Source organism: Camelus bactrianus, chromosome X (assembly GCF_048773025.1).
Source record: "Camelus bactrianus isolate YW-2024 breed Bactrian camel chromosome X, ASM4877302v1, whole genome shotgun sequence".
Taxonomy (NCBI): domain Eukaryota; kingdom Metazoa; phylum Chordata; class Mammalia; order Artiodactyla; family Camelidae; genus Camelus; species Camelus bactrianus.
In genome coordinates, this window is record NC_133575.1 from 90432500 (window position 1) to 90720857 (window position 288358).

The window sequence follows — 288358 nt, forward strand, 5'->3', positions numbered from 1 at the left end:
AAATAGAAAACCCCCCATGGTTGCTTATCTCTTTCAGGAGATTATCTCTGCCCTGGGCAAAACTTCTAGAGACTCTCTTAAATAACCATGATTTAGTTGTATTTGTTAATGGTTCAAAAAGAAAAAGTAAAAGTGAACATTGCTAAACAGGATATGCTATTACATACTTAAATGTCTCCTTGAAATACAAGCTTCTCATAGAAATTAAATCAGTTCAGATAGCTAAATGAATTGTCCTTGCCCAGGCTAACCATTGGACAAAATATAAAACAGGATCCTTTATACTGAGAGTAAATATGTGATTTTAGGTTGGTTCCATGATGTCAACACGGTTTAGAAACAAGGAGATTTCCTGGCCTCTCCAGGAACCCTTATAAAATAAATGGTGACTTAAAAGAACTTGAGATGCTTTGCCATTATCTGAGAAGATAACCATGATAAAAACAGATTTTAGCAAAAATGCCTTGTGTTATCACCTGCATAGCAGACATAGTTTGGCCGCAACACTGAACCAACAATAGCAGGGAGATGGCCAGAGGTACTGCTGAGTGGCCGGCAGTGCGTGTTCTACGTGCACTCCCGCCATCCTGAAAGGCTGTCAAGGTAGGACATGGCCTGGAACCAAAGCCCCAAGTCCCACTTACACATCTCCAAGTGGGCGATGAGTATTTTCTGATTATTGCTGTCTGTTCTTAGGGTGGGTTGAGGCCTCCTTGCTGGAGAGCTGAGTGAAACGATTTCTCTCTCCTAATATGGGACATCCCTGGGGAGAGGGTATAGCTCAAGTGGTAGAGTGCATGCTTAGCATGCACGAGGTCCTGGGTTCAATCCCCAGTATCTCCTCTAAAAATAAATAAGTAAACCTAATTATCTCCCTCCCCACCTGAAAATAAATAAGTTTTAAAAAATGATATGGGAAATCCCAAGGTATCTGTCTAGTGATAGGGACACACATTTTGCTGGGATCATCATTTCAAAATCCTTTCAAGTATTACATTATACTTAGAAATTTCTCTGTACATACCATATTCGAATTTAGAAAAAATTAACAGAATTCAAAAATTATAATTATGAATGCTCTCAAAACCTCCAGATTTCCCAGGCCCCAAATGCTGCCATTGGCCTGATGATGACAAACCACTCAAAGATCCACAAGTTTTCTCCTTGTATGTTTTAAAAGACTGCCTTGTGCATTTGGGAATTTCACTTCCAATCCTAGATTCTACTCTATTTTACAAGTTAATGGGACTGAATATTCTGGAACACTTATAAAATGTCCCCAACTTTATGACCAATAGATACAAGGTACATTTTCAAAATAATCACCTAAACATCCTCTGTGTGACCTGCCACCTGGAGATTTGGTCTTCTGAAACAGGCAATGGAAATAAAACTTCCTTTGAGGCTCTGTGAAAAATATCTTGGTACCGTCAACTGGTATATCAGTAAAACTACAAGATATTGATACTTAGATTTAAGTATTTAAATTTTTAACTTAAAAGATACACATCACTTTCTCCCAGACTACTGGACATCCATTTCATCACAAGACTGAGGAACTGGATTCTTAGGAATCCTCCAGAAGCCACTGACAGCAGAAGTGGACAGTTTTTGCCCGAGACAACAAAAGCTGCTGTCCTCAGAAGCCAATAGGTTCCACCCGAGATGACAGAATGAGATTTTTCTCATTTTTCAACCCTTTTTCTGCCCCTTTGCCCTTCTAATATTACCTCTTCTTACACGTTTATACCCTCCAGGACACTAATATGATCTCCCTTCTCTTCATCCTATTATTTTTGAACCACTATTGCCCTCTTCCGTCTCTTCAGAGAAAACAAAACTCTCCTATATGTTTTTCCCAGGCCATAGCTACTGCTTTGAATTTAACTAACTGCTGGATCTGATATCCTCCACCAGACCCTGCTGACACTAATTCAACATCTATCCCTTTAAACATCTCAGAAGGCAGATTCCCTTTCACAGACCCCTTCTGGTACTTCAGCTTCCCTCATATCGTTAATCCCAACTCTCAGCCTTGTAACAATGGACCTTGACCTCACATTATCAGAAAGCTCTGCTAAGGTGATTATAATACCATCAGCAAGACCTAGCCGATGAGGTGTAGACAATAATATTAAGGCTTTCCTGACCCCTGCAGTCAGTTCATTCCCTTTAGATAACATCCTGCTTTGCTGAACTAGTTAGCACCACTCAAAAAATTTTTCTATCTCGAAGGACATCAAACTGACTTACCCCTGTTGTGATAAATGACACTTTATACTCGCAGTACAGTTTACCCCCAACTAGGGTATTTCATTTATACGGGTAGGCTTACACAACGTGGCCACACACAGGATTCAGGATAATTGTGAGACACTTTTAAGTATTTAAAAGCACCATCCCTCCTGTGGATCATGTTTCTCTGGAAAAAATACTACCCAAAAACCTTCAAAACGCAGTACACCCAAGCTTATTAAAACCAAAGCTCCCAGAAGGTATAACTGACTCTGTTTTAATGTGTACTAAGTAAGTTGCAGTTCCACCACTAGGGATAGTGTCACTGACAAACGTGGCCCAAAACTTGCCTCGGACCCTAACCAAAATCATAACTAGCACAACTTCAACTTTAAAAGACAAATTAGTTTAAACCCATTAGTTAGGATTGTTGTGGACAATCACGTGACCTTTGATGACCTCTTAAGTAGTCTGAGTGGGAATTTACGCCATGGCAAACACTACTTGCTGTACCTATTGATGAAGGTGATTCCTATACCAGGAGCCACAAAGTGGAGGGCCCCCTAGTGGCCAAGCCCACATCACAAATCTAAACCTGAAAGTCAGGCTGCACTTAATAGGAAACACCTGTCAAGAGTCCTAATTTACGCCAATCACTACCCTCCAACCCAGCTTTAGCCGTTTACCTTAGAAAATAGGGTTTGTTAGCCCTACAAGGAAATCCCCAACCTCCTAGCCAATCATGCCCTTCTCCACGTTGCATCCTCTGACTCTCCGTAAAACTCGCTCTTCCCAAAATCACTCGGGAAGAGCGTTTCTCTGCTTGTGAGGCATGTACTCTCCCAACCCATGGATGGTTTTTCCCTTAAATAAGGGACAAATTTGTTTTAGTTTTGTCAATTGACATTTTGGCAATGGGTTGGGACCTGAAGACAGCTGCTCAAGATTCCGTGAACGGCTCCAAGACACAGGTGACGATACCCACAGAGCCCTTCGGTTTTGCTGCCTCTTCAGCCCTCTGGGACCTCTGGGTAAGCTGCTCTTGGATAAGCTCTGCCTATTTTGTGCTCTAACTTCTTTGAGTTTCTTTGTCCTAATATTTCTGAGTGGACAATTGGGGTGTGAGAGACTGCAGATTGTTCTGGGTGAGACTTACTGGGCCACAACACTTGGGTTTGTTGCAAGTTTCATCTACAAGGTAAGCCACCTTCGAGAGGTCCTGATAGGGCTCAGGAACGGTGCACAGGCAGCCAGAAACAGTAAGTCTCATGGAATTAAGAAAGATTATTTCAACAAGGGAAATTAATGGATACTCCTTCAGTCTAAGAAAGCAAAATGGCAACTATTAGGGGATTCAGAAAGCCTCAAAGTTAAGTCCACAGCAAAAAACCACTGGGGGACATGGGGAGATAAACTAAGATAAGAAATTTGGACTCTTTTTACCAATAGCACATCAAAATCTAAGTAGGCACAAGTTAAACTACTAAAAACCATTAGAATGTCTGCCACTGTGAGGAAATCATCTCATGAAAGAAATAAGAGTTCTATTGCTAATGAGAATCTTGGAAGCCACCGCCACAAAATTGGTGGGTACAGGTCAACCACTTAAAAGCCGTTAGGGTGCTTATCACCTAACTTTAACCTCACTCGCCAACCTTAAGAAAATTTCCATGCAGTGAGTTATACTGTAGAACTCTACAAAATCTCCAACCCAGTGGCACATGCCTCTTAGGTATTAATTTGGCTCCGAGAGACCCAAGACTTGGCTAAAGAAATGAGCTCCTCAAGTTTCAAAGAATGAAACACACCAACTTCCGGCATGCCTGCTAATTCTATGTCTAAGAGCTGTGGTCCCAGAAGCTGCTGATAGCTACAAAAATGGCAAATTCTTACTAAGACCACCTACAATTACAGTGGTCATCACAGGGAACATTCCAATTAGACAAGATCATTCATTTAAGAACTGTACGTGAAAGTAAGAGTTCCCAAATCAAACAAACAGAATGGGATAGCTATTTAATTGGCATGTAGAAGCCTCCAAAAGGCTTCAAGACTCCAAAATACCTTCATTGAATGATTCATTGCAAAAGGCTAATGAAAAATTAAAGACACAAGCGGTACCTAAAATAAGACTGTAGGACTGATGTGACTCCTGCTACTCTCCTCTAGTCTACTTTACCTGAATATTCAGTCTAGTAATCCTCTATCTATATTGCCTTTCAACTCTGAAGGGATTAAAGTCTGCCGAGTTAGTTGCCTTAAAGATACCCTCCTTGAAGGAGAGCCTCTCCCAGTGTTGACAGGACTCTGAGAGACTATCCAGTAAACTGCTACCAGTCATTCCCTTAAACTGCCAAGGGGAAACAAAAATTAAAATTAATGGAAAACCTTGTCAAATTCTGGTAGATATTGGAACTACACTCTAATCCCTATTAGCTCTGGAGCCTGCAGATGGGATCTTGGGAAAACTGGCAGAAGCCAGCAAAGGATGAGAATTCCTACAGCAGGCCCAGATCTCTGTCTGTAGTGCCCCATCCAGAGATGAAGGTAAAATTTCACATTGTCCCTTCCTTTCCAAATCCAGACCCAATGGTTATTGATTCTTTCTCTCACAGGGACACCTGTTGCCTTCTTGTTTGTCTTGTCTTGTGTCCTAAGAAACTGGCTTGGAAGCCATCAATTTGGGGGCCCCCAAAACATGGCCAGACAGAAATGTGGGCCACTCCATTTGCAGCAAGGATCCTACAAACTGTTACCAGCTCTCAGGAGAACTTTCTAAGTCTGTCTTTCTTTTGGCTATCTTTGGGAGTGGCGCTGGAATCTCGGGAGGGTAGTATCTTTTGCACCCTCTTTGGAGATGCTTCTTGGGTCAGTGGGGTTGCTCAATACTGCCAGGAATATTTACTGTTTGTCCTGGCTGAATCCTGGCAAGATATTTGAAAGGATTTTTTTTTAAGTAACTCTATGGTCAGAGTTGGTCAAATTGGAAGCTGATATACAGAATTTGATAAGAGCTTTTTTTTTTAAGCCTTCTCCCCTAAGCTAAATGAAGCTATGTGCCCAGAGGGAAAGAAAAACATTCCAAAGACAAACAGTTCTAAATCTAGACCATAGGAATCTTTTGATTTTCATCTTAGTTGGAGATCTCTGCCATGATCTAAAAAAGTGGATTGAAGATGATGTAGTTGGATGTGTGGGTCAGCCCTTTGGTGTCATTCAAGTTGCAACCCAATTCTGTGAGAAATTAAAAACAACTGTCCTTGTCTTGTAAATTTATGAGTCTTTACAAGAACAGAAGTGCATAATTCAAAGCTCACTTATCCTTTTTACCATTCTCACACCCTCTACTCTTCATCTCAAAAGGCTTGTAGATATTGTAAAAATTCTGGACTTAGGAGACTAAAGTCCTTCTTGGTAGAACTTGTATTCTTCTTCTGTGCCTTTGAGATGTAAATGTTCTACCTGGTTTTCTCTAGGAACTAACGGCCATTTCTTTGAAATATAAACTTCGGGGAGGTAATTCCTATCAGAATGTACCCCCCCCCCAAAAAAATAGAAGAAGAAGAGGAAGAGGAAGAAGAATAGGAAGATGAAGAAGGAGAAGAGGAAGAAAAAGGAAGAGGAGGAGGGACTATTTCAAAAATAGGTCTAAGAAAAATGTTAGAAGTTTTCTTTACAAATATTAGTAAAAGGCTTTAGCCATCTGAGCAGGTAACCATAACTTATTCCACCTGCCAGAAACACAATTTGGATCGAACTGTTCTTCTATGAACTAGTGAGTTTCACATTATCATATCTTGCTCATGGCTAAAATTTTTTAAACAAAAGCTGTGAGATCTCTGCTTGCATCTGGCTGTCTGTTTGTGTACGTCTGTGTGTTGTAAAGCGAAGAATATTTTTTGCCATTCAATTCTATGAGGATCAAGTCATTAGCCACTGACATTCAGTACACCCTGAAAAGAATTCAGGATGAAAAACAGGATGAAAAATATGTGTTTTGGATTTATGGGCCCCTAAATAGTTAAGATGCATATCTAAAGAGGAATTTCAATGACCCCAGATTCTTGCATCTTCCCACACATAGATGAGCACTAAAATCATTAACTTGAGAGATCTGCTTTTGTGATTAGTGGTAATCTTTTACCAAGATATATGCTTGACTATGTGTATTCCCCAACCAACAAAATTCATAGATATTCTGGCTCCTTTCTGACCTCTTCGTAGCTATTCCTGAGAGCCATCTGAGAGGCTGTCTCCTGGGCTATAGTCCTCAGTAAGTTCCCCCAAATAAAACTGAAAATCACAGCTCTCATGTTGTGTGTTTATTTCAGGCAACAGTTTTGGCAACCACAAAAGGACCCAGAGCAGACTTTGCTTCTTCACCTTGTTGTTTGAATTAAATGCACAACCTAAAAGTTGAGAGTTACGTTTTATTTGGCAGACATTTCTGAGGACTTGAACCCCTTTGAGCCTGGGATGACATCCTCCCAGATCGCTCTGAGGGACTGCTCCGAAGACGTAAGGGAGGAGCCAGGATATATAGGAGTTTTTACAATAAATACCAGGTAGTTGGAACATCAAAAGATTACTGTTAATTAAAGAAAACCAGATATCTCAAGTTAAAGAATTTAGTGCTTTTCTATGTATGGGAAGGTGCAAAGATCTGGGCTCATTGAAATATTCCTTTGATGTACACCCAGCTATCTAGGGCCAATGTCCTGTTCTTCCACATCCTGAGTTACCTCAGTGTGCACAGCTGGGGGTGCCTGCAGAAGCCCACGGGCTGCCTGCTTATTTGCATCCTGAGTTACCCCCACTTACTGTTGGGGAGTGGCAGTAGTGGCTGAAGACTTGATGGCCAGAGCATTCTTTGTTTACTGATATGGCTGACAATATTTTTCATTCACAGCCTGAACTCTACAAGGATCTGGAGCCTTGATACCAGTAAGGGCACCTTGTGCCCATCCACATGCCTAGCAAGTCCAGACAAATTTGGGTGAGTCTTTCTTGGTCCCAGATTGCCCATCTTGGTCGATGATCCTTGGTTTTATTTGATGGTGCATTAAAAAGTTACCTGTCTTCTCAGTTGAAAGATACTGAAATTTTGCTTGGTTGAAAAGACATTGGGATCCCCAGTTGAAAGACACTAGGAAGACTTTGCTCAATTGGAAGACACTGAGGAGTTTTGGACTGAATGAATAGGTAAGCAGCTTGTTGGTGTGTTTCCTTGAATTGGCTATAAAAGAGTTTGTTGGAATAAGAGTGAGGATATCATATGAGCGCTTTTAGCTCCAAAAATAAGGGACGCAGCTCCTCCTGGCTGGTTATGGCAACTGAGAAATTTATGGGAGTGGTGTAGGTGAGTCCTCACACTGTGCCATAGAGAAAAATCACTGATTAATTAAAACCTCAGTCATCTGGGGGTGCACCATAAGGTCTGGCCATCCAATGCTCCAAGAACCCATGGCAGTTTTAGGCTGCTGCTGGGAGAAACCTAGACCCATGAAAAAGCTGAGATGACTCCAGGGTGACACCTAGAGAAGTTAAGTTCACCAACAGCCCACTTGCCCGCCACACAGTTTTCAATACTGATTTTATCCTGACAAAAACCCAAATTTAAATTGAGGAATACAGTCTCCTAAACAGAAGGAAAGGGGACACCAGATAACCTGTGACTAGCGCCCCAGCTGGGTTTATGTACACCTGAAATTTATACTTGTAAGTACTTCCTTAGTTGGGAACTAAGGAAATTCTGCCGTGAAATGGCCAAGATGAGGCTTTTCTTTTGACATTCCAAAACTGGTTTTTGCTTATGCAATTAGAGAAAGCCAGCTTGATAAAATATCTTTTCAAAATTCCGACCCTAAGGGAACAAAGTCCTTGTAGGAGGAGCTTGCATTTTTCTTCTGTGCCTTTGAGATGTAAATGTTCTATTAGGACTCTCAGGGACTTTTATCTTACTCTTATCTAAACCATCTCATATTCCTGAGACAGAGGGGGGGAAAGGAGGAAACTTTTTAAAACTCAAGCAAGTAAACTTATTCCAACTGTTATTAATACAATAGTGAGTTTCATATTATAATATCTGATTTATGACTTAAGTTTTTAAGTGAAACTATGAAATCTCTAGCTGTGTCTATGTCTTGTCATGGGGCACAATGGAGTGGCCGGTTGGTGAGCCAGTGACACGCGGTTGGTAAAACAATTTACCAGAGATGAAGTATAAGAATAGAAAGGAGTTTATTAGGTACACCGTCATAGACAACAGTGGGCCACACAGGCGAGAGTTGTCTGTGTGAGCGCAGGGGTGAAGTACAGGGTCTTTTACTGGGGGGAGGAGTTGGTGGTCACAATAGTTTGGGGGCTGTGTGATTAGCTCGTGCACAAGTTCTGATTGGTTATGGGTGAGGTAAGAAGTTTAAGGTCTGGGAAGGGTTTGTGGGGTTTATCACTCTGATAAGGTGGGCTGAAAGGAGCTACCTTGATCTATTATGAGATTAAGCATTACCTAGGGCTATCAGTTTGTTAGGGCAAACACGCCCAGCAAGAATGTACTTTATCTTTTGAGGAATTGTTGCAGCAAAGTGTGTTACAGCTCAGTTGTGACAGCAACCTGGATCCTGACGAGAGACCAACCAGCACTCTGAGGGTTGGAGAACTCAGGTTTATTAAGCTGGCGGGCCGAGAGGAGTTAACACTCCAAGCTCTGGACCCCATCTATAGGTTTACACAGGCTTTTATAGGCTGCCAGTCTAGACTTTGCAACATCATATGCAAATAAGGTGTAACAAAGTTGACTAATCAGGAATGAGCTTTTTAGAAATGGACCAATCAGGAGTGATAGAAATGGACCAATCAGGAGTGAGCTTTATGCAAATGAGGTGTTACAAATGGACCAATCAGGAATTAGTTCAGGGAACCAATAGAATCTTAGGGGTAAGTTCCACTTTCCTAGGAGCAAGCCATTTTATAGAGGCAAAAAGCAAGATAATGCTGCCCAGCCAGGGAACTGGATGGGGCTGGAGGAAAGTCTTTTTCATGGGGCTTCCCACCTCAGAATCACCAGCAGATATCTGAAAGCCCAGGAATGGGGGTCGTTGGACTTTGAAGGACATCAGTTGGTCCCACATGTCTGTGTGTACATTATAGATATGCTATGCCTCTACCTCCAAATGGTATTGCAAAAATTAATTAAGTGAGCTTGATTTAATTGGCTTAAAGGAAATCAAGTGCTTATGTAAATTCTCAGAGATATAAAAGAAACCCAAATGAATTTCAGGTTCACATGATCTGGGAAGTACTAAGTATTAAATTAATATTTGGTATTAAAGTTAGTTTACATTTATTGGTTTAATTAATGCAATTCAATTCCATTCTGACACTAATTACCCAGAGTTAGCAAAGACCCCACAGGTTAAGGGCTCAGTCCCACAAGCCTGCCCCTAATTCGTATACCAATCACAAGTTTTGGGCTGCCACTTATACTTTTGACTAGTTAGTGATAAATCAGGGGTTCCCATGACCCTCTCCTCATGTTCGATAATTTACTAGCACAGCTCATAGAACTCAGGGAAACAGTTACACTTACCAGTTTATTTTAAAGGTTACAACTCAGGAATAGCAAAATGGAAGATGTGCATGTTGGGGAGGGAGGTGCAGAGCTTCCATGCCCTCTCCAGGCACGCCACCCTCCCAGCACCTTGATGTATTCACCAACCCACAAGCTCTCTGAACCCCATTGTTTAGGGATTTTTTAAATGAAGATTTTATTATGTAGACATGATTGATTAAACCATTGGCCATTGGTGATTGCATTAGAATTCTCCAGAGAAATAGAACCAATGGGAGATGAGATATATATCTGTGTATATATATGTATATGTGTGTGTGTGTATATATATATATAAGTAAGTATAATTTTTTTTTTTTACTAGGAATTGGCTCATATAGTTATGGAGACTAAGAAGTCCCTGTAATTACTAACTGAAAGCTAGAGCCCCAGGAGAGCTAGTGGTATAATTCAGTCCAAGTCCAAAGGCCTAAGAACCCGGGGCAGGGGTGGGAGGTGGTTTACTAAGTCCTGGAATCCAAAGGCCCAAGAAACAGGAACTCTGATGTCTGAGGTCAGGATTAGGTGGGTGTCTCAACTCAAGAAGAGAGAGAGAGAGAATTCATCATTCCTCTACCTTTTTGTTCAGCTTGGGCCCTCAACAGATTGGATGATGCCAGCTCACATTGGTGTGGGTGATTGAAATCATTCTCCAGTCCCTTTCCCCTCCCTGAAGGTCACAGGTAGGGCTGAAAGTTTCAACTCTCTAATCAGGCCTTGGTCTTTTGGGGATCAGCCCCCATCCTCAAGCTATCCAGAGGCCCTGGGGCACCAGTCATCTCATTTCCATACCAAAGACACTCTCATCACCCAGGAGATTCCAAAGGTTTTAGGAGCTATATGCCAGCAACAAGGGACAAAGACTAAACACTTATTTCTTATTACATCCCAGCATCCAATACAGAGCAAAGCACTAATTCTTTAAGCCATCTCTAAAACCATCTAATACAAATTCAAATCCTATATGAAATCTTTTCTACACACTTTTATGGAGATAATCCATGGTTCCTTCAATAAGAAATAAATCCCACTTGTTTCACTGCAAGGATGGACGGTCCTCGTGTTCTTTAACAGTGGAAACAACAGCCTCCACCTTCAGGTTGTCTGATAGGAGAGAGGAGAAAATGCATTCAAGCTTTGTTGCCGGTGGATGTAACCCATGTTACAGGTTCTTGCCCCTTCCCAGAAAGAATTCAGACCCAAGACACAGTGGTTAAAAAAGTAAAGTGAGAATTTATTAAAGCATGGATAGTACACTGGCAAAGGGAGAGCGGGCAGGCTCAGGTGATAGGCTGCCCTGAGTTTCTTTGGCAAGTTGGTTAATATGGTGTAAAAATGAATGGGCAGAATATTCATTGGGGAGGGAAGAGTTTGGGGTTGTATTCCCTGATTTTCATCCCAGCTCCACATTCCCAAAGGGAGGAGGGATTTTTGCCCTTATTTAGTCTGGATGGGAAGTGTCATGGCGTCAGTGCATGATGGGTACTTCTAACCTGCGAGGCTCATTTTATTGTAATGAGGGTAATAAGCAAAAGGTTTGTTCGGACACTGGAGATTCCTGCCTTTTCTCACCTTTCTTTGATGGCCTCCGGGGCACTTATCACCCCCAAAGTTGTGACCAGTTATCAGCCCAGAGGTTCCTGCTTTTCTTTCTCTGCCCAGGGACCCTTGGTGCTTACATGACGTATGGTTTTCTGCATTTGGTCTGTGCCCCTCCTTTCTGCCCAATTTCTGCCATTTGGTCTGTGTCTCACTTTCTCTGCTCATATCTAGCTGTCTGCCTGCTCTAACAGTTTCACCCCTACATGCATGCCCAGAACTGGTCTCCTTGTCTCTAGTTTTCCTTCAGCCCACTCCTTTGTCTCCTCTGGATTTATTTTCTAAAGAGAGGAAAAGAATTTTGCAACACACCCTTTCACCCTTGGAAAGAGTTCAAAGTACTTAGCATGAAAACAAATTTTAAAAATCTAACTGAATAATTGCTCTGAATGAAATTTGGACCAGTTTTTCTCTGTGTTTGAATAGATCCATGTTCAGTGAGCTTCCTGAAGATTCCTAGAGACTTCTTGAAATACATTTTTAACAAAAGTGGAGCCTCTGTGTTTGCTGGGTATTTCCATTAAAAAATTTCAGATTTTCTTTCCTGATTAAAGTGGTTTTCCTTAGAAGAATTCTTAAATGCACAGAGAGGATGTAAAAAGGACAGACTTATCAATGTGGAAACAAACTAGATGATCAAAACTGCACTTGCCAACATCATTATTAAGATAAGGATACTCTTAGGAAGAACTCCTTTCACCAAAATTTGGTAAATTCCTCCAGCTTTGTCTGGGGCTCACCAGTGTGACCACCTGCAGGTGTTCTGAACAGTTTACTGTGATTCTCACATTGAGGAGGTCCTGCCATCTAGTGGCCAGATTGCATAATGCTACTTGCTTATTTTAAACGGAACTGAAGGCTTATGTGGAGTGTGTCCCTCTCCCTCCTGGAGTCCACCGTGCTCTCTCCTGGTGCTTGGATGAAATTATAACAGTTATTTCCAGATGCAGGAAATGTTTTAAACTTTTGAGAAATGGTCTGACTTTGGTAGGAAAATAAAAGTCTTCATCTGGGAAGGGTTTTGACTTGATCTTGAAGCTGAGGTTCCCTTTGATCCTAACCACGTATGACCATGCATGTGGGTATTTGTCTTGAAATCATGATGGGATACACTCAGGCAGCAGGGTTCTGAGAGCACCATAGGTGAGCATGTAGATTTTAGGAACAGTCTTTGCCGGCCCAGCCTCTCCTTCCTCCTACAAGGGGGCAGCCAAGCCTGAAGGGGCCAGGATTTGTGTCCCAGAAGGCCAGAGAGAATTGTGGAGTGCCAGGGAGGAAGTGGCCAGGGGAGTGAGTTTGATGCACTCAGTACTGAGCTTTTAAATCAAAATCTGTCCACAGGCAGGAATGGGGACTCTGAGGAGAGGGGAGTCCTCAAGAGCATGAGCAGAGGCAAACCTAGAGAGAAGAGTAGCAAGTTAGAAACCAGGTCAAGATGGTTCTGTGGCTGAGAAAGGAATTATAATATACTGAGCTGGCCTTTATTGGTGTTGAAACTGGGCAGGCCCAGAGAAGCGGAGCGGGAGCTGGAGCTGAGTCAGGGTGTCTAGAAGCAGCAAGTGTTGGGAGGTTTGCAGGTCAAGTTGGTCTCCACCCTGTAAGGGAGCAAAATTTGTCACCCCAAAATATGTTTCTTTGGCAAGAGAATTAATTTAGGCTGATTATTTTTAAAGTCCTAAAGACTCAGGAAGAACCTTTGACCTTCTCCCTAACTGCCTAAAAGAATGTAGACAGAGGACCTGTTCCAGGAAGGGGGCTATCACCATAGATACTATGGTAAGAACTAGGTGTGTAGACACGGAAGAACCCAGCACAGTCCACTTGTTAAAATTCCTCTGTAGGTCCCGTTGTCTCTGCCTGGCCCAGCAAACATTTGTTTACCAAACATCTGCTTTTCCATCTCCACGTCAGTTGCCTTCCTCCCCTTTGAAGCCCTAAACCACTACCCCCAACATCTTTCTTTGTCTTTAGCTGAAAATGGTACTTAAGGTGAGGGCTTCAGCTATTCTAGTGAGTTATTCAGTCTTCCTGGGTCTCTTCTGTATATATATGTTACTAAACTTTTGTGTGATTTTCTCCTGTTAATCTGTCTCATGTCAACTTAATTCTTAGACTAGCCAGAAGAACCCTGAAAGACAGAGGGAAATTTCTTCCTCCTCGACAACCTAAGGTGAAATCAGAAAGTCCATTTACAACAAAGAGAGAACAATGGATTCTCAGCATGAGAGCCCCCCCACCACCGTGTGTGAACTAATCCTGGTTCACATTGGCAAACCACTTATTGAATCTGCGTCTGTCCAGGGAACGGAGACAGCAAAAAGGCTCTGACTGGGATCTCTGCGCGGGCAAACAGCCACTACTCCCTAGAGTGAAGGAAAAGAAACAAACAGAGGAATCCAGAGGGGCAGCTGAGATCAGAGCCCAGGCACCAGTCAGGTAATTCCATCTGGGGAAGAGGCGGCCGATCTCCTCACTTTCTGCCCTCAACAAGGTGGGCATGTTGTGGCAGGGCAGTAACCCTCCCCTCACCCACTAGGAGCTGATGGCAGCTGGGCTCTGTGAAGGTTCCTGTGTTGACCTGAAATGCAAAAAGGCAGCTGCCTGGCCAGGACAAAGCAGCTAAGGACCCTCATTGTCCTCCCGCTTCTCGCCCTGAAAATTCCCACCACCTCTGCCCCAACAGCAGGGAAAGCAGGAGAAAGGGGGATGTGAGTCAGCCTGAGCCAAGAGCCAAGGCTGGGAGTAGCTGGGCTGCAGGTGGTCTTGGGGGGCCTGGGCCTGCGCAGGTCCTCTGTGGAGGAGCAGAACAGAGGCAGGGAATTCTGAGGAGTTAGGGGCGTCAGCATGCCAGGAGTTAGGTGCTGCCCTGGGGTTGGTGCCGAGCCCATGGATTTCTAATTATGTTTCTTTTAAAGGTGATGTGAGATAATAGGAAATATATATATTGGTCTCTGCCCCCAGTTCCTGGCACAGGGCTCCTAAAAGCCTTGTAAATTCTTTTTTTAAAATTTTTTTATTGATTTATAATCATTTTACAATGTTGTGTCAAATTCCAGTGTAGAGCACAATTTTTCAGTCATACATGAACATATATATATTCATTGTCACAGTTTTTTCTCTGTGAGCTACCGTAAGGTCTTGTGTATATTTCCCTGTGCTATACAGTATAATCTTGTTTATCTATTCTACAATAGTTAGGTGCTGCCCTGGGGTTGGTGCCGAGCCCATGGATTTCTAAGTGTGTTTCTTTTAAAGGTGGTGTGAGATAACAGGAAATATATATATTGGTCTCTGCCCCCAGTTCCTGGCACAGGGCTCCTGAAACCGTTGTAAATTCTTAAGTGATAAGAGCACTAGGAGCATCTTTTGTTCTAATGAAGCAAGTCTAGATGGGCTCCTGGATGGGGGCTGGTCACCAGAAAGACCAAACTATGATTAGAAGCTTGGAATTTTCAGCCACACCTCCTCCCCATCCACCAGAGAGGGAAGAGGGGCTAGAAATAGAGTGAATAACTGATCATGCCCAGGTGAGGAAGGCTCCATAAGATCCCAATAGTAGGGGGTTCTTAGAGCTTCCAGATTGGTGAACACACCCACACCGGGAGGGTGACACATCCCAACTCCACAGGGACAGAAGCTCCTGCATTTGGGACCCTCTCAGACCTTGCCCTAGGTATCTCTTCATCTGGCTGTTCATCTGTGTCTTTTATCATTTCCTTTAATAAACTGGTAAACTTACGTGTTTCCCTAAGTTGTGTAAGCCACTCCAGCAAATGAGTCAAACCTGAGGTGGGTGTTATGAAACATCCAATTCGTAGCCAAATCAGACAGAAATTGTTGGTAACCTGGAGATCTGCTACGTGTGATTGGCATTTGAAGTGAGGTAGGACCAGTCTTGCGGGACTGAGCCCTTCACCTGTGGGATCTGATACTACCTCCAGGTAGCAAGGGTCAGAACTGACTTGACTTGTAGAACACCCAGCTGGCATTGGTTGCAGAGAATTGCTTTTTGTGGGGAAAAAACCTCTAGACAATTGGTAACCAGAAGTGAAGTGTTCCGTGTGAGTGTAAAGGAGAAACAGGAAGGACTGGGTTTTCCATACACAGGAGGTAGACTGAACTGAGTTTTCCTACTACAGGTGGGTACACTGGGGAGCAGATCTGGCCAGGAGTGACTTCAGCTCTCACTCGAAACACTTTGGTATTTGTGAAGATGGTGTTTTTCTTTAAAAATAAGCAAGGAACATACTTGTCAGTGGAAATGAAAAGAGTCAAAAAATATCTTGATTAATTTTTAGTAACCATATAGCCTGCAGTTTATCCATGTGTCTAGGGAGCTCCTTAGACAATCGGTTTTAAAGGTCTTTATTCCTCTACCCACCTCTCCTCGGCTTTCAGGGAACAAGGTACTGGAAGGATACAAGCCCCGATTTAACACCCCTCATCTCAGAGTTGCAGTTTCACCTGTTAGCTTCCTTTTCCTCTCTATGCTACATGTATCTCCATAGGGTGAACATTATTTTGCATGATGTTCTTTTTCTTTTTCTTCAAAATGAAGGAAGATGTAAATTAGGCAGTGGTCAAGCAGGAGAACCTGCAGGTCACTGTGATTCCTTCTGACCCAATACATCCCCACCCACCTCGGCTGTGTGAATTTCACCTGCAATTAATACCCACTCTCCACAAACACTTATAAACTATAGAAGAGGTTACACTTCCCAACTCATTCTGTGAGGCTGGTATTACCCTGACACCAAAACCAGATAAAAAAAAATTACAAAAAAAGAAAACTACAAACCAATATCCCTTAGGAATATAGATGTAGAAATCCTTAACAAAATATTAGCAAACCAAATCCAGCAACATTAAAAAAAAAATTATACACCATGACCAAGTGTAAATTACCCCAGGAATACAAGATTGATTTAACATTCAAAAATCTAATTACATAATAAACCATATCAATAAAATTAAGAACAAAAGCTGCATGATCATTTCAACAGTTACAGAAAAAATATTTGGTAAATCCTAACAGTCACCCAACAAAGTATGAAAAGATGCCCAAACTATCATCATCCCTATTTCACAAATGAGGAAACTGAGGCACAGGGAGCTTAAGTGATTTCCCAAATTTCCCACAGGTAGGAAGTGGCAGGCTGGATTTCGACTCCCAAAATGTGGCCTTCTAATCATTTTGTGTATTGCCTCTCAATTCCTGATCTGTATTTCTGAGCAACCTGGTGGTACTGTGTTAAGGTAGAGGAAATCTAGAGAAAATCACTAAATCTCAGTGGTATATGACAGTGAACATCTTTTTTGCTCATGCATCTGTGGCTTGCCTGGTGGTTGGTTACATGATTTGAGCTAGGCTTAGCCGAATGGCTAGCCTATCAGCTGCACATTGGATCTGGGTGTGCTCAGCATGTCTCTCATCTCCTTAGAGCCAGCAGACTATGGGAAGGTGATGGCAGAGGAACAAAGAGAGCAAGTGGAAAAACTATGGTGCCTCCTAAGTCCTAGGGCTGAGAACTGGCATGTTGTCCCTTCTCCCCAGATCCCATTGGCAAATGCCAGTCATATGTCTGAATCTAACAATAGGAGGTGGGGAAATGTAATCCAACTCCCCTAAGAGAAAGTGTAAAGCCACATGACAAAGAGTGTGGATGTAGCAAGGGAGCAAAGAATTGGGACCAATGATTCTACCATAGACACCATCATGGCTGTTTTAATTTCTGACTTACCTGAGCCTGTTTTCCCTATGGCATGACATCATATTAGAAGTTGTGATCCTGTCATTTGTTATTTGTCCCACACTTGCTATATCCCCTTTCACACCTTCTACTGCTGCCCCTTTTATCAAGGAAGTCTTTCATGCAGGTCAGCTACTTGTTCATTACTATGTCTCAGTTTGTTTCTACTATCAATGGGCCCCATTCATTGCCTCCTCTCCTCTCTGTTTCAACATGTGCACTGACCACCATGTACAGGCTAATGGCTACATGAAGTTCCAGAGGGATACTTTTCTTTTTGCTGTTTTGGGGTTCCTATATTTGAGCATTTCCTTATCACCAAGCCTATATCTTTTGGTAGGTGTTCAGAATGAAGGCAGCTGCCTTTTGGTGGTACGTTTGATCTTGGATACGGTCCTTCCACTGTCTGTTTAGAACCTTATTGACCATAAGTGATTTCTCTGTCTTTGGTTTCATATCCAAATATTTACTTGTGGTCTGGTTTCATGTTACTGATTATTAGTTTAGAAGGTCCATGTGGCTGTTTGATTAATCCTATCCTCAAGAAGTTGACTCCCAGGTTTGTTTGTTAGTTTGATGGCTCATAGGAAAATGACATCCAGTCCTCATATAGCACTTAGTCCTGGGCTTGAATATTTGAATATGAATATTTCACTTAAGTGAAATAAGCCGAACGAAAAGGACAAATATTATCAAATACTATATAATTTGACTTATATGAGATACTTAGAAAATGCAAATTCACAGGGACAGAAAGTAGAATGGTAGTTACCATGGGCTGGAGGGGAGGAGTGAATGGCAAGTTACTGTTTAATGGGTCAAGAGTTTCTGTTCAGGATGATGAACAAGTTCAAGAAATGGATAGTGGTGATTATCGCACAACATTGTGAAAGTATTCCATGCCATTGAATTGTGCACTTAAAAAGTGGTTAAAATGGTAAATTTTGTTGTATTATTTGATGATGATGAAGTAAAATAATATCCAGGAGAAAGATAGTTTCAAATACCATATCTAAAAGCAATTAGGTTTTTGTCACCACGGAATGTTGTCACCTACACCAGACTATCTGAAAGTTTAAAAATAAACAGAAACATTCTCTAAGTACAAAAACAACTAAGATACTAAAGCTCAATAACAAAAAAGGGGATATTTATGTTTAAGAATGTTATAGTACTTGAAGTTAAAGATGGTAAAAAGAAACAAAACTGCTCTTAATTTGAGAATGTATTTCCGGTTTTATTGAAGTGGGATGAATGGTGGCCTCCAAAAGAATATGTTCTTGTCTTAATCCATAGAACCTGTGAACATTACCTTATATGGCAAAAGATGTGATTAATTTAAGGATCTTGAGAGGAGGGATTTATCCTGGATTATCTGCGTGGGTTCTAAATGTAGTCACATGTATCCTTATAAAAGAGAGGAAGTGGGAGTGTACAGATACACAGAGGCGATAGCCATGTGACTATGGAGCAGAGAGAGATGTGGCCAAAGCCACAGAATGCCAATAGCCATCAGAAGCTGGAAGAGGCAAGGAACAGAGCCTCGAGAGGGAGCATAGCCCTGCCAACACCTTGATTTTGGATGACTGGCCTTCAGAATTGACCAAAGTTTGTTTTTTGAAGTCATTTAGTTTGTAGGAATTTATTATGGCAGCCTTAGGAGACTAAACATCAATTTGCAAAGATAATTTTGCCTCCTAGATGAATTTCACATTCTCTGTGAAGTTTTCAATTATTGAAAGACTGTTCTGAAAGAGGAATATAAGATGGTGAGCTCACAAAGGAAAGAGTCAGCAGTCACATTCTCTAAAATTATATCATTCTTACACAAAACTATGCAGTTTTCACACATTAATGACTGCTAATGGCCAGAAGACACCCAAAAACTCTAGTGCAAGTTTTCCCTTTGATGAGTTAATTCTTTCAAAGGAGAATCAAGTCATGCCGTTCAAGACTCAATATACAGAGTTCATGTTTATACATCTATTTCTGCTTCATTCCATAAGACAGAGCATGTGGTAATCCTGGAGGAGGAGGTCCTCCAACGAAGGTGGTCGTGGTGGTGATGGTTTACCACTTATTCTAGGTAAAGAACTTGGAGAAGGAGGAGCAAATCTTCTGGGGAGACGTGGCGCTGGTAGACCTGGTGGTGAGGATGGCCCTCCATCTGCCTGTGGATGTGGTGGATGAGGTCCTGAAATTTATAGTCACTCTGAGGGCTCATGCTCCTGTAATATAAATAATCCAAAGTTTAAATGCTTGTAATAAAATATACAGCAAACAATTCATAACATTAGATATTTGTGTTTTCTTATAGATTATACATTGCTTATTTATCAGCGTTCAAAGACATAATACAACATGCAAAGACAGATATTTGATAAGCATATTAAACACTACACAGTGACTACTTCTACTAATACTCTAATGCTAGGAAGAGTCAGCCAGCACCTTCATCAAAGGCTTTGTGAAATACTATTCCAAAATGATGAAAAAATACATTTCATGATAGACATATGCAAAGAAGACTTATTCTATATGGCTTGGGCCTGTTAAAACACAGTTGGTTTAAATATGGATTATTAATACAAGGTCATGGCCTCAATCCCCTTGAGGGTCAGTTAACTTTATGCATTAACTGTCTCACAGTGCCAATGACCTAGCTGTCTTCTAATAACATAATTAATATTCATCTGCATAGTAATATATGCTTATCAAAGTTTTTACATGTATTATCCCTTTTGATCCTTATTATCACCTTGTAATATAGATAGGGCAAGTCATCTCATTTCTTATGAATGAGGAAATTGAAACTCCAAGATTTAAGTGACTGATCAAAGTTCATGAAGGTAGTGTGAAACATAAGTAAGATTTTAATGCAGTTCTCACACCTAATTTAGTTCCTTTACTACTATAGCGGACTATCTCCTCATGAATGCATGTCATTTGTCATGAACTGAGGACAGAACCTTGGAGAATGCCCCATTGGGAGATAAAAAAAAAAAGGGAAAGTAACTGACTTCTCAGGGATGTGAAAAGGGAAGTAGGAGGATAGGAAAAAAATGAAAGCATTATTGAAAATAAATGAATAAAATATTATAAATATAATGAAACAGAATGAGGCTGGGAAAAGCCATTAGATTGGGTCATTTGGAATTCACTGGTGACTTCTGATATAACTTTTTAGTAGAATGTGGAATACTTAATCAGTTGTAAAGTTCAGATACTGATGAAAATTTTAAGTATACATGGGAGCTTTTGTCAAAGGTGAATATATAAACTTTACAGGTTATTAAATGATGATAGTCCAGATTCGCAGAGGTCTTCAGAGGGCTTTGGGAAATCATTAAAATAAGGGTTTTTCTTTTTGAAAGGAAATACCATAGACCAAATTATTCACATCATCATGAAAATTTCCGCTCAAAAACAGTTTTGTTTAGGTAGGGGAGGGTATAGCTCAAGTGGTAGAGTGCATGCTTAGCATGCATGAGGTCCTGGGTTCAATTCCCAATACATCCTCTAAAAATAAGTAAATAAAAAACAGTTTTGTTTATGTACTATGTTCTATCATAAAACATTCAGGATAGTTTAAGACACTAATGCCCAAGTCTTTTCCACATATGAAAATGGTTTACTGTCTTAGAAAATCAAATCTGTAGAGTTATTTAAACTAAAATGTTATTTTGCCATAAAGTCTGCTACTGGTCACATTTTCCTTCCATTTAACAAAATAATCTTCTACCATAGAACTTACTGTGACATGACACAATACATATCTAGTTTCATTACCTGCGTTCAGTGTTGCTAGAAATCTGTTCTAAGCTCCTCGATCTTTTCTCCCTTCTTTTACGCCTGGATTTAAGTATAGGGTTGACCTCTGAATTCTTCATTACCCTGCAATGATCACCACCATAAATGTTTACTTAATAATGTAGTTTCATGAAAGCTTCAAACAATATTATATATGAAATAATTAGAGCATTAAATCTCAGACCCTCAGTCATGATTATTTTCATGACAATTAAGTACCCGTGTTGGGGTACAGCTAGTGCTAGTGGTAGTAATCATGAAGAAATATGTCCCCAACCAAAGGCAAACAAATTCATTTTCAATCCTGGGGGAAAAAAAGAAAAAAGAAAAAATGAGTGGACCGAGGAGTTTTTCTTGACTTATCATGGACATTTAAAATATTTCACCATTGAAATGTAGGTCTTAGAAAGAAGCAAAAGAAAATCTAGGTATAGTTAACATTAGGATATTAATAAAGCTGGCATTTGTTGAAAGGCATTTATGTAAGTCATGGAAAGAAAAGGCAAACTCTTATTTCAGCAAGTCTGCAGGAAGTAGCAGTATCATTTGAAAAATTTTAATTCGAAAACTCAAGGAAGCCAAATGAGGTCACTCTAAGCAGAGCCAAAATCTCCACATTTACAATGACTAAGACTCAAAATGACCCTTAAACCAAAAGCAGCAATAGGAAGCTATACTATAACACCCATTAATTCAAGATTCCTGTGAAAGATTTTACTTAGGTAACATTTGATCTAGGGCAGGAAATATCAAGTATGTAAGGAAAGGAACTTCTCAGGAACCTTCAGACACTCTAGGTACATGTTTCTTAGTACACATGAAACTGCCTTAATAGTAAATTATATCCCTAGTTAAGCACGGAATAAATAACTAAAGAACCTCTTTGGAGCAACAGTGTAGCTTCCACGACAACGTATGCCGAGGGAGCAAGAAACACGGTGTGATGGATGTGTTCCTTATTTTGACTGTGGTGATCATTTTTCAGGTGTAACATACGTCAATATTTATCAAATTGTATACTTTAAATAGAGCAGTTTACCTTCAGCCAATTATACCTCTTTCAGTAAAACTTTTTAAAGAAACACCCAGAACATAGGTGTCTGGGCCAAAGCAGCCAAGGAACAAAGTGGATAAGTAATCAGGGCAAAGGGTAGCCTCGTCTTGTTCACTGCTGGCCACGCTTGGCAATTATTTTCATTCTCATTTCAACGGGAAATCACTGGAGAGTTTCAGGCACGGGCCTGATATGACTTGAATGATGGATGGCACTAGAATCACACCTGTGTGAAACTGAATGCGACAGTGAGCTCCCTAAGTCCATGAGCTCTTAAGAGAAATCCACAAGTTTCCTTAAAGTTCCTGAAGTATCTGCTAATTTGTGTGTATGTGCACATGTGAGTTTTTTAAAATTAATTTCCACACTCTTCATCAGCTTCCCAAAAGGCCCTTGACCATAAAAATGTAGAAACTTTTCCTTTATTTGACCTATAAGTTAGTTGAAGATATGGAACCTGGAGAACTAAAAGGATTTATTCAAAATCAGAGGTGGCAGGTTGATGAGGTCATAAGGGGTTTATGATGCTGACGACCTCCTCTGCCCTGGTCCCCTCATCTCTCCGTGCCCCAACTGCTGACGCACAGAACACAATCGCCATAAGCAGCTGGCATGCAGCACATGAAGCCAATGTCTGCTGAACCCTGACCCACTTCCCCACATCAGCATGAAGGTGTGCCAATGATACATATGGTCCATAGAGGTGATCAGCCAGTACACATGTTGCAAAATAGGGCCGTATGACCCCCTCCTCAAAGTTGTACCATTTTCTAAATCACCTATGTGTGTATTACTATAAAAATCACAAAAGAACAATACATCATAAATCATAATAAGCTAGTCATCTTTCGGTATTACTCTGAGCCTGCCCTGTGCTATAGACCAAAAGAATAGCAGAATTGGCATCAACAGCTGTGGTTTTCTTCTTGTAAAGAAATGACAAAGGAGTTCATGTTTAATCCTTCCCAGTAAAGATTTCAGCTAGGTATAAATTAAACTGCTCAACCAGGAGGCACGATAGCAAAGTACCTTTCCCAAGGGACATTTCACATCATCCTTCAGAGATTCCAATGTAGGATGACAGAGGTCCTATCCTCAGCAACCCCGAGGGAACTAACAGGATCACCTGATATGCCTTCCTAGCTCTAGGGTTTATGAAAATATCAGGCTACTTTGATAGCTTCAGAAGGTCTCCGGTTACTGAAATAGCCCTGCCTTTGCTCAGTCTTGAGCATTAAGAACACACCTCTCTGGCACTGGTATAAAACTGGATTAAAACATTTCACAAAGTCATCCTGGTGAAAATGAAGGGGGTGAAACACAAAGTATACCTGGGAATTATGTTCCATAGCCATCAGATGTGAGAAATCAGTGCTCGTAAAATAATGGTCCTTTCTGGGCTTTGATTTAAACTGAGTTCAGGGGTATTGGAACTTAGCAAACAGGTTGATCTTTGAAACGCACGGGCAGACCTTTCCTCATCATCATAGTGAGCAATTATGGCAACTGAGTATACATGGACGCAGTGCTAACCAGTTACTAACCGAGGAAGTTGAGTGAGTGACCTGCTTTGAGAGAGGAGCCTATTGTACAGAAGAGGGTAGCAGAACCAAAGCACAACTGAAGCTGGTACTTACCTATCAGAAGTGGGAAATCAGTGTCTGATTTTTGTCTGTGCTTGAACTCTGGTTCCACACCAAGGCAGTGCACAAGCTGTTGATCATGCCCTTTGATTTTCTTACAAAACTGTGACCTGAATAGGAAAAAAATATATTTTTGAATACCTTTGCCACAGGTACAAATCAATTTCCCTAAATAAGGATTCAGTGTGAAAAAAAGGTAAAAAACAACAAAACCCACCAGTCTGTTTCTAGCTCTGTAAAAGAAACCCACCCAGCCACTACCTACCCTTAGGAGAAATAAGCCTAAGCTTTAAAATGCTCTGGGCTTTATACAGCAAACCCATTGTGATGTAATCCACTGTGACCATTTAGTCATTTCACACTGTAACTTGCTGGGACTTAGGCTTGAGGTCAAAGATACTGATCAGCCTTTCTGTTTACCTAACCCCTGCCCCTGAGGTTAGTGAAACAAATAACCATTAGACCTACACCCACAGACAGAGAAATCTTCTCCCATTTAAAACATATTGATTCCAATAAGGGATGAGTGTCCTGGCACTACATAGCGAGTGATAGTTTGGGTTTTATTCAGCACTGTCACTCACGTGAAAGTTATTTTGCAAAAGGAGCATGCTCCTTTTTCGAACCAGAAAAATAAATCAAGGAAGGCGAAACCTGCAAGTCGCTGTGACTCCTTGGGACCCAGCACACCTCCACCCACCTAGGCGGTGTGGATACCCCCTGCAGCAGCCCCCCACCCCCACCCCGAAAGCCACTTCAGAGGTGACTAGCAGGTCGTTGGCAAACAGCGGGAGGTAACCGGGCGCAGGGAATGCCTGCTGTTGCAAGGAATCTGCCGCCCACCTGAGGAGGCAGCAAGCCAAGTATTAATATCCTCAGGCATATGCATGATACAAACTTGTAACTTCGTTTGAAAGTGTACTTATTCAAAGTTTTTCCCTCTAAATAGTTTTGCGACTGTTCAAAAATTTCCGTTATACTGTTCCTTCACATTCACGGTTTGCTCACTTGTCGGCAAGGACCCTACAAGGGGGGGGGGACAAATTGGTACTTCAGAGCAGAGGGCGAAAGACGGGAGGCTTCATCTCCGCCTTTCCCAAGCTCACCTCTCCCACCGCCCCGCACCTGGGACCTTCTCAGGAGGTCCCACCCCCTCCCCTGGGCGGGGCCAACACTGAGGAATCCGGATTCCCAACCCCTCCGCCCCTCAGAAGCGCCCCACCTCCCGGGCGTCTCCGAGGAGACGCGGACGACGTGGGGAGGGGAGGCGGTCTACCCGGGGCCAGGCGGGAGCTGCTTTACGGCAGGGGCGGGCGGGGGGCGCAGTTGAGTCCCACCGGCTCCCGCGCGAGGATCGGAGCGGCCCGGGTCTCCCCTCGCGGCGCGCGGCCGCAGCCAGGTGGGTCCCCCCAGCCTCCTTCCTCTCCTTTCCCTTCCTTTCCCTGATGCAGGCGACGCGAGGCCGGGGTCTGGGCTCCGTCCGGTAGCCTTTGTGGTCCGGGGGCCCTCCCGGTCCTCCGGCGCCTGGGCAGCCTGTGCCGGGCGTGCGACGCAGGCCAATGGTGGCCGGGTCGGGCCGAGGGGGCGCCGCGTGGGCCGGGCCGGGGTGTGGCGTCTGGGCGAGGCTGGCTGAGCGAGGGCGCCGGGATTGTGCCGCCGCCTAAGTTCTGTGCCCTGACGCGTGTGGGGAGAGCGTCCAAGTAGAGCCCTTTGGGTCTCCCCGTCGACTGGCCTCGAAGCGTTTCCCTGTGGCCGGAAGGCGGGAGGCAGGAGGAGGGGTCGCCAGTTCCTTCTCCCTCCTTTCTTTCCTGGCCGTTTACGTGGTGGCCGGAGGGTCGGCTAGGTCCAGCGGGTCCGCTGCCGACAGGGTCTAGGCTTCTTGGAATGTATCCCTAGAGAAGTAACATTTCCTTTAAAGACGTGCCCCTACCAGGGACCGAGGGAAGAGTACGTGTCCTTCCGTTGCCGTTGGGCTCAAGTCCTCTACTTATCTTTTGCAAACTTCCGAAAATCTTAACAGGAAACGCATTGCCAATAATTGGCCGAGAAACTATTCCGCCGTGTAAATTTCCCGTTTATTTAAGCGAAACCAGATTTACATAATGGGTTGCAAGAATATGTGAGAAGATTCCACCCTCTTTATTTTAAATGGAATGGTGGAACTTAGGAGACCAGGGTTAATTTTCGCTAGTCGTTCGTGCTCCTGGTGTTTTGAAGCTTAGCAGGGGGTTGAATTTGAGGAGGTAAAACACCCCGAATGAAGAACGGATGAAGAAATCTAGCCTCTTAGATTCCTGTATATTTAAAACTGTTTTTAGGTCTTGCTATCGGCCATCAGACCTCTTGTATTTCCCTCATTAAAGGGAGCCTATTTAGTAGCAGCCAAAACTTCCGACAATCCATTCTGTCCACGTTTGGTTATTCATGAAACTGTCACATCCTGTTCAGTCTCTGGAGAAATCTGAAAAAGAATTAGGTTAATACAATTACATTTATAGACATGAACAACAGACAGAAGTTTAGTTTATGCACATGCATTTTTTTGTTGTTGTTGCATTTTATACGTGGTTTTTAAAAAATGCCGGTTAAACAGCCCTGCTATTGCTAGTGTTTACTACTGGGGAGTGGAATTTGGAGGAGGCTCTTTCGGATCATATTTAAACCACATCTCTGTGCTTAGAACTTTTTTAGACAAAACAGGAATTTCAACTATGATTCTTAAGCATAAAGTTTTTGAAAGAAATGATGGTTACCAAACAGCAAAGAGTTTAGGAATGAATTTTTGACCTAAAATTTTGACCTATAGGCCTGTTTCTAAGTATGCGTTTAACGACATGGAAGAACAAGTCCCCAAATTTTCATGGGCTCTCCCCAAGTGATGGGAATACTGTTGGTTTATGTTTTGATCTTTCACAGTTCTGTGCAATAGAATCTGAAAGGAGGATTATTATCAGTGAAATAACTAAGCTTTTTAAAGAAATTACTTTACTTTATTTTTATTTTTATTTTGTTTTTTATTGAAGTACAGTCAGTTACAATGTGTCAATTTCTGGTGTACAGCACAATGTCCCAGTCATGCATATACATACATATATTCGTTTTCATATTCTTTAAAGAAATAATTTTAGATCATCAAATATAAGATACCAGTAGTAATACAAAAATATTTATAAGGTTGACCAATTAGATGGAGACAAAAAGTCCAGAAGGAAAGAAAACACGTTTATGCTGGATATTTCTAGACAGCAGTATTAAGCGTATGCATGTGCGTGTGCATGTGCGTGCACGCTTGTTTCCTGATAGTGCTACTGAGGCAGAAGTTTCCTCTTCTTTCCAAAATTTAAAAACTAACATAGTAAGTTCTGCAGAGAAGATGTGATGGCATGAAAAAGCAGGGATTTTTACATAAGGGGCTGCCTCTGTTTGCAGTGGGATCATACCCATTTTAGGGGTAAAGGGCACAAAGCAGTTGGCTCCACACTGTGTAAAAGCATCTGCCTATGAGATGGCGTTTGGCTCTCTGTATGTGTGAAACAAACCCTTGCAGGAAAATAGCAAGTAGTGACTTGAGACCACTTAAGATATGCCACATCCAAGACAGGACAAGAAACAGCAGGTAATGTAGTCCCCTCAGAAGGGCAGGTCATGGTTGGAAACCCATAATATATATAAGAGATTGTACAACAGTGCAGTTTTTGTTTAGATTTTTCTTACTATGCATGAGTCAGGTATCTTTGTGTATATTTAGTGTCCTTTTATGTTTCTTTCTCTGTGGGCTGTTGAAGTCTTTTTGTATTGCGTTCTTACTCTAAAACGATTTCTAGAGCTTGTTCTTTATGTAGTAGGAAGACTAGTGATGTGCGTTGAAAATAGTTTTTCCTGTTTGTCATTGCTTTACTAACTTTGTTTATGAAGTTTTTTTAATATGGTGAATTTTATCTATTGATATTTATCTGTGTTTTCTTTGATGGGTTTTGAGTCAAAGGTAGAAAGGCTTTCCCCGCTCCTGGGTTATAAAGGAATCAGCCCATGCTTTGTTTTAGTAGTTGTATGATTCTGTTCATTGTACATTTAATTCTTGGATCCATGTAGGGTTTATCCTGGTTTATTGTATGAAGTGCAGAATTAAGAACCCCCTTTTTTTTTTTTAATAGATGAGTACCCCTTTGTCCCAAATCTGTCTTTACCCCCACTTATTTGGGAGGCTACCTTGTCATATGCTAAATTCTTGTATGTTTTCGGGTCTGTTCTTGGACTCTGTTCTGCTCTATGTATGGTAGAGCTAGTCATCCCACCACGTGGCTACTCATTGGCAAAACTCTCCTGGGTATTCCTGCCTATTTATTTTTATTGTCCCTTATGAACAATGGAAAACAACGAGAAAGTCTTCAAAAACCTTTTAGATTTTCCTTAGGATTAGAATAGATTGATTAATTAGCTGATGAAGAATTAACATACTCAAGAGGTTGAGTCTTTTTATTCAAGAATATAGTACATCTTTACTCTTGTTTAAGTCCACATTGTTGTCTTTTAGGACACGGAAAGCTTTCTTTATATAGGTTTCTCATGTTTTTGTTTGATTATTCCTAGGCATATAATCTTTGATTGCTGGTTCTGTAAATCCCTCCACTATATTTAGTAACAGGAAATACGTCCGTGGAATTTAGCTGAAAAAATAGAGCCCTTGATTATTAAGAATTTTGTTAACTTTATAGGAGTCAGTGGATGATATGTTTTCCATATTCTTATCAACCCAAAGAAAGGTGGAAAAGATTTGAAGCGTGTACCTCTTCGTGTACGTTGGATTTTCAAGCACTGAGTAGGTAAAAGTTGAGTAAAACCTTATAAATTAATTTCCCTGAAAAATTTTGTTTTACACCTCATTGGAAGGTGCTAAAACCCTTGCATTTCCCCTTCTTTACACGCTTGTTGAGGTTACAAAGTTTTTGAAAGCTAATATTATGTGGGAAAGATGCAGACTGAGGCCTGATTTCCTGAGCACAGGTTAGGGATCTGTCCCACACAATCTCCTGTGGTCTCTGCTCCGGTACTGTGAGCATGATGGTCTCGGTGTGTCCTTTTGACCAGAGATCACACTGTGACATGATGAAGATAGAGGAGACATCTTGCTTGAGGTCCCAGATATCTTCCAAACAAGAGGATCATGGAAGCCATGAAGCAAGGGTTGGCTTGACTATTGCAGATAAGAAATGTGGGCAACAGACCTTTATCTAGGGACTCTAGAGGATGATGTAAGATCTCAACTGATTAATTTTAAAAGGGCTTAGACAACCTTAGTTGTACCTAACAATATGGGCTAAAGAGTACTGTTGGAGCCTGTGAACCAGAATTTATTTAAGAGGATCAAAATTAACAGAACTCTAAATAGAATTCACCTATATCACCCTTTTCAAGGCCTAGTATAAAAAATGGTGAACAGTGGCTCTCTTCAAACTAGGAGATACAAAATGCTAGTCATTTTCTTCTTTAGGGTCTTTATCATTTCCCTTTACTCGTTGATGGTACACAGACCTTATTTGCTGATGAGAACTAAACAAAATTATATTAATCAGTTTGAAAAGTGGAGTCTAGCTCAAAGGATAGCATGAAATAATGCTTTCTTAGCCTGATAAGAGTCCAAGCATAGATGAAGCTCTAGACTGATTAGTTGGATTCCATCTCACTGTAATCCTGCTTTAGCTGAGGAGACAGGCAAAATAACACAGAATGGAGGCAGACACTTGCACATTCATCATTTGCACTTTTTAACTTTTTATACTGACTTCGATAAAATAGACGAGCCAGGTCTACTAAAATTGGTACATCTTAAACTGGGCAGGCAGGATGCATTTAGGAATATGTCTTTTGGAAACCATTTGGCAAAAATCGATCCCAAAATTGAAAGTACACGAAAATTTTGGTTCATTTTATTGCTTCTCTGAAAACAGAGAAGAGAATTACATAGACAAGTGAGTAGAGGAGTGTTTCCAAGAGGGTGTCCTTCAGCCAGGTTTGTAGAATTGAAAAGTAGGAAGGGATTAAAATGACCCTCTAGAGATGAATAGTGGGATGTCTAGTTATTCAGCTTTGGGAGGTGATATATACCACCTCCCTTAGAAAGAATAAGATGGTCGTACTTGTGGGCCGTAATCCTTGGGAGAAGTGTGTGCTCCTTTGAAGGAAAAAAGCAAAAAAGTCCTTGAACAGTTGACTTCGATGAGTCTCATGCAGTATGGATCTAGAAAGAAAGATCTGTGTATATAGGGCATACTTCTGTGCCAGTACACACACAGACTGAGGTAGAAACAGACATTCACCTTCCACCTAAATGTTTCTTGCTCTCCATGAGACAGTCTTTTGAGGATGAAAAGGATAACATAAAATTGTGACTTGCTTTTCTTTGGGGTCCATGGCACGAGGAGGAGGCTCTTTAGAATTTTTCTTGATGCCTCTCAGTAGATTGAAAGATTTCTAACAGCCTATGTTTGGAGCAGAACATTAATGTGTGGACCAAGAGGGAAAAAAAACCCAAAACACAATTTAGCTGAATATTCCCAAACAGAATAGTGTATGTGCTGCTGGGGAAATCAGACATGGAGGCACGAAAAGAATAAATTTCATTCTGATTGTACTGTCTTGAGATAGCTTTACCTGGAGAGTGTGTTGAATGAAGGCACAGTGAAGATTTTTTTCCCTTCCATCTGCCACAACCATGCAAAACTATATTTTAAAACTATCTGTGACTCGTAGTAAACTCATCATCACATAACATGTGCGGATTGCAAAGAAAAAAAGACTAAAAGATTGTCTTCATATAACATGCTCGAGGTAAAACACATGAATACTTTAAAAATGACAGGTATCATAAATTTTTTCCTTATCAAACATCTAATGAAATGACTGAGATTGAACATGGGACAGACAGGAAGACACATATCATTCCTAGGTCACGTAATTGCGTACATGACTGATTACAAATATAATAATCCATATCTGAAGAACAACACACACTATTGTAAACAAAACCCCCCCCCCCAAATTTTGTGACGATCACTGTATTAGACTAGAGATGTACCTGTTTACTAACATACTTAAAGGAAGTTTGGACCAACTCCCTTTGACTCAAACTAAATAAGGCTACAACTTGAGGAAGTCTTTGAGGCGGTGGGAAAATGGAAGATGGATTGCTAAAGATACAGGTGCAGGTCCACTGCTGGGTGCCTCGATGGGCGAGTACTCGCTTTCTTGTGGTGAAGGCAGCTTGAGAGGACCCCTCAGAGACGAGGCCACTCAGGGTGGCGTACAAGGGTTTGAGGCGCCCGCCCGTCCCCCGTCCCCCGTCCCGCCAAAGTGGCCAAGATGTTGAGGCACCTTGCTTTTCGCCTGCCAGGTTGGAGCCTGCTTGGCATTTCTTTTTTTCGTCAGCCAAGGGCGGAGGGAGAGGACTGGGGAGAGGCAGGTTGCTGTTTCTGGTGCGATGCTGCCATCAAGAGGAACAGGTCCGCCAGTCGCCAGCCTCGCGGACCCTGTGCTGTCCCTTCCTGGGGAGGAGTGGCAGGGGCGTACAGTCGGGAACAAGGGCCCGGCCCGTGCCCCGGGAAATCAAGAGCTCCGCCAGCGAAGGGGCAGGAGGTGTGACCCGAGGCCTTAGAAGCTCCAGAGACGGGCACCGGGGGAAGGCGCTCGGCCCCCGTCCCGTCCCCCCACACACACCCCCCCCCCCCGGCCCCCCTCCGCCGGTGCCTGGCTTGTAGGGTAGAGGAAGTGGAGGCTCCGGGACTCTGGCGGCCGCCATGTCTGGGCGGGACTAGAGGAAGCTGCTCGGTTGGAGCCCAGGCCAGGCCAGGGGCCGCCCTGGGCTGCCCCGGGGCCGCGGGCTTTTGGCCGCGTGCGTGCCCCTTCCCCTGGGAGTAAGAGCAGGTCCGGCCTGGGCAGGCCCAGGGCCCCCGAAGCCTCTCTGGGCCGCGTTGAGCCCAGCCAGAGTTGTGCTGCCATTGGCAGCAGTGGCGGAGTCCGGCCCAGTGCCGCTTTTCTGTCCAGCTCGGGGATGACGTGGGGAGCCTGGCTACCCAGTGCCAAGGGGGCCCGAGGCCCAGCGAGGGCTCGCAGTCGGAGTCCAGAGGGGAACGGCGCTCTCAGGACCAAGGAGACACTGCAGAAGGAGCCCTTCTCCTGAGCCAAGAATTTCTGCCATTTCCCGGGGTGTCCAGGATTCTGGCACAGGCCTGTCGTGTCCTGTCCCCAGGGCTCCCGGACCCACCTCCTCGAGAGGACAGCACAGGAGAGGAGCCGGGCCGAGCGGACCCCTGGGCCATGCCTTTGCAGACTTCGGCTTTGTCCCGAAGAGGCCCCGAGCCTCACTTCAGCGATGAGAAGGAAGGGCCCTGGCTTCCATTCAGCCCTGGCTCTCCAGGTCTTGACCCTGTGGCCCTGTGCTTGCGGCCGCAGCCCAGCGGGGAAATCAAGAAGAGGTCTCAAGACGCTGCCTAAGGCCCACCTCTGTTGGACTGAGCGAAATGCGCGCCCCCCCCCCCACCTCCCCTATCACCACCCCTCATCCAGCTTGTCTCCCAAGTGCATACTCCGGGCACACGACCGTTCCTTCTAGACCCTGACTGTCCCCACGGGCCTCTTCTGGAGCAAGCCCTGCGGTGGCTCGTTCCTGCGCTTTGCCCAGCTCTTAACCTGCCTTGGGGGTCAGCAGGCTTGCGGGGCCGGGGGTGGCTGTAGCGGTGGTGCTGGTGGTTTGGTGGTAACGTACCGGGCGAGGCTTCGAACTCCAGGAACAGGTCTCCAGGCTGGACCCCTCCCTCCACACATTCCACTTGGCTTTCACCCCTCTTGGAAGGTTGCTGACACCCGCCCCCTGCCCCTTCTTTCACACTTGGGAGCCGGCCGAAACTCTGCCAACAGGCGGTCTCACGTGGGCAGAGCCCTTCCTTGGGGCCAGGGCCTGGCCTCCCTGATCTGACTGGTTCCCTGGCCCCAGGTGGTCTCAGTGTGCCCCCCTGGCTAGGGTCAGCGGCTGCCCCTGCGAACCTTGGGCCCCGTGGGAAAAATCTCCGGCGTCCCCCCCAGACAAGAGGACCCGGGTCGTCCACGACGAGGGAGGCCCCCCGAGGACCAAGGCGTCCCCTGGCTGCAGCGTGCCCGTGCCCGTGCCCGTGCCCGTGCCCGAGCCCGAGTCCGAGATAGAAGGCGGAAAACTTTGGCCCTCGATCCCCTCCCTGCGGACGGTGATGTCCATCTCAGCGTGCTGATGTTGGCCCAGTTGTATCCCGTCCCGAGTGGGTCTGGATACCCAGTGTGATACGGGACAGGAAGGGCCTCATGGGGTCCTGTGGGGCATGGCACCCAGACCCTCTGTGGCGGGCGCAAAAGTAAACGAAACACACCCCGAACCGGAAGTGGAGCTGGAACTCGGGATGTGCGGCCCGCCTACGTTGCGCTTCCTTGTCTGGCTCCGGGACCAGACACTAATCGGGAAATTCTCCGTCCTGTCTGCAGAATGCTGCCCCTGACAGGGTGGCCGCCTCCTCCCCCTTTCCCCTCTGCCCACGTTGCTGGACCCGGGGCCTCCGACGGGGCAGCGGCAACGGGTCCTGGGTTCCCCCGGGATCCCACCGGCGGACCTGGGTCCCGCAAGGAGGGCAGAGTTTCGGGGGCCGGACGCCCTGGATGGGGTAGCTTCAGCTCCTGGTTCCGGAACATGGCGGCTGCCGAGGCCACGCCCCCAAGGCTGGGAAGCCCGGCCGGCCTGACAGCCAGGGGCTCCCGGGTGGGCGAGCTCGGCTCCCACCACCTCCTTTCGCTCCCGCACCTTACTCTGGCGGTGTTCCGGAGTTGGCCGCCCCCCCCCCCACACCCCCACCGGGAATCCTCTGAGTGAACCAAACCCACCCTTCGTCCCATCACAGGCCCTTGCCCACGGTATCCACAGGCAGGGTTTGGAGGCCGTGCTCAAAAAGCTTCCGCTTGATGGCACTGTTGCTCCAGAAATGCCAACCACCCTTGCGAGCGTGGCCTCTCCCTCCGCCCTTTGTGGATCAAAAAAGGCCCAGGGAGGCCCAAGAGCCATCCAGGCCCTGCAAGTGGGGTTGGCTCTACTGGTCTACTGGGGTGTTGCGCGGAGGTGGTGTCTCTCTCCCCTTCGGGGCTTCTCGTGGGCAGAAGGCCGGTACATGTGCGGACAGCCAAAGGGATGCGTGTGTATCCGTGGCTCCATCTCCGCTTCGCTCTAGTCCACACTTCCTGGCGACCGGGGACCCTGTTTATGTCTGCGCACTTGGGGACCGCTACCCATACGGGTCTTCTCAGGCAGAAGCCTAGCTCTCTCAGGACACTGATTCAGAGCTCGAGGTGGCACGGGGACCCGCATGTCCCCTCTTGTTGCGTGGTTGTCTCTCTCCTGCTCTCCTCCAGCTACCTCAACGGGCCTAAGGGCTCCGGAGCAGGCCCAAGAGGGGCTAGGCCACGGGGACGGCGGGAGGAACTGACAGGGACCCGGGGAGCTGGGGTGGATTGTTCCTGCTCACCTCCAGGGGGGCTCGGGAAGTCACTCTGCCAGCGAGTGCCCTGGGGAGGTTGTGGTGGTAGGGGTCCTGGGCAGTGGGGGGCGGGGGTGGGGGAGGATGTGCGCGTATGCGTGCGGGTTTGAAGTCCACGGGACAGGTGCAGAGCTCAGTGTCTCCATCCACACAGATACAGGACCTTGGTGAGGGCCATTAGTTCAGCGGACCCTTCTGGGAAGCTCTCCACGGGAGTGTGTTCCGTACTCTACCCTCAAACCCCGGACTCGTTCGCACCTATGTACTTACGTATTTACGTACGTAAGGGTGCGCGTGTGTCGTAAGGAGGTACGTGTACCAGGGACACACGTGCACTTGCGTATGTGTGCGTATGCGTATATATTCACATAGACCGTTCCTTCTCTCGTACTTTTCCCCTGTGAGTGCGTTGGAGGTGCCACCGTGGAGGGAGATGTATTATCCCAGTCAAGGCAGAAGCCCTCACCGGTGCACCGTGGCGGCTCCTCACTTGTGCCTCCGCCTTGCGACCCCCTCCCTGCAGTGGGAAAGATGTGGGATTGTTGTGTGCGCGCGCTCGCGGGCTTGAATGCAGGTGAAAGCAAGCCGACGCACAGAGGGCCGTGTCCATCTCGCCTGCTCTGGGACCCCACCGGGCTGACGTAGCAACGTAGGCTCTTTTGCGTTCGTTGGCTCTCAGCGTTGTAGGTCCCCTGGCCTTGGTGTGTCTGTGCAGAGTCAGGTCCTGTCCTGCTAGATCCTCTCCTTTTCTTTTGCGACCACCAGCCAGGGTAGAGTGTCCTTGTCTCAGCTGGGGCGGGGTGCGGGATGCTGGGGGGAATGGCGGGGAGCAGGGAGGAGCCTGCCTTGTTTCACCTGTCCCTTGTCTTTGGACACTAGGGCCCTCTCTTCTTTCTGCCTCCCTTCCTCCCTGTCATCGATGGAGGCGCCGCGCGCCGAGGCGTGCAGAGTCGTAGTTACCCAGGCGCCAGGTGTGCGTGGTGGCGTCACCGGGGTTTGTTTTCCGGGCTCGGCGTCCACCCGGAGCAAAGCTGTGGGGTAGCTCTTCACTCGCACCGACTCCCCCCCGGTCCCAGGACACAAGGCCTCGTCCCCGGGAAGTCAGTGCAGGGGAGCTGTGTGCGGCCAGGGATGGGAGAGCTTGGTGACTGCTTACCAGCCCGTCATAGGAGCTGCCTGTCAGTGGAGGGTCTGCCTTTCCAGTTGCGGTGGAGGGCGCGGGCTTGCCAAGTTACCCATCGCTATCCCGCCACAGTCCCTCGGGTCCAGAGCCGAGGAGGAGAGCTCTGCGGCTATAAACGCTAAGGTGATGGCTGTGGTTCCCACGGAAGACAGATTGGTGGTGGGGGGAGGTATGATCCAGGTTTGACCCGACACGGTCCTTCCTGTAAGAGCTCCTTCCGTCCGACACCCGCGCAATTTCCAAAGGACGAGTGCGGCTGATTTTTCACACCCTGCTTTCCTCGGAAGTTTTGCTGGTCCCGGGGAGCTGGTACGAATAGTCGCCGAAGACACTGTCGAGGTTGCCTGGGCCGGGGCTGCACGCGGCCCGTTGTTAACCAGCAGCGTGGCGGTCCCTCACTGAGTGAAGGGCGTTGGGCTCTCTCTCTCGTTGCAGAGGAGGCAGAGCGCGGAAGGAAAGGTGGAGAAGGGACATCATCGGGGACGTCGGTCCATCTCTAGGCGCTGGTGTTCTGGGTGAGTGAGTGCTTTCTGTTCCCTTCCTTCTCCTCTTCCAAAAGGGTTTATTTCATCATGGGAAAGAGGCAGTGATTCTGGTATGTCGGCCAGCCTCGAGGAGGAGAGACTCCCAAGGTAGGTTCCCGGCAGCGGGGGGACACTGGTGTACTAGGCCGGAGTTTTCCGCCGTGGCAGAGAAAGGCTCTCGAGGCAGGTCGTGATTGTGGAGTGGGAAGGAAGAGATGCTTGGACGAGCATGTGGATCATCCGTGTACATGCGGGCGATCGGCACGTGGAAACTGAGGTCAGTGTCCTGCAGGACCGGGGAGAGTGGAGAGGAATTGGGCCCGAGCCAGGGCCTGGGGCGTGTGCACCTGCGACCGGGACCCAGATTGGCCTCCAGCTTCTGTGAAGCTTAACTGCCAGCGACGTGATCATTCGGCCGCCCACCTCACCCACGAGAAGCCGCGGTCTCAGCCCCAAGGGGGCACAGGCGGTTGGTGACCCTTTGAGGAGATCCAGGCCTGTTAGGCCTTTGGCCTTTTGTGCTGTGAGGGCAGGAGCCCCGTATGCCTGTTCCTCCCCTCGCCTCCTGAGCACCCTTGGGCCCAGCTCGCTCCACCCTGGCACTCGCCCAGGCCGGGAAGGCCATGGGAGGGCGCTCTTGCTGGATTATTGAGAGGTTGCGCCGGCTGGACGTTTGGGAAGGGGGATGCGGACGAGACTGGGTGACCCGTGAGATTGTGTCTCGCCAGGCACGGGCCGGATGTGACTCGAACTCTGTGCCCACACTCAGTGTGTTTCCCAAGGTCTTCGGCTTGGGAACCGATTGCTAAAGATACAGCTGCAGGTCCACTGCTGGGTGCCTCGATGGGGGAGTCCTCGCTTTTTTGTGGTGAAGGCGGCTTGAGAGGACCCCTCAGAGACGAGGCCACTCAGGGTGGCGTACAAGGGTTTGAGGCGCCCGCCCGTCCCCCGTCCCCCGTCCCCCGTCCCGCCAAAGTGGCCAAGATGTTGAGGCACCTTGCTTTTCGCCTGCCAGGTTGGAGCCTGCTTGGCATTTCTTTTTTTCGTCAGCGAAGGGCGGAGGGAGAGGACTGGGGAGAGGCAGGTTGCTGTTTCTGGTGCGATGCTGCCATCAAGAGGAACAGGTCCGCCAGTCGCCAGCCTCGCGGACCCTGTGCTGTCCCTTCCTGGGGAGGAGTGGCAGGGGCGTACAGTCGGGAACAAGGGCCCGGCCCGTGCCCCGGGAAATCAAGAGCTCCGCCAGCGAAGGGGCAGGAGGTGTGACCCGAGGCCTTAGAAGCTCCAGAGACGGGCACCGGGGGAAGGCGCTCGGCCCCCGTCCCGTCCCCCCACACACACACCCCCCCCCCGGCCCCCCTCCGCCGGTGCCTGGCTTGTAGGGTAGAGGAAGTGGAGGCTCCGGGACTCTGGCGGCCGCCATGTCTGGGCGGGACTAGAGGAAGCTGCTCGGTTGGAGCCCAGGCCAGGCCAGGGGCCGCCCTGGGCTGCCCCGGGGCCGCGGGCTTTTGGCCGCGTGCGTGCCCCTTCCCCTGGGAGTAAGAGCAGGTCCGGCCTGGGCAGGCCCAGGGCCCCCGAAGCCTCTCTGGGCCGCGTTGAGCCCAGCCAGAGTTGTGCTGCCATTGGCAGCAGTGGCGGAGTCCGGCCCAGTGCCGCTTTTCTGTCCAGCTCGGGGATGACGTGGGGAGCCTGGCTACCCAGTGCCAAGGGGGCCCGAGGCCCAGCGAGGGCTCGCAGTCGGAGTCCAGAGGGGAACGGCGCTCTCAGGACCAAGGAGACACTGCAGAAGGAGCCCTTCTCCTGAGCCAAGAATTTCTGCCATTTCCCGGGGTGTCCAGGATTCTGGCACAGGCCTGTCGTGTCCTGTCCCCAGGGCTCCCGGACCCACCTCCTCGAGAGGACAGCACAGGAGAGGAGCCGGGCCGAGCGGACCCCTGGGCCATGCCTTTGCAGACTTCGGCTTTGTCCCGAAGAGGCCCCGAGCCTCACTTCAGCGATGAGAAGGAAGGGCCCTGGCTTCCATTCAGCCCTGGCTCTCCAGGTCTTGACCCTGTGGCCCTGTGCTTGCGGCCGCAGCCCAGCGGGGAAATCAAGAAGAGGTCTCAAGACGCTGCCTAAGGCCCACCTCTGTTGGACTGAGCGAAATGCGCGCCCCCCCCCCACCTCCCCTATCACCACCCCTCATCCAGCTTGTCTCCCAAGTGCATACTCCGGGCACACGACCGTTCCTTCTAGACCCTGACTGTCCCCACGGGCCTCTTCTGGAGCAAGCCCTGCGGTGGCTCGTTCCTGCGCTTTGCCCAGCTCTTAACCTGCCTTGGGGGTCAGCAGGCTTGCGGGGCCGGGGGTGGCTGTAGCGGTGGTGCTGGTGGTTTGGTGGTAACGTACCGGGCGAGGCTTCGAACTCCAGGAACAGGTCTCCAGGCTGGACCCCTCCCTCCACACATTCCACTTGGCTTTCACCCCTCTTGGAAGGTTGCTGACACCCGCCCCCTGCCCCTTCTTTCACACTTGGGAGCCGGCCGAAACTCTGCCAACAGGCGGTCTCACGTGGGCAGAGCCCTTCCTTGGGGCCAGGGCCTGGCCTCCCTGATCTGACTGGTTCCCTGGCCCCAGGTGGTCTCAGTGTGCCCCCCTGGCTAGGGTCAGCGGCTGCCCCTGCGAACCTTGGGCCCCGTGGGAAAAATCTCCGGCGTCCCCCCCAGACAAGAGGACCCGGGTCGTCCACGACGAGGGAGGCCCCCCGAGGACCAAGGCGTCCCCTGGCTGCAGCGTGCCCGTGCCCGTGCCCGTGCCCGAGCCCGAGTCCGAGATAGAAGGCGGAAAACTTTGGCCCTCGATCCCCTCCCTGCGGACGGTGATGTCCATCTCAGCGTGCTGATGTTGGCCCAGTTGTATCCCGTCCCGAGTGGGTCTGGATACCCAGTGTGATACGGGACAGGAAGGGCCTCATGGGGTCCTGTGGGGCATGGCACCCAGACCCTCTGTGGCGGGCGCAAAAGTAAACGAAACACACCCCGAACCGGAAGTGGAGCTGGAACTCGGGATGTGCGGCCCGCCTACGTTGCGCTTCCTTGTCTGGCTCCGGGACCAGACACTAATCGGGAAATTCTCCGTCCTGTCTGCAGAATGCTGCCCCTGACAGGGTGGCCGCCTCCTCCCCCTTTCCCCTCTGCCCACGTTGCTGGACCCGGGGCCTCCGACGGGGCAGCGGCAACGGGTCCTGGGTTCCCCCGGGATCCCACCGGCGGACCTGGGTCCCGCAAGGAGGGCAGAGTTTCGGGGGCCGGACGCCCTGGATGGGGTAGCTTCAGCTCCTGGTTCCGGAACATGGCGGCTGCCGAGGCCACGCCCCCAAGGCTGGGAAGCCCGGCCGGCCTGACAGCCAGGGGCTCCCGGGTGGGCGAGCTCGGCTCCCACCACCTCCTTTCGCTCCCGCACCTTACTCTGGCGGTGTTCCGGAGTTGGCCGCCCCCCCCCCCACACCCCCACCGGGAATCCTCTGAGTGAACCAAACCCACCCTTCGTCCCATCACAGGCCCTTGCCCACGGTATCCACAGGCAGGGTTTGGAGGCCGTGCTCAAAAAGCTTCCGCTTGATGGCACTGTTGCTCCAGAAATGCCAACCACCCTTGCGAGCGTGGCCTCTCCCTCCGCCCTTTGTGGATCAAAAAAGGCCCAGGGAGGCCCAAGAGCCATCCAGGCCCTGCAAGTGGGGTTGGCTCTACTGGTCTACTGGGGTGTTGCGCGGAGGTGGTGTCTCTCTCCCCTTCGGGGCTTCTCGTGGGCAGAAGGCCGGTACATGTGCGGACAGCCAAAGGGATGCGTGTGTATCCGTGGCTCCATCTCCGCTTCGCTCTAGTCCACACTTCCTGGCGACCGGGGACCCTGTTTATGTCTGCGCACTTGGGGACCGCTACCCATACGGGTCTTCTCAGGCAGAAGCCTAGCTCTCTCAGGACACTGATTCAGAGCTCGAGGTGGCACGGGGACCCGCATGTCCCCTCTTGTTGCGTGGTTGTCTCTCTCCTGCTCTCCTCCAGCTACCTCAACGGGCCTAAGGGCTCCGGAGCAGGCCCAAGAGGGGCTAGGCCACGGGGACGGCGGGAGGAACTGACAGGGACCCGGGGAGCTGGGGTGGATTGTTCCTGCTCACCTCCAGGGGGGCTCGGGAAGTCACTCTGCCAGCGAGTGCCCTGGGGAGGTTGTGGTGGTAGGGGTCCTGGGCAGTGGGGGGCGGGGGTGGGGGAGGATGTGCGCGTATGCGTGCGGGTTTGAAGTCCACGGGACAGGTGCAGAGCTCAGTGTCTCCATCCACACAGATACAGGACCTTGGTGAGGGCCATTAGTTCAGCGGACCCTTCTGGGAAGCTCTCCACGGGAGTGTGTTCCGTACTCTACCCTCAAACCCCGGACTCGTTCGCACCTATGTACTTACGTATTTACGTACGTAAGGGTGCGCGTGTGTCGTAAGGAGGTACGTGTACCAGGGACACACGTGCACTTGCGTATGTGTGCGTATGCGTATATATTCACATAGACCGTTCCTTCTCTCGTACTTTTCCCCTGTGAGTGCGTTGGAGGTGCCACCGTGGAGGGAGATGTATTATCCCAGTCAAGGCAGAAGCCCTCACCGGTGCACCGTGGCGGCTCCTCACTTGTGCCTCCGCCTTGCGACCCCCTCCCTGCAGTGGGAAAGATGTGGGATTGTTGTGTGCGCGCGCTCGCGGGCTTGAATGCAGGTGAAAGCAAGCCGACGCACAGAGGGCCGTGTCCATCTCGCCTGCTCTGGGACCCCACCGGGCTGACGTAGCAACGTAGGCTCTTTTGCGTTCGTTGGCTCTCAGCGTTGTAGGTCCCCTGGCCTTGGTGTGTCTGTGCAGAGTCAGGTCCTGTCCTGCTAGATCCTCTCCTTTTCTTTTGCGACCACCAGCCAGGGTAGAGTGTCCTTGTCTCAGCTGGGGCGGGGTGCGGGATGCTGGGGGGAATGGCGGGGAGCAGGGAGGAGCCTGCCTTGTTTCACCTGTCCCTTGTCTTTGGACACTAGGGCCCTCTCTTCTTTCTGCCTCCCTTCCTCCCTGTCATCGATGGAGGCGCCGCGCGCCGAGGCGTGCAGAGTCGTAGTTACCCAGGCGCCAGGTGTGCGTGGTGGCGTCACCGGGGTTTGTTTTCCGGGCTCGGCGTCCACCCGGAGCAAAGCTGTGGGGTAGCTCTTCACTCGCACCGACTCCCCCCCGGTCCCAGGACACAAGGCCTCGTCCCCGGGAAGTCAGTGCAGGGGAGCTGTGTGCGGCCAGGGATGGGAGAGCTTGGTGAATGCTTACCAGCCCGTCATAGGAGCTGCCTGTCAGTGGAGGGTCTGCCTTTCCAGTTGCGGTGGAGGGCGCGGGCTTGCCAAGTTACCCATCGCTATCCCGCCACAGTCCCTCGGGTCCAGAGCCGAGGAGGAGAGCTCTGCGGCTATAAACGCTAAGGTGATGGCTGTGGTTCCCACGGAAGACAGATTGGTGGTGGGGGGAGGTATGATCCAGGTTTGACCCGACACGGTCCTTCCTGTAAGAGCTCCTTCCGTCCGACACCCGCGCAATTTCCAAAGGACGAGTGCGGCTGATTTTTCACACCCTGCTTTCCTCGGAAGTTTTGCTGGTCCCGGGGAGCTGGTACGAATAGTCGCCGAAGACACTGTCGAGGTTGCCTGGGCCGGGGCTGCACGCGGCCCGTTGTTAACCAGCAGCGTGGCGGTCCCTCACTGAGTGAAGGGCGTTGGGCTCTCTCTCTCGTTGCAGAGGAGGCAGAGCGCGGAAGGAAAGGTGGAGAAGGGACATCATCGGGGACGTCGGTCCATCTCTAGGCGCTGGTGTTCTGGGTGAGTGAGTGCTTTCTGTTCCCTTCCTTCTCCTCTTCCAAAAGGGTTTATTTCATCATGGGAAAGAGGCAGTGATTCTGGTATGTCGGCCAGCCTCGAGGAGGAGAGACTCCCAAGGTAGGTTCCCGGCAGCGGGGGGACACTGGTGTACTAGGCCGGAGTTTTCCGCCGTGGCAGAGAAAGGCTCTCGAGGCAGGTCGTGATTGTGGAGTGGGAAGGAAGAGATGCTTGGACGAGCATGTGGATCATCCGTGTACATGCGGGCGATCGGCACGTGGAAACTGAGGTCAGTGTCCTGCAGGACCGGGGAGAGTGGAGAGGAATTGGGCCCGAGCCAGGGCCTGGGGCGTGTGCACCTGCGACCGGGACCCAGATTGGCCTCCAGCTTCTGTGAAGCTTAACTGCCAGCGACGTGATCATTCGGCCGCCCACCTCACCCACGAGAAGCCGCGGTCTCAGCCCCAAGGGGGCACAGGCGGTTGGTGACCCTTTGAGGAGATCCAGGCCTGTTAGGCCTTTGGCCTTTTGTGCTGTGAGGGCAGGAGCCCCGTATGCCTGTTCCTCCCCTCGCCTCCTGAGCACCCTTGGGCCCAGCTCGCTCCACCCTGGCACTCGCCCAGGCCGGGAAGGCCATGGGAGGGCGCTCTTGCTGGATTATTGAGAGGTTGCGCCGGCTGGACGTTTGGGAAGGGGGATGCGGACGAGACTGGGTGACCCGTGAGATTGTGTCTCGCCAGGCACGGGCCGGATGTGACTCGAACTCTGTGCCCACACTCAGTGTGTTTCCCAAGGTCTTCGGCTTGGGAACCGATTGCTAAAGATACAGCTGCAGGTCCACTGCTGGGTGCCTCGATGGGGGAGTCCTCGCTTTTTTGTGGTGAAGGCGGCTTGAGAGGACCCCTCAGAGACGAGGCCACTCAGGGTGGCGTACAAGGGTTTGAGGCGCCCGCCCGTCCCCCGTCCCCCGTCCCCCGTCCCGCCAAAGTGGCCAAGATGTTGAGGCACCTTGCTTTTCGCCTGCCAGGTTGGAGCCTGCTTGGCATTTCTTTTTTTCGTCAGCGAAGGGCGGAGGGAGAGGACTGGGGAGAGGCAGGTTGCTGTTTCTGGTGCGATGCTGCCATCAAGAGGAACAGGTCCGCCAGTCGCCAGCCTCGCGGACCCTGTGCTGTCCCTTCCTGGGGAGGAGTGGCAGGGGCGTACAGTCGGGAACAAGGGCCCGGCCCGTGCCCCGGGAAATCAAGAGCTCCGCCAGCGAAGGGGCAGGAGGTGTGACCCGAGGCCTTAGAAGCTCCAGAGACGGGCACCGGGGGAAGGCGCTCGGCCCCCGTCCCGTCCCCCCACACACACACCCCCCCCCCGGCCCCCCTCCGCCGGTGCCTGGCTTGTAGGGTAGAGGAAGTGGAGGCTCCGGGACTCTGGCGGCCGCCATGTCTGGGCGGGACTAGAGGAAGCTGCTCGGTTGGAGCCCAGGCCAGGCCAGGGGCCGCCCTGGGCTGCCCCGGGGCCGCGGGCTTTTGGCCGCGTGCGTGCCCCTTCCCCTGGGAGTAAGAGCAGGTCCGGCCTGGGCAGGCCCAGGGCCCCCGAAGCCTCTCTGGGCCGCGTTGAGCCCAGCCAGAGTTGTGCTGCCATTGGCAGCAGTGGCGGAGTCCGGCCCAGTGCCGCTTTTCTGTCCAGCTCGGGGATGACGTGGGGAGCCTGGCTACCCAGTGCCAAGGGGGCCCGAGGCCCAGCGAGGGCTCGCAGTCGGAGTCCAGAGGGGAACGGCGCTCTCAGGACCAAGGAGACACTGCAGAAGGAGCCCTTCTCCTGAGCCAAGAATTTCTGCCATTTCCCGGGGTGTCCAGGATTCTGGCACAGGCCTGTCGTGTCCTGTCCCCAGGGCTCCCGGACCCACCTCCTCGAGAGGACAGCACAGGAGAGGAGCCGGGCCGAGCGGACCCCTGGGCCATGCCTTTGCAGACTTCGGCTTTGTCCCGAAGAGGCCCCGAGCCTCACTTCAGCGATGAGAAGGAAGGGCCCTGGCTTCCATTCAGCCCTGGCTCTCCAGGTCTTGACCCTGTGGCCCTGTGCTTGCGGCCGCAGCCCAGCGGGGAAATCAAGAAGAGGTCTCAAGACGCTGCCTAAGGCCCACCTCTGTTGGACTGAGCGAAATGCGCGCCCCCCCCCCACCTCCCCTATCACCACCCCTCATCCAGCTTGTCTCCCAAGTGCATACTCCGGGCACACGACCGTTCCTTCTAGACCCTGACTGTCCCCACGGGCCTCTTCTGGAGCAAGCCCTGCGGTGGCTCGTTCCTGCGCTTTGCCCAGCTCTTAACCTGCCTTGGGGGTCAGCAGGCTTGCGGGGCCGGGGGTGGCTGTAGCGGTGGTGCTGGTGGTTTGGTGGTAACGTACCGGGCGAGGCTTCGAACTCCAGGAACAGGTCTCCAGGCTGGACCCCTCCCTCCACACATTCCACTTGGCTTTCACCCCTCTTGGAAGGTTGCTGACACCCGCCCCCTGCCCCTTCTTTCACACTTGGGAGCCGGCCGAAACTCTGCCAACAGGCGGTCTCACGTGGGCAGAGCCCTTCCTTGGGGCCAGGGCCTGGCCTCCCTGATCTGACTGGTTCCCTGGCCCCAGGTGGTCTCAGTGTGCCCCCCTGGCTAGGGTCAGCGGCTGCCCCTGCGAACCTTGGGCCCCGTGGGAAAAATCTCCGGCGTCCCCCCCAGACAAGAGGACCCGGGTCGTCCACGACGAGGGAGGCCCCCCGAGGACCAAGGCGTCCCCTGGCTGCAGCGTGCCCGTGCCCGTGCCCGTGCCCGAGCCCGAGTCCGAGATAGAAGGCGGAAAACTTTGGCCCTCGATCCCCTCCCTGCGGACGGTGATGTCCATCTCAGCGTGCTGATGTTGGCCCAGTTGTATCCCGTCCCGAGTGGGTCTGGATACCCAGTGTGATACGGGACAGGAAGGGCCTCATGGGGTCCTGTGGGGCATGGCACCCAGACCCTCTGTGGCGGGCGCAAAAGTAAACGAAACACACCCCGAACCGGAAGTGGAGCTGGAACTCGGGATGTGCGGCCCGCCTACGTTGCGCTTCCTTGTCTGGCTCCGGGACCAGACACTAATCGGGAAATTCTCCGTCCTGTCTGCAGAATGCTGCCCCTGACAGGGTGGCCGCCTCCTCCCCCTTTCCCCTCTGCCCACGTTGCTGGACCCGGGGCCTCCGACGGGGCAGCGGCAACGGGTCCTGGGTTCCCCCGGGATCCCACCGGCGGACCTGGGTCCCGCAAGGAGGGCAGAGTTTCGGGGGCCGGACGCCCTGGATGGGGTAGCTTCAGCTCCTGGTTCCGGAACATGGCGGCTGCCGAGGCCACGCCCCCAAGGCTGGGAAGCCCGGCCGGCCTGACAGCCAGGGGCTCCCGGGTGGGCGAGCTCGGCTCCCACCACCTCCTTTCGCTCCCGCACCTTACTCTGGCGGTGTTCTGGAGTTGGCCGCCCCCCCCCCCACCCCCACCGGGAATCCTCTGAGTGAACCAAACCCACCCTTCGTCCCATCACAGGCCCTTGCCCACGGTATCCACAGGCAGGGTTTGGAGGCCGTGCTCAAAAAGCTTCCGCTTGATGGCACTGTTGCTCCAGAAATGCCAACCACCCTTGCGAGCGTGGCCTCTCCCTCCGCCCTTTGTGGATCAAAAAAGGCCCAGGGAGGCCCAAGAGCCATCCAGGCCCTGCAAGTGGGGTTGGCTCTACTGGTCTACTGGGGTGTTGCGCGGAGGTGGTGTCTCTCTCCCCTTCGGGGCTTCTCGTGGGCAGAAGGCCGGTACATGTGCGGACAGCCAAAGGGATGCGTGTGTATCCGTGGCTCCATCTCCGCTTCGCTCTAGTCCACACTTCCTGGCGACCGGGGACCCTGTTTATGTCTGCGCACTTGGGGACCGCTACCCATACGGGTCTTCTCAGGCAGAAGCCTAGCTCTCTCAGGACACTGATTCAGAGCTCGAGGTGGCACGGGGACCCGCATGTCCCCTCTTGTTGCGTGGTTGTCTCTCTCCTGCTCTCCTCCAGCTACCTCAACGGGCCTAAGGGCTCCGGAGCAGGCCCAAGAGGGGCTAGGCCACGGGGACAGCGGGAGGAACTGACAGGGACCCGGGGAGCTGGGGTGGATTGTTCCTGCTCACCTCCAGGGGGGCTCGGGAAGTCACTCTGCCAGCGAGTGCCCTGGGGAGGTTGTGGTGGTAGGGGTCCTGGGCAGTGGAGGGGGAGAGGGTGGGGGGCGGGGGCGGGGGAGGATGTGCGCGTATGCGTGCGGGTTTGAAGTCCATGGGACAGGTGCAGAGCTCAGTGTCTCCATCCACACAGATACAGGACCTTGGTGAGGGCCATTAGTTCAGCGGACCCTTCTGGGAAGCTCTCCACGGGAGTGTGTTCCGTACTCTACCCTCAAACCCCGGACTCGTTCGCACCTATGTACTTACGTATTTACGTACGTAAGGGTGCGCGTGTGTCGTAAGGAGGTACGTGTACCAGGGACACACGTGCACTTGCGTATGTGTGCGTATGCGTATGTATTCACATAGACCGTTCCTTCTCTCGTACTTTTCCCCTGTGAGTGCGTTGGAGGTGCCACCGTGGAGGGAGATGTATTATCCCAGTCAAGGCAGAAGCCCTCACCGGTGCACCGTGGCGGCTCCTCACTTGTGCCTCCGCCTTGCGACCCCCTCCCTGCAGTGGGAAAGACGTGGGATTGTTGTGTGCGCGCGCTCGCGGGCTTGAATGCAGGTGAAAGCAAGCCGACGCACAGAGGGCCGTGTCCATCTCGCCTGCTCTCGGACCCCACCGGGCTGACGTAGCAATGTAGGCTCTTTTGCGTTCGTTGGCTCTCAGCGTTGTAGGTCCCCTGGCCTTGGTGTGTCTGTTCAGAGTCAGGTCCTGTCCTGCTAGATCCTCTCCTTTTCTTTTGCGACCAGCAGCCAGGGTAGAGTGCCCTTGTCTCAGCTGGGGCGGGGTGCGGGATGCTGGGGGGAATGGCGGGGAGCAGGGAGGAGCCTGCCTTGTTTCACCTGTCCCTTGTCTTTGGACACTAGGGCCCTCTCTTCTTTCTGCCTCCCTTCCTCCCTGTCATCGATGGAGGCGCCGCGCGCCGAGGCGTGCAGAGTCGTAGTTACCCAGGCGCCAGGTGTGCGTGGTGGCGTCACCGGGGTTCGTTTTCCGGGCTCGGCGTCCACCCGGAGCAAAGCTGTGGGGTAGCTCTTCACTCGCACCGACTCCCCCCCGGTCCCAGGACACAAGGCCTCGTCCCCGGGAAGTCAGTGCAGGGGAGCTGTGTGCGGCCAGGGATGGGAGAGCTTGGTGAATGCTTACCAGCCCGTCATAGGAGCTGCCTGTCAGTGGAGGGTCTGCCTTTCCAGTTGCGGTGGAGGGCGCGGGCTTGCCAAGTTACCCATCGCTATCCCGCCACAGTCCCTCGGGTCCAGAGCCGAGGAGGAGAGCTCTGCGGCTATAAACGCTAAGGTGATGGCTGTGGTTCCCACGGAAGACAGATTGGTGGTGGGGGGAGGTATGATCCAGGTTTGACCCGACACGGTCCTTCCTGTAAGAGCTCCTTCCGTCCGACACCCGCGCAATTTCCAAAGGACGAGTGCGGCTGATTTTTCACACCCTGCTTTCCTCGGAAGTTTTGCTGGTCCCGGGGAGCTGGTACGAATAGTCGCCGAAGACACTGTCGAGGTTGCCTGGGCCGGGGCTGCACGCGGCCCGTTGTTAACCAGCAGCGTGGCGGTCCCTCACTGAGTGAAGGGCGTTGGGCTCTCTCTCTCGTTGCAGAGGAGGCAGAGCGCGGAAGGAAAGGTGGAGAAGGGACATCATCGGGGACGTCGGTCCATCTCTAGGCGCTGGTGTTCTGGGTGAGTGAGTGCTTTCTGTTCCCTTCCTTCTCCTCTTCCAAAAGGGTTTATTTCATCATGGGAAAGAGGCAGTGATTCTGGTATGTCGGCCAGCCTCGAGGAGGAGAGACTCCCAAGGTAGGTTCCCGGCAGCGGGGGGACACTGGTGTACTAGGCCGGAGTTTTCCGCCGTGGCAGAGAAAGGCTCTCGAGGCAGGTCGTGATTGTGGAGTGGGAAGGAAGAGATGCTTGGACGAGCATGTGGATCATCCGTGTACATGCGGGCGATCGGCACGTGGAAACTGAGGTCAGTGTCCTGCAGGACCGGGGAGAGTGGAGAGGAATTGGGCCCGAGCCAGGGCCTGGGGCGTGTGCACCTGCGACCGGGACCCAGATTGGCCTCCAGCTTCTGTGAAGCTTAACTGCCAGCGACGTGATCATTCGGCCGTCCACCTCACCCACGAGAAGCCGCGGTCTCAGCCCCAAGGGGGCACAGGCGGTTGGTGACCCTTTGAGGAGATCCAGGCCTGTTAGGCCTTTGGCCTTTTGTGCTGTGAGGGCAGGAGCCCCGTATGCCTGTTCCTCCCCTCGCCTCCTGAGCACCCTTGGGCCCAGCTCGCTCCACCCTGGCACTCGCCCAGGCCGGGAAGGCCATGGGAGGGCGCTCTTGCTGGATTATTGAGAGGTTGCGCCGGCTGGACGTTTGGGAAGGGGGATGCGGACGAGACTGGGTGACCCGTGAGATTGTGTCTCGCCAGGCACGGGCCGGATGTGACTCGAACTCTGTGCCCACACTCAGTGTGTTTCCCAAGGTCTTCGGCTTGGGAACCGATTGCTAAAGATACAGCTGCAGGTCCACTGCTGGGTGCCTCGATGGGGGAGTCCTCGCTTTTTTGTGGTGAAGGCGGCTTGAGAGGACCCCTCAGAGACGAGGCCACTCAGGGTGGCGTACAAGGGTTTGAGGCGCCCGCCCGTCCCCCGTCCCCCGTCCCGCCAAAGTGGCCAAGATGTTGAGGCACCTTGCTTTTCGCCTGCCAGGTTGGAGCCTGCTTGGCATTTCTTTTTTTCGTCAGCGAAGGGCGGAGGGAGAGGACTGGGGAGAGGCAGGTTGCTGTTTCTGGTGCGATGCTGCCATCAAGAGGAACAGGTCCGCCAGTCGCCAGCCTCGCGGACCCTGTGCTGTCCCTTCCTGGGGAGGAGTGGCAGGGGCGTACAGTCGGGAACAAGGGCCCGGCCCGTGCCCCGGGAAATCAAGAGCTCCGCCAGCGAAGGGGCAGGAGGTGTGACCCGAGGCCTTAGAAGCTCCAGAGACGGGCACCGGGGGAAGGCGCTCGGCCCCCGTCCCGTCCCCCCCCCCACACACACCCCCCCCGGCCCCCCTCCGCCGGTGCCTGGCTTGTAGGGTAGAGGAAGTGGAGGCTCCGGGACTCTGGCGGCCGCCATGTCTGGGCGGGACTAGAGGAAGCTGCTCGGTTGGAGCCCAGGCCAGGCCAGGGGCCGCCCTGGGCTGCCCCGGGGCCGCGGGCTTTTGGCCGCGTGCGTGCCCCTTCCCCTGGGAGTAAGAGCAGGTCCGGCCTGGGCAGGCCCAGGGCCCCCGAAGCCTCTCTGGGCCGCGTTGAGCCCAGCCAGAGTTGTGCTGCCATTGGCAGCAGTGGCGGAGTCCGGCCCAGTGCCGCTTTTCTGTCCAGCTCGGGGATGACGTGGGGAGCCTGGCTACCCAGTGCCAAGGGGGCCCGAGGCCCAGCGAGGGCTCGCAGTCGGAGTCCAGAGGGGAACGGCGCTCTCAGGACCAAGGAGACACTGCAGAAGGAGCCCTTCTCCTGAGCCAAGAATTTCTGCCATTTCCCGGGGTGTCCAGGATTCTGGCACAGGCCTGTCGTGTCCTGTCCCCAGGGCTCCCGGACCCACCTCCTCGAGAGGACAGCACAGGAGAGGAGCCGGGCCGAGCGGACCCCTGGGCCATGCCTTTGCAGACTTCGGCTTTGTCCCGAAGAGGCCCCGAGCCTCACTTCAGCGATGAGAAGGAAGGGCCCTGGCTTCCATTCAGCCCTGGCTCTCCAGGTCTTGACCCTGTGGCCCTGTGCTTGCGGCCGCAGCCCAGCGGGGAAATCAAGAAGAGGTCTCAAGACGCTGCCTAAGGCCCACCTCTGTTGGACTGAGCGAAATGCGCGCGCGTGCGCGCGCCCCCCCCCCCCCCCCCACCTCCCCTATCACCACCCCTCATCCAGCTTGTCTCCCAAGTGCATACTCCGGGCACACGACCGTTCCTTCTAGACCCTGACTGTCCCCACGGGCCTCTTCTGGAGCAAGCCCTGCGGTGGCTCGTTCCTGCGCTTTGCCCAGCTCTTAACCTGCCTGGGGGTCAGCAGGCTTGCGGGGCCGGGGGTGGCTGTAGCGGTGGTGCTGGTGGTTTGGTGGTAACGTACCGGGCGAGGCTTCGAACTCCAGGAACAAGTCTCCAGGCTGGACCCCTCCCTCCACACATTCCACTTGGCTTTCACCCCTCTTGGAAGGTTGCTGACACCCGCCCCCTGCCCCTTCTTTCACACTTGGGAGCCGGCCGAAACTCTGCCAACAGGCGGTCTCACGTGGGCAGAGCCCTTCCTTGGGGCCAGGGCCTGGCCTCCCTGATCTGACTGGTTCCCTGGCCCCAGGTGGTCTCAGTGTGCCCCCCTGGCTAGGGTCAGCGGCTGCCCCTGCGAACCTTGGGCCCCGTGGGAAAAATCTCCGGCGTCCCCCCCAGACAAGAGGACCCGGGTCGTCCACGACGAGGGAGGCCCCCCGAGGACCAAGGCGTCCCCTGGCTGCAGCGTGCCCGTGCCCGTGCCCGTGCCCGTGCCCGAGCCCGAGTCCGAGATAGAAGGCGGAAAACTTTGGCCCTCGATCCCCTCCCTGCGGACGGTGATGTCCATCTCAGCGTGCTGATGTTGGCCCAGTTGTATCCCGTCCCGAGTGGGTCTGGATACCCAGTGTGATACGGGACAGGAAGGGCCTCATGGGGTCCTGTGGGGCATGGCACCCAGACCCTCTGTGGCGGGCGCAAAAGTAAACGAAACACACCCCGAACCGGAAGTGGAGCTGGAACTCGGGATGTGCGGCCCGCCTACGTTGCGCTTCCTTGTCTGGCTCCGGGACCAGACACTAATCGGGAAATTCTCCGTCCTGTCTGCAGAATGCTGCCCCTGACAGGGTGGCCGCCTCCTCCCCCTTTCCCCTCTGTCCACGTTGCTGGACCCGGGGCCTCCGACGGGGCAGCGGCAACGGGTCCTGGGTTCCCCCGGGATCCCACCGGCGGACCTGGGTCCCGCAAGGAGGGCAGAGTTTCGGGGGCCGGACGCCCTGGATGGGGTAGCTTCAGCTCCTGGTTCCGGAACATGGCGGCTGCCGAGGCCACGCCCCCAAGGCTGGGAAGCCCGGCCGGCCTGACAGCCAGGGGCTCCCGGGTGGGCGAGCTCGGCTCCCACCACCTCCTTTCGCTCCCGCACCTTACTCTGGCGGTGTTCCGGAGTTGGCCGCCCCCCCCCCCACCCCCACCGGGAATCCTCTGAGTGAACCAAACCCACCCTTCGTCCCATCACAGGCCCTTGCCCACGGTATCCACAGGCAGGGTTTGGAGGCCGTGCTCAAAAAGCTTCCGCTTGATGGCACTGTTGCTCCAGAAATGCCAACCACCCTTGCGAGCGTGGCCTCTCCCTCCGCCCTTTGTGGATCAAAAAAGGCCCAGGGAGGCCCAAGAGCCATCCAGGCCCTGCAAGTGGGGTTGGCTCTACTGGTCTACTGGGGTGTTGCTCGGAGGTGGTGTCTCTCTCCCCTTCGGGGCTTCTCGTGGGCAGAAGGCCGGTACATGTGCGGACAGCCAAAGGGATGCGTGTGTATCCGTGGCTCCATCTCCGCTTCGCTCTAGTCCACACTTCCTGGCGACCGGGGACCCTGTTTATGTCTGCGCACTTGGGGACCGCTACCCATACGGGTCTTCTCAGGCAGAAGCCTAGCTCTCTCAGGACACTGATTCAGAGCTCGAGGTGGCACGGGGACCCGCATGTCCCCTCTTGTTGCGTGGTTGTCTCTCTCCTGCTCTCCTCCAGCTACCTCAACGGGCCTAAGGGCTCCGGAGCAGGCCCAAGAGGGGCTAGGCCACGGGGACAGCGGGAGGAACTGACAGGGACCCGGGGAGCTGGGGTGGATTGTTCCTGCTCACCTCCAGGGGGGCTCGGGAAGCCACTCTGCCAGCGAGTGCCCTGGGGAGGTTGTGGTGGTAGGGGTCCTGGGCAGTGGAGGGGGGGAGGGTGGGGGGCGGGGGTGGGGGAGGATGTGCGCGTATGCGTGCGGGTTTGAAGTCCATGGGACAGGTGCAGAGCTCAGTGTCTCCATCCACACAGATACAGGACCTTGGTGAGGGCCATTAGTTCAGCGGACCCTTCTGGGAAGCTCTCCACGGGAGTGTGTTCCGTACTCTACCCTCAAACCCCGGACTCGTTCGCACCTATGTACTTACGTATTTACGTACGTAAGGGTGCGCGTGTGTCGTAAGGAGGTACGTGTACCAGGGACACACGTGCACTTGCGTATGTGTGCGTATGCGTATATATTCACATAGACCGTTCCTTCTCTCGTACTTTTCCCCTGTGAGTGCGTTGGAGGTGCCACCGTGGAGGGAGATGTATTATCCCAGTCAAGGCAGAAGCCCTCACCGGTGCACCGTGGCGGCTCCTCACTTGTGCCTCCGCCTTGCGACCCCCTCCCTGCAGTGGGAAAGACGTGGGATTGTTGTGTGCGCGCGCTCGCGGGCTTGAATGCAGGTGAAAGCAAGCCGACGCACAGAGGGCCGTGTCCATGTCGCCTGCTCTGGGACCCCACCGGGCTGACGTAGCAATGTAGGCTCTTTTGCGTTCGTTGGCTCTCAGCGTTGTAGGTCCCCTGGCCTTGGTGTGTCTGTGCAGAGTCAGGTCCTGTCCTGCTAGATCCTCTCCTTTTCTTTTGCGACCAGCAGCCAGGGTAGAGTGCCCTTGTCTCAGCTGGGGCGGGGTGCGGGATGCTGGGGGGAATGGCGGGGAGCAGGGAGGAGCCTGCCTTGTTTCACCTGTCCCTTGTCTTTGGACACTAGGGCCCTCTCTTCTTTCTGCCTCCCTTCCTCCCTGTCATCGATGGAGGCGCCGCGCGCCGAGGCGTGCAGAGTCGTAGTTACCCAGGCGCCAGGTGTGCGTGGTGGCGTCACCGGGGTTCGTTTTCCGGGCTCGGCGTCCACCCGGAGCAAAGCTGTGGGGTAGCTCTTCACTCGCACCGACTCCCCCCCGGTCCCAGGACACAAGGCCTCGTCCCCGGGAAGTCAGTGCAGGGGAGCTGTGTGCGGCCAGGGATGGGAGAGCTTGGTGACTGCTTACCAGCCCGTCATAGGAGCTGCCTGTCAGTGGAGGGTCTGCCTTTCCAGTTGCGGTGGAGGGCGCGGGCTTGCCAAGTTACCCATCGCTATCCCGCCACAGTCCCTCGGGTCCAGAGCCGAGGAGGAGAGCTCTGCGGCTATAAACGCTAAGGTGATGGCTGTGGTTCCCACGGAAGACAGATTGGTGGTGGGGGGAGGTATGATCCAGGTTTGACCCGACACGGTCCTTCCTGTAAGAGCTCCTTCCGTCCGACACCCGCGCAATTTCCAAAGGACGAGTGCGGTTGATTTTTCACACCCTGCTTTCCTCGGAAGTTTTGCTGGTCCCGGGGAGCTGGTACGAATAGTCGCCGAAGACACTGTCGAGGTTGCCTGGGCCGGGGCTGCACGCGGCCCGTTGTTAACCAGCAGCGTGGCGGTCCCTCACTGAGTGAAGGGCGTTGGGCTCTCTCTCTCGTTGCAGAGGAGGCAGAGCGTGGAAGGAAAGGTGGAGAAGGGACATCATCGGGGACGTCGGTCCATCTCTAGGCGCTGGTGTTCTGGGTGAGTGAGTGCTTTCTGTTCCCTTCCTTCTCCTCTTCCAAAAGGGTTTATTTCATCATGGGAAAGAGGCAGTGATTCTGGTATGTCGGCAAGCCTCGAGGAGGAGAGACTCCCAAGGTAGGTTCCCGGCAGCGGGGGGACACTGGTGTACTAGGCCGGAGTTTTCCGCCGTGGCAGAGAAAGGCTCTCGAGGCAGGTCGTGATTGTGGAGTGGGAAGGAAGAGATGCTTGGACGAGCATGTGGATCATCCGTGTACATGCGGGCGATCGGCACGTGGAAACTGAGGTCAGTGTCCTGCAGGACCGGGGAGAGTGGAGAGGAATTGGGCCCGAGCCAGGGCCTGGGGCGTGTGCACCTGCGACCGGGACCCAGATTGGCCTCCAGCTTCTGTGAAGCTTAACTGCCAGCGACGTGATCATTCGGCCGCCCACCTCACCCACGAGAAGCCGCGGTCTCAGCCCCAAGGGGGCACAGGCGGTTGGTGACCCTTTGAGGAGATCCAGGCCTGTTAGGCCTTTGGCCTTTTGTGCTGTGAGGGCAGGAGCCCCGTATGCCTGTTCCTCCCCTCGCCTCCTGAGCACCCTTGGGCCCAGCTCGCTCCACCCTGGCACTCGCCCAGGCCGGGAAGGCCATGGGAGGGCGCTCTTGCTGGATTATTGAGAGGTTGCGCCGGCTGGACGTTTGGGAAGGGGGATGCGGACGAGACTGGGTGACCCGTGAGATTGTGTCTCGCCAGGCACGGGCCGGATGTGACTCGAACTCTGTGCCCACACTCAGTGTGTTTCCCAAGGTCTTCGGCTTGGGAACCGATTGCTAAAGATACAGCTGCAGGTCCACTGCTGGGTGCCTCGATGGGGGAGTCCTCGCTTTTTTGTGGTGAAGGCGGCTTGAGAGGACCCCTCAGAGACGAGGCCACTCAGGGTGGCGTACAAGGGTTTGAGGCGCCCGCCCGTCCCCCGTCCCCCGTCCCGCCAAAGTGGCCAAGATGTTGAGGCACCTTGCTTTTCGCCTGCCAGGTTGGAGCCTGCTTGGCATTTCTTTTTTTCGTCAGCGAAGGGCGGAGGGAGAGGACTGGGGAGAGGCAGGTTGCTGTTTCTGGTGCGATGCTGCCATCAAGAGGAACAGGTCCGCCAGTCGCCAGCCTCGCGGACCCTGTGCTGTCCCTTCCTGGGGAGGAGTGGCAGGGGCGTACAGTCGGGAACAAGGGCCCGGCCCGTGCCCCGGGAAATCAAGAGCTCCGCCAGCGAAGGGGCAGGAGGTGTGACCCGAGGCCTTAGAAGCTCCAGAGACGGGCACCGGGGGAAGGCGCTCGGCCCCCGTCCCGTCCCCCCCCCCACACACACCCCCCCCGGCCCCCCTCCGCCGGTGCCTGGCTTGTAGGGTAGAGGAAGTGGAGGCTCCGGGACTCTGGCGGCCGCCATGTCTGGGCGGGACTAGAGGAAGCTGCTCGGTTGGAGCCCAGGCCAGGCCAGGGGCCGCCCTGGGCTGCCCCGGGGCCGCGGGCTTTTGGCCGCGTGCGTGCCCCTTCCCCTGGGAGTAAGAGCAGGTCCGGCCTGGGCAGGCCCAGGGCCCCCGAAGCCTCTCTGGGCCGCGTTGAGCCCAGCCAGAGTTGTGCTGCCATTGGCAGCAGTGGCGGAGTCCGGCCCAGTGCCGCTTTTCTGTCCAGCTCGGGGATGACGTGGGGAGCCTGGCTACCCAGTGCCAAGGGGGCCCGAGGCCCAGCGAGGGCTCGCAGTCGGAGTCCAGAGGGGAACGGCGCTCTCAGGACCAAGGAGACACTGCAGAAGGAGCCCTTCTCCTGAGCCAAGAATTTCTGCCATTTCCCGGGGTGTCCAGGATTCTGGCACAGGCCTGTCGTGTCCTGTCCCCAGGGCTCCCGGACCCACCTCCTCGAGAGGACAGCACAGGAGAGGAGCCGGGCCGAGCGGACCCCTGGGCCATGCCTTTGCAGACTTCGGCTTTGTCCCGAAGAGGCCCCGAGCCTCACTTCAGCGATGAGAAGGAAGGGCCCTGGCTTCCATTCAGCCCTGGCTCTCCAGGTCTTGACCCTGTGGCCCTGTGCTTGCGGCCGCAGCCCAGCGGGGAAATCAAGAAGAGGTCTCAAGACGCTGCCTAAGGCCCACCTCTGTTGGACTGAGCGAAATGCGCGCGCGTGCGCGCGCCCCCCCCCCCCCACCTCCCCTATCACCACCCCTCATCCAGCTTGTCTCCCAAGTGCATACTCCGGGCACACGACCGTTCCTTCTAGACCCTGACTGTCCCCACGGGCCTCTTCTGGAGCAAGCCCTGCGGTGGCTCGTTCCTGCGCTTTGCCCAGCTCTTAACCTGCCTGGGGGTCAGCAGGCTTGCGGGGCCGGGGGTGGCTGTAGCGGTGGTGCTGGTGGTTTGGTGGTAACGTACCGGGCGAGGCTTCGAACTCCAGGAACAAGTCTCCAGGCTGGACCCCTCCCTCCACACATTCCACTTGGCTTTCACCCCTCTTGGAAGGTTGCTGACACCCGCCCCCTGCCCCTTCTTTCACACTTGGGAGCCGGCCGAAACTCTGCCAACAGGCGGTCTCACGTGGGCAGAGCCCTTCCTTGGGGCCAGGGCCTGGCCTCCCTGATCTGACTGGTTCCCTGGCCCCAGGTGGTCTCAGTGTGCCCCCCTGGCTAGGGTCAGCGGCTGCCCCTGCGAACCTTGGGCCCCGTGGGAAAAATCTCCGGCGTCCCCCCCAGACAAGAGGACCCGGGTCGTCCACGACGAGGGAGGCCCCCCGAGGACCAAGGCGTCCCCTGGCTGCAGCGTGCCCGTGCCCGTGCCCGTGCCCGTGCCCGAGCCCGAGTCCGAGATAGAAGGCGGAAAACTTTGGCCCTCGATCCCCTCCCTGCGGACGGTGATGTCCATCTCAGCGTGCTGATGTTGGCCCAGTTGTATCCCGTCCCGAGTGGGTCTGGATACCCAGTGTGATACGGGACAGGAAGGGCCTCATGGGGTCCTGTGGGGCATGGCACCCAGACCCTCTGTGGCGGGCGCAAAAGTAAACGAAACACACCCCGAACCGGAAGTGGAGCTGGAACTCGGGATGTGCGGCCCGCCTACGTTGCGCTTCCTTGTCTGGCTCCGGGACCAGACACTAATCGGGAAATTCTCCGTCCTGTCTGCAGAATGCTGCCCCTGACAGGGTGGCCGCCTCCTCCCCCTTTCCCCTCTGTCCACGTTGCTGGACCCGGGGCCTCCGACGGGGCAGCGGCAACGGGTCCTGGGTTCCCCCGGGATCCCACCGGCGGACCTGGGTCCCGCAAGGAGGGCAGAGTTTCGGGGGCCGGACGCCCTGGATGGGGTAGCTTCAGCTCCTGGTTCCGGAACATGGCGGCTGCCGAGGCCACGCCCCCAAGGCTGGGAAGCCCGGCCGGCCTGACAGCCAGGGGCTCCCGGGTGGGCGAGCTCGGCTCCCACCACCTCCTTTCGCTCCCGCACCTTACTCTGGCGGTGTTCCGGAGTTGGCCGCCCCCCCCCCACCCCCACCGGGAATCCTCTGAGTGAACCAAACCCACCCTTCGTCCCATCACAGGCCCTTGCCCACGGTATCCACAGGCAGGGTTTGGAGGCCGTGCTCAAAAAGCTTCCGCTTGATGGCACTGTTGCTCCAGAAATGCCAACCACCCTTGCGAGCGTGGCCTCTCCCTCCGCCCTTTGTGGATCAAAAAAGGCCCAGGGAGGCCCAAGAGCCATCCAGGCCCTGCAAGTGGGGTTGGCTCTACTGGTCTACTGGGGTGTTGCTCGGAGGTGGTGTCTCTCTCCCCTTCGGGGCTTCTCGTGGGCAGAAGGCCGGTACATGTGCGGACAGCCAAAGGGATGCGTGTGTATCCGTGGCTCCATCTCCGCTTCGCTCTAGTCCACACTTCCTGGCGACCGGGGACCCTGTTTATGTCTGCGCACTTGGGGACCGCTACCCATACGGGTCTTCTCAGGCAGAAGCCTAGCTCTCTCAGGACACTGATTCAGAGCTCGAGGTGGCACGGGGACCCGCATGTCCCCTCTTGTTGCGTGGTTGTCTCTCTCCTGCTCTCCTCCAGCTACCTCAACGGGCCTAAGGGCTCCGGAGCAGGCCCAAGAGGGGCTAGGCCACGGGGACAGCGGGAGGAACTGACAGGGACCCGGGGAGCTGGGGTGGATTGTTCCTGCTCACCTCCAGGGGGGCTCGGGAAGCCACTCTGCCAGCGAGTGCCCTGGGGAGGTTGTGGTGGTAGGGGTCCTGGGCAGTGGAGGGGGGGAGGGTGGGGGGCGGGGGTGGGGGAGGATGTGCGCGTATGCGTGCGGGTTTGAAGTCCATGGGACAGGTGCAGAGCTCAGTGTCTCCATCCACACAGATACAGGACCTTGGTGAGGGCCATTAGTTCAGCGGACCCTTCTGGGAAGCTCTCCACGGGAGTGTGTTCCGTACTCTACCCTCAAACCCCGGACTCGTTCGCACCTATGTACTTACGTATTTACGTACGTAAGGGTGCGCGTGTGTCGTAAGGAGGTACGTGTACCAGGGACACACGTGCACTTGCGTATGTGTGCGTATGCGTATATATTCACATAGACCGTTCCTTCTCTCGTACTTTTCCCCTGTGAGTGCGTTGGAGGTGCCACCGTGGAGGGAGATGTATTATCCCAGTCAAGGCAGAAGCCCTCACCGGTGCACCGTGGCGGCTCCTCACTTGTGCCTCCGCCTTGCGACCCCCTCCCTGCAGTGGGAAAGACGTGGGATTGTTGTGTGCGCGCGCTCGCGGGCTTGAATGCAGGTGAAAGCAAGCCGACGCACAGAGGGCCGTGTCCATGTCGCCTGCTCTGGGACCCCACCGGGCTGACGTAGCAATGTAGGCTCTTTTGCGTTCGTTGGCTCTCAGCGTTGTAGGTCCCCTGGCCTTGGTGTGTCTGTGCAGAGTCAGGTCCTGTCCTGCTAGATCCTCTCCTTTTCTTTTGCGACCAGCAGCCAGGGTAGAGTGCCCTTGTCTCAGCTGGGGCGGGGTGCGGGATGCTGGGGGGAATGGCGGGGAGCAGGGAGGAGCCTGCCTTGTTTCACCTGTCCCTTGTCTTTGGACACTAGGGCCCTCTCTTCTTTCTGCCTCCCTTCCTCCCTGTCATCGATGGAGGCGCCGCGCGCCGAGGCGTGCAGAGTCGTAGTTACCCAGGCGCCAGGTGTGCGTGGTGGCGTCACCGGGGTTCGTTTTCCGGGCTCGGCGTCCACCCGGAGCAAAGCTGTGGGGTAGCTCTTCACTCGCACCGACTCCCCCCCGGTCCCAGGACACAAGGCCTCGTCCCCGGGAAGTCAGTGCAGGGGAGCTGTGTGCGGCCAGGGATGGGAGAGCTTGGTGACTGCTTACCAGCCCGTCATAGGAGCTGCCTGTCAGTGGAGGGTCTGCCTTTCCAGTTGCGGTGGAGGGCGCGGGCTTGCCAAGTTACCCATCGCTATCCCGCCACAGTCCCTCGGGTCCAGAGCCGAGGAGGAGAGCTCTGCGGCTATAAACGCTAAGGTGATGGCTGTGGTTCCCACGGAAGACAGATTGGTGGTGGGGGGAGGTATGATCCAGGTTTGACCCGACACGGTCCTTCCTGTAAGAGCTCCTTCCGTCCGACACCCGCGCAATTTCCAAAGGACGAGTGCGGTTGATTTTTCACACCCTGCTTTCCTCGGAAGTTTTGCTGGTCCCGGGGAGCTGGTACGAATAGTCGCCGAAGACACTGTCGAGGTTGCCTGGGCCGGGGCTGCACGCGGCCCGTTGTTAACCAGCAGCGTGGCGGTCCCTCACTGAGTGAAGGGCGTTGGGCTCTCTCTCTCGTTGCAGAGGAGGCAGAGCGCGGAAGGAAAGGTGGAGAAGGGACATCATCGGGGACGTCGGTCCATCTCTAGGCGCTGGTGTTCTGGGTGAGTGAGTGCTTTCTGTTCCCTTCCTTCTCCTCTTCCAAAAGGGTTTATTTCATCATGGGAAAGAGGCAGTGATTCTGGTATGTCGGCAAGCCTCGAGGAGGAGAGACTCCCAAGGTAGGTTCCCGGCAGCGGGGGGACACTGGTGTACTAGGCCGGAGTTTTCCGCCGTGGCAGAGAAAGGCTCTCGAGGCAGGTCGTGATTGTGGAGTGGGAAGGAAGAGATGCTTGGACGAGCATGTGGATCATCCGTGTACATGCGGGCGATCGGCACGTGGAAACTGAGGTCAGTGTCCTGCAGGACCGGGGAGAGTGGAGAGGAATTGGGCCCGAGCCAGGGCCTGGGGCGTGTGCACCTGCGACCGGGACCCAGATTGGCCTCCAGCTTCTGTGAAGCTTAACTGCCAGCGACGTGATCATTCGGCCGCCCACCTCACCCACGAGAAGCCGCGGTCTCAGCCCCAAGGGGGCACAGGCGGTTGGTGACCCTTTGAGGAGATCCAGGCCTGTTAGGCCTTTGGCCTTTTGTGCTGTGAGGGCAGGAGCCCCGTATGCCTGTTCCTCCCCTCGCCTCCTGAGCACCCTTGGGCCCAGCTCGCTCCACCCTGGCACTCGCCCAGGCCGGGAAGGCCATGGGAGGGCGCTCTTGCTGGATTATTGAGAGGTTGCGCCGGCTGGACGTTTGGGAAGGGGGATGCGGACGAGACTGGGTGACCCGTGAGATTGTGTCTCGCCAGGCACGGGCCGGATGTGACTCGAACTCTGTGCCCACACTCAGTGTGTTTCCCAAGGTCTTCGGCTTGGGAACCGATTGCTAAAGATACAGCTGCAGGTCCACTGCTGGGTGCCTCGATGGGGGAGTCCTCGCTTTTTTGTGGTGAAGGCGGCTTGAGAGGACCCCTCAGAGACGAGGCCACTCAGGGTGGCGTACAAGGGTTTGAGGCGCCCGCCCGTCCCCCGTCCCCCGTCCCGCCAAAGTGGCCAAGATGTTGAGGCACCTTGCTTTTCGCCTGCCATTTCGTTTTTTCGTCAGCGAAGGGCGGAGGGAGAGGACTGGGGAGAGGCAGGTTGCTGTTTCTGGTGTGATGCTGCCATCAAGAGGAACAGGTCCGCCAGTCGCCAGCCTCGCGGACCCTGTGCTGTCCCTTCCTGGGGAGGAGTGGCAGGGGCGTACAGTCGGGAACAAGGGCCCGGCCCGTGCCCCGGGAAATCAAGAGCTCCGCCAGCAAAGGGGCAGGAGGTGTGACCCGAGGCCTTAGAAGCTCCAGAGGCGGGCACCGGGGGAAGGCGCTCGGCCCCCGTCCCTTCCCCCCACACACACCCCCCCCCCGGCCCCCCTCCGCCGGTGCCTGGCTTGTAGGGTAGAGGAAGTGGAGGCTCCGGGACTCTGGCGGCCGCCATGTCTGGGCGGGACTAGAGGAAGCTGCTCGGTTGGAGCCCAGGCCAGGCCAGGGGCCGCCCTGGGCTGCCCCGGGGCCGCGGGCTTTTGGCCGCGTGCGTGCCCCTTCCCCTGGGAGTAAGAGCAGGTCCGGCCTGGGCAGGCCCAGGGCCCCCGAAGCCTCTCTGGGCCGCGTTGAGCCCAGCCAGAGTTGTGCTGCCATTGGCAGCAGTGGCGGAGTCCGGCCCAGTGCCGCTTTTCTGTCCAGCTCGGGGATGACGTGGGGAGCCTGGCTACCCAGTGCCAAGGGGGCCCGAGGCCCAGCGAGGGCTCGCAGTCGGAGTCCAGAGGGGAACGGCGCTCTCAGGACCAAGGAGACACTGCAGAAGGAGCCCTTCTCCTGAGCCAAGAATTTCTGCCATTTCCCGGGGTGTCCAGGATTCTGGCACAGGCCTGTCGTGTCCTGTCCCCAGGGCTCCCGGACCCACCTCCTCGAGAGGACAGCACAGGAGAGGAGCCGGGCCGAGCGGACCCCTGGGCCATGCCTTTGCAGACTTCGGCTTTGTCCCGAAGAGGCCCCGAGCCTCACTTCAGCGATGAGAAGGAAGGGCCCTGGCTTCCATTCAGCCCTGGCTCTCCAGGTCTTGACCCTGTGGCCCTGTGCTTGCGGCCGCAGCCCAGCGGGGAAATCAAGAAGAGGTCTCAAGACGCTGCCTAAGGCCCACCTCTGTTGGACTGAGCGAAATGCGCGCGCGTGCGCGCGCCCCCCCCCCCCCCCACCTCCCCTATCACCACCCCTCATCCAGCTTGTCTCCCAAGTGCATACTCCGGGCACACGACCGTTCCTTCTAGACCCTGACTGTCCCCACGGGCCTCTTCTGGAGCAAGCCCTGCGGTGGCTCGTTCCTGCGCTTTGCCCAGCTCTTAACCTGCCTGGGGGTCAGCAGGCTTGCGGGGCCGGGGGTGGCTGTAGCGGTGGTGCTGGTGGTTTGGTGGTAACGTACCGGGCGAGGCTTCGAACTCCAGGAACAAGTCTCCAGGCTGGACCCCTCCCTCCACACATTCCACTTGGCTTTCACCCCTCTTGGAAGGTTGCTGACACCCGCCCCCTGCCCCTTCTTTCACACTTGGGAGCCGGCCGAAACTCTGCCAACAGGCGGTCTCACGTGGGCAGAGCCCTTCCTTGGGGCCAGGGCCTGGCCTCCCTGATCTGACTGGTTCCCTGGCCCCAGGTGGTCTCAGTGTGCCCCCCTGGCTAGGGTCAGCGGCTGCCCCTGCGAACCTTGGGCCCCGTGGGAAAAATCTCCGGCGTCCCCCCAAACAAGAGGACCCGGGTCGTCCACGACGAGGGAGGCCCCCCGAGGACCAAGGCGTCCCCTGGCTGCAGCGTGCCCGTGCCCGTGCCCGTGCCCGTGCCCGTGCCCGAGCCCGAGTCCGAGATAGAAGGCGGAAAACTTTGGCCCTCGATCCCCTCCCTGCGGACGGTGATGTCCATCTCAGCGTGCTGATGTTGGCCCAGTTGTATCCCGTCCCGAGTGGGTCTGGATACCCAGTGTGATACGGGACAGGAAGGGCCTCATGGGGTCCTGTGGGGCATGGCACCCAGACCCTCTGTGGCGGGCGCAAAAGTAAACGAAACACACCCCGAACCGGAAGTGGAGCTGGAACTCGGGATGTGCGGCCCGCCTACGTTGCGCTTCCTTGTCTGGCTCCGGGACCAGACACTAATCGGGAAATTCTCCGTCCTGTCTGCAGAATGCTGCCCCTGACAGGGTGGCCGCCTCCTCCCCCTTTCCCCTCTGTCCACGTTGCTGGACCCGGGGCCTCCGACGGGGCAGCGGCAACGGGTCCTGGGTTCCCCCGGGATCCCGCCGGCGGACCTGGGTCCCGCAAGGAGGGCAGAGTTTCGGGGGCCGGACGCCCTGGATGGGGTAGCTTCAGCTCCTGGTTCCGGAACATGGCGGCTGCCGAGGCCACGCCCCCAAGGCTGGGAAGCCCGGCCGGCCTGACAGCCAGGGGCTCCCGGGTGGGCGAGCTCGGCTCCCACCACCTCCTTTCGCTCCCGCACCTTACTCTGGCGGTGTTCCGGAGTTGGCCGCCCCACCCCCACCCCCACCGGGAATCCTCTGAGTGAACCAAACCCACCCTTCGTCCCATCACAGGCCCTTGCCCACGGTATCCACAGGCAGGGTTTGGAGGCCGTGCTCAAAAAGCTTCCGCTTGATGGCACTGTTGCTCCAGAAATGCCAACCACCCTTGCGAGCGTGGCCTCTCCCTCCGCCCTTTGTGGATCAAAAAAGGCCCAGGGAGGCCCAAGAGCCATCCAGGCCCTGCAAGTGGGGTTGGCTCTACTGGTCTACTGGGGTGTTGCTCGGAGGTGGTGTCTCTCTCCCCTTCGGGGCTTCTCGTGGGCAGAAGGCCGGTACATGTGCGGACAGCCAAAGGGATGCGTGTGTATCCGTGGCTCCATCTCCGCTTCGCTCTAGTCCACACTTCCTGGCGACCGGGGACCCTGTTTATGTCTGCGCACTTGGGGACCGCTACCCATACGGGTCTTCTCAGGCAGAAGCCTAGCTCTCTCAGGACACTGATTCAGAGCTCGAGGTGGCACGGGGACCCGCATGTCCCCTCTTGTTGCGTGGTTGTCTCTCTCCTGCTCTCCTCCAGCTACCTCAACGGGCCTAAGGGCTCCGGAGCAGGCCCAAGAGGGGCTAGGCCACGGGGACAGCGGGAGGAACTGACAGGGACCCGGGGAGCTGGGGTGGATTGTTCCTGCTCACCTCCAGGGGGGCTCGGGAAGTCACTCTGCCAGCGAGTGCCCTGGGGAGGTTGTGGTGGTAGGGGTCCCGGGCAGTGGGGGGCGGGGGTGGGGGAGGATGTGCGCGTATGCGTGCGGGTTTGAAGTCCATGGGACAGGTGCAGAGCTCAGTGTCTCCATCCACACAGATACAGGACCTTGGTGAGGGCCATTAGTTCAGCGGACCCTTCTGGGAAGCTCTCCACGGGAGTGTGTTCCGTACTCTACCCTCAAACCCCGGACTCGTTCGCACCTATGTACTTACGTATTTACGTACGTAAGGGTGCGCGTGTGTCGTAAGGAGGTACGTGTACCAGGGACACACGTGCACTTGCGTATGTGTGCGTATGCGTATATATTCACATAGACCGTTCCTTCTCTCGTACTTTTCCCCTGTGAGTGCGTTGGAGGTGCCACCGTGGAGGGAGATGTATTATCCCAGTCAAGGCAGAAGCCCTCACCGGTGCACCGTGGCGGCTCCTCACTTGTGCCTCCGCCTTGCGACCCCCTCCCTGCAGTGGGAAAGACGTGGGATTGTTGTGTGCGCGCGCTCGCGGGCTTGAATGCAGGTGAAAGCAAGCCGACGCACAGAGGGCCGTGTCCATCTCGCCTGCTCTGGGACCCCACCGGGCTGACGTAGCAATGTAGGCTCTTTTGCGTTCGTTGGCTCTCAGCGTTGTAGGTCCCCTGGCCTTGGTGTGTCTGTGCAGAGTCAGGTCCTGTCCTGCTAGATCCTCTCCTTTTCTTTTGCGACCAGCAGCCAGGGTAGAGTGCCCTTGTCTCAGCTGGGGCGGGGTGCGGGATGCTGGGGGGAATGGCGGGGAGCAGGGAGGAGCCTGCCTTGTTTCACCTGTCCCTTGTCTTTGGACACTAGGGCCCTCTCTTCTTTCTGCCTCCCTTCCTCCCTGTCATCGATGGAGGCGCCGCGCGCCGAGGCGTGCAGAGTCGTAGTTACCCAGGCGCCAGGTGTGCGTGGTGGCGTCACCGGGGTTCGTTTTCCGGGCTCGGCGTCCACCCGGAGCAAAGCTGTGGGGTAGCTCTTCACTCGCACCGACTCCCCCCCGGTCCCAGGACACAAGGCCTCGTCCCCGGGAAGTCAGTGCAGGGGAGCTGTGTGCGGCCAGGGATGGGAGAGCTTGGTGACTGCTTACCAGCCCGTCATAGGAGCTGCCTGTCAGTGGAGGGTCTGCCTTTCCAGTTGCGGTGGAGGGCGCGGGCTTGCCAAGTTACCCATCGCTATCCCGCCACAGTCCCTCGGGTCCAGAGCCGAGGAGGAGAGCTCTGCGGCTATAAACGCTAAGGTGATGGCTGTGGTTCCCACGGAAGACAGATTGGTGGTGGGGGGAGGTATGATCCAGGTTTGACCCGACACGGTCCTTCCTGTAAGAGCTCCTTCCGTCCGACACCCGCGCAATTTCCAAAGGACGAGTGCGGTTGATTTTTCACACCCTGCTTTCCTCGGAAGTTTTGCTGGTCCCGGGGAGCTGGTACGAATAGTCGCCGAAGACACTGTCGAGGTTGCCTGGGCCGGGGCTGCACGCGGCCCGTTGTTAACCAGCAGCGTGGCGGTCCCTCACTGAGTGAAGGGCGTTGGGCTCTCTCTCTCGTTGCAGAGGAGGCAGAGCGCGGAAGGAAAGGTGGAGAAGGGACATCATCGGGGACGTCGGTCCATCTCTAGGCGCTGGTGTTCTGGGTGAGTGAGTGCTTTCTGTTCCCTTCCTTCTCCTCTTCCAAAAGGGTTTATTTCATCATGGGAAAGAGGCAGTGATTCTGGTATGTCGGCAAGCCTCGAGGAGGAGAGACTCCCAAGGTAGGTTCCCGGCAGCGGGGGGACACTGGTGTACTAGGCCGGAGTTTTCCGCCGTGGCAGAGAAAGGCTCTCGAGGCAGGTCGTGATTGTGGAGTGGGAAGGAAGAGATGCTTGGACGAGCATGTGGATCATCCGTGTACATGCGGGCGATCGGCACGTGGAAACTGAGGTCAGTGTCCTGCAGGACCGGGGAGAGTGGAGAGGAATTGGGCCCGAGCCAGGGCCTGGGGCGTGTGCACCTGCGACCGGGACCCAGATTGGCCTCCAGCTTCTGTGAAGCTTAACTGCCAGCGACGTGATCATTCGGCCGCCCACCTCACCCACGAGAAGCCGCGGTCTCAGCCCCAAGGGGGCACAGGCGGTTGGTGACCCTTTGAGGAGATCCAGGCCTGTTAGGCCTTTGGCCTTTTGTGCTGTGAGGGCAGGAGCCCCGTATGCCTGTTCCTCCCCTCGCCTCCTGAGCACCCTTGGGCCCAGCTCGCTCCACCCTGGCACTCGCCCAGGCCGGGAAGGCCATGGGAGGGCGCTCTTGCTGGATTATTGAGAGGTTGCGCCGGCTGGACGTTTGGGAAGGGGGATGCGGACGAGACTGGGTGACCCGTGAGATTGTGTCTCGCCAGGCACGGGCCGGATGTGACTCGAACTCTGTGCCCACACTCAGTGTGTTTCCCAAGGTCTTCGGCTTGGGAACCGATTGCTAAAGATACAGCTGCAGGTCCACTGCTGGGTGCCTCGATGGGGGAGTCCTCGCTTTTTTGTGGTGAAGGCGGCTTGAGAGGACCCCTCAGAGACGAGGCCACTCAGGGTGGCGTACAAGGGTTTGAGGCGCCCGCCCGTCCCCCGTCCCCCGTCCCCCGTCCCGCCAAAGTGGCCAAGATGTTGAGGCACCTTGCTTTTCGCCTGCCATTTCGTTTTTTCGTCAGCGAAGGGCGGAGGGAGAGGACTGGGGAGAGGCAGGTTGCTGTTTCTGGTGTGATGCTGCCATCAAGAGGAACAGGTCCGCCAGTCGCCAGCCTCGCGGACCCTGTGCTGTCCCTTCCTGGGGAGGAGTGGCAGGGGCGTACAGTCGGGAACAAGGGCCCGGCCCGTGCCCCGGGAAATCAAGAGCTCCGCCAGCAAAGGGGCAGGAGGTGTGACCCGAGGCCTTAGAAGCTCCAGAGGCGGGCACCGGGGGAAGGCGCTCGGCCCCCGTCCCTTCCCCCCACACACACCCCCCCCCCGGCCCCCCTCCGCCGGTGCCTGGCTTGTAGGGTAGAGGAAGTGGAGGCTCCGGGACTCTGGCGGCCGCCATGTCTGGGCGGGACTAGAGGAAGCTGCTCGGTTGGAGCCCAGGCCAGGCCAGGGGCCGCCCTGGGCTGCCCCGGGGCCGCGGGCTTTTGGCCGCGTGCGTGCCCCTTCCCCTGGGAGTAAGAGCAGGTCCGGCCTGGGCAGGCCCAGGGCCCCCGAAGCCTCTCTGGGCCGCGTTGAGCCCAGCCAGAGTTGTGCTGCCATTGGCAGCAGTGGCGGAGTCCGGCCCAGTGCCGCTTTTCTGTCCAGCTCGGGGATGACGTGGGGAGCCTGGCTACCCAGTGCCAAGGGGGCCCGAGGCCCAGCGAGGGCTCGCAGTCGGAGTCCAGAGGGGAACGGCGCTCTCAGGACCAAGGAGACACTGCAGAAGGAGCCCTTCTCCTGAGCCAAGAATTTCTGCCATTTCCCGGGGTGTCCAGGATTCTGGCACAGGCCTGTCGTGTCCTGTCCCCAGGGCTCCCGGACCCACCTCCTCGAGAGGACAGCACAGGAGAGGAGCCGGGCCGAGCGGACCCCTGGGCCATGCCTTTGCAGACTTCGGCTTTGTCCCGAAGAGGCCCCGAGCCTCACTTCAGCGATGAGAAGGAAGGGCCCTGGCTTCCATTCAGCCCTGGCTCTCCAGGTCTTGACCCTGTGGCCCTGTGCTTGCGGCCGCAGCCCAGCGGGGAAATCAAGAAGAGGTCTCAAGACGCTGCCTAAGGCCCACCTCTGTTGGACTGAGCGAAATGCGCGCGCGTGCGCGCGCCCCCCCCCCCACCTCCCCTATCACCACCCCTCATCCAGCTTGTCTCCCAAGTGCATACTCCGGGCACACGACCGTTCCTTCTAGACCCTGACTGTCCCCACGGGCCTCTTCTGGAGCAAGCCCTGCGGTGGCTCGTTCCTGCGCTTTGCCCAGCTCTTAACCTGCCTGGGGGTCAGCAGGCTTGCGGGGCCGGGGGTGGCTGTAGCGGTGGTGCTGGTGGTTTGGTGGTAACGTACCGGGCGAGGCTTCGAACTCCAGGAACAAGTCTCCAGGCTGGACCCCTCCCTCCACACATTCCACTTGGCTTTCACCCCTCTTGGAAGGTTGCTGACACCCGCCCCCTGCCCCTTCTTTCACACTTGGGAGCCGGCCGAAACTCTGCCAACAGGCGGTCTCACGTGGGCAGAGCCCTTCCTTGGGGCCAGGGCCTGGCCTCCCTGATCTGACTGGTTCCCTGGCCCCAGGTGGTCTCAGTGTGCCCCCCTGGCTAGGGTCAGCGGCTGCCCCTGCGAACCTTGGGCCCCGTGGGAAAAATCTCCGGCGTCCCCCCAAACAAGAGGACCCGGGTCGTCCACGACGAGGGAGGCCCCCCGAGGACCAAGGCGTCCCCTGGCTGCAGCGTGCCCGTGCCCGTGCCCGTGCCCGTGCCCGTGCCCGAGCCCGAGTCCGAGATAGAAGGCGGAAAACTTTGGCCCTCGATCCCCTCCCTGCGGACGGTGATGTCCATCTCAGCGTGCTGATGTTGGCCCAGTTGTATCCCGTCCCGAGTGGGTCTGGATACCCAGTGTGATACGGGACAGGAAGGGCCTCATGGGGTCCTGTGGGGCATGGCACCCAGACCCTCTGTGGCGGGCGCAAAAGTAAACGAAACACACCCCGAACCGGAAGTGGAGCTGGAACTCGGGATGTGCGGCCCGCCTACGTTGCGCTTCCTTGTCTGGCTCCGGGACCAGACACTAATCGGGAAATTCTCCGTCCTGTCTGCAGAATGCTGCCCCTGACAGGGTGGCCGCCTCCTCCCCCTTTCCCCTCTGTCCACGTTGCTGGACCCGGGGCCTCCGACGGGGCAGCGGCAACGGGTCCTGGGTTCCCCCGGGATCCCGCCGGCGGACCTGGGTCCCGCAAGGAGGGCAGAGTTTCGGGGGCCGGACGCCCTGGATGGGGTAGCTTCAGCTCCTGGTTCCGGAACATGGCGGCTGCCGAGGCCACGCCCCCAAGGCTGGGAAGCCCGGCCGGCCTGACAGCCAGGGGCTCCCGGGTGGGCGAGCTCGGCTCCCACCACCTCCTTTCGCTCCCGCACCTTACTCTGGCGGTGTTCCGGAGTTGGCCGCCCCACCCCCACCCCCACCGGGAATCCTCTGAGTGAACCAAACCCACCCTTCGTCCCATCACAGGCCCTTGCCCACGGTATCCACAGGCAGGGTTTGGAGGCCGTGCTCAAAAAGCTTCCGCTTGATGGCACTGTTGCTCCAGAAATGCCAACCACCCTTGCGAGCGTGGCCTCTCCCTCCGCCCTTTGTGGATCAAAAAAGGCCCAGGGAGGCCCAAGAGCCATCCAGGCCCTGCAAGTGGGGTTGGCTCTACTGGTCTACTGGGGTGTTGCTCGGAGGTGGTGTCTCTCTCCCCTTCGGGGCTTCTCGTGGGCAGAAGGCCGGTACATGTGCGGACAGCCAAAGGGATGCGTGTGTATCCGTGGCTCCATCTCCGCTTCGCTCTAGTCCACACTTCCTGGCGACCGGGGACCCTGTTTATGTCTGCGCACTTGGGGACCGCTACCCATACGGGTCTTCTCAGGCAGAAGCCTAGCTCTCTCAGGACACTGATTCAGAGCTCGAGGTGGCACGGGGACCCGCATGTCCCCTCTTGTTGCGTGGTTGTCTCTCTCCTGCTCTCCTCCAGCTACCTCAACGGGCCTAAGGGCTCCGGAGCAGGCCCAAGAGGGGCTAGGCCACGGGGACAGCGGGAGGAACTGACAGGGACCCGGGGAGCTGGGGTGGATTGTTCCTGCTCACCTCCAGGGGGGCTCGGGAAGTCACTCTGCCAGCGAGTGCCCTGGGGAGGTTGTGGTGGTAGGGGTCCTGGGCAGTGGGGGGCGGGGGTGGGGGAGGATGTGCGCGTATGCGTGCGGGTTTGAAGTCCATGGGACAGGTGCAGAGCTCAGTGTCTCCATCCACACAGATACAGGACCTTGGTGAGGGCCATTAGTTCAGCGGACCCTTCTGGGAAGCTCTCCACGGGAGTGTGTTCCGTACTCTACCCTCAAACCCCGGACTCGTTCGCACCTATGTACTTACGTATTTACGTACGTAAGGGTGCGCGTGTGTCGTAAGGAGGTACGTGTACCAGGGACACACGTGCACTTGCGTATGTGTGCGTATGCGTATATATTCACATAGACCGTTCCTTCTCTCGTACTTTTCCCCTGTGAGTGCGTTGGAGGTGCCACCGTGGAGGGAGATGTATTATCCCAGTCAAGGCAGAAGCCCTCACCGGTGCACCGTGGCGGCTCCTCACTTGTGCCTCCGCCTTGCGACCCCCTCCCTGCAGTGGGAAAGACGTGGGATTGTTGTGTGCGCGCGCTCGCGGGCTTGAATGCAGGTGAAAGCAAGCCGACGCACAGAGGGCCGTGTCCATCTCGCCTGCTCTGGGACCCCACCGGGCTGACGTAGCAATGTAGGCTCTTTTGCGTTCGTTGGCTCTCAGCGTTGTAGGTCCCCTGGCCTTGGTGTGTCTGTGCAGAGTCAGGTCCTGTCCTGCTAGATCCTCTCCTTTTCTTTTGCGACCAGCAGCCAGGGTAGAGTGCCCTTGTCTCAGCTGGGGCGGGGTGCGGGATGCTGGGGGGAATGGCGGGGAGCAGGGAGGAGCCTGCCTTGTTTCACCTGTCCCTTGTCTTTGGACACTAGGGCCCTCTCTTCTTTCTGCCTCCCTTCCTCCCTGTCATCGATGGAGGCGCCGCGCGCCGAGGCGTGCAGAGTCGTAGTTACCCAGGCGCCAGGTGTGCGTGGTGGCGTCACCGGGGTTCGTTTTCCGGGCTCGGCGTCCACCCGGAGCAAAGCTGTGGGGTAGCTCTTCACTCGCACCGACTCCCCCCCGGTCCCAGGACACAAGGCCTCGTCCCCGGGAAGTCAGTGCAGGGGAGCTGTGTGCGGCCAGGGATGGGAGAGCTTGGTGACTGCTTACCAGCCCGTCATAGGAGCTGCCTGTCAGTGGAGGGTCTGCCTTTCCAGTTGCGGTGGAGGGCGCGGGCTTGCCAAGTTACCCATCGCTATCCCGCCACAGTCCCTCGGGTCCAGAGCCGAGGAGGAGAGCTCTGCGGCTATAAACGCTAAGGTGATGGCTGTGGTTCCCACGGAAGACAGATTGGTGGTGGGGGGAGGTATGATCCAGGTTTGACCCGACACGGTCCTTCCTGTAAGAGCTCCTTCCGTCCGACACCCGCGCAATTTCCAAAGGACGAGTGCGGTTGATTTTTCACACCCTGCTTTCCTCGGAAGTTTTGCTGGTCCCGGGGAGCTGGTACGAATAGTCGCCGAAGACACTGTCGAGGTTGCCTGGGCCGGGGCTGCACGCGGCCCGTTGTTAACCAGCAGCGTGGCGGTCCCTCACTGAGTGAAGGGCGTTGGGCTCTCTCTCTCGTTGCAGAGGAGGCAGAGCGCGGAAGGAAAGGTGGAGAAGGGACATCATCGGGGACGTCGGTCCATCTCTAGGCGCTGGTGTTCTGGGTGAGTGAGTGCTTTCTGTTCCCTTCCTTCTCCTCTTCCAAAAGGGTTTATTTCATCATGGGAAAGAGGCAGTGATTCTGGTATGTCGGCAAGCCTCGAGGAGGAGAGACTCCCAAGGTAGGTTCCCGGCAGCGGGGGGACACTGGTGTACTAGGCCGGAGTTTTCCGCCGTGGCAGAGAAAGGCTCTCGAGGCAGGTCGTGATTGTGGAGTGGGAAGGAAGAGATGCTTGGACGAGCATGTGGATCATCCGTGTACATGCGGGCGATCGGCACGTGGAAACTGAGGTCAGTGTCCTGCAGGACCGGGGAGAGTGGAGAGGAATTGGGCCCGAGCCAGGGCCTGGGGCGTGTGCACCTGCGACCGGGACCCAGATTGGCCTCCAGCTTCTGTGAAGCTTAACTGCCAGCGACGTGATCATTCGGCCGCCCACCTCACCCACGAGAAGCCGCGGTCTCAGCCCCAAGGGGGCACAGGCGGTTGGTGACCCTTTGAGGAGATCCAGGCCTGTTAGGCCTTTGGCCTTTTGTGCTGTGAGGGCAGGAGCCCCGTATGCCTGTTCCTCCCCTCGCCTCCTGAGCACCCTTGGGCCCAGCTCGCTCCACCCTGGCACTCGCCCAGGCCGGGAAGGCCATGGGAGGGCGCTCTTGCTGGATTATTGAGAGGTTGCGCCGGCTGGACGTTTGGGAAGGGGGATGCGGACGAGACTGGGTGACCCGTGAGATTGTGTCTCGCCAGGCACGGGCCGGATGTGACTCGAACTCTGTGCCCACACTCAGTGTGTTTCCCAAGGTCTTCGGCTTGGGAACCGATTGCTAAAGATACAGCTGCAGGTCCACTGCTGGGTGCCTCGATGGGGGAGTCCTCGCTTTTTTGTGGTGAAGGCGGCTTGAGAGGACCCCTCAGAGACGAGGCCACTCAGGGTGGCGTACAAGGGTTTGAGGCGCCCGCCCGTCCCCCGTCCCCCGTCCCGCGTCCCGCCAAAGTGGCCAAGATGTTGAGGCACCTTGCTTTTCGCCTGCCAGGTTGGAGCCTGCTTGGCATTTCTTTTTTTCGTCAGCGAAGGGCGGAGGGAGAGGACTGGGGAGAGGCAGGTTGCTGTTTCTGGTGCGATGCTGCCATCAAGAGGAACAGGTCCGCCAGTCGCCAGCCTCGCGGACCCTGTGCTGTCCCTTCCTGGGGAGGAGTGGCAGGGGCGTACAGTCGGGAACAAGGGCCCGGCCCGTGCCCCGGGAAATCAAGAGCTCCGCCAGCGAAGGGGCAGGAGGTGTGACCCGAGGCCTTAGAAGCTCCAGAGACGGGCACCGGGGGAAGGCGCTCGGCCCCCGTCCCTTCCCCCCACACACACACCCCCCCCCCGGCCCCCCTCCGCCGGTGCCTGGCTTGTAGGGTAGAGGAAGTGGAGGCTCCGGGACTCTGGCGGCCGCCATGTCTGGGCGGGACTAGAGGAAGCTGCTCGGTTGGAGCCCAGGCCAGGCCAGGGGCCGCCCTGGGCTGCCCCGGGGCCGCGGGCTTTTGGCCGCGTGCGTGCCCCTTCCCCTGGGAGTAAGAGCAGGTCCGGCCTGGGCAGGCCCAGGGCCCCCGAAGCCTCTCTGGGCCGCGTTGAGCCCAGCCAGAGTTGTGCTGCCATTGGCAGCAGTGGCGGAGTCCGGCCCAGTGCCGCTTTTCTGTCCAGCTCGGGGATGACGTGGGGAGCCTGGCTACCCAGTGCCAAGGGGGCCCGAGGCCCAGCGAGGGCTCGCAGTCGGAGTCCAGAGGGGAACGGCGCTCTCAGGACCAAGGAGACACTGCAGAAGGAGCCCTTCTCCTGAGCCAAGAATTTCTGCCATTTCCCGGGGTGTCCAGGATTCTGGCACAGGCCTGTCGTGTCCTGTCCCCAGGGCTCCCGGACCCACCTCCTCGAGAGGACAGCACAGGAGAGGAGCCGGGCCGAGCGGACCCCTGGGCCATGCCTTTGCAGACTTCGGCTTTGTCCCGAAGAGGCCCCGAGCCTCACTTCAGCGATGAGAAGGAAGGGCCCTGGCTTCCATTCAGCCCTGGCTCTCCAGGTCTTGACCCTGTGGCCCTGTGCTTGCGGCCGCAGCCCAGCGGGGAAATCAAGAAGAGGTCTCAAGACGCTGCCTAAGGCCCACCTCTGTTGGACTGAGCGAAATGCGCGCCCCCCCCCCACCTCCCCTATCACCACCCCTCATCCAGCTTGTCTCCCAAGTGCATACTCCGGGCACACGACCGTTCCTTCTAGACCCTGACTGTCCCCACGGGCCTCTTCTGGAGCAAGCCCTGCGGTGGCTCGTTCCTGCGCTTTGCCCAGCTCTTAACCTGCCTTGGGGGTCAGCAGGCTTGCGGGGCCGGGGGTGGCTGTAGCGGTGGTGCTGGTGGTTTGGTGGTAACGTACCGGGCGAGGCTTCGAACTCCAGGAACAGGTCTCCAGGCTGGACCCCTCCCTCCACACATTCCACTTGGCTTTCACCCCTCTTGGAAGGTTGCTGACACCCGCCCCCTGCCCCTTCTTTCACACTTGGGAGCCGGCCGAAACTCTGCCAACAGGCGGTCTCACGTGGGCAGAGCCCTTCCTTGGGGCCAGGGCCTGGCCTCCCTGATCTGACTGGTTCCCTGGCCCCAGGTGGTCTCAGTGTGCCCCCCTGGCTAGGGTCAGCGGCTGCCCCTGCGAACCTTGGGCCCCGTGGGAAAAATCTCCGGCGTCCCCCCCAGACAAGAGGACCCGGGTCGTCCACGACGAGGGAGGCCCCCCGAGGACCAAGGCGTCCCCTGGCTGCAGCGTGCCCGTGCCCGTGCCCGTGCCCGTGCCCGAGCCCGAGTCCGAGATAGAAGGCGGAAAACTTTGGCCCTCGATCCCCTCCCTGCGGACGGTGATGTCCATCTCAGCGTGCTGATGTTGGCCCAGTTGTATCCCGTCCCGAGTGGGTCTGGATACCCAGTGTGATACGGGACAGGAAGGGCCTCATGGGGTCCTGTGGGGCATGGCACCCAGACCCTCTGTGGCGGGCGCAAAAGTAAACGAAACACACCCCGAACCGGAAGTGGAGCTGGAACTCGGGATGTGCGGCCCGCCTACGTTGCGCTTCCTTGTCTGGCTCCGGGACCAGACACTAATCGGGAAATTCTCCGTCCTGTCTGCAGAATGCTGCCCCTGACAGGGTGGCCGCCTCCTCCCCCTTTCCCCTCTGCCCACGTTGCTGGACCCGGGGCCTCCGACGGGGCAGCGGCAACGGGTCCTGGGTTCCCCCGGGATCCCACCGGCGGACCTGGGTCCCGCAAGGAGGGCAGAGTTTCGGGGGCCGGACGCCCTGGATGGGGTAGCTTCAGCTCCTGGTTCCGGAACATGGCGGCTGCCGAGGCCACGCCCCCAAGGCTGGGAAGCCCGGCCGGCCTGACAGCCAGGGGCTCCCGGGTGGGCGAGCTCGGCTCCCACCACCTCCTTTCGCTCCCGCACCTTACTCTGGCGGTGTTCCGGAGTTGGCCGCCCCCCCCCCACACCCCCACCGGGAATCCTCTGAGTGAACCAAACCCACCCTTCGTCCCATCACAGGCCCTTGCCCACGGTATCCACAGGCAGGGTTTGGAGGCCGTGCTCAAAAAGCTTCCGCTTGATGGCACTGTTGCTCCAGAAATGCCAACCACCCTTGCGAGCGTGGCCTCTCCCTCCGCCCTTTGTGGATCAAAAAAGGCCCAGGGAGGCCCAAGAGCCATCCAGGCCCTGCAAGTGGGGTTGGCTCTACTGGTCTACTGGGGTGTTGCGCGGAGGTGGTGTCTCTCTCCCCTTCGGGGCTTCTCGTGGGCAGAAGGCCGGTACATGTGCGGACAGCCAAAGGGATGCGTGTGTATCCGTGGCTCCATCTCCGCTTCGCTCTAGTCCACACTTCCTGGCGACCGGGGACCCTGTTTATGTCTGCGCACTTGGGGACCGCTACCCATACGGGTCTTCTCAGGCAGAAGCCTAGCTCTCTCAGGACACTGATTCAGAGCTCGAGGTGGCACGGGGACCCGCATGTCCCCTCTTGTTGCGTGGTTGTCTCTCTCCTGCTCTCCTCCAGCTACCTCAACGGGCCTAAGGGCTCCGGAGCAGGCCCAAGAGGGGCTAGGCCACGGGGACGGCGGGAGGAACTGACAGGGACCCGGGGAGCTGGGGTGGATTGTTCCTGCTCACCTCCAGGGGGGCTCGGGAAGTCACTCTGCCAGCGAGTGCCCTGGGGAGGTTGTGGTGGTAGGGGTCCTGGGCAGTGGGGGGCGGGGGTGGGGGAGGATGTGCGCGTATGCGTGCGGGTTTGAAGTCCACGGGACAGGTGCAGAGCTCAGTGTCTCCATCCACACAGATACAGGACCTTGGTGAGGGCCATTAGTTCAGCGGACCCTTCTGGGAAGCTCTCCACGGGAGTGTGTTCCGTACTCTACCCTCAAACCCCGGACTCGTTCGCACCTATGTACTTACGTATTTACGTACGTAAGGGTGCGCGTGTGTCGTAAGGAGGTACGTGTACCAGGGACACACGTGCACTTGCGTATGTGTGCGTATGCGTATATATTCACATAGACCGTTCCTTCTCTCGTACTTTTCCCCTGTGAGTGCGTTGGAGGTGCCACCGTGGAGGGAGATGTATTATCCCAGTCAAGGCAGAAGCCCTCACCGGTGCACCGTGGCGGCTCCTCACTTGTGCCTCCGCCTTGCGACCCCCTCCCTGCAGTGGGAAAGACGTGGGATTGTTGTGTGCGCGCGCTCGCGGGCTTGAATGCAGGTGAAAGCAAGCCGACGCACAGAGGGCCGTGTCCATGTCGCCTGCTCTGGGACCCCACCGGGCTGACGTAGCAACGTAGGCTCTTTTGCGTTCGTTGGCTCTCAGCGTTGTAGGTCCCCTGGCCTTGGTGTGTCTGTGCAGAGTCAGGTCCTGTCCTGCTAGATCCTCTCCTTTTCTTTTGCGACCAGCAGCCAGGGTAGAGTGCCCTTGTCTCAGCTGGGGCGGGGTGCGGGATGCTGGGGGGAATGGCGGGGAGCAGGGAGGAGCCTGCCTTGTTTCACCTGTCCCTTGTCTTTGGACACTAGGGCCCTCTCTTCTTTCTGCCTCCCTTCCTCCCTGTCATCGATGGAGGCGCCGCGCGCCGAGGCGTGCAGAGTCGTAGTTACCCAGGCGCCAGGTGTGCGTGGTGGCGTCACCGGGGTTCGTTTTCCGGGCTCGGCGTCCACCCGGAGCAAAGCTGTGGGGTAGCTCTTCACTCGCACCGCCCCCCACCCCCGACTCCCCCCCCCCCCCCCCCCCCGTTCTCAGGACACAAGGCCTCGTCCCAGGGAAGTCAGTGCAGGGGAGCTGTGTGCGGCCAGGGAGGGGAGAGATTCTGATGTTTTATTTACCAGGAAGAGAGGGTTCTTTTTAGTGAATGTTCTGTGAGGTGTTTTCTGTGTTTGTCTTTGTTAGTATACTTGTGTTTGCTAAGTCACTCCTGTGTGTATCATCAATATCTTATAAGTATGTGTTATAGAAACACGTACTGTTGCATCGTTGGAGGCTACTACTTGATTTCTGAAGAAAATGATTTTAACATTATTAGTTAATATAGGGCCTGTTGCCCTCGTATTTTCTCTACTCAAACTAGGTTGATCGGTATGGCAGTGACGTATCATCACATGGGGCTTCTTTTTGTTGAGTCACTGACACATTGTAAAACTGATTTTGCTGAAATGTGTTCAAGTCTGTGGTTATCGTAAAATAATTAACTTTTTTTACCTTAAAGAAGTGAATTGTATGATACATTTTGCAGAGTCTGTAGTATTTTAACAGAATTTTTATGTATGAACATGTAATAGGAAAAGAAAGTTAAATCAACATGTTATCATCCCTTTTCTAAAATCTCACAGTGATGCAGAAACTAAACCCAGATCTAACCGAAGGAGGAAAATAAGTAAGGTTAATATAGCATAAATGGAATAGAGAAAAGACGAATTAGATAACTGATAGCTGGTTTACAGAATTACCATATGTTTAACTAGACTACATAAAGAAATTGTACATCACTAAAGTTAGTATTGTTAGTGGGAATCACGGCTTATCCAGAGTGATACAATTGTATATTCATAAAAGTAGCCAACAAATGGCATCATTTGGTGTATTATCAGAAGAATACAAAAACATATGTAGCAATTGATTATAAATAATTTAAATCATCACAACAGTTGCGATTGTTAGACCAAATGTCTTCCTTCATAAAGAGAAATTAATACCATTCCTTCTCAAGTTTCTCAGAAAAACGTAAAATCACGAAATTAAGGTCCATAGAAATGGAGCTATATACAAGGCGGGATAGGTTTATTTTTCAGAATTGTCTCCTGTGATGTTGGAGTTTGGGAAGTACAAAGTCTGTGTTACAGACTGGCGTGATGGAAGTCCATGGAAAAGTTCATGTTGCAGTTGAAGTTGTAAGGCAGTGTAGAAGTAGGTTTCCTCTTCCTTGGTGGACCTCTGTTTTCTCTTAAGGTTATCAACTGATTTGATGAATCGTACTTACATTATGGATAGTAATCTGTACTTTAATTATAAATGCTAATCTCATCCAAAATAGACCTTCAGTTCACATTTAGACTAGTGTGTGAGCAAATATGTAGGAGTCATGGCTTAGACATGTTGACACATAAAATTAACCATCACAGCATCTTTTGTCATTTTTTATGACCAGTATTATCCTAATATCAAAGCCAGACAAAAAATATCACAAGAAAAGTACAGACCAATATCTTGTTTGACTATCCGCATAAAAATTCTCAACAAAATACTAGGAATCCTCATCTAACAGCGTATTAGCAGGAACGTGTCAGAATAATCCCAGGAATGCAATGATGGATCCATATGTGGAAATTAGTATCATAGACACATAAATAGGCATAAATAGAATGAAGCCTAAAAACCACATAATCATGTCAATTGACGCAGGATAACCACTTGACAAAATATAATACCTTTGTTTTAAATTGTAGTTGATTTATAATGTTGTGTTAGTTTTCTGTGCAGTGATTCAATTACACACACACACACACACACACACATATCTCTCTTCTTTTTAAGATTCTTTTCCATTATAGATTATTACAAGATACTGAATATAGTTTCCTGTGCTGTACAGTAGGTCCTTGTTATCTATTTTGTATATAGCAGTGTGTTAATCCCAAACTCCTGATTTATCTCTCCACCACCCTTCCCCTTTGGTAGCGATACGTTTGTTTTTTATGCCTGTAAGTTCATTTCTGGTTTATAAATGAGTTCATTTGTATCATTTTTTGGATACCACATAGAAATGATAGCATATGATATTTGTCTTTCTCTGTCTGACTTCACTTAGTATGATGATCTCAAGGTCCATCCATGTTGCTGCAATTCTTTTTTATGGCTGAGTAATATTCCACTGTATATATGTACTACATCTTTACACATTGGTCTGTTGATGGACACTTAGGTTGTTTCCATGTCTTGGCTACTGTGAATAGTTCTGCTATGAACATTGCGGGGTACATGTGTCTTTTCAAATTAGAGTTTTCGTCTTTTCTGGATATATGCCCAGGAGTGGGATTGCTGTGTCATGGTTAACTCTATGTTGAGTTTTTTGAGGACCCTCCATACTGTTCTCTATAGTGGCTGTACAAATTTACATTCTCACCAACAGAGTAGGAGGGTTCCTTTTTCTGCACATCCTCTCTTGCATTTATTATTTGTAGACTTTTTGATGACAGCCATTCTGACTCGTGTGAGGCGACACTTCATTGTACGTTTGATTTGTGCTTCTCTAATAATTAGTGATGTTGAGCATCTTTTCATGTGCCTGTTGGCCATCTGTATGTCTTCTTTGGAGAAATACCTCTTAGGTCTTCTGCCCGGTTTTAGATTGGGTGGTTTGTCTTTTTGATATTGAGTAGTATGAGCTGTTTGTGTATTTTGGAAATTAATCTGTTGGCCTGAACTTTATCTGAACTAGAACAGCTTGACTCATGGCCGTCAAATACACGTTGTTCATCGGATTTAACCATTAAAGAATGTCCACTTTGAAGATAAGGAGTAGTGTCCCTTCCTGTCATGCCAATGCTAGTATGCCTTCAAAGATACGGTTCCCTTCCCAGAGGCCAGGATCATGCTGGCTCACTGTGTGCATGCTTATCTGTAACCTCATCTCTGTTGAAACCTTGAAGGAAGAAACCTGTTGTGTTTGTTACGTGTTCTTTGTTCTTAGGAGATACAAAATTGTGCTGAAAACCATGCTTCTCTGGGGTGCTTTCTTCCTTGGTGGAGGCTATACCTAAGAGTTATTCCTCAGCTTGCCACAAAGAAAACTCCCTCCTATTCCTCAGTATAGATTGCTTTGATTATTTGTGTCGACATTGCCTGGCATAGCCGAATATCCGAGAAACCCAAATCTACTTTGAACTAGCCCTTGGCACTCTGCAGGTGCTGTGGTGAGTTCCTCCTTCTATCTGGACTTCCATATTTTAAGTGAGGCATGTGACTTTTATTTGCGTCGTTAAGATCTGAGGATAACAGTACATTTCCTAGGTGAAAGGGACCTAGGAGTCATTTCCTAGGTAGGGAAAGCCTAAGGGGAACTTTGAAGTAAACTGGGTTGGGTGACCTTTTGAATTTGGCTTAAAATTGGGAAGGTTTCTAATATATAAAGTCTCAAGAAACTGTTTGACAAAGAGACTAAAAATCTGTCCAGCTCTGAAGAGAAGGGACACTAGCTCCTTCCAGCCGAACGGCATTCTTTGGTTTAGTGCCTGAGGATTCATCCTCAGGACATCTAGCAGTCCCAGAGGGATCACATTATGGCACCTTTTAAGTAATTGATGACTTGCATGGGGACGCACAGAATTACAGTCAGCCCTCCATATCCATGGGTTCCACATCCACAGATATGGACACACAGATATGGAGGGCCAAGTGTAACGGACGTGAGCATCTGCTGATTTTGGTATCCACAGGGGTCCTGGAACCAATCCCCGACGGATACTGAGGGCTAACCTTATTGAGAAAACTATACACTGAAAGAGGAGCATAAGTTGGTGAGCTCACAAAGGAAAGTTAGAGTCAACAGTTAGTTCTCTGAAAATATTCCGTACTTTTACACAGCTATGAATTAGAAAAATGTCAAAAACCTCTAGTCAAAATTTTACCGCTGACAATTTGATTGTCTTCACGGAGAATCAAGTCATGCAGTTCGAGAATCAATTCATGAAGGTCAGTTTTATACATTTATTTCTGCTTCATGTTTTAGGTTACACCAGGAGATGCCCAAACAAAGGTGATGGTGGTGGGTATGGTGTACCATTTAGTAGAGATAAAGGAGTTGGAGGAGGAGGAGGAGCAATTCCTGTGGGTAGAGGTGGCACTGGTAGAGACGGTGGTGGGGATGGCCCCTCACCTGCCTGTGGATGCAGTGGAGGTGGTCCTGGAATTTAAGAGCCCCCTGTGAGTCCATGCTCCTGTAATACAAATAGTCCAATGTTTAAATGCTTGCAATAGAATATGAAGCCCAGAATATACAGCAGTAGATGTTTGTGGGGTTTTTTAAAATCAAGTATACACTGCTTATTAATTTGTCAGCATTTGAGGGCTTAATCGTGCATGCAAAGGACTTGTATAGATGTTTGATGAACATTTTAAACACTACACAGTGACTACTGCTAGAAGAAGAGTTGGCATTCTCATCTAATCCCTAAGTGGGGCACAAAGGGTGTCTTATATAGCAGCAGTGACTGAGCTGTTTTCTACTGCCAGTAATTAGTTAAGTAATATCCATTTGCATAAGAATAAGGCTTATCCAAAGTTTTTCCTCTTTTTGGTTTGTAATGTAGGTATGATAAGTAGTTTCATCTCACTGTTTTAGAAGAGGAAACAAACTCTAAAAGTTTAGGTGACTGATCAAATGTCACATACTCATTTGAAGCATGATTAGGATCTGAATGTAGTTCTTCTCAGACCTGTTTCCATTCCCTGTCTGATGCAGCAGCTATCGGGGTGTGGAAAAGGGGAGAGAGCCCGGCTCAGCTCTCAGAGATGCGAAAAGGAAAGTAGGATTTTTTTTTTTTTTTAATGAAAGCTTTATTGAAAAGAAACCCAGTTTTATAAAGTGAAGCAGAATGAGGCCAGGAAAAAGCCACCAGACTGCGTCACTTGGAGTTCACTGGTCACATACTTCTTGGCAGAATTGTGGATACAGAACAATTTAAGACAAAACATCTAGTGGGAGTCTACTATATTAAGATAGTCTTCACATGCTGCACATTACCTCCGAGCGTAAGCTGTCTTGAGGAGAGTACTTAATCGGTTGTCAAGGGTAGACCACCTACTTAAGATTAACAAGCCCCCATGGGTACTTGCAAAGAGAATAGAATGTAGGTGGATCTGTGGAACTACAAAGTTTACAGGTTTTGAAATGATGATAGTCGAGATTGCAGAAGTATACAGAAAAATTAATCACTACTTCATATTCCCTCAAGACAGATGTCTTGACCCCCCACCCCGAATAACGATTTTAAGTGTAGAATGGGATCTTTTTGTCATAAATAATGTAGGTGGATATGTAAAGTTTTCATGTTTGAAACGATGGCAGTTGAGATTTGCAGACATGTAAAAAGCTTTTAGAATTTTCTTTTTGAAAGGGAATTCTGTGGTCCCAGTTTTTCAAATCATCATGATTTTCCTCTCAACAATTTTTGTTTCTATAATATATTCTGTCACAAAATCCATGGCATTTTTTTTAAAACTAATGAGCTCTTCCCCCGTATGGAAATTATGTATTTTTTTGAAAATCCTATCTGTAGAGTGGTTTAAACGAAAACAGATAATTGCCAGTAAGTCAGCTTTTGGTCACCTTTTCCTTCCATCGGACAAGATAATATGTGCTTTCATTACCTGGGTTTCATGCTGCAATTCTGTTCCAAGGTCTTTGAGTTTCTATTCCTATTTTTGCGGCTTGTCTTGAGTTTACGGTTGGGTTCTGAATTCTTCATTTTTCTGCAATGATGACCACTATAAATGTACACATAGTACACCTATCCCACACATAAATCATAAACTACCACATACTCTTTCCTTAGCTAACGTAATGAATTCAACAATTTATGGGTGGAAATGTGCCAAAATCTCCACATTTACAATGACTAAGACTCAAAATGACCCTTAAACCAAAAGCAGCAATAGGAAGCTATACTATAACACCCATTAATTCAAGATTCCTGTGAAAGATTTTACTTAGGTAACATTTGATCTAGGGCAGGAAATATCAAGTATGTAAGGAAAGGAACTTCTCAGGAACCTTCAGACACTCTAGGTACATGTTTCTTAGTACACATGAAACTGCCTTAATAGTAAATTATATCCCTAGTTAAGCACGGAATAAATAACTAAAGAACCTCTTTGGAGCAACAGTGTAGCTTCCACGACAACGTATGCCGAGGGAGCAAGAAACACGGTGTGATGGATGTGTTCCTTATTTTGACTGTGGTGATCATTTTTCAGGTGTAACATACGTCAATATTTATCAAATTGTATACTTTAAATAGAGCAGTTTACCTTCAGCCAATTATACCTCTTTCAGTAAAACTTTTTAAAGAAACACCCAGAACATAGGTGTCTGGGCCAAAGCAGCCAAGGAACAAAGTGGATAAGTAATCAGGGCAAAGGGTAGCCTCGTCTTGTTCACTGCTGGCCACGCTTGGCAATTATTTTCATTCTCATTTCAACGGGAAATCACTGGAGAGTTTCAGGCACGGGCCTGATATGACTTGAATGATGGATGGCACTAGAATCACACCTGTGTGAAACTGAATGCGACAGTGAGCTCCCTAAGTCCATGAGCTCTTAAGAGAAATCCACAAGTTTCCTTAAAGTTCCTGAAGTATCTGCTAATTTGTGTGTATGTGCACATGTGAGTTTTTTAAAATTAATTTCCACACTCTTCATCAGCTTCCCAAAAGGCCCTTGACCATAAAAATGTAGAAACTTTTCCTTTATTTGACCTATAAGTTAGTTGAAGATATGGAACCTGGAGAACTAAAAGGATTTATTCAAAATCAGAGGTGGCAGGTTGATGAGGTCATAAGGGGTTTATGATGCTGACGACCTCCTCTGCCCTGGTCCCCTCATCTCTCCGTGCCCCAACTGCTGACGCACAGAACACAATCGCCATAAGCAGCTGGCATGCAGCACATGAAGCCAATGTCTGCTGAACCCTGACCCACTTCCCCACATCAGCATGAAGGTGTGCCAATGATACATATGGTCCATAGAGGTGATCAGCCAGTACACATGTTGCAAAATAGGGCCGTATGACCCCCTCCTCAAAGTTGTACCATTTTCTAAATCACCTATGTGTGTATTACTATAAAAATCACAAAAGAACAATACATCATAAATCATAATAAGCTAGTCATCTTTCGGTATTACTCTGAGCCTGCCCTGTGCTATAGACCAAAAGAATAGCAGAATTGGCATCAACAGCTGTGGTTTTCTTCTTGTAAAGAAATGACAAAGGAGTTCATGTTTAATCCTTCCCAGTAAAGATTTCAGCTAGGTATAAATTAAACTGCTCAACCAGGAGGCATGATAGCAAAGTACCTTTCCCAAGGGACATTTCACATCATCCTTCAGAGATTCCAATGTAGGATGACAGAGGTCCTATCCTCAGCAACCCCGAGGGAACTAACAGGATCACCTGATATGCCTTCCTAGCTCTAGGGTTTATGAAAATATCAGGCTACTTTGATAGCTTCAGAAGGTCTCCGGTTACTGAAATAGCCCTGCCTTTGCTCAGTCTTGAGCATTAAGAACACACCTCTCTGGCACTGGTATAAAACTGGATTAAAACATTTCACAAAGTCATCCTGGTGAAAATGAAGGGGGTGAAACACAAAGTATACCTGGGAATTATGTTCCATAGCCATCAGATGTGAGAAATCAGTGCTCGTAAAATAATGGTCCTTTCTGGGCTTTGATTTAGACTGAGTTCAGGGGTATTGGAACTTAGCAAACAGGTTGATCTTTGAAACGCACGGGCAGACCTTTCCTCATCATCATAGTGAGCAATTATGGCAACTGAGTATACATGGACGCAGTGCTAACCAGTTACTAACCGAGGAAGTTGAGTGAGGGACCTGCTTTGAGAGAGGAGCCTATTGTACAGAAGAGGGTAGCAGAACCAAAGCACAACTGAAGCTGGTACTTACCTATCAGAAGTGGGAAATCAGTGTCTGATTTTTGTCTGTGCTTGAACTCTGGTTCCACACCAAGGCAGTGCACAAGCTGTTGATCATGCCCTTTGATTTTCTTACAAAACTGTGACCTGAATAGGAAAAAAATATATTTTTGAATACCTTTGCCACAGGTACAAATCAATTTCCCTAAATAAGGATTCAGTGTGAAAAAAAGGTAAAAAACAACAAAACCCACCAGTCTGTTTCTAGCTCTGTAAAAGAAACCCACCCAGCCACTACCTACCCTTAGGAGAAATAAGCCTAAGCTTTAAAATGCTCTGGGCTTTATACAGCAAACCCATTGTGATGTAATCCACTGTGACCATTTAGTCACTTCACACTGTAACTTGCTGGGACTTAGGCTTGAGGTCAAAGATACTGATCAGCCTTTCTGTTTACCTAACCCCTGCCCCTGAGGTTAGTGAAGCAAATAACCATTAGACCTACACCCACACAGAAATGTTCTCCCTCAGACTTACAACGTACTGTTTCCAAAAAGGAATGAGTGTCCTGGCACTACATGGCAAGTGATAGTTTGGGTTTTGTTCAGCACTGTCAGGTAGCTATAAACAGCTTACAAAACTGGACTGAGCTACATAAGTAAGGTACTCTGTATGGACCAGTCTGTACATGTATTCCAAAAAGATCCAGGCACACACACACACTTAAATGCGTGGCTAGAGCCTTGATTAATTCAAAGCCGAGAAGGTCTTTAAACATATCTTAGTTACGTAAATTGTCAGCGTAATTCTGGGCATAAACCCAACTAGTACCTCTTGAGTCAAAAGTGGAGGGAAAATGACTATTTGTCAGCGGCTGAATGACTTAACAGCATAACATGAATAAGAGGTACAGGATGTGTTCCTCACACAATGATCTGCCTGATCTCCATAGGGTTCCCCCACCTCTGTCCCCGTCACTCTGTTTAATCTTTAAGTTGTTTTTCAGGAACATGGAGCTAGTCTTGCTCAGTTCAAACTGGTCAAGACCAGCAACCATTCAACTGGGTCTGCACAAGTATTTTATCAGACCACTCTGCTCCTTTATCCCTGAGCCTCTTGCCTTCAGGGAGGTGGATTTGAGATTTGTCCTCCAGTGTCCTCAGTTGGCTGCCTTGTGAATAAACCCTTTCTCTGCTGTGAACCTTGGCATCTTAGTGTTTATTCTGCTGTGCATTCCGTTACACTCCCACCATCTCTGCCCTAAAAGCAGGGAATGGGTGAGAAAAGGGGCTGTGATTCAGAGCGTGAACCAAGGCTGGCAGTAGCCAGACAGCCTGTTCAGATAATCTGTTGGGGAGCAGAATGGAAGCCAGAAATTCTGAGGAGTTAGGGGCATCAGTAGGCCTGTTATGGTGCCCTGGGGTTGATGCAGAGACCATGGATATATTTTTTTAAGTGTTTCTTCTAAGGGTGATTACACTGGGGCCTGGATGTGGACAGGCGTGACTTCAGTCTTTTGTATTTGTGAAGATGGATTTTTTTTTCCTTAAAAAATAAGTAAAGATTACATTTCTCAATGGAAATAGTCAAGAAAAAGATCTCAACAATCAGTTGTTTAGCAACTAAATACAGTTGAGCCTTGAACAACACAGGTTTGAGCTGCACAGGTCCACTTATACACAAACCTTTTTCAGTAGTAGATGCTACAGTCTACATGATCCGAGGCTGGCTGAATCCACAGCTGCAAACAATGACATTGTGTAGATGCAGGTGAACCACATGCACAGAAGGCTGGCTGACTGCAAGGTATACACCGATTTTCAGCTGTGCGGAGCCCACCCCTCACCCGTTATTCAAAGGTCAGGTGTAGATGGATGTTACCCAGGAGCTTAGGCAGCTACTTAGACTGTTGTTTTTAAATGATGTTTATTTGCATCCCCCTCTCTCTCTGTCCTCAGGGAACAACATGCTGTGATGATACATGCCCCAAATTAATACTTTTCATCTCAATAGTTAACTTTATTTTCCTCTCTACACTACAGTGTCTCCATTATGCAAGCCTTACTTTGCATGAAGAGCATGTTCTTTTTTCAAAATGAAGGAAAACACAAATAAAGGTACCAGTGATGCAGGAAAAGCCTGCAAGTCACTGTGATCCAGGCACCCCCACCCACTTAGGCGGTGTAGACACCACCTACAGCAGTCCAGGGAAGGCCACGGAAGAAGAGCCACCGGCTCCCTAGCAGGTTCTTGGCAAAGAGCAGGAGGCGGTGGGACACAGTCAGTGCCTGCTCTTGGGAACTTGCTTCTCACCTGGGAAGGAAGCAGCTAAGCCTATCATAATCTCAGGCTTATGAATGATACAAACTGATGACATCTTTTGGGAAGTGTACTTGTTTAAACTTCTTTTACTTCTAAATAGTTTTGTGAATGGTAAATTTTTCACTTTATTATTGCATGACAGACATCATTTGCAAATATCATTTGCCCAATGGAAGGGAGGAAAAATAATTTTTTAAAATATTCCAGGTTCTTAGTTGGGGTCACTATAAGAAAAGAAAGATCAAAAATAACTAGAAGTTTATTAACATGTATACCATGCTTGTGACGCATGAGAGTCCCTAGAAATGGGAAACTCAAAAGTTTGGTTAGAACTTGATTTTACATAGTATTTTAGCAAAGGAACAATACATTTTTAGAGAAGTGATAATGGAAAAGAACCTTGAAAGTTCCAGGGCACCAACTGTGAGAAGGCAAATATATGGGAAAGTAATGTAGACAAAGGCCACTTGGTAGATCGTATGTAGATTCCTCTGGTGCCACTTCCAGGTTGGTAAGGGTCTAGTGTTTTCTCCAGGGAGTAACTTTTCTCCTTCCTGGTAGAGAAGGGGGGAGGGACACCTTTGAGAATTTATATCCTGCTTTTAGGTAAATAAGGGGAGGACAGGGAGCTTTTCTTGTATCTGCTTCTTCGTATTTGCCTTCATCTTAAAATAATCCTTATGCCAAAATGGCGCATTTTTAGGTGGCATATTCTGCCACCCTTTGTTACAAATACATTGTTTATATTTGGTTACTTATAAGAAATTTCATATGCATTCTGGACCCTGGACAAATCTGGAAAAAAATGTAGATCATTACATAGTCATACAAATTAACCAAGGGCAAAAATCTGTTATATAAATTTGTCTGCTGCATGTATATCCAGAATCCCACATCCTGTTGATCATTTATACATGTTTTTTTAAAAAAGCAGGTTAAATGACCAGGCTATTTATTATGTTTACTAGTTGGCAGTGGAATGTTGGAGGAGGCTCTTTCAATCATTTCAATCAGTCTCCTGTGCTGGGATTTTTTAAAGACAAACTAGGAATTTCAATTATAATATTTTAACTTAGAAGTTTTGAAAGAATTGATGGTTGCCTAACAGTATAGATCATAAAGGTGAATTTTTTACCTAAAATAATAACTCCATTTCCATGTGTGTGCTTAATAATATGAAAAAGCAAACCCCAAGCTTTTAGGATCTTTCTGCAAGTGATGGGAATAATAGTGGTTGATGTTTTTATCTGTTTATAGATATCTGAAATATGAGGGTCTGAAACAACGCAGCTTTTAAAAGAAATAAAAATTTAAATGTACAATCTATAAAGGAAGATTTTTAAATGTCATTTACAATACCATCAAAAGGAATAAAATACTGAGGAATAAACCTAACCAAGGAAGTCAAAGACCTGTACACTGAAAACAAAAAAACACTGAAGAAAATATTAAAGAATACACAAATGTATGGAAAGACATCCTGTGTTCATGGACTGGAGGACTTAATACTGTTAAGACGGTAATAATACCCAAAGCTATCTACACATTCCGTGCAATCACTATCAAAATACCAACAAAATTTTTTGCAAAAATAGAAAAATTATAAAACTCGTAAGGAATTTCAAGGGACCTCCAAATACTCAGTCTCTGAAATGAACAAAGTTGGAGGTCTCACACTTACTGATTTCAAAACCTACTACAGAAAAGTATTACACTAATCAAAACAGTGTGGTACTGGCATGAAGACAGATATATACACCAGTGGAGAAGACTAGAGGGCCCAGAAAATACCACTGTGTATGACCGAATGACTTTCAACAGGGTTCCAATAGTTCTCAATGGCAAAATACAGTCTCTTCAACAAATACTGTTGGGCCAACTAGATATCTGTATACAAAAGAAAGAAGTTTGATACTTATGTTATACCGTATACAAAAACTAACTCAAAATATATTAAAGACCTAAATGTAAAGGAGGGGAGGGTATAGCTCAGTGGTACAGTGCGTGCTTAGCACGCACAACATCCTGGGTTCAATCCCCAGTATCTCTATTAAAACAAGACCTAAACTGTAAGATGTAAAACTATACAACTCCTTGAAGAAAACGGGTCCAACTTACTTGACAGTGATTTTGGCAATGATGTCTTGGATATGACATGAGAAGCAAGGGCAGCTGTGGACAGGAAACGTTGCCTGCCATTCCAGTAAACAAAGAATGTTCCCCGCCATTTTAGTTCTACAATATTGACCTGGATCAAGCCATCAGCCACTGCCCTGAAGCTACCCCCTGGAGATATGCCCTGAGGGTAATTCAGGATGGAGAAAAGTATTTTGTGCACTGGATTACGACCCTAGATAATTAAGATGCATATCTAAGGAATAATTTCAGTGAGCCCAGATCCTTGCATATTCCCATACATAGCAAAGCACTAAAATCATTAACTTGAGATGTCTGTTTTTTGTGATTAGCAGTTATCTTTTGGTGTTCATCTAAATATTTTTTCCAGCAAAAAAATTCCTGTATATATCCTGGCTCCTCCCTTACCTCTTTGAGCAGTTCCTCAGAGCTGAGAGGCTGTCTCTCAGGCGATAATATCCTGGAATAAACTGAACTCGAAACTTTTAGGTTGTGTGCCTTTTTCTTTGGTTGACACAACAAGAGCAAAAATAGACAAATCAGACTACATAAGACTAAAAACTGTGAATCAAAGGGCACAATCAACAGATTGAAGAGATAACCTACAGAATGGGAGAAAATACTTGCAAATCACGTATCTGATAAGGTGTTATTATCTACTATATTAAAAGAACCCCTACAAGCTTAAAAACAAAAACCTGATAACAAATGAGCAGAGGACTTTAAATAGACATTTCTGTAAAGATGATATATAGATGGCCAAACAGAAAATGAAAAGGTGCATAACATCATAGATCTTTAGAGAAATGCAAATTTTAAAAAATATTTTAACACCTTTATTGTGGTAGGGTTCCTGTACAGTAAACTACAAATATTTCAGATACACAATTTGATGAATTTTCATAGATGTATACACCAATGAAACCACCACCATAATCAAGATAGCTCACTTGTCCATCACTCCCCAAGAGGTACAAATTTCCAATTCCCAAATAATCCCTTCCCACCCCCTTTAACCCCTGGTAACCATAAGTTTGTTCTCTATGTCTGAGTCTGTTTCTTTTTTTTTTTTTTTTTTTGAGATAAGTTCATTTGTGTCCTTTTTTTAGATTCCACATATAAGCAATATCATATGGTATTCTTCTTTCTGTTTCTGATTTACTTCACTTAGAATGACAATATCCAGGTCCATCCATGTTGCCACAAATGGCATTTTTCATTATTTTTTATAGCTGAATAGGATTCCATTATGTACACACACACACCCCAGTCTTCTTTATCGAGTCATGTGTCAATGGACATTTGAGTTGTTTCCATGTCTTGGCTATTGTAAACAGTGCTGCTGTGAACATTGGGGTGCATGTGTCTTTTCAAATTATATTCTCCTCTTGATATATGCCCAGGAGTAGGATTGCTGGATCATATGGTAAGTCTTTTCAGTTTTTTGAGGAATCTCCATACTGTCCTCCATAGTGGCTGTACCAATTTTACATTCCCACTGATAGTGTAGGAGGGTTCCTTTTTCTCCACACCTTCTCCAGCATTTATCGTTTGTGGACTTTTTAATGATGGTCATTCTGACTGGTGTGAGGCAATACCTCATTTGTAATTTTGATTTGCATTTCTCTAACAATCAGTGATGTTGAGCATATTTTCATGTGCTTGTTGGCCATCTGGATGCCTTCTTTGGAGAGATGTCTATTTAGGTCTTCTGCCCTTTTTTTTGATTGGGTTATTTTTTTATATTAAACTGTATGAACTATTCATATACTTTGGAGATTAGCCCCTTGTCAGCTGCATCATTTGCAAACATTTTCTCCCATTCTGTAGGTTGCCTTTTCATTTTGTTGATTGTATCTTTAGCTGTGCATAACCTTATGGGAGTTCCCTTGTGTGTTATTTGTTGCTTTTCTCTTGCTGATTTTAATATTTTCTCCTTATCCTTAATTTTTGTCAGTTTGATTACTATGTGCCTTGGGGTGTTCCTCTTTGGGTTACTCCTGTGTGGAACTCTGTGCTTCCTGGACTTGGGTGACTGTTTCCTTTCCCAAGTGAGGGAATTTTTTGGCTATTATCTCTTCGAACATCTTCTCAGGTCCTTTCTCTCTCTCTTCTCTTTCTGGGACCCCTATAATGTGAATATTGGTTGGTGCCTTTTATGTTGCCCAGAGTTCTCTTAAACCATCTTCATTTCTTTTCATTCTTTTTTTCTGTTGTTTGGTAGTGATTCCACTACTCTGTCTTCTAGCTCACTGATCCATTCTTCTGCCTCGTTTAGTCTATTCTTGGTTCCTTCTAGTCTGTTATTCATTTCAGTAATTGTATTCTTCAACTATGGGTATTCTTTATATTTTATAAATCTTTGCTAAAAACTTCCCTTTGTGTATCTATACTCCTGAGTTCTCTGAACATCTTCACCATCATTACTCTAAACTCTTTCTCAGATAGATTGCCTGTCTCCTCATCACTTATTTCTTCTGGGATTTTATCTTGTGCCTTGGCCTAGAAGATAGTCTTCTGCCACCTCATGTTGTCTGACTTTCTATTTGTATTTTTAGGTAGGTTAGTTATGTTTCTCGACCTTGGAGAAGTGGCCCTCTGTGGGAGACGTCCTATGTGTCCCAGCAGTACACTCCTCTCTTGTCACCCAAGGGCCATGGCCCAGCCCAGTGTAGAGTCTGGGCTGTGTTTGTAGAGTCCTTCCAGAGGCTTTGGAATTGTTGTTTTCTTATTTCAGGTATCTGCCCCCTTATGGATAAGGCTGGACTAGATACTTATGCAGGTTTCCTGGTAGGAGGAGTCAGTGCTTGCCCACTGCTGGGTGAAGCTTGGTCCTGGACCTCTGGTGGGAAGGGCTGTGTCTAGAGAGGCATTTGTGGCTCAGGAAGTCTGCTGATGGGTGGGGCTGTGTACCCACCCAGTATGTTGTTTGGCCTGAGGCTTCCAGCACTTAAGCCTACAGGCTATTGGGTGGGGCTAGGTCTTGGTACTAATGATCCAAGTGAGATGCCAGCCTCCAGAAAAGCTCATGTAGATGAACACTCCTGGAATGTCCTCCACCAGGTTTTATGTCCCCTAGGTGAGCCACAGCCACCCCCTACCTCCCCAGGAGATCTTCCAAAACCAGCAGGTAGGCCTGGCCCAGGTTCCTATGAAGTCACTGACTCTGCCCTTGGATCCAGGGCACGCAAAATTCTGTGTGCACTTCCCAAGAGAGTGAAGTCTCTGTTTTCCCCAGTCCTTTGGGGCTTGTGGAGTTAAGCCCCTCTGGCCTTCAAAATCAGATGTTCTGGAGTCTCCTCCTTCCAATGCCAGAGCCCCGGGCTGGGGAGCCTGACATGGGGCTCAGAACTCTCACTCCTGTAGGAGGGCCTCTACAACTTAATTATTCTTCAGCTTGTGGGTTGCCCACCCAGGGGGTATGGGGCCCAATTATATAGCGAGCATGCCCCTCCTACCATCCCACTGAGGTTCCCTCTTTGTTTCCAGTTGAAGAGGATCTTTTTTGCTAGGTTACAGTCTCTTTTCTGATGGTTGCTTAGTAGTCTGTTGTGATTTTGCTGTAGTTTTGAGGAGAGGCAAGCTCGTGGTCCTACTACTTTGCCATCTTGACCTTGACTTAGAGAAATGCAAATTGAAACCATAATGAGATATTACCTCCAACATATTAACATAGCTACTACCAAAATAAAACAAGATAATGACACTGATGAAAATGTACAGAAATTCAAACCCTGTGCATTGCTGCTAGGATTTGAAAACGGAACAACCACTATGGAAAACAGTGTGTCAGATCCTTAAAAAACTGAAGAGAACTTCCATATGACCAGGTAATCCAAGTTCTAGATATATATCCAAAATAATTGAAAGCAGAGTCTTGAAGAGATATTGCAAACTCACTTTCATAGCAGCAGTATTCACAATAGTGAAGAGGTGGAAACAACCCAAATGTTGGTCTTCAGATGGATGGATAAATAAGATATATACAGAACATGGAGTTTTATTCTTTCCTTAAAAGAAAGGAAGTCCTGTGACATGGAAAGACATGTATAAAACTTGAGGACAAAAATGCAAGTGAAATAAGCTAGTCATATAGAAAAAAATGCTTTAGGATTCCACAGATAAGTGGTAAGTAGTCAAATTCATAGAAAAATAAAGAATGGTGGGTACCAGTGGCTGGTGGGAGGGAGAACAGGGAATTATTTAGAGAGTAAAGAGATCAGTTTTGCAACATGGAAAAGTTCTGGAGATCTAATAGCATAACAAGAATATACTTAACACTATTGACCAATACAGAAAAAATTTATTATATAGTAAATTATATTTTAAGGTGTTTTTCCAATAAAAACAAAAATTTTAATGTAGATTTTCAACCTAATGAAAGATGGTGGGAATAAGACAAATGGTGGGAATAAGACAAAAGATTCTTCAAGGCAAACTAATTAGGTTTCAGGGGAAAATTCCAGAGAGGAAAAAATTGTTACTAATTTCTAAACAATAAGATTAAGATTCTGCAGGTATAAATATAACTCTGAATGTGCTTTGTTTCTAATGACTGATAAGGAGTAGTTTGGGTTTTTTTCCTAATTTAAAAATAGCAAATAAAATTTTCTGTAGTGAGGCTTTGATGATATGTTTGGACAATCCGGGTATTGCTTTTATGAATGGGCACAAAAATAACTGATCCTTAATTACACTGTGATAAGAACCATTTTAAAGATAAAGTGCAGAAAAGAAATGGCCACAGTCCCTCTGCAAGATCATCTTCCTCCATATAGCGTTTACAACATCTACTCATTTAAAACCACCTCAGTCCCTACTGGAACAGGACAGCTAACCTCCACATCTCAAACCACCTTGGAACTAGAGGGCCAACCTGCACAGCTGATCCCCTATCCTGGACATAGTGACGTCTAAAAGTCCCACTACCGCCAAAGGATTAGGACCTCGAGGCCTGTAATTGAATTAGGATGGACTGTGTAACAGACTAGACAAGCAATGCACAACACAAATGCATGAGCAGTTCAGCAAGGACTACTGCCCTAGATTGGCAGACATGCTTGATTGTTGGTGGAGCTGGGGAAAGGCAGCTTGTCCTGCAACCAAGTGGCTGCAATCTGACAGTCCTGACTCTCCACATTGGGCCATTCATGACCACTTCTGTAGCAAGCATAGGATTGAGATGCAGAAGCAAGAGCCATTGTTCCTGGCCCTGCAGACACCCACAGGTTCTTGGAGAAGGTGGCCTAGAAAGTTGAAGTCTGTAAACGCAGCAGCCTTAGCGGACCTCTCTGCCTGGTCTTGAGCCCAGACCACACACAGGTCAAGCCTCCAGGGTCTGAGAGAGCCCCTGAGATGGCACTACAGTTGCCACCTCTCTGTTGGGCATTGCTTCTATGGCCCAGACCTAGGAAGAGGGAGCAACTGCTGCTGCTTCCATGCTGTCTTATCCCACTGAGGGCCTGTCCCTTCTGGACTCCGCTCTCAGTAACCCTCCCAACCCCCCACCCCTAGACTCCATGGCCCACCCCCTACCCCCTCCAGCAACCACCTCAAGCCCCCTTGACCCTAGGCAGCCAAGCTCCACACCTGAACCCCAGATTTGGACAGAGGGACATCTTGGGTTCCACCTCTGCTGCTGCTGCCGCTGCCAAAGCAGACAGCCCACCAGTTACCCTACCTGAGCTCTAGCTGGGGTGCATCCTGCCCCAGAGAGGCTTCCAGAGCCCTGGGCCCACCTAGGCCAAAACTGCCCCTGCTCCAGGGGGAAGGGGGCACGCACCCAAATGCCCAAAGCCCCTGACTGGGGTTCCCTCAGAGTGGCTTTTACCAATCTAGCCCAGATGTGGTGGCTAGCAGGAGCCCGAGCCTCAGCTTCCTGTGCCCAACCCGCCAGGCACAGGGCTGTGGACCTTGTCCTGGTGCCCCTGCCTGGACTTACCATGGCCTGCCCACACTCCCCATACCCCACTCCTTGCTGGCTGGGCCAAGCTCTGGACCCTGGAGTGTGGAGGGAGGGCCAGAATCTTGTCCTGACTTATCAACTCCAGGGGAAGAGACAGTGTAGGGTGTACAGAATTGCCTGCCCTCCCACCCCCACTGAGTCCTCTCCTGCACTTTGCTGAGGGAAAAAATGCCAACCTATGTCCAACCTGGCTCCAACATGGCATCTCACCATCTTGGCCACTTTAGGGGAGCACACCCACATCTAATGTTCTAGAGAGCAGAGCCTCATCCTGTTGGGTCCTCATAGTCTGCCTTCGTGACCAGAAGAGCAAGGGCTCCTCATCCAGGCACCTTGCAGTGGACCTAAGCCTATCCTTGACTGTGTCTTTAGCACTGGAGCTGGGCAAGAGACATCAAGAGACACATTGAATGTGGGCACAGAGTCCTAGCCTCTCCTTACTAGGGCCAGGGGAGCTACATTCTCTAGAGTCAGAGAGGCCAGCCTAATGGTTGTACACACAGATCCATCTAGAGGAGGTGGATTCCATATCCAGGACACCAAAGGAAACTAGTGTTGGTGGAAGGTCAACTCTGTTTACCACTGTTAACACAGTGCCAGAAATTAAAAATAAATAGCTCTAAATTAGTGTAAAAAGCCCTATCCTTATTAAGGCAATGCCAGGTCTAGCGTTTCCTTTTAAAAAACATTTCATGGCTGTATTTTTATTTTCAGTCACTAATGAAGGGTCTGTGTATCATAATATAAATGGAAGTCTTTCAAGAAGAAAATCACCAATATGATAACCTTTTGTTTCAATAGAAATGTTTATCCCTTTTACTAGGCAATAAAAAGTAAGGGTAATACAAGTATATTACAGTTGTTTTGTTTTGATCCTTTTAATAATGTCTGGTTCTTAGTCTCCAAAGGTTCTTAAGCCCATCTTGTTATGTATTAGGAAGGATGTCTATACCCTTTCATTATACATTTATTATTAAGATATTCATCCTTTTCTGGAATCATTGGATCACAGTCTGTTATCCATACTTCTTGTCAATAATAATCAATTGAGCCCCTAATTCCTTGTTTCCAGTTGATTTCATGCTCTTCCTGTTTGGGAAGACACCTGGGACCTCAGGCAGGTGGTCTTTGTAGGTCCTGGTGTCAACTTTGGTCAAAAGGGCACAGCTAGACCACCTTGCTCACAGCCTTGGGTAGGGACCACGAATTTGTGTGGGTCAGGACCTAGTCACTGGATTAATACATGGGGAAGTTTCAGCATCCTCTCCACTCAATATTAACTTTAAAAATGTTAGACTCTTAGAAGTATGTAAAAAATGGGAAATTCAAGGGTTTCAGTATCCCTATAATAAAATGTTTTTAAAAATTTGACATTTGAATTATTTACAAGAGTGCACACCAGAGGGAAAACATTTCAGAGACATTGATTTTTAATTTCTTTCTCCCCAGCTTTACCAACACAGTGCTCAAAAATCCAACACTCAGAGGGGTATGTTTCACAAAGTTTTAACCTTTCAAAGGGCTGATTAGAATATGGAAAATACACCATTCACTGAAACTGAGAAAATTAACAAAATTCTTGACAATCAAGGGCTTTACCAATATTTACATAATTCCATGAATCCAGTTAGAAATAAAATTTACAGGATTGTAAAGTATCAATAATAAAAGATTACATGGTTAGGATAATGTAAATACACATAAAAATCTACAGGAGGAAAATTTTTTAATTCCTCTAGGATGGAAAAGTAGACTTAAACAAGAATCAAGATGTACCACATTCCCAAACAAACAGACTTAGCCTCATGAACATACCAATTCTTTATCACTTAATCAATCCATTCTAATCCCAAAGAAAATCCAAAAGGTTATTGGTGCTTATTTTTTTTAGAGGAGTTACTGGGGATTGAACTCAGGATCTCATGCATGCTGAGCATGGGCTCTACCATTTGAGCTATACCCTCCTCCCCTAAAAGGCTTTTGAATGCTCTTGTTACTTTCCATTGTTAATAAGGGAAAATAAACAAGCAGAGATACTCAGGAGAATTATGGCAATAAATAGCCATGTTGTGAAAGAACCACTCGTACTACATGTGAAAATATATAGTAGAACACGAAGTTCAAGAAGGGACCTGAAGACATAAGAATTTAGTATAAAATGAGGCAGCCTCCCAAATCAGTGAGAGTGAAGATGGCCACAGGAAAATAGGCTCATAGTTCCACACCTCTCACAATATACCAGGATAAACTGTACATAGATCTGAGAATTAAATGTACTACAAACAGAACCATACAACTACTAGAAGAAATAATGAATAAGATTTCCCTTTATAGCTCTGGAGCAGGAAAAAAGCTTTTTGTATGTTTGACTTGAAAATCCTTTAAAACAAAGGGGGTAAATATGAACACATAAAATCTACCATATTAACCAAAAAACCATAATCACAGTACATTGATAAATCTTACAAAGTATGAGTTCCCAACCAAGAACAGCCCTTTCTTAGGGGCCTGTATTACCTGCCATTTCCTCACATCTCTTGGATCTGACTTGTTTCAAGTGCCCAAATCGCCTTTACCCATGTAATGGTAATAATCCCACTATAAACAGTACACTCCTTTATATGAACATTCCTGACCCTTTTACTCCAATTGCCCACTCATGTCTTAAATCTTTTCTGCAGAAGTTATTCGAGTTTTTACCTTTTAGAAACAAAGCCGCTCTTCTGCCAGTTGTCACTAACAAGATACAAGTGCTTGCAGAAACACACCTTTACCATGTCAGAAAATAACTAGCATAATTATGTCTTTTTCTTTCGAAATTTTTTGTCCACATAAATTGTTCACCATATTCAGTTTGTATTATACTCAAAAACTTAATTATCTTTTTACCCAGAAACTGTTTCTTTAAAAAACTTCATTGCCACTTTCATTAATAAAATGACTCCTCTTACCACACAGAACTGTAAATAGATGAAAACGTAAAACGCCACTAGTCCCATCATCTGGGGAGAGGCCCTGAAAATTTGGGGGCCTATTCTTCCATGTGGTTTAAATGCACATACGTGAAAATGGAACTATAATTTTTTAGGTTAAAAATTCATTAACGGAAATATGACTTCTCTAGGGATACGTTCCACTTTGTTCCTTGGCTGCTTTGGCCCAGACACCTATGTTCTGGGTGTTTCTTTAAAAAGTTTTACTGAAAGAGGTATAATTGGCTGAAGGTAAACTGCTCTATTTAAAGTATACAATTTGATAAATATTGACGTATGTTACACCTGAAAAATGATCACCACAGTCAAAATAAGGAACACATCCATCACACCGTGTTTCTTGCTCCCTCGGCATACGTTGTCGTGGAAGCTACACTGTTGCTCCAAAGAGGTTCTTTAGTTATTTATTCCGTGCTTAACTAGGGATATAATTTACTATTAAGGCAGTTTCATGTGTACTAAGAAACATGTACCTAGAGTGTCTGAAGGTTCCTGAGAAGTTCCTTTCCTTACATACTTGATATTTCCTGCCCTAGATCAAATGTTACCTAAGTAAAATCTTTCACAGGAATCTTGAATTAATGGGTGTTATAGTATAGCTTCCTATTGCTGCTTTTGGTTTAAGGGTCATTTTGAGTCTTAGTCATTGTAAATGTGGAGATTTTGGCACATTTCCACCCATAAATTGTTGAATTCATTACGTTAGCTAAGGAAAGAGTATGTGGTAGTTTATGATTTATGTGTGGGATAGGTGTACTATGTGTACATTTATAGTGGTCATCATTGCAGAAAAATGAAGAATTCAGAACCCAACCGTAAACTCAAGACAAGCCGCAAAAATAGGAATAGAAACTCAAAGACCTTGGAACAGAATTGCAGCATGAAACCCAGGTAATGAAAGCACATATTATCTTGTCCGATGGAAGGAAAAGGTGACCAAAAGCTGACTTACTGGCAATTATCTGTTTTCGTTTAAACCACTCTACAGATAGGATTTTCAAAAAAATACATAATTTCCATACGGGGGAAGAGCTCATTAGTTTTAAAAAAAATGCCATGGATTTTGTGACAGAATATATTATAGAAACAAAAATTGTTGAGAGGAAAATCATGATGATTTGAAAAACTGGGACCACAGAATTCCCTTTCAAAAAGAAAATTCTAAAAGCTTTTTACACGTCTGCAAATCTCAACTGCCATCGTTTCAAACATGAAAACTTTACATATCCACCTACATTATTTATGACAAAAAGATCCCATTCTACACTTAAAATCGTTATTCGGGGTGGGGGGTCAAGACATCTGTCTTGAGGGAATATGAAGTAGTGATTAATTTTTCTGTATACTTCTGCAATCTCGACTATCATCATTTCAAAACCTGTAAACTTTGTAGTTCCACAGATCCACCTACATTCTATTCTCTTTGCAAGTACCCATGGGGGCTTGTTAATCTTAAGTAGGTGGTCTACCCTTGACAACCGATTAAGTACTCTCCTCAAGACAGCTTACGCTCGGAGGTAATGTGCAGCATGTGAAGACTATCTTAATATAGTAGACTCCCACTAGATGTTTTGTCTTAAATTGTTCTGTATCCACAATTCTGCCAAGAAGTATGTGACCAGTGAACTCCAAGTGACGCAGTCTGGTGGCTTTTTCCTGGCCTCATTCTGCTTCACTTTATAAAACTGGGTTTCTTTTCAATAAAGCTTTCATTAAAAAAAAAAAAAAATCCTACTTTCCTTTTCGCATCTCTGAGAGCTGAGCCGGGCTCTCTCCCCTTTTCCACACCCCGATAGCTGCTGCATCAGACAGGGAATGGAAACAGGTCTGAGAAGAACTACATTCAGATCCTAATCATGCTTCAAATGAGTATGTGACATTTGATCAGTCACCTAAACTTTTAGAGTTTGTTTCCTCTTCTAAAACAGTGAGATGAAACTACTTATCATACCTACATTACAAACCAAAAAGAGGAAAAACTTTGGATAAGCCTTATTCTTATGCAAATGGATATTACTTAACTAATTACTGGCAGTAGAAAACAGCTCAGTCACTGCTGCTATATAAGACACCCTTTGTGCCCCACTTAGGGATTAGATGAGAATGCCAACTCTTCTTCTAGCAGTAGTCACTGTGTAGTGTTTAAAATGTTCATCAAACATCTATACAAGTCCTTTGCATGCACGATTAAGCCCTCAAATGCTGACAAATTAATAAGCAGTGTATACTTGATTTTAAAAAACCCCACAAACATCTACTGCTGTATATTCTGGGCTTCATATTCTATTGCAAGCATTTAAACATTGGACTATTTGTATTACAGGAGCATGGACTCACAGGGGGCTCTTAAATTCCAGGACCACCTCCACTGCATCCACAGGCAGGTGAGGGGCCATCCCCACCACCGTCTCTACCAGTGCCACCTCTACCCACAGGAATTGCTCCTCCTCCTCCTCCAACTCCTTTATCTCTACTAAATGGTACACCATACCCACCACCATCACCTTTGTTTGGGCATCTCCTGGTGTAACCTAAAACATGAAGCAGAAATAAATGTATAAAACTGACCTTCATGAATTGATTCTCGAACTGCATGACTTGATTCTCCGTGAAGACAATCAAATTGTCAGCGGTAAAATTTTGACTAGAGGTTTTTGACATTTTTCTAATTCATAGCTGTGTAAAAGTACGGAATATTTTCAGAGAACTAACTGTTGACTCTAACTTTCCTTTGTGAGCTCACCAACTTATGCTCCTCTTTCAGTGTATAGTTTTCTCAATAAGGTTAGCCCTCAGTATCCGTCGGGGATTGGTTCCAGGACCCCTGTGGATACCAAAATCAGCAGATGCTCACGTCCGTTACACTTGGCCCTCCATATCTGTGTGTCCATATCTGTGGATGTGGAACCCATGGATATGGAGGGCTGACTGTAATTCTGTGCGTCCCCATGCAAGTCATCAATTACTTAAAAGGTGCCATAATGTGATCCCTCTGGGACTGCTAGATGTCCTGAGGATGAATCCTCAGGCACTAAACCAAAGAATGCCGTTCGGCTGGAAGGAGCTAGTGTCCCTTCTCTTCAGAGCTGGACAGATTTTTAGTCTCTTTGTCAAACAGTTTCTTGAGACTTTATATATTAGAAACCTTCCCAATTTTAAGCCAAATTCAAAAGGTCACCCAACCCAGTTTACTTCAAAGTTCCCCTTAGGCTTTCCCTACCTAGGAAATGACTCCTAGGTCCCTTTCACCTAGGAAATGTACTGTTATCCTCAGATCTTAACGACGCAAATAAAAGTCACATGCCTCACTTAAAATATGGAAGTCCAGATAGAAGGAGGAACTCACCACAGCACCTGCAGAGTGCCAAGGGCTAGTTCAAAGTAGATTTGGGTTTCTCGGATATTCGGCTATGCCAGGCAATGTCGACACAAATAATCAAAGCAATCTATACTGAGGAATAGGAGGGAGTTTTCTTTGTGGCAAGCTGAGGAATAACTCTTAGGTATAGCCTCCACCAAGGAAGAAAGCACCCCAGAGAAGCATGGTTTTCAGCACAATTTTGTATCTCCTAAGAACAAAGAACACGTAACAAACACAACAGGTTTCTTCCTTCAAGGTTTCAACAGAGATGAGGTTACAGATAAGCATGCACACAGTGAGCCAGCATGATCCTGGCCTCTGGGAAGGGAACCGTATCTTTGAAGGCATACTAGCATTGGCATGACAGGAAGGGACACTACTCCTTATCTTCAAAGTGGACATTCTTTAATGGTTAAATCCGATGAACAACGTGTATTTGACGGCCATGAGTCAAGCTGTTCTAGTTCAGATAAAGTTCAGGCCAACAGATTAATTTCCAAAATACACAAACAGCTCATACTACTCAATATCAAAAAGACAAACCACCCAATCTAAAACCGGGCAGAAGACCTAAGAGGTATTTCTCCAAAGAAGACATACAGATGGCCAACAGGCACATGAAAAGATGCTCAACATCACTAATTATTAGAGAAGCACAAATCAAACGTACAATGAAGTGTCGCCTCACACGAGTCAGAATGGCTGTCATCAAAAAGTCTACAAATAATAAATGCAAGAGAGGATGTGCAGAAAAAGGAACCCTCCTACTCTGTTGGTGAGAATGTAAATTTGTACAGCCACTATAGAGAACAGTATGGAGGGTCCTCAAAAAACTCAACATAGAGTTAACCATGACACAGCAATCCCACTCCTGGGCATATATCCAGAAAAGACGAAAACTCTAATTTGAAAAGACACATGTACCCCGCAATGTTCATAGCAGAACTATTCACAGTAGCCAAGACATGGAAACAACCTAAGTGTCCATCAACAGACCAATGTGTAAAGATGTAGTACATATATACAGTGGAATATTACTCAGCCATAAAAAAGAATTGCAGCAACATGGATGGACCTTGAGATCATCATACTAAGTGAAGTCAGACAGAGAAAGACAAATATCATATGCTATCATTTCTATGTGGTATCCAAAAAATGATACAAATGAACTCATTTATAAACCAGAAATGAACTTACAGGCATAAAAAACAAACGTATCGCTACCAAAGGGGAAGGGTGGTGGAGAGATAAATCAGGAGTTTGGGATTAACACACTGCTATATACAAAATAGATAACAAGGACCTACTGTACAGCACAGGAAACTATATTCAGTATCTTGTAATAATCTATAATGGAAAAGAATCTTAAAAAGAAGAGAGATATGTGTGTGTGTGTGTGTGTGTGTGTAATTGAATCACTGCACAGAAAACTAACACAACATTATAAATCAACTACAATTTAAAACAAAGGTATTATATTTTGTCAAGTGGTTATCCTGCGTCAATTGACATGATTATGTGGTTTTTAGGCTTCATTCTATTTATGCCTATTTATGTGTCTATGATACTAATTTCCACATATGGATCCATCATTGCATTCCTGGGATTATTCTGACACGTTCCTGCTAATACGCTGTTAGATGAGGATTCCTAGTATTTTGTTGAGAATTTTTATGCGGATAGTCAAACAAGATATTGGTCTGTACTTTTCTTGTGATATTTTTTGTCTGGCTTTGATATTAGGATAATACTGGTCATAAAAAATGACAAAAGATGCTGTGATGGTTAATTTTATGTGTCAACATGTCTAAGCCATGACTCCTACATATTTGCTCACACACTAGTCTAAATGTGAACTGAAGGTCTATTTTGGATGAGATTAGCATTTATAATTAAAGTACAGATTACTATCCATAATGTAAGTACGATTCATCAAATCAGTTGATAACCTTAAGAGAAAACAGAGGTCCACCAAGGAAGAGGAAACCTACTTCTACACTGCCTTACAACTTCAACTGCAACATGAACTTTTCCATGGACTTCCATCACGCCAGTCTGTAACACAGACTTTGTACTTCCCAAACTCCAACATCACAGGAGACAATTCTGAAAAATAAACCTATCCCGCCTTGTATATAGCTCCATTTCTATGGACCTTAATTTCGTGATTTTACGTTTTTCTGAGAAACTTGAGAAGGAATGGTATTAATTTCTCTTTATGAAGGAAGACATTTGGTCTAACAATCGCAACTGTTGTGATGATTTAAATTATTTATAATCAATTGCTACATATGTTTTTGTATTCTTCTGATAATACACCAAATGATGCCATTTGTTGGCTACTTTTATGAATATACAATTGTATCACTCTGGATAAGCCGTGATTCCCACTAACAATACTAACTTTAGTGATGTACAATTTCTTTATGTAGTCTAGTTAAACATATGGTAATTCTGTAAACCAGCTATCAGTTATCTAATTCGTCTTTTCTCTATTCCATTTATGCTATATTAACCTTACTTATTTTCCTCCTTCGGTTAGATCTGGGTTTAGTTTCTGCATCACTGTGAGATTTTAGAAAAGGGATGATAACATGTTGATTTAACTTTCTTTTCCTATTACATGTTCATACATAAAAATTCTGTTAAAATACTACAGACTCTGCAAAATGTATCATACAATTCACTTCTTTAAGGTAAAAAAAGTTAATTATTTTACGATAACCACAGACTTGAACACATTTCAGCAAAATCAGTTTTACAATGTGTCAGTGACTCAACAAAAAGAAGCCCCATGTGATGATACGTCACTGCCATACCGATCAACCTAGTTTGAGTAGAGAAAATACGAGGGCAACAGGCCCTATATTAACTAATAATGTTAAAATCATTTTCTTCAGAAATCAAGTAGTAGCCTCCAACGATGCAACAGTACGTGTTTCTATAACACATACTTATAAGATATTGATGATACACACAGGAGTGACTTAGCAAACACAAGTATACTAACAAAGACAAACACAGAAAACACCTCACAGAACATTCACTAAAAAGAACCCTCTCTTCCTGGTAAATAAAACATCAGAATCTCTCCCCTCCCTGGCCGCACACAGCTCCCCTGCACTGACTTCCCTGGGACGAGGCCTTGTGTCCTGAGAACGGGGGGGGGGGGGGGGGGGGGGAGTCGGGGGTGGGGGGCGGTGCGAGTGAAGAGCTACCCCACAGCTTTGCTCCGGGTGGACGCCGAGCCCGGAAAACGAACCCCGGTGACGCCACCACGCACACCTGGCGCCTGGGTAACTACGACTCTGCACGCCTCGGCGCGCGGCGCCTCCATCGATGACAGGGAGGAAGGGAGGCAGAAAGAAGAGAGGGCCCTAGTGTCCAAAGACAAGGGACAGGTGAAACAAGGCAGGCTCCTCCCTGCTCCCCGCCATTCCCCCCAGCATCCCGCACCCCGCCCCAGCTGAGACAAGGGCACTCTACCCTGGCTGCTGGTCGCAAAAGAAAAGGAGAGGATCTAGCAGGACAGGACCTGACTCTGCACAGACACACCAAGGCCAGGGGACCTACAACGCTGAGAGCCAACGAACGCAAAAGAGCCTACGTTGCTACGTCAGCCCGGTGGGGTCCCAGAGCAGGCGACATGGACACGGCCCTCTGTGCGTCGGCTTGCTTTCACCTGCATTCAAGCCCGCGAGCGCGCGCACACAACAATCCCACGTCTTTCCCACTGCAGGGAGGGGGTCGCAAGGCGGAGGCACAAGTGAGGAGCCGCCACGGTGCACCGGTGAGGGCTTCTGCCTTGACTGGGATAATACATCTCCCTCCACGGTGGCACCTCCAACGCACTCACAGGGGAAAAGTACGAGAGAAGGAACGGTCTATGTGAATATATACGCATACGCACACATACGCAAGTGCACGTGTGTCCCTGGTACACGTACCTCCTTACGACACACGCGCACCCTTACGTACGTAAATACGTAAGTACATAGGTGCGAACGAGTCCGGGGTTTGAGGGTAGAGTACGGAACACACTCCCGTGGAGAGCTTCCCAGAAGGGTCCGCTGAACTAATGGCCCTCACCAAGGTCCTGTATCTGTGTGGATGGAGACACTGAGCTCTGCACCTGTCCCGTGGACTTCAAACCCGCACGCATACGCGCACATCCTCCCCCACCCCCGCCCCCCACTGCCCAGGACCCCTACCACCACAACCTCCCCAGGGCACTCGCTGGCAGAGTGACTTCCCGAGCCCCCCTGGAGGTGAGCAGGAACAATCCACCCCAGCTCCCCGGGTCCCTGTCAGTTCCTCCCGCCGTCCCCGTGGCCTAGCCCCTCTTGGGCCTGCTCCGGAGCCCTTAGGCCCGTTGAGGTAGCTGGAGGAGAGCAGGAGAGAGACAACCACGCAACAAGAGGGGACATGCGGGTCCCCGTGCCACCTCGAGCTCTGAATCAGTGTCCTGAGAGAGCTAGGCTTCTGCCTGAGAAGACCCGTATGGGTAGCGGTCCCCAAGTGCGCAGACATAAACAGGGTCCCCGGTCGCCAGGAAGTGTGGACTAGAGCGAAGCGGAGATGGAGCCACGGATACACACGCATCCCTTTGGCTGTCCGCACATGTACCGGCCTTCTGCCCACGAGAAGCCCCGAAGGGGAGAGAGACACCACCTCCGCGCAACACCCCAGTAGACCAGTAGAGCCAACCCCACTTGCAGGGCCTGGATGGCTCTTGGGCCTCCCTGGGCCTTTTTTGATCCACAAAGGGCGGAGGGAGAGGCCACGCTCGCAAGGGTGGTTGGCATTTCTGGAGCAACAGTGCCATCAAGCGGAAGCTTTTTGAGCACGGCCTCCAAACCCTGCCTGTGGATACCGTGGGCAAGGGCCTGTGATGGGACGAAGGGTGGGTTTGGTTCACTCAGAGGATTCCCGGTGGGGGTGTGGGGGGGGGGCGGCCAACTCCGGAACACCGCCAGAGTAAGGTGCGGGAGCGAAAGGAGGTGGTGGGAGCCGAGCTCGCCCACCCGGGAGCCCCTGGCTGTCAGGCCGGCCGGGCTTCCCAGCCTTGGGGGCGTGGCCTCGGCAGCCGCCATGTTCCGGAACCAGGAGCTGAAGCTACCCCATCCAGGGCGTCCGGCCCCCGAAACTCTGCCCTCCTTGCGGGACCCAGGTCCGCCGGTGGGATCCCGGGGGAACCCAGGACCCGTTGCCGCTGCCCCGTCGGAGGCCCCGGGTCCAGCAACGTGGGCAGAGGGGAAAGGGGGAGGAGGCGGCCACCCTGTCAGGGGCAGCATTCTGCAGACAGGACGGAGAATTTCCCGATTAGTGTCTGGTCCCGGAGCCAGACAAGGAAGCGCAACGTAGGCGGGCCGCACATCCCGAGTTCCAGCTCCACTTCCGGTTCGGGGTGTGTTTCGTTTACTTTTGCGCCCGCCACAGAGGGTCTGGGTGCCATGCCCCACAGGACCCCATGAGGCCCTTCCTGTCCCGTATCACACTGGGTATCCAGACCCACTCGGGACGGGATACAACTGGGCCAACATCAGCACGCTGAGATGGACATCACCGTCCGCAGGGAGGGGATCGAGGGCCAAAGTTTTCCGCCTTCTATCTCGGACTCGGGCTCGGGCACGGGCACGGGCACGGGCACGGGCACGCTGCAGCCAGGGGACGCCTTGGTCCTCGGGGGGCCTCCCTCGTCGTGGACGACCCGGGTCCTCTTGTCTGGGGGGGACGCCGGAGATTTTTCCCACGGGGCCCAAGGTTCGCAGGGGCAGCCGCTGACCCTAGCCAGGGGGGCACACTGAGACCACCTGGGGCCAGGGAACCAGTCAGATCAGGGAGGCCAGGCCCTGGCCCCAAGGAAGGGCTCTGCCCACGTGAGACCGCCTGTTGGCAGAGTTTCGGCCGGCTCCCAAGTGTGAAAGAAGGGGCAGGGGGCGGGTGTCAGCAACCTTCCAAGAGGGGTGAAAGCCAAGTGGAATGTGTGGAGGGAGGGGTCCAGCCTGGAGACCTGTTCCTGGAGTTCGAAGCCTCGCCCGGTACGTTACCACCAAACCACCAGCACCACCGCTACAGCCACCCCCGGCCCCGCAAGCCTGCTGACCCCCAAGGCAGGTTAAGAGCTGGGCAAAGCGCAGGAACGAGCCACCGCAGGGCTTGCTCCAGAAGAGGCCCGTGGGGACAGTCAGGGTCTAGAAGGAACGGTCGTGTGCCCGGAGTATGCACTTGGGAGACAAGCTGGATGAGGGGTGGTGATAGGGGAGGTGGGGGGGGGGCGCGCATTTCGCTCAGTCCAACAGAGGTGGGCCTTAGGCAGCGTCTTGAGACCTCTTCTTGATTTCCCCGCTGGGCTGCGGCCGCAAGCACAGGGCCACAGGGTCAAGACCTGGAGAGCCAGGGCTGAATGGAAGCCAGGGCCCTTCCTTCTCATCGCTGAAGTGAGGCTCGGGGCCTCTTCGGGACAAAGCCGAAGTCTGCAAAGGCATGGCCCAGGGGTCCGCTCGGCCCGGCTCCTCTCCTGTGCTGTCCTCTCGAGGAGGTGGGTCCGGGAGCCCTGGGGACAGGACACGACAGGCCTGTGCCAGAATCCTGGACACCCCGGGAAATGGCAGAAATTCTTGGCTCAGGAGAAGGGCTCCTTCTGCAGTGTCTCCTTGGTCCTGAGAGCGCCGTTCCCCTCTGGACTCCGACTGCGAGCCCTCGCTGGGCCTCGGGCCCCCTTGGCACTGGGTAGCCAGGCTCCCCACGTCATCCCCGAGCTGGACAGAAAAGCGGCACTGGGCCGGACTCCGCCACTGCTGCCAATGGCAGCACAACTCTGGCTGGGCTCAACGCGGCCCAGAGAGGCTTCGGGGGCCCTGGGCCTGCCCAGGCCGGACCTGCTCTTACTCCCAGGGGAAGGGGCACGCACGCGGCCAAAAGCCCGCGGCCCCGGGGCAGCCCAGGGCGGCCCCTGGCCTGGCCTGGGCTCCAACCGAGCAGCTTCCTCTAGTCCCGCCCAGACATGGCGGCCGCCAGAGTCCCGGAGCCTCCACTTCCTCTACCCTACAAGCCAGGCACCGGCGGAGGGGGGCCGGGGGGGGGGTGTGTGTGTGGGGGGAAGGGACGGGGGCCGAGCGCCTTCCCCCGGTGCCCGTCTCTGGAGCTTCTAAGGCCTCGGGTCACACCTCCTGCCCCTTCGCTGGCGGAGCTCTTGATTTCCCGGGGCACGGGCCGGGCCCTTGTTCCCGACTGTACGCCCCTGCCACTCCTCCCCAGGAAGGGACAGCACAGGGTCCGCGAGGCTGGCGACTGGCGGACCTGTTCCTCTTGATGGCAGCATCGCACCAGAAACAGCAACCTGCCTCTCCCCAGTCCTCTCCCTCCGCCCTTCGCTGACGAAAAAAAGAAATGCCAAGCAGGCTCCAACCTGGCAGGCGAAAAGCAAGGTGCCTCAACATCTTGGCCACTTTGGCGGGACGCGGGACGGGGGACGGGGGACGGGCGGGCGCCTCAAACCCTTGTACGCCACCCTGAGTGGCCTCGTCTCTGAGGGGTCCTCTCAAGCCGCCTTCACCACAAAAAAGCGAGGACTCCCCCATCGAGGCACCCAGCAGTGGACCTGCAGCTGTATCTTTAGCAATCGGTTCCCAAGCCGAAGACCTTGGGAAACACACTGAGTGTGGGCACAGAGTTCGAGTCACATCCGGCCCGTGCCTGGCGAGACACAATCTCACGGGTCACCCAGTCTCGTCCGCATCCCCCTTCCCAAACGTCCAGCCGGCGCAACCTCTCAATAATCCAGCAAGAGCGCCCTCCCATGGCCTTCCCGGCCTGGGCGAGTGCCAGGGTGGAGCGAGCTGGGCCCAAGGGTGCTCAGGAGGCGAGGGGAGGAACAGGCATACGGGGCTCCTGCCCTCACAGCACAAAAGGCCAAAGGCCTAACAGGCCTGGATCTCCTCAAAGGGTCACCAACCGCCTGTGCCCCCTTGGGGCTGAGACCGCGGCTTCTCGTGGGTGAGGTGGGCGGCCGAATGATCACGTCGCTGGCAGTTAAGCTTCACAGAAGCTGGAGGCCAATCTGGGTCCCGGTCGCAGGTGCACACGCCCCAGGCCCTGGCTCGGGCCCAATTCCTCTCCACTCTCCCCGGTCCTGCAGGACACTGACCTCAGTTTCCACGTGCCGATCGCCCGCATGTACACGGATGATCCACATGCTCGTCCAAGCATCTCTTCCTTCCCACTCCACAATCACGACCTGCCTCGAGAGCCTTTCTCTGCCACGGCGGAAAACTCCGGCCTAGTACACCAGTGTCCCCCCGCTGCCGGGAACCTACCTTGGGAGTCTCTCCTCCTCGAGGCTGGCCGACATACCAGAATCACTGCCTCTTTCCCATGATGAAATAAACCCTTTTGGAAGAGGAGAAGGAAGGGAACAGAAAGCACTCACTCACCCAGAACACCAGCGCCTAGAGATGGACCGACGTCCCCGATGATGTCCCTTCTCCACCTTTCCTTCCGCGCTCTGCCTCCTCTGCAACGAGAGAGAGAGCCCAACGCCCTTCACTCAGTGAGGGACCGCCACGCTGCTGGTTAACAACGGGCCGCGTGCAGCCCCGGCCCAGGCAACCTCGACAGTGTCTTCGGCGACTATTCGTACCAGCTCCCCGGGACCAGCAAAACTTCCGAGGAAAGCAGGGTGTGAAAAATCAGCCACACTCGTCCTTTGGAAATTGCGCGGGTGTCGGACGGAAGGAGCTCTTACAGGAAGGACCGTGTCGGGTCAAACCTGGATCATACCTCCCCCCACCACCAATCTGTCTTCCGTGGGAACCACAGCCATCACCTTAGCGTTTATAGCCGCAGAGCTCTCCTCCTCGGCTCTGGACCCGAGGGACTGTGGCGGGATAGCGATGGGTAACTTGGCAAGCCCGCGCCCTCCACCGCAACTGGAAAGGCAGACCCTCCACTGACAGGCAGCTCCTATGACGGGCTGGTAAGCAGTCACCAAGCTCTCCCATCCCTGGCCGCACACAGCTCCCCTGCACTGACTTCCCGGGGACGAGGCCTTGTGTCCTGGGACCGGGGGGGAGTCGGTGCGAGTGAAGAGCTACCCCACAGCTTTGCTCCGGGTGGACGCCGAGCCCGGAAAACGAACCCCGGTGACGCCACCACGCACACCTGGCGCCTGGGTAACTACGACTCTGCACGCCTCGGCGCGCGGCGCCTCCATCGATGACAGGGAGGAAGGGAGGCAGAAAGAAGAGAGGGCCCTAGTGTCCAAAGACAAGGGACAGGTGAAACAAGGCAGGCTCCTCCCTGCTCCCCGCCATTCCCCCCAGCATCCCGCACCCCGCCCCAGCTGAGACAAGGGCACTCTACCCTGGCTGCTGGTCGCAAAAGAAAAGGAGAGGATCTAGCAGGACAGGACCTGACTCTGCACAGACACACCAAGGCCAGGGGACCTACAACGCTGAGAGCCAACGAACGCAAAAGAGCCTACATTGCTACGTCAGCCCGGTGGGGTCCCAGAGCAGGCGAGATGGACACGGCCCTCTGTGCGTCGGCTTGCTTTCACCTGCATTCAAGCCCGCGAGCGCGCGCACACAACAATCCCACGTCTTTCCCACTGCAGGGAGGGGGTCGCAAGGCGGAGGCACAAGTGAGGAGCCGCCACGGTGCACCGGTGAGGGCTTCTGCCTTGACTGGGATAATACATCTCCCTCCACGGTGGCACCTCCAACGCACTCACAGGGGAAAAGTACGAGAGAAGGAACGGTCTATGTGAATATATACGCATACGCACACATACGCAAGTGCACGTGTGTCCCTGGTACACGTACCTCCTTACGACACACGCGCACCCTTACGTACGTAAATACGTAAGTACATAGGTGCGAACGAGTCCGGGGTTTGAGGGTAGAGTACGGAACACACTCCCGTGGAGAGCTTCCCAGAAGGGTCCGCTGAACTAATGGCCCTCACCAAGGTCCTGTATCTGTGTGGATGGAGACACTGAGCTCTGCACCTGTCCCATGGACTTCAAACCCGCACGCATACGCGCACATCCTCCCCCACCCCCGCCCCCCACTGCCCAGGACCCCTACCACCACAACCTCCCCAGGGCACTCGCTGGCAGAGTGACTTCCCGAGCCCCCCTGGAGGTGAGCAGGAACAATCCACCCCAGCTCCCCGGGTCCCTGTCAGTTCCTCCCGCCGTCCCCGTGGCCTAGCCCCTCTTGGGCCTGCTCCGGAGCCCTTAGGCCCGTTGAGGTAGCTGGAGGAGAGCAGGAGAGAGACAACCACGCAACAAGAGGGGACATGCGGGTCCCCGTGCCACCTCGAGCTCTGAATCAGTGTCCTGAGAGAGCTAGGCTTCTGCCTGAGAAGACCCGTATGGGTAGCGGTCCCCAAGTGCGCAGACATAAACAGGGTCCCCGGTCGCCAGGAAGTGTGGACTAGAGCGAAGCGGAGATGGAGCCACGGATACACACGCATCCCTTTGGCTGTCCGCACATGTACCGGCCTTCTGCCCACGAGAAGCCCCGAAGGGGAGAGAGACACCACCTCCGCGCAACACCCCAGTAGACCAGTAGAGCCAACCCCACTTGCAGGGCCTGGATGGCTCTTGGGCCTCCCTGGGCCTTTTTTGATCCACAAAGGGCGGAGGGAGAGGCCACGCTCGCAAGGGTGGTTGGCATTTCTGGAGCAACAGTGCCATCAAGCGGAAGCTTTTTGAGCACGGCCTCCAAACCCTGCCTGTGGATACCGTGGGCAAGGGCCTGTGATGGGACGAAGGGTGGGTTTGGTTCACTCAGAGGATTCCCGGTGGGGGTGGGGGTGGGGCGGCCAACTCCGGAACACCGCCAGAGTAAGGTGCGGGAGCGAAAGGAGGTGGTGGGAGCCGAGCTCGCCCACCCGGGAGCCCCTGGCTGTCAGGCCGGCCGGGCTTCCCAGCCTTGGGGGCGTGGCCTCGGCAGCCGCCATGTTCCGGAACCAGGAGCTGAAGCTACCCCATCCAGGGCGTCCGGCCCCCGAAACTCTGCCCTCCTTGCGGGACCCAGGTCCGCCGGCGGGATCCCGGGGGAACCCAGGACCCGTTGCCGCTGCCCCGTCGGAGGCCCCGGGTCCAGCAACGTGGACAGAGGGGAAAGGGGGAGGAGGCGGCCACCCTGTCAGGGGCAGCATTCTGCAGACAGGACGGAGAATTTCCCGATTAGTGTCTGGTCCCGGAGCCAGACAAGGAAGCGCAACGTAGGCGGGCCGCACATCCCGAGTTCCAGCTCCACTTCCGGTTCGGGGTGTGTTTCGTTTACTTTTGCGCCCGCCACAGAGGGTCTGGGTGCCATGCCCCACAGGACCCCATGAGGCCCTTCCTGTCCCGTATCACACTGGGTATCCAGACCCACTCGGGACGGGATACAACTGGGCCAACATCAGCACGCTGAGATGGACATCACCGTCCGCAGGGAGGGGATCGAGGGCCAAAGTTTTCCGCCTTCTATCTCGGACTCGGGCTCGGGCACGGGCACGGGCACGGGCACGGGCACGCTGCAGCCAGGGGACGCCTTGGTCCTCGGGGGGCCTCCCTCGTCGTGGACGACCCGGGTCCTCTTGTTTGGGGGGACGCCGGAGATTTTTCCCACGGGGCCCAAGGTTCGCAGGGGCAGCCGCTGACCCTAGCCAGGGGGGCACACTGAGACCACCTGGGGCCAGGGAACCAGTCAGATCAGGGAGGCCAGGCCCTGGCCCCAAGGAAGGGCTCTGCCCACGTGAGACCGCCTGTTGGCAGAGTTTCGGCCGGCTCCCAAGTGTGAAAGAAGGGGCAGGGGGCGGGTGTCAGCAACCTTCCAAGAGGGGTGAAAGCCAAGTGGAATGTGTGGAGGGAGGGGTCCAGCCTGGAGACTTGTTCCTGGAGTTCGAAGCCTCGCCCGGTACGTTACCACCAAACCACCAGCACCACCGCTACAGCCACCCCCGGCCCCGCAAGCCTGCTGACCCCCAGGCAGGTTAAGAGCTGGGCAAAGCGCAGGAACGAGCCACCGCAGGGCTTGCTCCAGAAGAGGCCCGTGGGGACAGTCAGGGTCTAGAAGGAACGGTCGTGTGCCCGGAGTATGCACTTGGGAGACAAGCTGGATGAGGGGTGGTGATAGGGGAGGTGGGGGGGGGGGGGGGGGGCGCGCGCACGCGCGCGCATTTCGCTCAGTCCAACAGAGGTGGGCCTTAGGCAGCGTCTTGAGACCTCTTCTTGATTTCCCCGCTGGGCTGCGGCCGCAAGCACAGGGCCACAGGGTCAAGACCTGGAGAGCCAGGGCTGAATGGAAGCCAGGGCCCTTCCTTCTCATCGCTGAAGTGAGGCTCGGGGCCTCTTCGGGACAAAGCCGAAGTCTGCAAAGGCATGGCCCAGGGGTCCGCTCGGCCCGGCTCCTCTCCTGTGCTGTCCTCTCGAGGAGGTGGGTCCGGGAGCCCTGGGGACAGGACACGACAGGCCTGTGCCAGAATCCTGGACACCCCGGGAAATGGCAGAAATTCTTGGCTCAGGAGAAGGGCTCCTTCTGCAGTGTCTCCTTGGTCCTGAGAGCGCCGTTCCCCTCTGGACTCCGACTGCGAGCCCTCGCTGGGCCTCGGGCCCCCTTGGCACTGGGTAGCCAGGCTCCCCACGTCATCCCCGAGCTGGACAGAAAAGCGGCACTGGGCCGGACTCCGCCACTGCTGCCAATGGCAGCACAACTCTGGCTGGGCTCAACGCGGCCCAGAGAGGCTTCGGGGGCCCTGGGCCTGCCCAGGCCGGACCTGCTCTTACTCCCAGGGGAAGGGGCACGCACGCGGCCAAAAGCCCGCGGCCCCGGGGCAGCCCAGGGCGGCCCCTGGCCTGGCCTGGGCTCCAACCGAGCAGCTTCCTCTAGTCCCGCCCAGACATGGCGGCCGCCAGAGTCCCGGAGCCTCCACTTCCTCTACCCTACAAGCCAGGCACCGGCGGAGGGGGGCCGGGGGGTGTGTGTGTGGGGGGGGGGGGGGACGGGACGGGGGCCGAGCGCCTTCCCCCGGTGCCCGTCTCTGGAGCTTCTAAGGCCTCGGGTCACACCTCCTGCCCCTTCGCTGGCGGAGCTCTTGATTTCCCGGGGCACGGGCCGGGCCCTTGTTCCCGACTGTACGCCCCTGCCACTCCTCCCCAGGAAGGGACAGCACAGGGTCCGCGAGGCTGGCGACTGGCGGACCTGTTCCTCTTGATGGCAGCATCGCACCAGAAACAGCAACCTGCCTCTCCCCAGTCCTCTCCCTCCGCCCTTCGCTGACGAAAAAACGAAATGGCAGGCGAAAAGCAAGGTGCCTCAACATCTTGGCCACTTTGGCGGGACGGGGGACGGGGGACGGGGGACGGGCGGGCGCCTCAAACCCTTGTACGCCACCCTGAGTGGCCTCGTCTCTGAGGGGTCCTCTCAAGCCGCCTTCACCACAAAAAAGCGAGGACTCCCCCATCGAGGCACCCAGCAGTGGACCTGCAGCTGTATCTTTAGCAATCGGTTCCCAAGCCGAAGACCTTGGGAAACACACTGAGTGTGGGCACAGAGTTCGAGTCACATCCGGCCCGTGCCTGGCGAGACACAATCTCACGGGTCACCCAGTCTCGTCCGCATCCCCCTTCCCAAACGTCCAGCCGGCGCAACCTCTCAATAATCCAGCAAGAGCGCCCTCCCATGGCCTTCCCGGCCTGGGCGAGTGCCAGGGTGGAGCGAGCTGGGCCCAAGGGTGCTCAGGAGGCGAGGGGAGGAACAGGCATACGGGGCTCCTGCCCTCACAGCACAAAAGGCCAAAGGCCTAACAGGCCTGGATCTCCTCAAAGGGTCACCAACCGCCTGTGCCCCCTTGGGGCTGAGACCGCGGCTTCTCGTGGGTGAGGTGGGCGGCCGAATGATCACGTCGCTGGCAGTTAAGCTTCACAGAAGCTGGAGGCCAATCTGGGTCCCGGTCGCAGGTGCACACGCCCCAGGCCCTGGCTCGGGCCCAATTCCTCTCCACTCTCCCCGGTCCTGCAGGACACTGACCTCAGTTTCCACGTGCCGATCGCCCGCATGTACACGGATGATCCACATGCTCGTCCAAGCATCTCTTCCTTCCCACTCCACAATCACGACCTGCCTCGAGAGCCTTTCTCTGCCACGGCGGAAAACTCCGGCCTAGTACACCAGTGTCCCCCCGCTGCCGGGAACCTACCTTGGGAGTCTCTCCTCCTCGAGGCTTGCCGACATACCAGAATCACTGCCTCTTTCCCATGATGAAATAAACCCTTTTGGAAGAGGAGAAGGAAGGGAACAGAAAGCACTCACTCACCCAGAACACCAGCGCCTAGAGATGGACCGACGTCCCCGATGATGTCCCTTCTCCACCTTTCCTTCCGCGCTCTGCCTCCTCTGCAACGAGAGAGAGAGCCCAACGCCCTTCACTCAGTGAGGGACCGCCACGCTGCTGGTTAACAACGGGCCGCGTGCAGCCCCGGCCCAGGCAACCTCGACAGTGTCTTCGGCGACTATTCGTACCAGCTCCCCGGGACCAGCAAAACTTCCGAGGAAAGCAGGGTGTGAAAAATCAACCGCACTCGTCCTTTGGAAATTGCGCGGGTGTCGGACGGAAGGAGCTCTTACAGGAAGGACCGTGTCGGGTCAAACCTGGATCATACCTCCCCCCACCACCAATCTGTCTTCCGTGGGAACCACAGCCATCACCTTAGCGTTTATAGCCGCAGAGCTCTCCTCCTCGGCTCTGGACCCGAGGGACTGTGGCGGGATAGCGATGGGTAACTTGGCAAGCCCGCGCCCTCCACCGCAACTGGAAAGGCAGACCCTCCACTGACAGGCAGCTCCTATGACGGGCTGGTAAGCATTCACCAAGCTCTCCCATCCCTGGCCGCACACAGCTCCCCTGCACTGACTTCCCGGGGACGAGGCCTTGTGTCCTGGGACCGGGGGGGAGTCGGTGCGAGTGAAGAGCTACCCCACAGCTTTGCTCCGGGTGGACGCCGAGCCCGGAAAACGAACCCCGGTGACGCCACCACGCACACCTGGCGCCTGGGTAACTACGACTCTGCACGCCTCGGCGCGCGGCGCCTCCATCGATGACAGGGAGGAAGGGAGGCAGAAAGAAGAGAGGGCCCTAGTGTCCAAAGACAAGGGACAGGTGAAACAAGGCAGGCTCCTCCCTGCTCCCCGCCATTCCCCCCAGCATCCCGCACCCCGCCCCAGCTGAGACAAGGGCACTCTACCCTGGCTGCTGGTCGCAAAAGAAAAGGAGAGGATCTAGCAGGACAGGACCTGACTCTGCACAGACACACCAAGGCCAGGGGACCTACAACGCTGAGAGCCAACGAACGCAAAAGAGCCTACATTGCTACGTCAGCCCGGTGGGGTCCCAGAGCAGGCGAGATGGACACGGCCCTCTGTGCGTCGGCTTGCTTTCACCTGCATTCAAGCCCGCGAGCGCGCGCACACAACAATCCCACGTCTTTCCCACTGCAGGGAGGGGGTCGCAAGGCGGAGGCACAAGTGAGGAGCCGCCACGGTGCACCGGTGAGGGCTTCTGCCTTGACTGGGATAATACATCTCCCTCCACGGTGGCACCTCCAACGCACTCACAGGGGAAAAGTACGAGAGAAGGAACGGTCTATGTGAATACATACGCATACGCACACATACGCAAGTGCACGTGTGTCCCTGGTACACGTACCTCCTTACGACACACGCGCACCCTTACGTACGTAAATACGTAAGTACATAGGTGCGAACGAGTCCGGGGTTTGAGGGTAGAGTACGGAACACACTCCCGTGGAGAGCTTCCCAGAAGGGTCCGCTGAACTAATGGCCCTCACCAAGGTCCTGTATCTGTGTGGATGGAGACACTGAGCTCTGCACCTGTCCCATGGACTTCAAACCCGCACGCATACGCGCACATCCTCCCCCGCCCCCGCCCCCCACCCTCCCCCCCTCCACTGCCCAGGACCCCTACCACCACAACCTCCCCAGGGCACTCGCTGGCAGAGTGACTTCCCGAGCCCCCCTGGAGGTGAGCAGGAACAATCCACCCCAGCTCCCCGGGTCCCTGTCAGTTCCTCCCGCTGTCCCCGTGGCCTAGCCCCTCTTGGGCCTGCTCCGGAGCCCTTAGGCCCGTTGAGGTAGCTGGAGGAGAGCAGGAGAGAGACAACCACGCAACAAGAGGGGACATGCGGGTCCCCGTGCCACCTCGAGCTCTGAATCAGTGTCCTGAGAGAGCTAGGCTTCTGCCTGAGAAGACCCGTATGGGTAGCGGTCCCCAAGTGCGCAGACATAAACAGGGTCCCCGGTCGCCAGGAAGTGTGGACTAGAGCGAAGCGGAGATGGAGCCACGGATACACACGCATCCCTTTGGCTGTCCGCACATGTACCGGCCTTCTGCCCACGAGAAGCCCCGAAGGGGAGAGAGACACCACCTCCGCGCAACACCCCAGTAGACCAGTAGAGCCAACCCCACTTGCAGGGCCTGGATGGCTCTTGGGCCTCCCTGGGCCTTTTTTGATCCACAAAGGGCGGAGGGAGAGGCCACGCTCGCAAGGGTGGTTGGCATTTCTGGAGCAACAGTGCCATCAAGCGGAAGCTTTTTGAGCACGGCCTCCAAACCCTGCCTGTGGATACCGTGGGCAAGGGCCTGTGATGGGACGAAGGGTGGGTTTGGTTCACTCAGAGGATTCCCGGTGGGGGTGGGGGGGGGGCGGCCAACTCCGGAACACCGCCAGAGTAAGGTGCGGGAGCGAAAGGAGGTGGTGGGAGCCGAGCTCGCCCACCCGGGAGCCCCTGGCTGTCAGGCCGGCCGGGCTTCCCAGCCTTGGGGGCGTGGCCTCGGCAGCCGCCATGTTCCGGAACCAGGAGCTGAAGCTACCCCATCCAGGGCGTCCGGCCCCCGAAACTCTGCCCTCCTTGCGGGACCCAGGTCCGCCGGCGGGATCCCGGGGGAACCCAGGACCCGTTGCCGCTGCCCCGTCGGAGGCCCCGGGTCCAGCAACGTGGACAGAGGGGAAAGGGGGAGGAGGCGGCCACCCTGTCAGGGGCAGCATTCTGCAGACAGGACGGAGAATTTCCCGATTAGTGTCTGGTCCCGGAGCCAGACAAGGAAGCGCAACGTAGGCGGGCCGCACATCCCGAGTTCCAGCTCCACTTCCGGTTCGGGGTGTGTTTCGTTTACTTTTGCGCCCGCCACAGAGGGTCTGGGTGCCATGCCCCACAGGACCCCATGAGGCCCTTCCTGTCCCGTATCACACTGGGTATCCAGACCCACTCGGGACGGGATACAACTGGGCCAACATCAGCACGCTGAGATGGACATCACCGTCCGCAGGGAGGGGATCGAGGGCCAAAGTTTTCCGCCTTCTATCTCGGACTCGGGCTCGGGCACGGGCACGGGCACGGGCACGAGCACGCTGCAGCCAGGGGACGCCTTGGTCCTCGGGGGGCCTCCCTCGTCGTGGACGACCCGGGTCCTCTTGTTTGGGGGGACGCCGGAGATTTTTCCCACGGGGCCCAAGGTTCGCAGGGGCAGCCGCTGACCCTAGCCAGGGGGGCACACTGAGACCACCTGGGGCCAGGGAACCAGTCAGATCAGGGAGGCCAGGCCCTGGCCCCAAGGAAGGGCTCTGCCCACGTGAGACCGCCTGTTGGCAGAGTTTCGGCCGGCTCCCAAGTGTGAAAGAAGGGGCAGGGGGCGGGTGTCAGCAACCTTCCAAGAGGGGTGAAAGCCAAGTGGAATGTGTGGAGGGAGGGGTCCAGCCTGGAGACTTGTTCCTGGAGTTCGAAGCCTCGCCCGGTACGTTACCACCAAACCACCAGCACCACCGCTACAGCCACCCCCGGCCCCGCAAGCCTGCTGACCCCCAGGCAGGTTAAGAGCTGGGCAAAGCGCAGGAACGAGCCACCGCAGGGCTTGCTCCAGAAGAGGCCCGTGGGGACAGTCAGGGTCTAGAAGGAACGGTCGTGTGCCCGGAGTATGCACTTGGGAGACAAGCTGGATGAGGGGTGGTGATAGGGGAGGTGGGGGGGGGGGGGCGCGCGCACGCGCGCGCATTTCGCTCAGTCCAACAGAGGTGGGCCTTAGGCAGCGTCTTGAGACCTCTTCTTGATTTCCCCGCTGGGCTGCGGCCGCAAGCACAGGGCCACAGGGTCAAGACCTGGAGAGCCAGGGCTGAATGGAAGCCAGGGCCCTTCCTTCTCATCGCTGAAGTGAGGCTCGGGGCCTCTTCGGGACAAAGCCGAAGTCTGCAAAGGCATGGCCCAGGGGTCCGCTCGGCCCGGCTCCTCTCCTGTGCTGTCCTCTCGAGGAGGTGGGTCCGGGAGCCCTGGGGACAGGACACGACAGGCCTGTGCCAGAATCCTGGACAACCCGGGAAATGGCAGAAATTCTTGGCTCAGGAGAAGGGCTCCTTCTGCAGTGTCTCCTTGGTCCTGAGAGCGCCGTTCCCCTCTGGACTCCGACTGCGAGCCCTCGCTGGGCCTCGGGCCCCCTTGGCACTGGGTAGCCAGGCTCCCCACGTCATCCCCGAGCTGGACAGAAAAGCGGCACTGGGCCGGACTCCGCCACTGCTGCCAATGGCAGCACAACTCTGGCTGGGCTCAACGCGGCCCAGAGAGGCTTCGGGGGCCCTGGGCCTGCCCAGGCCGGACCTGCTCTTACTCCCAGGGGAAGGGGCACGCACGCGGCCAAAAGCCCGCGGCCCCGGGGCAGCCCAGGGCGGCCCCTGGCCTGGCCTGGGCTCCAACCGAGCAGCTTCCTCTAGTCCCGCCCAGACATGGCGGCCGCCAGAGTCCCGGAGCCTCCACTTCCTCTACCCTACAAGCCAGGCACCGGCGGAGGGGGGCCGGGGGGGGTGTGTGTGGGGGGGGGGGACGGGACGGGGGCCGAGCGCCTTCCCCCGGTGCCCGTCTCTGGAGCTTCTAAGGCCTCGGGTCACACCTCCTGCCCCTTCGCTGGCGGAGCTCTTGATTTCCCGGGGCACGGGCCGGGCCCTTGTTCCCGACTGTACGCCCCTGCCACTCCTCCCCAGGAAGGGACAGCACAGGGTCCGCGAGGCTGGCGACTGGCGGACCTGTTCCTCTTGATGGCAGCATCGCACCAGAAACAGCAACCTGCCTCTCCCCAGTCCTCTCCCTCCGCCCTTCGCTGACGAAAAAACGAAATGGCAGGCGAAAAGCAAGGTGCCTCAACATCTTGGCCACTTTGGCGGGACGGGGGACGGGGGACGGGGGACGGGCGGGCGCCTCAAACCCTTGTACGCCACCCTGAGTGGCCTCGTCTCTGAGGGGTCCTCTCAAGCTGCCTTCACCACAAAAAAGCGAGGACTCCCCCATCGAGGCACCCAGCAGTGGACCTGCAGCTGTATCTTTAGCAATCGGTTCCCAAGCCGAAGACCTTGGGAAACACACTGAGTGTGGGCACAGAGTTCGAGTCACATCCGGCCCGTGCCTGGCGAGACACAATCTCACGGGTCACCCAGTCTCGTCCGCATCCCCCTTCCCAAACGTCCAGCCGGCGCAACCTCTCAATAATCCAGCAAGAGCGCCCTCCCATGGCCTTCCCGGCCTGGGCGAGTGCCAGGGTGGAGCGAGCTGGGCCCAAGGGTGCTCAGGAGGCGAGGGGAGGAACAGGCATACGGGGCTCCTGCCCTCACAGCACAAAAGGCCAAAGGCCTAACAGGCCTGGATCTCCTCAAAGGGTCACCAACCGCCTGTGCCCCCTTGGGGCTGAGACCGCGGCTTCTCGTGGGTGAGGTGGGCGGCCGAATGATCACGTCGCTGGCAGTTAAGCTTCACAGAAGCTGGAGGCCAATCTGGGTCCCGGTCGCAGGTGCACACGCCCCAGGCCCTGGCTCGGGCCCAATTCCTCTCCACTCTCCCCGGTCCTGCAGGACACTGACCTCAGTTTCCACGTGCCGATCGCCCGCATGTACACGGATGATCCACATGCTCGTCCAAGCATCTCTTCCTTCCCACTCCACAATCACGACCTGCCTCGAGAGCCTTTCTCTGCCACGGCGGAAAACTCCGGCCTAGTACACCAGTGTCCCCCCGCTGCCGGGAACCTACCTTGGGAGTCTCTCCTCCTCGAGGCTTGCCGACATACCAGAATCACTGCCTCTTTCCCATGATGAAATAAACCCTTTTGGAAGAGGAGAAGGAAGGGAACAGAAAGCACTCACTCACCCAGAACACCAGCGCCTAGAGATGGACCGACGTCCCCGATGATGTCCCTTCTCCACCTTTCCTTCCGCGCTCTGCCTCCTCTGCAACGAGAGAGAGAGCCCAACGCCCTTCACTCAGTGAGGGACCGCCACGCTGCTGGTTAACAACGGGCCGCGTGCAGCCCCGGCCCAGGCGACCTCGACAGTGTCTTCGGCGACTATTCGTACCAGCTCCCCGGGACCAGCAAAACTTCCGAGGAAAGCAGGGTGTGAAAAATCAACCGCACTCGTCCTTTGGAAATTGCGCGGGTGTCGGACGGAAGGAGCTCTTACAGGAAGGACCGTGTCGGGTCAAACCTGGATCATACCTCCCCCCACCACCAATCTGTCTTCCGTGGGAACCACAGCCATCACCTTAGCGTTTATAGCCGCAGAGCTCTCCTCCTCGGCTCTGGACCCGAGGGACTGTGGCGGGATAGCGATGGGTAACTTGGCAAGCCCGCGCCCTCCACCGCAACTGGAAAGGCAGACCCTCCACTGACAGGCAGCTCCTATGACGGGCTGGTAAGCATTCACCAAGCTCTCCCATCCCTGGCCGCACACAGCTCCCCTGCACTGACTTCCCGGGGACGAGGCCTTGTGTCCTGGGACCGGGGGGGAGTCGGTGCGAGTGAAGAGCTACCCCACAGCTTTGCTCCGGGTGGACGCCGAGCCCGGAAAACGAACCCCGGTGACGCCACCACGCACACCTGGCGCCTGGGTAACTACGACTCTGCACGCCTCGGCGCGCGGCGCCTCCATCGATGACAGGGAGGAAGGGAGGCAGAAAGAAGAGAGGGCCCTAGTGTCCAAAGACAAGGGACAGGTGAAACAAGGCAGGCTCCTCCCTGCTCCCCGCCATTCCCCCCAGCATCCCGCACCCCGCCCCAGCTGAGACAAGGGCACTCTACCCTGGCTGCTGGTCGCAAAAGAAAAGGAGAGGATCTAGCAGGACAGGACCTGACTCTGCACAGACACACCAAGGCCAGGGGACCTACAACGCTGAGAGCCAACGAACGCAAAAGAGCCTACATTGCTACGTCAGCCCGGTGGGGTCCGAGAGCAGGCGAGATGGACACGGCCCTCTGTGCGTCGGCTTGCTTTCACCTGCATTCAAGCCCGCGAGCGCGCGCACACAACAATCCCACGTCTTTCCCACTGCAGGGAGGGGGTCGCAAGGCGGAGGCACAAGTGAGGAGCCGCCACGGTGCACCGGTGAGGGCTTCTGCCTTGACTGGGATAATACATCTCCCTCCACGGTGGCACCTCCAACGCACTCACAGGGGAAAAGTACGAGAGAAGGAACGGTCTATGTGAATACATACGCATACGCACACATACGCAAGTGCACGTGTGTCCCTGGTACACGTACCTCCTTACGACACACGCGCACCCTTACGTACGTAAATACGTAAGTACATAGGTGCGAACGAGTCCGGGGTTTGAGGGTAGAGTACGGAACACACTCCCGTGGAGAGCTTCCCAGAAGGGTCCGCTGAACTAATGGCCCTCACCAAGGTCCTGTATCTGTGTGGATGGAGACACTGAGCTCTGCACCTGTCCCATGGACTTCAAACCCGCACGCATACGCGCACATCCTCCCCCGCCCCCGCCCCCCACCCTCCCCCCCTCCACTGCCCAGGACCCCTACCACCACAACCTCCCCAGGGCACTCGCTGGCAGAGTGACTTCCCGAGCCCCCCTGGAGGTGAGCAGGAACAATCCACCCCAGCTCCCCGGGTCCCTGTCAGTTCCTCCCGCTGTCCCCGTGGCCTAGCCCCTCTTGGGCCTGCTCCGGAGCCCTTAGGCCCGTTGAGGTAGCTGGAGGAGAGCAGGAGAGAGACAACCACGCAACAAGAGGGGACATGCGGGTCCCCGTGCCACCTCGAGCTCTGAATCAGTGTCCTGAGAGAGCTAGGCTTCTGCCTGAGAAGACCCGTATGGGTAGCGGTCCCCAAGTGCGCAGACATAAACAGGGTCCCCGGTCGCCAGGAAGTGTGGACTAGAGCGAAGCGGAGATGGAGCCACGGATACACACGCATCCCTTTGGCTGTCCGCACATGTACCGGCCTTCTGCCCACGAGAAGCCCCGAAGGGGAGAGAGACACCACCTCCGCGCAACACCCCAGTAGACCAGTAGAGCCAACCCCACTTGCAGGGCCTGGATGGCTCTTGGGCCTCCCTGGGCCTTTTTTGATCCACAAAGGGCGGAGGGAGAGGCCACGCTCGCAAGGGTGGTTGGCATTTCTGGAGCAACAGTGCCATCAAGCGGAAGCTTTTTGAGCACGGCCTCCAAACCCTGCCTGTGGATACCGTGGGCAAGGGCCTGTGATGGGACGAAGGGTGGGTTTGGTTCACTCAGAGGATTCCCGGTGGGGGTGGGGGGGGGGCGGCCAACTCCGGAACACCGCCAGAGTAAGGTGCGGGAGCGAAAGGAGGTGGTGGGAGCCGAGCTCGCCCACCCGGGAGCCCCTGGCTGTCAGGCCGGCCGGGCTTCCCAGCCTTGGGGGCGTGGCCTCGGCAGCCGCCATGTTCCGGAACCAGGAGCTGAAGCTACCCCATCCAGGGCGTCCGGCCCCCGAAACTCTGCCCTCCTTGCGGGACCCAGGTCCGCCGGCGGGATCCCGGGGGAACCCAGGACCCGTTGCCGCTGCCCCGTCGGAGGCCCCGGGTCCAGCAACGTGGACAGAGGGGAAAGGGGGAGGAGGCGGCCACCCTGTCAGGGGCAGCATTCTGCAGACAGGACGGAGAATTTCCCGATTAGTGTCTGGTCCCGGAGCCAGACAAGGAAGCGCAACGTAGGCGGGCCGCACATCCCGAGTTCCAGCTCCACTTCCGGTTCGGGGTGTGTTTCGTTTACTTTTGCGCCCGCCACAGAGGGTCTGGGTGCCATGCCCCACAGGACCCCATGAGGCCCTTCCTGTCCCGTATCACACTGGGTATCCAGACCCACTCGGGACGGGATACAACTGGGCCAACATCAGCACGCTGAGATGGACATCACCGTCCGCAGGGAGGGGATCGAGGGCCAAAGTTTTCCGCCTTCTATCTCGGACTCGGGCTCGGGCACGGGCACGGGCACGGGCACGAGCACGCTGCAGCCAGGGGACGCCTTGGTCCTCGGGGGGCCTCCCTCGTCGTGGACGACCCGGGTCCTCTTGTTTGGGGGGACGCCGGAGATTTTTCCCACGGGGCCCAAGGTTCGCAGGGGCAGCCGCTGACCCTAGCCAGGGGGGCACACTGAGACCACCTGGGGCCAGGGAACCAGTCAGATCAGGGAGGCCAGGCCCTGGCCCCAAGGAAGGGCTCTGCCCACGTGAGACCGCCTGTTGGCAGAGTTTCGGCCGGCTCCCAAGTGTGAAAGAAGGGGCAGGGGGCGGGTGTCAGCAACCTTCCAAGAGGGGTGAAAGCCAAGTGGAATGTGTGGAGGGAGGGGTCCAGCCTGGAGACTTGTTCCTGGAGTTCGAAGCCTCGCCCGGTACGTTACCACCAAACCACCAGCACCACCGCTACAGCCACCCCCGGCCCCGCAAGCCTGCTGACCCCCAGGCAGGTTAAGAGCTGGGCAAAGCGCAGGAACGAGCCACCGCAGGGCTTGCTCCAGAAGAGGCCCGTGGGGACAGTCAGGGTCTAGAAGGAACGGTCGTGTGCCCGGAGTATGCACTTGGGAGACAAGCTGGATGAGGGGTGGTGATAGGGGAGGTGGGGGGGGGGCGCATTTCGCTCAGTCCAACAGAGGTGGGCCTTAGGCAGCGTCTTGAGACCTCTTCTTGATTTCCCCGCTGGGCTGCGGCCGCAAGCACAGGGCCACAGGGTCAAGACCTGGAGAGCCAGGGCTGAATGGAAGCCAGGGCCCTTCCTTCTCATCGCTGAAGTGAGGCTCGGGGCCTCTTCGGGACAAAGCCGAAGTCTGCAAAGGCATGGCCCAGGGGTCCGCTCGGCCCGGCTCCTCTCCTGTGCTGTCCTCTCGAGGAGGTGGGTCCGGGAGCCCTGGGGACAGGACACGACAGGCCTGTGCCAGAATCCTGGACAACCCGGGAAATGGCAGAAATTCTTGGCTCAGGAGAAGGGCTCCTTCTGCAGTGTCTCCTTGGTCCTGAGAGCGCCGTTCCCCTCTGGACTCCGACTGCGAGCCCTCGCTGGGCCTCGGGCCCCCTTGGCACTGGGTAGCCAGGCTCCCCACGTCATCCCCGAGCTGGACAGAAAAGCGGCACTGGGCCGGACTCCGCCACTGCTGCCAATGGCAGCACAACTCTGGCTGGGCTCAACGCGGCCCAGAGAGGCTTCGGGGGCCCTGGGCCTGCCCAGGCCGGACCTGCTCTTACTCCCAGGGGAAGGGGCACGCACGCGGCCAAAAGCCCGCGGCCCCGGGGCAGCCCAGGGCGGCCCCTGGCCTGGCCTGGGCTCCAACCGAGCAGCTTCCTCTAGTCCCGCCCAGACATGGCGGCCGCCAGAGTCCCGGAGCCTCCACTTCCTCTACCCTACAAGCCAGGCACCGGCGGAGGGGGGCCGGGGGGGGTGTGTGTGGGGGGGGGGACGGGACGGGGGCCGAGCGCCTTCCCCCGGTGCCCGTCTCTGGAGCTTCTAAGGCCTCGGGTCACACCTCCTGCCCCTTCGCTGGCGGAGCTCTTGATTTCCCGGGGCACGGGCCGGGCCCTTGTTCCCGACTGTACGCCCCTGCCACTCCTCCCCAGGAAGGGACAGCACAGGGTCCGCGAGGCTGGCGACTGGCGGACCTGTTCCTCTTGATGGCAGCATCGCACCAGAAACAGCAACCTGCCTCTCCCCAGTCCTCTCCCTCCGCCCTTCGCTGACGAAAAAAAGAAATGCCAAGCAGGCTCCAACCTGGCAGGCGAAAAGCAAGGTGCCTCAACATCTTGGCCACTTTGGCGGGACGGGGGACGGGGGACGGGCGGGCGCCTCAAACCCTTGTACGCCACCCTGAGTGGCCTCGTCTCTGAGGGGTCCTCTCAAGCCGCCTTCACCACAAAAAAGCGAGGACTCCCCCATCGAGGCACCCAGCAGTGGACCTGCAGCTGTATCTTTAGCAATCGGTTCCCAAGCCGAAGACCTTGGGAAACACACTGAGTGTGGGCACAGAGTTCGAGTCACATCCGGCCCGTGCCTGGCGAGACACAATCTCACGGGTCACCCAGTCTCGTCCGCATCCCCCTTCCCAAACGTCCAGCCGGCGCAACCTCTCAATAATCCAGCAAGAGCGCCCTCCCATGGCCTTCCCGGCCTGGGCGAGTGCCAGGGTGGAGCGAGCTGGGCCCAAGGGTGCTCAGGAGGCGAGGGGAGGAACAGGCATACGGGGCTCCTGCCCTCACAGCACAAAAGGCCAAAGGCCTAACAGGCCTGGATCTCCTCAAAGGGTCACCAACCGCCTGTGCCCCCTTGGGGCTGAGACCGCGGCTTCTCGTGGGTGAGGTGGACGGCCGAATGATCACGTCGCTGGCAGTTAAGCTTCACAGAAGCTGGAGGCCAATCTGGGTCCCGGTCGCAGGTGCACACGCCCCAGGCCCTGGCTCGGGCCCAATTCCTCTCCACTCTCCCCGGTCCTGCAGGACACTGACCTCAGTTTCCACGTGCCGATCGCCCGCATGTACACGGATGATCCACATGCTCGTCCAAGCATCTCTTCCTTCCCACTCCACAATCACGACCTGCCTCGAGAGCCTTTCTCTGCCACGGCGGAAAACTCCGGCCTAGTACACCAGTGTCCCCCCGCTGCCGGGAACCTACCTTGGGAGTCTCTCCTCCTCGAGGCTTGCCGACATACCAGAATCACTGCCTCTTTCCCATGATGAAATAAACCCTTTTGGAAGAGGAGAAGGAAGGGAACAGAAAGCACTCACTCACCCAGAACACCAGCGCCTAGAGATGGACCGACGTCCCCGATGATGTCCCTTCTCCACCTTTCCTTCCGCGCTCTGCCTCCTCTGCAACGAGAGAGAGAGCCCAACGCCCTTCACTCAGTGAGGGACCGCCACGCTGCTGGTTAACAACGGGCCGCGTGCAGCCCCGGCCCAGGCGACCTCGACAGTGTCTTCGGCGACTATTCGTACCAGCTCCCCGGGACCAGCAAAACTTCCGAGGAAAGCAGGGTGTGAAAAATCAGCCGCACTCGTCCTTTGGAAATTGCGCGGGTGTCGGACGGAAGGAGCTCTTACAGGAAGGACCGTGTCGGGTCAAACCTGGATCATACCTCCCCCCACCACCAATCTGTCTTCCGTGGGAACCACAGCCATCACCTTAGCGTTTATAGCCGCAGAGCTCTCCTCCTCGGCTCTGGACCCGAGGGACTGTGGCGGGATAGCGATGGGTAACTTGGCAAGCCCGCGCCCTCCACCGCAACTGGAAAGGCAGACCCTCCACTGACAGGCAGCTCCTATGACGGGCTGGTAAGCATTCACCAAGCTCTCCCATCCCTGGCCGCACACAGCTCCCCTGCACTGACTTCCCGGGGACGAGGCCTTGTGTCCTGGGACCGGGGGGGAGTCGGTGCGAGTGAAGAGCTACCCCACAGCTTTGCTCCGGGTGGACGCCGAGCCCGGAAAACGAACCCCGGTGACGCCACCACGCACACCTGGCGCCTGGGTAACTACGACTCTGCACGCCTCGGCGCGCGGCGCCTCCATCGATGACAGGGAGGAAGGGAGGCAGAAAGAAGAGAGGGCCCTAGTGTCCAAAGACAAGGGACAGGTGAAACAAGGCAGGCTCCTCCCTGCTCCCCGCCATTCCCCCCAGCATCCCGCACCCCGCCCCAGCTGAGACAAGGGCACTCTACCCTGGCTGCTGGTCGCAAAAGAAAAGGAGAGGATCTAGCAGGACAGGACCTGACTCTGCACAGACACACCAAGGCCAGGGGACCTACAACGCTGAGAGCCAACGAACGCAAAAGAGCCTACATTGCTACGTCAGCCCGGTGGGGTCCGAGAGCAGGCGAGATGGACACGGCCCTCTGTGCGTCGGCTTGCTTTCACCTGCATTCAAGCCCGCGAGCGCGCGCACACAACAATCCCACGTCTTTCCCACTGCAGGGAGGGGGTCGCAAGGCGGAGGCACAAGTGAGGAGCCGCCACGGTGCACCGGTGAGGGCTTCTGCCTTGACTGGGATAATACATCTCCCTCCACGGTGGCACCTCCAACGCACTCACAGGGGAAAAGTACGAGAGAAGGAACGGTCTATGTGAATATATACGCATACGCACACATACGCAAGTGCACGTGTGTCCCTGGTACACGTACCTCCTTACGACACACGCGCACCCTTACGTACGTAAATACATAAGTACATAGGTGCGAACGAGTCCGGGGTTTGAGGGTAGAGTACGGAACACACTCCCGTGGAGAGCTTCCCAGAAGGGTCCGCTGAACTAATGGCCCTCACCAAGGTCCTGTATCTGTGTGGATGGAGACACTGAGCTCTGCACCTGTCCCATGGACTTCAAACCCGCACGCATACGCGCACATCCTCCCCCGCCCCCGCCCCCCACCCTCCCCCCCTCCACTGCCCAGGACCCCTACCACCACAACCTCCCCAGGGCACTCGCTGGCAGAGTGGCTTCCCGAGCCCCCCTGGAGGTGAGCAGGAACAATCCACCCCAGCTCCCCGGGTCCCTGTCAGTTCCTCCCGCTGTCCCCGTGGCCTAGCCCCTCTTGGGCCTGCTCCGGAGCCCTTAGGCCCGTTGAGGTAGCTGGAGGAGAGCAGGAGAGAGACAACCACGCAACAAGAGGGGACATGCGGGTCCCCGTGCCACCTCGAGCTCTGAATCAGTGTCCTGAGAGAGCTAGGCTTCTGCCTGAGAAGACCCGTATGGGTAGCGGTCCCCAAGTGCGCAGACATAAACAGGGTCCCCGGTCGCCAGGAAGTGTGGACTAGAGCGAAGCGGAGATGGAGCCACGGATACACACGCATCCCTTTGGCTGTCCGCACATGTACCGGCCTTCTGCCCACGAGAAGCCCCGAAGGGGAGAGAGACACCACCTCCGAGCAACACCCCAGTAGACCAGTAGAGCCAACCCCACTTGCAGGGCCTGGATGGCTCTTGGGCCTCCCTGGGCCTTTTTTGATCCACAAAGGGCGGAGGGAGAGGCCACGCTCGCAAGGGTGGTTGGCATTTCTGGAGCAACAGTGCCATCAAGCGGAAGCTTTTTGAGCACGGCCTCCAAACCCTGCCTGTGGATACCGTGGGCATGGGACGAAGGGTGGGTTTGGTTCACTCAGAGGATTCCCGGTGGGGGTGGGGGGGGGGGGGCGGCCAACTCCGGAACACCGCCAGAGTAAGGTGCGGGAGCGAAAGGAGGTGGTGGGAGCCGAGCTCGCCCACCCGGGAGCCCCTGGCTGTCAGGCCGGCCGGGCTTCCCAGCCTTGGGGGCGTGGCCTCGGCAGCCGCCATGTTCCGGAACCAGGAGCTGAAGCTACCCCATCCAGGGCGTCCGGCCCCCGAAACTCTGCCCTCCTTGCGGGACCCAGGTCCGCCGGCGGGATCCCGGGGGAACCCAGGACCCGTTGCCGCTGCCCCGTCGGAGGCCCCGGGTCCAGCAACGTGGACAGAGGGGAAAGGGGGAGGAGGCGGCCACCCTGTCAGGGGCAGCATTCTGCAGACAGGACGGAGAATTTCCCGATTAGTGTCTGGTCCCGGAGCCAGACAAGGAAGCGCAACGTAGGCGGGCCGCACATCCCGAGTTCCAGCTCCACTTCCGGTTCGGGGTGTGTTTCGTTTACTTTTGCGCCCGCCACAGAGGGTCTGGGTGCCATGCCCCACAGGACCCCATGAGGCCCTTCCTGTCCCGTATCACACTGGGTATCCAGACCCACTCGGGACGGGATACAACTGGGCCAACATCAGCACGCTGAGATGGACATCACCGTCCGCAGGGAGGGGATCGAGGGCCAAAGTTTTCCGCCTTCTATCTCGGACTCGGGCTCGGGCACGGGCACGGGCACGGGCACGCTGCAGCCAGGGGACGCCTTGGTCCTCGGGGGGCCTCCCTCGTCGTGGACGACCCGGGTCCTCTTGTTTGGGGGGACGCCGGAGATTTTTCCCACGGGGCCCAAGGTTCGCAGGGGCAGCCGCTGACCCTAGCCAGGGGGGCACACTGAGACCACCTGGGGCCAGGGAACCAGTCAGATCAGGGAGGCCAGGCCCTGGCCCCAAGGAAGGGCTCTGCCCACGTGAGACCGCCTGTTGGCAGAGTTTCGGCCGGCTCCCAAGTGTGAAAGAAGGGGCAGGGGGCGGGTGTCAGCAACCTTCCAAGAGGGGTGAAAGCCAAGTGGAATGTGTGGAGGGAGGGGTCCAGCCTGGAGACTTGTTCCTGGAGTTCGAAGCCTCGCCCGGTACGTTACCACCAAACCACCAGCACCACCGCTACAGCCACCCCCGGCCCCGCAAGCCTGCTGACCCCCAGGCAGGTTAAGAGCTGGGCAAAGCGCAGGAACGAGCCACCGCAGGGCTTGCTCCAGAAGAGGCCCGTGGGGACAGTCAGGGTCTAGAAGGAACGGTCGTGTGCCCGGAGTATGCACTTGGGAGACAAGCTGGATGAGGGGTGGTGATAGGGGAGGTGGGGGGGGGGGCGCATTTCGCTCAGTCCAACAGAGGTGGGCCTTAGGCAGCGTCTTGAGACCTCTTCTTGATTTCCCCGCTGGGCTGCGGCCGCAAGCACAGGGCCACAGGGTCAAGACCTGGAGAGCCAGGGCTGAATGGAAGCCAGGGCCCTTCCTTCTCATCGCTGAAGTGAGGCTCGGGGCCTCTTCGGGACAAAGCCGAAGTCTGCAAAGGCATGGCCCAGGGGTCCGCTCGGCCCGGCTCCTCTCCTGTGCTGTCCTCTCGAGGAGGTGGGTCCGGGAGCCCTGGGGACAGGACACGACAGGCCTGTGCCAGAATCCTGGACAACCCGGGAAATGGCAGAAATTCTTGGCTCAGGAGAAGGGCTCCTTCTGCAGTGTCTCCTTGGTCCTGAGAGCGCCGTTCCCCTCTGGACTCCGACTGCGAGCCCTCGCTGGGCCTCGGGCCCCCTTGGCACTGGGTAGCCAGGCTCCCCACGTCATCCCCGAGCTGGACAGAAAAGCGGCACTGGGCCGGACTCCGCCACTGCTGCCAATGGCAGCACAACTCTGGCTGGGCTCAACGCGGCCCAGAGAGGCTTCGGGGGCCCTGGGCCTGCCCAGGCCGGACCTGCTCTTACTCCCAGGGGAAGGGGCACGCACGCGGCCAAAAGCCCGCGGCCCCGGGGCAGCCCAGGGCGGCCCCTGGCCTGGCCTGGGCTCCAACCGAGCAGCTTCCTCTAGTCCCGCCCAGACATGGCGGCCGCCAGAGTCCCGGAGCCTCCACTTCCTCTACCCTACAAGCCAGGCACCGGCGGAGGGGGGCCGGGGGGGGTGTGTGTGGGGGGGGGGGACGGGACGGGGGCCGAGCGCCTTCCCCCGGTGCCCGTCTCTGGAGCTTCTAAGGCCTCGGGTCACACCTCCTGCCCCTTCGCTGGCGGAGCTCTTGATTTCCCGGGGCACGGGCCGGGCCCTTGTTCCCGACTGTACGCCCCTGCCACTCCTCCCCAGGAAGGGACAGCACAGGGTCCGCGAGGCTGGCGACTGGCGGACCTGTTCCTCTTGATGGCAGCATCGCACCAGAAACAGCAACCTGCCTCTCCCCAGTCCTCTCCCTCCGCCCTTCGCTGACGAAAAAACGAAATGGCAGGCGAAAAGCAAGGTGCCTCAACATCTTGGCCACTTTGGCGGGACGGGGGACGGGGGACGGGGGACGGGCGGGCGCCTCAAACCCTTGTACGCCACCCTAAGTGGCCTCGTCTCTGAGGGGTCCTCTCAAGCCGCCTTCACCACAAAAAAGCGAGGACTCCCCCATCGAGGCACCCAGCAGTGGACCTGCAGCTGTATCTTTAGCAATCGGTTCCCAAGCCGAAGACCTTGGGAAACACACTGAGTGTGGGCACAGAGTTCGAGTCACATCCGGCCCGTGCCTGGCGAGACACAATCTCACGGGTCACCCAGTCTCGTCCGCATCCCCCTTCCCAAACGTCCAGCCGGCGCAACCTCTCAATAATCCAGCAAGAGCGCCCTCCCATGGCCTTCCCGGCCTGGGCGAGTGCCAGGGTGGAGCGAGCTGGGCCCAAGGGTGCTCAGGAGGCGAGGGGAGGAACAGGCATACGGGGCTCCTGCCCTCACAGCACAAAAGGCCAAAGGCCTAACAGGCCTGGATCTCCTCAAAGGGTCACCAACCGCCTGTGCCCCCTTGGGGCTGAGACCGCGGCTTCTCGTGGGTGAGGTGGACGGCCGAATGATCACGTCGCTGGCAGTTAAGCTTCACAGAAGCTGGAGGCCAATCTGGGTCCCGGTCGCAGGTGCACACGCCCCAGGCCCTGGCTCGGGCCCAATTCCTCTCCACTCTCCCCGGTCCTGCAGGACACTGACCTCAGTTTCCACGTGCCGATCGCCCGCATGTACACGGATGATCCACATGCTCGTCCAAGCATCTCTTCCTTCCCACTCCACAATCACGACCTGCCTCGAGAGCCTTTCTCTGCCACGGCGGAAAACTCCGGCCTAGTACACCAGTGTCCCCCCGCTGCCGGGAACCTACCTTGGGAGTCTCTCCTCCTCGAGGCTTGCCGACATACCAGAATCACTGCCTCTTTCCCATGATGAAATAAACCCTTTTGGAAGAGGAGAAGGAAGGGAACAGAAAGCACTCACTCACCCAGAACACCAGCGCCTAGAGATGGACCGACGTCCCCGATGATGTCCCTTCTCCACCTTTCCTTCCGCGCTCTGCCTCCTCTGCAACGAGAGAGAGAGCCCAACGCCCTTCACTCAGTGAGGGACCGCCACGCTGCTGGTTAACAACGGGCCGCGTGCAGCCCCGGCCCAGGCGACCTCGACAGTGTCTTCGGCGACTATTCGTACCAGCTCCCCGGGACCAGCAAAACTTCCGAGGAAAGCAGGGTGTGAAAAATCAGCCGCACTCGTCCTTTGGAAATTGCGCGGGTGTCGGACGGAAGGAGCTCTTACAGGAAGGACCGTGTCGGGTCAAACCTGGATCATACCTCCCCCCACCACCAATCTGTCTTCCGTGGGAACCACAGCCATCACCTTAGCGTTTATAGCCGCAGAGCTCTCCTCCTCGGCTCTGGACCCGAGGGACTGTGGCGGGATAGCGATGGGTAACTTGGCAAGCCCGCGCCCTCCACCGCAACTGGAAAGGCAGACCCTCCACTGACAGGCAGCTCCTATGACGGGCTGGTAAGCATTCACCAAGCTCTCCCATCCCTGGCCGCACACAGCTCCCCTGCACTGACTTCCCGGGGACGAGGCCTTGTGTCCTGGGACCGGGGGGGAGTCGGTGCGAGTGAAGAGCTACCCCACAGCTTTGCTCCGGGTGGACGCCGAGCCCGGAAAACGAACCCCGGTGACGCCACCACGCACACCTGGCGCCTGGGTAACTACGACTCTGCACGCCTCGGCGCGCGGCGCCTCCATCGATGACAGGGAGGAAGGGAGGCAGAAAGAAGAGAGGGCCCTAGTGTCCAAAGACAAGGGACAGGTGAAACAAGGCAGGCTCCTCCCTGCTCCCCGCCATTCCCCCCAGCATCCCGCACCCCGCCCCAGCTGAGACAAGGGCACTCTACCCTGGCTGCTGGTCGCAAAAGAAAAGGAGAGGATCTAGCAGGACAGGACCTGACTCTGCACAGACACACCAAGGCCAGGGGACCTACAACGCTGAGAGCCAACGAACGCAAAAGAGCCTACATTGCTACGTCAGCCCGGTGGGGTCCGAGAGCAGGCGAGATGGACACGGCCCTCTGTGCGTCGGCTTGCTTTCACCTGCATTCAAGCCCGCGAGCGCGCGCACACAACAATCCCACGTCTTTCCCACTGCAGGGAGGGGGTCGCAAGGCGGAGGCACAAGTGAGGAGCCGCCACGGTGCACCGGTGAGGGCTTCTGCCTTGACTGGGATAATACATCTCCCTCCACGGTGGCACCTCCAACGCACTCACAGGGGAAAAGTACGAGAGAAGGAACGGTCTATGTGAATACATACGCATACGCACACATACGCAAGTGCACGTGTGTCCCTGGTACACGTACCTCCTTACGACACACGCGCACCCTTACGTACGTAAATACGTAAGTACATAGGTGCGAACGAGTCCGGGGTTTGAGGGTAGAGTACGGAACACACTCCCGTGGAGAGCTTCCCAGAAGGGTCCGCTGAACTAATGGCCCTCACCAAGGTCCTGTATCTGTGTGGATGGAGACACTGAGCTCTGCACCTGTCCCATGGACTTCAAACCCGCACGCATACGCGCACATCCTCCCCCGCCCCCGCCCCCCACCCTCTCCCCCTCCACTGCCCAGGACCCCTACCACCACAACCTCCCCAGGGCACTCGCTGGCAGAGTGACTTCCCGAGCCCCCCTGGAGGTGAGCAGGAACAATCCACCCCAGCTCCCCGGGTCCCTGTCAGTTCCTCCCGCTGTCCCCGTGGCCTAGCCCCTCTTGGGCCTGCTCCGGAGCCCTTAGGCCCGTTGAGGTAGCTGGAGGAGAGCAGGAGAGAGACAACCACGCAACAAGAGGGGACATGCGGGTCCCCGTGCCACCTCGAGCTCTGAATCAGTGTCCTGAGAGAGCTAGGCTTCTGCCTGAGAAGACCCGTATGGGTAGCGGTCCCCAAGTGCGCAGACATAAACAGGGTCCCCGGTCGCCAGGAAGTGTGGACTAGAGCGAAGCGGAGATGGAGCCACGGATACACACGCATCCCTTTGGCTGTCCGCACATGTACCGGCCTTCTGCCCACGAGAAGCCCCGAAGGGGAGAGAGACACCACCTCCGCGCAACACCCCAGTAGACCAGTAGAGCCAACCCCACTTGCAGGGCCTGGATGGCTCTTGGGCCTCCCTGGGCCTTTTTTGATCCACAAAGGGCGGAGGGAGAGGCCACGCTCGCAAGGGTGGTTGGCATTTCTGGAGCAACAGTGCCATCAAGCGGAAGCTTTTTGAGCACGGCCTCCAAACCCTGCCTGTGGATACCGTGGGCATGGGACGAAGGGTGGGTTTGGTTCACTCAGAGGATTCCCGGTGGGGGTGGGTGGGGGGGGGGGCGGCCAACTCCGGAACACCGCCAGAGTAAGGTGCGGGAGCGAAAGGAGGTGGTGGGAGCCGAGCTCGCCCACCCGGGAGCCCCTGGCTGTCAGGCCGGCCGGGCTTCCCAGCCTTGGGGGCGTGGCCTCGGCAGCCGCCATGTTCCGGAACCAGGAGCTGAAGCTACCCCATCCAGGGCGTCCGGCCCCCGAAACTCTGCCCTCCTTGCGGGACCCAGGTCCGCCGGCGGGATCCCGGGGGAACCCAGGACCCGTTGCCGCTGCCCCGTCGGAGGCCCCGGGTCCAGCAACGTGGACAGAGGGGAAAGGGGGAGGAGGCGGCCACCCTGTCAGGGGCAGCATTCTGCAGACAGGACGGAGAATTTCCCGATTAGTGTCTGGTCCCGGAGCCAGACAAGGAAGCGCAACGTAGGCGGGCCGCACATCCCGAGTTCCAGCTCCACTTCCGGTTCGGGGTGTGTTTCGTTTACTTTTGCGCCCGCCACAGAGGGTCTGGGTGCCATGCCCCACAGGACCCCATGAGGCCCTTCCTGTCCCGTATCACACTGGGTATCCAGACCCACTCGGGACGGGATACAACTGGGCCAACATCAGCACGCTGAGATGGACATCACCGTCCGCAGGGAGGGGATCGAGGGCCAAAGTTTTCCGCCTTCTATCTCGGACTCGGGCTCGGGCACGGGCACGGGCACGGGCACGCTGCAGCCAGGGGACGCCTTGGTCCTCGGGGGGCCTCCCTCGTCGTGGACGACCCGGGTCCTCTTGTTTGGGGGGACGCCGGAGATTTTTCCCACGGGGCCCAAGGTTCGCAGGGGCAGCCGCTGACCCTAGCCAGGGGGGCACACTGAGACCACCTGGGGCCAGGGAACCAGTCAGATCAGGGAGGCCAGGCCCTGGCCCCAAGGAAGGGCTCTGCCCACGTGAGACCGCCTGTTGGCAGAGTTTCGGCCGGCTCCCAAGTGTGAAAGAAGGGGCAGGGGGCGGGTGTCAGCAACCTTCCAAGAGGGGTGAAAGCCAAGTGGAATGTGTGGAGGGAGGGGTCCAGCCTGGAGACTTGTTCCTGGAGTTCGAAGCCTCGCCCGGTACGTTACCACCAAACCACCAGCACCACCGCTACAGCCACCCCCGGCCCCGCAAGCCTGCTGACCCCCAGGCAGGTTAAGAGCTGGGCAAAGCGCAGGAACGAGCCACCGCAGGGCTTGCTCCAGAAGAGGCCCGTGGGGACAGTCAGGGTCTAGAAGGAACGGTCGTGTGCCCGGAGTATGCACTTGGGAGACAAGCTGGATGAGGGGTGGTGATAGGGGAGGTGGGGGGGGGGGCGCATTTCGCTCAGTCCAACAGAGGTGGGCCTTAGGCAGCGTCTTGAGACCTCTTCTTGATTTCCCCGCTGGGCTGCGGCCGCAAGCACAGGGCCACAGGGTCAAGACCTGGAGAGCCAGGGCTGAATGGAAGCCAGGGCCCTTCCTTCTCATCGCTGAAGTGAGGCTCGGGGCCTCTTCGGGACAAAGCCGAAGTCTGCAAAGGCATGGCCCAGGGGTCCGCTCGGCCCGGCTCCTCTCCTGTGCTGTCCTCTCGAGGAGGTGGGTCCGGGAGCCCTGGGGACAGGACACGACAGGCCTGTGCCAGAATCCTGGACACCCCGGGAAATGGCAGAAATTCTTGGCTCAGGAGAAGGGCTCCTTCTGCAGTGTCTCCTTGGTCCTGAGAGCGCCGTTCCCCTCTGGACTCCGACTGCGAGCCCTCGCTGGGCCTCGGGCCCCCTTGGCACTGGGTAGCCAGGCTCCCCACGTCATCCCCGAGCTGGACAGAAAAGCGGCACTGGGCCGGACTCCGCCACTGCTGCCAATGGCAGCACAACTCTGGCTGGGCTCAACGCGGCCCAGAGAGGCTTCGGGGGCCCTGGGCCTGCCCAGGCCGGACCTGCTCTTACTCCCAGGGGAAGGGGCACGCACGCGGCCAAAAGCCCGCGGCCCCGGGGCAGCCCAGGGCGGCCCCTGGCCTGGCCTGGGCTCCAACCGAGCAGCTTCCTCTAGTCCCGCCCAGACATGGCGGCCGCCAGAGTCCCGGAGCCTCCACTTCCTCTACCCTACAAGCCAGGCACCGGCGGAGGGGGGCCGGGGGGGGTGTGTGTGGGGGGGGGGGACGGGACGGGGGCCGAGCGCCTTCCCCCGGTGCCCGTCTCTGGAGCTTCTAAGGCCTCGGGTCACACCTCCTGCCCCTTCGCTGGCGGAGCTCTTGATTTCCCGGGGCACGGGCCGGGCCCTTGTTCCCGACTGTACGCCCCTGCCACTCCTCCCCAGGAAGGGACAGCACAGGGTCCGCGAGGCTGGCGACTGGCGGACCTGTTCCTCTTGATGGCAGCATCGCACCAGAAACAGCAACCTGCCTCTCCCCAGTCCTCTCCCTCCGCCCTTCGCTGACGAAAAAACGAAATGGCAGGCGAAAAGCAAGGTGCCTCAACATCTTGGCCACTTTGGCGGGACGGGGGACGGGGGACGGGGGACGGGCGGGCGCCTCAAACCCTTGTACGCCACCCTGAGTGGCCTCGTCTCTGAGGGGTCCTCTCAAGCTGCCTTCACCACAAAAAAGCGAGGACTCCCCCATCGAGGCACCCAGCAGTGGACCTGCAGCTGTATCTTTAGCAATCGGTTCCCAAGCCGAAGACCTTGGGAAACACACTGAGTGTGGGCACAGAGTTCGAGTCACATCCGGCCCGTGCCTGGCGAGACACAATCTCACGGGTCACCCAGTCTCGTCCGCATCCCCCTTCCCAAACGTCCAGCCGGCGCAACCTCTCAATAATCCAGCAAGAGCGCCCTCCCATGGCCTTCCCGGCCTGGGCGAGTGCCAGGGTGGAGCGAGCTGGGCCCAAGGGTGCTCAGGAGGCGAGGGGAGGAACAGGCATACGGGGCTCCTGCCCTCACAGCACAAAAGGCCAAAGGCCTAACAGGCCTGGATCTCCTCAAAGGGTCACCAACCGCCTGTGCCCCCTTGGGGCTGAGACCGCGGCTTCTCGTGGGTGAGGTGGGCGGCCGAATGATCACGTCGCTGGCAGTTAAGCTTCACAGAAGCTGGAGGCCAATCTGGGTCCCGGTCGCAGGTGCACACGCCCCAGGCCCTGGCTCGGGCCCAATTCCTCTCCACTCTCCCCGGTCCTGCAGGACACTGACCTCAGTTTCCACGTGCCGATCGCCCGCATGTACACGGATGATCCACATGCTCGTCCAAGCATCTCTTCCTTCCCACTCCACAATCACGACCTGCCTCGAGAGCCTTTCTCTGCCACGGCGGAAAACTCCGGCCTAGTACACCAGTGTCCCCCCGCTGCCGGGAACCTACCTTGGGAGTCTCTCCTCCTCGAGGCTTGCCGACATACCAGAATCACTGCCTCTTTCCCATGATGAAATAAACCCTTTTGGAAGAGGAGAAGGAAGGGAACAGAAAGCACTCACTCACCCAGAACACCAGCGCCTAGAGATGGACCGACGTCCCCGATGATGTCCCTTCTCCACCTTTCCTTCCGCGCTCTGCCTCCTCTGCAACGAGAGAGAGAGCCCAACGCCCTTCACTCAGTGAGGGACCGCCACGCTGCTGGTTAACAACGGGCCGCGTGCAGCCCCGGCCCAGGCAACCTCGACAGTGTCTTCGGCGACTATTCGTACCAGCTCCCCGGGACCAGCAAAACTTCCGAGGAAAGCAGGGTGTGAAAAATCAGCCGCACTCGTCCTTTGGAAATTGCGCGGGTGTCGGACGGAAGGAGCTCTTACAGGAAGGACCGTGTCGGGTCAAACCTGGATCATACCTCCCCCCACCACCAATCTGTCTTCCGTGGGAACCACAGCCATCACCTTAGCGTTTATAGCCGCAGAGCTCTCCTCCTCGGCTCTGGACCCGAGGGACTGTGGCGGGATAGCGATGGGTAACTTGGCAAGCCCGCGCCCTCCACCGCAACTGGAAAGGCAGACCCTCCACTGACAGGCAGCTCCTATGACGGGCTGGTAAGCATTCACCAAGCTCTCCCATCCCTGGCCGCACACAGCTCCCCTGCACTGACTTCCCGGGGACGAGGCCTTGTGTCCTGGGACCGGGGGGGAGTCGGTGCGAGTGAAGAGCTACCCCACAGCTTTGCTCCGGGTGGACGCCGAGCCCGGAAAACGAACCCCGGTGACGCCACCACGCACACCTGGCGCCTGGGTAACTACGACTCTGCACGCCTCGGCGCGCGGCGCCTCCATCGATGACAGGGAGGAAGGGAGGCAGAAAGAAGAGAGGGCCCTAGTGTCCAAAGACAAGGGACAGGTGAAACAAGGCAGGCTCCTCCCTGCTCCCCGCCATTCCCCCCAGCATCCCGCACCCCGCCCCAGCTGAGACAAGGGCACTCTACCCTGGCTGCTGGTCGCAAAAGAAAAGGAGAGGATCTAGCAGGACAGGACCTGACTCTGCACAGACACACCAAGGCCAGGGGACCTACAACGCTGAGAGCCAACGAACGCAAAAGAGCCTACATTGCTACGTCAGCCCGGTGGGGTCCGAGAGCAGGCGAGATGGACACGGCCCTCTGTGCGTCGGCTTGCTTTCACCTGCATTCAAGCCCGCGAGCGCGCGCACACAACAATCCCACGTCTTTCCCACTGCAGGGAGGGGGTCGCAAGGCGGAGGCACAAGTGAGGAGCCGCCACGGTGCACCGGTGAGGGCTTCTGCCTTGACTGGGATAATACATCTCCCTCCACGGTGGCACCTCCAACGCACTCACAGGGGAAAAGTACGAGAGAAGGAACGGTCTATGTGAATACATACGCATACGCACACATACGCAAGTGCACGTGTGTCCCTGGTACACGTACCTCCTTACGACACACGCGCACCCTTACGTACGTAAATACGTAAGTACATAGGTGCGAACGAGTCCGGGGTTTGAGGGTAGAGTACGGAACACACTCCCGTGGAGAGCTTCCCAGAAGGGTCCGCTGAACTAATGGCCCTCACCAAGGTCCTGTATCTGTGTGGATGGAGACACTGAGCTCTGCACCTGTCCCATGGACTTCAAACCCGCACGCATACGCGCACATCCTCCCCCGCCCCCGCCCCCCACCCTCTCCCCCTCCACTGCCCAGGACCCCTACCACCACAACCTCCCCAGGGCACTCGCTGGCAGAGTGACTTCCCGAGCCCCCCTGGAGGTGAGCAGGAACAATCCACCCCAGCTCCCCGGGTCCCTGTCAGTTCCTCCCGCTGTCCCCGTGGCCTAGCCCCTCTTGGGCCTGCTCCGGAGCCCTTAGGCCCGTTGAGGTAGCTGGAGGAGAGCAGGAGAGAGACAACCACGCAACAAGAGGGGACATGCGGGTCCCCGTGCCACCTCGAGCTCTGAATCAGTGTCCTGAGAGAGCTAGGCTTCTGCCTGAGAAGACCCGTATGGGTAGCGGTCCCCAAGTGCGCAGACATAAACAGGGTCCCCGGTCGCCAGGAAGTGTGGACTAGAGCGAAGCGGAGATGGAGCCACGGATACACACGCATCCCTTTGGCTGTCCGCACATGTACCGGCCTTCTGCCCACGAGAAGCCCCGAAGGGGAGAGAGACACCACCTCCGCGCAACACCCCAGTAGACCAGTAGAGCCAACCCCACTTGCAGGGCCTGGATGGCTCTTGGGCCTCCCTGGGCCTTTTTTGATCCACAAAGGGCGGAGGGAGAGGCCACGCTCGCAAGGGTGGTTGGCATTTCTGGAGCAACAGTGCCATCAAGCGGAAGCTTTTTGAGCACGGCCTCCAAACCCTGCCTGTGGATACCGTGGGCATGGGACGAAGGGTGGGTTTGGTTCACTCAGAGGATTCCCGGTGGGGGTGGGGGTGGGGGGGCGGCCAACTCCGGAACACCGCCAGAGTAAGGTGCGGGAGCGAAAGGAGGTGGTGGGAGCCGAGCTCGCCCACCCGGGAGCCCCTGGCTGTCAGGCCGGCCGGGCTTCCCAGCCTTGGGGGCGTGGCCTCGGCAGCCGCCATGTTCCGGAACCAGGAGCTGAAGCTACCCCATCCAGGGCGTCCGGCCCCCGAAACTCTGCCCTCCTTGCGGGACCCAGGTCCGCCGGCGGGATCCCGGGGGAACCCAGGACCCGTTGCCGCTGCCCCGTCGGAGGCCCCGGGTCCAGCAACGTGGACAGAGGGGAAAGGGGGAGGAGGCGGCCACCCTGTCAGGGGCAGCATTCTGCAGACAGGACGGAGAATTTCCCGATTAGTGTCTGGTCCCGGAGCCAGACAAGGAAGCGCAACGTAGGCGGGCCGCACATCCCGAGTTCCAGCTCCACTTCCGGTTCGGGGTGTGTTTCGTTTACTTTTGCGCCCGCCACAGAGGGTCTGGGTGCCATGCCCCACAGGACCCCATGAGGCCCTTCCTGTCCCGTATCACACTGGGTATCCAGACCCACTCGGGACGGGATACAACTGGGCCAACATCAGCACGCTGAGATGGACATCACCGTCCGCAGGGAGGGGATCGAGGGCCAAAGTTTTCCGCCTTCTATCTCGGACTCGGGCTCGGGCACGGGCACGGGCACGGGCACGCTGCAGCCAGGGGACGCCTTGGTCCTCGGGGGGCCTCCCTCGTCGTGGACGACCCGGGTCCTCTTGTTTGGGGGGACGCCGGAGATTTTTCCCACGGGGCCCAAGGTTCGCAGGGGCAGCCGCTGACCCTAGCCAGGGGGGCACACTGAGACCACCTGGGGCCAGGGAACCAGTCAGATCAGGGAGGCCAGGCCCTGGCCCCAAGGAAGGGCTCTGCCCACGTGAGACCGCCTGTTGGCAGAGTTTCGGCCGGCTCCCAAGTGTGAAAGAAGGGGCAGGGGGCGGGTGTCAGCAACCTTCCAAGAGGGGTGAAAGCCAAGTGGAATGTGTGGAGGGAGGGGTCCAGCCTGGAGACTTGTTCCTGGAGTTCGAAGCCTCGCCCGGTACGTTACCACCAAACCACCAGCACCACCGCTACAGCCACCCCCGGCCCCGCAAGCCTGCTGACCCCCAGGCAGGTTAAGAGCTGGGCAAAGCGCAGGAACGAGCCACCGCAGGGCTTGCTCCAGAAGAGGCCCGTGGGGACAGTCAGGGTCTAGAAGGAACGGTCGTGTGCCCGGAGTATGCACTTGGGAGACAAGCTGGATGAGGGGTGGTGATAGGGGAGGTGGGGGGGGGGGCGCATTTCGCTCAGTCCAACAGAGGTGGGCCTTAGGCAGCGTCTTGAGACCTCTTCTTGATTTCCCCGCTGGGCTGCGGCCGCAAGCACAGGGCCACAGGGTCAAGACCTGGAGAGCCAGGGCTGAATGGAAGCCAGGGCCCTTCCTTCTCATCGCTGAAGTGAGGCTCGGGGCCTCTTCGGGACAAAGCCGAAGTCTGCAAAGGCATGGCCCAGGGGTCCGCTCGGCCCGGCTCCTCTCCTGTGCTGTCCTCTCGAGGAGGTGGGTCCGGGAGCCCTGGGGACAGGACACGACAGGCCTGTGCCAGAATCCTGGACAACCCGGGAAATGGCAGAAATTCTTGGCTCAGGAGAAGGGCTCCTTCTGCAGTGTCTCCTTGGTCCTGAGAGCGCCGTTCCCCTCTGGACTCCGACTGCGAGCCCTCGCTGGGCCTCGGGCCCCCTTGGCACTGGGTAGCCAGGCTCCCCACGTCATCCCCGAGCTGGACAGAAAAGCGGCACTGGGCCGGACTCCGCCACTGCTGCCAATGGCAGCACAACTCTGGCTGGGCTCAACGCGGCCCAGAGAGGCTTCGGGGGCCCTGGGCCTGCCCAGGCCGGACCTGCTCTTACTCCCAGGGGAAGGGGCACGCACGCGGCCAAAAGCCCGCGGCCCCGGGGCAGCCCAGGGCGGCCCCTGGCCTGGCCTGGGCTCCAACCGAGCAGCTTCCTCTAGTCCCGCCCAGACATGGCGGCCGCCAGAGTCCCGGAGCCTCCACTTCCTCTACCCTACAAGCCAGGCACCGGCGGAGGGGGGCCGGGGGGGGTGTGTGTGGGGGGGGGGGACGGGACGGGGGCCGAGCGCCTTCCCCCGGTGCCCGTCTCTGGAGCTTCTAAGGCCTCGGGTCACACCTCCTGCCCCTTCGCTGGCGGAGCTCTTGATTTCCCGGGGCACGGGCCGGGCCCTTGTTCCCGACTGTACGCCCCTGCCACTCCTCCCCAGGAAGGGACAGCACAGGGTCCGCGAGGCTGGCGACTGGCGGACCTGTTCCTCTTGATGGCAGCATCGCACCAGAAACAGCAACCTGCCTCTCCCCAGTCCTCTCCCTCCGCCCTTCGCTGACGAAAAAACGAAATGGCAGGCGAAAAGCAAGGTGCCTCAACATCTTGGCCACTTTGGCGGGACGGGGGACGGGGGACGGGGGACGGGCGGGCGCCTCAAACCCTTGTACGCCACCCTGAGTGGCCTCGTCTCTGAGGGGTCCTCTCAAGCTGCCTTCACCACAAAAAAGCGAGGACTCCCCCATCGAGGCACCCAGCAGTGGACCTGCAGCTGTATCTTTAGCAATCCATCTTCCATTTTCCCACCGCCTCAAAGACTTCCTCAAGTTGTAGCCTTATTTAGTTTGAGTCAAAGGGAGTTGGTGCAAACTTCCTTTAAGGATGTTAGTAAACAGGTAAATCTCTAGTCTAATACAGTGATCGTTACAAAATTTGGGGGGGGGGTTGTTTACAATAGTGTGTGTTGTTCTTCAGATATGGATTATTATATTTGTAATCAGTCATGTACGCAATTACGTGACCTAGGAATGATATGTCTTCCTGTCTGTCCCATGTTCAATCTCAGTCATTTCATTAGATGTTTGATAAGGAAAAAATTTATGATACCTGTCATTTTTAAAGTATTCATGTGTTTTACCTCGAGCATGTTATATGAAGACAATCTTTTAGTCTTTTTTTCTTTGCAATCCGCACATGTTATGTGATGATGAGTTTACTACGAGTCACAGATAGTTTTAAAATATAGTTTTGCATGGTTGTGGCAGATGGAAGGGAAAAAAAATCTTCACTGTGCCGTCATTCAACACACTCTCCAGGTAAAGCTATCTCAAGACAGTATAATCAGAATGAAATTTATTCTTTTCGTGCCTCCATGTCTGATTTCCCCAGCAGCACATACACTATTCTGTTTGGGAATATTCAGCTAAATTGTGTTTTGGGTTTTTTTTCCCTCTTGGTCCACACATTAATGTTCTGCTCCAAACATAGGCTGTTAGAAATCTTTCAATCTACTGAGAGGCATCAAGGAAAATTCTAAAGAGCCTCCTCCTCGTGCCATGGACCCCAAAGAAAAGCAAGTCACAATTTTATGTTATCCTTTTCATCCTCAAAAGACTGTCTCATGGAGAGCAAGAAACATTTAGGTGGAAGGTGAATGTCTGTTTCTACCTCAGTCTGTGTGTGTACTGGCACAGAAGTATGCCCTATATACACAGATCTTTCTTTCTAGATCCATACTGCATGAGACTCATCGAAGTCAACTCTTCAAGGACTTTTTTGCTTTTTTCCTTCAAAGGAGCACACACTTCTCCCAAGGATTACGGCCCACAAGTACGACCATCTTATTCTTTCTAAGGGAGGTGGTATATATCACCTCCCAAAGCTGAATAACTAGACATCCCACTATTCATCTCTAGAGGGTCATTTTAATCCCTTCCTACTTTTCAATTCTACAAACCTGGCTGAAGGACACCCTCTTGGAAACACTCCTCTACTCACTTGTCTATGTAATTCTCTTCTCTGTTTTCAGAGAAGCAATAAAATGAACCAAAATTTTCGTGTACTTTCAATTTTGGGATCGATTTTTGCCAAATGGTTTCCAAAAGACATATTCCTAAATGCATCCTGCCTGCCCAGTTTAAGATGTACCAATTTTAGTAGACCTGGCTCGTCTATTTTATCGAAGTCAGTATAAAAAGTTAAAAAGTGCAAATGATGAATGTGCAAGTGTCTGCCTCCATTCTGTGTTATTTTGCCTGTCTCCTCAGCTAAAGCAGGATTACAGTGAGATGGAATCCAACTAATCAGTCTAGAGCTTCATCTATGCTTGGACTCTTATCAGGCTAAGAAAGCATTATTTCATGCTATCCTTTGAGCTAGACTCCACTTTTCAAACTGATTAATATAATTTTGTTTAGTTCTCATCAGCAAATAAGGTCTGTGTACCATCAACGAGTAAAGGGAAATGATAAAGACCCTAAAGAAGAAAATGACTAGCATTTTGTATCTCCTAGTTTGAAGAGAGCCACTGTTCACCATTTTTTATACTAGGCCTTGAAAAGGGTGATATAGGTGAATTCTATTTAGAGTTCTGTTAATTTTGATCCTCTTAAATAAATTCTGGTTCACAGGCTCCAACAGTACTCTTTAGCCCATATTGTTAGGTACAACTAAGGTTGTCTAAGCCCTTTTAAAATTAATCAGTTGAGATCTTACATCATCCTCTAGAGTCCCTAGATAAAGGTCTGTTGCCCACATTTCTTATCTGCAATAGTCAAGCCAACCCTTGCTTCATGGCTTCCATGATCCTCTTGTTTGGAAGATATCTGGGACCTCAAGCAAGATGTCTCCTCTATCTTCATCATGTCACAGTGTGATCTCTGGTCAAAAGGACACACCGAGACCATCATGCTCACAGTACCGGAGCAGAGACCACAGGAGATTGTGTGGGACAGATCCCTAACCTGTGCTCAGGAAATCAGGCCTCAGTCTGCATCTTTCCCACATAATATTAGCTTTCAAAAACTTTGTAACCTCAACAAGCGTGTAAAGAAGGGGAAATGCAAGGGTTTTAGCACCTTCCAATGAGGTGTAAAACAAAATTTTTCAGGGAAATTAATTTATAAGGTTTTACTCAACTTTTACCTACTCAGTGCTTGAAAATCCAACGTACACGAAGAGGTACACGCTTCAAATCTTTTCCACCTTTCTTTGGGTTGATAAGAATATGGAAAACATATCATCCACTGACTCCTATAAAGTTAACAAAATTCTTAATAATCAAGGGCTCTATTTTTTCAGCTAAATTCCACGGACGTATTTCCTGTTACTAAATATAGTGGAGGGATTTACAGAACCAGCAATCAAAGATTATATGCCTAGGAATAATCAAACAAAAACATGAGAAACCTATATAAAGAAAGCTTTCCGTGTCCTAAAAGACAACAATGTGGACTTAAACAAGAGTAAAGATGTACTATATTCTTGAATAAAAAGACTCAACCTCTTGAGTATGTTAATTCTTCATCAGCTAATTAATCAATCTATTCTAATCCTAAGGAAAATCTAAAAGGTTTTTGAAGACTTTCTCGTTGTTTTCCATTGTTCATAAGGGACAATAAAAATAAATAGGCAGGAATACCCAGGAGAGTTTTGCCAATGAGTAGCCACGTGGTGGGATGACTAGCTCTACCATACATAGAGCAGAACAGAGTCCAAGAACAGACCCGAAAACATACAAGAATTTAGCATATGACAAGGTAGCCTCCCAAATAAGTGGGGGTAAAGACAGATTTGGGACAAAGGGGTACTCATCTATTAAAAAAAAAAAAAGGGGTTCTTAATTCTGCACTTCATACAATAAACCAGGATAAACCCTACATGGATCCAAGAATTAAATGTACAATGAACAGAATCATACAACTACTAAAACAAAGCATGGGCTGATTCCTTTATAACCCAGGAGCGGGGAAAGCCTTTCTACCTTTGACTCAAAACCCATCAAAGAAAACACAGATAAATATCAATAGATAAAATTCACCATATTAAAAAAACTTCATAAACAAAGTTAGTAAAGCAATGACAAACAGGAAAAACTATTTTCAACGCACATCACTAGTCTTCCTACTACATAAAGAACAAGCTCTAGAAATCGTTTTAGAGTAAGAACGCAATACAAAAAGACTTCAACAGCCCACAGAGAAAGAAACATAAAAGGACACTAAATATACACAAAGATACCTGACTCATGCATAGTAAGAAAAATCTAAACAAAAACTGCACTGTTGTACAATCTCTTATATATATTATGGGTTTCCAACCATGACCTGCCCTTCTGAGGGGACTACATTACCTGCTGTTTCTTGTCCTGTCTTGGATGTGGCATATCTTAAGTGGTCTCAAGTCACTACTTGCTATTTTCCTGCAAGGGTTTGTTTCACACATACAGAGAGCCAAACGCCATCTCATAGGCAGATGCTTTTACACAGTGTGGAGCCAACTGCTTTGTGCCCTTTACCCCTAAAATGGGTATGATCCCACTGCAAACAGAGGCAGCCCCTTATGTAAAAATCCCTGCTTTTTCATGCCATCACATCTTCTCTGCAGAACTTACTATGTTAGTTTTTAAATTTTGGAAAGAAGAGGAAACTTCTGCCTCAGTAGCACTATCAGGAAACAAGCGTGCACGCACATGCACACGCACATGCATACGCTTAATACTGCTGTCTAGAAATATCCAGCATAAACGTGTTTTCTTTCCTTCTGGACTTTTTGTCTCCATCTAATTGGTCAACCTTATAAATATTTTTGTATTACTACTGGTATCTTATATTTGATGATCTAAAATTATTTCTTTAAAGAATATGAAAACGAATATATGTATGTATATGCATGACTGGGACATTGTGCTGTACACCAGAAATTGACACATTGTAACTGACTGTACTTCAATAAAAAACAAAATAAAAATAAAAATAAAGTAAAGTAATTTCTTTAAAAAGCTTAGTTATTTCACTGATAATAATCCTCCTTTCAGATTCTATTGCACAGAACTGTGAAAGATCAAAACATAAACCAACAGTATTCCCATCACTTGGGGAGAGCCCATGAAAATTTGGGGACTTGTTCTTCCATGTCGTTAAACGCATACTTAGAAACAGGCCTATAGGTCAAAATTTTAGGTCAAAAATTCATTCCTAAACTCTTTGCTGTTTGGTAACCATCATTTCTTTCAAAAACTTTATGCTTAAGAATCATAGTTGAAATTCCTGTTTTGTCTAAAAAAGTTCTAAGCACAGAGATGTGGTTTAAATATGATCCGAAAGAGCCTCCTCCAAATTCCACTCCCCAGTAGTAAACACTAGCAATAGCAGGGCTGTTTAACCGGCATTTTTTAAAAACCACGTATAAAATGCAACAACAACAAAAAAATGCATGTGCATAAACTAAACTTCTGTCTGTTGTTCATGTCTATAAATGTAATTGTATTAACCTAATTCTTTTTCAGATTTCTCCAGAGACTGAACAGGATGTGACAGTTTCATGAATAACCAAACGTGGACAGAATGGATTGTCGGAAGTTTTGGCTGCTACTAAATAGGCTCCCTTTAATGAGGGAAATACAAGAGGTCTGATGGCCGATAGCAAGACCTAAAAACAGTTTTAAATATACAGGAATCTAAGAGGCTAGATTTCTTCATCCGTTCTTCATTCGGGGTGTTTTACCTCCTCAAATTCAACCCCCTGCTAAGCTTCAAAACACCAGGAGCACGAACGACTAGCGAAAATTAACCCTGGTCTCCTAAGTTCCACCATTCCATTTAAAATAAAGAGGGTGGAATCTTCTCACATATTCTTGCAACCCATTATGTAAATCTGGTTTCGCTTAAATAAACGGGAAATTTACACGGCGGAATAGTTTCTCGGCCAATTATTGGCAATGCGTTTCCTGTTAAGATTTTCGGAAGTTTGCAAAAGATAAGTAGAGGACTTGAGCCCAACGGCAACGGAAGGACACGTACTCTTCCCTCGGTCCCTGGTAGGGGCACGTCTTTAAAGGAAATGTTACTTCTCTAGGGATACATTCCAAGAAGCCTAGACCCTGTCGGCAGCGGACCCGCTGGACCTAGCCGACCCTCCGGCCACCACGTAAACGGCGAGGAAAGAAAGGAGGGAGAAGGAACTGGCGACCCCTCCTCCTGCCTCCCGCCTTCCGGCCACAGGGAAACGCTTCGAGGCCAGTCGACGGGGAGACCCAAAGGGCTCTACTTGGACGCTCTCCCCACACGCGTCAGGGCACAGAACTTAGGCGGCGGCACAATCCCGGCGCCCTCGCTCAGCCAGCCTCGCCCAGACGCCACACCCCGGCCCGGCCCACGCGGCGCCCCCTCGGCCCGACCCGGCCACCATTGGCCTGCGTCGCACGCCCGGCACAGGCTGCCCAGGCGCCGGAGGACCGGGAGGGCCCCCGGACCACAAAGGCTACCGGACGGAGCCCAGACCCCGGCCTCGCGTCGCCTGCATCAGGGAAAGGAAGGGAAAGGAGAGGAAGGAGGCTGGGGGGACCCACCTGGCTGCGGCCGCGCGCCGCGAGGGGAGACCCGGGCCGCTCCGATCCTCGCGCGGGAGCCGGTGGGACTCAACTGCGCCCCCCGCCCGCCCCTGCCGTAAAGCAGCTCCCGCCTGGCCCCGGGTAGACCGCCTCCCCTCCCCACGTCGTCCGCGTCTCCTCGGAGACGCCCGGGAGGTGGGGCGCTTCTGAGGGGCGGAGGGGTTGGGAATCCGGATTCCTCAGTGTTGGCCCCGCCCAGGGGAGGGGGTGGGACCTCCTGAGAAGGTCCCAGGTGCGGGGCGGTGGGAGAGGTGAGCTTGGGAAAGGCGGAGATGAAGCCTCCCGTCTTTCGCCCTCTGCTCTGAAGTACCAATTTGTCCCCCCCCCTTGTAGGGTCCTTGCCGACAAGTGAGCAAACCGTGAATGTGAAGGAACAGTATAACGGAAATTTTTGAACAGTCGCAAAACTATTTAGAGGGAAAAACTTTGAATAAGTACACTTTCAAACGAAGTTACAAGTTTGTATCATGCATATGCCTGAGGATATTAATACTTGGCTTGCTGCCTCCTCAGGTGGGCGGCAGATTCCTTGCAACAGCAGGCATTCCCTGCGCCCGGTTACCTCCCGCTGTTTGCCAACGACCTGCTAGTCACCTCTGAAGTGGCTTTCGGGGTGGGGGTGGGGGGCTGCTGCAGGGGGTATCCACACCGCCTAGGTGGGTGGAGGTGTGCTGGGTCCCAAGGAGTCACAGCGACTTGCAGGTTTCGCCTTCCTTGATTTATTTTTCCGGTTCGAAAAAGGAGCATGCTCGTCTTGCAAAATAACGTTCACATAATGGAGTCACGTGCAGCAAAGAGAGCAAAAGGAAGATAACAGGTGATCCCGCCACTCCGAGATGATGGGTGTTAAATTGGGGCTTGTATCCTCCCAGTACCTTGTTCCCTGTGGCAGGGTGTAGGGAGGGGAGAGATGCAAATAAAGAGCCTTAGAAACAATTGTCTCTAGGCCCTTGAGGAACCTGCAGCTCTTTGGTAACTAAAACCATCCATTTTGAAGACATTTTTGTTGACTCTTTATTGCCATTGACAGATGTAACACTTGCTGGATTATTATTTAAGAAAAACCATATTCACAAATGCAGAAGTATTTCAAGGGAAAATCGAAGTCACCCCTGCTCAGATCTACTCCCCAGTGTAACCATCTTTATACACTTAAAAGGTATCCATGGGTTTGGCACCAACCCCAGGGCAGCACCTAACTCCTGGCATGCTGATGCCCCTAACTCCTCAGAATTCCCTGCCTCTGTTCTGCTCCCTCACAGAGGACCTGAGCAGGCCCAGGCCCCCTAAGACCACCTGCAGCCCGGCTACTCCCAGCTTTGGCTCTTGGCTCAGGCTGACTCACATCCCCCTTTCTCCTGCTTTCCCTGCTGTTGGGGCAGAGGTGGTGGGAATTTTCAGGGCTGGAAGCAGAAGGACAATGAGGGCCCTGAGCTGCTTTGTCCTGGCCAGGCAGCTGCCTTTTTGCATTTCAGGTCAACACAGGAACCTTCACAGAGCCCAGCTGCCATCAGCTCCTAGTGGGTGAGGGGAGGGTTACTGCCCTGCCACAACATGCCCACCTTGTTGAGGGCGGAAAGTGAGGAGATCGGCCGCCTCTTCCCCAGATGGAATTACCTGACTGGTGCCTGGGCTCTGATCTCAGCTGCCCCTCTGGATTCCTCTGTTTCTTTTCCTTCACTCTAGGGAGTAGTGGCTCTTTGCCCGCGCAGAGATCCCAGTCAGAGCCTTTTTGCTGTTTCTGTTCCCTGGACAGACACAGGTTCAGTAAGCAGTCATTGTGCCAGGAAACCAAGGTCCAGCGAAGCAAAGTGGTTTGCCAATGCGAACCAGGATTAGTTCACACACGGTGGGCTCTCATGCTGCAAATCCATTGCTGCCCTTGTGCAGACGGCCACAGAGAGCAAGAGAAGATGTTCAACATCATTAGTCATTAGGGAACTGAAAATTAAAACCACAAGGAGGTACCACTTCCCACCTACATAGATGGCTATATTAAAAAATAAAATGGAAATTAACAAGCTTATGAGGATGTGGATAAATTAAACCCCTCATACACTGGTGGGAATGTAAAATGGTGCAGACATTGTGGAAAGCAATTTGACTCTCACCAAAAGTTAAAGAGTGACCACATGATTAGCAATTCCACTCCTAGACATATATCCCAGAGAACTGAAAAGAGACATTCAAACCAAAACTTGTACCTGAACGTTTATGACAGCATTATTCATAAATTCAAAATGGGTAACAACCCAAATGTCCATCAGCTGACGAATGTTTAAAGCAAAATATGCTTTACCCATACTATAGATTTTTATTTAGCCATAATATGGAATGAACTACTGATACGTGCTAAAAACCATGATAAGCCTTAAAGACATTTTTATACATGGAAAAAGCTAGACACCAAAGAACACACATTTTATGATCTCATTCACATCAAATACCCAGAACAGGCAAATCTGCAGAAATAGAAAATTAATTCATGGTTACCAGGGAATAGTGAGAGGAGGATGTTGGGAGGAAAACTTTTCCTTCACCATCTTAGGTTCCAGTGGCTAGGGGCTTGAAAATTAAATAACAGTAAATGAACAGGAGAAAAGTTTATTTACTATATAGAAGCTTTCAGACGAAGAGGCTCCCTAAACAGCCAGAGATAGGGGTTTATATACCAGCTTCACAAGGAGGGGTTGGTGGATTAGGACTTCAAAGGATAGAAGTCTGATGAGACTTGTTTACAAAATCTTTTGGAATATTCTGGTATCCAAAATCAGGCCTCCCTGATCAGACACCCTGCCTCATGTGGGTGGGGTGGTGGAATCTGTCTCTCATAAAGTTCTGCTTTAGTCAGATAAGGGAACTTCAGAAAAGATTTAGTTCCGCCTCCGTTGTAGGTCAGATGTTTTCACTTTGAAATCATCTTTATACCACTGCAGTGGGTTATCAGTCCCACGGGAGAATAGGAATGACTAGTAAGTATGGACTTTCTTTCTGGGGTGATGAAAGTGTCCTAAAATTTATTGTGGTCATGGGCCCACAATTTTCTGAACATACTAAAAAACTCCCATAACTTGTACGCTTTAATGTGGTGGATTATGTAGTATCTAAATGGCATATCAAAAATAAAAAAGTAAGCCAACTTGTAAATTTAATAAAAATTAAGTAAAAGATGGATGGGAAATTTTATAATGTGGGTGAAGCACAGTGAGAGTACACCAACCCACTGATTAATTTTTACATCAAAAATGTGGGAAACTGTGGGGAACAGATATCGTGTGTGTTTGGATATGATGCAATAGGAGGACAAAGCATCAATGTAATATGTTCTTGCTAAAATAATTGAGCCTGAATCTAACCAAGCCCTTAGATCTCACTACAGGATATTCTGTTTCTAATGGAACATGTTCAGGACAGGATGCATACAGACACATACAGAATGTAATTCTACAGGACAAATAATCCAGTCTTTTCATCAAAGAAAGTGGGGAGAGGCTGTTATAGATGAAAAGAGAGTTAAGTCATATTTCAGCTAATGCTATGTAAGATACTTGTTTGCATCCAAATAAGAACAAATAAAATTTAAGAGAGATATTTATGTCAAGGAGGTACACTGGACGTGGATGTTTTCCAGTGGCATTAAGGAATAGTTGTAATTTTTGTCTGATGCAATGATAGTATTTTGGTTATGGTTTTTTAAAGCCGTATTCATTATAGTTTATGGTACAGTAGAGTATGCGGAGGAAATAACTCCTCGGGTTTATGCATGAAGTCGTATGATATCTGGAATATCTTTGAAATATGCTAAAAAACAAATAAAACTTAGTTGGCAAAATGTTGATTGTTGAAGCTGCTTTACTGACATATAGAATTTTTGTTAATATTGTTCTGTCTGCTTTGTTTGAAGTGATCCATGATAAAGAGCTATAAATATCCACAAACACAACTGTGCCAACCAAAACTGATAATTATATTTTGGGTATGTTATTGAGATATATGGGAGAAAATGCCAACTGAAAGAGTTGATTCTGAATGCATTTACAGACCTGTAATTGGTTGTGTCTTCAGTTAGGACTGCAAATAGGTGTTTTTTAAATCTTGTAGAATTATTCAACAGCTTAAAGGGTATTTATTTTTAATGATTCCTTGTATGAGAATGTAAGTATATGGAGGCAATTCTGAAAGACACACACTATTATCGGGTCCAAACTCATTCTTCTTGCTGAACGACAGGCCAATAAATCGGGAGACAAAGTGTTGCGGCAAGGAATAGGACTTTATTCTGAAAGCCATAAGACCGAGAAGATGGCAGACTAACGTCCTGGAGAACTATCTTCCCCCATGTCAGAATGTAGGCTCCTTTTATACCAAAAAGGGGAGGGAATATGGTTGGTTGTCTCCAACTTCTTGGTGTTGGAATCCTTTGTTCTTTCAGCTGTCCACATAGGTCAAGTGGTGGTTTCCCTGCAAACCTCCAACAAGATAAATGTTATTTTCTATTCTTCAACTTTTTATCTTTATATGAATGGGAAAGTGTTAAACCCTTAAAAATCGGAACCTTGAGAGTGGGATATCCTGTATATTTCAGGCTCTAGGCAACATTCTTTTACAAAATTTGCAGAACCAGCAAGACTAAGAACAGGAAACAGAGCACAGGGTTAGAGCTAAAGGAGCACATCTAATATGGAGTCAGGTATGTTCTTTTCTGTTATAACACTATACAGTTAACAGGGTCACCTCTGGCAATGGCATGACTATTAGTGCTAGTGCCTCTAGAAGCTGATGAATAGTGTGGAAATTAACTTTAAAAATCCACATGTGCACATACACACACAAATGAGCAGATACTTCAGGAACTTTAAGGAAACCTATGGACCTCTCTCTTGAGAGCACCTGGACTTAGGGAGTGCAATGTCTCATTCGGTTTCACACAGATGTGATTCTACTGTTGCCCATCTTTCAAATCATATCTGAAACTCTCCAATGATTTTCCATTGAAATTAGAATGAAAATATTTTTCAAGCATGGCCAGCAATGAACAAGATCAGGCTACTCTTTGCCCTGATTATTTAAACTCTTTTCTCCTTGGTTATGTTGCCCTAGACACACAGGTTTTTCCCTTTAAGCTTTATTAATATGAGTATAAGTGACAGAAGATACCCTGTTTAAAGTATACAATTTGATAAATATTGACATGTGTTTCACCTGAGAGATAATCACTATACTCAAAATAACGAATATATCCATCACACCAAAAAGTTTTTTGTTCCCTTGGTATATATAATAATGAGAACAGCATTATTCTCTGAAGAGGTTCTTTAGTTATTTTTTCCATGCTTAACTAAGGATAATTTATTATTAAGGCAATTACATATATCGAAAAAACTTGCTCCTGGTGTACTTGTACTTGAGAAATTTTTCCTTATGTTTTGATACTTTCTGCCCCAGGTTGAATGTTTGAATATTACTCAAGTACAATCTTTCACAAGAATCTCATATTAACAAGTGTTATTATATCTCCTCCTATCAATGCTTTTGTTTAAGGTATTTTGAATGTTAATCATCATAAATATAGAGTCTGGCACATTTCCACCCACAACAAATCATGAAAGAAATTTTATAGAATTCTGTAATCATAAAAGTTGAAAAATATTGGAATCATTTTTAAATAGTAAGAATGTGCTTAAAATATATTCATGGATGCTTGGTTATGGCCCTCAGCACACGTCCTGTTGAATTCATTAAGTTAGCTAAGAAAAGAATATGTGGCAGCTTATGATTTATGTGTGGGATAGGCCAATTTATCTTTAATGGCAATAGGTATAAAATGGTAATCTATAAAATGGTCAGTTTTATGTTATGTATTGTAGGAGAGGAATACGTTTTCCTCAACCCACTTAGCATCCCTGGCTAGATCTGAAAATGAAACTGACAGAGACATTTGATATGTTTTATGTGACACAGAATCTTTCATAAGGAAATGAAGATGTGAAGAATGGTTAAACTCACGTCTTTAATGCTAGGTTTGATGAAGGGTGGACTGTTGTGAAGGGATATGATAGATTAAGGAGTATGAAGTAATTGTAGTAAACGGGGGTCATCTTAGCAAGGCCTGTTTGTTCAGATTCTTCTTTGTACACCTTCTAATTCAGAGATAAAGATGCTCCTTTCCTCCAGGTATAGGGTGGGCACCTGTCACAGGAGGGTTTTATGACCCATTTGAGGGGAGAAAGGTGATTGGGGGAGAAGGTAAAGAGCACAAACTGTTTCTGCCATTTCTCAAACTCCTTTAGCTTAAAATATTCACTATGCCAAGGTGCCATATTTTAGGGTAGCATGTCCTGAACCCTATTAGTATACTTTACCACAATAAAATAAGTGATACTCTGCATTGTGGACTTATAGGATGGCTGGGTCTGCTGTGATAATTTCTCATCACTTTTGTTTAATTTTAATGAATTCTTGTGTAGATTAGTGAAAAGCTGAAGAAAATAAAAACAAAAATGATAAGGATCATTAAATGTTAGATTAAATATTTTAATTTAATCACATATCCTCTCATTTCTGTTTTGCAAAACCTTTTAAATATTGTTTCGGTTATGTAGTACTTTACACTTCTGGACCCAAAACATAACCTCGAAATTTCTTTTCCCTAATAAAGTTACTATAATCTACTATTGCTTCCTCATCACCTTTAATACATATAGAAGAAAACACTAGCCATTGTATATTAAAGTGATTGATGAAATGAAATAACATTAGGCTGTGGAAAGAATATGGTCAGAAGCAATCAGCCTCAATAACACCCCATTACACTCCTTCAGCTATCACTTCCTTACAATAGGTAGTTCTTGGAGGTCTGTGAGATGGCTATCTAGTTCTATGGTCTCTAAAGTCAGCCTTCTTGATGGCAACAAAAACCAAATAACCTCCCACCCTCGCTGCTTAGAGTGAGTTCATTTAGCTACTTTAGATTTTCTACTGTACATTTGAAAAATGACATTCCTATTTCATAAGGTTTGGTAAAATTTAGGTCCTCTTTTCTTTTAATGTTAATGTCTTACACAAATGCTTTTTAGCAATTGCCAGCTTTATTTATACCTAGATTGTCTTTTGTTTGTTTCATGAAAGCATAGCTACAATTATTACTAGGTTCTACCCAAAGTTTCATTCCTTTTCTTTCTACTTCCTATGAATCTTTCATATAGTATTCCTTTCCTGTTGGTGGAAGGGAGGAGGATTGAAGCAGAAGCCAAAAACTCTAGTTTTCATCTGTCTGACAAGAAACTAAAGTGCTTTCATATTGCTGTCTCTTCAAAACTGACTTTTCATGGAGATTAGATAATCATTTTTCCTATTTCACTCCAGATGTCATAGAGCATCACAGAAGTTACTACGGGTTTCTGAAGAAATGTCTATTTTTCTTGTTACTAGAATAGATTCTAACAGCTTGAGCATCAAATGTTTGTAGGAAACTGTCAGTTTAATTGGTGAAAACACTGCATGGTTTTTGATTAATAGATCTTTATGTACCTAATGTTCTTATTTTAAGTAGCATATTCAAAACTCAGTTTGAGAATCTTAGAATCCACTTAGTTTTAGGCACTTTCACCAGTCACACAGGACTGGAGCAAATTGTGACTCTCTCTGTCAAAGCTTTCCGTAAGGATATATTTTAGGAAAAGCAGCGCTGAAAAACAATAACAAAGTCGTTTCAGTGTTTGATGCTTTATTCTCTTATTCTCTTCACCAATATTTAGAATGAAACCATGTATATTCTCCCAATGACTACATGTATACCTTCTCTTCTTCTGAGTCATTTAAAGTGGCAGTATAAAGGAAAAAAGAAAAGAGGTTATAGAATGATAAGCAAGCAGTAAGACCTGATCTCAGCAATGCTGCTAATTGGCTGTGGCTTTAAGTAAGTCATACTCCTTGGATCCTAAATGCTTCATCGTTAGACGTGGAGGATAAAATTAGTGGACTTCTAAGAAGGCTTCTCCCGGCTCACATATTGCGGATTTGTGTGATTCTGATTCCATGTGTTGTTAATTTTAAATTCGAGCAGAAAAACTGTATGCCTCTCTGCAAAGGTAGCAATGAAACATTTACAGAAAGCAGTGGTGAACAGTGTGCTTGTGAAGGCACTATGCTCAAAAAGCCCAGGAGGAGAAGCTAATTGCAGGGGGGAAGATGGGAATGTGGATTCAGAGAAATCATAACATGAATAGTAGTGAAGGTGAACAAGCTCACGTCTTCTCAGTGAGCTAGGAAACCAGGTCATTGATTGATCATGAAAGCTCTGGGGAGGGTGTGAAATTTAATGAAACTAGAGAAGATTTGGATCAGCCCCTGTGGCACATTCTCCAGGGAATCGGGTATGAATGGATAGAACAGTTATTAAGTAGTATTTCAGGCTGGACCCCACATTGCTCACTTGCTCTTTCTTCAGACTTGGATCTGAATGCCTTCTATAATTTCTAAAGTTCAAATATACTCTGATAATGAATATTTACTAACAGTTTAGGTAATTTTTATTGTTCCACATAAGCTAAAAACAATTCTAGACAAGATCTATCACTTTTAGAAACAAAAGTAGCGCTGTTGGGTTATGCATACAGCCTTCTAAAATGACTTGAGGTGACACTGCAACAAAAGTGAAGTAAGATGTGTATGGTTTTTTTTAGTAGGACTTAAGAAGTGTTCATGTGAAGTATTTAGGCTTGTCTGGACTTGTTTAGAGGCTTGAATGAGACAGTTCTGGCAGGACACAGCAGAATAATGCTCACCATTCAGCCAATCCCTCTGGCTTTGTACTGTATTTTAACCTCCCACATTTCATCTCATAACATTTTATACAAGTGTTTTGATTTGCCATCTCAAGGACAATGCCTTTATGGTGTATATCATTCTACTGTCTGGTTTTGTGGCGCACATCTTTTACAATGCCAGAAAATGAAGGATGCAGTAGAAAGATTCTAATTTGTATTTATGTGCATCAATTTGAATGTTCTGGAAGTGTGATTCCTTTTCAAGGTTAAATATATTTAAGAAGTTGAACTGACAGCTTATCTTTAGACTTAATTTTCTAATTTATTAAACCTAGATCCATAGTATATATAACATTAAAAAACAGCATACATTATTAAGATACAATTTTCAACAGCAAAATAACAAAAATGTCCATGAAATAGGGAGAGAAACGTGGTCCATCCGTTTAAAATTTTTTTTATAGTTTTTCTTTTCCGGGAGTGAAAATGTTTTGTTTGCCTTGGGCTGAGGGCATATTTTTCCATTACTACCGCTACTACTACCAGCACTAACCCCATCCCCACACAGAGGTATTAAATTGTCATGAAAACAATCATGAGTGAAGGCCTGGGAATTAAAGAAGCAAAGAGTGTTCCATTTACTTTGTACGTAATATTGTTTAATACTTTCAGAAAATCATATGTTATTAAGTGTGCATTTATGGTGGTGATCATTGCAGATAAAATAAGAATTCAGAGCCTGAACTTAAGCGCAAAACAAGATGCCAAAAAAAAAAAAAAGGAAGAAAAGATCAAAGAGCTTGGAACAGAATTCCAGCAAAGTTGAACCCAGGTAATGAAACTAGATATATATTGTATCATGTCAAGATGAGTTCTGTGGTAGAAAATTATCTGTTAAATGGAAGGAAAATGTGACTAGTAACAGACTTTCTGGTATATCAACATTTTAGTTTAAATAACTCTTATGAGTCTGATTTCCTAAGACAAATCATTTCCATGTGTGGAAAGACTCAAGCTTTGGTTTTTTAAACTCCCTAAATATGTTGTGACAGAATACATTATACAAGCAAAACTGTTTTTGAGAGAAAATTTTCATTTTAATTTGAAAACTTGGGGCAACTTTTGTATTTCTCTCAGTTCTCCAGAGAAACAGAACCAGCAGGGTATATTTTATGTGTGTGTATATATATATAAAAAATAAGGAATTGACTCACATGATTACGGTGGCAGGCAAATCCTAAGATCTGCAGGGTGAGTTGGCAAGCTGGGATTTCAGGAGAGCAATTGGTGTAGTTCTAGTCTGAGTCCAAAGGCCTGAGAACCATGAAAGCCAATGGTGTATAGTTCCTGTTGGAAGGCCAGCACTCTTGAGACCCAGAAAGAGTCAGTGTTTCAGTTCGAGTTCCAGTGCACACAGAAAAGCTGATGTCCCAGTTCAAAGGCAGTTAAGCAGGAAGAATTCCCTCTTATTAGTTGGAAGATCAGCATTTTTGTTATAATCAGGTCTTCAACTGATTGGATGAGGCACACCCACATTAGGGAGGGCAATCTGCTTTACTCAGTCTGTTAAGTCACATGTTAATCTCATCCATTAACACTCTCACAGAAACATCCAGAATGATGTTTGACCATATATCTGGGTTCCCTGTTACCCCATCATGTTGACACATAAAATTAACCATGAGAACCACATGTCCTTTCATGAAGAAAATCTTCAATTATTTTAATGATCCCAAAAGCTTTTGTAGACTTCTGTAATCTTGACTACTATCATTTGAAAACCTATCAACTTTATAGTCCCACCTACATTCTCTTTGAGGAAAGCTTTCACGTATACTTAAAGTCTTTCTTAAGTGGTCTATACTTTACAACTAATTAAGTGCCCTCCTCAAGACAGCTTGTTTGGAGAGAATATTCACGATGTGAAGATTGCCTCTTAACATAGTGGATCCTCAATAGGTGTTTGTTGCTTGAATTGGTCTGTTTCTACTAAAAAGTTATGTAAAAACTCAACAGTAAACTCCAAATGACCCGATCTGGTAGCCTTTTCCTGGCTTAACTCTGCTTTCCTATATCTGTAAAATTTGATAATTTTTCAGTAAAGCTTTCATTTTTTTCTCTATCCTCCTACTTCACTTTTCACATCTATAAGAAGTCAGTTTCTTTCCTTTTTTTACTTCCCAAATTAGAGCATTCACCTAGGTTCTGTCCTCAGTTCATGACAAATGACATGTATTCATGAGGAGGTAGTCTGCTGTAGCAGAAAGAGAACTGAATTATATGAAGAACTGCATTCAAATCCTAATCACGTTTTACACTAAATTTGTGACCTTTTTACCTGTCACTTAAACTTTTGGAGTCTCAGTTTTCTCATCTATAAGCAGTAAGATGAAATTACTTGCCCTACCTATATTACAGGGTTATAGCAAAGATCAAAAGGGACAATAGATGTAAAAACTTTGATAAGCATGTACTACTACGCAAGGAATATTTCTTATTTTATTAGAAGACAGCTAGGTCATTGGCACTGTGAGATAAACACTTTGTATAAAAGCTAATTAGCCCAAAGGGGATCAAACCATATCCTTGTATTAATTATCCATATTTGAACCAACTAGTCTCACAGGTCCAGCACAGATAGTGTACCTCTTCTTTGTATATGTTCATCATGAAGTCTGATTTTTCTGTTTTAGATTAGTATGTCACAAAGTTTTTAATGAGGATGCCAACCCTTCTAGCATTAGAATGTTAGAGCAGAAGTAGTCATTCTGTGGAATTTAAAATGCTAATCCAATATGTGTACAACTCCTTTGTGTGTACTGTTAAGTCCTTGAATATTGATAAGTTAATAAGTAGTGTATAATCTCTAAAAATTCCACAAATTTCTACTATTAGACTACTGCATATTTTATCACAAGCATTTGAAAATTGGGATTATTTATATTAGAGGAGCATGGGCCCTCAGGTTACTTGTAAACTTCAGGATGTCTTTCACTGCATCCACAGACAGATGGAGGGCCATCCCCATCACCAGCTCTACCAGCACTTCTTCTATCCACAGGATTTGCTCCTCTTCCTCCAATTCCTTTACCTGGAATAAGTGATAAGCCATCACCACCACCATCATTGTTCAAGAGCCTCCTCCTTCAGGACCATTGCTTACTCTATCTTAAGGAATGAAGCATAAATAAATGCATAAACCTGAACTCTGTGGATTGGTTCTTGAACCCTATGACTTGATTTCAAATGACCAAAGGCAAAATGTTGACTAGAGTTTATAACATCCTGTAGCCATTGGTGATTAATAAGCAAATAAATGTATACCTGTGTATAAGAAAGAATAAGACTGCTGACTCATTTGCTTTCTTTTCTGAACTCACCATTTCATGTTCTTTTTTCAGTATAGTATCTCAATAATTGGAAACTCCATAGCGAATGTGAAATTCATGTAGAAGGCAAAGAAGAAATAAGAAAATTGTATAAAGATAATTGTATTAGTTTCCTGAGGCTACTAAAACAAATTACCACAAACTGGATGGTTTAAAACAACAAAAACTTATCTTTCACAGTTCTGGAGTACAGAAGTCCAAAATCAAAGTGATGAGAGGGCCGCATTCCCTCTGGAGATCCTAGGGACAATCTCTTTCTTGCTTCTTCCAGCTTCTGATGCCAGTTGGCACTCCTTGGCTTGTGGCCACATCTCGCTCCATTCTGTTTTCACACTGCCTTCTCCTCTTGGTGTCTGTAAACTCTCTCTACCTCTCTTTTGTAAGGTGATTGCATTCAGGGCTCACCTAGATAATGCAGAATAAGCACCTCCTCTTGAGATCCTTAACTTAAAATCATACCCTCTGCCATTTAAGGAAATCACAGATTCTAGGGATTAGGATGTAGACATATCTTTTGGGGGGTCACCATTCATCCCACTACAATAACATGGGAAACACAACCCTAAATGAAATGCAGTTTTGATCTTTTACCATCTTTAATGTATTATAAGTGCTTTTTAAAATATACAAACAATTCATACAACTGAACTTCAGATAAACAAACAACCAGATTAAAAAATGGGCAAAGGAACTGAATAGACATTTTTTCCAAAGAAAACATACAGGCATCTGAAAATATGCTCAACATCACTAACCATCAGGGAGACACAAATCAAAACCACAATGAAGTATCATCCCACACCTGTCAGAATGGCTACTATCAAAAAGACAGCAAATAACAAGTGTTGGCCAGGATATTGAGAAAAGGGAAACCCCATGCAATGTTGGTGGGAATGTAAATTGGTGCAGCTACTATGGAAAACAGTGTTGAGATTCCTCAAAATTTTAAAAATAGTAATACCATAGGACCCAGCAATTCCACTCCTGGCTATTTATTTGAAGAGAATGAAAACCCTATTTGAAAAGTCATATGCACCCTATGTTCATTGTGCCATTACTTAGAATAGCCGAGATACGGAAGCAATCTGTGTGCCCATCAATAAGTGCGTGGATAAAGATGTGGTATATATATGTGTGTGTGGTATATATATATACACACACACCAGAATATTACTCAGATGTAAAAAAGAATGAAATCTTGCCATTTGTGACAACATGAATGGACCTAGAGGGTATCATGCTAAATGAAACAAGCCAGACAGAAAAAGACAAATACTGTATGATTTCACCTATATGTGGAATCTAAAAAACAAAACAAATGAATAAGCATTCAAAAACAGAAAGAGAGTTATAGATACAGAGAGCAAACTGGTGGTTGCCAGAGGGGAGAGGGTCAGGGAGGAAAGAAGTAGGTGAGGGAGATTAAGAGGCACAAATTTCCAGCTGCAAAAAAAAAATGTCACGGGTGACAGTGTGGGGAATATAGTCAATAGCTATGTAAATCGTCATATGGTGACATATTGTAACTAGATTTATAGTGGTGATCATTTTAAAATGCATAGAAATTTTGAACCACTATATTGTGTAACAGAAACTAATAGTGTTATAGGTTAATTATACTTCAAAAACAAACAAATAAACAAAGTCACAGAAAGAGATCAGATTTGTGGTTACTAGAGGCAAAGGGTGAAGGGAGAGGGAATTGGATGAAGGCAGTTAAAATATACAAACTCACAGTTATAAGATGAATAAGTACTAGGGATATAATGTATAACATGATAAATATAATTAACACTACTGTATGCTATATATGCAATTTGTTTAGAGAGTAAATCCTGATTTCCCATCACAAGGAAAAACATTTTTTTCTGTTTCTTTAATCTTGTATATGAGACGATGGATGTTCACTAAACTTGTGATGATCATTTCATGATATATGTAAGTCAAATCATATTGTACACCTTAAACTTATACAGTGTTGAATGTCAGTGTTGAATAAAACGGAAAGAAAAAATAAAATAAAACTAATTTTAAAAGTTTAAGAAATAAAAAGTTTATCAGAAAGGTTACACATACCCATTAACTAGGAACTAATTTTCTAATGAAAATGCCCTTACCCAGACCACCATATTGGGAAATGACGCATTCATGGGTAAAGAAATCAGAAAGGCAATTTTATTATTTTTAAAAATTTTATTTATTTATTGAATATTTACTCTTGGCAAAAAGGAGGTCTTGTGAATGAATGTCACACGCTGATTGCTCAGTTTGTTTAACTTTGTTGTATAATCAGTAGTAGGAACACGTTCATTTTCCTTGCCATTGTACTTCATTGGTTTTGCTTCGCTGGACAACCTTTGTGTTCTCTGTTCTAATACAGCGTAGTTCTCAGCATACTCTCCTTGGTTTTGATCCACTTAGAGACAAATTTCTTTCCTTCTGTCTGTATACCACTTGATAAATCTATGTCAGCTGAATTTCTCAGTGTTTTTTGGTAAGATGTTGCACACCTGTGTATTTTGTTTATCTGCCAGAGATACATAGAGAGTGAAAGTTTTTCAACTTTAAATTCCTTGATACTTAAAAATGACTAATATACCTTGCCCCACTTGGTGGCTGGGAGGCAGTATTCCCCTTTTAATGAAGTGATATCTAGGAGACAGAGTTGGGTGAGCTAGATAGGTGGTGTTTCTCTCCCTTCCAACTGGAGAGACGAGGAAGGAGCTGGAGAAAGGAATTTTTCAACATATTTATAGCGTCTTGTGTAGAACCCCCAAGTGACCTGTACAAGAAATTGAAATCCTGCCCAAGTTTTCAGATTCGCCTCTGGGTAGCAAATAAATGAAGCAGAGTTGAATAGCTTTTTAAGGCCTGTGAAAACCAAATTGTCATTTGAAACATAGCCCACAAAAGTAGGCCAAAACCTGAGGGCTAAATCTAAACTGCTTGCTAGAATATAAGATGTAAGTATGATTTGGACACTCAAAACATAATACTTGCATGTCCAGAATACAATCATAAATCACTTGTCATATGAAGAACCAGAAAAATCTTGAATGAAAAAAATACAATTAACAGATGTCAACACTAACATGACACAAATGAATTGCTCTCTCTAATCAAGTATTTGTTCGAATGTTATCTCAAAGAAGCCTTCCCTGATCACCTATAATCTGTCACTCTAACCACTCAGTCTGCTTTGTTTTTCTCAAACCTATCTAATATTATGCGTCCATTTGTTTTGTGTATTTCTCCCCAATAGTTTTAATTGTTTACAGTTCAGGGGCTTTGTTTTGTTCACACTGTACATTTCCATAAGAAACAATACATTTCCATATGAAACAAAAAGCATAGGTACCTAGGATTTTATTGATAGGCAAATACCCTTAATGGTGTTAATCTTTTCTCTGGGAGAATGATTGGGCAAATGAGAGGCATAGACATTCTTCTGAGCATTTTAGTGTCATTTGGAGTATTGCAAAAAGCAACTGTTCTGTGGCATTCCAGAGGATATCATGGAGGCCCAAGACTGAAGCCTTAGTTGCTCTAGGGTAAGACTGCCTGGTTGCTAGGTAGTCAGTGGTTTTAAGGAGGTACAAAGAAGTACTTCTAGTGGAATATTCTACTTGCAGGTATGCATTCAGTTGTTTTTGGTAAGCTGACAAATCATGTTTCTATTAAAACATATAGCATCAGCTCAACTGCAGATTACAGGCCCAGCCTGGGTGCTAAATGAAGACAGGACATCACTTGACTGTGGGCCATTACACTAATAAACCAGAGTCAAATTCTTGAAAGTAGGATGTATCAAAAAGCCATAGGGGCCTTCTAAACCAGAAATCAATAAATTGGGAATGGACCACAAGTAAATATCTGGTTATGAAACCAAAAATATAGAGAAGTAATTTATGATCAATAAAGTCCCAGGTAGACAGTAGAAAGCCCACACTCAAGAGCAAAGTCTGTACCAAAAGAGCATAGTGTTAAAGGATATGTATTCTGACACTTACTAAAATGGTGAGGAAGAATTCATTCAAAATTATTTCAATAGGAGTATTGCAGTAGGGGAGAGAGATTGGGCTCATCTCCAAATATAAGAAGGACATGGGAGGATTTCTATCCAAGGAGCAGGGTGAGAGGGTCAGTGGATAGAAAATTAGTCAGAGGAGCTATCAAAGGTAGAAGGATTCTTGCTAAACAGACCTAACAGGATTCTTGGTAATGGCAGGCCAAGGACTTATACATCAAATGTGGGAGATGAAAAACTTGATCAGATATCAAGTATGGGAGATTCTCTCTAAACTGACTTAGCAGGATTCTTGCTAAAATCAGACTGGGTAAGCCAAAGATAGGACTGGGGCCAAGGTTAAAGCATAGTTGAAAAGAGGGCTCAGAGGAACCTAACTAAGTTTGGCCAAGGAGAGAGTCTTTATTAGTAACTCCCTTCATTTTAAGAGTCCACTGAAGTTGGTTCTTAGGTCATAAGGAAATGATCAAAGGTAGGAACCTCATGAAGGTAGAAGATAAGGTATTCTTCCATTAACCTGCACATAATGGTCAGTGCATGTGTGAAACAGACAGAAGATAATGAACACTTTCCATCAATAGTAGGAACAAATTTACCATGAGAGACATGGTAAATAAACAAGGGGTTGACATGCCTAAGAAGAAAGACTTCCTTAGTCCTAGCCAAAGCAACCACACAAGAAAAGGAAATAAAAGGGATCCAAATTGGAAGAGGAGAGGTAAAATTGTTACTATATGTGGATGACATGATACTATATATAGAAAACCCTAAAGGCTCCACACAAAAACTGCTAGAGCAATAAAAAGAATTTGGCAGGGTAGCAGGATACAAGATTGACATACAGAAATCAGTTGAATTTTTTTTTACACGAACAATGAAAGATCAGAAGAGGAAAGTAAACAAACAATCCCTTTAAAAATTGTATCAAAAAATAGAATACTTATGAATAGACCTGATCAAGGAGGTGAAACACTTTTATGAGAAGAAATATAAAACATTGATTAAGTAAATTAAAGATGACTTAAAGAAATGGAAAGATATCCCATGCTCTTGGATTCGAAGAATTAATATTGTTAAAATGGACATACTACCCAAAGCAATCTACAGATTTAATGTGATCCCTATCAAACTACTCAGGACATTTTTCACAGAACTAGAACAAATAATTCTAAAATTTATATGGAATCACAAAAGATCCAGAATTGCCAAAGCAATACTGAAGAAAAAGAATGAAGCCAGAGGACTAACCCTCCTAGACTTCAGACAGTACTACAGAGCTACAGTAATCATAACAGCATGGTATTGGTACAAAAATAGACATATATATCAATGGAACAGAATAGAGAGCCCTGAGCACCTATGGAAGCCCTGGATTTTGGCATGCTCTCTTGCTGCTGCATAATTTCCCCTGGGTATGCACACTGCAGGGGAGGCTAGTGATAGGGGTTAGGTTGGAAGTGTGCAGGTGCACAGCTGAAGGGGCTAGCTACAGGCAGGTATGGTGGTTCTGGCCCTTGACAGAAGGCAGGGCTTGATCTGGGCCCACAAGCAGCTGTGGGGGCCCTGGTTGTTGTTGTACTTTCCCATGGCTGCACAGTTTCCCAGGAGGTGTGCATACTGAATTGGAGGTAGATGATGGGCATCAGGCTAGTGGTATGCAGCACACAGCTGAAGGGGATAGACCCAATCTTGGGCACAACAGTGGGAGTCAGCTATGGGGGTCTAGGCTGGTGTCTTGCACTCACATAGCCCCAGATACCTGAGTTAGCTATTGGTGCAGGTCACAGGCATGGAAGGACTCAGGCAGCTAGTGACTTACATGGCTGGAGATTCCTGGGATGGCTACTGGTGCAGTTTCCAACTCCAGTAGGGGTGGTGAGGGAGGGACTCAGGTGGCTGGCATCAGCAAATGCAAAAAACCGTGGAGCAAAAGCTGGCAAATCTGCAGGGCATCTGTAGAGTCTGTGCTGGCTGTTGACGTCAACAGTGGTGAAATCTGCTGAATTTGTATGCATTGCAGTTCTCTGTACCACAATGGCTCTTCTGCTAATATTAGCCCTTGCTTTTCTTCTTTGTTCCTAGCCAGTGCTGTAAGTCTCAGGTTTGCTGATATGGTGAGGTTAAATTAAAGTGGGACCTTCACACCCTGCCCGAAGAGGCTGGAGAAGATGGTCACTTACCTCCACTCTTCCCTTGCTGGTGAGGGGAACTCTTTCTAGCTGGGAAGTTCCTTCCTGAAGATGAACAATTCTTTTTTTGTGCAGTTATTCTGAGGTTTTTTTGCTCCGCAGTGTTGCTAAAATTTCTGAAGTGGATTCTGGAGGTTTCCCAGAGCTGTTTTTGTTCATGCATAGCTGTTCAATCATTGATCTTTATAAGGGGACATGGAGACTGGATTCTCCTATGTCTCCATTTTGGCATCCTCCTGATTTGTATGTATGTTTAACTATCCTTGCCTTCTAGGGAGAAATCCTTCTTGCTCTTGGAGTACAATTTTTTTAGTTGAATTTGGTTTGCTAGTATTTTGAGGATAATTTTTGCGTCTGTGTTTACCAAAGATGTTGATCTGTACGTTTTCTTTTCCTGTGAGGTCTTCACCTGACTTTGGTATTAGGGTGATGCTGGCCTGATAGAATGAGTTCTGAAGTGTTATTTCTTGTTTTTTCTAAGAGTTTACAATGAATTGATATTAATTCTTCTTTAAATGTTTGTTTAAATTTATCCATAAAATGTCATGTGATCCTCGTCTTTTCTTTTTTGGGAGGTTTTTGATTACTTCTTCAGTCTCCTTATTTGTTTTTATTCTTTTCACAATTGGGAGATGTATATCTCCAAGAATTTCTCCATTTCTTTTAGGTTGTCCAATTTTTTATGCATAATTTTTCATATTTTCATATGATACTTTATATTTTTGTAGAATCAGTTGTAATGACTCCTCTTTCATTTTTTAAAAAAATTAGAATTTATATTTATGTAAATGCATTTATATTTTGTACCATTTATTTATTTATTTTAGGGGGAAGGGAATTAGGTATATTTATTTATTTTTAGATGGAGGTACTGGGGATTGAACCCAGGACTTCATGCACGCTCAGCACGCACTCTACTATTGAGCTATACCTTTGCCCTTCCTCTTTCATTTTTGATCTTACTCTTTTGAGTGTTCTCTCCTTTGTTCTTATTATAGCTAGTAGTCTGTAAATTTTGTTTATCAAACACAAAACCCAAAAAACCAACTCTTAGTTTTATCAATTTTTAAGTTGTTTTTTTAATCTCAATTTATTTTTTCCTGCTCTAATTTTTATTATTTTCTTCTTTCTGCTAATTTTGCATTTAGATTTTTTCTTTCTCTGGTTCTAGTTATGTTATTTGAAATCTTTTTTAATGTATGAAAATGTTATAAAATAATGTATGAAACATTCCCTATTAGCACTCCTTTTGCTGGGTCCTGTAAGTTTTGGTATGCTTTGGAGGCTGGAAGTCTAAGATCAAAGTGCCAGCATGGTTGGTTTCTTGTGAGGACTTTCCACAGCTTATAGATGGCACCTTCTTATTGTTTTCACATGCTCTTTTCTCTGTAAGTGACAGGGAAGAGTAAACTCTAGTGTCTCTTCCTCTTCTAATAAGGACACAAGTCCAATAGGAATAGAGCCCCACATTTATGACCTCATTTAACTTTTTGTTTACTTATTTATTTTTATTGAAGTATAGTCAGTTACAAGGTGTCAATTTCTGGTATACAGCATAATGTCCAAGTCATGCATATATATACATATATTTGTTTCCATATTCTTTTTCATTAAAGGTTACTACAAGATATTAAATATAATTCCCTGTGCTATACAGAAGAAATTTGTTTTTTTAAATCAATTTTTATATATAGTGGTTATCATTTGCAAATCTCAAATTCCCAAATTTATCCCTTCCCACCCCCTTTCCCCCGTAACTATAAGATTATTTACTATGTAAGCCTGTTTTTGTTCTGTAGATGAGTTCATTAGTGTCCTTTTTTTTTTTAGATTTCACCTTTGAGTGATATCATATGGTATTTTTCTTTCTTTTTCTGGCTTACTTCACTTAGAATGATGATCTCCAGGTCCATCAAATGGCATTATTTTATTCTTTTTTATGGCTGAGTAGTATTCTATTGTAGAAATATACCACAACTTCTTTATCCAGTCATCTGTCAATGGACATTTAGGTTGTTTCCACACCTTAGCTATTGTATATAGTGCTGCTGTGAACATTGGGGTGCATTATCTTTTTGAGATAGAGTTCCCTCTGGATATATGCCTAGGAGTGGGATTGCTAGATCATATGGTAAGTCTATTTTTAGTTTTTTGAGGAATCTCCATACTGTTTTCCATAATGGCTGCACCAAACTACATTCCCACCAACAGTGTAGGAGGTTCCCTTTTCTCCACACCCTCTCCAGCATTTATCTTTCGTGGAATTTTTAATGATGGCCATTCTGACTAGTGTGATGTGATACCTCATTGTAGTTTTGATAATTACCTCCTTAAAGACCCTATCTCCAAATACAGTCACGTTTGGGCTTAGAACTTCAAAATATGAATTTGAGGGGCACAAATCAGCCCATAACAGATGGTGACAATGATAATGAAGAAGATGGTGTGGGTAGATGATGATGAGGATAGTGATGGTTATGATTAAGTTGTTGATGATGTTGATGATCATGATAATGATGGTGAGGATGATGATGTGAGTGCTGATGGTGATCTGCTGCTGCTGATGGTGATAAAGATGATTGTGATTATTATGAGATTATTTTGATTATGAAGAAGATGATGATGTTGATAATTGTGACGGTTTTGGTAATGATGATGAAGATGATGTTTATGTTTATGATGGTGATGATGATGATAGTGATGGTGAGGATAATCATATTAATAATCCTGGTGATAATGATGATGATGGCGGTGGGGAGAGGGATGGAGGGATGAATAGTTGGAGCACAGGGGATTTTTAGGGCAGTGAAACTATTCTGTATGATACTACAATAGTGGATAATATTATGCATTTGTTAAAATCAATAGAATGTACAACACGAAGGTGAATCTTAATGTAAACTATGAATTTTAGTTAATAGTAATGTATCAATATTGCTTCACTGATTATAACAAATGTACCACACTTTATAAAACACTAAAAATAGGGGTACCTATGTGTGTGTATGTGTGTGGGGGGAGCATTTTGGGATATACAAGAACTCTGTACTTCCCACTTAATTTTTAGGTAAACCTAAAGCTACTCTAAAAAGTAAAGTGTGTTAGTCCAAAAAAAAAAAAAAAGCACCAATCTTCCTAAAAGTGAACCAGAAAGAAAGAATAGATCAACAATATAGGAATTAGAGTTAGATTGATATCTGAGTTATCATTTTTTTAATGTTGAGGAAAAGATCTTTGAGGCCAGACTTTTTACCTAGCTAAATTTTTATTCCATTGTGAAGGAATAAGAAAAATATTCCTTGGGATACTAGGCCTTAGGGGACTTGCACTGTGGGACAGGAACCCACACTGAAAACTTGATCAGAAGTGCTCAAATGAAACTGGAAAAAATCCAAATGACAGTTCTAGAAATATAGCAAGTTAAGATAATAAAATCTCTTTGCTAAGTTTACTGATGCCTTAAAAATAAAATAAAAAATAATTTCAGGACTAAAGGAGAGGAAAAAATGAATGTATATTCACCATAACCCGTAACTAAAATTATAGACAGTATTAACATAATGGAGATGAGATGTGACCAAATTAATTTGAGAGCATGCTGAGCTTCTTATTTTATTAGGGAGTAGTTATAGGTATTAATACCTTTAATAAATTAATAAAAGTACATAAACATGAATATGATTCTTAAGGGCAAACATAACAGAATATTTAAAAAACCGCAACTTTTAAAACAATAGAGAGAGGAAAACACTGTCCTATAGCAAACACTTAGTGGATACAGGAAAAACAAAATGAAAATCTGTAGTATAATCTGATTCCAACCACATAGAAGCTTGTGCATCAGTTTAAGTTCATTAGTCCAATAACAAGAACGTCAGATTTCTTCTTCTTTCAGACACCATCTTACCTAACACTTAGTTGTCTAGCCCCAAGGTTTTAATATTTTATAAGGCTGCCTGTGCTTAGCAATAAAGCAATTAGTGCATATGTAGCTGGTATCCAAGTTATGGCATCCATAATTTGTGTTCTGATTTTGCTCCAAGCACAGTGTTGTGGTCTGGTCATAGAGAAACAAAGAGAGTCATATATGTATGCCTGTGCGTGTGCGTGTGCGTGTGCGTGTGCGTGTGTGTGTGTTTAGTTGCTGAGAATAAGTATGAACATTTTTACACTTAGCCTGTTGGGGAAAAAAAAGGAACTTAAGATAGTCTGGTGGCTACTTTTCTTTTGGTCACTAGAGGGAGATCATGATTCATTTTTGCTTGGGTGAAAAATAATTGCAACTTTTAAAAGAAAGTGGACCTGTTTTTTTTCCATCCTTCCTACTCTGAGCTAATATTTTCTTTCCAGGGAATCCCGGTCCTTCTACTTGGTCCAGAGGCTCTGGCAGTCTATGTATGCTTGAGAGGATTAATTTGTGCCTGAGAGCATAATGGAAGCTAACAAAGTTTACATTCCCTCATATGTTCATTAGTCCCCAGAGAGGCTGATGACCATGCTATAGCTAGAGTCCTGCTGAAATTGTAGCAATGGAAGTGCTATCTAGCCACGCAGCTCCAGAGGCCCCTAAACACACACACACACACACACACACACACACACACACACACAAAACACACATGCGCGTGCGAGTTACTGCTGTAGGAGCCTGGATTTCGTGAGGCAGCCAGTGGTGAAGTAAAGTTGCTTTTTTCCCGTTACTGTCCCCTAAATGATGTTTCAGTTCAACATCTGTCAGAGTTTAGTCATCTTCTAAATGCAGTGATTCTTTTTTTAAACAAAGATTTTAATCATAAAATGATTTTTTCCTCTGTTGGAGGGTATTTATTTGATCATCTAGATGTAGCCATGTCTAGAAAATAAAGAGCATAGGAAGGTCCAAAAGAAACATTCATAACCTTCAAATTAAGAACATAAATTAGAATTCGGCCAAGGGGACAGAATTTTACACACAGAACTGGTCTGAGACTCAGAAAGTGTAAGGGAGCTTTGACAATTTACCAATAAGGTAACTTGAGACACAAGCAAGTTTACACATAAGTGAGGCTAGAACTTGAGATATATGGCATGGGGCAGATGTTGGAGGAAAGGCCCAGCTCCAGGTGATAAAATTAAGGCCACCTGGGAAGGCAGAGTTTCTAACCTCAGAGGGAGGGTGCCAAAGGGGGCTTGGGAGTAAATATGATATTAGCTGGTAGGGGGAGTAAGCAAATTTTTTTTAGACAACACTCAACTGCCTTCTCTGTATCTCAAGACTTAGAAACAATCATGTCAACACAGTACCTTAAAAATATTGTTGAAGAAGCATTACTTTTGGAGAATGCTTCTGTCTTGTTTTTTCCTTATTCAGAACAGGCAGTGACAGATAGTCACAGTGTAGTCAAGGCCAACTCTGGGTATGTTAGAATATCCTCTGGTACTTTAAAAATATAACCATTCTGGAAACCTCTTTGACAGTATATGTCAAGTTGAACATAGATACACACTGCAATTTCACTCCTAGATATAAAGCAGTGTTTCCTAACCTTTTTTCCATTATTATCCCCTAAGAGCCTTTTTAGACTTTTTGTCCTTATCGTGCTCACCCCACCATGAAATTTTAATACTCCAGAAATAGTGTATATGGGCTTATGTATTGGGGCCTTTTAGAGGGCCACAAACCACTATAACATCTTAAGATTTTTTTCACTTCCCCAAGAACCAATTTTTATCCTCTTGAGCACACTGTTGCTTTGCTGGAAATGCATAGGCCCTTTCGAAGTAAGGGCCGATGTTTATTAAAAGCCATGTATAAGAATATTCTTAGCAGCTTTATATTTATATTTGCCCCAAACTGTAAATCAACAAGTGAATGGTTAAAAGTATTGTGGTATAGCCAAAGAATTAAAACACTGTACAACCAAAAAAAGAAAGAAACGAAAAGGAAATGGACCACTGGTTCACACAACTGTAATTTGTTTTGTGCATTTTTCTCTATGTACGTTATGAAGAATATATTAATGCCTATTTCCCCCTTTTCTCAACTAGACAGTTGAATCTGAGTCTCTGAGAGTGGGATCTGGGCAGTGGCAATTATTAAAAGCTCCTCAGATGATTTTAACGTGCACATTAAATGTGAGAGACTCTGAGGTGGTGGCAGAATCATGGCTTTTAGAATCAGAGAATCACGGGTTCAAACCCCACCATTTACTAATCGTTGTGTCTCTAAGACAGTTTTCTCACGTGTAAAAAGGGCATAAGCATGCTATTCATCTCGTAGGGCTGTTGCGTGGATTAAATGTCATATCAAAGTAGAAGTCCCCGATTATAGGAAGTGCCCTACAAATGCTAGTTTCCAATGTCTTTCCTCCTTTCCACTACTCTGAGCACTAAGAAGAGCTTCACGAACTGTTGCAACTACCACAGCCTCCAGGAATCTTGCCCTGAGTTAGAAGTCCTCTTATACACACATAATTGCCTGAATTATTAAATGTGGATGTTGTGCTACAGCCCTTTCCCCAAAAGATACCGTATATGGAATACCTTTCTGAGCGATTCACTTTGTGGGCTAGTGTTATTTCTCCCCGCTCCCATTCCTACTTATTCTCCATCTCATGGCCATTCTGTTTTCTAACCTCTGCCCCATGACGAAAGTAGGTGAGGACCGATATCAAGCGCTTAAACTTATCAGATATAGGCCAGGTGTACTCATGCACAGTAACCTTTCTTCTCATGCTCCTTCAAATTAGACCAAGCAACCTCTTCCCTCTAGACTCTCTCTCTCTCCATAGACTCTCAGTGCATAGTTTTTCAGAACATTTTTCAGAACATTTGGCATTATTTTAGTTTGCGTATAAACTTTTTCTTAAAACATCACCCCCATGATCTGATAAGTTGGAACATATCTTAGTATTATTTCTACTTCTGGGAATGGGATTTCTGACTTTTCCCAGAGCTAGAGATAATATAAGCTCAGACTTGAAATTTTCCTAAAGATCACATAGCCTAAGTTCCCTATGTGGGATTTGAAATCCCACTACGATATTCCTGCTAAGGAGTTATTGAGTTTCTGCTGGAATACCTCCAGTGATAGGCTGTTTACTACCTCCCCCAAATGGCACACATCTTTTTTTTTTTTTTTTTTTGGCTCTGTTGGAAGTGATTTGATAGTCTCTGGGGACTCTCTACCTCTAGGATCCCATGATTACGATAGTTTTATTATTCTCTGAGGCAGTGCTTCGTAAAGCATGGCCTGTGGACCCTCTGCGTCCGGATCATTTGGTCATGCTCGTGACAGATGCAAATTCATAAGCCTCCCTGCAAGTCCATGAGGCTACTAGTCATTAGTGCCCTTCTCCATATTTATATAGGCTATTGATGGTGATATCACCTTCCCCTTGGATTGGCCTGGATGTTTAACTTGTCAGTCTAACCTGGATGTACTTGAGAAGGGGGAGGGCAGGAAGGTACAGGATATGATTTACTCCAAACTCAGAGCCTCTAAGATGACTGCATCCTTTCATTTTTCTGGGAGTATTATATCCTGCCTGATATTTTGTGGCTGTGTTCAGGGCCTGGCCTCACTTTTATTCTCAGAATCCTTCTAGCTCTCCTTCCTAGGATATTATGAAGGCAGTGCATGCTCTCAGGCCTCTCTGGAAGTTTTTGTTTAATAATTGACTACAGAGAAATGCTTTTGCCTAATGATTTATGCAATTATTCAAGCCCTGGTGTTTAGTAGCACAAAAATGAACTCAGGCTTTGCTCTGGGTCCATTTAGATGTATGCTCCTCCAGATGTGTATGCTGGGTGATGTAACTGAGTCTTGAGAGCCAACATTTATAAAGAGTTACTAAATTCCTCACTGATTGTTTTAAAATAGTTTAACTTTCCTTACTCAACAAAGCATCTAATTATCAAAATAAAATGATGGGGTCGGGGGGTATTTTATTTTCCCAGTGATTCTTGAAAGAAATATAGGATTTATAAAATATTTGTCACACTCAGTTGAAGTTGGTCATCCGCACTCAGGAAATAGCTTGTCAGGTCCCAACCCTAACGCCAAACCTGCCAGATGAAGGCAATAATAAATTATCTGTCAGCAGCAGCAGCAGCAGAAGCAGCAGCAGCAGCAGTAGCTGCAGCAGCTGCAGCAGCAGCAGCAGCAGCAGCAGAACGTAGAATGGAAGCCATGGCTCTATGGCTGTCCTCCTATTAATCTTAATTTGCCAGTTGGAAAGGCAGCACGGTGCTGATAAAGTCCTGAGCCAGACCCAGTGGTTAACATGAAACAGCTCTGGACAGTCCCTCTCCTATGCCTTTTCCCCGTTGACACAGTCCAGCCAATATACAGACACAGTTCCAGGAACTGGAGCTTTGAAAAGCACATATCTCTGCTTAGGTAAACTTGGGGGTCAGATGACTTGGGAGGCCACTTCAGTTCTTTCTGCCTGAAGAGGAGACATGTGATTTCTATTAGATGGGAAAACATAAAATGAGGGATTTTCAAAGTTCATTTTTCTGTTCAGATTTAAATTTCTCACATCAATCAAATTGCTAAAAGGGAACGAATTCTGACAATTAAGTTAGCATTAAGATTTGAACTCTCTAGGTTGATCAAACCACAGGAAATCTAATTAGCAAGCTTGGTGATTTGGTAGTGGCCTAAATTTAACATGAAAAGCATTGAGCTTTAATAGGTTGCATATTTCAGCTTGAATTATCTATCTAGATCTAAATATATTCAGGAACATTTAAGAGAATATTTACAGATACTTGTAAAAAATGTTTCCCTATGGCTTCAATGTAATTAATTGGCTTTGTGAGGAGACCTGTTGGTGTTTGAGAATTTTGAAGATACATGGGGATTTATAATATCTGAATAGAGATTAAATAAAAAGTTTTGGGAAAGAGATTTGAAAATGCAAAAAGAAAGATTTCATGGCTACTAGAGTGATTAATTTGATTTGTTTTTTAAACAGATTTATTTGATTTGTTTTTTTTAATTCTCTTTTTAAGAGCATTTAAGGGATTAATATAGACATGTCAACAGGAATTTTTGCTCAGGTGCAACTCTTGAACTTTGAGGGCATTAAATAATTTGGAGTGAAATAACATCACAATGTGGTCTGACCAAAGATTGTAAAGGGGAATCAGGTGGGTGAATGTACTTGCTTTAAAAAGTACTGGCAAATCTAGAATCTAGAAAGGGCAAGGGAATGGATTTCCCCTTGGAAGCCTCCAGAAAGGAATACAGCCCTTACAGCACCTTGATTACAGCACAATGACAACTGTGTTGTATTTCTGAACTACAGCATTATATGATAATAAATTTGTGCTGTTTTAAGTAAAAAAAAAAAGTACTGGCAAAAATGTTCAGGTGATTTATGGAACTAGCAGAGATGACTATTTTGGCAGCAGGATGCCTAGTTTTTTGTTTTTTTTTTTTAACAGAGACCAGCACCTTCTGAAAATACTTGTGTTACAGTTTGGAGCATATAAATAAGTGCAGGAAGGCAGGCCACATCCAAGGTAATGCAGAAATGATAAGCTAGAATATTTCAAAGGGTTGTGCCACTAGACTGAACTTTTGGCAGCATGTGACAGGTAGCCTGTGCCTACTGTGAACGGACGAGGCTCACCTGTGTTGCCTCTTTATTATAGACCTTACTAGCTACATAACAGTAGTAAACTTCCCTCCCTAGACAGATACCACACTCTTGTCCTGGGGAGGGCTTATAGCATAATTGGACAGTGCACACCAGCCTAGGAACAGGCAGGAAGGGAGCAGAGTGTACCTCCTGACCCATTCATTGAAAAGGAAAGGAGAGGTCTGAATTAGGCTATTCATTGGCAAGAAGGTGTTGATTTTGGAGGTAGGCTATGGGGGGAGTGTGTAGTAAAGGGAGCAGAAGCACAACTATTTAAATTTGTTCCAGGCACAAAAGGAGGCTTTGAGTGAGGTTAGAAGTGATTTTGATCTGCAAAGCCTGTGATTTAACAATTATTTCGCTCCTCTGGGAAACTGTTCTCACCTTGCTTGGGGAGCCTGCTTGGCTCATTCTATTAAAGCAGCAGCTGTAACTGGCAGCAAGAATGAACAAGATGAGGCAAGGCAGGCAGAGTGGTGGCAGAAGAGTCCTGGAAGCATGGTGGCTGGGGCAGAGTTTGCATTGACTTTCTTTGTAAGACAATAGAGGGTTGGCAAATGAAAGAGAAATTCTTGGTGATGTAATTTAGCCTACTTACCCTAACAGGACCCAAAGGATCTAGTCAGGCAGCACTTCAATTATGCAAAGTACAGCCTAACATCACTCATGATAAAGTAACACAAAGGTGACCAGTAGTATAAATTCTTAAAAATCCTCAATTACCCCCTACAAGTACATAACTGAAAGACAAGCCCCCAGTTAAGACATAAATTTGATGTCAGTGTAAAAAAGAAATCATAGCATCATGGATTTTTAGTCTCCTCTATTTTCTAATTAACTTTCCATTCATTTTTTTCCCTTCCTTTTTAATTTATCAAATATTAATCAAGCATCTACTACAAACTAAATAATGTACTAAGCACTGGAGATACAGAAATAAATATCAATCAATCAACCACTCCCTGTCTTTGGGACTTTACTGCCTGATAGAAGAATCATACAAGTAAATCGACATTCATAAGTCAGTGTAAAAAGGTGCTATAATACTCACATAGAGTACTGAGGGTACAGAAAAAGAGGATATAAGGGAGGAAAATTAATTTTCCCTTTACCCTTCTAGGTTCTTGGCTTAGACTTCCCTCTAATAAAAAGATTACCAGGAGAAAAACAAACAGAAGTTTAATAACATATGTACCTTGTGTATACATGGGAGAGACCCAGGAAAACTGAGTAACTGCCCCAACTGGCCCAAGCCATCACTTTAAATGCCATCTCAAGCTAAAGACAAAAGAAGATGTTAGTGGGTGGGAAAGCCAGTTATGGCAGGCTATCAGGAAAACCAGTAAGCAAGAGTAAGGTTGTTATGTGTATTTAGATCATTGTCTTCTCCATTGATAAGTTTCTAGAGATTTAGTCATCCTCTTCTTCCTAGTACAGAGGGAGATACCCTTACAAATGGAGGTTTCATTTAAAATGTAAATGTCTCTTACAAAAGGATAACTTCTACTCAATTTTCAGAGCTTTTCTGGTGTCTGCTGTTTCTTCAAATAATCAGCCTAAAACAGTCCTGGTGAGAGGGAGGCCTGGGTTGGATGCCGCAGCTTACAGGTTATAGCTGAAGTTTTATGTAAGTGCATGGGATCACAACAGAGAATGTATGATATGAGAAGAGCATAGAGCTGAGATTGGAGTCCTGGGTAATGACAACATTTAGTTTATGAGCAAAAGCAGTGCTTTCAAAAATGTTAAAAGACACAGCCATTAAGTAAGTTTGTAGGTGGTGGAGGAGCAAGGCAAGGAACATCTCTCATCTGATGGCCTTGATTTTCCCAGCAAGTAGAAACCAAAAGTTGCTTCTCAAAGTGATGCAAGAAGAAGTAGACTGTACAGTTTGAGGAAAGTGGTGACTCTTTGAAGTAGCCTTTGAGGGGAGTAGGAGAGGGTGTTATTTAGGGACTTAAGGCTCATTGAGATTGGAGTTCAGGAATTTGAAGGGAGTGATTTTGTCCAGGAGTGCTGATCACCCTGGAGAAGCTGAGTGGTTGAATTGATCCAGGGATGAGTTTTGGTGAGCAGGTATGAGAGGAAGATAAAGGAACAAAAGAATTGAAAATACTTTCAAGAGAGGCAGTGACATGATGGGCAATGGGAACAAAGGAGACCCAGAAAGGGGCTGACAGATGTGGGAAATATGAAAAGTTACCTGTTCCATATTTTCCAAATCCACTGGTTGAGAAGTAATGGTAGAGTCCTTGGAAATAAAGGCAGAAACATCTGTGCTAATATGAGGTTACAGTAAAACAAAACACAAAAACAAAAAACTTGGGTATTGGAATTAAACATTTTTGATGGGAGGACATTTCTGTTGCTGAAGAGTGGGTTGCCAAAGTGGAGGTGGGACTTATTGAAGCTGAGCAAGTCCAGCAACTGTGAAGCCAAGGAGTTAAAGTCATTCTGGTTAATGACAAAATTGAAGTGGAAAAGGAAACAATGAAACTCAAAGTCTTCCATTAACGTGGAGGAACTTGATTAAGTAACAATAATACAGAGGGATAGAGCAGGGAGTCATGGACACATATCCTTCAGAAGCCAGATAGGCAATGTAAATGAGTGAAAGAAGGCAAGTTGAAGAGAAGACATCCCATCAAAAGGAGGCACCCCCTACACAGCTCCAGGAGGCAGATGCCATTTGGGAAGATAGGTCTAAAACTACAAGGAATGTCCATTTTTAAAAGAAAGTTCAAGTCCTTTAAAAAAAATGTGAAAGCTCCCATTTTCAAATATTGGCAATTAATTTAAAAAAATACTGTGATGGCCAAAGCACGTCTTCAGTGTGAACCCAGCCCACGAGCTGCCAATGTGCACCTCTAGGCTAGAAAGCAGTATGGCCGGATGGCCTGAGACTCAAAGCAAGCTAGACTTTGAAACAATGATGCACATCTACTCCCTCCTCCCTAAGCTATGGCAGACGTCACTAATTTGACCAGGTACATGGAGCTTCAGGAAGCAACTACCAATCAGTTGGATTTGGCACGCAAGATGAAACCTAACTTGCCATAACATTGCTATCATTTTCAAGAAAGTTTCTGAGTCTTTGAACTTGCTTTGGTCTTTGTAAAAACAACAGGCATGCTGTAATGTTCCGATCCAATTTTGCCCTCACAGGATTTTCAGGTAGACTTTCTTGTTGAATGTGTGCTTTGTATGTTTTCAGAAACCTCTTCACACCAGTAACTGTGTGTTTTAAAAATTTCCAGTAATGTGCTCAGAGGTCCTGAGTGGGAATGAGTGTAACGTTGGAGGTGAACAAACGAAACCTTTCATCTGTTCCCAGGTATGTCTGGCTTCTGGCAGCTTTGCCATTAATAGTTGAGAGCCGATTTGCTGCCTGGAACACTGAAGGGTTGTTAAACAGCTCTCTGCCCTTTAAAAAGAGTGGGAGATGATTGGGAGGCTTCTAGACTGAAAATGCCATGCATGTTTAGCTATATGGTTTATTAACTCATTTACTGAAGTGTGTGCTTGTGTCCTGTTAAATTTTTTTAAGTTTAGGCATTCTTGCTATCGAACGATTTTTCTTTGGGGTATTTAAATAGCTAAAAACCTCATTCATACTGAAATACCTTCTTCAGCACATTTCTAATTTCCTTTATAAGCAAAACATACTCTCTTTGCAAGAACGTTTTCAGCTCTTCACCCCCACGCTCCTCACTTGGCCAGCTGTTTCCACTGCCTGCGCCGCAAGCCCCCCGGCCAGATTCACGTGGCAGAAGGGGAAGCGGAACAGCTGAAGCTGGAACGGCGCGCTGCCTTAGCTGCCAAAGTCCACTCGATTCTGACGCAATGCGACTGCATTCTCCATTTGTAATTTGTTCCCGTTCTGCTTTTGGTTTTCAGCATCTACCCCTAGCCCCTCATCCTCCGGTCTCCCTCATCCCACTACCCCGCCCCCCGGCCTCCCCGATTTTCCTCGGGACCCTGAAGTAGATCACTTAACTTGTCCCTGTAGGGCTTCCAATTTGCCTGTTTCGCCATGACCCCCTGCTTGTCTAGAACAGGCTCACACTTGCTCCTAAGAGGCTGCTCGATCTGCTCGTGACCTGCCCTCCATCCATCCCTGTCTCTGGCTCTGGAGTCTGTTTGTCTCTGGCTGCCTGCCTGACACATCCTGCCTTACTGCCTGGTGTGTCATGGATTTGCAGATTTTTTGTGGCACCTGAAACAATAGAAGCGGAAAAATCCATGACTTCTCTATTTAAACCGGGCTTCTCCCCAGTTTTCCTTGTTAGAAATTACATGATCAAAGAGCTCAAATTAAACTTGTTATGTAACCAGCAACCTGTACATTAATTAAATGCCAGGGTCTGGGTTATGCTTGGTGAAAGTTAGACTACAACAACACTTGTCTAGACATAGTGGGCATTCTTGTTCATGACAATTCCTAGATGAGGAGCCATCTTCTACGTTTGAGTGGGATGTATGTATGTTCCTGTGTTGTTGCAGATGATATCTTGCATCCTAGCCTTCCCATTAATCAGGCCTTTAAAGTCCCTGGTGATAAGAAGGCAGATCTTTTATGAAGGATGGCTCCTTACTAAATCAATAGGCTTTGGATAAATATGCTTCTTAATTTTAATCTGCTACTTTTTTGTTTTCAGAAATAGCCCATATTGTTATTTTCTGTTTACTTGTGAATTAAAATTTTCCTATCCTCATTAGATCATCTTGATTAGTTTGCTAATCAAGATTAGATTTGTCTTCCTGGAGACTGAATTTTCATTTGGCCTGAATTTTAGGCTATGTCAACACCATGCCAAATATTATAGATATCATGAAATGTCAAAATAATTTGCCATTTCCAGTTTTATTGTACAATTGAGAAATTAGAACAGCAATAATAATGATAATAATAATAATACAATATAACTAACATGATTAATTTCTTGCTATGCCCTAGGCACAGCATTATGGGCTTTATTTGCAGTATCTAATCCTCTCCACTGCCATTTAATGTGGGTTCTAATGTTACCCACATTTTACAGTTGAGGAAACTGAAACACAGAGAGATTTGCTAGTTTGCTCAAGGCTGCAAAGCGAAATTAGTACCAGATCTGGATTAGAATTTGTGCCAGGTTTGTAGGGATCCTGATGTCTGAGCCCCTGAACATCATTAAGTACCATTTCCCATAGGAATAGTGTTTTGCTTACATCTTTTCTTTGCTTCTACATTTCCCTCCAAATTTGAGAATGTATTTATTTCACCTTAGCATGTGGTCATATTCAGATATACTATCTCTTCTTACTAAATAATACATTCTTGCAAATGTATGCACTAGAGGCAGTTGTACTAGAGGTTAAGAAATTAAGATCTGGAGCCAAAATGCCTGGGATCATATGCCAGCTCTATCACTTAATAATCTGAGTGACTTTGAGAAAATTACTTTCTCTCTCTGAGTCTCAGTTTCCTTAGCTATATCACTAGTACCAGCATTTATTTCATTTGGTGGTTGTGAGAATTAAATGAGATTTTATATGTATATATATATGTAACTTGCAATAGTGCCTGCATATAGTAAGTGCTCAAAAATAACTTGAGGTACAATTTATAGATAACTTAAACATTTCATATTATAGTTATAGCCTAATTATTTTTCCTTTGTTTCCACCCATCCATCCATGTATTCATTCATCCTTGTATCACTGATTCGTTTTCCAAACCAACATTAGATACTCTGAGCAAGGTTTCCCCAACTTCAGAGAGTCAAAATCTGTAAATCTTAAATTCACTTCTTTTGGTAGAACTCCCACTTTTAGAAGAATGCTTTGATTAATTTCTGAAAGAAGACTGGGGCTTTGCATAGGCTAAATGGCAATATAGAACATTCGAATTATCAAAGAGTATGTGGAAGACCATTTTCCACTTGCCACCTTTCTAGATATTGGCAAGGTTATAGATACTTCAGAGATCTAATTTTATGAAGACCACTAAAATGCTGTACAGGAGGTGAGAAGTCACCTAAAGTGCTAACATTCTCAAATAGTAGCTTCATTATAATCTAGATTAATATTGAAAGAAGATGATCTTCCCATGGCATGGTAATGGTTCCTGAGAACAGTTGATATCTATATACTAGTGAAGGGCCTTGACCATGAAGTCAGGCCTATAGAATAGGCCTGTCTGGCAAACGTGCGGGGTCTGGCACCAGGCTGATTTGGTGGTCATACATTTGCTTTAGAGAAACTCTTTATCCTTCATGTATCAAAATACATCACCAAGATCCCAGGAGCCTTGGCCTAAAGATGGCAAGAATGTTGGTGTCTCCTAGGAGATATTGTTTGTCCTCGCTACAGATTTCTGATATGAATGGAGGGTGTGGGCTTTTCAGGAAGTAATTGTGAGCCTTTGGCCAAAAGAGGTTGAGAACTAAGAATAAATAGAGGCAATTTGCAATGGAAAGCTTGCGTCTTTAAAGTACCACCAAGTCGAAGTCTATTGAGGTATTCTAATGGGACTAGTTTCTGCTGACATTCTTAGTAAGGCTCTAATACTCCCAGTTGAATTGGTTCAGGTGTGCTGGATGAGGGCTTGTTTTACAAAATTGCCAGATACCTCTAATGGCTATTATTTGAAGAAACTCTATTAGGATATATAACACAATTACTTCTTGCCAAACATCATTTTGCACTAGTAGAAGGCTACATTGGGGAAGAGTCACCCCATACTTACTGTTGCATATACTGTTCCCTGTGCCTTTCATGCTCTTCCTCCACTCTTTTCTTGGTCAAACCCTACTCATCTTTCAAATCTCAGCTTAAACAGTTCTGCTTCAAAGAAGTCATCCCTGACACTGAAAGCTTACTTATGAGCTGGGAACTAATATGCTAAGCTATTTATATGTGTTACCTAATTATTTTACCTACATTAAGAGCAGAGATTGACTTAAAGGAAGTCAAAAGTCACATAGCAAATAAGTGGTAGAGTTTGGTCTCTCTCTTAGGTTCATCCTATGCTACAACCCACATTTTCCTCTCTCTCTTTTTAATCACAATGCCATATTGTACTTGAGCCAATTGTGCTCATGAGTTTCCTACAGCTTGTGGATGGAATTCTTTAGGTCAGGAGCCTAGTGAGAGGAATGAGCAAAAGCCACCTTGAACTGGGGGATCACAGAATTGTGGCTACAGAGCTTGCCTTCTTCCAGACAAGCATGAACCTAGAAGGTTGATTTAGGCTAGAGTGCAGTGTTAAGAGTTTCTAGGCTGGATGGCACTGAGGAAGGTCTTACCCATGGGCAATTACAAAACAAAGCATCTTATGCCTCCTGGAGAAATTAAAATAGAAAACCAGACAGATCAACCGATGTGTGCGTCAATGCCTTGAAGTGAGACAGAGAGGGAGGATGCAGATAATTCATTCTTCTTTCAGCAAATATCTATTGCATTGTTACAGGATACAGAGGTATATGATACAGATGTATTACTTCTCTTATGGAACTTACATTTTAGTGAGGCAGTGGAATGGAAACTTGGAAAATCATTAAAAATTTGAAGTTTGAAAACTAGAGAGGAAATCAGGGGATGGGGGAATGTAGAGCAAATCCCTGACCTACAACAACATGACTACAGACAAGGCTTATAGCTTCCTGCAGCTTTGACTACAGCCTGGGAAGGAAAACTGGTAAGGGTTCTAAATAGTTTTGGCAATAAAAATCATAGTTACTGTTCATTAAGTTCTACCATATAAGAGGCATTGTTCTAGGCACCTCATATATGTGATCTACCTGTGAGATCCACAAGTGAGATAGTGGTATTCCCGTTTTACAGGTAAACTGACTGTGGCTCAGTCTGGTTGGACAGTGGCCCAAGATCAAACAACTGAAAATGGCAGACCTGAAATTCAAACATGGATTTTTGATACAAAAATCAGATTCTTTCACAGATGATATGCTGATTTGCCAAACATGTAAAGAAAGAAATTCCAATGTAGATGAAAAGATGACCATCATTAGTCATCAAGGAAAAGAAAATTAAAACCATAATGAGATAACCCATCACACTCATTAGAATGGCAAAAATTAAAAATCTGACCATACCAAGTGTTGTCTGGGATATAGAGCAATTAGAGCACTCATACTCTGCTGATGGAAATGTACACTGGAACAAACACTTTGTAAAAGTTTGGCAGTTCATTATAAAATTAAACATATAGCTACTATATGACCTAGCAATTCTATTCCTAATTATTTACCCAAGAGGAATGAAAACATATATCTACACAAAGATTTGTGTGCAAATGTTGATAGCAGTTTTTTTCCATAATAGCCTCAAACTGGAAACAACCCAAATTTCCATCAACAGGTAAATGGATAAATAAAGCATGGCATAGCCATAAATGGAATACCCCAAAGCAGTAAGAAAGAATGAACTATCAATCATGCAACAATATGGGATGTCTTAAAAACATCATGAAAAGCAAAAGAAGCCAAGCCCAAGAAAAGCACATACTATGTGATTTAATTACATAAAGGTCTAGAATTAGAAAAACTAATTATGTTTATAGAAATAAGATTAAGGTCTGTCTATGTGGGTGGGATTGCCTGCAAAAAATACATGAGCATGAGAGAACTTTCTGGGGTGAAGGAAATGCTTTATCTCTTGATTGAGGTGGTGATTACACAGACATATACACTTGTCAAAACTCATTAAACTGTATATTTAAAATGTGTATTTTGTTTTCTGTAAATAATACCTTAGTAGGGTTGCTGAAAAACTTCTAATGCAGAATGATACATGCAAAAGGAGCACATTGAGATACAATGTAGAGCTACCAGCTCAAAGTTGGAAGTGGGGAGAGAGAGACAGAGACAGAGACAGAGACAGAGACAGAGAGTGTTTCCAGGAAAAATGATTCCTTGACTGAGTTTTAATAAAACAGTATGGATTAGTCAGTTGAAGATCTGAGGAAAATGTACTTGTGGTTGAGAAAATAGTTTGTTCAAAGCTGGAGGCATGAGAGATAATATCACATTTGAGGGGTTTTCAGTAGCTTGATTTGGTAGAAACATAAGATGCCAGGGCAGTAGAGGCCAGGATGAGACTAAAGTGGAAGATAAGGACTGGTTGACTACATGATGATGGACATTTTATGTCATGCAAAAAAAAAAAAATTGAAGTCGTTGCAGGATTAGAGATTGAGCTCTTTGGAAAAGATAAATATAAGAAATGTGAGGACCAAGGGACAATTTGTATTCTTAATAATCTAATCCTGCACATAATATCTTTGCAGGGTTGACACTAAGCTTTGTTAGCTAAAGATTAAAGAGTTATCCTTTTTTCATATAAAAAAGTCTATCAGTCCAAATCTTAGCATTTGATGAGATATGGTAAAATTAACAGCAGAAGTAGAAAGAGCATGATAAAAGGAATAATGTAATCATCTCTGATGGGACTTTATATAATAATTTACAATAACAATTGTAAAACAGAATTTAAGAATGCAGATGAAAGTTATAATTAATTATTACAAGCACATTGATTTAAAGTAACATCTGCATTTATACAAAGAAACATCTGGTTTACCCCTAAAATGTGTTTATAATTCCTTTGGATGGAAATATGGGGCCCTCTGACAGAGAAGCATCCAGTTGGCTTGAGAGAAAATAAATGACTGTGGGAGGAACATACTAAGGATGACCCTCTCTTCTTTAGAAAAGGGACCTAGGATTCTACAAAAGAAGACCTTCTGGCTTGCCAAAGTAAAATTCCAGGCAAAGTTTTGCTTACAAGATGGGACAATTCAACCCTGTCAGTGCCTGACTTTTATTCGTTTGACCTTCAATGAAAAAATGAGACTAAGCACACTTAAAAATACAAATAATTTCAAACCTCTAAAAAAAGGTTGACAATTGCATTTACTCTTTTGAATAGGCCTTTGATTCAAAAAGATAGGAAAACCGTAAAAACAGCACAAAACACATCTTTCTGATTTTAATATCTTGTGAATTCACCATTTTAGTAGATTTATGGATGTGATATCTTATTCTTCAGACTTCTGAACTTGTATTTTATATTACTAAATAGTTTTGCTGTCCTTATTTCAGTGGCCTAATTTTAGTCTAAATCCAACTTCTGTAGTTTTTGACAGAGTTGATCGCTCTTTTCTTGAAATTCTTCTTTTTTGTCCTTTGTGATACTATTTTCTCTTATTTATTTTCCTATGTTTCAGGATCTCATCCTCAGTCTCTTTCAAATGTTCCAAGATTCTACAGTTCCACTAGGTTTCAACTGAGGCCTCTTGCATACTAAGGTTGCTGTTAAAATCATTCTGATCCTGCTTGCCACTTAACCGTGAGGGAAATCCAGAACTTTGCAACATTCCATTTGAATGCTGTTCACAGTTGACAATATACCAGTGATATACTACAGCAAAGCAATTCAGTTATACATATACATACATACGAATATTTTTCAGATTCTTTTCCATTACAAACTTTTTACCTTTAAATATGACATAAGCCGTGGTTTTTCACAGATGCCCCTTACAAGGTTTAGGAAGTTCCCTTCTATTTCTAATTTTATGAGTGTTTTTATCATGAAAGGTGTTGGATTTTGTTAAAATTTTAAAAGAATTTATTGATCAATATATAATTTTCAACATTAAAATTAATTTTTAATCATACATGTAATGCAAAATTTGAACATTAAAGGTAAAATTAAAGACCCTTTGGCATCATCATCCTAAAATCTGATGTCATTTTCCCTCCCTAGAGGTGACTGTATTTGTCAATTTGGTGATTATCCTTCTAAATGTTTATAGATACTGCCATAGAAAATCTGCAGTATTATATATTAATATGTGTACACATAAATGGTATCTATATCTATATTAATATTTAGGCAAATTACTTTTTACTCTCAATTATGTCATATATACTTCTACATTTGTACACACAGATCTCCTTATCCTTTTTAAGCTATATATGGTGTGTGTATATATATACTGCAGTTTATTTAGCTTGTCATTGTGGAAATGCTGTGGTTTATTTAAGCAGCCAATATGAATATGACATATTTAGTCATTTCCCCTACTCTTGGCACTTAGGTTGGTTCCGTTATTTTGCTAGTATAAACAAATGCTGCAGTAACCACATCTGTAAACATCTTCTTGTATCTATGTGGCTTTCATAACTAACTATGTTCTGATGACCAATAATTTATATTTATTTCCCTAGCCGTCCAGCCCAGATCCATATTGAAGATAGTAAAATAAAATAAAAATAAAGAGGTTATGATTATGATCATACAACTCAATAACAAAAAACAAACAATACAATCCAAAAATGGGCAGAAGACCTAAACAAGCATTTCTCCAATGAAGACATACAAATGGCCAATAGGCACATGAAAAAATGCTCAGTATTGCTAACTATTAGAGAAATGCAAATCAAAACTACAATAAGGTATTTATCACCTCAAACCAGTCAGAATGGCCATCATTCAAAAGTCCACAAATGACAAATGCAGGAGTGGGTGTGGAGAAAAGGGAACCCTCCTACATTGTTGGTAGAAATGTAGTTTGGTGTAGCCATCATGGAAAACAGTATGGAGATTCCTCAAAAAACTGCAAATGGACTTACCATATGATTCAGCAATCCTAGTCCTGGGCATATATCCAGAGGAAGCTCTAATACAAAAGATCCATATACCTCAATGTTCATAGCAGCACTATTTACAATAGTCAAGACATGGAAGCAACCTAAATGACCATTTACAGATGACTGGGTAGAGAAGTTATGGTCTATATATATACAGTGGAATACTATTCAGTCATAAAAAAGAATAACATAATGCCATTTGCAGCAACATGGATGGACCTGGAGATTTTCATACTAAGTGAAGTAAGCCAGAAAAATACCATATTATATCACTTATATGTGGAATCTAAAACAGTGACACAAATGAACTCATTTACAAAACAGAAACAGACTCACAGATACAGAAAACAAACTTATGGTTATCGGGGGAAAGGGAGTGAGGAGAGATAAATTCGGAATTTGGGATTTGCAAATATTAACTACTATATATAAAATAGATAAACAACAAGGTTCTACTGTGTAGGACAGGAAACTATGTTCAATATCTTCTAATAACCTATAATGAAAAAGAATATGAAAAGGAATCTATCTATCTATATCTATGTCTATGTCTATATCTATATCTATATTTATATATATATTACTGAAGCATTATGCTGTACACCAGAAATTGACAAAACATTGTAAATTGACTATACTTCAATTAAAAATATTAAAAAAAAGAAAGAAAACTACTAAAACTAGGAATTACTATTGGGATATAAATGTAGGTAAGGATTTAAAAAAATATTTTAAAATTTGAAAATCTTGATGAAATTGAAATGTTTGTAAGACAATAGAAATGATGAATGATTGCTCAATAACCCCGGAAAACATGAACAAAAGACTAATACATTGAAGATACTGAAAAGCTGTCAAGTTATGATGTACATAAGAAACTGAGACAGGGTTATGTCTTTCCTGCACCCCTCCCAAACTTCCATGGAACAATCAATTCTTGTCCTAAAGAAGTGATTTCAGGGTTAAGTGCAAGCCTGAAAGTTTCATAATTTATGCTTACAAAGTTAGCATAAACTTAGTGAAATCTGATAGCAGAACAAAACAACAAACCAATCTTACTTATGATTATGGTTGTTGATAGTTACAGATATATATGTAGGTGAAGATGTAGATGTAGGTATAGTTTTATCCAAATTAATTTTATTTATGTGTATCTCTTTTACAAATCCTTTCATTGGGTTTATGGTTTTATTCCAATCTGAGTTTCTTCAACCTTTATAAAGGAGTTCAAATAATTGCTTTTATTTTAATAATTATTATATTTAGTCTTGCTTCTTAAATTTTGCTTTGTTTGATGTTTCTTTTTCCTATTTAAAAAAATCTTACTTTTTAATTATGTGTTTAATCTTTTTATTTCCTTGTTTCTTTGATATCAGTATATAGTGAATGAATAGTGTTCAGTCCTATTTAAAATAATAACACCATATTTGTGTCTATAATTTTTAAGTGTAAGCATTAAGAATAAAGCATTTTCTATTATATTCTTCTATACAAAATGAGAATATTAGCATATTTTAATTTACTTCACCACAGTGCCTCCTGTCTTCCACTTTTCTTTTCCTCTTTATTTTTGAAATTTTATTTAATTTTAAATAAGTAATACATTTTTATAGTTCAAAGTTAAAAAGATACAAAAGGCTAAATAGTAGAAAATTCTCTATAACCTCTGTGCCCCAACCAGCTACCTATTTCCCCTTCCTGCAGGCAAGCAACCAAACTTACAGTTTGCCAAGTTGTTGTTACACAATAATAATTTGCATTTTTTCTCTTTCTCGACTGCAAGATTTTTTCTCTTCCTTTCAAAGCAAAAAGCCTTATGTTAGTTATTTACCTATTACCTATCAGCTCAAGCAAAACGAACATAGTTGCTGGTTTTCTTCTTATTTTTAAAACTTGCTCAGTCTGCTTATCTTTCTATCAAGAACAATTTCTATTCCTATCCATATTTTCCACACATTAACATATGTTTAAAAAGCTGAACATAATTTAAATAAATCTTTTTATTGTGGAACAATTGAAACAAATACAAGTGTAGAAAGGCTATTATAATAAATACTCATGTATTCATCCCCAGCTTCAATAACTATAAGTTTATAATCATTCTTGCTTCATTTGAACTCCACCTACTTCCCACATCTCCATTATTTTGAAGCAAATCTCCAATATCATATTTAATCTGTGTATCTTTTAGTATTTCTAAAATAAAAGAGTTAACATTAAACATAACTACAATACCATAATCACATTTTAAAAATAACACTAATTTCTTAGTATAATGCAGTATCTAGTGAGTATTCAAATTTCCCTGATTGCTCATAGTTTTTGTAAAATATGTTTAAATCAAGGTATAAAAGTAGGTTGATTTTTTTTTACAGTTGGTTGTTATGTTCCCTTAAAACTATCACTGTTTGCAGATGACATGATACTAATAGAAAATTAAGATAGTACCAAAAAACTACTAGAGCTCATCAGTGAATTTGGTAAAGTTGCAGGATATAAAATTAATATACAGAAATCAGTTGCATTTTTATACACTAAAAACGAGATAGCAGAAAAAGAAATTAAGGAAACAATCCCATTTACCATTCACATCAAAAAGAATAAAATACCTAGGAATAAACCTACATAAGGAGGCAAAGGACCCGTACTCAGAAAACTGTAAGACACTGATGATATGAAAATGAGTATATGTATGTATATGCATGACTGGGACATTGTGCTGTACACCAGAAACTGACACATTGTAACTGTCTGTACTTCAATTAAAAAAATACACTGATGAAAGAAATTGAAGATGACACAAGCAGATGGAAAGATAAACTGTGTTCTTGGATTGGAAGAATCAATATTGTTAAAATAGCCATACTATCCAAGGCAGTATACAGATTCAATGCAATTCCTATCAAATTACCAATGGCATTTTTCACAGAACTAGAACAAAAAAATTTTTAAATTTGTATGGAAACACAAAAGTCCTCAAATAGCCAAAACAATCTTGAGAAAGAAGAATGGAGCTCGAGTAATCGTGCTCCTTGACTTCAGACTATACTACAAAGCTACAGTAATCAAAGCAGTATGGTACTGGCACATAAACAAGCACATACATCAATGGAACAGGATAGAAAGTCCAGAAATAAACCCATGCACTTATGGTCAATTAATCTATGACAAAATATCAAGAATATACAATGGCGAAAAGACAGTCCCTTCAATAAGTGATGTTGAGAATACTGGACAGTTACCTGTAAAAGAATGAAATTAAGACAATCTCTAATGCCACACACAAAAATAAACTCAAAATGGGTTAAAGACCTAAATGTAAGGCCAGATACTATAAAACTCTTAGTGGAAAACATAGGCAGAACACTTTTAGACATAAATCATAGCAATATTTTTTTCAAACCAGCTCCCAGAGTAATGCAAATAAAAGCAAAAATAAACATATGGGACCCAATTAAACTTAAAAGCTTCTGCACAGCAAAGGAAACCATAAACAAAATGAAAAGACAACTTACAGAATAGGAGAAATTTGCAAGCGATGGGACTGACAAGGGATTAATCTCCAAAATATACAAACATTGCATACAGTTTAATATCAAAAAAACAAACAACCCAATCAACAAATGGTAGAAGACCTAAATAGATATTTCTCCAAAGAAGACATCCAGATGGCCAACAGGCACATGAAAAGATGCTCAATTTTACTAATTATTAGGGAAATGCAAGTCAAAACTACAGTGAGGTATTATCTCACACCAGTCAGAATGTCATTAAAAAGACTACAAATAATAAATCATTAAAAATTCTACAAATAATGAATGCTGGAGAGGATGTGGAGAAAAGGGAACCCTCCTACACTATTGATGGGAATGTATATTGGTGCAGCCACTATGAGGGATAGTATGGAGTGTCCTTAAAAAACAAAAAATAGAGTTATCATGTGATCCAGCAATCCTATTCCTGGGCATATATCCGCAGAAAACTCTAACTCAAAAATATATATGCAGCACTATTTACAATAGCCAAGACATGGAAGAATCCTAAATTTCCATCAACAGATGAATGGATAAAGAAGTGGTATATATATATATATATAGTGGTATATATAAATGGACTATCACTCAGCCATAAAAAAAAGAGTGAAATAAATCCATTTGCAGCAACATGGATAGACCTAGAGATTATCATATTAATGAAGTAAGTCAGAGAAAGATAAATATCATACATCACTTATATGTGGAATCTTAAAAAAAAAGGTACAAATGAACTTATTTACAAACCAGAAATAGACTCACAGACATGAAAAACAAACTATAGTTACCAAAGGGGAAAGAGGTGGGGGGGATAAATTAGGAGTTTGGGATTACCATATATATACTGCTTTATATAAAATAAATAACCAACAGGGACCTACAGTATACCACATGGAACTGTATTCAGTATCTTGTAATAACCTATAATGGAAAAGAATCTATAAAACAATATGTATATATGTATAACTGAATCACTTTGCTGTATACCTGAAAATAACACAACAATCAACTATATGTCAATTTAAAAAAGTATACCATTAGGTGGCATTCTGTGCATTGAAAATGTGCAACTACCATCTTTATGAAGTAGCAAAATATTTTTATCACTCAAAAAGACAAACTCTGTACCAATTAATCAGTCACTCACCATTCCCCCATCTTCTCAGCCCCTGGTTATCACTAACCCACTTTCTGCCTCTTTGGGATTATCTATTCTGTATATTACATACAAATGAAATAATAAAAAGGAGATCCTTTGTGTCTGGCTTTTTAAATTTCATATGATGCATTCAAGGTTCATCTACATTATATCGTGTATTGGTACATAATTCTCTTTTATCATTGAATAATATATAGTATGTATCTACCACATTTTTGTTTATCTGTACATACATTGATGGACATTTGGGTTGTTTCTACCTTTTGGCTATTATGAATAGTGATGCTATGTACATTGTGTATAAGGATTTATTTTAGTATCTATTTCGAATTGACTTCTGTATATATTTAGGAGTGAAGTTGCTGGGTCATACGGTAATTGGACTTTTTGAAGAATCGTCACATCTTTTTTCACAGTGGCTGCATTACTTTACATTCTCACCAGAGTTATATTATGGTTCCAATTTCTCTACATCTTTGTCAACACTTGCTATTTTGTAAATTTTTTATTATAGCCATCCCAAAGAAATAAGCCACCGGGGTTGCTGGAGCTGGTCAGTGCCTGGGTATGCTGGGAACCTGGGTTTGCAGGGGTCGTCTGAGAGCCTGGGGACAAGAAAGTTGCCTTGATCTGTGGGAGCTGCCTGGGGCCACGGGAGCTGGGAGGAGCTGGGGTGATCCAGGGACCTGGATTTGCGGGATCTCACGTGGAACCTAGTGCTGCTGGGATTGCTTGGGGTTGCTGGCGCTTCCTGGGGCCCCTGGAGCTGGCAGGTGCTGGGGTAAGATGGATGCTTGGATTCTTGGGAGACTGCTGGAAGCCTGGTGCTGTGGAAGCCACCTAGATCCACAGCAGTTGGGCTCTACCAGGGTGAGCTGGAGGCTTGGATTCATAGGAACCCCCTGGCAGCCTGTTGTTAAGGACACCACCACCTGGGGCAATGGGGGCCACTCGCGGCTGCTGAAGTGGGCGGGCGCTGGGAGAAGCTAGCGGCCTTTGTTTGCAGGCGTCTACCGGAAGTCAGGTGCCGTGGGAGCCCGGGCCAATGGAGCCGGCGGTTGCTGAGGTGAGCTGGGGACTTGGGGTCACCGGAGTTCGCAGTGAACCTGGTTTCACTGCGGCTGCCTAGGGCTCCTAGAGTTGGGAGGTGTGGAGTGAGGCAGGAGCCTGGGTGTTTGGGAGCTGCCTCGGGTGTGGGAGGTGCCTGGGGCTGCTGGAGGAGGCAGGCCGTGGCGTGAGCCAGCGCCTTGGTTCCTGGGAGTCGGCCAGAGGCTTGGAGTCACAGGAGCCAACTGGGACCGCTGGAGCCAGCAGGCGCCTGGGTAAAACAGGGAACTGAATTCCCAGGAGCTTGAGGGGAGCCTGGTGTTACTGCACTTGCCTGGGGCTGCTAGAGCCGACAGACGCCGGGGACAGCCGGGGCCTGGGCACCCAGGAGCCCACAGGGAGTCCGCCTGGGGCCGTGGAGGCGGCTAGGGCTGCTGAGTAGGCCGGCGCTAGGGTAAGCCAGCGTCTGGGGTCACCGGAACCCCTGGGAGCCTGGTGCCTAGGACGCTGCTTGGGGCTGCTGGAGGGTGAATGGGGACTCGGTTCACGGGAGCCCACAAGCAGCCACCTAGGGCTGCGGGAGTCGGCCGGGCGCTGGTGTGAGCCCTCTCTAAGGTCTGTGGAGTTGGATGTTCACGTTACCCCTCTTTTCCCATGGGGAACGTGTCTTTCCGCGCTGGGCTGCCCAGGCTTGGGGGAGGGTGATGGGAGGAGTTTGAATCTATCTTTCCTACGCTTCTCAGTTTATCCCTTTTTAAATTTCTGTGCTCATCCAGGTACTATAATCTCTCACTTGAAATCTTTTGCTCTTGTGAAGGTATTTTTATGCACAGTTGTTCAAATTGGATTTTTCTTGGGGGGGTGTGTGTGAAAGGTTTGTTGAGAGGTAGAAATTCCTATGCCACCATTTTGTTCATACAGCACATTTTAATATATCGTGTTCCCAATAACATTGATATATAATAATTGTGTTATTCCTTTTTCTTTTAAGTTATATGGAGTAAAAAAGAGGAGTAACAAACGTACAACAGTACTAGCTTTTCTATTTACACATTTCTTACCTTTACCAGTGTTTTTTAATTTTCCCACATGGCTTCACATTAATGGCTAGATTCTTTTCATTTCCACCTGAAGGAATCTCTTTAGTATTTCGTATAGGGCATTGGTAGTAGCCATGAGCTCTCTCAATTTTTTTCTAGCAATGTCTTAATTTCTCCTTTTTTGGTGAAGGGTAATTTTGCTAGTTACAGAATTTTTTCTGACAATTTTTTTTGATCATTTTATATATGTCATTCCACTGCCTTCTGGTGTCCGTGGTTGCTGCTGAGATATCAGCCCACAATGTTACTGAGAGTCCCTTTTATATGATGAATCACTTATCTCTCGTCACTTTTCAGGATTCTTTTTGTTTTTGGCTTTAGAGTTTAGATATAATGTGTCTAATTATGGATCTTTTTTAAAAATTAAAGTATAGTTGTACAATATTTTATAAGTTACAAGTGTACAATATAGTGATTCACAATTTTTAGAGGTTATACTCCATTTATAGTTATTATAAAATATTGGCTATTTTCCCTGTGCTGTACAATATCCTTGTAGCTTATTAATTTTATATATAATACTTTGTACCTGTTACTCCCTTACCCCTATATTTTCCCTCCCCTCTTCCCTCTCTCCACTGGTAACTAGTAGTTTACTCTCTATATCTATGAGTCTGTTTCCTTTTTGTTATAGTCACTAATTTGTTGCATTTTTTAGATTCCACATATAAGTGATAGCGTACAGTATTTGTCTTTCTCTGTCTGACTTATTCACTTAGTATAATGCCCTCCAGGCCCATCCATGTTGCTGCAAATGGCAAAATTTCATTTTTTATGGCTGAGTTGTATTCCATTATACATATGAACCACATCTTCTTTATCCATTCATCTGCTAATGGACACTTAGGTTGCTTCCATACCTTAGCAATTGTAAATAATGCTGCTGTGAACATTGGGGTGCATGTATCTTTCTGAATTTGTGTTTTTGGTTTTTATTTTTTCAGATATACCCAGGAGTGGAATTGCTGGCTCATATGGTAGTTCTATTTTTAGTTTTTTTTTTTTTTTTGAGAAACCTCCATACTGTTTTACACTGTGTCTACACCAATTTACATTCCTACCAACAGCGTACCAGAGTTCCCTTTTCTCTGCGTCCTCACCAACATCTGTTATTTGTGTTCTTTTGATAATAGGTATGAGATGATATCTCATTGTGGTTTTGATTTGCATTTCCCTGATGATTAGTGATGTTGAGCATCTTTTCATGTGCCTGTTGGCTATCTGCATTTCCTCTTTGGAAAAATGACTATATAGGTCTTCTGCCCAGTTTTTAATTGTTTGTTTTTTGATGTTGAGTTGCATGAGCTGTTTATATATTTTCGATATTAACCCCTTATCAGTCATATCCTTTGCAAATATTTTCTCCCATTCAGGAGGTTGTCTTTTTGTTTTATTGATTTTTTTTTTGCTGTGCAAAAGCTTTAAAATTTAATTAGATCCCATTTGTTTATTTTTTCCTTTTATTTCCTTTGCTTTAGGAGACAGATGAAAAAATATTGCTTCGATTTATGTCAAAGAGAGTCCTGACTATGTTTTCCTGTAGGAGTTTTATGGTTTCCAGTCTTACATTTAGGTATTTAATCAATTTTGAATTTATTGATTGACTGAATGAAGTATAGTCAATTTATAGTGGGTTAATTTTTGGTGTACAATATAGTGATTCACTTATACATATATATATATATATATATAATATGTATATATATATATGTATTCCTTTTCATATTCTTTTTCATGACAGGCCATTACAAGGTATTGAATATAGTTCCCTGTGCTATACAGTAAAACCTTGTTGTTTATCTATTTTATGTATAGTAGTTAGTATCTGCAAATCCCAAACTCCCAATTTATCCCTCCTCGCTCCTTTTCCCCCTTGGTAACTATAAATTTGTTTTCTATGTCTGTGAGTCTGTCTCTGTTTATATGTTGTTGAAGAAAGTTCTAATTTTATTCTCTTACAAGTAGCTGTCCACTTTTCTCAGCACCGCATATTAAAGGGACTGTCTTTTCTCCATTTTATATTCTCATCTCCTTTGTTATTCATTAGTTGACCATAAGTGTGTGGGTTTATTTCTGGGCTCTCTATCCTGTTCCATTGATCTATTTGCTTGTTTTTGTGCCAGTACCATACTGTTTTGATTTCTGTAGCTTTTTATATAGTCTAAAGTCAGGGAGCATGATTCCTCTACTTCTGTTCTTCTTTCTCAAGTTTCTTTTGGCTATTTGGGATCTTTTGTGTTTCCATACAAATTTTAAAATTATTTTTCTAGTTCTGTGAAAAATTCTGTTTGTATTTTGATAGGAATTGCATTGAATCTCTAGACTGCCTTGGGTAGTATGGTCATTTTAACAATATTGATTCTTTTAATCTAAGAACATGATATATCTTTCCATCTGTGTCATCTTCAGTTTCTTTCATCAGTGTCTTACAGTTTTCCAAGTTCAGATCTTTTACCTCTTTAGGTAGGTTTATTCCTTGGTGTTTTATTCTTTTTGATGTGATGGTAAATGGGATTGTTTCCTTAATTTCTCTTTTTTTTTCTTAATTTTTCTTTTTAATAGTTTGTTGTAACTGTATAGAAATGCAACAAGTTTCTGTGTATTAATTTTGTATCCTGCAACTTTACTAAACTCATTGATGAGCTCTAGCAGTTTTCTGATGGTGTCTAATTTAGGATCTTCTATGTATTCACTATGGAATCTTTTGCCTTTATCATTTGTGGAGTTCATAGAGCTTCTTGGTTGTGTAGTTTCATGTCTTTTATCAAATTTGGGAAGTTTTCAGCCATTGTATCTTTAAATATTCTTTCTGCTCCTTCTCTTTCTCCTCTCATTCTAGGACTCCCATAATGTCTATGTTTGTATGCTGGATGGTGTCCCACAGCTCTCTTAGACTCTGTTTATTTTACTTCATTATTTTCTCTTTTTTGTTCCTCAGACTGGATCATTTCAATTAACCTATTTCTAGTTGACTGATTTATTTTTCTGTCTGTTCTAATATACTGTTGCCTTAATTAATTATTTTTTTATTTCTGTTATTGTACTTTTCAGCTTCAGATATTCTATATGGTCTTTTTTCATTATTTCTAACTGTTGATATTCTCTGTTTCTTGAGGTATCATTCTCTTGGTTTCCTGTATTAATTTTTTTTAGCGTATTTAAGGGTTTTTTTCTGGTAAGTAGAATAACTGTGTTTCCTCAGGGATAGTTTTTGTTAATTTCTCCTGTGAATGGGGCTTACTTTTTGCTTCTTTACCTGCTTTATATTTTTTTTTTTTGCTGAAAACTGAACATTTTATTACAATGTTATAACTCTGTAAATGAAATTCTTCCTGTTCAGGACTGCTTATTGCTTATATGGGTAGTAGTTGGTTGGTTGTTACATGATTTTTCTAAACTAATTTCATAAAGACTAAATTCTTTGTTGTATGTGCTTTTTAAATACTCTGTACCTTTAATTTGCATTCAGCTAGTGTTTTACCTGAGATTTCTTTGAAAGTCTGGAGTAAGAAAAAAAATTCCCCTACTCTTTGCAGATTGGCTTTATATTAGGACACTCCTTCAGTGCTAACCAGACTAGTCACAGCTTTGCTTTAGCCTTCACTTTCTGCATACACTGAACCTAAAGATGAGCCAGAGCTGAAAGCTTTAAGTCTTCTCAATTCTTTTCTGAGTGTGTGTCATGCACTAGGCATGCACATGGATTCCTAAGTTGCCCAGTGTATGTGGTAGCTTATTAATGCCCTATTTCTCCAAAGACTCTTCTCAGCTTTTCCTCCCAGACTTCAGTGTATCTTGATTTCCTCAGCTGTAATCATCTGCCTCAGGTAACATCCGTTTTTAATTTGCCTTTCAGTGTTTTCAAGGAATGCCCTCTTTTAAGGCATTTTTTGCCCTGAGGGAGTTCCAAGCTAGGCAAAACAAAGGCATATACCTTGTATAAGTTCTTGTGCAACTTCCTTGTTTTCTGGAATGACGGCATGTTTTATGCTTATCTTACGTATTTCTTACACCAGACTTGAAAACAGACATTTCTTCAGGAAGCCTCAATTCCCTTTTTGTTGTTAATGATATTTAGAGATTATAATTTGGATGCTAGTGGTACTCACTACTAATGAGTTGGTCATAGTTTCCAGGACTTTTCAGTAGACATAATTGGGAAGTACTTTTTTAAGAGAATAGTACATCACGAATTTATACTGATACCGCCAGTTCAAATTCATGCCTGAATCTCATTGATCGTAATCTGTGTCTTTCAATTCCTTGTGAAAAATTTTAGTTTTCAGGGCATCAACATAATTACTCATTTGCGTTATTCCACAATACCCACATGGTAGTAGTTTCAGAATAATAATTCTTACACTGTAGCCAGCGTTATGATTACTGAAAACATGGTTAGAGTTTTTAGTCTTTGGAGTATATTCTGTTAGGGCTGTACAGTCAAAGATCTGTGTTTTAAAGATACTTGAAATAAATTGTCTCTACATGATTTTGCCACCAACTTGACAGAAAGTTAGGACAATTTGTTTCATTTGGTTTTCATTTGTAATGATTACTTTGAAAAAGTTTTATATTTATGTAAAATATTAAGAAGATTTTAAAGTAAAATCTATTAAGTATGTTATATTAAGTAAGAGATGTCCAATATCTATCTCAGTCCTCTCTACTCTGTACTCTCCCTCCCCTTAAGGGAACTTTTTAAAAAATTGATGTGAATTTCACATAACATCAAATTATCCACTTGAAAATGTATACTTTAGTGGCATTTACTACTTTTACAATGTTGTGCAACCATCATATAGGTAACTTTTAAAATTATATGATTCATTCTTCCATTTGAAAATACAAACAACTATGTTTATATGTCTATATTCTCCTTTAGGTAAATAATAATTTATAGTCACTCATTTCTCCACCTTGCTTTCTAGATATGTAACATATCTAGAGATTACTGCGTACTAGTATACAGAGATGCTCCTCAGTTCTTTTTTACTGCTTCAGAGTCTCCATTGGGTGGGTGTGCCATAATTTATCTAAATTTTCCTTGAATGATATATGTTAATGTTGTTTCCAGTCTTTTTCTATTACTAATGATAACTATTGCTCATTGTTAGTTCATTAGTTCATTATTGTTGGTATTATCTTGGATTTTCAACCAGTATGTTATTGTTCAATTGTTTTGTTTTTTAAGATTTAAAAATATTTTCTTTAGAAATAATCATTACATTTGTATTTTGCCTTTCCATATATGAACCAATATGGCATAATATTAAAAAAACACATTCTGAAATGATAATGGCTTGGGTTTGAATCCTGATGCCATTGATTATTAACTTTGTTAACTTAGACAATTTCTGAACTTCTCTGAAATGTAATGAACTCATCTGTATAATGGGGATAATAATATTACACACTGTAACAGTTTTGTATGAGAATGAAATATTATGATTTATGTAAAGTACTCAGGCAGTGCCTGACACACATCAGTCCATTAGTAAACGTTAGCTATCTAACGCCAGTTTTTCACAATTTAATGTTGTGGAGGTTACGTGTTAAGACCAGTGTGTTTTTACTTCTATTGAAGTATCTGATTTTTTGCCTGGATTCTTATAGAATTCTTAATTATTTTACAATGTATGTAACACTTTCAAACTGAGTTTTACTAAGTAGATCTCTTTTTATTTGTTTTGCTTGCTACATGAGCCCTTACACATGAACATTCAATTTTTTAGTACAAGAATGTTTCATTTTCTATTATATATTTTTCATTTTTTTTGTCATTTTATTCTGGTCTATTCAGGGAATACAATCATCTGTGTATTAGGCATATTTCCTATATATCTATGATCTTTTCTCTTACCTTCACAATTCATTGTTTAGTTCTACTTTTCTCTGTCATAGCTCTGTTCTACCACTCCCGTTTGACATAAAATCCTGTATTGGACTATCATTGAATGTATAAACAGGTTAACATGACTCAGGAAGTTCCTAGTTATGTAATAGTGAGTTAATATTTTACTAACATTGTTCAGTTTATGCTTCTACCTAGTACATTGTATGAATCAAACATTTAAAAATTATATATGGGCACAAATGTTTAAAGCTGTGAGGCATAGCTAAAGGGTTGTGTTGAGTATTTTCTGATTATTTTATTCTATTACACAGTTTCCCTCTTTTTGAAGCTCCTCCCTGAGCTTCCTACACAAACTTTTCTCTTTATCAGTTCCTTTTCAATTGCCTTTTCTGGATTGTTGTCTTCTGCTTACTCATGAATTCTATATAGAGTAATAAGAAATCAAGAATAATACCCTGAAAAAGACCAACATTTTAAAGTATTGTTTTTTTGTTTTCCCCAAGTATAAGACTTTAATATATTTGGAATTGTGTGTGTGTGTTCGTATGTTTGACAAGAGGAACATAATCACATTATGTTTCCATATGAAATCAATGATCTAACTACTGCTTATATAATAGTCCATTTCCTCTAAATGAATATTAGTATCAACTCTGTATATACCTAGTTCCATGTGATAGTTTCCAGACTGTCAATTTATTTTAAAAAATCTATGTGTTTACTTCTGATACAATATCAGTTTAATTACCATAATTACTATAGTATAAACTATAGTATAATTACCATAATATAGTAAGTTTTGATAAGTGAAAATTTATCAGGATTCTCTTTCTCTCTCCCTCTCTATACTTGATCCCCTCCAGCTCTACCTCCAGATCAGCTGAGTTGTAAAACAGTGGCCCCGTATTCATGAAGTCAGTTTCTAAGCTCTGGTCAGGTTCTCTTTGAATCTCCTCTTCCTGATACCTGATTGGACTTTTATCTCCTTGGGGTAGGCACGGACAAACCTGTCTGTAGTTTTGAGTTCTATGGTTTATGACATAAATGCTAGATTCCTTGTCCTCCAGATTTTTTTTAACATTTTTTATTGATTTATAATCATCCTCCAGATTTTTGATGTCCAAAATTCATCTTCTGGAATTCCAGGAAGAATCACTTCTTTCTGAACAAAACATGGTACTTGTAAATCAAAAAAGCATTTTGACTTTCTGGTATTCTTTTTAGTATAGATTTATAAATATCTACATAAAATAGCAAAGCTCAAATTTTGACTCTTTGTTATAGCTTTGCATCAGCTCTCCAGCTCTTGGCTGCTGTCAAACTGGTAGAATATAAACTTATTGATATAAGAGGGAGGGCTAGGGAGTAACAGGCTCTTAATTATCTCAAAATATTATCCTGTTACACATAAAAACAGAACCACTAAGTAGGCAAATGCAAATAAAAACATCATAATATAATTTTTATAGATGAAATTTTGAAAATTAAAAGTCTTGTCATATCAAATTTTGGTAAGTCATGGGAAAAATTGGTATTATACTCTGCTGGTAGAAGTGCAAATTGATAAGTCTGCCATAGCTGCTTTGTAGGGAAATTTGATATTATCCATTAAAAATGGAATAATGACCGTGTCCTTAACATATAATTTAATCTCTAGGTATTTTCCCTCAAGAAAACAGTGCCATTGGTTTCCAAAGACACATTTAAAAAGATGTGCATTGCATGATGATAAAGGAAAAATTGTAAAAATCTGGAATATCCATCAACAGGGGAAAGAATAAATACATTGCACTATATCCATAAAATGGGATATTGATACTGAAATTTAAATCAATAAAGTATACTTTTATCGGTTGATCTGAATATATCTATAAATGTTGTTAGAACAAGTCCAGAATGATACATAAAATATGATGCTATATACATGATTTTTAAAACCACAAAAATAATAACTACAGATTTTCTAAGGGCACACATATTACTAATTAAAATTATATTTAAAAAGACTTGAAGGATTCCTACTAAATTTATAAAAAAAATTTATCTCCAAGGAGTGGGGTATAGAATTTGATAAAAGTTAGATAGTTTTTAGCTTTAACCTTGTAATTTTTATTGGACAATTGTGCTTGTGTATTGCTTGTGTGATTTTACAAAAGAACTTTATATATAGAAACAAATACTGAAAGCAAATATGACAAAATATTAAGAATACATTTGAGTGGTAGGAATATGCATAATTGCTGTTTTTTTTTTGTTCTTTTTCCAAAACAAACCTCTCTTCGCCCTCCTCCCCTTCTCCTTTAAACATATAAACAAATAAGCAAAAACTTTCACTGGCTCCCCAGTACTGCAAGGATAGCGTATAGACCCTTCAGGATGTCATACAGGGCTCTTTATGATGTGGTCCCTTAGTACCTTTCCATGGTGTATATGTAACACTTCCTTTCCCCTTAATCTATTCATCATAATCTTTCAGTTAGACTGTTGCAATTGCCTTCTTTATTTCCCCCCTGCTTCCTATCTCTTTCCACTTTTTGTTTGCTCTCCACATTGCTTCAAAATGTATTTTTTAAAAAGAAATCTACTCATCTCACTTCACTTCTTAAAAACTTATATTGTGCCTTCAGTAATTGTTTATTTTAAAAACTCATGTACATAGGAATTTTCAGAGTCTTCATAATTACTGTGTGGCTAGCCAAAGAACCCATCCCCCAACCTACAGAATAAATTCTAAAATGTTTAGGATTCCATACAAAGATCTTTATAATGTGGTCCCAACTTTCATCTACAGTCTTTTTATGTTTCTCCACTTTCTTGGTTTTAGCTCTATCAGACTTCGCACTCTATCCCAAATATACCATGTTCAATCTCTACTCATTGCCCTTACATACATAACTTTTTCTCCTCTGCCTCATTCCTCAGGGAACCAGCTAAAATTTTGCATCTTATATGAGGTTTTCCTTAGCTACCCTCTTGTAAATTGCTAATTCTGAGCGCTAGAATCCCATAGGATTTTATTTAAACTATTTATACTGAGTATTGTTATTTGTTTTTATGTCTGTCTTCCGTTTCTAGTCTTGTGAGTTTCTCAGTGGCGGATGTTTTTTCTCTTAATTTGGTGTCTCTGTGGACTAGTAGTGTGTGGAATGGAATAGGTTCCTGGTAATGCTGATAAAATAAAGAATGCATATGAAGTTCTGTGATAATGCACTTATTTTCAGTTGGGATGGGTGCCATCAGAATCACTGATGGAGTTTTTAAAAATATTATTTCTACTAACTTAGAATCCCTTGGCATGTACATTCTAAAAAGTCATCACAGTGAATTGTGATATGCATGTTATATTAAGAGCTGTTGCTGCAAATTATATCAGAGAAAGAAGAATTGGACACCCCTTCAGGGAAACTAGAAACCTGAGGATCTATGCCTTCATTAGAGCATATTAATAGTGATTATGACAGAAACAATTGCAAACCTCTATGGCACAGAACTAGTGACTTCCATCTAGGTTAACATTCCAATAATCTATACCCTTCAATATGATTGTATAATCAACAATGAATCAGTGTAATTGGACCATTGACACATGTATTTACAAGGTCAGCTAAAACTCTGTCTTTTCACCTTTGCAGGCCAAGGTCACGTTGGGGTGCCAGGCTAGAACGAACCTAACCTAATGTTCAGAGCAGCATTTTTCTTAATAGCTAAAAATTGGAAACTAGCCAAATGTCCATCAACTGATAAGAAAATAAACAAACATCCATAAATTGAATATTGGTTGGCAATAAAAGGAATGAACTAATGATACATGCTCCAACATGTATTAACATTGAATACACTATACCGTGTGAAAGAGTCAGATACATGAGGCAACATATTGTATGATTACATTTATGTGAAATGTCCAGAATAGGCAAATTCATAGGAATAGAAAGTAATTTATTGAGTGCCATGGGCTGAGAGTGGCTGTAGGAGAGGCGGTGACTGATAATGGATGTGGGGTTTCTCTTTGGGGTGATGAAAATATTCTGAAATTAGATAGGGATAATGCTTGCACAACTCTGTTAATATACTAAAAACCACTGTATTGCACAGTTCAATGTAGTAAATTTGTATGTGAATTTGTCTCAACAAAACTATTATTAAAATAATAATTAAAGAATAAATAAAATATATGGGTCAAGCTATAAAAATAATAACAAAACACATTCAGGGAAAAATACATACATTGATCCTTTTATAATTGGCACTTTTCATGAACCATGTTGTATTTCCCTGATAGTGAGATTGAGCATCTTTTATGTTTATTTTCCATTTAATATTCCTCTTGGGTGAATTGCCTGCCTGTAATTTTTGACTGCTTTTTACCTTTGGTTGTTTGACCTTTTCTGATTTATCTATATGTGCTCTTTATATATTCTGTATACTAATTTTTCAGACATGTATATTACAAATATCCTTTCCTAGCCTGTTGATTGTTTTTCTGTATTTATAGTTCTTTTTTTGAAGTACATTTCTTTGTCAAATTTTATTAATTTTTTGTTTTGTGTTTTTGTGATTTGTTTAAGAAACCCTTCTCTACCCTCAGGTCATGTGAATATTTGTTCTATATTCCTTATTGGTTCTTCAGGTTTCACATAGATATTAAAATTGCTCTTTTTCCCTTTTCGACAGTGTTTTCCTATAAACAGAGCCCTTGAACTGCCACGTCTTTCTCTTTCTCTCTGCTAATGAGCTCACTGACCCTAAACTGGAGTATGGAAAGTCTACATTTAACTCTTTTAGGTCAGTTCATCTTGAGCACCATACACAGAGGGCAGTTGTAAAATATGTCAAGACTTTGCTAGGCAGGAAAAATATGTGTACTTGGGGTCTTTTTCCCTCTTTAGCTCCTGCTAAGCTAATCCTTCAGGTAGTCACTTAAAACTTGAAAAGTGAGTGACATCAAGGCAAGCTGCACTTAGAATCCTGGGAATACTTCTGAATCTCAGTAACTTCTTTCCAGTTCTTTGCTTTTTGGATGATTATAATTACACGCCAATTCAGACCTTGAATTTTGACCTTGGAAGCACCAAGTTATTGTGGCATTGTCAGAGAATATGGTAGGAGATAGTTTTTCTTAGGGATAGTTCATTTTTCTTCCTTTGCTCTGATGCTATCAATGGGAATGTTTCTGTGGGAATAGTCTATCAACTGAGAGAATGGACAGGAAGTTTTGGTAGAATCTTCTTGGATTATAAGAAACCTGAAGTAATCACTTTCCAGAAAGATACATTTTTAAAAAATAAAAAAAAAAGTTTATTTTTATTTGCTGATGTATTTTATAAAGCAAGGATGGTAACAGATTTATCTATCAAATCTCACTGATCCACAGGCAGAAAACTAAATCAATTAAGGACTGCATATATAAAACTGCAACTTGATGTACTTCCTTTTAAGAAAAAAATGATAAAAAATTGCTCATTAACATAACGATAACAGAGAACACACTTTTATACAATCAATCCTACTGATGATAGAAATGTGCTCCAGTTCTACATTATTGTTAGCAAATTTCTTACGTTTAATAATGACTCAAGTTTGTCTATTGGTTTAGAATTTATAAGACATTGTCATACGTTTACATTTGATTTTCAAAATGATCCTGTGAGATAAGGGAAGTATTTTATTCTAATTTTCCTAATGAATAAACTGAGATTCAGAGGGAATATATGATTTGCCTAAGCTTAAATAGCTAGAGTGACAGAACTGGAACTAAAATTCCTTCCCCAGTTTACTAAGGGGTACCAAGAGGAAAGGAGGAAAGATAAGAACAGGGTTGAATAAAATAGAAAAGACATTTTCCAGAGACTTTATATTGTTATTTAAAAATATTTTTTGCCAGTTTTTTTTTCTCCACATGCTAGGATTTTGGAAGTAGAAGTATCCCCTTATACTTTCAGTGTTTGTTTTCTGTACTAGTTTCTTCCACTCCTTTCCTGACATTGGTAATTTGTTGTTTCTCTTTTTTCCCTTCAAGTCTTAGTAAAGTATATTAACTTCTTAATCCTTTAAAAATTGAACTTTAGACTTTGTTGATTTCCTTTATTACATAGACTTTTTCTATTTTATTCAACCCTGTTCTTATCTTTATTATTTATTCCCTTCTATTTTCTTTTATGATTAATTTGTTCCTTTTTCTACTATCTTGAGATGGTAACTTAGATAACTGAAGTTCAGTCTTTCTTCTTTTCTAATAATACATCTAAAGCTATATATTTCTTTCTAAACACTGCTTTAGCTGCATATCTCAAACTTTTGGCCATATTTTTTAGCTGCTTTCTCAAAATATTTTCTATTTTTCATTCTGATTTCTCCTTTGACCCATGAAATATTTAGAAGTATATTCCTTAATTTCCAAACATATTATAGTATTCTAGTTGAACTTTTAATTTTATTTAGTTTAATTTCACTATGTTCAAAGAACATATTCTGAATTATTTCAATCATTTTATATTTACTGAAGTTCATTTTACAATCACATTTGTTCAATTTGGGAAAATGCACCATATGTACTTAAAAACAGTATATAGTCGGTTGTTGCTTGTATGTAGTGCAGATTAAATTCATTTCTTTTTCACATAAAATTTATATATTAGGTCAAATTTGTTTAATTGTGTTTTTTACATTGTCCGTGTCCTTACAGATTTTTTTTCCTGCTTGTGCCATGAACTATTTTAAGAGATGTATTACAGTATTCAAAGTATTCAACAATGATGATTGCCAATTTTTCTTTTAGATTTTATCAATGTTTGCCTTTTATATTTCAAAACCCTATTAGCAGATGTGTAAAGAATTAGGGAAACCTGCACAATCTGAGGGAACAGTCCCCAAAGACTGCCTTGACATCAGACAGTAGTCATAAGTTCAGGATCCCTGAGGGCTACAAATTCACGGGTTCCTACAATCATTCTCAGATTCAATAACTCACTAGAATAGCTCACAGAACTCAAAAAGATGCTATACTTATGATTACAGTTTTTTTTTATAGCAAAAAGATACAAACTAGAACCATCTGAAGGATGGGATCCGTAGGGTGAAGCCTGGGAGGGTTCCAAATGTAAAGCTTCCATCTTCCTCAGGGGAATGTTACCCTCCCGGCACCTATGTGTAACAATTTTAAAAGAATATTGCCAACTAGGGAAGCTGATCTGAGCTTTTGGTATCCAGGGTTTTTGGATACCAAAAACCCTGGGGCTTGATCACATACTTCCTGCATGGCTGATCTTTATTCTCCAGGCCCTCCATCTTTAGTCTCCAGTTCCTTCACAGGTGAGAACTGATATGGTTTGGCTCATAAACCCCGTCATAAATTACATTGTTAGACTGTCTAGTGGCCAAAGCCCACGGACAAACAAAGTCACTCCCATCAGGAAGAACATTCCAGGGACCTAGAGATTACCTCCTAGTAGCCAAGGGCAATGATCAGAACTCTGGGTAAAGTTAATTCTTCACTATATAAGTGCTTACATATTTATAACTTTGATATTTTACCTTTGTTTGATCAGTTTTGTATTATCAAATTTTCCCAATCTGCTTATCTGATACTAAGACAGAAATACCAGATATCTTCTGGGTGGTGATTGCATAGCCTAGCTTTTTTTATTCACGGAACTCTAATCTTTGTCTTATGTGACTACTGGAGACACTGCTCTGATTTTCAGAGCATTCAGCTTGTGATTTTAGCCTTATATCCCATGTATCCCCAATATGCAGCACATACTTTGAGGAGAAATTTGGCTACATGCTTGAGCTCCCCTCTCCAAATGTCTGCCAAAAGCAGTACTGATTTCTGTGCCCCCCTGCAGTGGCCCTCTTCTGGGCTATGCACCAGGATTTGCAATGGATTTTCAGCCCTCTACTTGTACTCAGAGTTGACAGTTGTTCCCAGGTAAATGTGGCAGTAGAGAATATCTAACATCTTTGTGGTTCTTCTGTCTCCTGAGTCTTAACTTGTCTGTTTCAGCATCTCTCTGCTGCCTTTTTTCAGATCATTTCAAAAAATTATCTGACTCTGCCTGTAACTCCCTCCTCATTATAATGGAAGTACTTTCACAAAGTTGAAAATTTCTTTCATTTTTCCTCCACACCTTATCTTCTCCAAGCTAATATCTCAGTTTCTTTTTACCTCAGATGATATGATTTCAAAACCGGTTGCCATTCTAGTTATAACTCCTCTGCTGGACATTAGAGTTAATCACATTATTCTTGATATTGGCTGATCAAAATAGTAGAACAGGATAATCTAGTCCTTCATTCTGAATACTGTAGCTCTATTAATGAAGCCTAGTATTGCAATGGGTTTTTTTTTTAACTTTTTTTTTGAGTTATAGTCATTTTTACAATGTTGTGTCAAATTCCAGTGTAGAGCACAATTTTTCAGTTATTCATGAACATATATATATATATTCATTGTCACATTTTGTTTTCACTGTGAGCTACCACAAGATCTTGTATATATTTCCCTGTGCTATACGGTATAATCTTGTTTATCTATTATGCATATGCCTGTTAGAATCTACAAATTTTGAACTCCCAGTCTGTCCCTTCCCACCCCTCTCCTCCCTTGGCAACCACAAGTTTTTATTCTATGTCTATGAGTCTGTTTCTGTTTTGTATTTATGTTCTGTTTTTTTTTTTTAAATTCCACATATGAGTGATCTCATATGGTATTTTTCTTTCTCTTTCTGGCTTACTTCACTTAGAATGACATTCTCCAGGAACATCCATGTTGCTGCAAATGGTGTTATGTTGTCAGTTTTTATGGCTGAATAGTATTCCATTGTATAAATATACCACATCTTCTTTATCCAGTCATCTGTTGATGGACATTTAGGCTGTTTCCATGTCTTGGCTATTGTAAATAGTGCTGCTATGAACATTGGGGTGCAGGTGTCATCCTGAAGTAGGGTTCATTCTGGATATATGCCCAGGACAACCCAATCCAAAAATGGGCAGAAGACCTAAACAAGCAATTCTCCAAGGAAGACATACAAATGATTAATAGGCACATGAAAAAATGCTCAATATCACTAATTATCAGAGAAATACAAATCAAAACTACCATGAGGTATCACCTCACACCAGTCAGAATGGCCATCATTCAAAAGTCCACAAATGACAAATGCTGGAGAGGCTGTGGAGAAAAGGGAACCCTCTTACACTGCTGATGGGAATGCAGGTTGGTGCAGCCACTGTGGAAGACAGTATGGAGATTCCTCAAAAGACTAGGAATAGACTTATCATATGACCCAGGAATCCCGCTCCTGGACATTGGCTTTTTATTTTTCAGTAGCCATGTCAGTGTTCTCTTATATTAATTTTGTAGATAACTAACGTCTTTAGAACTTAGTCACATGAATATCTCCCCATCCTGTGAAACTGCCTTCTACTACTACGACCACTACTGCTACCACCACTTATTGAGCTCTGTGCTCTATATGCATTAACTCCTTTAATCCTCACATCAATTACCTTGTGAAGCAGAGAAAATTATTAGCTCTATTTCGCTAATGAAGAAAATGAGAGGTGTAATAACTTACCCAAAATCATACAGCTAAAAAATAGTGGGTCTAGGATTTAGCATGACCAATTCGTCTCAGTTTGTCTGAGACTTTCCCAAGTTTAGTACCAAAAGTATTATATCCCAGGAAAGCTGTTATGCCTGGGCACACTGGGATGGTTGGTCATCCTACTCAGACCTGAACCCAGTATATCTGTAGCCTGAACTCAGGTTTTTAATTACTGCAGTCTATTTTTTCCCAGAGATCATGGATGTATTCAAATATTTGATACCATGTCGTGTGGTTTTACATCTTGCTGTCATTGGTGTTTTGTTGTGTGCCTGAGTAGGAAAAGCTAAGACCAACGGATAAACGTTACAAAGATGCTGTGTTCAATACAAGAAGGAACTTCCTAATGACCAGTTCCGTGCAGATATATAGGGTGAATTGACTCAAAGTGTTAAACTTGTGTCTTATATTTTTTACAACTGAGTGCAGGATGCTAAGTATACTCATTGCTTCAGTACATAACTCAAATCTTTCAATATTGTTTTTAGTTCACATTTTGTCAAACTATTTTAGATATAACTTCTAAATTCATGTGATTCATAATAATCCTTGTATGCCTTCACCCAAGTCATTGATATAAACATGTCTGATTATTTATTTATAACCCTGCCTCAAAATTTTTGAAGCATCTTGCAATGAAAAGACATTAAATAGTATATTAGTACATAAATATGAAATCTAAAAACTAAAGGGAAGGTAATTCTTCAAAGGACTAAAATAACATAGGACAAACAGTAAGCTTTCATGGATTCACTTAATTGAAGGCTACAACATAGAATATTTAGAAGAATGGGTTTTGCTTTAATCTTCTATAAATGTAACTTTTTGGGGTGCTTTAGAAATAGGAATGCTGTAAGTAAGACTCAGTTTGAGACTGTATTAAAGAATGAGGGTCTGACATTGCTGGATGACAATAGATATACATTAGAAATCAGATAATTTAGTTGTATTATAATATTGACAAAGAGGAATTAATTTTCACAGTAGACACCATTTTCTTTACATTTCACTTTCAACCAAACAAAATAAAATTATTTAAAGGCTTCTAGGGCAACAGTTATGATTGGTACTTTGGACGTTGACAAAAATTTTGTTAATCGGTAGTTTTTAATTTGAGTGGCAAGAGCCTAATAATAGCATAATTATCACACTGACTGGATTCAAATCCCAGTTCTGTCCCTTATGAGCTGATGGCCTTGGGAAATTAACTTCATATCTCTCTGTCATAGTTTTCTCAGCTGTAATTTAGAGATGGTGATGATGATAATAATAAAAAGTTACCCCCATCAAAGTGTGGTTATGAGGATTAAATAGTTGATGCATCAGAAGCAACAGTTCTGAACCTCAGCTGCATTTGCAATGAGCTGGTGAGCTTAAAAAACTACTAATACTTGGACTAACACCACTCTCAAATATTCTAATTTAATTGGTTTCTCCTGAGGCCTGGTTACCTGGAATTTTTATAGTTCCCCAGATGATTCTAATTTGCAGCCAAGGTTAAAAACGCCAGCTCTAATGTAATTATAAGTACACTTGGCAAATATTAAGCATTTGGTAAGATGTTGGTTATTATTATAGTCTTCAGAAACTGGGGTGATAGTTTTCTTAGTTTTTTATAAACAATATTGGAAAGTTGCCTGTGAATTAAAACTACCTTTTACATATTCTTGTTAACATAACTTCCCTTTTTCAATAGCATAGTACATTTAAGATCTTGTTTTGTTTGCACAATTTATTCCTGTTGTGGTCTACTTTTCTTTACCCTGGCAGGGAAAGGCAAGCTGTAATCCAATAATACTGACCATAATACTGACCTGATGCATACAGATAAGTGTGCTATTTGTTCCAAATTTATTCCATGAACTGTTCTTTAAAAGTAAATTCAGAAGTTTTTTTCTTGTCTCATTCTGATTTATACAGCTTACTCTAGATGACAGATTAATAGGAAAATCAGCCTCCCAGCCCACAGAGAGTCCATGTGCAAGGTCTTGATAACCTCCCACCCACTACACCATTGAAGTCATCTGATTATTATCTTATAATTTACAAAGAGTTCATACAGATTAAAGGGTTTTCAAACTGTAGTCAGATCTTTAAAGATAGCATGGTCCTTAGGAGAAGATGAAAACCCCAAATTATATTTATCTTTTTAAGGAGATAAATCATGACACAGAAGGAAAGTTTCTCACTATATGAGTCCATGATATTCCTCATAGTGTCCTTCAGACACTAAGCTTAGTGTCTGGCCCTCTACTAACATATTTTCATCTTATATGTAGAAAGTAAAATGCATAAACGCCTTCAAAATATAGGGATTCACTTTATAAAATATAGGTCTCTTTCAAACATCTTATACTAAAACTCAGAGGAAGCACTTACACATTAGAATTTTTATGTTATAAGGCCCAATTTAGTCACATTCCAGGAGAAGAATCTTAGCCAATGGAAGATATTTTAAAAGGCCTCTACCTTGTCTAGCAGGTACAACTGTAAGTTTTTTGAGTCTTAATTAAAACTCTTGCTGCAAGTTGAGAGATGACATGAAACTAGCAAATCTATTTCATTCAGGTGGAGGCAATTGTTTAGGCAATTCTTTGTGTTATAAATGTTGGAAGGTTTTTAAATCTTAACTGCTTGCAAAGAGGTAGGGATACCTTGAGATTCAACCAGATGAAGAGAGTTACCCTAAATCAATGATTCTCAGTCACAAATGTCTGCCACAAATGCCTGGAGCCTTCCCCAGTCCTACTAAATAAGAATCTGTCGGGGTGGCAAGAATATATTAGAAAAAAGCCCCAACTGTGATTTATATAAACTACATCTGGAAACAGTTGAATTAGATATTATCCAGGGACAAAATATTTTCTCCAACTGCGGTAAGTACAGAGCCCTATAGTCCAGTGCTAGTGACCTTCCTCCAGGGTGAAATCGATCCATTAATCAACAATCTTCAAGATGTTAATTTAACTGTGAACTCACCTAGTCAAATCATTTAACTCATATTTTCCCATTTCATTCATGAATCTATAAAAATTTTTTTTCAAATCCTTTGGAAAGCCCAGGTACATTATGTTTGCTAATACCAGTTTAGTAACCTTATTTTAAAAGGAAATGATATCTTAAACTTACTTTCAAATGTTCAGGAAAAAAATTAAATAATAAAAAAGAATACACACATGCACACATACACATACATAGAAAGAGTGAAAGCAAATGTGGCAAAATGTTAACATTTGGAGAATCTAAGTAAAGCATAAATGTGTTCATTGAATTATTCTTTCAACTTTTCTATAACTTTTCAGCTTTTCAGAATAAAAAAGTTGGAAAAAAGAAGTGAGGAGAATCTAATAGGATTTGTTACTGATAAATCCATGCTAGTTCTTCATGAATATTGCTTTTCTTTTCAGGTGTTTGAAAATCAATCTGTTATAACTATTCTGAGATCCAGCTTTTCTCCAGTATTGAAAATTAAGGCATTTGTCTACATTTAAATTCATATTTCCTGTCCTTTATTTATTGGGTACTAATTTTTACCAGGCACCATGTTGGGTATACAGTGATAAACAAAAGACAATTGCTATCCTACTATCTTGTGACCTGTATAACCTCTGTCATTCTTCTTGATTTCTCCAAAACTTTTACCAGTTTCACTTCCCCAAGTAAACCCTGCACTCTTCCACTCTAATACTACATGACATGACTGTAGCATTTTCTTCCACTTCATTTCTACCTGTTGAAGTCTTACCCATTTTCAAAATCTGTATTAGGTAAGACATTCACTATAATCCTTCTTGAGATCTCATAGGAGGAATTGATTCCTCTCTCTCCTAACCCCAAACTAGCATTTTTTACATATATATATATATAACAAATGCTTTGTAGTTTAGTTTTGAAAATATCTCAGATTATGAGCCCTAGAGGAAAGGGACTCTGTTTTACTGATCTTTTGCAATGCCAAACAGATTCTAACACTGTGCCTCATACTTTAGAGATACAGCAAGTTGAATCCCGCACCACAATGAAATGATTGTTGCAACAAAGTGAGTCACATGAATTTTTTTGGTTTCCAAGTGCACATAAAAGTTATGTTTACACTATACTGTAGTCTGTTAAGCATGCAATAGCATAATGTCTAAAAAATGTACTTATCTTACTTAAAAATACTTTATTACTAAGGAGATTGATCAAGATGGAGGAGGAGGAAGGCATGGAACTCACTTCTTCCCATGAACACATCAAAAATACATCTATATGTAGAACAATCCTCACTGAAAACTAGCTAGAAACTGGCAGAAGAACTCCTGTACAACCAAGGCTATAAGAAAGATACACATGGAATTGGGTAGAAAGGGAAGAGAAGACATCAGATTGGGATCTGTGTCCCTGGGAGGGGACTCAGAGGAAAAGGGAGATTACATAGGCAGAGGTTCCCCTAGAGAGTGAGCAATTGGAGCCACTTATTTGTCACCCAAGCCCTGGGGTCCTGCACAGGGAAGATAAGCCCCTTTGTCTGGTGGGAGGGCCACAGGGGAACGGGAGGGCTGTGGGAAGTGTGGGCTCTCCTGTGAGAAGCATGCTGGCTTTCCCCTGAAGCAGGGTGAAGAGGGTGGATTGAAGACTGCTCCAGTGGTTGCCAGGTTTCCTGCGACCACCCCGTGTATGTCCCAGCGTGAGCTGAGCGAACACTTCAGCCTCACTTACTCCATGTTGCAGATGTGCACTGGACCTAGGGCTGCCACAACCAGGAAGACAGCTCAGCTATGGGACACAGAAGTGATTCAGACCTAGGGCGGCATCTGGGTGGGGCGAGGGCAGTCGTTGGCATGTATTCAGGCAGCACATCAGAAGCAGCCTGGAACTCTGATGGTGGCTGGCCCATCAAACTTCCCAAACCTAAGGAAGGAAACATGTATCAAGGTACAGGAGAGCACAGAGGGCCCCAAGCAAGATGAACCCAAACAGACCCACACCAAGACATATAATTAAAATTGCAAAGGTTGAAGATAAAGAGAGAATTCTAAAGGCAGCAAGAGAAAAACAGAGAGTCACATACAAGGGAATCCCCTTAAGGATGTCAGCTGACTTCTCTGCAGAAATTTTGCAGGCCAGAAGGGAATGGCAAAATACATTCAAATTGCTGAAAATGAAAAACTTGAAACCTAGGTTACTCTACTCAGCAAGATTACCATTTAGAATTGAAGGAGAGATGAAGAACTTCTTAGATAAGCAAAAACTAGAAGAATTCAATAATACTAAACCTACCCTAAAAGAAATGTTGAAGGGTCTTCTCTAAATGGAAAAGAAGTGAAAATCTATAGGAAAGAGAAAATCCCAATAGGAAAGGCAAATATATAGTAAGGATTGAAGATCACTTAAATAAGCCAGTACATAGATTAAAAGACAAAAAATTATAAGAACAACTATAACTAAATTAAACAGTAAAGGGATAAGCATGAAGATGACATTGAAACCACAAAATATGGGGAAGAGGAGTAAAAAATATAGATCTGTTAGAATTGTTTGAACTTATATGACTATCAGTTTAAATCAAGTAGGTGTAATTATGGGTCAACATAGATGGAACCCATGGTAACCACAAATCAAAAACCTACAGTAGATAGACAAAAACTAAAAAGAAAGGAACACAGCATACTACTAAAGAAAATCATCAAACCACAAGGAAAAAAAAAAAGAAAAAATGAACAGAGAATAACTGCAAAAACAACCAGAAAATCAATAATAAAAGGGCAGTAAGTGCATACCTACCAATAATTAAATGTCAATGGGATAAATGCTCCTAAAGTAATAGTGAGAATGACTGAATATAATGAATATAAAGTACTAAAATAATACCTGACCCATAACGAAGTTTTATCATTAGAAATAATGACAAATATTAAGATGACATTTTCAGGACTGGAAATCCTGCAAAAATGAGTAGTGATGTATCAACGAAATATAGTTAAAACTATTAGTACTACTCTATTTTAATGCTAGACTTTGATATCTTGAGGGAACATGTATATCATAAATACCTCACAGAACTGCTGTGAAAATTACAAGAAATACTTTATGTAGAGCAATTAAGCTCAGTACCTGCCTTGTTGTAAGCTGTTAATAAATATTACCTATTACTATTTTTTATTAATAAAGAGGTATTCATGAAAGAGACCTCTATTTTTGATGCTTTGGGGTTTCTAATGCTAAAACCTTAAAGCAGTAATTTTTTTAGACATGGCATTAATCTGGGATTATTGCTTCTCTTCTATAATTAACATTCAATTATATAATTACAGATTTATTCCTTCTTGAAATTGTTTTAATAAATAGCCTTCTGATTCACAAGTAAAATCTCTGATATATTACTCCTTTTTTAGAATCTTTCAGAGTCCCCCAAATTCACATTCAGTGATGCAAGTTGACAAATCATCTTAACATATGCATGTTGAAGAATACATTTACACTTAGCTAGTAGATTAACATGGTTGTATTTTAATCTGATTTCCCAGAGGAAAAAGGAATGACGGTATCCCTTCTTTTTTTCTTTTTATTGAGAATCTCCTATGGTGAAAGATGTTCCATTACGTTTACTAATAATAGATGTGAAGATAGTATAAGATGTGACTTGCAAAATTGCTGTTTTCATTAAAAAGGCTTTTTAAAAAACTGTAAAAATAAGAAATGTTCAGTGCAGAACCTTAGAAAATTCAGAAGTGAAAGAAAAGAATTGCATAGAGTCCTACTGTCCTCAGACTCTCAACATTTTAATGTATGTTTTAGCCTTTCTTTTCTGAGTATATTTTCTTTAGTAAAATGGTTTATTTTGTGCATACTATTTTGTAGCAAGATTTTTTCTTTAAGTAGTATATTGTGAACATTTTCCCATGCTGATACATGTTCTTCTACAATGTGTTTATTTGTTTGTTTATCTATGTATCTATCTATTTATTTTAAAAATTTTATTTCTTCCCACAGCCACCCTCTCACCTCTGGCAATTCACAATTTGTTGTCTGTATTTATGAGCTTTTTTTTTTTTTTTTTTTAGATTCTGCATTTAAGAGAGAACATATAGTATTTGTATATCTCTGTCTGACTTTTTTCACTTAGCATAACATCCTCAAGGTCCGTCCATATTGTTGCAAATGGCAAGATTTCATTCTTGTTTATGGCTGAACAATATTCCATTATATATATGTAATTTTCTTTTTCTTTTTGTATTGAAGTATAGTTGATTTACAGTGTTTCAGATGTTCAGCAAAGTGATTCATTTATACACATATATGTTCTTTTTCAGATTCGTTTCCATTATAGGTTATTATAATATACTGAATAGATTTCCCTCTGCTATACAGTAGGTCCTTGTTGTTTATCTATTTCATTTATGGTAGTGTGTATCTGTTAATCCCAAATTCCTAACTTATCCCTCCCCTCCTTTCCCCTTTGGTAATTATAAGTTTGTTTTCTATGTCTGTGAGTCTATTTCTGGTTTGTAAAATAAGTTCATTTGTATCATTTTTTTTAGATTCCATGTATAAATGATACATGATATTTGTCTTTCTCTGTCTGACTTACTTAGTATGATCATCTCTAGGTCCATTCATGTTGCTGCAAATGGCATTCTTTCATTCTTTTTAATAGTTGAGTAATATTCCATTATATATGTATATGTATATACACATTATATATATTCCATTATACATACACACGTACACACACATGCACGCACGCACCACATCTTCTTTATCCTAACATCTGTCTATGAACATTTAGTTTGCTTCCATATCTTGGCTATTGTAAATAGTGCTGCTGTGAATGTTGGGGTGCATGTATCTTTTTGAATTACAGTTTTTATCTTTTTTGGATATAGGCCCAGGAGTGGGATTGCTAGATATATGGTGACTCTATGTTTAGATTTTTAAGGAACCTCCATACTGTCCTTCATAATTACTGCACCAAATTACATTCCCATCAACAGTGTATGAGCATTCTCTTTTCTCCTCACCCTCTCCAGTCCTTATTATTTGCAGACATTTTAATGATGGCCGTTCTGACCCGTGTGAGGTGATATCTCATTTTAGTTTTGATTTACACTTCTCTAATAATTAGCAATGTTGAGTAATTTTTCATGTGTCTGTTGACCATCTGTACGTCTTTGTTAGAGAAATGTATATTTAGGACCTCTGTCTATTTTTTGATTGGATTGTTTGGTTTTTTAAAATACTGAGCTGTATGAACTGTTTATATATTTTGGAAATTAATCCCTTGTTGGTCGTATTGTTTGCAGACATTTTCTCCCATTCCATAGGTTGTCTTTTCATTTTGTTTATGGTTTCCTTTGCTGTGCAAAAGATCCCACTTGTTTATTTTTGCTTTTGTTTTCATTACTCTAGGATATGGAGTCCAAAAAATATTGCTGTGGTTTATGTCACAGAGTGTCCTGCCTATGATTTCCTCTAGGAATTTTAGAGTATCCTAATGACACTTAGGTCGTTAATCCATTTTGAGTTTATTTTTGTATATGGTGTTAGAGAATGTTCTAAATCCATTTTGAGTTTATTTTTGTATATAATGTTAGAGAACGTTCTAATTTTATTCTTTTACATGTAGCTGTCCAATTTTCCCAGTACCACTTATTGAAGAGACTGTCTTTTCTCCATTGTATACTCTTATCTTATTTTTCATAGATTGATTGACCATAAATGTGTGGGTTTATTTCTGGACTTTCTATCCTGTTCTATTGATCTATGTGTCTGTTTTTGTGCCAGTACCATACTGTTTTGATTACTGTACCTTTGTAGTATAGTCTGAAGTTAGGGAATATAATTCCTCTAGCTCTGTTCTTCTTTCTCAAGATTGTTTTGGCTATTTGGGATCTTTTGTGATTCCATACAAATTTTAACATTTTTTGTTCCAGTTCTGTGAAAAATGCCAATTTGATAGGGTCGTTTGCATTGAATCTGTGTATTGCCTTGGGTAGTATGGCCATCTTAACAATGTTGATTCTTCCAATCCAAGGACATAGTATATCTTTCCATCTTTTTGTGTCATCTTCAATTTCTTTTTATCAGTGCCTTATAGTTTTCTTTTTTTTTAATTAATTAATTAATTAATTTTTTTATCTCCTTTTTTTAAATTGATTTATAATCATTTCACAATGTTGTGTTAAATTCCAGTGTTCAGCACAATTTTTCAGTCATACATGGACATATACACATAGTTTTCTGAGTACAGGTTTTTTACCTACTTAGGTACGTTTATTCCTAAGTATTTTATTCTTTTTCTTGTGATGGTAAATGAGATTGTTTCCTTAATTTCCTTTTCTGCTATTTTCTTTTCAGTGTATAGAAATGCAACAGATTTCTGTATATTAATTTTGTATCTTGCAGCTTTACCAAATTGATTGATGAGCTCTAGTATTTTTTCTAGATTTTGTTAAAGTGAACATTATGTCAGCACCAAGGTTCAGATTGTTTGGAACCCAGACCCTCAGGAAGAAGCTTCTAATAGTATGCAAATATATACTGTCCTGTGGGACTGCAAACATAATATTCACTGTCCAGAAGATTAGGTGGTTTCCTCTGAGTGGCAGTCACAAAAACTGAAGCTCCAAACAAAGGTATAAGCTCCTTCTGGGAGATACTGGTGAGTTGAAACAAAGCAGCGGGAGAACACCAAGGTTGTGTACACAGTCTGGGTTTCTTAAGAGCAGCTCCAAACCTGAAGCCTGCCATTCAGGCTAAACCTCCTGGACAAGCAAAGAGGCCTCCTTCACAGCAAGCCTAGGGGGTGTGCCTCAGTCTGCTGTCTGTACAGTGCCCTGAGGGTGGCAGACCGCTAAAAAATCATCTCTCTGACTTCCACACTTCTGTGGGACCCAGGAATGGAAGTCTCCATGACCACAAGAGCCAGGTGATCAAGGGGAGTCTCCTGGGTGGCAGCTGCAAAAACCAGGGCACCAGACATATGTAAAGCTCCCTTGCAGGAGACACTGGTGCTCTAGAGCACAGCAGAGGGAGAGTGTAAAGATTGGACCCACCCTCCAAGGTCTCTGGAAGGATTACAGTTATCCTCTAGATACCTGTTTAATTGGAAGCCCGCACTTCAGGCTGCAGCCATGATGATTAGCTAATAGGCTTCCTTCACAGAAAGACCTAGCTCCTGGGTCTGTTGCCTCTTGGTGTGCTCTGGGTGTGGTAGGTGTTTAAAAACTCTTTCTCTGTTAGTCATAGTCCTGTGAGACCCACGTGTGTAAGCCCCACTGACCAGGCATTGTAGAAGTGTTCCCTGATATCAGGTGGAAAATTGAGCTGCCAGACAGGGAGATGAGTGCCTTTCTAGGTGACAGTGATTATTACAGTCCCATTGGACCAGGGATGCAAGCTCCCTTGTCCTCTGGAGCCAGGCAGTCAAGAGGCATCGTCTGGGCATCAGCCACAAAGATTGGAGCACCAGATATGTGTAAATGCTCCCTTCCAGAAGATACTGATGTTCTGGAGCATGGCAAAGGGATAGTGCCAAGATGGTGCCCACCAGTCTCTGTCCTGGAGAGTATTCCAGAAGGCTCCTAGATGTGTTTGTTAAACTAGATTCCTGCTCCTCAGGCTTATGCTTTAATAAAAGTGGTGAACCTCCTTCACTCTGAGTCCGGGAGTGATTGGCTGCCTTAAGCTGGGCCCTGGGGCAGGTGCATTTGAGTGGGTGGGCCCTTTAAGAGCTGTCTCCCAGATTGCTACAAACTTGTTGGCCTCCAGATGCAAGCCCCATTGGTTTTCAAAGTTAGATTATTTGGGGGCTGGTCTCTCAGCTGCAGGTCCTAAAAGTTGGTTGCATCGTTTTTTGGTTTTTTTTTTTGAATATTTGCTATGTGCCAGGTACTGTTTTATTTGTTTTTTTTTTTTTTGTTTTATGTGTGCGTGTGTGTTAAAAAGCACATAACAGTAAGAAACAAACAGGTGGGACGGTATAGCTCAGTGGAAGAGCGCATGGTTAGCATGCATGAGGTCATGGGTTCAATCCTCAGTATCTCCATTAAATAAATAATAATAATAAATAAACCTAACTACCTCCCTTTATAAAACAAAAAGAAACAAACAACCCAATTTAAAAATAGACAAAATGTCCAAACAGATAAACAGATGCAAAAAAAGATATACAGGTGCAGAGTAAGTATATGAAAGGATGTCCAAAATTATGTATCATTAGGGAATTTCAAATTAAATAACAAGTTACAACTGCATACCTATGTAAATGGTGAAAATCCAACACTATGGTGAGACCAAATTTTGGTGAGGATGTGAAGCAACAGAAACATTGCTGGTGGGAATGTAAAATGGTATAGTCACTTTATAAGAAGGTCTGACAGTTTCTTAGAAAAATAAACATGATCTAGCATATTGTGCTCCTTGATACTTAACCAAATAAATTAAATACTTATGTCTGACAAAAACATGCTCACGAATATTTATAGCAGCTTTCTTCAAAATTTCCAAAACTTGGAAGCAACCACAATGTCCCTCAGTAGGTGAATCCAGACAATGGGATATTACTCAGTACTAAAAAGGAATGAGCTATCAAGCCATGAAAAGACATGGAGAAAATCTAAATGCCTATTACTAAGTGAAAAAAACCAATTTGAAAAGTCTACGTATTATATGATTCCAACTATATGACATTCTGAAAGAGGCAAAACTATGGAGACATGAAACAGATCAGTGATTTCCAGGAGTGAGTGGAGAGGAATAGGTGAATAGGCAGAGCACAGAGGATTTTTGGAGCAGTGAAACTACTGTATGTGATACTGCAATAGTGGATACAGGTAACCATATATTTAACAGAATCCATAGAATGTACACTACAAAGTGTGAACCTATGTACTTTGGATAATGCTGTGTCAAAATAGGTTCATCAGTTGTAATAAATGTAGCACCAATTATTACCAAGTGTATTACATGTAATAAATGTCATTTGGGATGTCCATAGTGGGGGAACTTGTGGTTTGTGGGATCAAGGGATATATGGGAACTCTGTATATTCCACTCAGTTTTGCTGTGAACCTAAAACTGCTCTAAAGTTTAAATTGTTAATTTAAAAAAACACGTAAATTTATCCTCTTAACAAATTTAAATGTACATTACAGTATTGTTAAATATATGCACATTAGTGTACAACAGATCTATAGAACTTTATTATCTTGCATAATTGAAATTCTGTACCCATTGATTAACCTCTCCTCATTTCTCCCTTCCCCCAGCTCTGGCAAACACTATTATACTTCTGGTTCTATAAGTTTGAATACTTTAGATACTTCACCTAAGTGGTCACACAGTAAGTTTTTGTCATTGGCTTATTTCACTTAGCATAATATCCTCAAGGTTCATCCATATTGTAGCATATGACAGGATTTCCTTCTTATTTAATGAAATACAATACAATACAAATACAAAAATATTTTATTGTATCTCTATATCACATTTTCTTTATTCATTTATTCATTGATTAACATTTATGTTGTTTCCACATCTTGCTATTATGAACATTGCTGCAATGAACATGGGTGTCCAAATATCTCTTTGAGATCTTTTAAAAAATTATTTTGGATATATACCCAAAAGTAGAATTGCTGAATAACATAGTAGTTCTATTTTTAATTTTTTATGAAACTCCGTACTCTTTTTCTATAGCAGCTGCACAATTTTACAATCCCATCAACAGTACACAGGGTTCCAAATTTCTTCACATTCTCTCACACACTTGTTCTTTTCTTTCTCTCCTTTCTCCCTTCTTTTTTTTTTGTTTTTTTCTTCTTTTTTTGGATAGTGTACATTCTAATGCATGAGAGGTATTAAGTCATTGTGGTTTTGATTCATGTTTTTCTGATGAATTTGAGCATCTTTTCATATGTTTATTGGCCATTTGTATAACGTCTTTGGAAAATGTCTAGTCAAGTCCTTTGCTTCCTTTTTAATTTTATTTTTTATGTATTTATTTTGGTTGAAATATAGTCATTTTACAATGTGTTAATTTGTGTTAATTTCTGGTGTACAGCATAGTGATTTTTATATATATATATATATATATATATATATATATATATATATATATATATATATTCCTTTTCATATTCTTTTTCATTATTGGCCATTACAAGGTATTGAATATAGTTCCCTGTGCTATACTGTAGGACCCATTTGTTTATCTACTTTATATATAGTAGTTTGTATCTGCAAATCCAGAACTCCTAATTTATCCCTTCCCACCCCCTTTTTTCCCTGGTAACCATAAGTGTTTTCTATGTCTGTGAGTCTTATCTGTTTTGTAAATAGGTTCATTTGTGTCTTTTTTTTTAGAGTCCACATATAAGTGATATCATATGGAATTTTTCTTTCTCTTTCTGGCTTCACTTAGTATGACGATCTTCAGGTCCTTCCATGTTACTGCAAATGGCATTTTTAATGGCTGAGTAGTATTCCACTGTATATGCCACAACTTCTTTATCCAGTCTTTTAAAATAGAGTTATATATATTTTTGTTGTTAATGAGTTGAAGGAGTTTTTATATATTCTGGTTATTAACCCTTTATCCAATATACAATTTGCAAATACTTTTTCTCATTTTGTAGATAGCCTTTTGATTCTGTTGATTATTTCCTTTGCTGCACAGAAGTTTTTAAGTTTGATGTAGTCCCATTTGTCTATTTTTGCTTTTGGTACTTAAGCTTTTGGTATCATATCCAGGAATCATGCCCATTCCAATGTCAATATTTTCCGAGGTTTTTCTAGATTTATATTCAGGAGTTTTATAGTTTCAGGTCTTATGTTTACATCTTTAATCCATTTGAGTTAATTTTTGTATATGGTGTATGATGTAATTTCATTCTTTTGCATGTGGATATCCAGTTTTCACTATATCATTCCTAAAGATACTATCCTTACTCCATTGAGAGTTCTTCACACCTAGGTCAAAGATTAGTTGACCATAAACATGAGAGTTTATTTCTGGGCTTTCTGTTCTGTTCTGTTGGCTTATATGTCTGTCTTCATGACAGTATCATCCTGTTTTGATTATGTAGTTTTGTAATATAATTTGAAACAAAGAAGTGTGAAGCCTCAGCTTTGTTCTTCTTTCTAAAGATTGTTTTGACTATTCAAGGTCCTTTGAGATTCCATATGAACTTTAGGATGATTTTTTAGTATTTCTATAAAGAATGCCATTGGGATTTTGATAGGGGTTGCATTGGATCTTTGTGTAGTATGAACATTTAAAAAATATTAAGACTTCCAACCCATGAGCATGGGGTATATTTCCATTTATTTATGCCTTTAATTTCTTTCAGCAGTGTTTTGTAGTTTTCTGTATACAGATATTTCACCTCCTTAATTAAGTTTATTCCTAAGTACTTTGATAGCTTGAGTATAATGGGTCTTGGTGTGGTCCATTTGGCCTCACCCTACGTAGAGTCTTCTGGGTTTCTTGAATTTAGATGTTCATTTCCTTCCTCAGATTTGGGAAGTATTCAGGCATCATTCCTTTAAACAGGCTCTCTGTCCCTTTATCTCCCTCTTCTCATTCTGGAACTTCCATAATGCATATATCAGTCTGCTCATGGTGTTCATAAATCCCTTAGGCTTTCTTCACTTTCATTCATTGTTTTTCTTTTTACTCCTCTGATAATTTGAAATATCTTCTGTTCAAAATTACTGATTCTTCTCCTTGATTAAGCCTGCTGTTGAACACTTCTGGTGAATTTTTAAATTCATTTTTTATATTACTCAGCTATAGAATTTCTGTTTTTTTTAATAACGTCTCCTTGTTGATATTATCATTTTGATCATGCATTGTTTCCTCATTCATTTACTTGTTTATCTGTGTCCTCTTGTAGATCCTTGAGCTTCTTTAAGAATTATTTTGAATTTTTTTTAAGGTAATATACAGATCTCCATTTCTTTGGGGTTGGTTTCAAGAGATTTATTCTGTTCCATTGCTTGGGCCATGTTTCCCCGTTTCTTAACATGCCTTGTAATTTATAATTGAGTTTCATGTATTTGAAATAACAGCCACTTCTACTAGTCTTTTTGTACTGACTTCAAACTAGGGAAGACTTTCACCAATCAGCCTGGCTAGATGGGGACCTCTGAAATCTTTTTTGGTGGGATGTAACTTATCTGGGATTATACATGTAATTTCCCAATTAGAGAATTATGCTGGTTTCTTTTTCAGGAGCTCATGCTCTCTGGTACCTTTGGTTCTGCAGAATCTCTGGTGCTACAAGCCATCCCCCTCTCCTTTATTCTTAGTGGTCCCCATGCATGCAAGTTACGCCAGCTTGCCATCAGTGCCCCCCCCCCCCCAAAGGCAAGGCAGGTACCAGTCCCTCTGGCAGCTCTCTGAAAAGCTGGAATACCAGTTGCACACTCCATTCTTTTCACTCTCTCCTGTGGGAGAAGTCACAAGTTGGGTACCTTCTCTTGGTTGTACCAAGCCACACCAGCCTCTGTCGGTGGCTCTGCAGTCCCTTTAATGCTACAGCAAGCTGCCTCTACTCTTCTTTACTTTCAGTATCTTCAAGGCATCCAAACCATGTGAGTTCTGTTAGTGCTCCAAATCAGGTAAGAAAGAAACTAATCTCTCACGTAGCTCTCCAAAAAGCCAGAACAATGAGTGCACATTCCACTGTTCCCATCCTTTTCCCCTCCCCTGAGGGAGAAGCCAGAAACCAGGCTGAGCTACGTCTGCTAAGGGGAGGGGTGATTGTGGTAATATGAAGTGGCTCTTAACTGCTCCAGTGCAACTGCTTTAACTTTGCATTTGCCTAGGGTACTACAGATTCTTAACTGGTTTCTGGAATTTTCACAAAGGTACATGGGTCAGAGTTTGTGTCTCACCATTAGGGCCCTGCTGGAACGTGAATCTAGTTACAGAACTAGAAGCAAAGATGGGTGATGGGGTGGGTTGTGAGGAGACTCAGAATTCTTTTGCATGGCAGCTACATAAGGAGAGGCCATTAGAGTTCCCCCAGGCAATGCAAGGTTAATCCCTTCAAATGAGGGTAAAGGGGCTGCTGCCACTGAGGGTGGTCACACTTCTTCCTCTGGCAAAGAAGACTTATCAGAATGTAGGGGCTCAATGTCCTCAGTTTCATCACGGTCTTACACATTCCCATTGCAATTTACAGAATCTCATTCTTTCCCAATCAATGCCCTCCTGTTAACCACACACAACCTGTGAGACTGGGAATTCAATTTGCATTGTAATTTAGCCAATTGCACGAAGAGGTTCTGCATTTGATTTTCAGCAATCTCAGCCCTGAGACTACGGGAGGTAAGGATTTCCTTCAGGGCACGCCTAGAAGCTTTCAGGTGATTTGTACAGCGCTTGAACTGGGAATTCAAATCACTGAGCTCATAGGTTTCTTTCCCCACTTTGTCCAGCAACATTAGATCTTCCTCTTCTTATAAGGTCACCAGTCCTGTGGGATTAGAACTCCATCCTTATGACTTCATTTAACCTTAATTACTTCCTGAAAACTCTAGCTCCAAATATAATCACTTTCAGGGTTAGGGCTTCAACATATATATTTTGAGGAGACACAGTTCAATACGTAACAGTAGATTTAGCATATCCAGTAAGACCATTTCAAATTATTATCCACAAATATTTCAAGTTGTTAAGACATCAAGAAACAGTGAAATAGACTTTGCTGTTGTAATGGGAATGATCACTTCAGTGGTAATGAATGTAAAATAAGTAGGATCCATTATTAGAGAAAAGGCTGTAACTGGAAATTTTGGGTTTTGGCAATGGTCTGGTGGTTCCAAGTTTTCAGGCAAATGGAGCTGTGCCAGCTGTATCCCATACATATTGGTATATTGACCTTGGGGTTTTTTGGGACGAAGCAATTGGCAAAGGGGCCTTCTGAGAGGAAGGGAATCAAGTACTAGACCCTTTTTCTAAGAAGTTCAAAGTTATAGTATATCTTATGCATTGAGATGTCACTTACTAATGTCATCAATGAAGAAGCAACACTGATACAAGAAAATGGAGTGTGAGACGATGGCCATGTCCTAGGTCTCCGTTGAGTCCCTGGGACACACCCCACCACTGAGGATCCTTGGCTTAGCACAGGATAGAATTCAAGAGTGAGCCATAATTGAGTAAAAGTAGATTTATTCAGAGAGATAACTTACTCCATAGACAGAATGTAGGCTGTCTCAGAAGGCAAGAGAAAGGCCACGAGAGTGGTTTTGGGTGCTTAGTTTAAAGTAAAAGTAATTACAAACTCCATAGACACAGTGGGGTCCATCTCACTCAGAAGGAAGAGCGGCCACGAGGTGTGGGGGTTACTAGTTTTTATGGGCTCGGTAACTTCACATGCTAACAAATGGGAGGATTATTCCAACTACTTTGGGGAAGGGGCGGGGGTTCCCAGGAATTGGGCCACTGCCCAGTTTTGACCTTTTATGGCTAGCCTCAGAACTGTCATGGCACCTGTGAGTGTGCCATTTTGTATGCTAATATATTACAATAAGTGTATAATGAAGCTCAAGGTCTACTGGAAGTCAAATCTCCTGCCATCTTGAGCCTCAAGGCCTGCTGGGAGTTGACTTTTCTGCCATCTTGGTGTTAATTGCTGTGTCATTCCTTGCATGGCTGTGCCCTGCCCCCTTCCTTTCTGTCCCACTACCAGCTCTACTACCCACCCCTCCTGCCAACAAGTGATACTCATTTTTATTGAGAAGAAGTTTGAACTGAGACTCCAACTGCATATGAGAGCTTCATTTAAGGAAGGAGAGGACTGGTTCCTGGTGTCATGGAGGAAGAAAATTTTCTCTACCCCTCTGGGTTCTTCTGGCTGGTCTAAGAATTAAATTGACATGAGTAGATTAACAGGAAAAAATCAAGCAAAAGTTTAGCAACATGTATATATGGGAGAGACCCAGGAAAACTGAGTAACTCACCAAAATGGCTGAAGCCCCCACCTTAAATACCATCTTCAGCTAAAGCCAAAAGAGGATGTTGGGAGTAGGTGTTTGGGACTTCAAGGGGGAGGAAGGCAGTTTACATGGAGATAATAAAGCAAGTGTTTGGTAAACAAATGTTTGCTGGGCCAGGCAGAGACAATGAGACCCAGAGAGGAATTTTAACAAACAGATTTTGCTAGATTCCTCCCTGTCTACACACCTAGTTCATACTATAGTATCTATGGCGATAGCTCCCATTCTGGAACAGGTCCTCTGTCTACATTCTTTAGGCAGCTAGGGGAAAGGTCAAAGTTTCTTCCTGAGTCTTTTGGGTCTTGATTGTTTTCAGCTCAAAACAATCTGCATGCCGAAGAGACATTTTGTGGTGGCAAGTTTTGCTCCTCTACACTGGTATGGCATGTTCCTCCTGCTGGATTTCTGCTGATCCCTCCTGACTCCATGGAGATGCCAAAACAAAGATGTGTTTGAGACCTTGTACACTGTGGCATGCGTCATATAGAGGTGAGTGTAATACTGGAAGAAAAGGCTTCCTTTTTCTTTTCTCTTACACCCTAGCAGATGGCTTATGCATAGATCACTTAGAAACTCCTTAAAGTGTACAGAAGTCTGTACCAGACTATTGAACCATCTATTCTCATGTGCACTAAGTGATATAAAATGTAACAACATCTGCAGAAAAGTGGGCAGGAAGTCTTATCAGGTTTCCCAATATTTTCCCCCACTGGGCAACAGTAACCAGGTGTAATCTTTTGGAATGTTTAAAGCTCTGAAGATTTAGGACTAATCATAGGAAAGAAAGACCCAACAAGGGAAGAAATAATATTTTCTAGTAAACCAATTGGGAGTTTGGGATTAAAATATTTTAAATATTAAAAGAATGTACCACAGGATAATGAAGAATATATCCATTAGATAAGAGATGAAAAGAGAAAGAAATATGGATACAAATAAATAGATAAAAAATAAGGAGTATATATATATATATATGTACTATATCCATATATACGTAATACTCACACAGTATATACATATATCTGTGTCTATATTGATATCCATAATCTTACCCCATGCTACTAACAGTGATTTTGTCTTTGGCTAATTTTTATCTATATAATTAAAAATTTCAACAATGAGAAAGTATTGATTCTTAATAAGAAATACACATCAATTATTTCTAATTTTAAAAAGAATTCTCTCTTCCCAGAAGAAAGAATTTCAAAAAGAAAGAATTTTCTTTCTGAGGATGTTAACCCTTTGCAAGTATGTTTGTGCAACTGAGTGAGTGTCTAGAAGGCTAGTTAACTCGGCTGTAGGCACTTGGTTTTTGCAGGGAAAGTGATTATTTTTAGTGATAGCATATAAATTTCTGTTATTTTATGTCAGTCATCATTGTTGATCTAGTTTATCTAGGAATTAACAAAATAAGTGCTACATTTTCCTTCTTACCTCAGTCCTTTCTTGCTTCAGTCACCTCATGTGGTTAATTCAGCCTGTCAAGCTTCAATTTTTCTTTTGTTAATATGTGAGGCCGCCAGTTTCCCACTTGCAGATCTCTGTAGGGGGAAAAAAAGAAGAAAATTCAAAATAGAATTTGCTTTCTTCATATTGTCCTCTCATTTTGATACAGATCTCAGAAGATCAGGAAAAAAGGGATGTTTCTAAGACTTTTTTTGGTAGATCTAATTTAGTGATATAAAAAGTAGAAATAATTCATACTTGGCTTTCCATAGTAAAAATATCTATTCCTTCTGCAAATTGGAAGAGTTGAATTTCTCTGGTAACCGTATATAGTCTTACTTCACAGAGCTAGAGTTCATGTAAACATTTTTGTCGCTCAAAAGTAAAGTTGGAGGTGTCTGGGGATGGGGTGGAGGGGGCAGCAGGCATAGTGGTTATTTCATGTAGTTTTGTCCAGCATGGAGCACAGGGAAAGGGCAGTGGAGAACCAGGGAGAAAGCCTCATCCATTTGCCTCCTCTCCTTTTCTCCATTGGTGCAGATATACCACCTGCCCAGAGCTGTTGTATTGCTGGGGTCCGGGAATTGCAAGACTCCCGTGGTTTGCGGGGGGGCATTGAAGGACTGTGCAAGACCATCTCTGAAATCTCTGCTTGGTAGCCTAACATTCATGTTTAAACTACCAAATTCCACTATTAAGATTACCCTGATGGTCTGTCAGAGTCAAATTTAAAGATTAACAGGGATTCATCTGTGCCGCGGTTTCCTTATTTGTAAAAGAATAATTGTCATTGTGGGAATAAAATGGGATAATGCAAATAAAATACTTATAATAGTATGTATCATATAGTGCTCATCTAATAGTAGCTATTCTTGTTATTATTATGTAGTTCTTGGGCATTGTGTAGCTGGGGTGAACAAAGGTGGGGCCATGGAAAAGAAAGGGAATTAGGTAATACCTGGGAATGTGGTAAAAATGAGAAGAATACAGTTTCATTTACTATCTGAGATGCTTACCTGAAATGTACTCCTTTTCAAAGAGAAAAGAGGACATTTATACCTTTGTATAATCCTGCAATCAGAGTGCACGTGTTCATGCACCATTTTCTCAAATGACATTTCTTCTTAGTTCTAGGAAAGATCACTCGAGTCCAAGCCTCAGAGAATTACTTAGGGCTCCTAAGGAAGTGGAGGCCAGGCTTAAAATCCCAAGAACTAGAGAAACAATTCTCTTCATTAAGGGAACTCCCAGGGGAAGGGAGGAGTTTATATTATAATTAGAATAATAATTATTATTGTGATAGAGGAATTGACATGAGATGATTGTTGGAAGCTGAGTAAGGGTTCATGAATTGAGCGAGAGATCCTGTGCGTGGGGGTGATTGGAGGGGTGCTCAGGAAGACAGTTATGTGAACAAAAGCAGAGAAGCATGGAAGAGCATTAGGCCTGGGGAAAAAAAGCAGTAAGTCCTTTTACTTATGCTTGAACATAGAGTGCAAGAGAGAGACAGCAGAGGGAAAAAAAGCCAGAGAGGCTGGGAAGGGTCAGATCTCCTATGGTCTTGTTGACCATGACAAGATATCTGGAATTATGGCTGAAGACTGAAGAGCAGGAGATTAGAAGAGTATAGCTAGAAGCCAGATAAGGAATGATGGGGGCTGGAACTAAGAAGTATCAGTGGGGATTGTAAGGAGGATACAGATACAAGAGAAGGTAAGACTCTATTCTCGGAGGTAATCAAGAAAGTAAAGCACACATGATCTTCCAATTAAAGATTTTATTTATATGATGTGTTTTACAAAATTATTTAAAATATGAAGTCATAGTTGGTTATACATTTAGCTATTTGTTCTTATTGATAATAATAGATTACATGAAATTAGGATTTTCCCAGAAAGTGGAGCAAGAAGATTTTTTATCTATGCCCTGGAATCTGGCAGAGATACCAAGCTTCTGAAATGATTTCTACCTCAGAGGTCGGTGTTGGTCCAGGAAGGTCCTAGATAACCTGATATCGTATGGGGCTGGTGCAGAATGGAATCTCTAATTTCTAAAATTAGGATTCATACTCTAAGTACACTCTAAGTAATTCAGTCAGTTTCAGGTATTCCTCAAACTTAGGAGTTCTAATAGTGTTGAGAAGGAGATCTATGGCCAAGCGATTGGTTTAAAAGAGTTCCACAGAATCCTGTAAATTCTGTAACAAACAATATCCATAGGTATATGTTAAGACTACCCCATGGCCTATATTTTCAAAACCACATTACACTGCCCTAACAGGTAGGTTTTTTGTGTGACACAAAACTTATCATTTGCTGAATCTCTTTCTCCTCCATGGGTATCAATATTCCATTCCGATATAAACTTTTCCTATGCCATTTAAGGGTTTATTACAAATTAAAGAGTTAAAGAAGCCACCCAGATATTTTGGGAAGCAACACAGAATCAAAGCATCAATAATAAAAGTCAAGTCAACCTCTTATATATCAAAGCACCATATCCAAAAGGTCAAGGATGTAAAAAATGACCTTTATATTTTATACACTAAACAGTGTTTGGTTACTGTTTTCAAAAAATTATCAGAGAACATAGAAACCTTCAAACAATAGTTAAAATGAATAGAAAGTTTTTTAAAGTGTTTATTCAGAGTTTAGTGAACACTCAAATATTTGTTAATTACAAATCTGCATTATTATATATTTTACTTTCTATAACTGTAAATATAAACTGAAGTGTAGTACATGTGATCTAATCTATATTCCTAGCCCTACTCAATATGTAGCTATATCTTAAATATAAACCTATGCTCAAGTGAAATATAAAAGGATTATTACTTATAATATAAAGTAAAAGGCATATGCCTAGAGCCTGAATAATCGGTACCAATCTATTGTAGTATACTTCACTTAGAAACACTCATTTCTGTTAGCATGGTGTCTTGTAAATAATGCAATGAGTTAAAAGATTGGCCTTGGTTCAAGAGAAAAGCCTGATGAAAATAGATACAAAAACCAATAAAAATTCGAAAATTGCACCTCTTGGGGAGTGATGGAAATGTTAGCTATCTTGATTGTGGTAGTGGTTTCATTGATATATACATCTATCAAAATTCCTCAAATTGTAATCTAAAGAAAAAAAGCCAATAAAAACTCCAGCATTTGTCAGGGAGAATCTAAAATCCCAAATCATCATTCACAATTTGTTGTTAATTATAGTTTGAGATAAATCCACAGTTACTTCTAGGTTATGGATCCATCTCCCAAATGACAGTTTTGTCCTGAGAGGCCAGAAAAAAAGAGGCAATGCTTGAAAGTCACTGGAGACTAAAACTTCAATTTACATCTGATTTCCTGTTCTAGAAGAGTGAGATAAGATTACATTAAGGGGAAAAACTTGTTTTACGAAAGCCATTAAAATATAATTCAAGGAGACCTCAAACAAGCAGCCATGTTGATAACATACATTCCACTGTCATGTTTAAGACACAAAGGTCTCCATTTCTCTAAGGGAACTGCTTTTCCGGCATGACACACTCTCTCTCTTGCCTTGGAGCCAAGTAATTGGAACCCTAAATACACGGCGGAGCTTCTGTTGGAACCGGTTTCCAACAAAACAATACAAAAAGGGATTAATGCAGCTGTTGGTGAATCCCAGGAGGATGGCAAAAGGAAGTGCCAGGTCAATGACTGCTATAACTTCACAGCTATTAATGACACCCATCCAGGCCAGAGCATCCAGGAAGGTCAGAACATGGAAGGGAAGCCAACAAATGATGAACGCCAGAACAACGGCAGCTGCCATCTTCAGGACTTGGTCACGAGTTATTCTGTTCTTCCCATAGCTATTGGTCTTCAGTAGGTGTTTTCTGATTCCGAAATAGCATGTTGCTATGAATATTAAAGGAATAATAAAACCAAGGATATTTTTCATTAAGGCAATCCCAGCTGACCATTGGGCATATTTCTCAGGTGGGAAAGCCATAATGCAAGCATTCACTCCTAGATATTCAATGGTTCTGACATCTCGGAAATAAAATGTTGGCAATGAGGACAGACAGGCCATACACCAAACAAGGGGAACTATATAAGATGCTTGCCAGGGATTTCTTCTCTGAGACAGAAAGGGGTAGATGACAGATTGGTACCTATCAACACTCATGCAGGTGATAAAAAAAATGCTTGCAAACATGTTTAGAGTCAGGAAAGAACCAAAAACTTTGCACATCACAGGTCCAAAGAGCCAGTCATATCTGTAAGAATAGTAAGTTGCCCAGAGAGGAAGAGTAGCCAAAAGCAGTAAGTCAGCCACAGCCAGATTGAAGATGTAAATGCTGGAAACCTTTTTAGGACCCTTTTGACAACAAAACAGCGTAACCACAATAGTATTGACAAGAAATCCAACCACAAAAATAATGTAGTAGAGAACAGGAATTGCATCTAAATGCTTATCTGATGGTTTATGTGAGCAATTAAAGGTAGACTCGTTGCCAGAGATGTTCACATGTCCGACGTGAAGACTGCTGGTGATGTTTTTGCTGATGGTGGCGAGGGTGAAGTTGTCCTTCATATTGAAATGTCAGCAGCTCCTAATTCTTAGGCCTTCTGTGGAAAAAAAAAAAAAGGAACTCTCAGAACACATACAAAATTTAGGACATCACTAAGTCATTAGCATTTTAAAAGTTTGTTGAAAGCAAGAAAGGTGGGTGATTATAGAAAACATTAGGAAATAGAAGCATGCCTGATGAAATAAGAATATTTTACTTTTTGAAGAAGAGAGACTTTTCTCAATAGGACCAAGAAGTTAAGGCATTCTAGCATCAGGACTGGAGATTTTGAACAAAACTACATCTTGCCCATCTTCTCTATTGTCAAAAAATTTAAAGAAAACTAGTATTTCCAAAGGTTAGCCAAAGTAAGAAATGTGAAACAAACAAGGAACTAAGAAATAAGAAGAATTAGCATTTCAAAAACACTTGAGCACATATCTCAGTCTGTATACTTTCTAGAAACTAGACTGCTTGCCTGCTATTTCCTAGAGAAATGCCTTATTCAAGTAACTAATTACATACAAATCATTATGTCTATGGAAAATATAAGTAACATAAGCTATGGAAAAAATAAGTGTACAAAAGACTGAAAGAGAATATGCAGAAGGATGGGGGACTATGGTTAGTTTTTACTAATTAAAAATAACTCCTTTAGTTTTACTTTTCCATTGTTTTCACAATAATAATATAATATGATAATACAATTAAGTAGTTATGGAATATGTGCATATTTTTAAAGCTCCCATCACATTTTAATAGAGACTATTAGTTATACATATAGATATATATTTTAATCCATTTACAAGAAAATTCATTTTTCTTTAATTAGGAAAAGAAAAAGAAAAAAATAGCCAAATCTGACTTAGGGTCTAGTAGAAATAGTTTTATTGCTCAGTGAAATAAGAATTGAACATCAGTGATTAATCATGATATAATTGTATCATTTTTCCTTTGCCTTTTTTTTAGTTTAACACAACTAAGTAACATTGCTACATGGCTCTCAAATGTTATAATCAATGTTCGTGTTCAGCTTTTCGTGATACTGTTGTTTTTTTTTTTTTCACTAGCAACCTTACTTTAAAACAAAAGAAAATTAGCTGAAGATAAACACAGTAAGGGAAAGACTGTTCCTTTAGGTAGCTTCAAAACACATGTAAATAAACTACTTAATGAAAATATAATTACCAAACACTCTCCTAATAAACAGCAAAGTTACCATTTTTGTCTAAAGCTTATTCTCTCATAATCTGGACCTAAGAAATTAACATGAAAGAATGTAAAATAAACTCACTTGAAGACTTACTGGTTGTTGGAGTTTAAAATTTAGTTATCATAAATCAGCTTGCTTAGTTCCTAAGTGCACCCCTGTAAGAGAAACAGCAGTTAAATAATTTAGGAGTTTTGCAAAATACAATGTTAAAATACAGGAAAAAGGGAAAGTTCATCCATAAAAAATATTTTCATTTAATGTATGTTCTACTTTCCAAATAGAGTATATATAAATTCTGCAGACCTACCTTAAAAATTCAGGCTGAAGATTGCTTTTAATTCTGTGCTTATTCGTTGCCTTAGACTCGGGGATGTAATAGCACCAGATCTCTGGTTTCCTTCTTATATGTTCGGTCTGTCCACTGGGAGCCTTCAACCTACATAATTCTAGGGCTGACTTATGAACACTTGCCAGCTTTCCAGAGGTTTTTTTTTTTTTTTGGCTGCAAAACATTAATCTGAAATTCTCACTGTCTCCAATCATAACAGCTCATTCAAATAAATCTCAAACAAAAAAATGAAGTTTCCACAAATGTGTTAGAGAATTTTGAAGTCAGTGGCTTACTTTAAAAGAAGAATATAATTATTTGCAGAATTTTCTCTTTCTTCTACCCTGATACTGGCATTCTAAAACAAGTTAAGGAGTGGGGACTAGGGAATTTATTCTAGTTGCAGAGTCTTTGTCCACCAGCATTCATTATTTTTGAAATGTTTACCCCTGCTTATTAAAGAACAGCAGTAACTTTACTTGAACTGTAAAATTTCTAAAATTTCTCCCTTGCTTTAAGCAATTTTTGATGGCTTGTTGCTGGAGAGGTGGTGATTAAAGGGATATAATTTTCATGTCTTCGAAAAGAAGTATTAACATATAATGTCTCCTTTCATGGGTCGCTGTCATATTTGCGGTTTAAATCCAAAGCACACAAGGTGAAGAAGGATCAGGCAGCTACTGAAGCCTAGATCACTGTTTTCCTTTTTATGGGAGTGGGGATGATTAACCTTACGCAAGTAGAAGCAAGAGTGACAAAAGGAAGAAAGATAAGTACACACGATGGCAGTGATAATACCAGCTGACAATAAACTCTATGTGCCATTTAGTGCTTTTATACTCAGTAATTTAACAGAGAGGCAGTACAGCACATTGGTATGTACATGGCCTCTGGGACCCAACTACGTGGTTCACAAGCTCAGCTATCCCACTTACTAATCCTGTGACCTTGGCCAAGTTACTTTCCTTCTTCATGCCTCAGTTTTCTCATCTGAGAAATGGGGATGATGTTAATTACCAATATCATGGAGTTATGAAAATTAAATGAGCTTATATATTTTAAGTGCTTAAAACCATGCCTAGTACATGTAGGCGCTCTTATAAGCTATTACTATTACCTCCGTTTTGCAAATCAGGAAACTAGGGCTCACAGAGTTTACATAACTTTTCTGAAGCCTCAGAGCTATTAAATGAGGATGTTTGAATGTAAACAGAGGCACTCTAATGTCGGAGCCTGCGCTCTGAACCTCCACACTACAGGAGCGAGCATTTAGCTGGTCCTTTAATCTCACCCTTTGTCCTGGCAAAAAGAAAACATGCAACATTTACAAAAAGTCCCTGCTGACCATTTATAAGCTGTTACAAAAGCACTAAAGAAGGGGGAGAGCGTTTGAAGGATGGTTATGTGGGAGAAAATATTTTCCTTAATTTTATTCCCAAAATGGAGACCACAGGTAGCTGAAATGTGTGACTAGTTTACTATAGTAAGTACAGAAAACCAGAGACCCCAGGACACTTATTTACATGGGTGTAAAGGATTCCAGTTATTTCTCTGGATCATATTTTTCCGAGAGCAGTAAGAGTGCACCCACACGGGCTGCAGGTTGCAGGTAGATGGGGAGAGCAGGCTCTGAGGGAGTAGCTGGGGACCTAAGTAACAGATCCCGCAGAAGGAGTGCAGGGAAGAAGGGAGGGTGGGAGATGGGAGACCAAATTACAAATGACATGAGACAAAACAGATGGCTTTTGACATCGGTCTGTTTCTCCGCTAATTTTGAAGTTGATTCTGTAGCACACAGGCAGATGGGACAAGCAAGAAGAGGTCATGATTGCTTGAAAAACATAGTAAGATTCAAAGGTTTGCACAACACCATTTTAGCGTATCTTTCGATAGACTGAACATTGAGCAAATGCTCCTAATATACAGCATTTTATTAAATCTCAAAATATTTGCTTCCTATGCTCTGGACAGATTCAGGTTGAGACTCTGTCCAAATGATGGAAAACTGATGCTTGGGAAACGAATGAGCGGGCACATATGGTTATAGGCAGGAGAGTTGAAATGGGAACTAGTTTCACTCTTTGTTTAAGCCTGGTTTCTCCCTCCATTTCGAATGTTTGTTTTTGCCACATACAGGGGAATTTTCCAGGCCAGGGCCTCCTGAGTGGTCACTTTGGGTCAGATTCCCACCCTGCTCTATTTCTAGCCCCCTCTCATGCCCCTTGCAGAGAAATAGCCAGGAGGTGAGCTATAAACTTTTGAGGACAAACTGCAGGCTCGCCTCCGGGAGACCTAGCCTTGAACACCCCCGAGGAACAGGGGACCTTGTCTAGAGCTTTTTGTCCTTCATTACAGTAAGTTCTGACGTAAATAAAGTTTAAAGAGGCACACATTTCCCAGAAGATTAAAAGGACATTTACTCGGTTTCTTTATAATTTTAGGAGTAAAAATTTTCACAGGTCAAAGAAAAACTATGTAACTGCAGGGAAATAAGGGAAAAAAGCAAAAAAAAAAAAAAAAAAGAAAGGAAAAAGAGAAAACAATATTGACACCACTTGAAGCAAGAAACACAGCATATTATTGATTCAGCAAAGAACTTCAAGTTAAGCCGACAATGTAAATACACTTGAGAGTCAAATAAACGTCAGTCATGGGAAGCAATAAGACACAAAAATTCACTCTCCTGGAGGCAGGGGGTAATTTTTCTACTGGAAGATTGACTTTAAAAGCCTCAGGTCGTTTGAATAAATCATGCAGCTCTTCAGGACAAGTGCAGCTTGGCTAGCAGAATTAAACAATGGTAAACACATTGAATTAATCTTTTCTGATGAATACCTATTATTTATTGTGAGATTACTTAACAGTAACATTTAAATAGGTTTAAAAAAAGATGTTCTTGAGAGGAATTTCTCCTCTGCTAAAAATCTCAGAAAAAAATCTTATGCGTCCCTCTCACCTGCACTCACACATGTAGATGATGCTTTGACAGAGAAAAGAAATGATTAAATGCAAAAGTCTGGATGTAAGTGCCCTGGTTATAAAGGTGAGGATTAGAGGTGCAGATCATGGAATGAGTAAGTGTATAGGGGCATTCCTTTTTAGTTTAATTTTGTCAGAATCATTTTAATTTCCCCCACCCTAGCTACCTCTCTGAGTTCCCATTCAGAACAATAACATTTCCAGTTTCTCCAGCCTGGAAGCACGCACACATACATACACACTTGAGCGTCGGCCCCGCTTCCCCGACCCTTGCCCACATAGATACTTCACACCAATCTTTCTTCAATTCAGTTAACCATAGGGAAGCCTTACTTTAATTGCCACTGGACTTTTCCAAACCTGAGAGTCCCTGAAAGGAGAATAGTTAAGAAGATTGCCATGTTGATTTGTCTTTGCAGATTCTTTTTGCGCTGTTCATTAGATTCCAATATAATGAGAACAGCAATGTCAGTATGGAAGCAAGTGAGAAAAAAACAATCAGGTCTTCTATTCAGAGTTAACAATCAGGTTGACCGTGTTGTAGAAACTAGCCTAAAAATTCAGTAAAATGGCCAATATGAGTGGTTATTTGTATCAAATGAACTGACTGCCTAGGCATCACATAGAGAATGACTGAGAGGACTATTAAATCAGTTAACATGCAGTGAAATGAGTGGATGTCTGACTCAGTTCATTCCTGAAACAGTTGCTTCCAGCAGAATCTTGTCCCAAGAACATTAGGAGAAGAAAGAGTTCCGATTTCCCGTTGCCCCAAAGGCATCTGTAGGCCTGAGCATCAGGTTCCGACCAGAATCTCGCCAAAGGCACCCTAGTTCTACCAAATAGCATCTCAGTGTATGTAACCCAACTGTTGGGAAAATAAAAAATAAAAAATTGACTTTATTCTTGGTTCACGTTCAAAATACCAGCTAACTGATATGACATTGTCTCTTAGCTCACTAAATTGATTATTTAGTGTATTACAATATGCCACTCCAAAATATGCCACTTTGGCATAAAGATTATTTTGAGCTAAAGAAACTTGAGAAGAAGTAGATATAAGAAAAACTCTCTGTCTTCCCCCTATTTGCCTAAAAGCAGGACATATATTTGTAAACATGTCTCCCTTTCCTTTACCAGGAAGGATGAACAGGAGAAAACTCTAGATTCCATCAGCCCAGAGATGGGCACCAAGAGGAATCTACATAACAAGCCTTACTAAATAACCTTTATCTTCCGTTAGTTTCCCCCATATACAGTTGACCCTTGAATAAAGCAGGGGATAGGGGTTTAGACCCTTGGGCAATTGAAAATCTATGTGTAACTTTATAATCAGTCCTTGTCCTCCAACCCTACTCGCAGTTCCACATTGGCAGATTCAACCAACGGGGAATTGTATAGCATTGTAGTAAGACTTAACTGGAAAAAATCTGCATATAAGTGGGCCTTTGCAGTTCAAACTTGTGTTGTTCAAGTGTCAACTGTATTTACTTTCCCACAGTTTGCCACTCTCAAAGTCTAAATCCTGTTTCCTTTGCCGTATCACTTCTACAAATCTGTTGTTCTTTTGTTAAGATGCTATGTAAGCCCAAGTTATGATCACCCCTTTGAGTTACTCATGACAGTTCACCCACCTGAATTCAGAATGCATATGTTCATAAACTGTTTTTCTCTGCTTAATCTGACTTTTTTCAGTGAATTTTGCAATCCCAGCCACTGAACGTAGGAGGATAAAGCAATTTTTTTCTCCTACAATTAGTTTGAATGTATTATCCAAAGTGGCCAATTAACTAAATTGAACCAACCAGTTGTCTTAGCAATGTTTAAATACCATTGTTAGATAATGAGGATGTTTTGGGGGAGATGTTGTCAGGTTGGATGTCTCATAGGTAGTGGATCAACAAATCATGAAATCTGGAGTTTGGTCCTCAGGTTTGAGGTCCACAAACTGAATTTTCTCAAGATACTGCTGTCAGCAATAAACTTGTGCCAACAAAATTCTTAAAAAACTGATATACCACCTTGACTGCTAATGTCCTAGTTTACACTAAGGGTGTACTACTTTGCAATGACCTTAAAGCTTATGTTCCTTATCTAAAGCACTCTCTTCATGTCCTTCACAATATCAATAAAGAGGGGAAATCAGGCTTGGTGACTATGTGATCAGACCAGGAAAGCTGGTAACTGGGGGCAAATTTCACTTCAGTTCTGGGAAATTCCACAGCAGAGATGATCACTCTAGAAGCCAGATTGATGAGTCCCCCAAACCGTTCTCTAGCCAGTAGTTTTGCCTGTCTGAACCCTGATTTCTGGTACCCACCCAATTCTATTGATGCATTATTTAAAATACTACAATTACTGATGAAGGTATAGTCAAGTGCCTGCTCCACGCAGCCTATAAGATCCTAAAGCTCTTGTTTGATTAATTAGACAAACTCCTAAAGTTGGAGGATGGTGAAGGTAGGGGGAGGGGATTCAATGCCCCACTGTTTGTATCTACAACAAAGAAAGAGGGAAAGGGGTGAAATAACATTTCTACAAAACTGGCCATCAGTTTACAGAAATATAATAAAAACAAATGGTTACTTGGCTTTTCACTTGCCCCAACCTCTCCCTCAGACCCCTAAAAGGACAGAAAAACAACAAAATGTTGGATAGCCTTGGATATATTTTGCTTTTGGGGTATAAAATGATTTAAGATTAGAAGGCAGAGGATGCTGACAGGAGTGTGGGGTGGGGTTCTGGGAGGATTTTAGGGTCTTAACTCCAAGGAATTTGAAAACAGGAGACAGCATTGGGAATTCTGAGATGGCTTGAACTTACAGACATTTATCTGAGAGCTATTTGGGTTCATGGTGTTCAATACAGATTTGTAAAATCTATAACTGAAAGCAGAATTTCTATTGTAAATAGAATGTATCCTCAAAGAAAATATTCATTTTCAGATATCTAGAAGTTGATGGAGTTCTTTACGGTTTTGTTACTGCATGTTATTTCAGTGTTCACACTCATGTTTTATATCGGTCCTATTTTATATTGGTCACACAATTGAAATTATTCAGCTTTAATTTACTTTTAAAAGTTGAGATATAGTTCACATACCATAACATTTACCCATTTAAAATGTACACTTAAGTGGTTTTTAGTATATTCACAAAGTTGTGCAACTATCACCCTATATAATTCTAGTAGACTTTCATCACCTCTAGAAGAAACCTGATACCCATTAGCATTAGCTCCCCATTCCTCCCTCTCTCCTGCCTCTATTCTCCTTTTATTTTAAGCTTAAAAAATGACCTGTAGCCTAGAAATTCCAAAAGACATTGTCTAGAGAAAAAGATAACAAATTAATACATAAACGAATGAACTTTAAGAACAAATTAAATTACTGCTTTCATTGGGCTTTAGTTATTTTCAATAGCATGAATCTGTGGCCCTACAGATGGCATAAACTGAACACTCATTCAATGACCAGTTAGTACTGTTAGTGTAAGTCCACTTCCCCCTAACTGTATACATTCTTCTTGAGTTATTTGTACTGGGCTCCCGGTCAGAAGGTTTGGGGTTAATGCAAAAAATAAACGTCATGTAAATAGCCTCCAGGGTTGATTTCATCTGAAGGTCCCTAACCTTTTTATGAAGAGAAGCCACTTTTCATTTCCCGAGACATGAAGTCCCCTGGGATTGTTAGGGAGGTGCTGACATTAAAGGATGTGAACAGAGTACAGGAGAGGCCACCAGGCACTGTGCTGGGTACTAGAAACACATTTCAGGTATACTTCTCAATGATTCCGAGAGACGGTTATCATCCTCTTTTTATAAATGAGGAAAAATTAGGAGACTGAAATACAAAGAGGTTAAATAACTTGCCCAAGGTCAAACAGCTGGGAAATTATGGAATTGGTGCTCAAACCTAGCCATTATTTCCTCTACACCACTCTTAAATATGAGGCATAAGGTGAATTAATTTCCCCAATGAATTAGTTTCCCCAACTCAAGAGGGGCTTTTAAGCATTCTGGGAATATCTGGATAAAAGTCAATTAGAAAAATATTTTAAAAGATTACATTGGTAAATATGATATACTTAGGGCAAACCTCACAGGTAAAATGTTGTCCAAGGAAGATTTTTCCTTTCTGAATCTTAACTCAAAAGTAAATGCTTGTAGCTGAGATGAAGTCAGTAAGATGAAAAGAGCTTGAATCGCAACAGTTTAGATCTTTGTTTATATAATTTAATTGACTGTACAAATCTCTTCAGAGTATTGGGAAAGCTTTTAAAAGAAATCTCGAACTGTATAAATATGTAAAAATCAAAGAACAGTGCATACATAACTTGTCCTACACTTTCAAAATAAATATTTGTAGCAAAAAATTTTTTTATTGTAAATTTCTAAAAATTTCTGTTTTTTTTCCTTGACATTTTGCCAAACACTCTGAGAAGTTCCAGGCCCTTACAGGCACTCCTATGTAAGACTTAGTATCATAAAATACTAATAGAGTCAAAGAGAAATGTGAGCTCCAACAATACCCAGCTAGCTAACCCAATAATGCCTTCCGACTGCACAAGACAGCAAACTCTAGGCAGGAAAGGACAGTAGAAGACACAGGTGAGAAGGATCCAAGTTCACTGCTTCAGTTGTTAAAAAGTAAATCTTTGATGATAATTGGTTTGGGCTATTAGATTAATTATGGCAGTTCTGTGCTTGTTTGGAGGTTCAAGCATGGAAGGGAGAGAGGAGAATGGTCCTCTTCTCTCTGGGAAGGAAGCACATGGCAGATGAAGGAATGAAAGGATTATCTCCTTCACCAGTCAGTTGGGCCAAATATGGTCAGTCCTGGAAATGCTGGATTTAGCATTTTACAACGCTGGCCCTATGTGCTCATGCAGGATACTGTTGACATTATCTGTACCATTTTTATAGCCTGAGCTTCACCGAAGCTCTCATTCTTTCAACGAACATTTTCCCAAGGCCTATCATGTACCAGGCCTGGGGCTGGATACTGGAGCTACAGAGATAAGTAAAACTTGCTCCCTGGTTTCCAGGAGTTTCCAGTCTAATTTATTTCAAAGAATAAACTTTTTCTAACAATTTTTTTTCTTTTTGACTTTGTGAATATGAACAAGCCTTAGGGGGAGTTCTTAGGATAAGGCAAAGAGCAAGGAGGAAAAAAAACGAGGTTCACCTGTCCTCTGGAGTGTCTTGTACTAAACGAGGGGAGTGAAAGCAGAATCTTTCAGAATCCACAGTAGACTGGTTGGTGGCTGTTGGGAGACTGATTCTGGTAATATATTGCCAATTGTCACTGGCAGGTCCAACCTCTCTCTCTCTCTGTCTCATCCCCTTCCTTCTCCTTCTCATTGCCCTTTCCTCTTCCTCTCTCTTGTTTATTTTTCAGCAGTTCACCTTTGCATTTTGTCCTTTTTACTGTTTTGGAAACTTGTGTTGAACATCCTGAAATGACAAATACATTTTTCTACATTGCATATTCAAAGTGATAGGCACGCCATGGCCATCATTGGTCTCAAAGACTAGACAGTTCAACTGGTTAGGTAAACAACATATGGATCATGTGGACAAATCAAAAAGTAAAAGTGTGACTGATGGTCACAGAGGCTGATCTAGAAGGATCAGTAGAGTTGTGCTACAGGTTTATAAGAACTTAAGTTATATGATCATTCCAGATGGACTTAAGCATCCAACTGCTGAGGACTCTATGCTCACAGATTAAAAATAAGTTGAATAAAGAAGGTTTTGAAATATGTCACACCAAATACACTTTAAAAGATTTTGAATGCATCAGTCTGTTTTCACCCACATTTAGTCATATAGCACAGTAGTTAAAAACACATGCCCTGGAGTCAGATGGGCCTAGGTTTGATCCCTGTTCTACCATTTACTAGCTATGTAACCTTGGATAAGTTACTTCGCATCTCTGAGTTCCAGTTTCCTTGTCTGGGTTATTGTAAGGATGAAATGAAATAATGTATATAGCATTCAGTATGGTACCTGGACTATAGTATATTCAATTAATATTTGCCGTTTTGATTAAACTACTGTTACTACTTCTCAAAAGCAAGTAAGTCAAATAAATCAGTCGTGCACTATATTATTCTGTGTTGTCGCTTTATACCCAAACAAGATAAAAATAGTTTTGCATAAGATAGATGGCAGTAGAAATAAAATGTTCTCTGGAGATTAAGTGATTCATGTTCAGATTTCTGCAGATTTAATATAGGAAGAATAACAATACTTCCTCACAGGTAGCTGTGAGGATCCTGTGAAATATATACGCAGAGCACACAGAGCAAGCGCCTAGGTGGTAGCATTTACGTCCATGGTTGCTATTGCTGCTGCTGCTGTTGTTATAACCATTATTATTAATAATTATCTAAAACTGCCTAAGGTGTTTCTGGTCATGCTCTTTGACTTCTGAGCAAAGTAATGAAATGTGACCAACTAATGACTAATGAATACTTTAGAATGAAAGGTACAGCTTATGTAGACAGTATATAAATAAATGTCAGATCGTACCTCCTCTGTCCAAAAGTTCACAGTGGCTTCTCCCCTCTTAATGTGGTTTACAAGGCCTCACATGATGTCTGCACCCCTCCCAACCCACACACACATCACCATCGCCACTACTTCTAAGACCTTAGTTTCTACCTGTTTCTGCCAGTTTACTCCACCCTAGTCACACTGGCTTTCTTGGTATGTACCTAGTCCCCAAGTACATTCTGCAGTCAAGGTCATCACAAAAGCTATCCCCATTCTGTGGAATTCTCTTTCCCCAGAAAGCCACGTGACCTACCCCCTTACTTCCTTTAGATCTCTGCCCAAATGTCATTGTATTAAAGAAGCTTTCCCACCCCTCCCTAACTAAATATCCTTCATGCCCTGCTTTACCTTACATTACACCCCTTGTCACCGTCTGACATAGCATTCACACACATACACACACACACGTACGTAGATAATCATAGTTTGTTTACTGACTTTCTTCTCGTACAAGAAAGTAATCTCTATTAATAAAAACTTTGTCTCTTTGGTTCACTGATATAACCTTATGTCCTAGAGCCAAGTCTGACAGAAAATAGGAACTCAATAAATATTTGTTGAATAAACAACTGTCACTTAAACGCATTTGCTGTTTAATTGGAAGTGCTTTTTAATAGTATGAAACAAAGGACCAGAGGAAGAATTCTATCAGTTACACCTAGATTTCTGACAACTCTCTCTTCAAAAATGATCCCAAGTATAGATTTTTTGTAACTGAAGGAGTACTAAAGATTTCTTTCCTATTGGTTTTCACTGTTGTTGTTCTTCGGTTCAAAATAATACCACCTGTTACGGCAAACATTTGTCATCATGGGCTTTGATATATTAACATTTCAAAGTATATTTAAAGTTATGTAATTGAAATGCAATCTGAAGCTCTTTTGCTAAGTAAATTCATCAGGTGTAGGGCACAGAGTTTTTTTATACTATTCAAATTTTAGAAAATTTCAGACCAAGTGCAATATGAAAGCTGGATTTTAATTGTTTAACTACTAATCAATGAAATAAAACCTTATATTATGAACTATTTGTCAAAATTCCTAATTGTCATTACTGAGTAAGGAAAATTGCTTAATATCTATGCTCCAAGGCAGACTCCAACCAAATAATTTCTAAATGACAGTATCTGTCTGTTTCATCTGATATTGAATGTAAAAGCCAAGGACCCCCGTCAGCTCACTCATTCTTTCAAAAAGCGTTGCTTGTGTATCTATTTCTATGTCTTAGACACCGTGCTAAGCTCTAGAGTGCGATACAAAAATGACCCTTAGAAGCAAGTCTAAATTGATTGAAGGAGAATAATAAAAAATATCAGCATTCAGCATGCATGCAAAGTATAGAAGGAACACTAGTTCTGTTTGGGCCAAGGTTTCAGAAAGGGAGTAAGTTCCTTCAGGCAGATAAAAGGAAGAAAGGAATCTACACAGAAGGATGAGAAGGTAGGGACATATAAAGTGAGATGGACTTTTGAAAGAATGAGAAGACATTTGTTGGAATGGCACATAGGCCACTGTTTTTCAAACAGAGATCTGATTATCAACTGCTTGTTAAAGACTCAAATTCCTAGGGGACACTGCCAGATTTCAAGAGATATAGCCCAGGAATCTGTGGTTTTTAATGAGCATCTGACCTGATTCTGATGCACACTAAATGTAAGAACCAACTGTATGTCAGGGGTGGTGGTCAGAGGAGACAAAAAAAAAGTATGAGTAGAAAACAATAAAGCTGGAATATGTATCTCAAAGCATCACTGTAAAGTACCTTTATAACCCTACTGTGGAGTTTAGATTTAATCTACTGATGATGGGCAAGTTTGGGATAGAGAATTGGCACAATTAGGTCCTTTTTTAAAAGAAATGGTCATACAACAATGGGCAGGATAAATGCAGACCTGTTAGAATATTTGGTGTAGAAGTCCACACTCTGTGCTCCTCACCAACCTCAAATATGACTTGAACTTCATTATAAAAGAAGCATATGAAAAAACTACCATCATGGCATGTTCAGAATTTGTTGTTTGGTTTGAAGGAATGGCTGGTTAGGTTAATAATCCACTTGCTGTCACTTCCTAAAAATGTCTGATATTTTCTACTGTTGTGCTGCGTGTTATAGAAAAGTAGTGTTGACCTGTGGATGTAAATTGACTTTAGTTTGCAACTGGATTTATTTTGCAAACACAATCAATAACTTCTGATGTACATTTTCTGTTGATGACTCTGTTGCACTAATTAAACAGGCTCTCTCAAATCTCCTCATAATTCTTCTGAATTACCACAAACTTAGCATATTTCTAACCAAATGTCCCTTTGTAACTAACTTTCATTCTTCCTGAATTTACTGCCTGTGTGAAGTTACCTCTGTGAAGTTGGAGACAAACAGCTTGCTTTTCCTATCCAGACTGATCCAGTTCTACTGTCTAAAGTTCTCAGACTTTGCATTTATGAGACTCCTTTTAAAGAGTATTGTTCAGAACTCTGTTACTCAATAAAAGAGGTAGCCATCATGGTTACTTTTTTTTTTTTTAAGTATAGTCAGTTACAATGTGTCAGTTTTTGGTGCACAACGCAATGTCTCAGTCATGCATATACATATATACATTCATTTTCATATTCTTTTTCATTGAAGGTTATTCACACAAACATGCAAAATTGTGGACTATGCTAATTAATTGAGATATTAATAATACTGCAAATAATAACTGTGTTAATAATAGCTACCATTTCTTCAGTACTTACTATGTGTTAGGAACTGTACTAAGTAAGCACGTTACAAATACCATTGTCTCTTATGTAGTCCTCATAACTACACTTTGAGGTAGGAACTATTATGAATCCTACTTTACAGGGAACTAGGCCAGTTTGGCCAATGTCACTCAGCTGGTAAGTGACAAACATGAGATTGGCCTTAGGTCTGCTTGCCTTAATCAATGGCATTCTTGACCTCCATGCTCCACCATCTTGGCTCAGTTTAACTGTATTCAATTTCCTTTGTGGGTATATTCCTATAATAATGAATCATTGCCATGCTTCTTCCATTCAGTTGTTCTAAGGTATCAAAAGGTCTTGTGATCCTGACTTCCAAAGGTCCAGGCATTAAGGATTTCCTTTGAGACTACCTTGGCATATTATGCAAATTTTAATGTCCCATAAGTGTCCTAAATTGCTTCATATGTGTGTTCTTTCTCTAGGGATACTCTATATCAAAAGTAAAATCCTTCTCCCCCTTCTCCTTTAAATTGCTGCTGACATGGAGAATTCTCTAAGGGAACCATAGTCCACACTGATGGCATCTCATAAATCAGACTATTAAGGAAAGAGATAGTAGATTTGGGATGCCAGTCTTAGCCAAAGGGATTTTAAGCATGCACTCTTCCTCATCATAATAGTAATAGTAAAAATACTTTACATTAATGTTTCAATTAATGTTTTTCAAGTTCTGTCACATCTGTTATCTTATTCAGTCCTCACAAAACCTAAGTGGGCAGGATAGAAATTACCTTGATTTTTAAAAATTTTACCTTTTTTAAATTGAAGTATAGTTGATTTACAATGTTGTGTTAGTGTCTGGCATAGTGATTCAGTTATACTTTGTGTGTGTGTGTGTGTGTGTGTGTGTATATATATATATATATATATTCTTTTTCATTATAGGTTATTACAAAATATTGAATGTGCTGTGCTATACAGTAGGACCTTGTTGTTGATCTATTTTGTATATAGTAGGTGGTATCTGCTAATTCCAAACTCCCAATTTATCCCTCCACAGCCTTTCCCCTTTTGGAATTAGAACTTTGTTTTCTTAACCCTCAAGAGCATTTCAGAGATTTGGTCAGGGTCTTATAGCTAGTAAATCTCTAGTACCTATTCCAGTGTTCATCCAGACTCTTTAGTATTTCTGCATAATGTAATTTTTTACTGAGAAAATGATAGACAATTCACACAAAGGGAAATAATAATAATAGCTGTTACTCATTAAATCAATCCCCAAGTTAGGTTTTTTTTAATATACCACATATAGGACCATCAAAAAACCTGTATGCAGCAGGCATTATTATACACATTTTTCATCTGAGATAACCAAAGCCAGGGAGTGGCATAGTTGAAATTTAAAACCAGATCTGTGTGGCCCCAAAGCCCATGGTCTTTCTACTAGGTGAAAAGAGTAAATGAACACAAAAAAAGTGTTCTTACCCTTTAATAATCAAATAAACGTCAATTAAAGCAAGCTTAGATTTTCATTTTTTTCCAGCTTAATTTAACAGTTAAAAATAATACTCCAGACTGACGAGATTTTATTACTCAATGGGAAGATTAATAACTGCCACACTTTTGGAAACAATATGAGCATACTTAGTAAAACTTAATTATTCTACTCTTAACAGTGTATCCTAGAGAAATAATTCATCAGAAATAAGAAAATGTTCATGAAGAAAGCGATTGTAACATAATATATAATAACAAGAATTGGAAACTAGTAACAGTTTTTAAATATGATATTCCTGTTATAATATTGATATGATAAAATGCTATTAACAAAAAAATATGTAGGAAACAAGAATATGTCTAAGTATTTCATTAAAATAGTATAAGCCAAAATTGGGTCTACTGGGTAGGCACCATAAAAAATAATACTAAATTAGGTTGAATCTCTAATTCCCAAATTTTGCCAAAATCAATTCCAGATGAATCACAAATTTAAACATAAAAAGCAAAAATATAAAAACAGTAAAGAAAGGCCTAAGTATAATGCAAAATCCAGAAGCAATCAAATGACGAACTAATAAATTTAACTATCCAAATATTTAAAAAATTTTACATGGCAAGAAAATACTGTTAAAAAGTCAAAATAAAATTATACATTGGGAAAATGGTTATATGCAATACATATGACAAAGGGCTATTTTTCTTAACATATAAAGAGCTCCTATAATCAATAAGAAAAAAGATAAACAGACCGATAGAAACTTGGGAGAAAGATAGGAACAGAGAATTCACAGAAAAGGAAAAAAATAAATGACAATTAAACAAGGAAAAAATGGTCAAATTCACTCTTTATTAGAAAATCACAAAACAGAGTTACAATGAGATAACATTTCTCAACTATACTGTTTGAGATTTTTTAAATGTTTGATAATATACTACACTGATGAGAATACACATAATTGGGCAGTTATATACATTGTTGGTGAGAGTCTAAATGGATACAATTTCTATAGAGGAAGATTTAGCAATGATGTCTACATTCATGCAACAACTTATCCTATGGATCTATTTGCATATATGTGCAAAGACATATGTATAAGGATATTCATTATTGCATTGCTTATAGTAAAAACTTGAAAAGAACTGAAGTACTTATTTACAGGGGAGTGTTAAATGATAAGACATTAATATAATCATATGCTATGCACTTGTTAAAAATGAAAAAACAGGTGCTATATTGTGATATTAAATAATTTCCAAGATTAATTATTTGCTGAAAAATACATGGTGCAGATACTTCTGGTTTCTGGCCCAGCATGTGAAAAGCCTGGAAGTTGTCACTTTATCCTAACAATAAGTAAAATGCTGAATAAGGTGAAAAATTAACAACTTTTCTTAGGTCTGTCACAGAAGTAAGGGAGAACTACTGCTCCCCAAATGGGAGAGGTAGGCAGGCAGATACAGAGAATCACAATTTACTAGAGCAGAAACCCACTAGCAGAAACCCTTATGGAAACCAGTACCAGAGGTAGGAAAACCTGAACTGTGATGAATTGCTGGAGGCTTATTGTGGACACGTCTGAGAGTTAAAAAGCCCATGGAGGGCCAAGTCATAAGGCAGTCCCCACACTTCGGTGACTTTACCTCTAGGCTTGTACCATGTTCTCAAAGCAAACATCAAAGGAAAATTCCCTTGTGCTTCCTGCAGGGGGAGGGAAAATGTAACCATTATAAAATGCACCAGAGTATTTTGTTCTTTTTAACAAGGCCAGCCTTCAAGAGGAACTATTTTACCAGAACCCAGCCTCCTGGGTTTTTATCAGAGTCTAACTGACTTGGAGGAAGGGAAATACCCACTCCAGCTCCCTCTAGTCATCCTGTCCCACCTAAGATGAGGCTAAAACTGAGAAATACTTAAAAAGTTTACAGGTCAGAACTAAAACCTAATCATAGGACTATAGAATGCTTCCTCTCCCTCCCACACGTTATGATGATCACTAAAGGTCTATTTATCAGAGTTCCTTTTGCACAGTATATTATGTCCAGTTTTCAACAAAAAAAAAATTAAAAGGCTTACTAAAAGGCAAAAAGTATAGTTTGAAGAGATAGACTAAACATCAGAGCTATACTCAGAAATGGCAGGAATGTTGGAATTATCAGACTGAGAATTCAAACAACTATGATTACTATGATAAAGGCTCGAGTGAAAAGTAGACAACATGCAAGAATAGATGAGTAATGTGTAAGCAGAAAGATAGAAATTCTAAGAAAGAACTAAAAAACAACGCTAGAGATCAAAAACACTATAATAAAAATGAGGAATGCCTATGATGGGCTCAGTAGTAGAGTGGACACAGCAGAGAAAAGAATTTCTGAGCTTGAGGATATGTCAATATAAACTTCAAAAACTGAAAAGCAAAAAGCAAAAAGAATGAAAAAAATCAGAACATGATATCCAAGAACAGTGGGGCAACTTCAAGAGGTGAAAATTATGACTAATGGAAATATCAGAAGGAGAAGAAAGAGAAAAAGGAACAGAAGAAATATTTAAAGGAATAGGACTGAGAATCAGCCCCCCACTCCCCCACCCCCCAGCCAATTGATGTCAGCCACCAAACCACATAACCAGGAAGCTCAGAGAGCACCAAGCAGGATAAATTGAAAAAAACCAAAAATGAAAATGAAAAAATAACTATATCGAGGCATATCAAATTCAAACTTCAGAAAATCAAAGATAAAAACTCTTGAAAGTCAGAGAGAAAAATCATTTACCTATAGAGAAACAAGGGTAAGAATTACATCCAACTTCTTAGAACCATACAAACAAGAAGAGAATGGGGGAAAATATTTAATATGTTGAATGGAAAAAAACCACCAACCTAGAATTCTGTACCCTGTGAAATTATCCTTCAAAAGTGAAGGAGAGATAAGAACTTTCTCAGACAAACAAAAATTGAGGGAATTTGTTCCCAGTAAACCTGCTTTGCAATAAATGTTAAAAGAAGTTCTTCAGAGAGAAGGAAAATGATATGTCAGAAATTCAAATCTATGTAGAGAAAGGAAGAGCATTGGAGAAGGAATAAATGAGGGGAGAAAAAGCTTTTATTTTTCTTATTCTTAATTGATTTTACGGATAACAGCACTTTCAAAATAATAATAGCAACAATGTATTCAATGATGTATCTGTATCAGTGAAATAAATCAGTGTAATGACTGTGTCAGTGAAATGAATGACAATGACGATATGAGGGAGGGGAGGGAGGAATTAGAATTATTTTGTTATTACAAGGTACTTTGCACTACCAGTGAAGTGGTATAATATTATTTGAAAGTAGTCTTGGATCAAGGGTAAGTGTTTATTGCAAATCGTAGGGCAACCACTAAAATAAGTAAAGAAATATAACTGATATGCCAAGAAAGGAGGGAAAACAATCATACAAAATGCTCGATTAAAACCACAAAGGCAGAAGACTGAAAGACAAAAATAGGAACAGAGAACAAGTGCAACTAATGGAAAACATTAACAGATATGGCAGATATTAATTCAACCATATGAAAACCCACATACAATATAATTCATCCATTTAAAGGGCAAAATTCAATGTTTTAGGGTGTGCTATATTATTAATTTAAAAATTGGTAAAAATATATATAATATAAATTTACCATTTTAAAATGAGTGGTGCAAAAAATACATGTATTATGCTATACTTAGTGTAAAAAGTAGATATTTAAACAGAAATGCTTTTAAAAGCATAGAGTGTCTGAAAGAAACTGCAACAATAGTTGACTCTAAGAAGTGGCAGTTGGGGACAGAGAATAGAAGGGAGAATAATTTCTCATATATTCTTCTGTACTATTTTCATGGTCTACCATGTTACTATACTACCTATTAAAAAACAGAAAGTTAGAAAAACTTAATTTTACAAGTGTATTAGATATATGGTATTTTTTCACTACTCTCCCCTTTCACACTAATGCCAAAATCACTAACCACTCAGGATACTCTTTCCCACTGAGAACCCTCATGAAGTTCAGAATCCTTCTCAACACAGTGTTCCAGGCTTTTACTATCACTGAACCAGATCAATCCCCAATAAAGAATATAATTGCAATTATGTAAAAAGATGTACACACTGAAAATACAGTACATTAGAGATCACTCTGTATACAAGATTTTCCAGGCAATGAGGCTATTACATTAAACAATGTACCTTTTAAATGGTACTTTCCCAGAAAATATAATTAAAACAAAGATGAATAAATATGCTAAATATGAACCATGATTGAACCTCTGATTGTATGTTTACACTTCTCTGCCAGATTAAGGACAAGAAAAACAACATTTTAGGACATATATACTTACCCATATGTGGAATATTCCAAACCAAGTACCATTTTAACATATCCTGGCAGGTTATCTAACAATGCTGCAACTTTTTTTTAAAGAAAGCAGTCAGACTGCCAAGTCTCACAGTGTGGGATCCAGATGTGGAAGGTATTTGGAAGTGTGTATTTTCTTCTAGGCAAACTCAGCATCAGTCCATGTGGAAAAATTCTGGTCTCCTCACTCCTGGAGTGTAAGTTAGTAACCATGACTAGTATGCATTGTTGGTGGCTCTGGAACAGGAATGATCCTGTCTTGCATTTGCCACTAGCCAAAAACTTGTAGAGAGCCTTTCTTGGCAGAAAGTCATTTTCAATCTAAGTCAAATCCTCAAGTCCGTGGCATTTCTTTATCAAAGCCAGCAGTGGTTATAGTTTTGCAATCTTCAACATGTATGCACACATCCAAGTGTACGTGTCTTCCTGTGGGGGTGAATGCACGTAAGCTTGCTTCGCGTGTGTGGGTGCATACCCACACCCACACATACCCTCCATTGCTCTAACCCTATCCTCCCTCAAGGGGGAAGCAGAGGAGGAACAGTTTCTCAGATTTCATGGATTAGAGTTGAAATTTCCTTGACATAATTTTAATTTAAACTGCCAGTATTATACCCTGAAGGAGAAACCCGATAGCATAGTTCAGCAATAAGGTGTGGCTTCAGTTTCCTCATCTGTAAAATGAAATAATTTCATTAGGCAATCTCTTTGGATCCTGCCTAGTTTGAACATTCCTAAATAATAAGAATCATTTGAATATAAACAGCTTTAGCAATATCAAACACCCCCGCCACCCCATTAACAATTAATATACCTTGAGACTGGGATGCAAGGGCTAAACTGGGTCATCTTTCATCTCTTAAGGTTTCTTTCAACTCTAAGATTCTGTTGGCTTTCTGGATGTCAGTTTTATAAAATATCTGTAATTTTTTTTAGAACACTGGGAAAAATCTCCAACTTATTGGAGTTAAAACAACAGCCCTTGCTCTAGTCAACAAAACAAGAATGGAAATCTAGTATTTATATTAACAATTGTAAACACTGAAGCTGTCTGCTGACAGGAATGTATTTGTACTTTCTGAATAAAAGCAAACAGAGCTCTACCGTGAGACAATCCCCAAATTTCTATCCATGCCTCATCCAGATCAGGATTTACCTGGAGATCTTTGGCCTCCTTCAGTGTCAGATCAATACCGACTGTCCCAAGGCCACCTACACCCAGAAAGTAATATAAACTAGTGCAGAGAACAAATAGTTTGTCTGATGGGATCGAAATTCACAAATACTGTTTATTGTGGGAGGCAATAATTTGGCTTTAAAGGAAGAAAGATGAGGTTCAGAGTCCAGCTCTAGCACTTATTAGCTGTATCATCTTGGATAAGGTATCTAACCCTTTTATGTTTCAATTTTCTCATTAATTAAATGGGAATAATAATATCTCATTCTTAAGGCTAATGTTTCTGTAACACTGCAGGCACTCAAGAAATAGTAGCTATTATAGCAATCACTGTCTCCTTCTGGACTTCAGACCATATATCTTGTCTTATCCTACTTAGCAAGTCTTCTGATCCTATTCAGCGATCGCGTGCACTCTCTCTCTCTCTCCCTGCCCCCCTGCCCCCCTGCCTCCTCTCTCGTATTTGAGTTTTGTGACTGACCCAGCTAGGGAATATTTTATAGATCACTTCTACTTAGCTAAATCATGAAACCTAATCCCTTCTGACCAATTCATGGTCCAGACTGACACTAATGGAGAAGTACAGAAATGTCCATTGTACCACTTCTTCAACCTGAGATAAGTGTATGCTATTTTATTTTTAATCAGTGTTATGGTTGCTGGCCCTTAAACAATGTAAAAATTTACCGGTCAGAATACAAACATTTATAGAAGAAACCTATGAATAGTCAGGGCTTTTATTCTGATGGACAGAAATCAGATCTGATGCCTAGAACAAAACTTACAAATTGTATATGAGAAAACATCTGCTTTCCCTCCAGCATTAACTTCTCTTGTGGCAAAAGAGGTATTTATAGACCTGAATTCTATAGTTTTATTTGGAATTGTAAACTTTGATTTTGGAAAGTTGGAATGATGTGCATGGTGAGCTTTGAAAACACGAGCTTTTTATCCAGAGTAGAAAGAACCCTCCTCTAAAATCTTGTCCACCTCAAAAAATATCTGCACAAGTTCTAAAAATCAGTTGAATGCAGCAAACCCTTATTTTTAGAAATAAGCATAAAGACAATGACAGAATTTTAAAGTGAATATGATGCAGAAACTGACAACTATACCTCTCTCTCTGTGATTCTGCCATTGCTTTATAAAGAGAATGCTGGAAGGTTGGTGGGAGATTCAATTTTAGTTCACAGTTAACATCAGCCATACCTAAAATTCCATGTAAGCTGTATAGTCTGTAGCTAGAAAAGATTTTAGTATGTTCTGGGTACAATTCTACTGTGAGATACATGTATTGCAAATATTTTGTTCGTGGTCTGTGACTGGCCATTTTATTCTCTTAATAGTACCTCCTGAAGAGCAAAGGATTACTTTTCTTATTATTTTGTTGAAATTATTGTTGGAGTCCAGTTTACCTTTTTTCTCTGATTCTAGCTAAAGGTTTTTATATTGTATATTTGCCTAACCCATGATTACCAAGATACATATTATCTAGTAAGTATTTTATAATTTTATCTTTTATTTTTAGGTCTGTGTTCCATTTTGTGTTAGTTTTGGTATGTGTTGAAAAGTAAGGGTAGCACTAAATTTTTTCCTGATAGATAGCCAGTTGGTCCAGCACAACTTGTTATAAAGACTTTTCATTTCTCATTGAATTATGTTGGCACATTTGTATAATCATTTGGACTATATGTCTTGTTCTATTCCTGAAGTCTCTATAAATTTTATAATAAGTGTTGTAACTTGGAGATGTAAGTTCTCCAATGCTCTTCTCTTTCAAAATTGTTTTGGGTATGGTGGGGCCTTGACATTTCCATGTAAGATTTGCAATCATATTATTAATTCCTACAAAAAATACCTCCTGGGATTTTGTGCTGAATCTATAGGTCAATTTGGGAAGAATTGACACCTCAACAGGATGAGCTCTTTCATATTTGAAAACACTATATATTTTCATTCATTAAGGTTTAAAAATACTTTCTTTTAATAATGTTTTATAGTTTTCAATATACAGATCTGGACCATATTTTGTTGAGATTATCTTACATATATTGTGGGTTTTGATGTTATTGTAAATGGTTATTTGAAATTTTATTTTTCAAATACTTGTTTTTAGTGTATAGAAATATAATTAATTTTTGTGTGTTAATCCTGTATTCATCTTTCTTGCTAAATTTACTTCTGATTTCCAGTAGGGTTTAAAAGAATATTCTAAATGCTATATGTGAGAAACCTACAGCCAGCATAGTACTCAACGGTGAAAAACTCAAAAGCTTCCCACTAAAATCTGGGACAAGACAAGGCTGCCCACTATCACCACTCCTATTCAACATAGTCTTGGAAGTCCTAGCCACAGCAATCAGGCAAGAGAGAGAAATAAAAGGAATCCAAACTGGAAAAGAAGAAGTAAAAGTGTCACTATATGCAGATGACATGATACTATATATAGAAAACCCTAAAAGGTCCACACAAAAACTACTAGAAATAATCAGAGAATTCAGCAAGGTAGCAGGTTACAAGGTTAATGTTCAAAAATCAGTTGCATTTCTTTACGCTAATGATGAATCAACAGAAAAAGAAAGTAAAGAAACAATCCCCTTTAAAATAGCACCCAAAGTAATAAAACACCTAGGAATAAATCTAACCAAGGAGGTGAAAGACTTATACATGGAGGACTATAAAACATTGATGAAGGAAATTAAAGAAGACTTAAAAAAATGGAAAGATATCCCATAATCCTGGATTGGAAGAATCAGTATTGTTAAAATGGTCACACTGCCCAAGGCAATCTACAGATTTAATGCAATCCCTATCAAATTACCCAGGACATATTTCACAGAACTAGAACAAATCATAGTAAAATTTATATGGAACCATCAAAGACCTAGAGTTGCCAAAGCATTACTGAAGAAAAAGAAAGAGGCTAGAGGAATAACTCTCCCAGACTTCAGACAATACTATAGAGCTACAGTCATCAAGACAGCATGGTATTGGTACAAAAATAGACATATGGACCAATGGAACAGAACAGAGAGCCCAGAAATGAACCCACAAACTTTTGGTCAACTCATCTTCGACAAAGGAGGCAAGAATATACCATGGAATAAAGACAGTCTCTTCAGCAAATGGTGTTGGGAAAACTGGACAGCAGCATGTAAAACAATGAAGCTAGAACACTCCCTTACACCATACACAAAAATAAACTCAAAATGGATCAAAGACTTAAACATAAGACAAGATACAGTAAACCTCCTAGAAGAAAACATAGGCAAAACATTATCTGACATACATCTCAAAAATATTCTCCTAGGGCAGTCTACCCAAGCAATAGAAATAAAAGCAAGAATAAACAAATGGGACCTAATGAAACTTACAAGCTTCTGCACAGCAAAGGAAACCATAAGTAAAACAAAACGACAACCTACAAAATGGGAGAAAATTTTTGCAAAAGATGAAACCGACAAAGGCTTGATCTCCAGAATATATAAGCAGCTCATACGACTCAATAAGAAAAAAACAAACAACCCAATCCAAAAATGGGCAGAAGACCTAAACAAGCAATTTTCCAAGGAAGAAATACAAATGATCAATAGGCACATGAAAAAATGCTCAGTATCACTAATTATCAGAGAAATGCAAATCAAAACTACAATGAGGTATCACCTCACACCAGTCAGAATGGCCATCTTTCAAAAGTCCACAAATGACAAATGCTGGAGAGGCTGTGGAGAAAGGGGAACCCTCCTACACTGCTGACAGGAATGCAGTTTGGTGCAGCCACTGTGGAAGACAGTATGGAGATTCCTCGAAAGACTAGGAATAGACTTACCATATGACCCAGGAATCCCACTCCTGGACATATATCCAGAAGGAATCCTACTTCAAAAAGACACCTGCACCCCAATGTTCATAACAGCACTATTTACAATAGCCAAGACATGGAAACAGCCTAAATGTCCATCGACAGATGACTGGATAAAGAAGTGGTGGTATATTTATATGATGGAATACTATTCAGCCATAAAAATGACAACATAACACCATTTGCAGCAACATGGATGTCCCTGGAGAATGTCATTCTAAATGAAGCCAGAAAGAGAAAGAAAGATACCATATGAGATTGCTTATATGTGGAATCTAAAAAAAAAAAAAAGAACATAAATACAAAACAGAAACAGACTCATAGACATAGAATACAAACTTACAAACTTGTGGTTGCCAAGGGGGAGCAGGATGGGAAGGGACAGACTGGGAGTTCGAAATTTGTAGGTACTGACAGGCATATGTAGAATAGATAAACAAGATTATACTTTATAGCACAGGGAAATATATACAAGATCTTGTGGTAGCTCACAGTGAAAAAGAATGTGACAATGAATATATGTATGTTCATGTATAAGTGAAAAATTGTGCTCTACACTGGCAATTGACACAACATTGTAAACTGACTATAACTCAATAAAAAAAAGTTTAAAAAAAGTATTCTATGAGAGTTTCTATGTATACAATCCCATTTTCTGAAATAATAAGAGTATACTTTTTGTTTTTAATTTTATCTCTTTTATTTGTTTTTCTTGCCTTATTGTACCAGCCAGGACATCAAGTACAATATTGAATAGAGGTGATGAGAGGACACATATTTGCCTTGCTCCCAATCTTAAGGGGCAGTCAGTCTTTCAAGATTAGGCAAGGTGTTAGCTAAAGGTTTTGGGGTTTGTTTTTCTGTTTTGTCTAATTTTGTTTATTTATGCTTTTTGTCATGTTGAGGAAGATCCCTTCTGTTCCTAAATAACAGAGTATTTATCATGAATGTGTGCTGACCTTTGTAAAATGCTTTTTTGCTACTTTTCTGAACATAATAATTTTTTAACTCTATTTTCATATGGTGGACTAAATTGACTTTTTTATTCTGGTAAAATATACAAAGCATAACATTTACCATTTTAAAGATTTTTAACTGTACATTTTAGTGTAAGTATATTCACATTGTTGTGCAACAATCACCACCCTCCAAATCCAGAACTTTCATCTTTACAAGCTGAAATTCTGTACCCAATTAACATTACCTGCCCACTTCTCCCTCCATCTAGTCCCTAGCAACCACTCCTCTACTTCTTATCTCTATGAATTTGACTATTCTATCTACCTAATATATAGACTCACATAGTATTTGTCCTTTTGTATCTGGCTTATTTTGCATAGCAAAATGTCTTTTAGGTTCATCCATTTTGTAATATTTGTTAAAATTTCCTTCCCTTTTTAAGAGGAAATTAATACTCCATTATATGAATATACCACATTTTGTTTATCCATTCACCCATGGATGAACGTTTGCATTGTTTCTACGGCTGGCTATTGTACTTAATATTACTATGAACATGTGTGTACAAATATCTGTTCAGATCCCTGATTTCAATTCTTTTGGGTATATACCCAGAAGTGAAATCATATGGTCTTTTCCTTTTGGGATGCTTTTGATTCCTGATTCATCTCTTTACTAGTGATAGATTTATATAGATTTTCTATTTCTATATGGTTCAGTCTTGGTAGGTTGTGTGTTTCTAAAAAATTGGTCATTTTATCTAGGTTATCCAATTTTTTGGCATACACTTGTTTATAGTACTCTCTTATAATACTTTTTATTTCTGTAAAAATTATAATACTGATGTCCTCACTTTCATTTCTGATTTTAGTTGATTTGAGTCTTCTCTCTTTTTTCTTTGTCATTTTTATTAAAATTTTGTCAGTTTTGTTGATTTTTTTTCAAAAAACCAACCCTTGGTTTTATTTATTTTCACATTGTTTTTCTATTCACTATTTTATTTATCTCTTTTCTAAATTTTATTTCCTTCCTTCTGCTAGCTTTCAGTTTACTTTGTTCTCCTTTCTCTCGTTCCTTGAGGTATAAAATTAGATTGCTGATTTGGGATTTTTCTTCTTTTTTTAATGTTAGCATTTATGATCATAAATTTTCCTCTGAAATCTGCTTTCACTACATCCCATGAGTTTGGGTAAGTTGTTTTTTCATTATTCTCAATATATTGTCTAATTACTCTTGTAATTTCTACATGGATCCGTTAGTTATTTAAGAGTTAAATTGATTATTTTTCCAATGAAAACCAATCTAGAATTCCTGGGGTAAATTCCACTTAACTATCCTTATATATAGCTAAATTCCACTTAACTATCCTTATATATAGCTAGATGCTATTTGATAACATTCCATAAGAATTTTTGCACCTGTAATTATGAGATATATTGTTCTAAGTTTTCATTTATTCTAAATGTCTTTTTTTTTCCTCTGTTACTTTTATGCCTTTTCAGTTGAGGTATAATTGACATACTAAGTGCACATATTTAAATTATACAAATTGCTACTTTTGATATATATATATATTTGCAAAACTATCACTAAAATCATGACTAAATATATCTCTTACCTGCAAATGTTTCCTTGTTTGTGATTCCCACCTTCTTGCTTTTCTCTGGTCCCTCTCATACTCAAACTACCACCGATCTGTTCTCTGTTACTGTAGATTAGTTTTCATTTCCTATAATTTTACATAAATGGAATCATGCAATATGTACTTTTTGGTCTGGCTTCTTTTACTCAGCATATGTACTTAGATACTCATCCATATTACTTCATATGTTGATAATGTATTCCTTTTTTATACCCAAATAATATTCCTTTGTATTGATATACCATATACTGTATGTTCATTCCCTGCTCATGGCCAGTTGGGTTGTTTCCAGCTTCTGGCTATTAAAAATAACACTGCTGTGAACTTTCTGTGTATTTGTATCGATGTGTATTTTTTCTCTTGGATTGGAATGGCTGAATCATATGATATGTGTATGACTAGCTTTTTAAGGAACTGCCGAGTAATTTTTCAAAGTGGTTATATCATTTTACATTCCCACAAGCAGTATTTGAGAATTCCAGTTTCTCTATATCTTTACCACTTTATATGGTTGACCATGTTAGTAGGTGCATATTGATAACTCATTTTGGTTTTAATTTACATTTCATCAATGAATAATGATGCTGAGCATCTTTCCACATGTTTGTCATTTGTGTATCTTCTCTAGTGATGTGTATTTTCAAATGTTTGACTCTTTTAAAAGTTATATTGCTCATTTTCTTATTATTGTGTTTTGAAGGTTCTTTATATATTCTGAATATAAGTATTCAGCCAAAGACTCCAGGAGATCACCAATGAAGAGCTTGAGAGCTCATTTTCTGTATGACTTTCTCTTCTCTAGTATGCTGCCTTGCAAATTACAGTCACATCAGTATAATCAAACTCTGATCTCTTTCTCTTCAAATCAGCAAGATGCTCTATTCTGTTTGGGAGCCCCTGTACACATGGAGTACAGAAATTACCTCCAGGCAGAAAGGGAGGGAAACAGTAGGGCTCACCTTGTTTGTTTTATTTTCTCAGTGTTTACTGTCCTATACTGCATATTTCCCAATGTATGAAAATGATTAATATATTTTGTCTTGTTTTCTAATTGTTTACAGTGGAAGGACAATCTGATACCAGAGTTTGTGCCATAGTTACAAGTGTAAATTTGTTCCATTTATTTTCTTTTATTTGCTTTTTCTATTACCATTTTATGTTCAAGGAAAAAGTTTCAGCTACTGCTTTAAGCTTCCGTAATTCTTGCATTTCCATTAGTCCATGAGGTCTTTGTATGATACCTAAGAAATTTCACTCTTACCCCCTTGTCTCCTCCTCCCTCACCCATACTCCCTTTAGAATTATTTTCCCACTTTTGTATATAAATACGTTTTCTCAATGCATTTGTACATATAATATGAGTTTTCTGCTATTATACAATGAGAGATCAGGTGTCTTTTTTTTTCCCCCTTTGCCTTACTTTTATCTTAAACAAATGAGTGATTTAAATCTTACAACTTTTATTTTGGTTTCAACTAATAATTTACTATGAATTTTATTATAGTTTATAATTGTGAACTTTCAGTTATTCCTAATCTTCTCGTGAAATATTTCTTAATGTATAGGTTGTCTGCTGTTATTTTTCAAGACTTCTTTTTTAAAGAACGTTTTTCTCCTAAGAAATTCTATATCACTTGCTGATATCACTTATTTCGAGACACTTGTTTTAGACCTGTTTACCAAGTTAATTAAATATGATTTCTAAGTCCCATCTTTCAATGAGTAAGTACTTCACTTACCTCCTGCTTATAAAATCTCAGCGGATTCCCCAATAAATGATGACATTGATAACAATATGCACTCTGCCGGTAGAGACTAGAAACAACAAATAGAAAGGAAATAACTTCCTTCAGTCTTATTTCTTAGAACACGGCTTAGCTCATAGTAAGCACTCAATAAATGTTACCAAATAGTTTTATTATTATTACTACTAATATGCTAATCTATAATGTTTCACCTATCATTTATTTGTATTTCCAGTTCACTTTTGTGTAATGCCATGGAACAAGTGAAAAACAGCTGTATTTGAAACTAGATTTGCTACTTAATTTTTCTCACTGGACTGTAAAATGGGACTAAAACATTCATTACAAGATTTTTGTGGGTCTAGCACAAAGCTCAGCACATAGTGGATATTCAAGAAATATTTGTCCATTTAAAAAAATGTTAGTAGCTTTCTCTCCAAAAGTCAAATTTTCTTATTTCTTTCCTTCCATCTTTCCTTCAGAATAAGTAAACATAAACTCCACCAAGTTGTCTTCATTCTTTTTTCCTTCATAATTTTGACTTCTTCAGTGACTCATGTTTCTTTGTATCTTCAATCCCTAATTTTAAGTAGGAGCATAGGGGATGAATAAGTTAAATTGATATCCATGATTTTATATATTTTCAAAATTGTTACTGTAGTATATGCAGTAATAATGAAAAAATGATAATCTTCCTTATGTAGAAATGATAAAAAGTTTGATGTAGTTGGAACAATAATGGAGAAATGGGGAAGTAAGTGGTTTAAAAATGTCTTTAACATGTGTGGGTATCAAATTTCAAGTGGCCTCATATTCCAAACTGTTTTGTGTTTTAACCCATATGTGAGCATTTCACAAAATGTGTTTCAGCTAGCACTAACTTGAGAGGGTTTTAATAAAGTTTCTATGAAAAAATTCCATGGGCAAATACACGTGGGAAATGCTAGATCAAATGGCAAGAGCAGGACTTCTCAGAGCCTTGGATATAATAATATATGAATCTCTTAGAAGAAACCATAGCTTGCAGAATTTTTAGTTATTTGACCTCAGAATTCTTTATTTTATGTGACTCATACAGTAGTGCCTTTTATCAGAACAACAGACCTTTTATGTAAGGAAATGACATAGATTAATTTTAAGATGATAACTGGCTGTTATGGTGAGGTTGATCTGTAGGGGAGAGAGTATAGTTTCTAGGAGATCAGTGAGGGGGTCTTGTAACAGCCTGGACTGATGATGGCCTGAGCTAAATTAATCACACAAATATTGAGCAACTGGTTATCCTTCAGATGTGGCAGAAATAGATGATAATTGAAGAAAAAAATGTTAGAATGCTCCCATGTTTTTAGTTTGGGCCAGTAGATAAATAGTGATATCATTAGCAAGGATAGGAAATAAAGAAGAAACGGCTAAGTGGGAAAAGATAATTAGACAATGAGAGACTCACAAAACTGTGTATCCAACCCCAACCTGTATTCCAGCTTTTGGATTCATATTTTCAACTATGCTTCTGAGACTTTGCAAGTAGTGTACTATAGGCACTTCAATCTTAATATGTCATAGACCAACTTCATTCAAAAAAGCAATATCTATTCCTTCAGGAGTCCTATATATTAAAGGCATTCTCCTATTTCTACTTTCTTATGTCTCTAGGGCATGTTCTTTCCTGTAATAAGAGGTTACAGATTCTGATTGTTCTAAGAAGTCCTAGATCCTAGATACCAGTTCGAAGAAGCCCACCTCTCCTGGTCACTTTCCAACATAGATACAAGGAGTCTATTACTTTATAGTCATTGCAGAACTTCCTCTAAGGAATTTCCCAGTATACCCAAATTCTTGAATATGAGTTGAAATCTAGTTGCAGCTATTTGTGGGCCCCTGTTCACCATCTTAGAAAACATGCCTCACTAATCAAAGCTTATCTTTTTGAGCTTAAGGCTGCTTAGAAATCAGCAAGTTATATCCTCCTGCTAAGATTAAAAGAGCTCTCTGTCCATGCAGGAACTTCCAAGCGAGCAGATTTCCCCAATTCCCAGAACTAATATCTGCATACCATAAGCTCTGGAATATCTTCTGATAAAGTGGATCTTCTCTTAATACGTTTAAATACCCTTAGAAGTTCCACGGGTGGACTGAAAGAGCATCTTGAAATTCCTAGAATTACTTGAAAAAATTAAAATATGTATAAATAATGTATAATTTTCTTGAGAGAAAGTCCATAGTTTTAATCACATTTTCACCAAGGACTATGATTTTTATAAGACTGACATTTATGAAAGTCAGGTATCTAAGCACTTTGCTCAGTCTTAAAATGTCATAGCTTGGGTCAGTTTGCTTTCAAGATGGATCTTGATGAATCTTAGCTAAGAGTTTACAGATTTTGGTTGTTCTTATGTATGAGATGCTGTACAAAGATCTGAAATTTTACTTTCAGTTTATTTAAGTCTCTTCAATATTTTCTTAAATAGAACTTTCTAGATATATTTCAAGGCACTACTTTTGTTTTTTAGATCCTTTCAATCTAAAACTGACATTGGACAAGCACCATATCACAATGTGCTCTGATTGCCCTCCTGAAACTGAATTCCTCCCCCCTTATTACTAGTGCAGTGCAGTGCCAAGTCAAGTACTCAACAGATAATCTGGTGAATGATTAACAGTTTATGAACTTCTTACTGTTTTCCTATTATTTTGGATCTTTTTCTGTCTTGCACTGGTGATTCTCATCAATTTTTTAATCCTAAACTACCTTCAAATATAACATGCTTCCATAATTAACAATAGCTTATTAAAGCAGTAGAGTGTACATTTACGGTCTGGATTAATGGATCAACACATGCATCAATTATGCAAAGTTAGAATGCCAAAAAGTTTATATGTAATCCTCAGTGGCTTTGTTATGCCCCCTAGAGGATCATGTCTCCCCACAACATATTCTACTGAGAACACCCTCAATTTTCTTTAATAAGTTTCTTGTTCTTATATTAGATTACTCTAAAGGCTTGAGATCTGGTTTACCTTTTGAGATGTTACAGGAATTAGAAACATGACCTACATCCTTGTATTTGTCATGTATGAGTATCAGCTAGTCTTTTCTTGTTGCTCACTTAGAAAAGTTGTGCTTTACCTTCTGCATCTTTCTAGGCCCTTTTAGACTCAAAACTCGATTAAAACCTTTGCTTTGGTTATGATAACTCACAGAGAAAAAAATGTGACAATGAGTGTGTATAGGTCCATGAATAACTGAAAAATTGTGCTGAACACTGGAATTTGACACAACATTGTAAAATGATTATAAATCAATAAAAAATGTTAAAAAAAAACCTTTGTTTTGGAAGGCATGCATCATTTCTGATAGCTATTCAAGAAACCTACTGTCTTTTTCCATTATTTCCCAGTCAACTCTCTGTCTCCTCTGTAAAGGTAATTCCTGAATGCTCAGCTGAAATAGAGCAATGCCCTCCTCTCAGTTATACTGAAGTGAATTTCCATTTGCTTCATAGAGGAGTGTGATTATATTACTACTACTGCTGTTGTTAATCTCATCACATAATGCAGCACTCAAAATGTGATGGAGAGAAGACTGAACCAGAGAACAGCTACTCTACCAGAGGCCTAGGCTGGAAGTGCCAGGGTCTTTTAGCTGCAGTTTATGATGATTCTCAAATTCTCAAGCATTCCACACATGACATCTATTTCTTTTCCTCTCTGAAATAAACAGTATGTTTTTCAAAGTGGGATCCTCCAGCCCCCGCACTCAATTTTGAAGGACATAGTAATCAAATATGGAGAAAAGAAAGAGAGAAGAACTAGGGGAGTTGCTTGTTTCTATATTAATAATCCCCTGTCTGGGCACAAGTGGAAATTTTCATGGTTTTAGGTTGTCTTCTATCTGCCTCCTACAGCAGAAATGGGAAGAAAAGGCAAAATTCTTCATAGCAGATATTGGCTGGCCGTATGCCATGTCAATAGCATATGCCCCAGTTATTTAGGATGAACAGATGGAGTTATGATTTTCCAGGGCAGGCTCTACATCTCTAACCTGGGAACATTACAATTCACAGGAAGGAAAACAGAAGCTGTCTTTGGGAGACCAAAATAGAACTGATTTTTACTCTGTTTCTAATTATTGCTTAAATGTAAGGGGCTGAAACAAAATTAGAACCATGAAATAAGCATGTATTTAGACACCAGTTCTTTTTTCACAAATCATCTCTCTGAATGAGTGTCATCTATGAAGTGTGACATTTAGTTATTGGGATTCAAATGAAATGCAATATTTGTGAATTATTGTTTATTCCTAATGAAATGAAACATATGCTAGGCATATGGTTATTTATTTACCACTTATATTTGCATCATGATGGCAAGATACTGTGTTCACCTTCACATCTATCCTGATACAATGTAGTTATATATCCACAGGTGATACACTGTAACTTCATTCTAATGCAGTCCTGTATGTTCTAACATGGCAGATCTATCGGGGATCACGTTCAATAAAGTCTACTTAATATTGCCCTGAAATACCCTCTTTTCTGAAAGCTTGGATACCTAAACACTGTCATAGAAACTACCAATGCAGCACAATGAATAGCTAGATATTTGGGGAGGCAGAATAGAACTGGTAAGAGTTCTGGTATCAGAGTGAAAGGTTTGTACAAGTTACAAAATCTCTGTGAATCTTAGTTATCTTATCCATAGAAAAATAATACCAATCTTGTAAGATAAAGTGAAATAATATATGTAAAACACCTAGCACCATATTTTGCACACAGTAGAAACAAAAAAGGGGATACCTATAAAAATTATACTTAAAACAGTCTATTTTAAGTTGATAACAACTTAAGTTTGTCCCATTTTATTCATTTATTTACTGAAGTATAGTTGGTTTACAATGTTGTGTTAATTTCTGGTGTCAGCATAGTGATATATATATATATATATATATATATATATATATATATATATATATATATATATATATATATATTCATTTTCATGTTCTTTTTCATTATAGGCTATTATAAGGTATTGAATATAGTTCCCTGTGCTATTCAGCAGGACCTTGCTGTTAAGTTTGTCCCATTTTAAAGCTCAACGATTTTACTTTCCCTTCATCATGTCTTATGTTTTTGATGTCACATTTTACATCTTTTTATCTTGTGTATCCATTAAGTAATTATTATAACAATAGTTTTTTATACTACTCTTGTTTTTAACTTTCATACTAGCTTTTTAACTGGCTAATCCACTATCTTACTATATAACTACCTTTCAGTGAGATTTATTCTTTCATATGTATTCTTATTATTAATTAGTGCTCTTTCTTTTCAACTTAAAGAAGACCCTTTAGCATGTCTTGTAAGGCAACTTTAGTGCTGATAAACTCCTTTAGCTCTTAGTTGTCTAGAAAATTCTATATTTGTCCTTGAATTCTGAATGATAACTTTGCTGGGTAGGGTATTCTTGGTTAGAAGTTTTTTCCTTTGGCACTTTGAATATATTGTGCCACATTTTTTTCTGGCCTGAAAAGTTTCTACTAAAAAATCTGCTTATAGTCTTATGGGAGTTCCCTTTTACATATAACAAATTGTTTTTCTCTTGGTGCTTTTAATATTCTCTCCTTGTCTTTAACTTTTGATATTTTAAATATAATATGTCTTAGTGTTGATCTCTTTGGGTTCATATTATTGAAATTCTCTAGGCTTCCTGGATCTGGATATCTGTTTCCTTCCCCAGGCTAGGCAATTTTTCAGCCATTATGTCTTCAAACAAAATTCCTGCTCCATTTTCTCTCTCTTCTCCTTCTGGGATCCCTATAATGTGAATGTTAGTCTATTTGATGTTGGCCCTTAAGCTATCTTCACTTCTAAAATTCTTTTTTTCTTTTTTGCTGCTCTGATGGGGTGAGTTTCACTGCCTTGTCTTCGAGTTGACTGATCCTTTCTTCTGCTTCATCTAGTCTGCTGTTGAACCCCTCTAGTGTATTCTTCAGTTACTGTATTCTTCAGCTCTGTGACTTTTATTTGGTACTTTCTATACTTTCCATTTCTTTGCTGAAGTTCTCCCTATGTTCATGTATTTTTCTCCTCAGTTTGGTAAGCATCTTTATGACTGTTATTTGAACTCTTTATCAGGTAAATTACTTATCCTCATTTAATTAATGATTTTTTCCCATTAGGCTTTATCTTATCCTTTCATTTGGAACATACTACTGTTTCTTCATTTTGTTTGATCCACTTTGTTGGTTTCTATACAGTAGATGAAACAATCACTTCTAGTCTTGAGGAAGTGGCCTTGTGTAGAAATGAACCTTGTCATTCAACCCTGTACCAGCTCTTTGTTTTGTCTCAAATGTTTGTGCTTGTCCAAGCAGCCTGTTGCATTTTTAACAGCTCCTGGTAGTTGAGGATGTGCCAAGACCTGTCAATGTCTCTAAGGGGAGAATCTCAGCACCTCAGTTAGGCTATTTGAAAGCCAGACCCTCCGACAGCAGCTTTTAATAGTATGCCAATCTACATAGTCCTGTGGGACCACAAGCATAAACCCCACTGGCCAGGTGATGAGGCAGTGTCTCCTGAGTGGCTGTCACAAAGATTGAGGCTTCAAACAAGTGTATAAGCTCCTTCTGGGAGATACTGGTGAGCTAAAGCAAGGCAGAGAGAGAACACCAAGATGGTGTCCACAGTCTGCATTTCTTGAGAGCAGCTCCATAGATGTGTGCCAGACCTGAAGCGTGCCCTTCAGGCTGAAATTCCTGAACAAGCAATGAGGTCTCCTTCACAGAAACACCAGGGGAGGGGTGCCTGTTTGCTGTCTTTGCAGTGCCCTGGGGGTGGCAGGCTGCTAAAAACCATCTCTCTGACTGCCACACTTCTGTGGCACCCAGGAATGCAAACCCCTCTGGCCACTAGAGCCAGGTGATCAAGGCACATCTCCTGGGTGGCTCCTACAAAATCCAAATCACCAGACATAACCAGAGCACCAGCCACATGTAAACTCTCCTTGAGGACACACTATTGCTGTGGAGTGTGACAGAGACAAATAGTGAAGATAGCACCTGCCCTCTAAGGTTTCTGGAAAGGATTACAGTTAGATTCTAGATGTGTGTGTAATTGGAAGCCTGCCTCTTGGGCTGCAGCCATGATGATAGCTAACAGGCTTCCTTCACAGGAAGACCTAGCTCCTGGGTCTGTTGCCCTTTGGTGTGCCCTGGGTGTGGTAGCTGTTTAAGAACTCTTTCTCTGTTAGTTACAGTTCTGTAGGGCCCATGAATATAAGCCCACTGGTCACCGGGGCCAGGGGATATAGAGGTGTTCCCTAGAAGCAGCTGCAAAAATCAGGGCACCAGACAGGGTGATGAGCTCCTTTCTGGGTGACTGTGATTATTACAATCCTATGGGACCAGGAATGCAAGCTCCCCTGTCCTCCAGAGCCAGGCAGTCAAGAGACATCCCCTGGGCATCAGCCACAAAGACTGGGGACCCAGACACGTAAAATAAAAATTAAAAAAAGGAAAGAACAAGATAGCATATATTGTATGTTACATTTGTGTAAGAAAGAAGCAAAAATAAGAAAATATATATCTATGTTGTGATATTGTGATTTTCATAATAAGAAATATTTACATTTGGTCTTCATTCCTAGTCCCTGACATAGAGTTCCTAAAACCTCTGTAAATTACTAAGTAATAAGAACACTTGGAACATCATTTGCTCTAATGAGGTGAGTCTGGGAGGGCTCCTGGATGGCTTCTTGATAGGGACTGACCAAAAGGAAGACCAAGTCATGATTAGAAGCTTAGAATTTTTAGCCCTGCCCCCACTTCTCTAGATAGGGTAGAGAGGCTGGAATTGGAGATAATAATTTATCATTTAAAAATATATGTTAAGTGAATACATTTATGGTTAATTTACTCATGAAATAATGTATGTGGGTGGTGGAATAGATTCGGAGGAGTCAGTAACACAACTTACATGTCTAAACTGGAAAGCTCCAAACAAATAATGGCTGGTTCCCATTTCCCTTTATTACGGTTTTTTCTTGGCACTCTCAAAAATGATATTTAGATTCACCAGAGATTATTTGATAGTGTTCTATTTTAAAAGTCATACCAATTTCTAGATTGTTATTGTCCAGAGGTGAAAGATACTGGCATATGCCCCATAAGTGCATCTTCTTCAGAGTATTTGGTAAAATTCTGAGCTACAAATAATTTCCAACAGTTGTCTATTAAGTCTGAAAGCATTTAAAGACCTGCATGTTCTCTAAATTCTGGAATGTTCGAGGTAGAGGACACCAGACTCTTAGAATTTGGTGCCAGTAAGTAGTTTATCTTCCCTAACAAGCTGTTATTTTTCCCTTTTGCATCAATGAAAAACAGGCCTTTTTTTTGCAATTATATTTCTCACCCATACAATGTTGACATATTATTTTCTTCCCAATCTTCACCCAATAGACTCTGATCTGTAATTTGTGTTGAAGTATGTGGTATGTGGAAAGCAGCATACTAGTAGAGAGCAATAGAAGACAGTAGCAAAGAGAGACAGAACAAGACAATCATGGATTGAATTTCTGACTCCACCATTCACTAGCTGTGTGACCTTAGGGAAATTTTGTAACCTTCTTGAGCCTCTTTTCTCATCAGTAATGCTTAAATATCTCACAGTTTTGTTATGAGTAATATATTTTATGAAGGATGTGTTCAGTATAGTGCATGACACATAGCAAAAGCAACATAAGTGTAATTTACCTATTATGGCTTCTATTGTCTATCCTTAGTGGCAAGTCACCTTAATAGTTTTAGAAACATTGGAAAGGCATATACAAATAAAAATTTAAAATAAGAAATGGAAACTCTTAAATATAAAATGTGTAAAATGTAAATGTAGAAAAATATAAATCCTAACACTTTTGAAGGCCAATGGTAAATAAAATTGTAGTTATCATTAATTTAGAAGACTGCAAGTGGGAAAACCCCACAATTTTTATTAATTCGTAGAATAATCTGATTATAAATTTCATATTGATAAAACAAATGTGCAAAAATACTGAGGAATATACTGAGGGAAAAATTTAATAATGGAGGAATAGCTGCAGTCATTAAACACTGTTGTTTTGGTCCAGGAATTGATAGGCAAGTTGCTGGAACAAATTAGAGAGTACATACAGTCAAATAAATACAGGAATATAATATATTAAAATTCTTGATTCCTAACATTGGAGAAAATTGGATTATTTCAGAAATGGTTTTGGAACAAATGGATAGCCTTCAGGAAGAAAATAAAATAAGATATTTAGAATAAAATATATTATAAAAGAATAAAGGATTTAAACACAAAAATAAAAATGTACGAGTATTAGAAGATAACATCTTATAATCTTATAATCGTGTGGGACATTTCTAAGTGTTTCTTAAAGTTCAGAAGCTATTTTTAAAAAAATGATAGATAAATTTCACCATATAAATTTTACAAAATATGCATGGTCAGAAAAATCTACCACAAACAAAAAGGCAAATTACAATTTGAATAAAAATGTTTAAAATATTAACCTTATGGCAGTCAAAGGGCTAATTTTTTTTAATACATAAAGTGTCTTTCAAAATAATATATAACAGATGGACAATCCAGTAGGAAAACTGGAGGACTTAGGTAGGTATTCAAGAGAAAAGGAAATACAAAGATCTTTTAAAAATAGTCCAATGGGTGTTATTGGGTCAATTGGATGTCCATATGGAAGTAATTTGTATTTTTATTCCTACCTCACATCATATATAACTTTCAAATATAAATTGCAGATAGGTTCAGCTCCATCAGTGAGAGGTTCTAAAGTAATTTTCTGCAGAGGAAAGCATAGTCCATTTTTATGACCTTGGAGTTTTCAAAGATTTCTTAAACAGGACACCAAAAATGATAACTATAAAAGAAGAAAAAAGAGAATAACAAATTGGACCTCATTTTAACTGAGGAAATTTGTTCATCAAAACACACAGTTGAGAGAGGGAAAAACAAACCAGAGGGAGAGAGAATATTTTGTAATTTATGCATATGTCTTGAAAGTATTTGTATGTAGAATATATAAAAAACTCCTAGGAATCAATAAAAATTAAGACATTCAACTCAAGTTAAAAATGTGCAAAATACTTTAAAACAGACTCTTAACAATAGAGGATAGCCAAGTGGTCAATAAATATATGAAAAGGTTTGCAAGTTTATTAGCCATTAGAAAAATGCAAATTGAAATGACATTGTGAAAACTTTACACACCTACCTGAATGGGTAAAATAAAAAGGACACAAAAAAGTTTTGTGAAGGATTTGGACCAACTGGGACTCTCATATTTTTTTGCTGGGAGTATACATTTATACAAATGTTTTGGAAACGTTTGGCAATAGTTAAAACAATATAAATAAAGTTAATAAACATAATGTCATGTGAAAGAAAACAGATACAAAAGGGTATATATTATATGATTCTATTAATATAAAGTTCAATAAACTATGGTGTTAGAAGTCAGAATGGTAGCTATTGTTGGTAAGGGGGACTCAGAGGGAGTATGAATGGTGCTTCTGGGCCACACTAGTGCTATGATTCTTGAGCTGTGAGCTAGTTACATAGATATGTTTCATATGTTAAAAATTATTGGGGTGTATACTTATGGGTACTTTCTGGAAATGTATTACACTTTAATATCCTGTTAACAATAATGGGGGAAGCACTGATGTAGTGAGAATGGTGGTATGCAGAGAGGGTATATATTGTTGAAGACAATAAAAAATTTGAATCCTCACTCCTAAGAGAATGCAAATTTAGACTGCAGTATAAAGTTTAACCTATCAAATTGGCCAAGATGAATACCTTGTTGGTAAAGTTTATAGAAATAGGGATTGTCATATATTGGAGCCTGTATGGTAAATTGGTGCAACTCTTATGGAGGGCAAAATTGGCAATAATGCACATAATTTTTCTCATAGTAATTTCAGTTCTAGGAATTTATCCAAGTTTATGTTGGCACATGTGAGCAATGAAATTTATGAAAGGACATTTATTTAAGCATTGTTTATAATAGCAAAAGATCGAAGATAAGTCATATGCCTATTTTAAATGGAATTTTGTAATAAATTATGTTATATTTGTACAATATAAGACATTATAGCTGTTAGAATAAGGCAGTTTTATATGAGCTAGTATAGGACAATCTTTGGAATAAATTGCTAAATAAAATAAACAAAATCCTCAGAAACTTAAGCTGATATGTATAGTTTGCTACCATTTGTTTATAAATTGTGTATATAGATATAGTCAATATATTTGAATGCATACATATACATGAACTTTCTATATACAGAGAACATCTCTGGAAATTGATGCAAGGAACTGGTCACAATATTTTCCCTGTGATGAGTAACTGGGTATCTCAGAGACATGAGTGGTTGAGTATCCTATTTTTTCCAGTCTACCCTTTAAATTTTTTAATTTTGTATTTTTAACCTTATCTTTGTACTGTGTACTCAAAATATTAAGTAATTATTAAGCAAACAGCTAAAATTAACCCCATAATTGATAAAATGAATCACAGAATTGATACAGCAGAAAATTCATTACTGGAGTGGAAGAATTAGCATTTGGATTTTTTCAGAAGGGAGTGCAAAAGGTCAAGGAGAAGAAGTTTTAGAAGTTCCAACATCTACTTAAAAGGAATGCCAGAATGGAAAAAATGACCAAAAAATAATAGAAGATAAATTTTATGAGACGAATGAAACCTGAAAGATTTACCTTGAAAGGGCTCACCAAATGTGGAGTAAAATAAAGACCTACATCAAAACATACCTTAGCAGAATTTCTGAATGTCAACATTATAAAGATATTTCCAAAGAGAAACAAGTAGGATACCTAGAAAGGAACAAAATTCAGTTGCCCCTGCAACATTAAATCTAGAAAATATTGAAGCAATATCTTCAAAGTTTCAAAGGAAATAACTTGAAACCTATAATTTGATATGTAGCCAAATAATATGAATATGAATCTTACAAAAAGTTATTGAGTTATATGTTATCATTTTGGCATGGTGAAAGGACTTCCAACAGGACAGAAGCTCCCCAAATCATAAAATGTCCTATATGGCAGAAACACCAATAATAAACTGACAAAAAAAGTGACAAAAATATTTATAATGCATATAACAGAAAATGATTCATATCTATAATATCTCAAGGGCTTCTACTAATCAATTAGAAAGAAGCCAATAATCCAATGGAAAACAAAGACATTTCATAGGAAAACTAATACAAATGACCAACGAATACATTAAAAGATGCTTAACTTAATTAGTAATAAGGGAAATACAAATTTAATCAGTAATGGGTATTATTCTTTACTCAATGGATTTAAAAATTTTAAATGGTGTTAACATTCAAACAGGTGTGGATGAGGGTGTGAGAGAAAAGCACTTTCATTTTTTTTGTGGGGAACTGTGATGATGCTGAATAAATTTAATAATTGGTACGGCACTGGCTCTGACCAATAATGGACACTAGTCAATTCACTCCACAGGTATACACCAGTGGAATATCAACCCTATGTAGCAGAGTAAATTAGTAAAACTTTTTGGATAGCTATTTGGGACACGTTGACACAAAACTTCACTAACAAATGAATCTATCCTATAGAAATATTCACATGTCACACACACACACACACACACACACACACACACACACACACACACACACACACACACAGAAGAATGTTCCCCGCAGAATTTTAAAATAACAAAACATTATGGGGGAAACTTTTGTCAGTAAGGGAATGGTTAAGTGGATAATGATCTGTTGTGGGATTCTGTGGGCTGATATGCGGGTAGTAAAAGAATTTACCAGAAACAAAAGAGTGAAAATAGAAGAAGCGTTTATTAAGTACACTGCTATAGGCAACAGCAGGCCACAGACCAGAGGTGTCTGTGTGCCCCCAGGTTGGTTACTGGGGTCTTTTATAAGAGAGAGTGACATTTTACCTCTTGTGCTGACGTGACTTGGACACAAAGGGGTTGCAGAGTATGTGATCGGCTTGTGCACAATTCTCTAATTGGTTGATGTTGAGGTAACAGGAAAGGGAGAGGATCATGAAAGGGTAGGGTGAGGATTTTGGTAGGGGATTGCGACTGGTCCTGGTGGCTAGGCTTCTGGTCATTGTAAGGTTGATCATTGTCTAGAGTAGTTAGTTCAGCTAAGGCAGGTAGGTATTAAGAAAGGAATGTTCTTTGTTATCTTTAAAGGGCAGCAGCTGGAAGTTTGAGGGGGCCTTGGAGCAGGAATCTGCCAGATGTCTGTGGACTGCACATGATCTGTTTCCACTATGGAGTCCCATGCAGTTCTTAGAAGAATAAGGTAGACCAGAATTTAGTGGGAAAATGTTCAAGTTATAATACTTTGGAAAAATTAAATTGTAGAGCAATTTGTTTAGTATGATGACTTAAAAGTAAGAGGAAAACTTTATACGTATATATAGCTATGTAAAGTAAGGAAAAAAGCAAACTGTAACTGTGCTTGAATATTTATTACTTCATTCATTTGTTAAAGTATTCAACAGATGTTGATGGAGCACTACTTACATGCCAGGCACTTCTCTAGGTACTTGTGATACGTTAACAAAACAAAACAGAAAAGTATTATGTGTTCACATAGGACAAAAATTAAAAAATATTTGCCAAAGATAACAAATGTGTACCATGCTTTCTGCTACTTTTTCTACATTCATGGCAAATATAACTAATTAAGCTGTTCATACAAATCTAGGTAGTCTCAGAAATCTTGTCAATGACATTTTCAAGGTAGTTATTATAAATCAACAAAATTGACACTTGAGATGAAATATTTTTCATGGCTCTAATATACATAAGGATATTAATAAGAGAAAGTAATGTTTTGAATGATTTAAATTTTTTCCACTTTACTTTCTAATGGTATTTCATGACTTTGTATGACTGATGTATTTTAAAGTAAAATTAAGGATTGTTCTCTCAAAAAGTAAACCAAGTAGAGTGATGTCAGTGGGAATGACAGATAAAGGACCTCTGAAAAGCCTCTCCTCCATGATAAAATGAGAACAATGACAGAAATTGTCAGAATCAACTTTTTCAGGACTCTGGAAAGAAACCACATGTTCGGACCATTCTGTAGTATGTTTATTCAAGAAAGAATGGTTTGATCTCAATAAGAACAGTGAGCCTAGTGGCATGCTAACATGCCCTATTCTTATGCCCCTTTCTCAGTCTCCACCCTTAGCCTTGAAATCCCAAAGCCCACAATCATGGTGAAATTCACCAACAGTTTAGCAGCCATTGGAGGAGTCAGAATGGGGTTGGAACTCTTTCAAACACCCCCCCCCCCTTTCAGCAAATTGCTATTATTTGACTTGTCTGCCAGTTCCATGGATAACTCCAGTTTTAGGACTTATCTTTACTTGACCTGACCCAGAGCTAACCCAGTGTGAAAAGCTTTTTTCCTCAGGGGTAATTGCTGAAACCAATTACAGGGAGGTAATTAACTTTGCAGCTGCCTGAGGTTGTGGATAACACTTGAGGCAAACAATAGACTAACCATGAAATTTAAAAAGAAAAGCTGGGGAATGATGTCCATAGGGGCTTTGAAAAGCTCTGACACAATCCTAGAAATTTAGAAGGCTATGTGCATGCCCAGAGCCGTGTGCAGCTGTGCACATGCTCAGGAAAGACCTGAGAAGGCACTGAGCTTTCAACTCTGGCTGATCTTGAGGTTCTGCATAAGCAGGAAATGAAAACTAAAGCTGCCTGACTGAGTCTTGATATCATTCCCCTGTATGCACACAGAGCCTCTGGCAAAGACTGGGTGAATTATTGGTCCAAATGCTTATTGAAATCTTTCTCCAATCATTAGCTGACCACTAAGCTAACCAAGCAGAGAGTTCAGTGGCTGCACATGAAAAAGAATACAGACTTTACAGGATTAGTTCAGAAATATCAATAAATAAGTAACACATCATGACCAACTAATAGTAACAACAAACCATGCCCTGTAGAGGGGTTCATAAAATAAATCACAATAAATTTCAATTTTTGATATAATACAATGTTCTCCAATCACAATGGAGTAAAATTAGAAATCAATAACAAAAGGAAATCTGAGAAGTTCACAAATATGTGAAAATTAAACAACATACTTCTAAGTAACCAGTGGATCATAGTAGAAATCACAAGGGAAATTAGAAATTATTTTGAGGTGAATGAAAAATTAAACACAATATATCAAAACTTAAGAGATTTAGTTAAAGCAGTGCTTAGAGGGAAATTTAACTCAAATCATTAACCTAAGCTTTCACCTTTAGAAACTAGAAAAAGAAGAACAAACTAAATCCAGAATAAGCAAAAGGAAGAGTATAAACGGAAATAAAGGGAATAGAGAATAAAAAAAACAAGAGAGACAATCAAAGAAACCAAAACTTGATTGAAAGATCAGCAATATTGAAAGAACTTTAGATAGACTGCCCAAGAAAAATAAAAGTACTCAAATTTCTTAAACCAGGAATGAAATGGGAAATTCCTATTGACCTTTCAGAAATAAAAAAGATTATAAGGGAATACTAAATAATTGTATGCCAATGAATTCAATAACTTTGATGAAATGGACATTTTCTTAGACACAAACTTTTAAAGCTAACTCAAGAAGAAACAGAAAATGTATATAGACCAATAGCAAGTAAAGTAATTGAATTAGTAAACAAAGCTTCTCACAAAGGAAAGTTCAGGACTAGATTAATTCACTGGTGATTCCCACCAAATATTAAGTAAGAATTAACACCAATCCATCACAAACTCTTCTAAAAGTAGAAGAACAGGAAATATGTGCCAATTCATTCTGTGAGACCAGTATTATCCAGATAGCAAAATCACAGAAAACTACAGACCAATATCCCTTATAAATACAGACACAGAAATCCTCAACAATATATTAACAAACTGAATCCAGAAACGTATAAAGGTTATATATACTATATCATGACATATTATGTATAGTTATATATTATGTGATTATATATTATATTATATGAGGCTTATACACTATGACAATGGGGATTTATCTAAGCCATGGTTGGCTGGTTGGATGGTTGGTTTAGTATCCCAAATTAATGGAATACATCGTATCAATAGAATAAAAGCTTAGAAACCTCACAAGCATCCCAAGAAACACAAAAAGCACTTGACAAAAATCTTACATCCTTTCATGATAAGAACTAGGAATACAAGAGAACTCCCTGAACCTGATAAAGGCATTTACAAAATTTCCACAGCTAACATCATACTTAATGATGAAAGACTGAGAGTGTCCCTGCCCCACCCAATATCAGGAATAAGACAAGGATGTCCACTCTAACAACCTCTATATTAGTGGTGGATTAACAAGGAAAATTGGGCAAGAAAAAGAAATAAAAGGTATCAGATTGTAAAGAAAGGAGTAAAACTATCTCTACTTACAGAGAACATGATCTTATAAAATCTTGAGGAACCAACCAAGTCCCTAATAAAACAAATTAAAAAAAAACTTCAGCAAAATTGCAGGACCCAAGATCAATATGCAAAAATTGATTATATTTTTCTATGATAACAATTAACCATTTGAAAATGAAATTAAGAAAATTCCATTTACAATAGCATTAAAAAATGAAATACTTAGGAATAAATTAACCAAGAAGGTGTGAAAGCATCATTGAAAGAGATTAAAGAGGATCTAAATAAATGGAAGGTATCCCATGCTCATGGATTGGAAGATTTAATATTGTTAGAATGATAATACCCCTCAAATTGATTTAATGATTCAATATAACCTTCTCAAAATCACACCTACTCTTTTTGTAGAAATCTACAAAATAATCCTAAAATTCATATGGAAATACTAGGAACCTAGAGTAGCCACAATAATGTTGACAAGAAGAAAAAAGTGAGAAGACTCACAGTTCCTCATTTTGAAATTTAATACGCAGCTATCATAATCAAGACAGTGTAGTATGAGTGTAAGAATAGACATATAGAACATAGGAATAGACTTGAGAGTATAACAATAAGCTCTCACATTCACACTGATTTTCCCCAAGGATGCTAAGACAATTTGGTGGGCAAAGGATAATTGTCTCAACAAATGATGGTGAAACAACTGTATATCCACATGTAAAATGAGGCTGGGCTCCTATATCATACTGTGTACAGAAATTAACTCAAAATAGATCACTTAAATGTAAAGGTGGAAACTATAAAAGTATTAGAAGAAACCTTAGACATAAAATTTCATGACCTTAGATATGGCAATAGATCCTCAGATAAGACATCATAAACATAAGCAACAAAAGAAAATTAATAAATTGGACTTCATAGAAATTTTAAAAGAACATTTTTGTGATCCAAAGTACAATATCAAGTGAAAAGAGAACCTACAGAATGTAAGGAAATACTTCCAAATCATATATGTGATAAGGGACTTTTATTCAGAGTGTGTAGAGACCATTAAAAACTGAACAAAAAGACAAACAACCCAATTAAAAAATGGGCAAAGCACATGAATCCACATTTCTCCAGAGATGACGTACTCACTGTCACTAAGCGCATGACAAGATGCTCAGTATCATTTGTTATTAGGCTAATACAAATCCAAACCAAAAGAGACACCAATTCACACCAACTAGGATGGCTGTAATGAAAAAGACAGTAACAGGTGTTGGCTATGACGTGGAGAAATTGGAATGGGCATGCATTGCTGAATTGCTCATGAATTCATGAATACTCACACATATAAAATGGCATAGCTGCTGTGGAAAACAATTTGGCATCTCTCAAAAAGTTAAACGTAGAGTTAATGTATGATCCAGAAATATCATTCCTAAGTATATACCCAAGAGAACTGAAAACATATAGTTGCACAAAAACTTGTACATGAATGTTGACAGAAGAATTATTCAGAATCACCAGAAAGTGGAAACAACCCAAATATCCACCAAAGAATGAACAGGTAAACAAAATTTGGTAAAACCACCCAGTGGAATATTGCTCAGCAATAAAAAGTATGCAGTACTAATACATTCTACAGTACTGATGAACCTTGTAAATATGCCAAGTGAAAGAAGTTGGAAACAAAAGGCCTTACATTGTATAATTCCACTTATATGCAATGTCCAGAATAGCAAAATCCATAGAGATAGAAGGTAGATTAATGGTCACCAGGGTTCGGGTGAGGGGGAATTGGGAGACAGTGCCAATATGTAAGGGATTTCTTATGAGGGTAATGGAAGTGTTCTGGAATTAGATAGTGTTGATCATTGCATGGCTATGTGAATACACTAAAAACAACTGAAGTTTCCACTTTAAGTGTGAATTTTATGATATGTATAGGAGTATATATCAATGCAAAAGTTATTATCTGAGAAAAACATATACTATATTGCTATCCCTAGTTAAGAGACTGATGTGATTATGATGAGTATGTTTTGGTAAGGTGATAGTGAAAGATGAGGTCAGAATATTTTGCTGCAGTGATTCAGAAAATAAAATACTGAAGTCCTTAATGTCAGAAACAATATAAGAATACCTCCTATCCCTGCTGCTGCTGTTATTATTATTATTTATTTTATTATTGTTATTATTATCATACTATGAAAGCTCTAGTAAGAACCATACATCAAGAAACAGAAGTGACAACTATAGCTATTGAAAATAAGCAGAAAGTATTTCCATTATATGTAGGTGATAAGATTATTCTCTGAAAAAAACCCCATGAAGTTCAACTTAAAAATTGTTAGAATAGGAATGAATAAGATGGACATTTTTACATATAAGATCAACTGCTTGCATTTACATTCCAAAATCTTATTAGAAAATAATATCCAAAAGTTCATTTTCCAGGATTAGAAAAAAAAAAAAAAACCTAGAAATAAACTTAACCCCACAAGATTTGGGATTTATGTGAAGAAAAGCAAAAAATTGAGAGCTATGAAAAAAGACAAGTAAATGCAGAAGCAGATCATAATTCTGGACAGCAACACTGAATAGTTTTAAATTGTTAAATTATTTTCAAAATAATTTATGAGCCCAATGTAACTTTTATTCCAAGCTCCTGAAGAATTTATGTTGGAATATTATGAAAAGATTCTAAGGATCATCTGGAGGAATAAACAGTGAGACTAGCCAAGGAAATTTTGAAAAGGAAGAGTAATTAGAGAGGCCTTGTAACTTTACATATTCTAACTTCACCTCTCTGCCACCCCTGCCTCATTTCAAACCACAGTAGCCAGGAAGATGTGGAACTGGTACAAGAATCAGTATCTGCAATGGAAAGAATAGTCCAGCAGAAAAACCACCACCACCAGTACCACTACCAGTACCAACAGCAACAAAACCCTTGACTTTATAAAGAATTCAGAATATGACCAATATGACAATACAAATTAGTGGGGAGAATAGGATTATTCAGTTAGTGGGGCTGGTACTATAGACTAAATATTTGAAAAATAAATTTTTATTCCACTTATATTCCTTACCTCAGATTCATTAACCACTTTAATATGAGAAACAAACAAAAATTTAAACCAAGGAAAAAGCTGAATATCGATTTAACTATAGCTGAGAAGGAACTTTCTGAGCATAAATTAATAAAGGAAACCACAAAGGAAAAGATTGATAAATAAGACTACATAAAAACTAAAACCTTGTGTATATAGAGTACCCCATGGATGGTTTCTACCATGGGTTTAGAGTAGAAGGTTGGCAGGACTTACTTGGCTTGTGTTTGGAAAAATCACTGTGACTGCTTTGTGGAGAGTAGATTCTAGAAAGGCAAGAATTGGAAGCAGGTAGACTATTTAGTAGGGTGCTGCAGTAATTTAGGAGAGAGATGGTTCTGGCTTGGACTAGGGAAATAATGGAGATGGTTAAAAGAGACCAGATTTGGGGTACATTTTGAAGCTAGAGCACTATTTCTAGAGCCTTGGCTGTATGGATAATTAAGGAATAGAATAGTTAGAGGGATACTCAGGGTCAGTAAACAGTTTTTCAGATGTGATAAAGATGTGAATATGCTTATAATCTGGAAGGAGAGAACCAATAAAGAGGAAGATGTTGGATCAGGAAAGAGTACATATACTTGAATACAGGAAGATATGGAAGGAAATGATAATTGGGTGTGATACAGAGCACACCTAAATGAATTAGCTTTGACAAGAAGGAAGCATTCTTCATTTGATGAGATGGTGAAGAAAAGAAAAGGATGGGTACCGGATATGGCTGTGTTTTTAGATGGTAGATTGCGAAGGTGAAGACATCCATGCCTAACTACCTCTATTTTCTTTGTAGTGGGGCAAGGGTGCATTAGGGCCAAAGCTGATTTTGTAGGAGAGTGACCTGTGCAGTCACACAGGGGCCCCTCACTCAGAAGGGAGCTCTATACTTAGGGTTTAATACTCTTTGATCACTGTCTTGAAATTTGGGATCACTTTATCTTTGAATTTGTTTTGTAAGTAAAGTCCAGTGAGAAAACGGAGTACGTGCTCAAGTACCAGACCACTGGATCAGGCGTGCCTTAGCACATGCGTGGTATTGCCTCCTACTGCCTCCCCAGGTCTGAGTCTTTGCTGCCCACTCCCCTGCCCTTGGCCAGTTACCACTGCCACCCTCTGTCACTGGCAGAGGCCTGGGTATGAGCATGTTGAGGGTCGGGGTCAGGTGTGCACATCCCATTCCTCAAGTAATAATAGGGCAGGGGCCTGGGTAACTACGAGTGTCTACATTCGTCCCAGAAGTATCTGTGCACCTGAGGGCGTTCAGCATCGTACGGTAATTAAAAGAACATCTTGAGAAGTTGACAAAGAAAGTGCAGAAGGAAGAAAAATGCATTTATCTTTCTTTTTGAACAAGTGGCCCAGCATTTTCGTCTTGCACTGGGCCCTGCAAATTATGTAGCCAGCCCTAATTAGGGGCCTTCTGGAGGACAGTTAGGGCTTGGAATAATGCCTCAGTGGAATAGGAGACTGAGTATGTAATAGGATCTCTAAGCAATGTCATGAATTTGGATTGGCACTAATTTACACTGTTATGTGCCATCTCTCTAGAAGCATTTAGCATCAATTTATCTGTTAACTGGTGATTTCAGAGCGAGTATGATAGAAATACAATACTGAAATTAAGGAAGCAGTCTTCATGTGATTAATAAGGCTTTTTAATGAAAAAGCCACTAAGCAATGATCCTTTGAAAGCGTTGACCCTAGCACCAAAAGTGAGAGTCCTCAAACTTCTGCAGTATTATCTAGTCAACATTTTGCATTTAGCTTTTCTAGGCTATGTGGTTTAGATTACTTCATCGGTCTCTTTAGATGCCTCTCCCCAGTTGCAGGGTAATGGAGGATATAGATTCTGTTCTGACTTTTGTGATATTTGTTTAGGCGCAGTGATTTTGTGTTAGGCATAGCTGAAAAAAAAAAACAACATTTCATAGCAAATTTCACTTCCTTTCTCAAAGACCCAGGAAAGAAGCCCAACCATCTTAAGATCAGAAAGATTTGCTCTGGTCCAGAAAGTCGATGACTCATTTGAAACATACATTTTTCTTTTAATCTTAAACTGGAAAGCTCCACTAAGATCATAAAATTTCCTTGCTTGACTGAAGCTGCAGCATTTTGAGAGGAGGTAAGCATAAACATTAATTTGAGACTTGCAAGCTAACATTAGATTTTGCTTTTTGTTTGAGGCTATGTACTGGTTTCACTTTGCCTAGAGTCCCTTTAGATTGGGGAAGATAGGGACATAAAAATGCAATTTCTCAGTGGTGTTACTCTGAACTACTTTATTATGCAGTTAGCTGTTCGGCCAGCAATGTGTTCAGTGACCTGCTTGATTCCCTGTGCACACACGCCTTCTTTCTTGCTTTTCTATAAAGGCATTAGTTTCCACGACTCGAGACGAAAAACATTATCGAATGGGAAGTGTTTAGTGCCTCTGAGAAGCTATTTTTCGGTCTCACTTGAGTTGTTAAAGAATAGACCTGCATCTCAAAAATTTGACCTTTTCCAAGGAGAACAGTAGTTGAAGAGACAAAGAAGTTGAGTACCTGCTGCTTGAAGCTACTCTCTCCATTGATATGCAATTCATAAATGAAGGCAATATAGTACATTTGTCCTACATTGGGGGTCTTTGATCTCAGCCAATTGTAGAATACATCCATATCTCTTGCTTTAGGACTAATACATGGAGCTGTTACACAAGGCATGAGAAATTCAATATTAAGGTGAATTTGATTATAGTTCTTTCCCAACTTTTTATCCTGCTTCAAGTGACTGGGTCTCTACCTGGTCCCTGAGACTTTTCTATACTGATAGGCTACCAAATCTTGAGGGATGGAGACCCTGCCTTGTTCTTGCCAGTTCTAACCTCAAGCTATATTCCCATGACTGAAGCCCTGTTACCAGCTACCAGACTTTCCTCGGTGCCTCCTGCCAGCTTAGATCTTTGACTACCACACTCCTAACACTTTGTAGTTGTGCTCTGTACACGTGGGAAATTCTTGTACCCATTGTTATCACTATGTCAACAGCTTGTCCATGCCATAGGACTGTTACATTATTTCCTTGGAGACCATGTTTCTTCTGTGTGGCAGGGTTTATTCCTATTACTTGACATTTCATCAGTTTCCCACAGTCTGCAGCACCTCAGTGTGTCCTATTTTAGTAAATCCTTTGGTTCCTAGTTCTGCCACAGAAAAAGACAGAACAATACACTGGAGTATGGAGTATCATCAGAAGACTGTAGATTCAGATGCTTTGAACTTGTAGGACATTCAAAGACCATAATTTTTCCCAGCAAAGATGCTTATAAGGGAAATCAAGGTGAAATCAGTATTTTGATTTCACCTTTGGAGAGAAAGAATTTTGCAAGTTTAGAGCTAGTAGAGTGAAATAGAAATATTTTGGTTGGTTAGAAATCAACAGAAAATAATCAGAAATATCATAAGCAAAATAGGGCGAATTTGCTATAAAGGGGTATCTCATGGAACTATGGATTTAAATGCAACCCATCTTGAGGAAGGGACTCTCTCATCATCTCTCACATTTGTTTTTATTTATCCATCTGCTTCATTCTCTGAAGAGAAGTCTTGTCAGCTTTTAAGATGATGGGAAAGAAAATAGGATCTTTTAAAAAACAAACATATATTTGATCATGTAACTCCTTGCTTTAAAACCCTCCAGTGGATTTCCATTGCACTTAGACTAAAATCTAAAGTCCTTAAGATGCTCTACAAAGCCGTATGTTATCTGGTCCCTACCTACTTCTGTAATTTCCTTTCCTACCACTTCTTGTTTATTCCTCTGACTTTATAGACAATTTAGATCACGCTTTTGTGTCTTTACAATTTCCGTTTCCATTATTCTTTATTATATCGCCCTGTCCTACTTTTTTTAGTACACGTTCCTTACTGAAATTATGCTGTTCATGAATTTAT

The 288358-nt window shown here is 45.3% G+C and overlaps 1 protein-coding gene and 2 long non-coding RNA genes across 10 annotated transcripts; 1 reads left to right on the forward strand and 2 right to left on the reverse strand.

Annotated features, from left to right (window-relative positions):
* Window positions 1-24661: 24661 nt before the first annotated feature.
* Window positions 24662-100407, forward strand: LOC141576433 (uncharacterized). Of its 3 annotated transcripts, XR_012504839.1 has the most exons (9): window positions 24662-25099; window positions 35866-35945; window positions 41738-41817; window positions 47623-47702; window positions 59422-59501; window positions 65290-65369; window positions 71161-71240; window positions 98630-98731; window positions 100164-100407. It is a non-coding gene; the product is annotated as an uncharacterized LOC141576433 (long non-coding RNA). The 3 variants fall into 3 exon arrangements; XR_012504841.1 differs by lacking the exons at window positions 41738-41817; window positions 47623-47702 and having other exon boundaries at window positions 24663-25099; XR_012504840.1 differs by lacking the exons at window positions 41738-41817; window positions 47623-47702; window positions 59422-59501 and having other exon boundaries at window positions 24843-25099.
* LOC141576432 (uncharacterized) lies at window positions 80468-150019 on the reverse strand. 5 transcript variants are annotated; one of them, XR_012504834.1, is made up of 10 exons: window positions 149816-150019; window positions 138991-139070; window positions 133134-133213; window positions 127279-127358; window positions 121400-121479; window positions 115515-115594; window positions 109637-109716; window positions 84456-84571; window positions 82144-82245; window positions 80468-80711 (listed from the first exon to the last, which is right to left on the reverse strand). It is a non-coding gene; the product is annotated as an uncharacterized LOC141576432 (long non-coding RNA). The 5 variants fall into 5 exon arrangements; XR_012504837.1 differs by lacking the exons at window positions 115515-115594; window positions 127279-127358; window positions 133134-133213 and having other exon boundaries at window positions 149816-150014; XR_012504835.1 differs by lacking the exons at window positions 121400-121479; window positions 127279-127358; window positions 133134-133213 and having other exon boundaries at window positions 149816-150012.
* An 82997-nt stretch (window positions 150020-233016) lies between these two features.
* Window positions 233017-237655, reverse strand: AGTR2 (angiotensin II receptor type 2). Of its 2 annotated transcripts, none has more exons than XM_010947420.3 (3): window positions 237318-237655; window positions 237104-237165; window positions 233017-235855 (listed from the first exon to the last, which is right to left on the reverse strand). In XM_010947420.3, the coding sequence occupies exon 3, from the start codon at window positions 235818-235820 to the stop codon at window positions 234732-234734; it is 1089 nt and encodes a 362-aa protein (XP_010945722.1). In that variant the 5' UTR covers window positions 235821-235855; window positions 237104-237165; window positions 237318-237655; the 3' UTR covers window positions 233017-234731. The 2 variants fall into 2 exon arrangements, with proteins under 2 accessions (XP_010945722.1, XP_074216165.1); XM_074360064.1 differs by having other exon boundaries at window positions 237092-237165; window positions 237318-237654.
* Window positions 237656-288358: the final 50703 nt, after the last annotated feature.

Excerpts from the sequence above, each read along its gene's own strand:
- AGTR2 (XM_010947420.3), bottom strand. The coding sequence starts at position 235,820 with ATGAAGGACAACTTCACCCTCGCCACCATCAGCAAAAACATCACCAGC.